Genomic DNA, 237,310 nt, shown 5'->3' on the forward strand with positions numbered 1-237,310 from the left:
AGTGCCTTTCACAATGAACTTCTCAAAATAGAACGTATGGGCTCTGTAGTCATTCCAGGATTTGCCTGACTGCTAAAGACATTTTATCATATATAAATAAAATTATATATCATTTCTACAATATAACAGTTGAATGTGAGCATCATAGCTACTTAACTACAGGTCAGTGCCATAATAAGATTATCATTCTTATTATTATTATTATTATTATTATTATTATTATTATTATTATTATTGAATTCTACCATAGCATTAGTTCTTATGGTGCTGTTTCAGTCCAGTAGTTTTTTTTCTCTTTCAATTTTTCTCCCCCAAACAGGTGGGAGAGCTTAATGCTGGATGTGGAAATAACCTCATATATCAGTGAAAAACCTTTTGCGGAGGCAAAGGCAGCGTGGCGTCTCTGCTGAGGCAGGTGGAGGGCTCAGCTCAGGATTTGCACTGCTTCAGTAGAATTGTAACATATGGAGAAGTGCCCGTCTGAGGGTAGTGCACATAGCAGTACGGTGGGCATAAGACATCAGAAAACTAAACCAAGCAATCAGAGACAAAAGTACCACATTGCGTTACTCTCTGGCATTGTGGAAGTGGGATTTGGTACCTACCCTGACTGACCAGTTGGTCATGCATGCTTTATTTGCGCCACGATTTTATGTGCAATTATTTACAGTCAGGCTATAATCTAAAGCAAAGATAACCAAGGGTGATTGATGCACCCTGCAGTCTCCGGTTTCGTGCTACTTTCTCTCGTTACGTGGCTTTTGGAGGAAAGGGGTCGGTACCACTTCGAGTTTCTGTGACGTCGCAACTTAAGGTCGCTAGTCTTGCGTGAGGCTGCTGGAATGTGGTGACCACACAATGGGCAGAGAGGCTAAATCTTTCATTGCACTCCTCTCTCTGAGACGTAACGGGTCTAATCCAAAATGACACTGTAAACTGCAACTGCAACTCTGTTCTGAAAGGCAAATTTGCAACGGAAAGAGGGTGAGATGTGGTCATACCAGCCTCGAATGGCAAAGAGCTGAAAAGAAAAATAAAATGAATGCATTCTAACGAGAAGACATTCAGACGTATCTCCCTTTGTTGTAAATTGTTGCTGCATTTTGAAAATTATGCCCCCGGAAATCACAAGAATAAAGGACTCAAAGCATGACTAAGTAGAAAATTTAGATTAAAGGCAGGAACACAAAGGCAAAAGAGAAAAGGAAAAGCATTCCTCATCATTAAAAAGAACACTTTCATTCCCAAGTTCAAACATTTTTGTTTATTTTCAGTCACATACATATATTTACTTTTACTTACACAGTACCTTTAAAATGTTTAGTGCTTAACAATTTTTTTTTTTACCATTTTTTAACAATTTCTTTTGATCCACTTATGTATTTAATCCAAACACTAACCCGGAGCTGGATATCTGAAAAACCATCAGACTTTACAAAGCACTGTGGTATGACCCAGATACAGAGTCCAACATGAACAAAATGATTCACAAACAGTACAAAAAAGAGGAAAACGAATGAAAGGGGGGGAAAAAAGAAAAAAAAAAAAAAAAAACACCATTTAACCCAAAACAAACCACAGTAGTTCAGTGTGCCTTAACACGGGATTGTTTACATTTATTTAGTCTGAGAGAAAGCGCAGCGTGTCCTCAGGCCCACTGTGAACAGTTGTTTTATTGCACCGTTGTGTTCTCTTGGAGAAAGGAAAAAAACAAAAACAAAAACAAAATAATTGTAATAAGTGAACTGTTGGTAGCACTGCTGGTATTGCTGTCTGCTGAGAGAGGACTGCCTCCTTCACACCGGATCAGTGAGACACGTGGGAGACGAACTGCGATCTACGACGGCGCACACACGGCACTGTTACCTGTGCAGCGAAAGCCACGTACACGGAATAATAAGGGAACAATAACGGAACTGACCCAAGCGGTGGGCTTAAAAAAAAAAAAAAAGCACCCGCCGCCGCGCATGATTCGGAGATTAATGTCACTGTCTTTATGCATAACTGCCCATAATTACTTCGCTGTTGAAAGGAGAGGTGAGCACAAGCCAAGCAAGGTGCTCGTTAAAAGAAGCGTTTCATGCTAAAAATAAGGCCACTCCGTATAGACGCCTCCTGCTTACACGTGTGTTTTCAATCTGCGGTTCCAACACGACACGACAGAGCACCTTCCTAAATATAACCGCACCGGTGGGTGCATGATCTCCTCTTTCCAGTCGCCAGCTCAACAGCGCTCGCCAGCTCCGGGAAAATACTGGCGCGCGAGCTCCCGCACGCGCCCGAGGAGCCCGGAAGGAGCAGAGAGATTGCGTTTTGCTGTCGCGCGCGCGCACGCAAACACGCACGCGAACGCACGCTCGTGCACGGTTTAGAAACAGCCGAGGGTGCGCCAGCGACGGCCCCGGAAATCAAAAAAAAAGAATAAAAAAAAAGAGAAAAAATCGAGCGGTGTGGAATTTTGCGCCTTAAGATGTCGATTCTGAACAATGTTGGCCTGTGTGAAGTTAAATGTGGATGAGGAAGCGAAGTGTACTGAAAATTACGGTGTAAACAAGCCGATAGCTCCCACGTAAATAAGGATGAGGAAGCGCTTCCTTTAAGAAAGGAATCATTGAATGCAGATTTCTATTTTTCAAATCAATATTGCAACAGCACCTTAATTGTTTGTGTTTAAAAAACCAAGGGAAACGCGTGTTTACAGAGTATGTTTAGGGAAGTGTGAAAAGTGACGACTTCTGCGTCGTTCGCTTGTCCCTTCATCGCTGCCCTTTGTTTGATGGGTGAAAGAGCCAAACCTCTGAAAGAAGGTGAGGAAAAGTTCCGGGTGTCCCGGCCAAACACGGGCAGCCGCCGGGATGAACGCTCCCGGATGAAACTCCAGAGTAAAGAGGATGACAAGCTCCGGAATGTTCCGCCACATCGTTTCCCTCCCATGTACACGAATTACAAGAAGCAGTAACAGCAAAGATTAAATTACAGTAATAATCACAACGTGCAGAAGCTACTGCTGTTTACAGATCTCTTCCAGTCCCTGCAGATAACGGTCTCTTTGGGACTTCTGAGTGACCCCGGCTGGTTCCATGAAAGGTCCGCTGACCGTACCGCGTTTGTACTACAGCTAAAAAGCGCACAAAGGGAAACTGCATGGGGAAAGTGTCCCGTTTTCAATTATGGCTCAATCTCGTTTCTAAGACACAAACCGCGCAATGTTTCGGTGGCCAAGCAACAACCCTGCCGAAGTTTTTTCATGCGGACGCAGAAATTCAGTGACTCGTCTCCGAAGACCAGAGCGAAGCTGCAGAACTGAACATGTGAAGACAGGCGAACGTGTGAACGGTCGACCTGAGACAATCCGCGATCTTTCCTTATCCTGCACGTCCAACGCCGCACAACTGTGCTCGGTCCGTACTCAGTCCGTACTTTAAAAAAAAAAAATAAAAAAATAAAGCATCGAGGCCCCACATTCAGTCGTTCACCTTTCGTAAAGGCAGCAGGTTCAGTCTGCCAGGTCGTGCCGCTGTAAACAACTCCCAGGTGAACATTTCCCGCGAACCACCGCTCATCGCCGTTCATCCCCGCTCGCATTTGGGGTTTCGTAGCACCTCATGACAGCGACCACTAGAACTTTTTAAAATGACCGTTCGTTTCTCCCCAGAGCAACTTCGAACCATTTAAGCAGCTGCTCGCTTCTTGGAGAAGTGCAGAAGTCCCGGTCATTTTCCTTGTTCGAGGGTACAACAGCAGGGGCCCTAGTGGAGAGGTAACGTCCAGCAAGCTTTGAGCCGCACAAGTACATATGTTCCTGTGTTTGATCAGTGTTCCATCAAAATATAACAACGGTTTCGCACATGTAGAAATAATAACCCAATTTTAGTACAAGTACAATTGTACAGGTATAAACTTATCGAAATTTAGAGTAGGGAGGTCAGGTAGCTCATGAGACAAATGTGCACTTTAAGCATGCAGTCCTTGTCCAAAACCTTCATTTTACCTTGACTTTGAGCAGCTTTATCCGTGCTCGCGTTCCCTACCTTGACCTTTGTAGATTCCGGTGCTGCTGGAACCTTTGCATACTGGTATTTGTCACTGAGCCATGGCTGAGCGGCTCGTTCAGTCAATGACACTGCAATTTATGCTTTATTAAGAATGTTAGCTGAGGACTTTCCATTTTTATTACTCATGGAATACCTCTAATGATGAAAATAATTTGTATTTCTTGTATTTGGAGAAAAATGCAGTGCATGTACTATATGCAGTGTCAATTATTTCATATGTGATGAATACGAAAGCCATGATTCTAAGGCTTCAATCAATTACAAGTGCACTGATTGATTAACCTTTTAAAGTCAATAAGCCACAGCCTACTAATGTATTCTGCTTCACAAACAATCAAATGACAGGAATGTATGTAGTTGTTTTCTGACAGCTCCACCAAGCTGGTTATTCCTCACAAATTCCATTTAACTCCAGGGGAATCGTGCGACTCTGTTCAACAAACATTTATATCAAAGAAGCTAATTAGCAACTGAGCAGGAAGAAAATCCAACGTGCAGAACAAAATATGAAGAGCAAGGCTGAGAACAGCTGGCCCAGGACTAGTGGAGACCAGTGGAGACCAGTGTAAAGTCCTAGAGAAACCTTCACAGCCCATATGAGACAGTCAGCTCAAGCTATTCAGATATCATCTGTTCTAACTGGAAGCTGAATCCAGGATTTGTCCTTTTAATGACAGTAAACGGTAACTGATAATGTCAAACCCAGCAAGAGGGACTTGTATTGCATACTGAACTCCCAGGAGAATCAGCACGATGTGGGATTTTGGATCCCCTGATGAATGATTGTCGACCGAGGCTGACGGAACACTATTGCAAGGACGTAACTGTGCTTCTACTAAGCCATTTTTAAACAGCCCGATACAACCACAAATTGTAGCTAGGATTATCTCCACCTCAGCTCTGTACCTAGAGGACAGGGTTTGAATTTGAGCATTGTGATTCAGTTCCACAGTCATTTTCCCAATTATTTCCACTTGCCTTTTAGCTGTGTAATAAGTGAGACCAGGTGAGCAAAATGCTCTATGGCTTTCGCTAACCTGACACAAACAGATGAGTGGGGATATCGTGGGACGGACAAATCGGTACTTCTCGGAAAGGCTGAACTCAGATGGTAATAATATCACCTCTGAAAGAGCACGTCCAATGCCCGACTAGCTAACAGTGCAACCGGAACTTAGCTTGGACCAGATATTTGTGCTAGCTTACAACGCATCAACGGATATAACACACGTGAGCAGAAGAGCGTCGCTAAAGCCAAAAATGGGGCCAAGAACCTAAATCAAATAGGTCTGTAAACTACACTTGTTTTAAAGCACACACAACCAGTCAACCAGTTCACTCAGAACAATATGAATGCTGGAAAGCACCAAGCAGAGAATGATGGGTAAAAGAGATTATTTTTGAAAAAATAATTTCTTTGCAGTAGAACGTCGGTTTTGGAGGGAAAAAACTAAACATGCATTTTGCATGTTAACCACTCATCTTGAGTCAACTGTTACCACACAGTGTCTCTCAGATTAGCACAAGTTAGAAGAGCAAATGTGGAATGAAAAGAACAAAATACACCTGGAATGCATCAACCATTCCTTTTTTAAAAACGTGGAATGGCACACTCAAAACACATTCTCTACTGAACGGCTGCCATCAAGCACAACTTAAAAAATAATATTATTCTGCGAAACCAAAATACACTGCATCTTAATGGTGAATATTAGCTGCTACTACATGTAAGTCTTGGACACACACAAAATTCTGAGATCAAAGTTGTCTACACTTAAACAGAGGACCATTATTATATGCGACGGTAGTACTTCTGTTCTGAAGCTATGGGTGTCCATCAGTAAAGGATGTGCCAATATTGGCAGAGAGGTGAACTTCCCTCCCTCTGCAATATAAAGAGTCTAATAAGCGATAAACCATTGTCACGTTTACAGCGAGTAAAAACATACCAGTACTGCGATGTTTCCACTCGTCCGTACCGTTCCGATTAGTTTTTTGACGACAAATCTCCAGTTTCTCAAAGGCACTAGCCAAATTTTGATTTCAATAAATACACAAATAAATAACCACCCCTAACCCCACCCCCCTCCAAAATAAGGATGAGTGCCAGTGTTCCGCGAATAGGTAGTCAGTACATGTAATTATTTTCCTAAAGATCAAACTTTAAAAAAGAAACATGAAAAAACGAGATGAACGGATAAATGTTACGTTCACCTGCAGCGACCAACCAACATAACGGTTCTCTAAGGAGGTCAACACTTGTTAATTCTACGTCTACTAAACTCGTTCACTGAGCCACTACAAAAGTTGAGTGTGGTTTCGGAAGCTGTCCCCGTGTCGCAGCCCAGAAGGTACGATGAACCCAAGGTGACGATGCCTACGATGAGTATGCCTCATGTTACGATCCAATGACATGCAGGAGTGTGCGACAGCCAGCGTTGCAGTGCAGTGACAGGAGCTAAACGTCTCCGAACGACTTGAGGGGTGAGCTCAACGATGACGGTGACAGTACTTCACCATTGCGTCCCGCCGCTAACATACATCCGGCTCCAAAACTCCCCCCTTCCCGACCCAGGTTGAAAAATTTGTCTTTTTCTCCAATGGCATATAAACAAAACTCTTTGTACGTATTTATCGTATAACTCGCATTTTCATAACCATGCAGGACTACAGGCAAGGGCAACTAAGGTCAAGGTGGCAATGTGGCAAGGTGTGCTAGAGTTCCCCGTACTGGCCGTCAGTCCCACCCGGCGCGCCCTGCAGCTGTACACAATTACATATATACAAAATAAAGGGGGGCGCTGTACAAGGCTTTCCCCAGGAGAACAACACACAGTCACGCCTAGCTCTTAGTCTCAGAATCCGTCCAGGAGAGTGTCAACTGGGACAATGACGGGGGAAAAGGGTGGCGGTGGCGGTGGGGGTGGGGAGAGGCATCTACACAAGTCATGAACACAAAGGCTCACCTTGCCACACACACCGTGAGCACAGAAGCTTGCAGGGCGTCGGATATCAGCCAGTAAATTTACACTATACAGAATGATGCCTGTCTACGTTTCCTTAATGCCATATGAAGGGAGATATAAGCAAAGCTACTATAAGTTTATAAATATACATGTCAGCTTGTGTTTTTTTTAGTACTTTCGAGTACTTTTTTTTTAAGAATGAAAATGCAGGCTTGGATTTATCTTATTCTGTTTCCTTATCTTTTATTTATTTATCTGTTGTCATTTTTTTGTTTTTTTGTTCGTTTGTTTTCGTTTCCTGTCGCACTTCACCTTCTGAAGAACATTGGGTTACGCAGGCAGGCGGCTAGTCACCTGCAACAACCAAGGGGTCCCGCAGAAGTCTCCAAGCTGCTGTCGGTGTCGGAGGCCAGGGTCTGGTCGGTGGACATGGAGGAGATGTCGTTGACAGAGGACGATGGAGGGAGGCTCTCGCTGCTGTTTACGGCTGCACCTGTGCTAAGAGAATCAACAGCAGCAGGGTTACAACGAAAAGAGTGCGGCTGTCGGTGGCACCGCTACTCATAACAACATGAGACAACCACCGTGTTTCAGGCATGGAGGAATGAGAGCCGTGGATGGGGTCAGTGGTCATGGTCCCTTCTTTGTTTAACACGGCCCGCGCTTTCCAATGAAAGCGGGCCCTGTTTTTCAGCATTAATTATTCACCCCGATTCGTATCATTATTATTATGAACTGTGAAGAAAAATGTATGCCCGGGTGACTCAATTCTGTTTAGCACACCCACGGTAGAATTGTTGCAGATCAGGTAAAGGCTCAGGAAGGATGTTTGAACAGGTGTGTCCAGCAGTTCAGTGCAGCCACCACTAGAGGGAGTAGTTTCACACTCAGCACACCATGGTTTCCACTGTAGCTGTTCAGTCTGCCGTTTGAGTTCGGAACTATCCATAATCTATAAATGTATCATTTTAACAACTGCCATATTTTGATGAAACCATTTAGATTAACTGTATCGCCCAAAAAGGTGAACCATGAAAAAAATAGATAAAAACAAAAAAAAAAAAACAAAAAAACAAAAATCTTCATTTTGTGGTTCCGAGACCCTCAGATCTTAATTTTGACTGTTTCTCATAACCTTGACCATAATCATAATTTTATTGCCTTTTACACAATGAAATGGCATGTGTGTTCTGCCCTTTACATGGGCCACAAAAATAATTTGAAATATTGTACAAAGTACATTCTGATTTTAAAACTGTGTATTTATTAGTCAGTAACTTGGTATTTATTATAACAGAATGTTTTGGGAAATATTTTGCACACCCATTCCTCACACAACAGCGATAGGTTTTATCTGTGAAATCACCAGGTAAAGGAAATTCCTGCTACGATGGGGCAAAAATAGCATTATTTCTTGCAGGGAAAAAAATCAGGTCCTGGACAAAAAAAAAAAAAAAAAAAAAAATCAGGTAAAAATCACTTAATATTAATTAGAACACTAGAATAATGGTTAATTTTATGCCTGAGAATGGCACCACCGATGATTTATAATATTTGTCACAAAATCACATTTTCATCCATTCATCATTCATTCATTATCAATAACCACTTGTCCAATGCAGGGCTGCAGAAGTCGTAGGGCGATGTTCCCTCTAAGCTATGTGCTTGTGCACATATTACACGGTTCAGTAAGCAAGTGCACATGGAAAACCATAAAACACACACACACAGACACACACACACACACCATTTATCTCCCAGTGCTCAAATACTTACAGAATGGACAGACAGTGTAAAGTGACTGGTGGCGACCTGTTCTTACCAGGCCAGTGTTCCCTGTTTCTGTTTATGTCTTGCTGTCTCTTAGATTCCCATTTGTTACAGCATCATAATGTATAGGATTGTAAATTATATACATATAATATGCATTAATATGAGAGGAGATGGGTTCGTTCCCCTCTCAGCCTGTGTGGAGTTTGCATGTTCTCCCCGTGTCTGCGTGGGTTTCCTCCAGGTGCTCTGGTTTCCTCCCACAGTCCAAAGACATGCTCTTCAGGTTCCCCATAGTATGTGAGTGAGAGAGAGAGTGTGTTCCACTGATGTATGGATGAGTGACCCAGTGTAAGTAGTGTATCTAGCAGTGTAAGTCACCGTGGTGAATAAGGTGTGGGCCAATAACCCTACATAGAGTTCATAGGAAGCTGCTTTGGAGAAAAGCATCGGCTAAATAAATAAATGTAAATGTAATGCATTATAGTTTATATAATGCCAGATCATTTAAGTTCTTTGTGCTCATTGTGCACACATTTCAGCTATGTTCAGGGTACTAACGTTTAACTACGCCAGTATAAATCTCTGCTTCTGTGCACAGGTTAAAAAATGCATTCATGCGTTCTGTCATTTTCTTGAATGTTTTAATGAGTGTTTATTCCATGTTTACTTTGTTGCTGTTGTGTTGTGTTGAATCCCTGTACTGGTATAACTGGGGACAGGAGCTGTGTTGTTGGGAATCAGCTATACACACGTGTGTGATTTTACCGCCTGCAGCATGTGTGTCAAGACTGGGAAAGTACAAATGGCCACATAATGGGCAGATCCAATGACATGCACATTGCATTCAAAAGGCTATATACTGTATTTCCGCAAGCCGTTAGTGATTTTCGTCGTATGGGGCTCCATTACATGAGAATTTAATGCATTTATTTATTTGATGAGACCTGTAAAGTCTGAAGATAACCTAATCCACAACAGTCCACCCAGAGGAGGTCATACTGTAAGCAAGTTATCCACAAACCCACATTAGATAAAAATATATTAATAATCAATATATGACAACCCAGTAGATGTATGACAACATACTCTGTGTGTGTGCAGACTTGTCTAGGCTCACAGCGCATATCTCACACAGGAGACCATGACTGAGGAAAGGAACTTCTTACATTATTACAAATATTCCGTGTTTGAAGAAAAGGTCAGCATCGCCTTTTAATACTCACACATATATGAAGGAACCAGAAGAAAACAAACTGCTGTTTTTAATTATAGCCATACTATACAGGAAAAGGACTGAAACTGAACTTGCACAGACAAAACATAAAACACATAACAGATAATACAGATATACATGTACATAGATCTGCTCCAAAGTCACATGTTCAAAATTGCTTTTGCACACTTGCTGCTTTTATATGCCCTTTATCTTACAATTCTAATACTATAATAACCTCACTGTTAATATATTCCCTTTTAGTTTTGTTGTTTTATTCTGCTGCAAATGTCACTAACGGGTAATGGGGGTCTAGTCACAGTCTGGAAATGATGTTGCTGTTATCTTAAAAACAAAAGAAAAAAAAATAACAAATTTGAATTTTCACGGCGCAAATCAGCAGAACCACATCAGAAGCACAGCAATAATTAAATGAAATTGAGAAATTCTGTCTTTGTGCTCTTAGTAAGGAGGCCAACTTCACAGAGGTTCTCACAGCTGCTAGGCTGTGGGTTCAAATCCAGCTCAGCTGTATGGAGTGTCCGTGTAATCCCAATGTTCACATGGCTCTTCTCCAAAGGCCCCAACCCATGAGTTTCAAGTGAACTGATGACAGGAGTGACCATGGAGTGACCATGTGATTACGTTACACTGCTCTGAGGTATAGATGTGTGAGTGACAGTAGGGAGTTTAGCGCAGTCTATGTAAGACACACCTTGGACAAAGGCCTCAACTAAACACTACTTCATAACGCGCCCAAGAGAAGCCACCCATTGGGGGGGGTGATCTCTTGTGTGGAACGACATCAGTGATATCTGAATTGAAACGACTGTTCTCACAAGGCTCATCTCGTAAGTAAGAGCAAAGAGCTTGTCATGCAAATTTTCGAGAAGAAATTACGTTTAATTGTAAGTTCTTGTTGGAGCAGCGAGGGATCGTACGAGGAAAACCTGTATAGAAACGAACGTGTTAATCGCATTATGTGCACAGGCACGACACTTGATTTACATCCCATCGCATCATCACATCACCATCTGAAACCGCTTGTCCTAAGCAGGGTCGTGGCAAACCGGAGTCTAACCCGGCAACACAGGGCGTAAGGCAGGAGGGGGAGAGGACACACCCAGGACGCGACGCCAGTCCATCGCAGGGCACCCAAAGCGGGACTCGAACCCCAGACCCACTGGAGAGCAGGACCTGGTCACACCCACTGCGCCACCACGCCCCCTCTCACTTGATTTACCTTAGGAAATAAAAACTGGCTCCTAGACTCAATCTTCCCTGTGTAATGGCTTTTAAATCACTGTTTGTTGGGTGGAAGAAGCACAGCAAACTCTGTGACTGAGCCACCGAAATTCATCTCGTCCACATTTTCAATTCACTTTGAGACAACCTTAAAACCCCTTCTTTTTCCTAGCCTTTGTGTCGGGTTATTATTTTGCCGTTCAAGGACGACTCGCATCTTTCTTCATTGTGCAGCTTGAGGAAATGTGAAAAGAGAACCGCGATAAAGGAATCAGCCTGGCTCCGCACAATAGGCACGGCCAGTTCATTTGCCCAGCGCCGGCGCACCGTGCCCCGGGGAGACTGCACGCTGTCCATTAACTGGGCTGTCGCTACAGACACTGACTCACGAAAGGGTAGCAGAACTGCATCCAGTGACCCCCATAAAACCAGAGGTATATCACGATTAACGGCTCCCATTGATTTTTATCTGACCCCTTGGTGGCAGGATTACTTAGATGCAGTAAATCACTGCTAAACACCAAACAGCAGCCTCACAGGTGAGTAAATAAGGATCAAATTGCCATTTTGCATCCAGATTTGCAGGAAGATTCATGTGCTAAAATATGTTTTTCAAATATGTTAAACTGAAAAACAATTCTGCAAAGTATAACTCATACTTCATGCATGGGAAAAAAATATTTACTTTCATTCTAGACTGAATAATGTAACACTTACCATAGTCTGTACTGTCCTTACAGTTTGCACAATCAGCATCTAATCTAACATCTAATTCAGAATGCACTGACGTATTTTAACTTGGTTTTTTTCAAATTGTTAAATGCATATCGTAAACGTATATCTCGAAATCCATGTTCTCTTTTTATATCAATTAAAAAACAAAAAGTGAAAATACGCCACAAACAAATATGGGCTCTAGTGATGGGGATATAGAGTCCAGCAGGGAGGGCACTGGCTGAACTGAACCTGCTGGGTATTTTTTAATGCCTAGACGCTGTGAAAGTCACATGGCCTGTCCTTGCATATGTGACAGTAAATTCTCAACCACGATTTGTAGTGTCTTTGCACGCACGCGCACACACACACACACACACCCCTCTTGGGTAAACTCTCCCTTCACATTCAATGCTCACCGCACTCATGCCCATCACTCCACGGTTAAACACACCACAGTATGTGACGTGCAGGACAGCGCACGTATGATCGACCGCTGTCAGCAAGGGGATGAGCGAGGGAGAAACATCGATGCTCGCATTTACATTTATTCATTTAGCTGACGTTTTTCTACAAAGCGACTTACAACATTAATCTACTTACAATTATTTACCCGTTTATACGGCTGAGTAACTTTACTGGAGTAATTTCAAGGTAAGTCCCTTGCTCAAGGGTACTACAGCTGGAGGCGAGGCTCAAACCTGCAACCTTTGGGTCCAAAGGCAGCAGCGCTAACCACTACGCTACCAAAAGCAAAATTCCACTCATCTCAGGCTCTTCTGCATCTGCTCTCATTCTGAGAGTCGCCACACCGCTGAAGGGACTTTAGCCTGAAATAAAGAATTTTATTTCGTGACTGAACACTATGTGATCACTCAACACCAGTTAGCTAGATGAGAGATGAGAAAAGAATGGACAATTCTGGTCATCGTACCTGCAGATGAAATGAACACTGAAGTAACCAACAAGCTTGGTAAAAATCGTTCCGATAACGGACGTTACGACCACAATTTGACGCGAGATCTCTTGGCCGCCGTTTAGAGGACGCGAGGAATATTTATTCCATCAGTATCATTAGTACTGGCCGTAAACTCACTGCTACAACGCTTACTTTAACATTTACACCTATTTCTTTCATTTCATCATACTATTGTTACCTTATTTAACAGACGCCTTTATCGAAAGTAAAGTACAATGTTAGGTTTACATACATAGCTACTTACATTAATTTACCCAGTAGGGTCATCCTTGCTCTAGTAATGCAGGGTAAGGACTCAAACACAGGTCGGTTGCTTGGCAGGACACAGCTCTAACCGCTGTTCTACCAGCAAATGTCAATGCATCATTTGGAAAGCTCCTGACATCTAGAGCTCCTCGAAAGCCACACATTTATATTTAGCTGATGTTTTTCCCCAAAGCACCTTACAGGTGCCTACCCATTTATTCAGCTAGGCAATTTCAGGTAAGTACTTTGCTCAGGGATACTATAGCTGGAGGTAGGAGTTGAACCTACTACGTCTGGGTGTAAAGGCAAGAGCTCTAACCACTACACCACCAGCTGTCTGCACCTCAGTATTATATTGTTTTCAATGGTGGGCAACACGAAAACATGTTCATTCTCACGCCGTATTATCCTAAACGAACACGACACCTCCGCAGCCATTCCGGACTGAGCCAGCAACGCGGCCCTTCTCTGCGGTGTACCGCGGTAAAATGAGACTCTCGGTTCAAATGAAAAGCAGCACCACTGTAGCAACGACGATGTGATCCGTTTCATACTAATTTCCCTGCAGGGATTATTAAAGTATTATCTGTTAAAACACTACCTTTGACGGCTGCAAGATTTTCAAATAAACACAAAATTCTTTGAAACATTCTTGAAAATGCTTGAAGTTATTATTTTATAGTAAACATATATTCCATAAAAGGCATATTTTGATGCAAAAGGAAAGGGTTCGGTTCAAGTCCAGCTCAGGGTGTGTGAAGTTTGCAAATTTGTGCTTACATCCTGCAGACATTAACGGAAAAAGGCACCGGAAAACCGCTTCTGTTCCTCCCTCGATTTGAGCAGTCGCTATAACCCACATTTCTCGAAATCTATTGTCATCATATATTGTACATATTACAATATCTGCATTCATTCCAAGTATATCGATATATTTCTAGCAGGAATTTTTGGGCGACGGGATTTAAAAGGTAATAAAGTGGCTGTGCACTTACATTTTGAATAATTTTTACTAATTTAAAGCAATAGTTGTGTAACATCTTTATCTTAAGTCACAATTTTAAACATCTAAATTAATAGCTTTCACTGGAATATCTGAGATTAAGCACAGATTTAAAGGGTAGAAGCACTGATAGCGGCACCCTTTCTAGAACTTGAGTTAAAAACTTTTAGGTCCGACATCCATTTAATCAATGGCTATGCCATAAAAATAATTTTAAAAAAATGTAAGCACTCAAGAAGAGGATTCGGTATACACACTGGGAAACAGTTTAAAGGGAAGTGGAAAAGGGTAATGCAGCCAGTTCATCTACTTTGCAGACGTCTGAATCCCACCTTTTCAGCAAGGTACTTACCCTAAATTGCTCCACTAAAATTACCCAGCTGTATAAAAGGGTAAATAATCGTAAAGTCACTTAATATTGTAAGTCACTTTGGAGGATAGCATCAGCTAAATTAATAAAATATAAAATGTGAATGTGTAAAAATTACTGATCATTCCGAAGATATTTTTTCTTCACTTTTTTTTTTTTTTTTTTTTTAAATAATTTCACCAACAGAAATTAACACAAAGATCTGCAACTCTGTGTTCCTGCAAAATGTACGAATATATTTTTTTCCGAGATCATCACGTAGGAACTTCCTCCAAAGCTGAACACAGACCAAAGACCCCACACTCACTTCATGATATGTGCATGCACAAATGTGGATATACAACGCAATACGTAAAACGTGTTCTGCAGACCAGCTGGACTTGTGTGCTACAATCACACTACCATCCACTTTAAAATTAATATTCACACAGGTACTTATACTTCAAAATCACAAATACACATCTGCAGAATGATCAAAGCAACAGAACACTTAATAATGCATTATAACATTACACCATTTTACACCAAATTACTGCATTTTACACTTTTCACAATGAGAAACAAGGACAAATGGGTTACGCACTATGGAGTTCTTGGTCACACGTTTATCCAATTAGTTTTTAAATTCACTTACAGAGGGATTAGGTTATGCACTGAGAGTACCTGAAGGAGAAGGTTGTCCCTTCACAACGCCGTTTTTTGTTTTCTCCTCAAAGTTCATCACTTCTTTGTAGATGAGCTCTATAAAAAGGGGGAAAAAAAAAACCAATAAGCAACGCCAGTGTAAAATCCATAACAGGTTAACGATGAAACATATATTAAACCAATTAATTTTCTGAAACAATTTTTTTTTTTCCACTGGCAATGAGTCTTAGTAGAGAAGATGGATGTGCAGTTTCAAGACCTGAAATTAAAATTCAGAAAACAAGTTAGAAATATATTGAGAAGGAGTACTGTACAATAGCTCCTTTACCAGACAGATCTCCTAAAAGGAAAGTCAAGTCAAAATAAAACATGGAGCCGCTCAACAGCCTCTTGTTGATTCTATGCTTAACTCAACAATGTAAAATCAAATAACTTATGAATTTAATAGCAGCAGGTTTCCTGCGCCATGAATTATTAACGTATTCGGCTTGTCAAACAGCCAGAGGTATACCGCAGAATAATCCCTACGATATAAAAAATATATATATATATATATATATATATATATATATATCAAGAGGCAGAACAAAATGTATTCAGGGAGGAAGACATGGTTTTAACGTAAGAAAAGAAGACTACAGAGAGTGCTACAGCTGAGATGTGTTTCCTTCCCTGACAGGACTAAGCTAATGATCAGAGACCATCTTCAACATAAACAGCTTGTCATGTGTTGTACCTTCCTGTGTAGAGTAGGCAGCTCAAATTGGAAGCAATCTTAAGTGCCACCTTTACTTCCACAGCAACCGTACTAACAATAAACAGCACTGACAAGCTATTTAGATGACGGTTTGCAAAGAGGATAAACTTTTTGTTTCGCGTGTGGCACAGTGCCAAGAACGAAACTTTCGTTATAATAACTTTGTTGCCTACTATGAACTCCCCGTACGAGTCAGACGCCGCACTTGAGTTCGCATAAGCTCGGCATACGAGAGTCACGTAGAGCGGTATTATGTGCGGTGAAGGGGTGTGTTCCGAACGCCGTTGCGTTTACCTTTCCACTCATCAATAGAGTGTTCTCTCTCGTCCAGCTGCTTGTCGTAAATCTGAGGAGGAGGCTGGAGGAAGAGAAACAAATTCAGCACCATTACAGAGAGTCCACTTCTGTGTCTAAGCAAGTGTAAAGCGTGTTAAGTCCTCAGAACACTAATTACTAATTTTGCATTTTTGCGTTAAATTATTAAACGTGACATTAAGGCACTTGACAAAGGCATCCCAGAGTCATCATTGACTTAGGAATTTGTGAGAAACACAGTCTTGCTTGTTTTCCATAAAAAAAGTAGTTTCTTTTAAGATGTTCTTGTCCCCTTAAAGATTTGTTGTGTGCACCACAAGTTGTAGGAGAAAAACGTAAATAAAAAGTATTCTGGGAGGTCTGAGAATACAGGAATAAAGGAAGGGTATTGGCTGGAGACCAGGTCAACGTTAAGATGAGAAATACCTTACTGTACCATACCAATCAATGGAATAAAATGTGAAGAGAAAATACAGCGGAACGTGCGAATCAATTTTCCAAGCTTGTTATCTCTAACATAGCTAATGTAACAATATGATTTATCAAAAAAGAATTCTGGAAAAGAGGAAGCTTAAATTAAATATCAAATTAAATAATACAGGTGGTCCCTGATTTACGATGGTTCGACTCGTGATTTTTTCGACTTTACGATGGTGAGCTGGCAATAGACATTCAGTAGAAACCATACTTCGAATTTTCAATTTTGATTTTTTTCCCGGGCAAGTGACACGTGGAGCGATACTCTCTCGCAATGTTGGGCAGCAGCAGCGATTTGCATCTCCCAGTCTGTCACGCAGAGGCGTGTACTAGGTGTACTAAATGCATTTTCGACTTACGATATTTTCGGCTTACAATGGGTTTCGCGGAACGTAACTCCATCGTAAATCGGGGACCACCTGTATAAGTAAACTATATACCAAAAAAAAAAATACTTATTAATATACTTACATTGCTCATGTAGAACATTACATTTCAGTGTCTATTACTTATTACCCTTTATCCATTGTGGAAAATTTCACCATTACACTCTGGCTGTCACAGAGTAACTCAAGGCAGCAGGGATTTCTGGGAATTTCTTGGCTCACCATTGGTTTTCTTTCCAACTATCTCTGCCTACTCCCGTTTGCTTGACTGCAACATCACAAGCTTTCATAGTACAAAATCGCCAGTCGACACACATATGAGTGGAGTACTGTAAAGTACATGGTTCGCTGGCACCGAGGACAGCTCAGGTGAGCCATAACCCTGTCGCTGAAGCGGACGTGGACTACAATGGATGTGGACGCATCTTTGTCAAGGTTTACAGTAAAACATTTCCTTGAGGTAAAACATTATTTATTTACCATTGATATTTGGACGAGATCTCTGGCCTTCATCAGCATGAAGATAACAATAAAGAAGGGGGAAAAATACAGATGTTGAGGGAAGGTTTGAAATCCAAAAGGCAAATACTGCACATTTGTACCATAGTAGCCAGTGTCTCATCAGTTTGGGGAAACTAACTGGAAGGTAAGCATTCACAAAAATTGGCCATGCTGCACATAAACAATTTACATTTACACGCTGTCATATATCATGGAAATATCTCAGATAAGGGAATTTAAGAAAAAAAAACACATTTAAGCAATTAATAACTGTTGCTATGAAAAAAAACTGCTAATATGTTACCACAGCCTCAAGATTTTCAAATTATTTTATAAAGGTTTCATACATGGTGTGTCAAATTTATTACAGGAAATCAGTTGTTAGACATGCGTTTCAAGAAATCATCATAACGTAGGAGACTGGTTCCAAAACGCATTTCCCCATCTCAGTGTCATCTCAGACTGATGAAGGTCTCCGCAAAGAAATCATGCACATGATGCACCTCAAGAAATGTCTACTGACTATGTGGCACAAATCAAAATGTTCATAATTATTAGGGGCAATTAGCTCTATACTGAATATCTTGCACAATACAGCTTGTATTAAACTACTTTAAGACAAACGCTTAACGATTCTAACTAAAATATAGTGTATAAAATAATTTTAAACATCATCTTAAAGTATGCCTCCTCTATTTTTTCTGCTGTTTCAGCATTTTCTGCTGTAATCAAGCCAGGGCTAATAGAAATAGGGAATGTGAATGAAATGGGCCTCCAGACATGGTAACTTCCAAAGCTCTAGTGACAAGCAGCACAATGAAAAAGCTTAATTCTGTGAAACTGTCCAACGTTGTGGATGGTCCTCACAAACAATGAACAAACAGCACGACCATCTGAAGGGCTTCCGCACTCAACTCACCGCCTCCACTTCAGATGGGTCATACCACACATTGATGTAGGGGTGCTGCAGGGCTTCATCCACAGATATCCGCTTCGCTGGGTCAATGATCAACATCTTTGACAACAGATCGCGGGCCTGGCTGGCTGCAGAGATACACAGTCACATTCCACACAGATGTTACTGCTGCATCCCGACAGGCCACCGAAAATACAAGCATGTAATGAAAAACAATCCAAGACTTTCACTGCTTATTGTTCTCCTGCAGGTGTGCAGTTTCCTCTGGGCTCAATAAAGTATCTCTCTCTATCGATCCATCCATCCATGCATCGCCCCATCCACCCAATATAGTTTAGTATGAGTCTGGGTATTGAAGCAACAATGATTTGCAAGGTACAGATCACTGAAATTAGATGTGAACGTTAAATACTTGTAAAATAACCTAATATGCTATAGTGGCATAAAAACTTCTAGCAGAGAGGCCAGTACATTTTGCCAAAAGGGCTCATGAATATGAACACTATTCATACAGATAAGTTTAAAAAAAAAAAAAAAAACAATATCAAAACCTCAAATCTGCACAATCCTTTCAATTAACAGAAGATTGAGAAGCACAAAAATTCCTAACTCTTTGTGTTCACGTTAATGTGATAAACGGTCTATAAAAATTCTCCACTCCATTCCAATCCATTCGCACCCCATACCTAGTGCATTAGCATCAGACAGCCTCTGATCAACACGCCACATCAGAGCGCTGATGGCAAGAGCCCAGCGTACAGCGTACTTCTGAATGGACGCCTTCATGAGCCATCGATTGTATAAGATCTCATCAGTGGAAGCACAAACCTGTCCACCTATTACTGGCCTCCTTCCAGTTTGTCATCACTTTTCAACCTTCCTACGCTGAAAAGTCTGTCACGGTAAAGGGAACATACACTAGGGAACAGCTGGTGACATAGTGGTTAGAGCTGCTGCCTTTAGACCGAAAGGTTGGGGATTCAAATCCCAGCTGCAGTATTCTAGAGTAAGGTACTTACCCTAGAATTACTCTAATGAAATTACCCAGCTGTACAAAGGAGTAAATAACTAAGGAGCTTCATACTGAAAGTTGGTTTAGAGAAAAGCATCACGCTTTCACTTAAAAATCATAGTAATTATACCTTCACTAGTAATTTTTGTAAATTTGTGATTTTGCACTAATAGTAATTTTTGTAAATTTTTGTAAATTTGTGATTTATGCCTTGTGTTTTTCTTTCCTTATGTCCTTACAATTTATGTCATAGACTGCTGAGAGTAAGAATTTCATTGTATGGTGCAACGAACTGTTTACTGTACACATGACAATAAACTCTTGAATCTTGAATCTTCACACAATCTTCATAAATTAAAGTGAAAGAAGGTATATTTGTGTAGAATATATTATAATAAATTATTTCTGATGATTTGAGTCATCCCAATATTAGTGAACTGAAAGACACCAATTTTTACTTGTTATTTTGTGTTTTTCAGCAGAGCTCACACAAGTCATTCAAGTAACGAAGCCTCCCAGAAAAACTGAGCCCAGCACTAACGTATACGATGTGGTGTCGCCCGGTTTTCCACATTTCACAGCCACTGCACAAATTCAACTGTAATTCACTGCCTTAATTTCACAAAATTAAATGCATTTCAAAATAAGGAAAAATTAATGTGTAAAGTAAGGAATTAAGTAACATAAAGCAGATTATTTTGCATTGCAGAATATTACAGATCAATTTACAATTCGTGGGCCGATGGTACGCCACTATGTGGTTAGCGCTACTGCCTTTGGATCCAAAAGTTGCAGGTTTGATCTCCACCTGTGGCTGGTGGAGCCTTGAGCAAGGCGCTTACCCTAAAATACTCCAGTAAAACTACCCAGATGTACAAATAGGTAAATAACTGCAAGACTGTAGCTGTAATAATTGTAACCCTAACATGGTAAATCAATCGTAAATAAATAAATGTCTAATCTTATTTGATAAAAATTCTCTTCGTTCCGCATCTTTCAGAAAGGTTGAAGGTAAGCATATTTTTAACACAAGATACTAAAAATTAAAAGAAAAAAAGCTTCTTTTAGTCCTACTCCAAACTTACCGCAAAATTACTATGATGTGGAGCACTGAACAGTGCCAGTGCCGGCACCAGCATCGCAGACCCTCACCTTTCAGCTTGTTGTGCTCCGAATCCGCGGGGAAGAGGCAGTCGGGGAAGAGCTTGGGGAAGGCCAGACCAGCGTACTTGGGCCTGTTCTCCACATAGTTCCTCACCGTGGGCTGCAGCTTCTTCATGAACTCTGGCGATGGCGTCCCCAGCTGTTCAATCACCTTGTTCCACTGGTCAATATCTGGCATGCGTACGGTCAGGGGAAATCCACCACATGAAGCTCACCACAACTGGTGGCATTTCTGATTGCCACCACAACGCCGCGCTGAAACTCACGTTGCTCTGGGCGTCAACACACCAATAACGAGATCTCGTGCGTTGTGCCCCTTCGACAGCTTTCCGGTCAAGTCTCATTTTTCCACCGAAATTGCCCAGTTAACCGAGTATTGAATTATTCAAATTTTATAAATGATTTCATTAGACAGCCAACAGTTTCATCAAATGTAGGTCACACCTTTAACTGTTTCCACAGCTGAATATGCTGTAATACTGATTTACTATAATGTACAGCCTAAAAAACCCAACCTCATTGAGGTCGCCATCAGCTCTGATATCTGATATCAATTACCAGACATTAATGTCTCACTTCTGTTTGTGTAGCAAATGATAGTCAAGAAACTGAGTAAATGATTTTCATGTACAGCAAATTCCCCAGTACACTATGACTGTCCACTGGGGGAAAGATCCGGTGCATAAAGTACAACTAAAGACCTCGTGAAGTTACAAGTTGCAGATTAACTCATTAACTAATTAACTAACAGATTGTTACAGAAACTAAAGGGTCAAAGTGTTCGCTTCACGTTTGTTCACACTGTTAAAAGGTATACGGTTTCCCAGCATGTACCAATCCTGTTTGTTTGTTTGTTTGTTTGTTTGTTTGTTTGTTTGGTGGGGGGGGTCCTGCTTTTGGTACTGCTTTCACTGATGGCCACCAGAGGGCATCTCTCTATTCACTGCACTGACCAAAAAGGCTGAAACCGCACTTATTCCATTCTAGTACTGAACCTCCGGAAATGCTTTCAGGGAATATCTTTTAATAAATTCCATTTACCTTTATACATCTTTTAAGAAACACCCATTTGGAAATGATGGTTCCTAAATCTTTTGTAACACTAACCCTTTGGAATACCGAGTTCTATGATACCCCGGCGAAACTTCCAATTTAATAAGTGCAAATGTAACGGTTTCGGTTAAATCCGGTGCATTTCGGTTAAATTTAAAATCTGTTTTAATCTCAAGCTGTAAGTGATCCGCTACAGAGCATTTAAGATAATAATGTATACCTGAGGAAAATCAAGTTATTGCTTTACAGAAAGTTGGGAGATAACTGACATTTGCATCCCACATATTAGAAATCCACCTTTAAATGCCAATATGCCATAAATACATCAAAAATAATACAGCTCACCGCACAGGGACTGTGTGCATTACAGTTCATGGTGGCCTAAGTGACAAAGCTGCTGACAGCAAGTCAGGAATGATAAAATCTTTATGTAACTAAGAGCTGGGAAAGCAATTGTATTTCTCATTAATATTTATGCAGTATGGATGAGGATGGAGCATCACTTCCTCCGTTCTTCATATGTCTTCCCCACCGGAGAAGTCTGCAGAGTGCCGGATGATCAGACACTTTCCCGGAGTCCTGCCCCACATTTAAAATCCGTCTCTGTCTTATCTAGGTAGCAGCGTTACATATTTCCGGCAGAAAACTAAGAGCCGTTAAATTCCTTTAGCATTTTTATCAAAATTCCACCAGCAGTGCAGCTCCACTGCATTCACTTCACTGGAAGGAAGAGTCCGATGTGGTAAATCGTGACACGCTCCATGTAAGCCCTGCACCAGTGGGTTATGAACAACGCTGCAACAGATGACAATCGACTCTTCTAATCCTAAAAAGACACAATTGTCGATGTTGAAAAACATCTGTACTTACTCCATGACATCCACAAGCTGCCATCTGAACTTGTCCTGCAATCAAGCTTTCTCATAGTCCTATTTAGTCTTGGCATTATTCAATCAACCTGATTTGTTAACTTTTTGATGTGAGCTGCTAAGCATTAAATAATTTTTTAAAAAAAGAAAAAAACAGAAATGCCAAAGTCATTGTAACAAATGACACAATTTCATGTAGCGCAGTGAAGAGTTTAACATGTTATTTCACTGACAGTGTAGTGAAAAATCCTTCTACATTTAATCAGTTGTCCATATCTAATGGAAGTTTTCTTTCAGACAGACTGCATTTCATACATTTTTAATTATAGAAATGATTCTGTCAAACCAATACCTTAATAACCAGCGTGTGATAAATTTCCAAGGATTCTGTGTAACTAAAGGATAAACAAACTAATGATAACTGGGTGGAAATATCTAGTGGTGACAAGAGGCGAAACACAATTACATTTTTAGAACCACTATGACTATTCATGAAAAGCTACTGGGGAAAGAAATCTGGCATAACCTATAAATGTGCAATTTACGGAGAATTCTGGGTCCGACATGGCATAAGCCCAGCAATCGAAAAGCTATGAAAGATAAACATGACATTGCTCCCATAGCAGACATACACAGCTACTTGGCAGCTTCATTAATTTTTCGACTTTAGTCTCTTTTCGCATCTTCCTGGACTCTACGTGATCTCGGTCACAGAAAAGCTATTAATTTACTTTTGACTACACTGGTCAACAATAATTTTGCCACATGAATTGTAATGGGTTTTCTAGGCAGACCTTTTTATGCTAAATTCAAAAATAAAATCAGATTTTTTTCAATCAGGCTCAGTTTTTTTGTGACTCCATCTGCACTATTCAATTCCATTAGTGACATTACGGTACTATATTTTAACTATAGTAGCATATTTGTAACAATCACTGAGCAAAATCTAGTTGTCATTATTGTTCTCTAGCATGAAAACTTCAAGAGAAAGGTAGAAGGCATGACAGCTGGCACAGAACGGCGACAGGTGTACCTTCCCCCTTGGCACATCATACTTGGACTTATGAAAAACTTAAAAGCGATGGAAAAAACAGGAATTGGATTCATGTACTTGAGGAAAAAATTTCCCAGGATCAGTGATGCTAAGATTAAGGAAGGTATTTTTGTAGGTCCTCAGATACAATTTGTAGATGACAAATTTGATGATGAGTCAAGTGGAGTTGAGGAAAATGGTAATCACGGCAATCATTCAAAAGCGTCTGGAGAAGCTTTTTGGGAAACCTTAAAGCAGGAAACTATCGTGAAACGGTGAGTGATGTCCCGAAATCGTACTAAGACATGGGATGTAACATGTCATCGACAGTTCATTTCTTGCCCTTTCAGTGACAAGTGTGGTGAATGTTTTCACCATGTCCCAGTATGGTGGCTGACAACTGCTGGGCTGGACCCTTAAGAGAGATGTAGGGGCTGCTAGTAGTGTAGTAGTTGGATCTGCTGCCTCTGGACCCAAGGGTCTGAGGGTCAAGTTCCAGCTGTAGTACCCTTGAGCAAGGTATTTACCCTAAATTACTCCAGTAAAACACCAGCTGCACAAATGGGTATGTAACTAAGTAGCTCAGCACTGTAAGTCGCTTTGGAGAAAAGCATGAACAAACATAAATGTAAGATCCTAAGGTGTAACTCAGCAGAGAATCAAACACTGTGTGTCACTCAAAAACCCTGCGTGATATAGAAATTCAGAAAACATATTTGAATTTAGCGTTTAAAGAAAATACTATAAAATGTATCAATTCTTGTTTGCCTGACAGATTTTTTTTGTTCCCCATTGTTATTAAAGATTCACTCAAGTTTCATGCTGTCACCATTTGTGAATTATGCCAATATGAGTCCATGCTTGCTCTGGCGCCCGAAATGTCACCTCCGCCTGCTGCTTATCCAGCGACGCCTTTTTAGAACCAATTTCGTTTTAGAATCGAGCCCCTGTATTTCGCGTCGCCTTCCTACAAACACTTGATTGTTCTCAAATCTATCATAAACCCGACAACATATTGGCAGGAACTATCTTCTCAGAGAGCGAGAGTGTAACGTGTTCTATGAGATGTACGTCGCTTGGGAGAAAAGTTTCAGATAAATGAATAAATGAAAATGTAATAAATGTAAATTGATGTAAAATGCAGTTCTATGCTGAGTCACAAAACACATGGCAAAACAACTGCATGTTAAGAGGTGTGAATGTAGAATATATTGAATATATTTCCATCAAGGAGCACCTCAGCTGGGGGCTGCAGCATACCGAACCCATTCGGTCCCTTGAAATGTACCGGATCCCAGGAATGACTTGTGGTAAAACAGGTGCATTTCACCTTGAGCACATAAGTTGTTTCCTTTTCCAGTAAGGGCTAGAGATAAAGGTTTTAACACTTGCTTTTGCTAACATTTTTTCATTTTCACAGAGACCTTTCAGCAGTGCTAAGCTTCTTTGTTAAAGACAACCCAGCAATGCATTTACAAAAAAAAAAAACATAAATGCATAAATACATTTTCCCCTGCAACAGAAAGTAATTACAACATTAATTTTGGTAAACAGGGAATGCTTTGGAATATATTTTGTGGGAAATGCCACGGAACTTAAGTACTTAACGTTGCTTACTTAACATTTACTAATCGCTCACAAGCAGCTTACTGTTGTTTATTTATCTAGAACAATGGACAATCTACCGGAGCAACTCGGGTTAAATGCTTTTAAAAATTTCAACCTTAAAAGACCATATTGTTCAGCAGCAGGCTATCTGTTTCCCCCTCCTTTCATGTCATCGGAAATGCAACAGATTGATGTTTACTAAAAAAAAAATCCTTCGGAAAGTCCTAGACCTGCGTTCAGCAACGCTGCTTGAACACCAACCAGGATTCCAAATCAGCTCTTACTTTACTTGTCCTTTCCTGGGATCTTCGCAGGACAAATCAGAGAGTCCAAACAGCACGAAATCAAACATGTCTGCTGAGAAATTCGTCGCGTTAACAGTTGACCAGGGTTGTGGAGCCTCTTTTTTTTTTTATTTATTTATTTTTTTTTTTTTGAGTCGTTCAAAGCATTAGGAATATGGAGTCATGCTGTAATTCACTGCATAAGGACGCGAGACGCTGGGATGGAGCAGTCCCTGCAGATGACGGCCGGGTGGCAAGGATACGATCTGTGCCTGGAAACAGAACAGTTCCTCTTATCACCTCCCCAAAGATGCAGCCCACAGACCACATGTCCACTGCAACCACGATGACACAGCATAGAGACAGACACGAAACATGACACACAGCATGCCGTTACTCTCGACAGCACACCAGTACAAACACATGTACTTATTCAGTTGTACTTGAGCAGGGTTGGTGCGTAGGATTGTCCTACATACAAGCTGTTGGGGTAATAAGTAAGGAACGTGCCATTCTCTTTAGCGGGCGTTCCGATGCCACTCAGACTGAATGAGTACAGTTCCGCACCACCCACGTTCAAGTAATGACACTGAAAGGCATCGTTTGATTGAGAGAAAAATAAGGTACTACCCCTCTGCATTACCCTGTCAGATTATTTTTGAGCTTAGAACAATGGCTATCAAACGGGTCTCTCTTAGCAGCAAATCAGAATGAAATTAATTACCCTTTTCATGCAACATATTCAATTTAACCAGCGGTTTTAAAAGTAGCTTTAAATTTGGACTTGCACCTCGGTATGCTGAGCTCTCCCTCTACGCCGCAGCTCAGAATCTCTGCGGTGACACCGACATAAACAATGAAAGTCTCCTTTAGTTCAGTGGCACGACTTTGCATGAAAAGGAATCAATAGGCAATTATAACTTATGAGGTTAGGCTATGTGACTGCTGTGATTTCGTAAATAGAACAGTTCTGCACTTATAAGACACATCTAATAGGAGACAAGGTCGTTATGAAGGAATTTTCAGCGGCAGCACATGTGTCAGTTTGAATAATTTCTCATGAAAATGTGTATGTGGAGCATAGTTACAAAACCAAATGTGCAGAATACTGTTGCACCTGCAGTTCCTCTGTTGTATTTAGATAATAAAAAGTTAAATTCTATATTAATAATTTCGTTCTCCTAATTCGGCACAACAAACCGACAGCTGTTTTTGTTTCATGAGAAAGGGAACTTGAGGAAACTAAACAAACTGAAGGCTGGTATATCACAATGCACATAGCAACAACACATAGCAACAACACTTTTGAACCACTTTTATATACAAGACAGTAGAAAAACAAAATGAAAGTTTACCTAATTTTTCGATAGTCGTTTTTTCATTTTAAAATGACGGAGCGACATAAGGCCTTTCAAGGGCTTTACGTGTGTTACTTTCAAATAACTCCCAACCATAGCGTCCATCCAGTTGATCGTATGTGAGATAAAGTCGTGGAAAAACCAGTCTTGTCCTCTGTGTTTCAGTGTGACCCAGCCCTGAATGGATTCTATTTAATATTTTAATACTTGTCAAATGACACGATAGCACAAAATACCATTAACGGTTAAGTACTGTATGATCCTCCAAAAAAAAAAAAAAAAAAGACACAAAAGCATAATAAATGCATTCCTCTGCCAGGCTGCAATTAATAGGTTTCGAGAAACGATTAATGAATAAGAAATGTACGGTTTGATGCGTTTTGCCCAGGCATCTTCAAAGCGTGACAACTAAGTCACAGCAAGGGGCCTTCGACTCACAACAGGAGGGCAATTAATTCCTCATTGAGAAATGTCACTGCAGTCGTGGCACACAACCATAGGCGGTAAAGATGTATGCAGAAAGAGCCTTGAAAGCACCGCCGACCGACGGCATACCGTGTGTACAATGCTTTAACCCAAGACAGGCCAAAGGAAGAGGGTAGTACCTGAGCTGTTCATTGTCATGTCCCGTTGCTGCCATCACAGAGACTCACATTTCAAGGGAACCTAGAGATAGGTTTCAAAGTGTGCTCTCACCCTGCTGTCAAGTGGTGTAGCAGCTTTTCTCGCAGCTCTTAGCAGCTTTGGGTGTCTGCTATGGGTCTGTTTGGTGATCCGCCAAATGGCGTGAGCAGTTCACTTTGGGGTTCACGCAAGACATGTGGCAGTTTCGGCTGGACGCCAAAGGTCCACTAATTCTCAGGAAGGACAGTTAGAGAAGAAGGAGCAGAAGGAAGGTATTATCAAGCAAAAGGATGGAATCTAAATAGGTACAAATGCTTTAGAGGCATGACGGTTACTACAGTTAAAAAAGGCCGGACTGTTATTAATTATTTCTGTCACTTGTGAAAACATCGAGCAAATATCAAAGAGCCGCACCTAGTGGACAATGATGTGGTTTCTTGCAAAATCAGCAGTGAGAATAGTTCTGAAAGCATTCATGAGATTACAAGGTAGGAGCTAATAAACCCTTCTGCAATGCTGATTTAATGCATTGCTTTAATTTTTAGCAAAAAAAATTGAGAGAATTGCTGATTATTACTGGTACAGCTGACGATTTCACTTCGGACAGGAGCAACCTTCATAAACTATTGTTTAATGTATTTAAAAGTATATTTATTTAGGGTGTTTCTGAAGCCAAGAATTCTTCATAAATGAGGCTGTAAAGTGTAGAGGTGTGTACTCTGCAAATAGCAGCTGCACTACGATGACATTATTATAAACTGGTTATGTATCACTAATATAATATAATACTGATATAACAGTATATGCACTAATAAAATAGTCAATGAGGTGCTGAGCTGGAACGGAAACCTGCACGTAACTCAGGCCTTTGCATCTTCGGTCTATGAAGAAGGGCATGAAAAAAATGTAAAACCTGCACAACAAACCAATATCCAGATTACAATTAAGACGGCAAATGAGCAGCATTGACCCCGGTCTCACGAGTCAGCAGCAAAGAGCTCAACACAAAAGGATGGTCCTCTTTTTATGACCTCTGACAGAATAATCGCACAAGCTGTGGCGCAGACTCAAAACGCATAATTGTGCCTTATGCATATTTCCCTCAATGTTCTGTGCAAAAGGGAAGATGTACTCCAAATTTCAATCCATCCATCAAACTGAAACGAGCAGTTGTCATCATCCTCCACCATATGTCCTTGCGGAAGCCTGGCGACTGCGCAGGAGTGGGCCGACCTGAGACGGGGGTAGGAGCCGAACAGAAAAAAAAGGAAACCCGTCAACGCGCACATAGAAAAAAAAAAAAAAAAAAAAGAAAGAAATTTGTGGTATTGTCAATCAAATGAAGCTGAAGTAACAAAATCCATTTAGGAAATCAAATGACAAACTTAAGTCTTTCCTCCCTCACATTCATCTCAGCGCTGAGAAAAAGCTGGCCTCCCAACCTCCTCACGTTCATTTCAGAGAAGTTAAACAGAAATTAGAAGCCTGGTGGAATGTAATTATCTTGTTATGGAAACGGCTGGCCTGTTTTTAGGGGTGGATGTTTTCTCCTCCTTGAGCGGCCGCAGATGGTATGTTACACGGTCCTAAGCATGAAGCTCTGCACGTACATTAATGTTCTTCTTTTGCAGCTACAGCCACCAAGGCTTTTGCGTTGTACCTGACTGCCTTCAGACGAGGGGCCAGGGAATCATTTTCTGTTTTTCCCACGTTGCCACCTTCCTTTTACATTTATTCATTTAGCAGACAGCAGCAAACTTTTTTTTTTCCTATTTCCTGTGGAAAATAAGCCATACGGCAATTGTTTGTTAAATGTGCCGCACAAATTAAAAAAAATGTATGTTACACAGATATTTAACGGCCAAACAGCATTTTATTACGATTCCTCATTATCGGTTTAACCTTGAATCTTGATTTGTAACGGTGTCTCATTTGGCTCCAAAGTCGAGTAACTGGGGCTCATATGCATATCATGATTTTGTGTGAAAACGGGTTGCGATCCCCAAACTTTATAGTTATCGGACGCATTTATACAGCTGGGTAATTTTACTGGAGCAATTCAGGGTAAGGACCTTGCTCAAGGGTACTACAGCCAGAGGTGGGGATCAAACCTGCAACCTTTGGATCCAAAGGCAGCAGTTCTAACACACTACACTTTACTTATATGGCAGTGTGTTCTCCAATGTGACTCAAACAGCAGTGTCAAGGCCTTTGCTGAATATTTATATAGAGCGCAAAGACCTCAAACACCATCAAAAAAGGGACATTTAAGTTTTTTAAATTTATTTCAGTACATTAGTGGAAGGAATTTTAAAATAAGGCAGCAGATCATAACAAAATCCATTCTTCACCGAAGGTTAAACCTGTCACAGTAATTGTTGAAATACAGATCTGAGGAACAAAACAAATTTAAAAGAAAAAATAAAAAATGGGAAAGGCATTAAGGTTGAACAGTATCACACCAGCCTTCACTTCATGCTTCATTGCCTACTTATAAAGCGCAGGATTTTAAATTGGGTTATTGCTTCTTATCTGTGGATCACTCGGTGCCTTACAATCCGCAAGACCGCATGCTTCACAGAAAAACTGCTATTTGATTTTTCCAAAAATATTACGCATAAGCCGCCGTTATTCCAATCTCCGAAAATCTGCCCAGGAACTAAACACAATTTGTAAATCAAGACCTGTTCAGGAAACATATACACCTTTAACGGAAGGAAATCAGAGTTTGGAGCAAATCAAAGTACCACGGTTAAGGGTAGTACAACAGAGGCTCTTCTTGAACTTAAACTATCAGCCTTTAGATCACTAAATCCGCCATGGATGTTCCCAAGCCCAGCTGAGAAAGGAGGAGGGTTGGGCAAGGGGCCAGCTACCCCACACCCTAAAATCCTTGCCAGCTACAGAAACACCAACAAGGAAACTTGAAGGAGAGCCCTTGTTGGTGGCCTATGCCCCAGAAGGGGTGGAAGGCGTAAAGTAAGGTTTAGATTACTGGTTACTGGTAGAGTACTGGCAAGCGTAGCCTCTGCTTCAGCCTGCCCCTGCTCTCAACGAGATGGTGAATGTTCTCCGATCACCTTCGTACCCAGGACCGGTGTTCTTACTTCCCAGCCATACTGCATGTCACTGTTGTTCATTTCTACTGCATGCTCCAACCCTCCAATTTCAAACTGCCGCTATATTTCTAGTTCCTGACTCTCGACGTCTCTGCCCATTCCTCTCTTACGTTTCTTCGCATGCTTGCGTTGTGGCCCAGCCATCAGCACCACGTTCCACAGACACCTTTTCCCAACACAGCTTCATAAGAAAGCATTGAAGTGAATTCATTTCTCACTTTTGTGTTTTCGGCTGCCAAAAATCAACGGCTTCAGACAGCACTGCATTGCAACCAATGAATTCAACACATGCTGAAGGCCTCATTCACGTGCAGGTTTTTGTTCCAGTTGAGTAGTTTTAGCTCAGCACTTGATCTGTCCGAATAATCCCAGGATTGTATAAAACAAACAAGAAGTTAAAGAACTACCAGATCTTCTGAGAGTAACCAAATTCAAATCTGTCCTAAATTTCGGCTTCCAGCTGCATTGCAGTCACTCGGGCAAGGATACAGTCCCTTCCTGGGAACAGGATTTTGTGGCGAACCATTTCTCCCATAATGCACCCAACAGACCATATATCCACTGTTGGTACAGAAGAAAAGAGTTGCAGGGGAAACATAAAGAGGTTAGTCCAAACAAGGCATTGTTGGCAGAAGTGCGACAGAATGCAGATTGTTATTCTAACAAGGAGCAAGGCATTAGTGGAAAAGGGCATAATACAGACACAACTACAATTCCTCAGACCAACAGAGTCTTGGAGTGCGTCAAGGACTATTCAGGTTGACAGAAAATCTATACCCTCTCTGACCCTTCAGACTTTAGTTTAGTGCATTAATTTGAACCGTGTGGTTGAGAGCAGCTGAAGAGGTTAGAATGGAACTACATGATGCAGAAAGAATGATCATTTTCAAGCAGTGATAGTCATTGAATATCAACAAACTGAGAGGCTTATTTGTGCATAAATATACTTATTTATGGACCATTTACTGACATTACTATTACCTACGAGTCTGGACTGCCTACTTTATTCCAACCGTATAATTCCTTATGCATTTTAAAGGTGTCTTCATTTAGAAATTCAGTAAAACCCACACAAAAACCATTTAGCAGTGTGTAAAAAGAAGTGTAGCCCATAAATAAGACTGGACTCATATTGTGTACACTGCAAATGCAGATCATACCATTCTCCTTGTAGCCCATGCCCAGAATGACTTCTGGGGCTCGGTAGTACCGCGTCACCACATAGGGGGTCATCATGAAGCTCGTGCCAGCGGTCCGGGCCAGGCCAAAATCCAGAATTTTAAGTGTACAGTCAGACTTGACCACGATATTGCTAGGTTTCAGGTCCTTTGGGAGAAACAGAAAGAGGGGGGTAGAGGCAGTCAACAAGACAAATGCTTTCATTACTCTACTGGCAACATGTGCAGAGACACATACGATGGAACAGCCACTGGCTTCTTCAACAGTTGCAACTTCACAGATACTCTCAATCTACTATTTCCTGACAGAATGAAATATATTTTCAAGGAACATGTGGGTACAAGTGTATGGTAAAACACTGCAAACACATTAATAATTAAGGAAGGGAAAAGTTACACTATAACTAAGGTTAGGTATAATTGCAACAAAGTGCCTTTGTTAGCCATTTGCCATGCATCATTTAGCATAGAACATAGTCGGAATATAAACTGCATATTATAGCAGGAAACTTGCGTATGTTCCACTGCATTTGTACTCGATCACACTAACTGCAAAAATGCAATCCTATAAAATGTTGTGCATCTTTTGTCTTTTATATATAGGATAGGGTAATTAAAGGTCATCAAAACCTATTGTATCATATCAATGATAAAAAAATTGCTCAAGGCACTAGTATCGATTCCTTCGGCATTGCTGCCCATGACTGATGCACATGGTTCATTATCTCCACAGAAGCTCGTGAGAAGTTTTTTTTCCTACCCTGTGGATGATGCCAGCAGAGTGCAGGTGTTTGATTCCACACAGCATCTGGTAGAGCAGATAGGACATGCGCTCATGGTCTAGCTCCATCTGAATCACCTGACACAGGTTGGCATCCATCAGCTCCATGACCAAGTACCTGAGAGAGATACCAGCCCACATTTGTACGGTTGTTCTCACGACGCATTCACTTCTGCCAGATCATTAGTGTCAAGAGGCAGAGGAAATGACATCAGCTCATGGTCCAGCTTGTCCTCATCCCCGTTCATGAACAGCTTAGATCCACTTTCCACCTGCAGGTTTCATTCTACATTCATAGTGTATGTAACACTATGAACATAGTGTATATAAAAGGTTTGTAAACCTTTAACATATATTACATTCAGTATTCATCATCCACAGAGAAACTGCATTGTTTAATTTAGAATTTTTGTCACGTTTTTTTTTCCCAGTTGACCAAACATTTTGCTCTAAATATTGTTACAATAAATGAGTATTACACAAGTGTACAAAAATAGATACTTTCTATTAATTTATGAAAAATGATTGTTCTTGAAATATGCTTGTCATATGTTAACAACAGCAAAAAAGTATGAATGAATTAGGAGTAAAATAATATTTGTTTTATGCTATGAATGCTCAAATGACTGTTTGTCCAGACAATGACTGGTGGAAAAACAAGTTATTTCAGATGCTATTGATTTTTTACTTGTTCAAATGTGCAGCAGGCCAGAAACAAATAAATCAAGTCAATGTTATTAGAAAGCCAAACTACAAGGGAGCAAAAGTAGATGAGAATAGGAGACAGTCAGTGCCACACTTTTTGGTTTACAAAAATCACCAAAAACATATCCAATGCCTTTACTGGTTTTACAGCATTTTTACAGTACAACCCAGGTTGGCCATTTTCCTCTAAATGTCGTGTCTCTAGGGTTGTTGATTTTGAGTATCTTCAGCACTCTGCGATCACTTCTTCAATCCATTTCTTTCTTGGTCTGCCTCCCAGTTGGCTATCGTCCACAACTAGGCACCTGCAGTTTTTACACCAGTCGTCTTCGTCGTTGCGCCTCACATGGCCCTAACAACGAAGGCGCTTGGCTACGTAAAGACGAACCCGTTGGGTTCAGCTCCTACCATATCACAGAGTTCCTCACTCCAGATCTTATCTTTACCAACTCATTGGACATCCACCTTGTCATTCTTATTTTGGTCCTTTCTAACTTCCTCAGATTTTAGGCTTTTAGCACCCAGGTTTTACAACTACACAATATATACACCAAGAGTAGAGTTTCCCCTTAATTTTTAGGGATGTTGGCTTGGACCTAGGCATGGGAAGTAGACTCCTAAATTTCTTCTACCCACATCTTATTCTAGTTGTAAACTAATGTGAAGAATAAAGGACATACACCCAAGGACCAGAAATAGTGATGTATTATGTTACAGTTCTTCCACTGTAGTCCATTTTAAATTCCAATTTTTCCCCCACAATGATCAATAACCCTTAAAAAATAGGGCTTATTCCAACAATGCAGACATACCAAAAAATGGGCTGTTCCAACTAAATTAGTTAAGTTAGTTTTTAAACATGTTGATTAACATACTGTAAGCTCTCGTATAGCTTTCCCTTTTGTTCATCTGTGGATAAAAATTATTCACAGCACTGATGTACAATTCAGTGTGAATTCACCCCAGTCAAAAGAGGCATGAGCATCTCTGTGTCTGCATTTTTATTTTTATTTTTTTTTTATTTGCAACAGGAACACTGCGTCACAGCAACATAACAGTACAGATGCTCCTCGACTTACAACGGTTCGACTTGCAATTTTTTGACTTTACAATGGTGAGCTAGCGATAGACATTCAGTAGAAACCGTACTTCGAATTTTGAGTTTTGTTTTTTCCCGGGCGAGCGATATGCGGAACGATACTCTCTCACAATGTTGGGCAGCGGTAGTGAGCCGCATCTCCCAGTCTGCCACGCAGTCACTAGTGTATACGACCGATACTATACAGGGTTCTGTGTTGCCAGCGTTATTTTGGATACCCCCATATCTACGTTGTGTTTTGTGCATCCATTATGTCTACGAAACGCCTATCTGTGTCTCCTGTTACTGGAGATAAAAAGAAGAAGAGGAAGGCAATTACTTGAGCAGAAACTCTAATTAGTACGTTTGAATCTGTAGTATTTATTATTATATTGTAATACAATACTGTGCAAAAGTTTTAGGCACTTGGAAAAAAGTTGTAAAGTGAGAAGAATGCTTCGAAAAATAATGCTCTAAATTAATAAACTCCCTACAAAGCTTAGCAACTATCCATCATCAACAGCCACTTGTCCCAAGTGGGGTTACGGCAGGCTTGGCCGAGTCCTGCTGTCCAGTGGGTCTGGGGTTCAAGTCTCGCTTGGGGTGCCTTGTGACGGACTGGCATCCCATCCTGGGTGCGTCCCCTCCCCCTCCAGACTTACGCCCTGTGTGTTGCTGGGTTAGGCTCCGGCTCGCTGCGACCCAGCGTGGAATAAGTGGTTTCAGACAGTGTGTGTGTGTGTGTGTGTGTGTATGTGCTCTTTCCCATTGACACTAATGAAGAAGACAATAAATAACTGGCTAAAACAAATACTTCTGTGAAACATCCAAGCGTCTAAGACTTTTGCACAGTACTGTATCTTCTGTTTATTACTATGTTTATTGTTTCTTGTTCAGTAATGACTGTACTGTCTTGTGCTGTTTTGCACATGTGCACTTTATGTAGTCCTGTATAAGTAGCTTTGGATTGTTTTATGTAGCACCAGGGTCCTGGAGGAACATTGTTTCGTTTCACTGTATACTGTACCAGCTATATATGGTTGAAACAACAATAAAGCCGCTTTGACTTTGATGAAGGCGGCAAGCCCATAATGGCCATCGCACGTGAACTTGGACTTTCACAATCGACGATCTCGACCATCTTAAAAGATAAGAAGCGATGATGTCCGGTAGGTTAGGTGTATTAAATGCATTTTCGACTTACGATATTTTTGACTTAGGATGGGTTTATCGGAACGTAGCCCCATCGTAAGTCGGAGACCATCTGTATTAAGAAAAATGTTATACAGTACCATAGTTTATCACTGTCCTGTATCTAGTTGATCAAATACAAGTCATACATGACCTAAGTTTCAAACGCATCATTAAGAAGACTTGCATACAATTTAATTTGTGTCTATGAACATTTGAATAGGGAACACATAATTTAACTATAAACAGCGAAACAAAATTGTAACAGTCTGTGATACATCTATGTTTTAATAATAAATTCATACTCACACATCCTGAAATTCTTCTAAAGACTTCTGTGGTGTAAAAACATTTAATAAGCTGATGATCTGAAAATAAAAAAAAAAAAAGCATAGAATGTAAAATATAATACCAAACGACTCGATGACGCACAAAAGTGTATTTCCATTTAACTAAGACCGCCACCCCACCCAAAGAGCTCAGCGAACAAGTGTTTTGTCAATACTGTACTTTTTTCCAATGTCCAGTCTATACAACTGAACACTAGCAGATTTTTTTTTTTTTTTTTTTTTAAACCAGAGCATTGAAGACTGTCAAAATGACACTTCACTCCAATGAACCAACATCCTTCCATGTCTATGTCCTCTACAACGATGTGACCTGTTGTGAGACCAATCAGAAGTTGCGTGCGTTGTCATCGTAGAGACAGATTTCTGCGGTCAGTCAAGGGTACGAAAAAGATACCGGTGAAAAGGAGCAAATTGTTGCCCTTCGTGCTCATGGTAAACTAAACAAATCATCCACTAAAGAGCCACACACACGCTGCAAATCCACAGAACTGGCAAATGGGGGCATTTCCGCATCCTCCGAGCCAAGTAAAAATCACATGGCCCACACTATGGGCAGCAGAACGAAACCAAAAACTGATCATTCAGCAAGTAGCCTGCTGAGCAACAACGAGTACAGGCGCAATAACATGGTCTCCAGCAGTGTACGGGGGGGGGAGGTGGAACTGAGGGGCTTCCGCACAGAGAAGGGGTGGGAATAACCCTGCTCAAGGACACTGCTGATGGAGAGAGATTCTGCTGCTACTAGACGACAGATTTGCACCGGTATGAGGATTAAGATCCATGGAAACACAGTGGCCCTGTTAGTAACACTTCCCACTGACTGGAAATCAGAACTTAGGGGAGGTACCAGTCTCTTGCCCCTTAACCATATTTACCCTACATTCATCTCACTGCAGCCGTCTTTGGTCTATTCTAGAAGAAGTAAGCAGGAAGGTGTTGCCAGTGTTTCAGAAGCAGATGTATGAAACGGAGATTAACTCAGTCGCCGCTTATGAATAATGTATGCATTGATACACAATGAACAGTGCATAGAGAGTGGAATTTTTCATACTCTAAGTTTGCTGCAATGAAATTTTTGGCAAACTTTTATTCTGCAATAATACCCTTGGCTATGTAATTGAAAACTTGCATAAACTGTGGGGGGTCTGAATAAATACATGAACTGGAAACCCCTGAATAACAGTTTTGCTGGATGTAGAAATATATCAAATGGAGATTTGGAGCATTTAAACATTTAGCCTTGGTAGAAGTGGATATATAACACAAAAAGTACAGTATGTACAGTATGTAGGGGTCAGCAGGTAGCACTGACACTGAGAAAACAGACTCGTAGCTTACAGTTAATTTCCAGGGGGAATTTTTTGTACCCAAACGTAAAACATTTAACCTGTTACAGTGACACTCAGCTGTATAAGAGAAATAAATTGCAGGTCTGTTTGAACAAACTGTTGGCTGCAGCAATGAAATACTGATGAATAACGGTAATTTTACTAATCCAATCATTATAGACTGGCGTCGCTCTAGTAGAGCAGTAGATGTTTGCTGGGTCAGGGAAATAATAGGATATTTCCTAGGGAAGGTGGTGATGCACTCTGTAATAAAGGCATTATACTCTGCAATTTTTTACTTTTTATTTTCATCAACAACATCTGCTATGCGGAAGACATTTCACGTTAACCATTCAGCTCCCACACCATTCTTTGCGATAAAAAACAAGAAACGATGGATCAGCCGGCCCAACGGTAGCAGACACTCACGTTTTTATGGTTGACACACTTCATCAACACCAGCTCCCGGTATGCCCGCTTGGCGTGGGTCTGGTTCTGAAACGGCCGGCTGAGCTTCTTGATGGCGACATTTCTGTCAAGTACAGCATCATACCCAGCGCTGCAGAAGGAACACAGGCGACACACAGAAAGGGCATTAGAGAGACCGGCGCTAATAAAATGACAGAACCGCCCTCACCTTCAGTGACACCGGAGCTAACAAATGTTATTGACTGAATGGAAGCCACATCGGACGTTAATCCAAATAAGCTTTTTAAAGCCACCTACAAAAAAAAAAAAAAACTGTCTTCAAAAGACAATAAAACCCAGAAAATGTTTCTCGATGCCATCCCTTCCTGTGAATTGAGACTGACGTGACACTTTCAACGTAAAAATGCCATCAGCTCTTAAACGTTGGTTTTAATAGAAAACACTGTTTTACAACCATATCTTCTGCAGCAATCCTATATATGAAAATAACAAATACCGTCATTAAAAATAGCTGATGTGACTATACGCTCCATTCCGTTCCATGCTTGGCGAAAACACAGCCATTAATTCACACGCCGCGAATACGACCGGCCACGGTAATGTACACTGGTAATGTGGCTCTCTGACTCATGCTCCGATATCCACAACATGGAGCCGGGATTGAATTAACATCTCGGTCTATGGAAACATCTGTCGAGGGCAGTCGCCCTTAACATTCCTTTCTCCTCTTATTTGGACAGCACGGCTACGATCATTAATGATGCGGCAGCAACATATCCAGCTAAACAGGGCTCTGCGGAAAATACCGGACTTATTGCTATTATGTAATAAGCTGGAATCAGACAGCAGTCATTTAGCTGAGATCCGTCAGCGATCCTGCGCAGAGAGAAATGGTCGTTTCAGACACGGAGGTCAGTGAAACAAGCAGGTAAAAATGAGTTTGCTGTAGGCGACTGTACTGGTAAAGGTTGATGGATAACAATGTTTATGTCTTCGACAGCTTTGACACAAGCATGAGTAAGAATGGTAACCAGTGGACGGAATTACAGCCGCTGCTTAAAACTGTAAAGAGGCCCGTCTGAAATCGACACAAACCGCTTCCGCAAACACGTAACGCGAGTTGGGGAAACGAGGAATGAAAATAATATATTATTCGATTATACGACTGCTTGACAGTCGACACGGGAAGATGAATTCAGAAAAATAATCTCAGAGGTTTGGAACAAGCACAACTAGTTAAATTCCCCGCATCAGTTCTCTTTGACAAAATGCCTTTCTCGCATGTAATTTTCCATGGCTTGCCTATTTTAGAAATTAAAAATAGAGCAGCCATGCTGTAAATATCAATATTAATTCCACAGAGGCGCATACAGGTGTATATACCAAAAACCCGTGTATATTTCTTCCCAGTCGGTTTTAGACGTAAAATATAAGAGATATTTTACATGCTTATTCCTTTATCAAATTTAGAACTGTTCTTCAGCGTGGCTAACAGATGGTTGAGACTTTTATGATTAATGTGCCTAAATTCAATCTCAGAGGTTTTGGTCTGGTTACATCACAGAAATGGCAACCAGTGCCAATTCACACTCGCGTCTGTTGGGTCATTACGGAAACTGATGAATCAACTAAGCAGGTTAATCAGCAAAACCAAATTTAAAGCAGCCTCTGCACTTTGGACTTTGCTATGTGCTCTGTTCCCAGTTTCATGCTGTCTGCTGTCACCTTAGCTTTGGGTTAGGGCTCCATGATTTCCCGCCATCAGTCTGGCTGTAATGTGCTGTTCGATCGCCAAAACACAGAGTCAAATCAATTTCTATCCCCTTGTCCTGGTGAAGGTTGTGGTGGTAGCACATGTCTCATCGGACATGATCAAACCTCCGTTTTCCCAACCACTCTCTCCAGGCATTTCTAGGCCAGTCAAGAGATGTAATCTCCCCAACATGGGTCTTCCCCAGGGTCTCCTCCAAGTGGGACTAGTCAGGTTTAACTCCAGCGACCAGAGGACATTCTCACGACATTCCCGAACCTCTTGATCTGCAGGAGCAGTGACTCTACTCGGAAACCCTCCCAAATCCCAGAGCTCCTCACCCCGAAAAGGTCATTACATAGTTCCAGAAAGTGGATATGCTATGACAGCGTCACTGCTGCTTTGTCTTTTAATTTTCCTTTAGTTCATTATTTTATCATTTCTTTCCCATAAAAATACCATGAGGATCTCAACAGACAAAAAAAGGAATCAACATAATCTTATGAAATGCTGGACAAAAAAAAAAAAAAAAATCACTTCTTTATGTTAGCAAAGTACAAAGGCTGATATGAGTTATTTGTGATGGAGTTTGTATTTTTCCCCATTTCATTCACTCTATCAAAGAAAATCAGTTTTTATAGCTAGTCTGTCTATAACTCCCTTCAAAATTAATATACGGAGCTGTAGTGCGAAACACCCGGCCTACTACCCTCGATAATCAATGCTTTGACAAGCTGATATTGACGTACTGTACATACTACATCCTCTTGCGTTCAACTCTGTGAAGAGTTTTTCAACAAATGAGAACACGGGCCTATATTTTCCATACATTGCCCTGACAGTAGGGAAAGAGAGTGGTAAATTCACTGGCAATTGCCTTTACATTACAGCCCTTTGAGACTACTTTAGTCAATTATTTTAGAGCACTGTAAAGACACACTGAAGAGCCATACTTTCGAGTATTAATATATTCCGGATGTAGCAGGTGGACCATGTTAAGAACCTGCCTTTGTAAGGGAATTAATTCTACTCCTGAGAACTCCCAAGAACTAGGTCAAGTGCTGTTTTTTCTCAATAAACATTTTATAGTACTGTACCGCACGACTACACGATGAGTACGGGTGCACAACGGTAGTTTTGAAGATTACTTACAAAAACCGCCAAAATAATTTTTGCTGTGATTCTCTACACACTACCTTCCCCAGCAGTAATATGGCCAAATAGTATTTCTTCCTGTGCGTCAAAATTGTCACCACAATAGGTGTGAATAACTGTACAGTGATTTTAATGGTAACAAAAAGCATGTTCATATTTTATATATATATATATATATATATATATATATATATAGGTGGTCCCTGATTTACGATTATTTGACTTATGATTTTCTTGAATTTTGAATTTACAATGCCATTCAGTAGAAACTGTACTTTGAATTTTTAATTTTAATTTTTTCCCGACACGCAGAGCGATACTCTCTTGCGATGCTAGACAGCAGCAGCGATCTGCATCTCCCAGTCTGCCACGCAGAGGCGTGTATCAGGTGTATTAAATGCATTTTCGACTTACGATATTTTCGACTTATGATGGGCTTTGCAGAACGTACCCGTATCGTAAACCACCGATTTGTATGTTTGTGAGCGTGTGTGCAGAACATAACAGAACACACACACACACACTTTCTGAACCGCTTGTCCCATACGGGGTTACGGGGAACCGGAGCCTACCCGGTAACACAGGGCGTAAGGCCGGAAGGGGAGGGGGACACACCCAGGACGGGACACCAGTCCGCTGCAAGGCACCCCAAGCGGGACTCGAACCCCAGACCCACCGGAGAGCAGGACCTGGTCCAACCCACTGCGCCACCGCACCTCGTTAACAGAACATAAATATTAGCAGAAACAGAAGCGACTTAAAATTTACAGAACATCTGAAAGCTCGCCTTCCACCTTCCACCGTCGCAATGCTGAATAAAAAGCAAAAAACTTAGAAAGAAATCCATTTTTAATCTTGCTTGCACAGACACACACACACACACACACACACACACACACACACAGCAGTTAACCAGAAACACATGCCTTTGCTTGTGGGACCAGAGATCTTTCGGTTCCTGACTCGTCTTGTATGATATCAACTCATGATCCTCGCTCTTCATACAATACCACAGATTCTTGTGACTGTAACATTTTCCATATCTCATCTAGAGCACACTCAGCTGACTTGATATCCTGAATCTAAACACTGTTATGCAATCCATTATGTAATTCTAAGATCTCTGCCAGGACAATAACAGGATGTTGATGGAGACTTGCAAATGCCATGAATAAGAGGATCAAAGGGGAAAATATGCAACACCATGTCTCCGAGGAGGAAAAACAATGCATTGTACCACCTGCTTTATCACTAGCAAATATTTATTCTGCATTGAGGGAAAAAAAAAGAAAAAGAAAAAAAAAACTTAAGAACAGCAAAAAAATTTAACCAGAGCCTAGTATATTGAACTCATTATTCAATCGAGATCGAGCAGCTGCATTTAAACATGTTTCAACATCATTGGCATTCTTGTGAATGCATGTTGTTTTGATTATCATCTGTCATTATCAGCTTTTTTTCACTCCTCCAGAAAATGGACTGCAAATGGAATAGCTTAGCTTGCTGCCTGGCAGGCACGTTTAATTCCAGCCATGATGCGTTCAGAGCTGAGAGTTTCTTATGTTATTCAATTAGTGCTTTAATGGAAAAGGTTTCCTAGCTGAAGGATTAAAACACAATGCTGCTCCTGTAAAGTAAATTTGTTAATAGTTAATAACAAACACATTCCTTGTGCTTTAGAATTAAATATAACCCTATAATTAAAGTTATCCAGTGGCACTGTTGTCTTTCAGGACCCATTCAAATTATCAGATTGCAACCTGCCATAAATTAGTACTGTGTATTACTGATCGATTATGATTTATTGTTTCCCAAATACATAGGATATGTTCAGAGACAGCTCACACACACACACACACACACGCACACAGAATGTCTACAACTGCTTGTCCCGAGCGGGATCGCGGCAAACTGGAGCCTAATCCGGTAACACAGGGCACAGGGCTTAAGGGGGGGAGGGGACACACCCTGGACGGGATGCCAGTCCATCACAAGGCACCCCATGCAAGACTCGAACCCCAGACCCGCCACACGGTGGGCCCCGGCAAAACCCGCTGCGCCGCTTCGCCACCGCACCCCCTTTTTGTTCAAAATTCTGAAGAATTAAGTCATTCATTTTTGATAATCACATCTCCTAATGTAGGGATGCGGTGGTTGAGAGGCTCTCCAAGAAGCATAAGGAGTAAGGCAGGGTACACCCTGGAGGAGATGCCAGCGCACGAGAGGGCAATCACACACTTTCACAAACTGTGAGTAGTTCAGTGTCTTCAAGTCACCTGAAACACATCTTTGGGCTCTGAGAGGAACCTGGAGGAAACCCATGCGAAGAACATGCAAAGTGCACGTGAACTGAGCCGGATTCGAACTCACACGTGGCTGCACTTGTAAGAATAACAGTAAATTGCCTTCTGTCGAAGGATCTTATGAAACCTCCGTCATGGTGTTGTAAGTAAGAATGTTTCTGAGGTGCAAGCAATATCAAGAAACAGCTGGTGCAAGCAGGACTTAATAACCATTTTGTTAACATTAACAAAAACAAAAGAGACTTAACCATACACAACTCAAAATTAAACAATAAACATATACATATAATTTTCAGTTTAAGACCGCACATATTAATCTTTTTTATTTAATCCTGACTAGTGAACGGTCTCTGAAAATCATGCAAATAAACAAATCAATGAATTTCAGCGAACTGAAATATTCCGGTATTCTGGATATTCCGGTAAAGTTTTATGCGGCTACGTGCGCGATGAACGTCGGTGCATATGGTGAAGGACACTAACTAACTGTACTTAAGAATCACACATCTGCAGCTACGTCTCTTTCTCCGAAGGTAATACACAAACTGTATTGTCTACGAGATGTACGTCGCTTTGGAGAAAAGCGTCAGCTAAATGAATAAATGTAAATGTAAATGTAACTGGTTTTCATACACAAGGTGAATTTAAAGGATTTGGACACTTACCAGACTATTCCCTGAGCCCCAGAACCAATAGGCTTTAGATTCTGGTACCGTTTGAGAACTGTGAAGGTAGAGTCTCCAACTTCGACACTGTAGAACTGGTTGTCCACTTTGCTTTTGCTCATATTGTAATGCTTGGCGATGTATGACACATCCACTTGTTTACCAAACCCCTGTGGAGGCAGAGAAATGCTTTAAGGAAACGTAGAAAAGCAGAACAATCGCATTCAGTCACAATTTCGTAAAACGATGAAATCAAATAATTATTACTTTCTGCATAAATTCTTAAAATTGTCTTAATTAAACCTAAAAATTAAAAGTATAGTGTATCTCACATTTAGAATATCTACAAATTATAGTGTATCTAAAATTATAATGTATAGCTTGATCTTACAGAATAGATCATGCGTGAGCTTATAGATCAATATCCTGGAAACTGGAGACTATCAGATATACCCGTTCCCTTCTTTTGTTCAAAACACTTTAATACCAATTGTTAGCTGTGTGACTTACACATCATACACACATCATCTGAACCGCTTGTCCCATACGGGATCCCGGGGACCCGGAGCCTAACCCCGGCAACACAGGGCGTAAGGCCGGAGGGGGAGGGGACACATCCGGGACGGGACGCCAGTCCATCGCAAGGCAACCCAAGTGGGACTTGAACCCCAGACCCACCGGAGAGCAGGACCCGGTCCAACCCACTGCGCCACCGCACCCCCCACGTGTGACTTACAGCATCGGGAAAATTTCTCTCACATCATACTTAGCAAGTATGAAAGTGATACATTAATTTATCTAACCTAATTTCAGTTGTACTTAGTAAGTCATCAGTCCAGGTACAGTTGCCAGTTACAGACCAGTTGCCTTCTGTTTCACTTTTCAGAGTAGAGCAAATAGACAGGCTGCAGATATAGCAGTGCAGTTTTCACTGGCGACTAAATGGAACCAGCTATGGTTTGATGCTTAGTGCACACCGACCAGCTCATTGCTAGAAGTTGTTTAGAATCGCGTGTGTATAGAGAACTATTAGACCAAACCAACGGCCATGGTGTCAACACAGATAGACCCCCCACAAACCTCGGCGCCCCACCTGCGCCGTTTTCCGCAAACGGGTGCATCCTGCATGTGGCGCCACCTCTGACCCATCCCTACTTTACTGATACTGTGGTGGTTTGTCCAACCTCTGTTCCGCCCGGTGTCCGGCAGCCCCCGCCTGCCCCATCTCAGCTCTCATTACCAGGTAATCCTGCCATTGGAAGCCTCCTCAACTGCTTTTCTTTCCACGCCATATCAGCCGCTCTGGCAGCCGGCACCTGTAGATTGCCGGCAGCTCCGCTCTCGTTCGCCGGTGCCGCATCTCGGGTTCGCTCCCGGCGTTTCTCCTCACTTAATTCTGGCCACCCACGCCGAGTCGCTAGCGCGCCCATTTTCTCGTGGTCTTCAGCTGTATCGTTTCTTAGTATGCCCCGGTGGAGCGGGAAGCCGCTGGCACCTGGACCCACGTGGTCTTCGGCGGGTTTTGTTTTGCTCCTCCATTGCTGGACGGTGCCGTTTTACATTTCACTCCAGCTGCCTCCTCTGTATTTTCGCTCTGCTTTATTCGCTCGCGACGCCTCGTTTCGCACGTCACGTCACCACGCAGACCTGGGTGCTTTTACTTCCCGCCTCCCCGATTTCTCACGAAATGGTTCCATGAGCAATTCCACCCAGCTTTCTCTGCGCTGTATGTGCACCTCTCCATTTTCCTGCCCTTCTTCGGGGAACCTCCACTCATAGGTGCGACTATATGCATATTCTCTACAAAGCTACAGCCTCTCGTTTTGATCCAGGCCCCTTTCCTGTTCTGTCTGGCCTCCCCCGTCCCCCTTGCCCCTGCTCTGCCTTTGAGGAAGCTCTCCTAGCTGATGCATCTTTATGTGCCCAGATTCTTCTGTCACCTTGGGGTGGCTCCACTCACTCATGCCCAAGCATCCAACGACTGACTAGGCTCCCTCCCTCCCTCTCTCGGGGGCCTTTATGCTATCCATCCATCGTCAACAACCGCTCGTCTGGAGTGGGGTCACGGCGAGCCGGAGCCTAACCCGGCAACACAGGGCGCAAGGCTAGAGGGGAGGGGAAACAACCAGGACGGGACGCCGGTCCATCGCAAGGCACCACAAGCAGGGCTCAAACCCCAGACCAGCCACGGAGCGGGCACCGGCTGAACCCACCGCGCCACCATGCCCCTCTCCTGCTTTTATACGATCGCCAATTTAAATCCAACATCCACTACTTCCACCATTCCATAGAAAGTTCTTTTCACTAAAACCTAAACAATAATCCAAGGTCATTCACAGCCACTACTGCCCGCGTCTTCGTTCTACCTGGCTCACGTCAGCCCGGTTCATTAACTACAGCCTTCTACGTTGTACGGCTTCGGTTCCTGTCCCAGGTTTGCTGATACAGCCTTCGTGTCCGCATCTCCGTTCCCTACTGTTGGCACTAGTTCATTGTTTGTCAATGCCATTGTTGAGGTCGAACTTTCGTTCTGTTCTGCCTACGCACTGCCTCCAACTCGGCGCGCTTGTCACTGGGACTCCAGGTTCGTTTAATGCATCCATTTATTTTCAATCCTGCAATTTTTTTTTTCATACTGTACCTCCTTGACTGCACCACAAGATGCAGTTCAGTCCCTCGCTCATCGTTGACATCCATCCATTTATTGTCAATGCAATTTCTGTGTCTGCACCCCTTGTTTCGTGCCGGCTTTCCGCGCCTATTACAACCGCAATCCGTGCCCCATCTCACCCCTGACGTAGCCGTTTACACCATCCCGCATCACGCCGTCGTTTGACGCCGCTACACAGCCCACGTCAGCTTTCGTCTCCGTCACTCATCACAGTTTGCTTCACACTGGCATTCCATGTCTCCATTCGCATCGTGTCACCATTCAACGTGAATGTTTCCACATCTATGACTCTTGACAGCACTATCCATACGAAACCACTTGATTAATTCACGATTCAACAAAGCCAACAAATTAGTCAAAGTAACCAAGGACTCAAAGCACCAGACTAATCTGTTTATGTCTTACTAGGTGCCAACTTGCACTGGACAAGCAGCTATCGATAATCAATGAATAATATAAATATAGCATTAAAAGACAAGAACTGAAAAATATAGTATAAAAACTGCAACCCCTTTTAGACATCATGTTTTTCACCAGGAGGGTGACATCCTCGCAGCGATGGAGAAATATGGTAAGAGTATTTCTGTATTATTAAATGTATTTTGACTTTTGTGTATCATTTCATGCCAAACACATTTAAACATTTCTAAGCATCCTTTCCCAAAAGTGAGGTCAAAGTACAATTAATGAAATCAACATTCACCTTACTTTTGTATGTTATTGTTTATAATTAACAAAATAAAACCATCAGTAACATAGTTAAATAAACGTATTACAGTATTTTAATACAATGCAAATAAATCAACAAAAACGAAGTCATTTTGCATCAGACATGTCTATTATGAATGAGAACACAAACCTGTTTACCAACTACTGCAGCATTCACCAGTGGAATATTTTCAGAGAATACCTTCCCAGAGGGTAAAATTCATACAGTTCTTTTGATATATTCGATAAGGCAAAAACCAATTTGATTTCACCGACTAGGCAATTCATATAATACTAAAATGTCAATCTAACACCAGTTCAGGTATCATAAAGAACATATCCTCAATGGTAATCATAGCATATTTGTATGAGCACAAAACAACAAGCACTCTATAAAGAGAGCTTGCCACAGTTCATAAAAATCTATTTCCTGGGGCAGGTCCATTTTTTAGCAGAACAAAGAGCAATTAAACTGACAGGGCTAATTTCATCTTGATTAACAAAACAGATTTCCAGTAACCGTTGTTACTGAAATAAATATGGGTGCCTCCAGCTTATATTAGTCACATATTTATTTTTCCATTCCCTCATCAAACAGCTAAGAGCCTTTGAATTGCTTTAAGCATAAAATTCATCTTTTTTTTTTTGTGTTAAGATGAACGTTTTCCATGCACAAAGCCAGAAATAATCATGATTAAAGTGCACTAACATGGCGTGTATGAGTGAATGACAACTAAAACAATGCAATTCTCCATCCAGGCTACAAAGTAACACAGAGGCTCTATTGTGTACCTATCAAAACGAAGAAGCATAAAATACCATGGATTTCATTATTTATGTTCAGCTTCATATTGCTTCCAACAGTTGGGTATTCTCTGTTTGTTGGCATTAAAAACCAACTAGAGAGATTATAATTTTTCTTAGCAAGGACCCCTGCTGAGCTGTAGTGCATAGTTGCCAGATATCTATGTAAAAACCATTTCATGTACATTTTATCTACAGTCTGTCTTTGCCATTTAAGCCCCCTCTGTTTCAGATATTGGGTAAAATCTGAGCTACTTTTATTACATATTTTTAATAAAACAAGGGAAAAATTCAACAAAAATTTGTAGCAAAAACGAAACGCTGCAGGAAAAGTTAAGAAAAAAGTGTTTGCATCTGCATGCATCACAATGTACTAAGAACAGTATTTGGCGCATTAAATTTGCTATGAATCCAATGTTAGTGGCATTTTCATTTGGAAAAATTGCTGACTGGTCATGGCCATTTGTCACAGTATTCACATAAAATCCCACCGAATTAGACAATCTATTCAGCGGATGGCACAAAACAACGCAGAGCACTGAATCTGCCTTCTCTAAGTATTTGGATAAAGCTCAGGTGCTGTTATTTAAACAACAAACATCTTTATATGGCCTGCAAAAAAATTACTGTTAGTGATACAATCCCTGATCTTATTTCTTTTCTTTATTTGGTCTACTGTATATTTTGGAAACCTTCTTAAAACACACATTTGTGTGGTTAAATATTCATTCACTGGTTTATTTCAAAGTCACTACAGTGTAGTTATCGTTCCAGTTTTCAGACACTTATTTACATAGTGGAGCAAAAGAATAAGGAGCCCAATACATTAGCAGGAAAGGTTTTTTCTAACAAAACATAGCAAATGAAACTGGAAATACCATAAAACCGATTTTATTTTTGCTACATTAACAATAATGCAGGAACATTACATAAGAGTTTAACATGTTATACTCATTAAAACTGTATGAGCATTGACTTATTCGAGAAATCAGTCCAGGTACGGTACATCCAGGCACGTCCAGGTAAAACAGACATAACTGCTCCAAATGATATGACTCCCCTGGTGCTATAAGGTGATTTCTTATTCAGATTCGCTGCTTTAAATCTGAATTTGTATTATTATATCTTCAGCACTGGACAATTATAATTCCACAACAGAATTATAAATGAAAGTAGGTGCTGCAATTGTATATGGTACAAATATAAAGTAACATGTTAAAACAAAAACATTGTTTTGGTACATTTTTTTTCTTTTTTTTTAAACTTTTTAACTATTCACCAACAGCACCAGTGGGGATCATCTCTGACACAAACACATTTGCGACAATGAAGGTAAATGGAAGTGAATGAATACTGTACCTTTTTTACCTGTAAGGAACACACACCTGACAAAAGGCAATCTTCACATCCAGGATTGGTTCACTGCAGTAATATAAGAAATGTCGGCTCATAAATACCTGCAACAGGACATGACAAAAAATGCTAAATCAGTAAGGAGTAAACAGTAAGGAAAGATTATTCTCTAAAAACCCAAGTATATGACTTTAGGCAGAACAACATAGATGAAAAAGTATACTAAGCATAATACTTGGGAACAGCTCTAACATTTCTCATTTTTTCAAATAATGTTAGTTTTCTAGACTGGATTTCAAAATCTTAAACGTTTAAAAAGCAGATGGTCAAATGCATAATATGCACTTTAAAGTTACAGCAATAAGATATGCTTGAAAATTCCTGATGCTTGGATACAAAAATGAAAATAATCAAAAATAGTAAAATCAACACCAACTGCTGCTACTGTAACATTATTATCAGTTTCAAATGACATCAGTAAGATCTATATGTACGTGTCTTCTGGCGCTCAAAGATAGTCACTGAAAATCTGGTGGCGTCAATAGGAGAAAAACAGACGCTAATTTATGATAAGTAACTTTATGCATTCTTTAAGTTTACTTCTGCATTTTTACTTAACAGGAAAAATCATGAACATTCTTGTGAAACACATCCAGTAATAAAATATTTTTCAAAACAGTTTGCTACAAAACAATTGCAACAAACAAGACAAAAACCTAGTTGTACTGAGTATAACTAAAATTAATACTGCAAGACTATTAAAAACTTTAGTAAGATCATTTCTTCCAAGTACATTATTAGTGTTGAACTGATACATCCAACGCACGTTTTGTTTCGCACTTCGGTACACATTTTGAAAGTCTGCTCAACAATCGGCCTTGAACAGATGGGAAATTCTGACTCCAATACTAACAAGATGCATTAAAATCTGTTGTTTTCAGTAGCAACAACAGAATAAGTTTAACATTTATCTTCATCCAAAAACACATAATATACAAAAAAATACCAAATGAAATCCATAAGTTTAAGCTAAACATTACACATATCCTCCATTAATATCATACGTCAATGAATATGTAAATATGAAAGCTGAACATAGCGCTTGTTTATGATTGTGTGGTAAAACTAAGAAACACGAGGGATTCACATACTTTCAAACAGCACTGTATATACAGATACACTATCTGTCAGTAACTTTTTCCTTAAAGGTTGTACTTTATTTTATTAGTACCGTGTGCATTTGGATGATTTACATACATACAGTTTCGGTAAATCACAGACATCACTGCTAGAAGGTCAATTTCAGCCAAACCGATCTATGAAGCATACAAATGCACACTGTAACCAGGGACTACTACTGCAGAACTCAGGTTCTGGATGTCCAAGAGCATTTCTTAGAAAGGGAGTCACATGGGTTCAGCAAGTTGAATTGAGTGGTTCATTGAGTGGCTAAAAAAGTCTCCTATATGAACGTCAAAAACTGGACTAATAAACTCATGGTTGTGGAAGGCAGTGCTCGGCAAGCTTTCCAGCTTTCTTTTGGCCACTAAGACCTCAGAAAGGAAGCTAAATGGGTTCAATCATGACAGAAAGTTGAATCAGGCCATTTACTGCCTGGCTGGTATAAAACCCTCCCGAGTCTGCCCTCCAGGAGCACAGCTGAATAGCCCAACCTTAGGATGAAAGTTGAACAGTCCCACTTTAGCCCATCATACATTTTGTTCAGCAAAGCAATTTGGATTCAAGTGCCAGTTTCAAGAAAACGACAGCAGAACATCTCCTAGAACTACAACCTGAGGATGACAAGTATTTCCCGTTAATTTGACGCTACCAAATACGAAAAGTTCTGCAGCGACGGAATTCTAAAAGGAAACATTCAGTCATCTCCTGGTTGTCAGCTCTCTAAATTTCATTTTACAAGCTTTTCTGCAAACTCAACAGAGGCAAACAACAAAGGTTGTTCTCCTAACCGTGTTCCCCGAGTCCATTCACCTTGTCGTACCATTTATTTAGCCAAAACAGCACAAGTCCAAGACACGTTTAGCAAAAGCTCTGAAACAACATGGCAACTACATATCATCACATGGATGCTAAACATCAGTGGTCTATAACGTACGCTTCACTCTACAAGCCTTTGGGGTTTTTGAACAAAAAATTCTATATAAATGCTAATTCTTATTGATTCAAATCCCAGTTGCTGTTGCAACATGTCATATTCTCCAACCACCTGGACAAAACATGGAAAAAAACTATTTTGAGATCCACTTAATAAAAAGGTAGAGTAACAGAGAAAGTGAAGTCAAAGTGAGGGAACCAAGAGAAGGATATCTTGCCTGCAATTTGTGCAGATATTAGAGATTAGGAGGCAGCAGATAGTGTCTCCTCATTTGACATTTGTCATTTACTAGATCAAGCTTCCAATTTGTCTCCTTTAACAAAGCCCAGCGATTAACTTACGATACTCTGAATTGCAGAGGAATAGTTTCAGCTGCCGTTACTCTTAAGCACAATTTTTCATAAAATTGCAGTGAAAATATTAATAAAAAATATTTCCCAACTAAAACAGAATAAAACCGTACCTTGGACGCTCGAACCACAACTGTAGCTTCCTGAAATCCTCCCCAACTATGGACACTGACTCAAGGAAAAACAGTCTAGTGAATTCTATTATGATAAACTTGTTTTCCAAAAACATAATACATTCCTCAGAATTACAAAAATTTTGTTCACCCGGCTTCTTCCTCTCTAATACACTTCTGCGCAGATATTCAAATGCTATGTTCCGAAAAAGCTGAAGCTATGAAAAGAAAGACAATTGGAATAATTGGGTACATGAGCACAGCGGCTGCCTCTGATCTCTCAACTGCCATGTCTGCTTTGCATGTCTGAGTCGCCTTCTTAGTCAGAGGCTTCAACCTCCCCGCCAATCACCTATTATACAACAGACACCAGCGGATGGTCTTTGTTTGCCAGAGGCTCTTTGCTTCCCAAGCAAACGCTGCAGCGAGATCATTTAACTAAATTTATTCACACTTGGTGAGTAGTTTAAAACTCTAAAGACTTTGCATCTCATACTGTCAAACTTATTTTTCACACTGCTGTGTTTTTCTCCCAGGAACACAGTACATAATTTGAAGACAGGGTGGCCATATACAGAATTAGGGCAGCAGGTACATAATCAGAAATAGGGCAGCATAAGATTCAAAAAAATGAGTGTGTGCTGTTGCAAACATGATGAAACTACAGCATATTGCTTCATTATGTTTAAAATATAAGAAATTAATTTATTCCACGAAGGGGTAAAAATTTGCGCAATTTTTCAAACTATAACAGACGGACATATTTCAATGTCCCAATTTAAAGAAGAAGAATTCAAGAAGAATTTCATGATACTTGTACACAGTACTTGTACCCATGACAATAAACTTGAAAGTTGAACTTAAATAAAGGCTTTATTGACCTCAGTATTACAAAATATGTTTGTGTAACTCAGTGGTCGAATCAGTATTTTCATTATTTCATTTGCGCTTTATTTAGAACGGCATGACTTTACATTTTAAAGATTGTTGGTTCAGTGATACATGCAAGGGGCAGCTGGTAGAATAGTAGGTCGAGCTTCCTCCTTTGGACCTAAAAGTTGCAGGTTCAAATCCCACCCGGAGTACCTTTCAGCAAGACACGTATCATAAATTGCTACAGCAACATTAACCACCTGTATAAATCAGAAAACAATTGTAACTATCTTAATGCTATAAGTTGCTTTGGAGAAAAGTGTCAACTAAATGAATAAACAATATCGGTAAGTTTTTGTAAAAAGCATGAATGAAAAATTGCACTAAGGAATTACATCAACCAGACAAAAATGAAATAAAATGCTCATTTTCTATTGTTTATGTGAAACAGAAAAGAATACAATTCAAAAACAGTTATTTTTAATTATGAGTTAGTAAAACGGAGGCGTGCGGTAGCACAGTGGGTTTGGCCAGGCCTGCTTTGTGGCGGTCTGGGGTTCGAGTCCCACTTGGGGTGCTTTGTGATGGACTGGCATCCCGTCCTGGGTGTGTCCCCTTCTCCTCCAGCCTTGCGCCCTGTGTTGCCGGGTTAGGCTCCGGCTCATCACGACCCCCGTTCGGGACAAGCGGTTTCAGACAGTACGTGAGTTTGATGTTCCACACAGATCCCCTTTGAGGCACCTTGTGGTAAAGTATAGTCTTTGGTAAAAAATAGCTAAAATATTTCATGAATAATGCTTTAGTAAATATACTTAAATTGCTCTAAGATAGGAATGAGCCAAGTCGCCACTGTGCTGGAATGTAAAGTAAATCAAACCAAAACGTCCTTCATTGACTTCACAGTGTAAAGATCTCAAATATTTTTCTTCCCCACAAAATAAATCACTCCAAGAGTCATACGAAAAAAAACCCGCGGTCCTCCTACAAACTGGAGGCTAAACCTCAGTCTGTACAAAACCCCGAAGCCAGCAAGCAACTCCTACAAAAGGATGTGAGGAATTAAACCCTTACAAATGACTCAAAGGAGAGGAGAGCATATACAGTAAATAGCATAAACACAGACATTTTTCCTTGATGTAAGAAAACATTAGTTCGAGAGATATTTCCATTTCTCAGTATTTCACACATAGAGCCTATTCAGCATGCCCTAAGTCAAACACATTAACAGCTCTGAAAACATTTTTCTGCTTTACCTGCCATTATGCTGACAACAGAAAAAAAAAAAAAAAACACGGTGGGACCATTTCTCACTAGAATCAACGTATATTCATCGTTCTCACATTTCAAAAGGTTTAATTAACCCATCTATATCACTTGTGCTTTCTCAGGAGTTTAAAAATCAAATGCGGAATTAGCCGAGCTTCCATTTTGGTATTAATCAATACTTAAGAGTCATTGAACGAAAACACAGGTTTATACACAGGAAACTCCCTAAATCATAAGGGGGTCTCTTTCGACATATGGAATCAAGCTTTATGATGCTGACGTGGCACAGGTCCCTAATACATTTTTCACCCTAATCAATACTATACATCATTCCCCGATTACAGACCGGTAACATTTTGCAAGGATCTGCAGAATATGCACCACAGATAAAATAATTAACATATTCGCCTCTAAATCTCTCACTGCGGACTCTACAATCTCATCGTATGGCACTGAGCAATGATATGCATGTTTTCATTTTACTATTGGAATTCACACAAAATCTCATAGAATTTTAATTTCTCTTATATATATAACCAAGGTGGGGGTGCGGTGGCACAGCGGGTTTGACCGGATCCTGCTCTCCGATGGATCTGGGGTTCGAGTCCCGCTTGGCATCCCGTCCTGGGTGCGTCCCCTACGGCCTGTGTTGCCGGGTTAGGCTCCGGCTCCCCGCGACCCCGCACGGGACAAACGGTTTCAGAAAATGCGTGTATATATAAACAAAAATCAACGCTCCACTTCATGTGCATTTTTGCCTGTTATTATCAGTAATTGAAAAAAAAAAAAAAAAAAGGATTTTTCCAGGGTGGGGGTGCAGTGCACTTTTAGGTTGATTCACCTATCGACACAAAAAACCCATAAGACATTCGTACTCGTACCAGCTTCCTACACGATCCCCGCATCCACCTCCGCCTCTTTTCCCCAATAATGAGGTCCAAATTGCAGGGGAGGGGGAGGCGCAATCAGATCCAAGTGACCAGGTGCTCTCCTTTAAGCAGACTCCAAGCCTTAGAAATAAATGTCACACAGCTACGAAATTCACCAAAAAAAAAATAAAAAATTAACGGCCATCAGTTTCTATCTGCCGACCTGCTAATACCGAGATATAGAATATAAACTTTGCAAAGCTATTCTCAAGAGAGAAGAATACATTTAAAAATACATTAAAAATTCTACAAATGTAAGCTTCATCCAGTGACCTACAGGGCACTTGCCACGCGAATCACTTACGGAAGCTGTTTAATTAAGCGTTTTATGCGGAGAGAGCCTGGAATTCCCTGCTCCTCAAAAAGACACTGCGCAAAACACTGCAACGCACACAATTTTAGCAGTATTGGTCAAAGACAAGGCGAGCGAATCTTTCCGATGCAACGCAACCTTTTCCTGAGTGTCTACGGCAGATGATGACATTTCTAGAACGGCAGATGGCACGATCAGTGTGGGTTTTCAAGAGTCTCTCTCATGCGCCCTGTTAAGAGCTCATACAGGACTCAGTAGTTTTAGTTAAGGTGCATGTTCGTTCCGCGCTACACGTCGCCAGCGTTCTGAACTGTATTTTTTTTTTAAAGCGCAGTCATCAGGTATTTCAGGAAAGGAAGGGCAATCCATACAGAGAGCGGAAAAGATTTACTGAGCAAACCAACAATTATTAAACATGTGCAAGAAAGAATTCAGCAGATTGAACTTTTTTTTCCCAATATGTTAGTATTGTGGTTGCTGCTGTCTAATGAGCTGCTTTGGCTCAGAGTCCAAGGGATCATACCGGGCCATCTGGACAGCGCCACTAACCACAATCATACACAGGAAAAAAGAGATGGGAGGTCGGATCCTCCGAAAGGCCGAGGAAGTCCGAAAAGTGCGATGACCCCTGCGCTCCGTCTATTCCTCTGCGTCACGAAGGAATTCGATACTCCAGTTATACGTTCTGTCCGTAGGGCGATTTTTGTAACAAGCTAGCTCACGAATCAAGTTTTAGCTACAGCAGAGTCTTGTAAAACACGGTAAAGGTATGTGTGCTAGAACATTTGGGATTTGCATGTTTACAGCATACAGAATAAAAGCAATACCGTATCCGTTACTGTCAACCATTTAAGCCGATTTACATTCATTCATTATCAATAACCATTTGTGTGACGCAGGGTCGTGGTGGTCCAAAGCCTATCCCAGGAGCACGGGGTACGAAACAAGGTACACCCTGGATGAAACCCGTGTTTATCGCGGTGCGATCGCACACTCATTCATTCATACACTAAGAGCAATTTAGACTTAACAGTTCACCTGAAACGTGAACCTTAGACAGTAGGAGGAATCCAGCAAAACCAGTCAACGAGGGATAACATCCAGACTCCATATAGAGTGAGTTGGATTTGAACCCAAATCCAAACCCATAGCCCAGGAGTAGCAAAGAGCCAGAGTCACCACCCAATGCAGCATCATGCCACTTAGCTGATTCAGTTTTATGTAAATGAAGGTGCTTTTAACTGAACTTCCATACAATTCTAATACTTCTAGGCCAGTGTATTTTCATTTATAACAAATACAACAAGCTTGCGATGTCACTAGGATTGGCTGACCTATGGCTTTGCCTTAAAATGCCTTTTCTGCAAGAAAGAAAAACATCCACAACTTAATTAAGTGCAAATACTACTGGCTCCAGGCTTTGTGACTAAATCTGAATATTTTTCCCACTATGAGTTGTCTTGCAGTTGAAATTAAATGTGTTTGCCACAACTATAAAACGAAAACAGAGACAGCAGTTTTATGTTTTGGAGAGAACTCTAACTTTGCTGAAATAAATAAATATTCTGAAACACAGTATACAAAATTCGGCTCAGCATACAATATAATTCAACGATGTACTGTGAATTCTCTAAAATTGTTGTACAATGTGGTAAAACTGCATAACACATTTTTTGGAATTTGACAGGGAGCCAGCATTGAAGTAGCTGAAAAAAAAAAGGAAAATATTGTGCGCACAAGCATAAAAAAGAAATTTGGATATTTATAGGATTTTATTTCAACCTGAATCTCACCCGCAGAGCCAACGTTGCAGGAACCAAAAGAAACAAATTTCTATTTTCACTTCCCTGTATTGTCAGAGGATTAAGCGCTTTCTGGAGAGAACTGAGATTTGACATTAAAATTTGTAATGTGCATCTTCCCTTATCTTTATTCTCAAACCAAAAAATCTCATCAGCAGAAAGTGCTTCAGCCCACTAAGAGGTAATTATTTTCAAGCATAAGAACAGAATGCATTGTTAAGTCTAAAGCAGAAGCCTAAATAATGTTTAAGGACCATGTAGAAAATCACCGGATGCCGCAGGCGGTGAATTACAGCGAAGAATCCTATCTTTACGGGCCAGTGCAGATTCAATACATTTGTTCCTATCTTTACAGCCGGGCACCTTAACAAATCTTTCAATAATGGTAATTCAGAACCTTTCACCTCCAGGAGACCAATAAGCTCTTCTGTTGTTTAAACAAGACGGACTTGTTATCCGAACAGCGGCCGCATCGTAGTACCATCTTTTTACTCCTTTGAGGAGCTCATAATTCGGTGGCATCGGAACATTTAGCATCACGAATGCCGTACAAGATACCGTTATGAATGGTGAAAAATTGCAGGGTACAGTACAGCCCGCAAGTACGTATATCAGCACGTACTGTGTGTGTTTGTGTGTTATATGTACCAACACGGTTATTTGTCTTCTTTAGGTGTGATGCACACTTCCATCTCACATTATGAACAGTTCATTTTACGCCCTGCTGTCCGGACAGATTAGATAAATACAATTCTGTGACATCGGCTAATTTTTTAGGTCCTCGATACAGTACCGAGCAAAGACCGCCTAATCAAATTTTACTCTTAACAAGGTCAGAAGACGATAAAGTCGATAATCGTAAAAGCCAGTTGTTACAATGACTGTCACTGTTTGATACCCTAACCCTTTTCCCTTTGTTACGCGGTGGGAAAAAAATAACTAGAGGCTGCTTTCGAAAACCGTCTGTGAAAAGCAGATGTACGTTAAAGACATAAAGAAAGAAGTTCAACGTTGTCTCAAAACATTTTTTCTGCATCTTAAAGATCGCGCGTAGCGTTACCTAATTGCGTAGCGTTTTATAAATATAGCCGTTTGAATTAACAGCACGTTCAAAGGAAAATCTCTCAGCAAGCTCTCCAGGAAGAAATCTCCGGAACGGACCAAGATGAGCCGAGGTGCTGAGCGTAGTGGGTGGGAGAGCACGTCAGCCCCTTTTCTCCTTTCAGCCCTGCTGGGGAGCCGCGGCAGCCCGCCGGAACCCTGGCGTCACCAGCGCTGCACTTTCACACGGAGCCCAGGCTCCCTTTCAGGGGTGTTTTCTGAATGACATGTGGCCCCCTGTTTCAGATTCAGCCCCGACGCCCCCCCATCAGATTCATTTAGTATTCACCGCTCACACTCGCTCTCATTGTTGGCATCGATTCATGCGGCCCTTCGTAAATTTCGCTGTTCCCCTCCGCCTGGGGGTCCGTGATATAGTACGAGGGCCCTAACTTTATGTATTTTCACACGCTTCGTTGTCGTGGGTGTTCGAGGGTTTCGGCGAGAGCGTGCTCGAAGACCTCGCACCCCTCACAATGCCGCCCGCTCCACACTCCCGCACCTTGCATCAATAGCGTTGCAGAATGACCGTGAATCCATCTCGGGCTGCCCTCCCCTCCGTCGCTCTCCTCCGCACCCTCCTGCCTCCCTGAATGCCTCTTTCAGCAGCTCCTCCTGCTGCATTCGCTTTAACCTCCTGCGTGCCGGAATCCCCAAACGCAGTTCCCATTTACACTGGCGTTAGGTGTGCACCTTCTGTTAAGCATTTTCTCCCCGGAACATTTCTGCAGATGTTGCATCATTTTACCTAGTCGGCCGGGTAAACAAAGCTCGATTTCAGGTGGCAAGGTGAGGTAACGTTGAGCAACAGAACAGTAAGGAAGCCCACATTTAACAGCGTGAATTAAAAACACTGTCGGACTGCAGGTATGCATAAACAATAGATATATATTTACATTCTTACATTGTATCGCACGTTCCATTTGTATGAATGCGTGACAATTACATTTATTTAAATTGTATTTAGTCGTATTTATTTTTCTGGTTCCAAAAAGGACTGTAGCTGAAAGCAGGGTTTGAATTTGATAAATTCAAAAGAAAAAAAAAAAAGAAAAAAAAAAAACCTGCTTTCCAACTGAGGCCTGCCAATAGTGCGCTCATGAAATCAAAAAATAAAGGCTGTTTTAAACAGGGTTGCTGTGCACAGGTCTGTCTGCTCTATCTTTTTTTCCTACATTTTTGAAAGCTTTTTTTACTCACTGTATTCAACAGAGTATAGACATCGTGGCAGTTCTCAATGGCCAGTCCACATTTTCAACTATTACATTCATATTTTAGAGTCTTGTCAAACAAAAGCGGCAAATGCCAAATAATTATATAGATATATACCAATTTATGTATCTATACAACAATTTAGGTTCAATGACAGTGTAAGCAAGACAGACTAGCATAACACCTGAGAAAATAGCTACAAACATATTTCATAATTTCAAAATTTGAACCTGACCACATTTTCAAGTTTCAAGATTTAGACATATTACAGCAGTACTTCAACAGAAACTAAACTCAACATTAATAATTTACATAATGATGCTAATGGGATCACTTTCCTTGCATGCGAACATTCGGTGGAGAAATGACTGTCAGGAAAAAAAAGCTTTTCTTCTTGTCAAGCCACCACTTCTCCCCAGCTGACTTCTCCTCAATTTGGTCCGCAAGAAGAAAGGGAGCAATCTCAAGGATCCACCTGGTATGATTTAAATGTTTAGAGAGCGAGTGGTGTGGAGAACGCCTGCTGAAGTGCAGCACTCGCTGACCATGTTACCCAAAGGTTGACGTCGTTGAGGTGTAGCTGCTCAAGAAAATGCATAAAAGTGACGAAAACCTGCAGAACATTTTCTGGGCTATATGAAAAACGTGCAGATTTTCACTATGAATACTCATAATTGCTGAGGGTTACTGCACCCAAGTGTCAAAAAAATCCCCGGCACTTAATTGGTGCATATTGTCGGTGCTTATTGTGATATTAAAGGATCTAAATATGTGTTAACGCTACCATGTTCGTATTGCGTGTTTTGCTCTGCTACGCAAATCGAACCCTTATTCATAGAAACTGGAACGGAAGTAGAAAACAAATACTTTGCATAAGTTACTGTTGCCTGTAGTTGCTTAGTATTGACAAGAAATACATAGGTTTTCCAGAAATTACTGATAACTCCATATTCCCTGGACCACATAAGCCCCTGAAAGGAAAACGGAGAGAAATGAAAGGCTCTTTCAGGTATTATGACTATTATATACATACGAGATTAACATTTTCCTTGTTTGTCTCATGTGTTAAATTTGAAAAACAAACATTTAAATGAAAGTATCCAAATTGTAAATGGAGAGTATTGGTGTTCCTTCCAGGGCGTACCCTGTTGCATAGCTTAAGCTTCCAGGATATACTCTGGATCACCGTGACCTTGAATTGGAGAGGAGGTTATATACGGTGAATGGATGGAGTATCCTTTTTAATCTTTGTAAATCCTAATTAAAGTCATTAATCTTGCAGAGGCAGTGTGCAAAACACAACTTCAAAAAAATCTAACTAGCTGGCATCACGAATTGCTGTTATGTTAATAAATAATCAATATACGCAGCAACCTTTACAGCCTTTAGTAACAGAAAAACCGGAGTCAATCTGAAATCTTCTAGAGTTATTAAAATTGTTAGAATGAGACTAATATGGGTATGTTACCATTTCCTTATGCATAAATTAAAGTTAAGGGGACAAAATGGGAATTTTGGTCTAAGGACTACTTAACTGTACAAATACTGAATAAAAGCAATATTACAAAAACACTCAACATTCAAGAAATATATCCATATCCATAACAGACCAAAAGAGACAGAGTTTCTGTTGTTGCACATAATAAAATTTAATTGGAATACATAATTCATGAATTAATTAAGATTTTTGGGGGAAAAATTATGGAAATGGCCCTTTTTTGAAAATCTGCCCAGGGAGCCTCTGTTTGACAATGTATGAGAAGTAGCTATACTACCAAGATTTTCACACTTTCAGCATGGTGAACACAATGTCGTATTTGACAGGATATTTGCCTTACTGCCTTAGGCTACAACATTCCCAAAGCACACAATTATATTTTCAATGATAATGAGCACTTTATTTTCAACACTGTCAAAATGAGCACTGAAATGGAATTATCTATGATAAGATGAGACAGAAGCCTACAGTGATTTTTATAAATTAATCACTTGAGGCAGCAAATTGCATATTTGCCTAAAAATGTAAACCTGTTTATATTCCTTGTACGTGTTATCCTGCTCGCCTTTAAAAAAAAGATTATGGATTCAGCATCCAAAATTCATCATCCAGAAATCCAAATTTAGGCTTCACCAGATTTCTGATGGATGTCAAATCAGAACATTTCCTAGGCTATATAAATATACCCCGTAGGTGTGTATTATTAAATTGATACCTGCTGTTTATACACATGTCCCCACTAAAATATTATAATGAAATATTATGTATAACAATAAGTGGTGTCAATAAAGCAAAGTTCTGACAAGTTCAAGGTGTCAGCAATGTCCCACAGTTTCTTTGTGCATAAATGGTGCCCACTATTGTGGACATTTGCTTCTTGTAGTGTCCAGCTCTATTTCTGTAATGGTGACGACGGCAATACATCTCAGTAGCCTTGCAGTTTCACCCTCAAGGTGGGCTTTTAAAAGTGTAAATTATCACATGCCAATAAGCATGAACCAGCCGATGAACCTCGGTGCAGCAAGTGGTAGGGAACAAACTAGATTTGCTTGAGACTTTCATGTCTGCAGCTGCGTCTCCTTCTCTTAATGTAATGCATAAATTGTACTTTTTCTGAGATGTACGTCGCTTTGGACAAAAGCGTCTGCTAAATGAATAAACGTAAATGTAATGCATGTAACCAATCCTAAATATGTTTATTAGTGTGTTGTTGTACCAGTATATTTTACAGTAATAATAAATCACAATAGGAATGTCTGAAATAATTTTAGCAAGTACATAAACAGCAAAAATTGTACCATCATCTCACATGGCACTTTTCACTATTTCGTAAAGTAATACTTATGGCTGAAAGATTATCAGTCTGTACACAGTACTCCATAAACCAGAGGGAACATAAAACCTAGCACTAAAAACTTCAAATCCCACCTCAAATGTCTCGAGAGTCGAGACAGTACAGAGTAGGACTCATAAATTTGTCCTATTAATTTGAACGTAATCTAACAAATCAAAATTCTGAAAACGTGATAAAATTGCTAATAACATCACTAATCTCTGCTGAAAGGTGATTTGTGCTTGTTTGTGCTAGTTAATTCTATAGTAAACTGTAATACTGCTGGAAGATACCTACCAAGATATAAAACATTTTCGAAATCGTCCTGGAAATAATTTGTTTTTCAGTACGGCCCATATTTGAACTCATGGACTGATATCAGTAAAGAAATGTGCAGGCTGGAATGGAATATACCGTATAAATCAAGCAACAGTCAGCACAGCTATCTTTCGTTGACTTAGAAAAATTAGACGTTTGTCACGGATGCATAAAAACGATCTTTAAATAATAACTCCAACGCCAAAATTGTCACTGAAGACTATTACGTTATTAAGTACAATGCTTTCACCATGCGAATGTGGTTTAACGATGGACAGTCCGATCAACAGTTTGTTTACTCACAATACTGGGAACGTTTGCGTTGATTTTCAGAGGATGCAACTAATAATACTTTCTCTTTGCCATATTCTAGTGGATTAAGTAGTCTGCATGAATTCTTTGGCAATCTCCCCAAGCAGGACAGCACAGCGGTCCACTTTGAAAATCAAGTTTTCAAACTCTTGGCTCAATATCTAATAATCTAAAACTGGCAATCTCTGAACACAAAGGAACATGGCTTGTGCTCCAAATCCTTTTGCACTGATGTGTAATTAATTGTTGGCTAGAACTCAGAAAATGGAGTTCTAACACCCATATGGGAAACAATCAAAAAATATCTAACAAGACACCATACACTCTTACATATTTAAATGGCCAAGACTGGACTGCATACATGCAAAAAGATAATCCCCTCCTCACTAACAGAAAAAATAAAAAAAATTAACCAATTTGATGGAAAAATTTATTTCTATTCATTTTTATCCCCAAAAGTTAACCAAAGAGTTGAACTCCAGTCTCTGTCACATGGCTTGGACTTTCTCAGAAATAACTTCCATATTGCTGTTTTCCCTCAAACACAGCAAATCTATATAAAATTCCCCTCCAGACCATGCTTCTCATCCCAGGCAACAATGATAAGAGTTCCACAACTTTGTGAATTTTGTAACTGGTCATTTCACAACTACCCTTCTCCGGCTTCTTGTTAGTGCCTGGGCTGTACCATATTTTACCTGATGTTACGGTGGACTGCCCTGTCCTCATGGGAAGGTTCCCAGCCAGCTTCTTGGCTTTTAGTCCTACATAAATTATCTGAGGCTACATCAGGTGTGACACATCACAAAATCAGTAGTATTCATGTTCCATCTCAGCAACTTAACCCCAGAGGATCCCAAACTGTTCATCCGGCCCAACTCGAATTGCTGACAGAAAGACACTGAATATTACCACTTAAGTAACTCATTCAACCATCTATCCATAACACTATGATGGGCCATGATGGTCTGGAGCACATCCTGGGTGCAAACCGTGTGAGGCGAAGTACACCCTGGATGGGATGACAGGATGATTACTTGACGAATGAATACTGAGACTGATACTTTTTGAATGAACTGAACATGTACGACACACAAAGTACTGTGCTACCATTTATAGCTGGCTACATATGTTGTCCTGTCTCTGGCTTCCATCATAAATAATTTCCCTCTACAGTGACTAAATGGTTGGGTTTGACTGGGTCTTCAAACAGACTCATGAGAAAGTGTCTTAAAGCTCTAGGTGACAACTAACCTGCAATAGAACCAACTGACATTATATATATACTGTATTTCATATATATACATATACAGTATATAGTGTGTGTGTATATATATAAAATATATCTAAACATGTTTCCAATATATTATGAATATAATGGAAATTAAAAATAATGTCTGCCTAAGATTCTGTTGAAAAGTGTTTTTCCAGACACCAGTTTCCGAAAGACATCTGCAGCCACCTCTTGTCAACAGTGTTGATCTCTATACATATCACTATACATATCACACATCAGTACAAGATTTATAGTTTCAAAAACATCCCATCACAATGGTAACAACAACACAGATGATCTGCGTACATGACAACATGGGAAATGGGAAAGTCAAAGCTTACTATCAATTTGTCTGACCAGCATTTTTGGTGTATCATCCATAAAAATACCATTATTCAAAGTGCTCATTGTAAATAAAAGCTACAAAATAGGAACCTTCAACACTTATATTCCAATGAGGCTGTGTTCACTCCATGAATTTTAAGACCCTGTCAGGGATTGCGGAACGTATCTTTGAAAAGAGAGAGTATGGCGATGCAACCTATGCATTTCTAAAATATTTCAGCTCCAACGGTAAAATAGCTTTCGTTAAAACGGGGCAAGCAACAAGCGAAACGTTGCCGCGATGTTCACGACACAGTCAATAGAAAACAACACCGTGCAGCGGTCACCTAATCCAGTTCACAAGAGGTGCGCTGCTCAAACCTGCTGGCTTTGTCATTGTAAAAACATGTCATTATCACCAAGCGAACAACTGGGTAATGCAGGGCTGGAAGCTTTCCAGCACGTATTTACGGAAATGCCTGTCGAATAAAGAATCTGCTGTTTGTTTCCCTTAAACCGAGCAGCAGAACCACTTGAGCAATACATATGAGGTGGCCTACGCACGGTCGCAACATAGTAAAGGACCTCAAAGTGCTTTCTGTCGGTTGCCCATAGGTATGTTGTCCTCCACCTGCACCTCTCCACTGCCTTTCAAACGACGAATGATCTTTGAAACGTTGCTGCAATCCTAACGTTCTTGCTGCTGTACTCTTCAGAAAGATGGCTATAAGTCGCATCGAGGATAGAGTAAAACACAGCAATTAACAAAGGGTTAACAAAGGTAAACACCCTAATGCGTGGGCTATCTCACAGCAGCATCATGCAGCAGATCTATTTTTACCTAATATTACTTACATTTACAACAATTACTGGGCTGGAAGAGATGCATTTCCTTCTCGTCACCAGACCGCATGGGTACGTGTAAAAACAATCCCTTTTCACCGTTGCCACTCATCTAAACCAAGCTAAACCAACTGGAGTGACATTTCATTGTGCCACATTCTTACTGTCATACTTTCACACTGTAAACCTTGCCAGCGTATCAGTGCCGTGAAGAAACCGAACCATTTTTAAAGGGAGGAGAAGCATCGCTGTCGAGTTTGGGGTAGCCTTGCACGAAAGGCAAAAATCAGTCAAGGCAGCAAAAGGATTATTATTATTATTATTGCAGGTAGATCATGGCAAAGCGTGAATGAGCAGCTCCAGGTGTGCTGCAGAAACCGTTAACAGAACATGAACTAGATGATGATTCATCCACTAAATGTTTTAAATTCTGTTATGACATGATCTGGAAAAAGGAAAACTGTCGCTATGCTGGAAGGAAAAAAAAAAAAAACTGTTATGCACAGAGAAATAACGGGAGAATTATTCAAAATACCTGGGCTATTACATAAGGAGGCGGTTTGAAATTCTAGTGAATAAAGATTATATTTACTAGTGGCTACAAAGGAAAATAGGCTTGAAGGGTAAACAACAACACATGATCATGAGAAAGGAGGTAAAATCAGCTTGACGATTTTGTTTTTTATCGCTGCGAGGCAGGCAGGGATGCTGAGTACGTCGCGGGAATAATTACTGAGATGTATGCAAAAAAAGGAGGCCCGAGTCTATCCAGCGCACATAATTATAATACGTGTGAAGTGTCACCGGGCTCTACGTGAGAAGATCATGTAGCCGTAGGCGCGGACGAGATGGCAGCGGCGCTTTGCTCCAGAGCAGGATCACACAAGGCTGCACAAAATCATGCGTTCATGTTATATAATTTTTGAACGAACGCGATGATGATGTGATAATGAGCATTTTCACTGCAGGGACCGCCGAAAACGGAGCTGAGCGCGCAGGCAGGGCTGCCCGGCGCTGCGCTCAGCTGCACTCACGGCCATCCATCGCATCGCTCGACTTCATTAACCTTCCCTATTGCTGCGATCGATATTCATCATCACCCCACCCTGGACTGGAGCGAGCGGGTTCCCGCATCCACGGACCACGCCACGGCCGCCGCTGCGCGCTCACCTACCATTCCGTGCCAGCTGACGACGCTCCGAGTGCGGTGGTGGTGGCAGTCCTGTGTGTTCAAAACATCCCGGCGTCGGACGGCGCTCTGCTGCTGCTGCTGCTGCTGCTGCTGCTGCTGCTGCTGCTGCTGCTGCTGCTGCTGGCTCGGTCACACTCAGTCTCTGCTCTGCGCGGCGGGCGGCACGACGACGGCGTTCGGTTAGCCGCGGTGCGCGGGGCGGGTAGCCCGGAACAATGAATGTGCCGCTGCGAAACGAAGCGGTAAGCCTGCCTGGTGAGGAGCGGAAAACGCGATGCTGAATCACTCGCCGCTCACCGCCTCGCAACCATTGTGCTGCAAGATGCTGGCTGTACCATTGTGGAAGCTACCAGGAGAGGCGGCACAAAGGGGGTTAGGGAAATAGGTTGCTATAGAAACGGAAAGGAGCACACGTGACGTCAAATCTCGAGGCGCGCGCGGCGGCGGCGCGGGGGGGGGGGGAGGTGGATGGCTCGGCTGATCCCGCGCTGCTGTCCTCCTCCTCCTCGACGACGTCGTCGTCCAGCTCGTGACGCTCCTGGTCCTCGCGCAGGAAAATGCAAATAGGAGGTTTTAAAAAAAAAACACAAACAACAGTCTGCGGCGCGTACGCAAATTGTGCGGAATGAAGAGCGTGTTACGGCAGACCGCACGACGCTATATATTTATATAGCAAAAAACCGTTTTATTTCCTGTCACTAAGGGATATCATACGTCCCCCCATGATCGACAAAATGGAAGTCTTGGTCGCGTTACCGCTTTTCGCCGAGGCGACTCGCGCTTCCTCCAACTATTTACTCATAATATAACTCGATATTTTTAATAATTATAGCAAATCGGGGAAAGTTTTGTACCTCGCTCAAGGAAAGAGGGCGGAGGTATTCGAACCTGCGACCCTACTAGTACTAAATTTCACTCTGAGGCGCAGCACGAGCCCTAACCGTTAAGTTAAGCTAACGGCGCTGCCTTACTCGTGATACCGAATCGAATGACATAATGATAATATTTATAATAATATTGCGTAATAATACGTTGACCGGAACATTTCCAGTTCTGCTTTCTTTCTTATTGTACATATTTGAACTGGACCGAGTCATTTCGGAATCTCTGGTGTAAATTATGGTATGAGTGGTATGTACGGTGATCAAATTGTGAAACATATTATTAGGTACAGGGAAAATGATTCCCTGTTCCTATATGATTTTACAACGTGATGGTACATACCATGATTTACACCGCACAATATCGGTGAATAGTTTTGATGGATTACATCAGTGAAACCCAGAAGCCACCAGCAGTGCAGCAGGTAAAGGAATATAGCAGTGATACTCTGGAGGCTGTCAGTCGAGTCCCACAAGCGAGGTGAATTTCTCCAGTGGATTGTCCTTTTCTAACACAAGATCTGTACCAGAGTGTCAGCCAAGCGGTCATTTATTATTATTAGCCATTATTTAGCTGAGGCTTCTGTCCATGTGCCTAACCCAGCCAGGTTTTTATACCAAGCCTCTTACAGCACAGGCAGTCCCCGAGTTACGAACGTCTGACTTGCGTACAACCTGAACTTACGAACCATCCCCTTACTGACCGGAAGTTGATTTTTTATGTCACCCTTAAGTAGCAATCGAATTAAAACTTCATAATTAAGCCTATTGTATTAAAAAATTTGAGTTACTGTACATGTAGTTTGTAATAACAAACGGGCGCTCTTTTGCAAAGCGCATCAAAACATTGCGCATCTGCTGCGGTTTGTTGGTTCGTGGGTGGGGTGCATGAGCCCAAGGTAGGAAAGAGACTTCCTTCTTTTCCTGTTAAGAGTGTCTTGTGTGTTATTGTATTTGGCTTCATTTTTTTTTGTTTTGTTTTTACCCTCCTAACTATGGCTCCAAAGCGTAACTGTGATGCAAGTGATGGTGATGCATCCAAGAAAAGGGAAACGATCACGACTACAACTAAAGAGAAAATAATAAAGCGAAAGGTGAAATGCCAACGAACAATGGAAAAGCAAAGTTTCTTGAATGTTTTGCACATGCACACATACACACACTGTCTGTCTGTCTCTCTCTCTCTCTCTCTCTCTCTCTCTCTCTCTCTCTCTCTCTCTCTGAGATCACTCGGCTACAAAAGACACCTTTTCCCAGTTGCAGAATCTCGCTCCAGACACCCCTTCCCCCCCGCATTCTCAACCTCCCTCGCTCTGCTCCTGAAGTCCTGTCCCTCATCGTTCCTCAATACCGTTCCACATCCGTGTGATAACGACCGCCCGCCTTGTACCTCAACCATGATTTCGCATCCTCGCCTCTGTCCAGTTTGTCAATCGACCAACCGACCATTCGTCCGTCCTCGACCACGAGAACGCATCTAGTCCTTTGATTCTGAATAAACGACCCTGCACTTGGGTCCAGCCTCCTCCGTGTCCTCTGTTCATCATGACAGTAGTAACATTTATTATTGTCTCTTTCTGTGTCTCTTATAAATACTGTAGTTACATTTATTATTATTCTTATTAGTAGTAGTAGTAGTAGTAGTGTGTTAAAGTGTAGTAAAGTGTTTAATGTTTTTTATGCATAGAAAGGTACACGACATACAAAGACAAATATTTGACAAACTGATGTTAGATACCCACCATACCAAACTGTTCCAACTTACGTCAAAATCCGACTTAAAGACAGACTGAGGACATGGAACTTGTTCGTAAGTCGGCGACTGCCTGTACTTCTCCATTTATACAACTGGGTAATTTATTACTGAAACAATGAAGCTACATCATCATCATAATAATAATCCTCTAATAATGTCATATGAGGAGATAGAAGCACAAGCATAGTGGTTAGCGCTATTCCTTTCACATCCCAAGGTTGCAGGTTCAAATCCCACCTACATCTGTAGTAATCTTAAACAAGGTATTTGCCCTAAATTTCTCTGATAAAAATTACCTCTGTCTAAGTGGTTGTAGGTAATGTAAGATTCTATGTCATTTTAGAGGAAAGTGTCAGATGAATAAAGGTAAATCAAGCAGACATTGTTTTGGTTAGAGCCCTCATGTTGCAGTAAAAAAAGATCTGGGTGCAAATCTGTACACTTGCTGTCTAGCCCCTTAATGCTGAGTTTCTCCAGTAAAATGTGCTGAAATTAATAAACCATGGTTAGTGATTTAACATTTAAACCCAAGATTGTCAGTCACCTTAGACAAAGATGTCATCTAAATTAACACATGTATAGGAGGCAAGCACTTATGCTCTTGCTCAAATATCCCTTTTCTGGAATTGCCTCATTGTGTCTCCACAGCCTTAGTCCCCAGTTCAGGTTCGCATCAAAACAGTGAGACTTGAACAGTCAGACAGAGCAAACCCCACACCATTTCTTGTAAGTGCAAATTTTTTTGGAAGAAAACAATAATCCCCTGCCTAAGCCTCTCTTAATATTTTTTTCTCACTTTCTAGTAAGTTTTAGGCAGTTTTGGTCTTTTTTTTCTCTACTTCATTCTCATGCCACTGCTCTGATCTGTACCAGTGCTTGCCCACTTGGCTTAATTGCCATGAGGTGAATATAATTATTCGCTTTCCAATCCATTTGATAAGCACCTGCAAATGGAAACACCTATTACTGGCAGACAATCCAATTATGATTGTCAGAGCAAAAATCTAAGGCATTGAGGTGGAAAAATAAATGCTTTTACTGGCTGTACAACAGCATCTAAACAATACACAAATGTGTTGATGCTAAAAATTGCATAACTATATTTGTGATTGAAATTAACAGAAATCCTATTAAGCATCAAAGGAAAAGAACTCAAACGTAAGTTGCTCTCTTCATAGTGTGAGGTCTTAAACTCTTGTCTGTCCAAGTGGTTTTTTTCCTCTGCTTTTTATTAAAATTTTACAATTTTTTAATTGCAGTTGATTTAATAGAATATGGGGGTTGTGGTGGTGCAGTGGGTTTGGCTGGGCCTAGCTCTATGGTGGGTCTTGGGTTCAAGTCCCATGTGGGGTGCCACACAGCGGACCGGTGCCCCTCCTGGGGTGTGTCCCCCACCACCTCGGCCCTGTGTCCTGCACTGCCAGGTTAGGCTCCGGCTTGCTGTGACCCTGCTCAGGACCAGCAGTTGTAGACCGTGCGTGCGTGCGTGCGTGCGTGCGTGCGTGCGTGGTTTCTGTTGCAAAGAAAGAATGTCTTAACTCTGTTGACCTTCAGTAACATAAGGGTGCCAAATATTCAGCTAAACCTCACAGAAATCAGTTTGGAAAATTTGGCCCATTTTACAAGCCACACTGAATAATACACTATTTGAAAAGGATATGAAAAACCTTGACACTTTTATCATTTGTAAGCCTAGTATGTTACTACTGAGTGTCACTTTGAATAATCAGTCTCTTTCCAATGGGGGGCGTGGTGGTGCAGTGGGTTGGCCCGGGTCCTGCTCTCTGGTGGGTCTGGGGTTCGAGTCCCGCTTGGGGTGCCTTGTGACGGACTGGTGCCCCGTCCTAGGTGTTTCACCTCCCCCTCCAGCCTTACGCCATGTGCTGCCAGGTTAGGCTCCGGCTCCCCGTGACCCTGTATGGGACAAGTGGTTCAGATGGTGTGTGTGTGTGTGTGTGTGTGTGTGTGTGTGTGTGTGTGTGTGTGTGTGTGTGTCTCTTTCCACTGAAATATTGTGGAAAAAAAAATGTAACAGAAAAATATCAAACAGCTTGCATAATTACTTCATATCCTTTCCTTAAAAATGCTGTGGTAACACAGACACTTAATACACTCAATAGCTGGCATTTTACGTCAAATTACATTACCTTAAAATACATTATGAATACAATACATTCTTGTAAAGCCCTCCATAAAATGAATTTTCATAAATCAGACATACAGTAATTACAATTGGTTTCAATGATAAAACGTTTCCTGGGTTCCTGAGCCCTAAAACTGAAACCCATTCATGCTAACATAGTATCTCCAAATGCTATTTAAAAGGACAAAATTAATTAATAGTTAGCCCACAATTAATAGTTAACATTACTTCTAACACAACATTAGTCTATAATACTGTACAGCTGTCTACCTGTACTTTTTGGTTTTTTAGTAGCTATTACATACTATAGACTGAATAAAGTGAGGGTGTCCTCCTGGTGCTCTGATTTCCCCATTGTCCAAAGACGTGTGTTTCTGGTAAACTGGTGAGTCTGAATTGCCTGCAGCGTGTGATATGTGTGTTACGTTGGTCTGTTGCTGACACCAAGTGCAAAGCCAAAAACTGTCTACCTCTGTCACTGCATTTGATATGCTATAATAAACTTGCACTTGTACAAAATTTAAAATATATAATGCAAAACTTGTTTGTAAAAATATATTGTAATTCCTTACAAAAAGAAAGTATAAAACACCAATATATCCAGAATAAATGTACATATAAATGCCCCCCATTAAGCTCCTGCTTCTCATTGCCTTTGTATGGATTTCTTCCAAGTACTCCAGTTTCCTGACATATTTCAGCTGCACATGTGATTACAAACTGTTTGTAGTGCGTTACACTGCTGTACTGTATAAATGTGTGAATGTTTGTAAGGGGTAGGGGGTGCGGCAGTGGCGTGGTGGCACAGTGGCGCAGTGGCGCGGGTCCTCCTCTCTGGTGGGTCTGGGGTTCAAGTCCCGCTTGGGGTGCCTTGCGACGGACTGGCGTCCCGTCCTGGGTGTGTCTCCTCCCCCTCCGGCCTTACGCCCTGTGTTGCCGGCTAGGCTCCGGTTCCCCGCAACCCTGTATGGGACAAGCGGTTCAGACAATGTGTGTGTGTGTGTGTGTGTGTGTGTGTGTGTGTGTGTTTGTAATGGGTTTAGTGCCATGTGTCCAACGCTAAGTCACCTTGGCCAAAGGTGTTAGCTAAATACTGCATAATAGTCATGGTAAGTTGCTTTGAAGAAAAGCCTGTGCTAAATTAATCAACCCCCTCTTGTTACTCTTAAGACTGAAATTATGACTACTTAATAATTATCATGATTGGGTGTATATCTATGTTCAGTACCTGGTAAATTAAGAACCAAGCTGTATTTAAAGAGCTTTCCGCTATTGCAAATGTTCCTGAAATAACACTAATCTGGTTCTTAGAGAAAGAAACAGCTGGGAGTCATCAGCTAGAGAGCACTTTTTGAAAAGGTTTGGATCATGCATGGATTCCAGTCACCGACTCAATCAAGAGTAAATAATAGTCACAAAATAAAAGGACAGGATGGTCCAGCGAAGGCGCAAGACCAGATGAAGAATATGAACAATATGATCCATAACTGCATTGAGGAAATCTACCTAAGTTCAGGCAATGCATAGCCATTTACATTTTAGGGGGAATTTCTAGTATGATTGTCATCATGTGCTTCTGTCCTCCAGAGAGCAAAACCACTATTGTGCAGCCTAAGCATAGAGGTCTCTTCCTTCGCTGTCCTGTCAACATCTGCCTCAACTGGCTTCATTTAAGGGCTTCATTTCTCCTGGTCCACGGTGTGTGTTTCTATTTCTCTTCCTAAGCCATGCCATTTTTAAGATATGTATGTATGTATGTATGTATGTGTATCTCAGGCTTGTCACCATTTCCTGGTTTACCAGATTTTACTGTGTAACATGCCGAAATACCCTATTAGTGTATGTGCAAGAGGTACTTTAATGTACCATGTATTAGGTGTTTGTTTGATTGCATTGCACATTTTTTTTTACTTCTGTCCTGTTAAAGTGTACAAGTGGCAACCTGTTGAGCATGTTTTTATTTTTCTTTCATTATACTCTGTCTTCTGTGTCACATGGGACACACATTAAAAGCTGAAGAACATGTATACATTGAGCTGACACTTTTTTTTTTTCCACCCATGTATACAGGTAGGTAACTTTACCAGATCAGCTGAGGGTAAGTACATTGTTTAAGGGTATTACAGCTAGTGGGGGGGATTTGAAACCTGTGACTTTTGGGTCTAAAGGCAGCAGCTCTACCCACTATGCTACCAGCTGCTCTGACCTTTTTCACCCCTGCCACACTACTTCTAAAAAAGGCTCTGCTCAGAAGAAGCAGTTATTGAAATTGGATGGATGTCTTCTATATGGTAAATAGTTTCACAGTAACTGGTGGTAAAGGTGAATAACTTGGCGATTCATGTTGCAGGGGCAGTTCTTGAGGCTTGAAGGAGTTTCCAGATGGTAACAGTAACAGCCCACATGGCAGCATGCAAGCAATGGAGCACAGCAGATGCTCTGTCGCTAATGAGAAATGGTAAAAAGCCAACCTTCAGCACACAAAGCACTGCATGTACCTGGCGGGAGAATGCGCACAGGGTTCATTGTGTGGAAAACGAGAGCAAGAAGAAGGTGAGTGAAGGGAATGTATCTGATGTTTGACATTATGGATCTTCAAGAGACAATGTAAATTAAATGAACAGCTACTGTTTATCAGTTCCCCCAAAAACTGAGAAACTGAGGAGAAATTTCAACTCAGCACTTGCTATCTTTGTATTTATTTCCTATGACATTCCTAGCAAATCACATTTTAAATGCATCTCTAAGCTTTGGCATATGAACAGTTGACATTACAAATATGTGTACTTCTGATTATGCTTTTTTTACGTTTTAACAATATCAACTCTGATAATTTGCCGTTGAGGAGGCCTGCTTCAGAATCCAGTGAAATCTACGAATTCTTACTGTTAAGGGTAGTTAAAAAACGGACAGAATGCATGTATTGCGATCAGTCTTGAGCTGTCCATGGTTCTGAAGAAAACATTTTTTAAAAAACATTAGCTAAAATAGAATTAATGAACTATGACTATGGAATGTTCTTATATTTTCTTAACTCATTTGTTAACGTTAATATGTATAATTTATATGTATTATTGCAAACTTTGCATGCCTTTCATAAATTGTAAAATGCATGATGCAAATACGATCATGAGCCCTCAAAAATAACTATGTTGTGAAGCAGTAAATAAATTGAAAAATAAAGATATTATACCATCTTTAACTGTGCAAGATGTTGATAAAACTTTATCCTTTCAAATTCAGTACATGCACAGCATAACTCCAGGATGTTACACTCCTGAACAGTCAAACAGCATCCAAATTCCAACAACTCGTCTGGTTTTTTTCAATAGTTTTACTTAATAGTTACTACTTTTACTCAATTCCTATTGTGTTTTGTTTTGCAAATGTTTTTAACTTGTTTGTAATCTTAATGTATGTTGTCACTTTTTTATCCTCCTCCCCCCATGTATTTGCATAAAAAGACATTTCATTGCCAGCAACCACTGCTGTACACTGTATTATTGTGCATTTGACAGATAAACCTTTGATTGATTGATTCCAAAATACACACATGCACTGGCAGAAACCACTTGTCCCAAGAGGGGTCACGGTGAACCAGAGCCTAACCCGGCAACACAGGGTGTAAGGCTGGAGGAGGAGGAGGAGGGGACACACCCAGGATGGGACGCCACTCCGTCACAAGGCACCCCCAGCGGGACTCGAACCCCAGACCCACCAGAGAGCAGGACCCGGCAAAACCCACTGCGCCACCGCACCCCCTGTTCCAGGATATCATATTTTGTAGAAGTGCACATACAGCCTTGTTTGTGTCTCTCATTGATATTTAATACAGCTGTATGGATCCAGCACAACTTCTTCATGGACCAGCTCTTGATGCAGGATGGGCCGGGAACAAACACCATGGCCCAACACAACGCGGCAACGGCCATGGTGTTTGGCGGCAGAGGAACAATATCCCATCAACTGAGGTCGGAAGGAGATGGTATTAAACACAGAAAAGGAAAGAAAAGGAAGCCAAGTGCAGCTTTTGTTAGTGTCTCTGCTATGGCCCTGTCTACAAGAGCTGCAGCTGTCACCCTGGCCTGAATACACTCAACTGCTTACAGAGGTAACTCATCTCGAACGACTCTCTTTCTGGACTTCAGACCAGCGAGTTCTGGAGTGAAGCACCCAGGGCCTTCATCGGAGGAGCAGACAGCAGAGCTGGAGCCGGAGCCTTGGAGCTGGACAGCAGAAGTGGAGCCTTCAACAGAGCCCTCAAAACCACGGAGCCTTCAGGAGCAGGTGTCACGGCAGAAGGCCTATTCATGGGTTCTTCGTAGGTACGTTCCAAAGCAGGAGGGGATCCTCGAGACCTTCAAGAGCAGACTCCAAAGCAGGAGGAGACCTTCAGAAGCAGGAAGGGGACTTCTGGGGGTTTTTTTACTTAAATTACCTTTAAATAAAATATTATGAAGCATGAGAAGCTGAACCATTCCTTAGCTACAGCACACATGCACAAGTATATTACAAGTGTATATTGTAACACAATCCATACATTTTTTTTAGTACATAAAAATTTTAAATGTATGACATCCCTCAGAATCTGAGTAAATGTCAGGGACAGATGCCAGGGCGCGTGGACTACGCTACTCATTGGCCTTTAGTCACGTTAAAAGACAACGTAGGTGGTTTCAAAAGATCCTGCAGAATGTATGCGCATATTAACATTTGAGGAAGGTGATGTAACATGTATGACTTAATATCTGATTAATATTGGGAAACGTTTCAAGAGGGAACGATGATAGTTTCAGAGGGACAATGGACATTAACGGCAATTTTGTTTTAGTCCTCTCACTGGTGCAATATAAATCTTGACAGATGCTTTAGCTGGCATATGTCATTGAAATTAGAAACGGTCGTGACACATAATACCATAGTTAAAAAGTCCATTAGTGACGTGTTCCTTGTTACAGGCCCTCAGCCCATGGGTTTTGCCTTGTAATTTGAAGGCCGGGACTTTATAGGTGTAAGAACACCTTTCACCGCAGGAGGGCGCGTTGAGCCCCTGAAATATGAGCCCTGCACTGCACTCTACTGTACTGTATACTGCTGACACAGAGGAAGGAAGCCATAGAAGCTCAATTATTTCCTGACTTAGTGAAAGCTGAATGGAAAAAAAGAGTCATGGTAGCGTTAAAGCATGGCCAGGAATAACACATATACGCCATATACGCTCTTTTTGTATTTTCTATGGTAATCTTTTTTTATTATTTTAAGGGAAAGTAATTATACCAAACATAATATTTAAGCAGTATTCCGCAAAACCTCATTTGCCGCAGGGTTTATTTTAAATGATGAATATTTCTGAATTTTTCTTAGAACTGCTTTTAAGTTCCTGATTATAAATGACTTGACACGGACAAGATGTACAAGTTTTTGAAGGACATGGGTGAAGCATGTACTTATAAAACAGTCTGTTCGTGTCATTCTTTCTAGTTGCTGTAGGAAAAATTTTGACTGGACAGTGAAATAATGCTGCTTTGCATAAGCAGGTTCCGGTTGAAAGAGAAAAACAATCGTATTCATGAACAATCAGGATGTGGGAACCGTTGCCTGTGAGCACCTCTCCGTATCCTATTCACCTACAGTCTTAGCCTCAATGTGTCACGTTAGTCGCATTTATTTCTGCAGCTCAAGAGAACAGCATTGCTCACATTTACAGATGACGCCTTTCATTTCCGCTAAGTCCTCTTGGATGCAAAAGCCTGCGAGAAGTGGGCAACCTGAAATCACTTCCAAGTGTTTTGCAAGAATTAATCACAGTCATGTTTACAGTTTCAACTCCTATTACTGTCATAGAGAACAACAGAAACATTGAAGCATAATTTCTTCTAATCACTTGCAATGTGATTGTATGAGTTATGCTTTTGAAATACTGGAGATTTCTATAAAAATGCTACAAATAAATGTGTAAAATCCTCCAGAGTGAGTGCGATGTTGTCATTAAGATTGCGTGAAATCAAATTATGAGCAATCAAATTTTTACTTTAAATTTAGAGTTATTGTCATAAATAATGGCCACCTCTGGTGAAAATCATGACAATAAAGAAAAACAGTTTCAGTTTAGTGTACTTCATTGCCATGAAAAGTGCACATGTGTATTGATAAAGCGTTGGCAGAGCAATTTGATGACCAACATTTTGTAACGGAAAGTAATAGTAAATAATTCAACAGCTAAATTATTACATGAGGGTGGACAAAATCACAAATAACACATTAATACCTGGACTGGTATCCACAACAAGAGCTAATGGTTTAGTCATTCCTTCTCCATCTGTCTGTGACGTGCATGCACATGTAAATGCTGCCACCTTCGCACGCTCTCCATTCCCACCAAAACAGACAACACTTTATAGTGGAAGATCACTGCGAATATTCTCAGATAAAAGTTAAGTGGGAAATCAGCTGGTAGTAACTTGAAAGGCTGTCGGCAGTGGCCTTCTTCTAACAAAGTAATATTCATCATAACCACATCAGGGTAACATACAGTAACGCCCTACCATCTCAGAAACTAGAGCCCTAAATTTACTATGGGCTAATATTATGCGAGTAGCATAACAGCAGGGAGTAGTGGTGTGAACCAGTGCCTTTGGGTGCAAAGGTCACAGGTTCAAATCCCCCCCTTTGAGCTATAGTACCCTTAAGCGAAGTACTTGCTGTAAAATTGCTCCAGCAATATCACCCGGTTGTATAAATTGCTTTAGAGAAAAGCATGAGCAAAATGAATAAATGTGTGATGTTACTGGTGGTGATTCAAGCACTACAGGCTGACTGTGTTACCACACTATTTCACAGCCTTCAAGCTTCAGGAGGAGTAAATATCAGTGGTCCAGCTTCCTTTGCTTCTAAGATTCAACTCCATTAAAGACATACAAAACTTGTATTTGACACTGTAGAATAATGTATACATGCGATTTTCTCTTTTCCCAACTATAGATCATGGATGTCCTGAAGCAGAGATTGGAGGACTTCTCAGAGGAAAAACATTTGCTCTCCGACTTCATTTGGCACGTGCGATCATTGTAAAACTGACAGGATATTCACGCACACATTGTCTGAACCGGTTGTCCCATTCAGGGTCGCGGGGAGCTGGAGCCTAACCCGGCAACACAGGACATAAGGCTTGGGGGGGGGGGGGGCACCCAGAATATGACACCAGTCTGTCACAAGGCATCCCAAAAGTGGGACTTGAACCCCAGACCCACCAGAAAGCAGGACCTGGTCCAACCCACTGCACCACCACACCCCTTGTATAGGATACTGAGCATAGACATAAATAATTCTCATAACCTCAGAAGTCTTAATATTATATTAGATTGTATCACTTTGTGTTAGTAGAAGTAAACAGGTCACTTGGAGCTAAATGTGCATTGGGGAAAATTACATCGTGAAGCATAAAAATTCAAATGAAAAGTTGCAAGCTTTGGAGAAGTTAATTTAAACAGGACAAAGGCCTCTCTGTCTCACTTTTCCTTTAGGGCAACATGTCCTCTCGAACAGCAGCAACGCCACTTTATTCTTTCAGCTGTGCAAGAGTGACAACGTTTTAAAATATCCCACATTTTTTTGGATGGTGTATCTGAGAAAGAAAATGTCTGGGCTTAAGTAAAACAACAGCCTCTATGTGATATTTTGTTCCCCTAAACCCTGCCATTTGTGGTGTAAAACATTTTTTCCTTTTACTCAGGAAAGCAGCGCAGATTGGATTTGCAGGGAGAACTCTCTTTTTCTGTCCCGTACGGTTTGGTATGGTTTGTCCACCTCTCGTATGACATCATATTTTGGTGGGGAAAAAATAAACACGCGTCTCCAAATTGCGTGCAGCGTCGAGGCGGTGTTACACGCTGCGATTCTCTGAGGACGGTAAAATGCGGTAAGCTGTTACGATGCACATGAATTGCCCTGAGTACGATGGGGAGGTGGCTGCTAGGCTTGTAACCTCATGTAGCTTGAAACACCACTTTTTCCTGCAGGGGATGGAAAATGAAGGAAAGAGGTGGAGCCGAACCGAACGCGTATTATATTCCGGCTTCTTGTGCCACACGCTTTGCTTCTAGCGTGCAACACTCCAGCGTTGTGCAACATTATGAATGTTTTAAAAAGTATTTCAAAAACAAACCTGGGGCACATACATACACACACACACACACACACACTGTCTGAACCGCTTATCCCATACGGGGTCATGAGGAGCCGGAGCCTAACCCGGCAACACGGGGCGAAAGGCTGGAGGGGGAGGGGACACACACAGGGCGGGACGCCAGTCCATTGCAAGGCATCCCAAGCGGGACTCAAACCCCAGACCCCCCAGAGAGCAGGACCCGGTCCAACCCACTGTGCCACTGCACCACCGTGCCCTCTGGCATCCACCAAACCCGGGGCATCGTGCAGTTTAGTGTACAGCACTAAGCCCTGAACTTCCTGGCTTCGAAATTACAGCATGCACAAAAAACAATCTGGATCGCCACAGCTGGAAGGTGCCATTAAACGTTCAGGAACCGAGCGGAAAGTATTAACCGCTGATGTTTGACTCGCTCGAAAGCATGAGAGCCAAAAAAATGAAGCAGAATAAAAGCGGGGCGGTGGAAGTGGAGTTGGAAGTTACCATACCTAGTGAGCAGAGTGAGAACGCCAGGCCGTACACTCCTCGGTACAGCGTGTTTCCCCAACAGGACAGAACTTGTCTGCAGCACCGCGCAGTCGGTTCACACTCTCGTGAAACAGGGTACTTGAGCAAAGAAAAAACATATTGCTTTCCGTCACACTAATTTCATTTATTTTTGTTATGTCATCACCGTGTCTGAACTACCGTATATGCAATAAGTATGAATGTGCCTTGTTGATACAGACAACAGGGAAGGGGACAAAAGGTGAGGATATTTGCAAACCTGAAGTCTGTGACTCAAAATGAGTTTCTGACAAGCTGCCAAGTGCCTGATTTCCTTTGGGGCAAGCTTTTAAATGCTGAACATCGTCCAAAATGCATGTAAAATATTGCACTGCTTTATAACAGCGAGCATTTATTGCTTTTTGGACAAATATGCGTTGTCTGTTTTAAAATGTCACCAATAATGCATTTCAATCTCGGACAATTCCATGCTTCACACAAATATAGGGGGGTCTAGGATTTCGGTTTTCTTTCCTCTGTTACATTACACATTTTGCTGCATGAGTGTGTTTTATAGGGATGAAGACAGAAAGATTTTGATGGAGAGAAAGACACACCCAATCTTTGAAGTCTAAACAGAACCCATGTACTGTACATGCATGGCTTGAGAATTAGGAGTGTGTGTGTGTGTGTGTGTGTGTGTGTAAAGAGAGAATAAATGCCATACATCTGGATTGTGAAATCAAGAGTTCAGATTAAGAATTGCCAACATTTATATTTGTGTGGGGGGCATGGTGGTGCAATGGGTTGGACTGGGCCCTGCTCTTCAGTGGGTCTGGGGTTCAAGTCCCGCTTGGGGTGCCTTGCAATGGACTGGCATCCCGTCCTGGGTGTATCCCCCTCCAGCCTTGCGGCCTGTGCCCTGTGTTGCTGCGGTAGGCTCCAGCTCCCCATGACCCCATATAGGATGAGCACTTTCAGCCAATGTGTGTGTGTATATTTGTGAGTCATTTTCAGTTATTGTCAGCGGAACTGACATAATGATGGACCCGGATTTATCAAATTCCTCATAATCTGTAGTGTATCCTAAAAGTGTTCTGTTTACTACCCCAAGTCGAGATTTTAGTGTTTCAAGCAGAGGCTTGTTTTTAATTTCCATAAACTATGCATCTGTTTGTTAAATAGAGCATCTTTATTTATTTAATTGAGGTTTAAATGCAGTCAGTTTATTATCTTCTGTTTATTCAGGGATTAAACAGGGATTAAACCCCAACAGGTATCCACAACAAAACTCACAAAGGACTAAAAAGTGGGCATCATGTACTTCCTGATCCCTGTTTAAGAATTTGACATATTACATTTACATTTATTCATTTAGAAGATGCTTTTCTCCAAAGCGACGTACATCTCAACGAAAAAACAATCTGTGCATCACATTAAGAGAAAAGAGAAATGGCTGCAGACGTGATTCTAAGTAAACCTAGTTTGTTACTTTCTGCTTGATGCACCGATGTTCATCGCACAAGTAGGCGCATAAAAACATGTCTGATTAATTGTGTCCCAGTGGCTTAATTATTTGTCTGGTATTGAGGGGACAGAAATAAACTTAGTAGATTTATAATCAAATATTGGGGGACACACGAAACGCCTCTCCAACTATGCCGATGCATTTTAAGGGAACGTATTTCTTTGATCAAATACATTAATACATTGTATGCAAATTAGTACAATTAGGTACCAAATGCAATATTATTACATTTGTTCATTTAGCTGAGACTTTTCTCCAAAGTGACTTACAATGTTAAGGAATTTACAATTATTTACCCATTTATACAGCTGAGTAGTTTTACTGGAGCAATTTGGGGTAATTACTTTGCTCAAGCATACTACAGCTGGAGGTGGCAGCTAAACCAGCAAGGTTTGGGTGCAGGGGCCTGGTGGCACGGTGGGTTTGGCCAGGGCCTGCTCTGTGGTGGGTCTGGGGTGCGAGTCCCGCTTGGGGTGCCTTGCAATGGACTGGCGTCCCATCCTGGGTGCGTCCCCTCCCACACAGGCTTGCTCCCTGCGTTGCCGGGTTAGGCTCCGGCTTGCCGCGACCCCACTTAGGACAAGCGGTTGTTGACAATGCCCTTTGGGTCCAAAGGCAGCAGGTCTAGACTATAACCACTACTTTACCAGCTATCCTGATATACTATTACCCATATATTCAGACAGAAATAAGTAAACAATTAATGATTAAAACAGAAGGATTTTCATTAACATACCTACGAAAACAATGGATCAGACAGACATGATAGATAGATAGATAGATAGATAGATAGATAGATAGATAGATAGAAGCATGCCATGGATGTATACAAAACCGTTGTGAGCGAAAACATTTCAGTAAGAATCACATGATCTTGACCAGCACATAAGAGTAAAAAAAAAATGTGCGCATATATGCACGTGTGTACGCAAATCAAGGTGCTACAGACGGCTCAGTTCCGCGTATCCCGCAGATGTACGAGCGATGCGAAGATAAACGTAAAAGTGGGCGAGAACACAACTCTGCCGAAGCGCAGTCGAATTCTCGTTCCATTCGCCTTACGCTCGGGGGGTTTCCATAGAAACGCCTCTTGTGTTGCTCGTGTGACGGTTCCTGCCGCGGCGCGCGGGCCAATGAGCTGCGGGGCCGCGGTGTCTGGTTACTCCCAGCGCGAGCCTCTGCGCCGCTCTGCGCGCACAGCCAAGGAGGACAGCGGGGAGGAAGGATACAGCGGGGAGGAGGAAGAGAGGAAGAGGCGCTGAGAGACGGAAGGGGGGGGCGACGGGAGCTTCTCGGTACCGATGGTTACCGCGCTGTCCGGCGAGCCGCGCAGACGACCCTCAGATGACGTAGAGTCGCTCGACTGCGGCACACTAAACTTTGAGGATATAAAAAAAGCAAGGCAGCTAGAGTGCAGGTGAGCGAATATTGAATTTGATTTAAAAAAAAAAAAAAGAATTAGACCAGTTTGGGATACATACTAAGCGTGTCGGTTACGTACGAGGAGGAGGAGGAAGCACCGCGTTCCTAAACCTGTTGCCCGTTCGGTTCATGATGATGTTCCGCTGTGGAAAACGATGCTGAACCGTCTCGTTTGTTTGCGTTTTTCCAGCCGGACATCGAACCCCTAGCCTTAATTCGAGAGCTTTTCAAGGTAAGTCTTGCCTGTAGCGTGTGGACAGATATCGATCGATGTTTTAAAAAAAAAAAAAAATTAAAAAAAAAAAAAGTCCGGTGACCTTTTTTTTTTCTTTTTTTTTTTTTTTTTTAGTAAAGTTTGCCGAGCTAGCTAGCTACTTCTGGGGGCCAGTCGGCGGAAACGCTCTAATTACTCTGTTTATTGGCAGCTGGCTGAGGCACCGTTCTAGAAAATAAAGTAGTTCGCCTGAACTTGTTCGTTCGTGGTACAGTTACGATTGAAAGGGGCCTCAGTGAGTGGGTCGAAACCCAGCAGCACACTTGTTGTTGTTGAGCTCCCTCCCAGTTGCCTTCTCTTTGCTTGCGACTCGGGAAATCGGCGGAGCGCTGCGGTGAGTGAGTAGGAATCTGACGGGGGGGAAAAATGTCGCTAAACGAGATTCCGCTCGCAGAAAAGGCGACGCAGGAAGCTCATCTGAACTTGGAAGTTCTTGCTCGGGAGATGTTTTCTCCACCTTCAACGCGTGAAGCTGCAAATCTCAGCTAAAACTCGACGACGGTTTTCGTCACGTTAGTAACTTAGGCGCAGTAGTACAGCCCGTGAGGCGGGTGTGTGACGAGTCGCCTGTTCAGTTGTTCCTTCGAAGTTCGTACTTCCAGCTGCTCTTTTACTAAAAGTTTGTGTTTTTTTTTTTTATGCACAATTTTTGCGGTAAAACATATTATCTTCCCCTTAATGCACTTGCCTGACACAAGCTGAAGAAGAATGTCAAACTTCGGCTCTAACTTAAGAGGACTTGCTCCTTCAGTTCCACCTTTAGTCTAAGTACCACATCGCCCCCGCGCAAACTCGGCTCTGACGACTTTTCTTCAAACGAAAAACTCGACGAAAATTGAATTCTGCGACTTTTTTTCCATGAGTACAAATAAACGCATCTAACGGGAGGTAAGTTCATGTAACGCTGAATTCAGTTAAATCGGCACGCAACTCCAGCTGAAAGTCTAACTTGGCGCTGAAAACGGGCGGCCAGAGACGATAAGTAAAGTTAATGGAAAGAAAATGGGGCGCGAAAGATTCGTGAAACACCATCCTTAAGTTTTTTTTAATTCTGCTCTCCATGTCCACCTTTTTTCTTTTTTTTGGTAACATGGGCTAGAAAAGGTTGCGTGTCGATGGAAGACCTGGGGAAATCCCTGGTGACACCGCACGGTTGTGGGGTCACAGCTTTGCCACGTTGAGGGCAGCGCGCTTACCGCGTCAACGTAGGAAAGCAGACATTTACACTAGTAGCTTAAAACACTCATTTAGTGCAAACTCTGCTTTTGTAGTGCAACACCACTGTGAAACAGGGACAGCTGGTAGCGTAGTGGTTAAAGCTGCTGCCTCTGGACCCAAAGGCCGCAGGTTCGATCCCCACCTCCAGCTGTCATACCCTTAAGCAAGGTACTTATCTTAAAATTACCCAGCTGTATAAATGGGTAAATAATTGTAATCTTGTAATAACTGTTACTGTAACATCGTAAGTCACTTCAGAGGAAAGGGTCAGCTAAATTAAATGTTGGTAGCTACATGTAAAACAGCCCCTGTGTTTGAACCTGGAGTTGTGAAGGAAATGCTGCCTGTTTTGTCTCAGGTCCTTCAGCTGATGTGGGTGCACATTGCTTTTCAGTTTCCAGCTCTTTACTCCATGCAGACTGTTTCTGCATATTATAGTTGCTCAGTCATTATTTGCCTTCATCTAGCTGACAGCCTTTGTCCAGTGTAACTTAGAATGTTAAATGATCATCTCTACAATGATTTACTTGTTTATACAGCAGGATAGTTTAGCTGTACGTCGTCTCGGCTCAGGGTGAGTACCTTGATCACGTTCTACAGCGGGTGATGGGATCTGAACCACAGCCTTTAGCCTGCAAGGTCCCAGTCCCACACCACTGTGCATTATTTATTTTTATAATGCTTTCTTTTGTAAACAAAGATAGAACAGGAATTCTTGGTCCTGATATATTTGGAGCTCTTGAAGACTGAGCCCCTACAAAAGGCTCTTGTCTGCAAGTTTAACAAAGATAATGTTCAGGCTTCTGTATTTTAGCTTTAAGGCTTGTGGTATATATCAAGTCTGTGATATTACTACTTGGTATGGAAAACTGGAAGAGAAGTGACCTGATGTAAAATAACTTGAAATTAAGTTAGTGTACATTAGTACAGTTGCTTGAGTATTTGAAGTACTTTCCAGTCACCTATCAATTATACTGGAATGTTTGTTTTCATTGTGCATCTATGGAACTTATGTTGAAAGTGTAAATTGAAAGATACAAGCACGTGTTGAGTAAACTTGATAAACAGATTCAATCAGTTTTATATCTTGGTCCAGGCAGGACCCTGGTGGCTTGTTAATGTGTTTGCACTGGAATGTGCAATGATTAATACATGGTTATAAAGATGGGTTAGTTGAGAATTGTTACATTTTTTACATTAGTTCAGTTTTTGGCCAAGACCAGAGGTGTACAAATCGTAATCACAGGATACATGAGGTCTGTGGTAAGAAGGGAGTAGGCTCTAACTCTTTGTTCATTTTTTTCCCTTGTAAAATATGACACACAAACACAAAAAATGGGAGACAAAGATGCCTCCCACTAAGACAGAGGAACTGTGGCCAAAAAAATGTCCAGAACCACTGTTTTGGATACTTTCTCCAAATCACAATAATCATGCTTGCCACAGGAATTTGAGGAAATCTTTTCACACTTGTAATCAAAAAGGTCTAATATTATATTATGAAACCTTGATTCTGGTGTCTGAGGAAATTTGTCATCCCCCCCCCCCTTCTGGCAAGTTTCCACAGAGGAAACGCCATTTCCACAGAAATGCAGAAGTGCCTTGCGGTTGCTTTTCTGAAAGCTCTGGTCTTAAGTAACAAGTTCAGAGACTGGTATAATATTTGTAAATGCATGGTCTTCCCCTTCCTTATGACTTCAGTGCTTTCCTGAAAAACCTTTTGTTGGGTGAATTCTCATAGCCTGACAATTTGCTTTCAATGGCAAAAGTTCTTATGCATTCCTGAGCCCAAAATTAAACGTGTATTTAGGCTGGACTATCACCAAATCCAACTAAAAGGACAGTTAACATCAGTTGTTATAACACCAGGCAAGTTTCCTTCATTAGTTTGTGTACCACATGGCACTCTATCTATAGTTATTTGATTTTTTTTTTAATTGATTTACATGCTATGTACTCTATGCTCACAAACTAAACATTGCATATGATACTCAATGTGGAAAAAAGAAAAGACCAGTGAAGACATGACAAAAACAATGCAAAATGAATTCACACTTGCCATACAAGGAGACATGGTGCTTTACGGTGTCTGGGGATTGCAGTTTGATGTGCGTTTGATTTTTGTTCAGCCTGTGGAGTGTGTATGTTTACCCTGAGTTCATGTTGGTTTCCTCCCGCAGTCCAAAGATGTTTCAGGGGTGCTGGTGAAAAAATTGCCTTTGGTTTGTGTGGATGTGTGCTTTACATTCCTCTGTTTTAGAAATGATAGTGGGAGTTTAATGTGGTGTTTGTAGGATTAAGTCCCTTTGGATAAAGATATCAGTTGAATTATAGCTAATATTCATTTGACTTTCCTTTGGAGGAAAGCATCTACTAAATGAGTGAATGAATGTAAATGTTTCATGCTGCTCAACCGTCAGGAGGTGTGCAATCCAATTTTGGTCATCGTAAAGGCAAAGAAATGCCTCTTCAAGCAAAGCGGGTTATTAAATTAAGATGAAGTTGGATTATGAGTATACTTAAGTTTTTGTTCCCTTTTGTGACAATCCAGTAACTTTTTTTTTTTTTTTTTTTCTCTTGTGCATCTTATTAGTTAATTCTCACCTGCTTGTGCTTACCATAATATTGAGTGACCCACTGTATTGTGGTATTTGTAATGAGTATACACATCAGCAAAATCTGCTAGTATGTTTTTGACTAACATTCAGATGCTCCTATTAGTAAATGACAATGTTTCTGCTTCTGTTGTGCCTTTTGTTGTGGTGGTGGTCATAAATGTCAAAATTCTTTTGAAATGGTTTCCTTACCTAACAGAACGTATCCTTATTAATGGTCAATTATGAAAGGCATGCCTTTGCATCATTTTTTTTTTTTTGTCTTCATTTGTTGTTGTGGGAAGTTTAGTTTTGTGAAGAGCAGCCACAACAGCATAGAAAATGTTAGTATACAATTTTGATTTCAGATTTTTCTTAAAGTATTACTGTTAATGTTGCACAAATGTTATAATGGCAGAGTAATTGTATTAAATTTGTTGCATATATTGAGACTTATCAGGTCAGTTATTCATGAAAGGCTGTTGATGGTGTGGCTTGGTGAAAATGCTGAATCCCCAATCTGCAGATAATGCACTAGGGCACATTTAAAGCTATACATGTGTATTTTTTTGTGATTACAGCTGCAAGAGGAGATGTTTCATAATTGGATCCTTTACAGAATCAAGAACATACTGTTTAGAGATGCAGAACTGCAGCAAAAATGGGGAAAATAGCTCAGAAACTTCCAGTCTGTAGTTTGTCAGAAATAAAGAGGAGTTTTTGTAATGCTAATTGGGTGGTTTCAAATCAAAGTCACTGTAGTCAATGGACTAATGTTGTCTATACAGCAACATTTACAATGAACTTGGGTCTGGCTGGTGATAAAGCAATTTTTTCTTATTCATTTGAAAGATTGAGTGGAATATTAATGAACATTGACAATATGTTGGCAAAAATGGCTTGTCACTTTGAAGCCTAGCGTTCACCAAAATTTAGAAAGCATTTACTTCCCAAGTGATTGATGCAGACAGTAACATACTGCTGAATGGAGAGTCCTTAGCGGTAGCTGGCTAAACCATACATTTCAGTCTTCCATATGTTTAATGGAATTGGAGTTAACATCTTATTTGGTTGTTGTCTAAGGTCACTTTTAGTGTGACCTGTTCAGTGAAGGTAATGTGTAAACCTTAAATTAGAAACTGTCATTTGCATTTTTGTTTCAAAATGCCTGTGGGTTTCAGGAGCTAGATTTCATTTATTTGACAATCTGGACTGCTGAGATCCAATTATGTATTAGGTTTTTTTTAATATTCAGAATGGCATGCATATTCCTAGTGCCATTGAGCAGGACTTTCCCCCTCATTTGAACCTGAGATTCCTTAATTCTAAACAGATTACTTTGCTTTCTTTGTTTATGGCAGTTTAGCGAGTGCTGAGGCAGGCACATATTTCAGAAGTAACAAATTCAATGGACTGGGTTTTTTTTTTTTTTTTTTTTTTTTTTTTAATTAGGACTTTTTTGGATGTTTTTTAAAGCTTCTGCTTTGCCTGTTTCTATAAATTGATTTTTAAAATTCAATTTATTTTGCTCAAAAAAAAATCTTACAGGATGGAACCTTGTGATGGACTGTCTGAACATGTGGGAATTTGGGACATGATGTGGGATTTTTGTTTTCTTAAATGTGTGATTTTTGGGGTGGAAAAAAGGTCTACGATGATGATGGCTACTTTATTTTTTTTCCTGGCAGGACTGTCTGAAAAATATTTTCAGTTCTTGGCATTTCACTATGCCCTCCCCCTTGTGTCTAAATGGTTTTAGCAGTTCCAACTAGACATTTTGAAAACCTTAACTTGTTTCAGATGTTTCAAATTATGCCGGATATGTTGTTGCTTGGAAGCTCTTTTGTTTGACTACATCTGTTGCAGAAATTCTGAGATTCTAAGCTTGGCAATAAAAATGCAGATTAGCTGAAGAAATGGGTGTCATACAAACTGATGTCTAGGAAAAAGTAACAAGTGTCTTAATCACATGAAGGTGAAATATTTTTACTACATAATTGTTTTTTGAGTAGTTGTGAGAAACTTAGATCCCCTCCCCTTTTTTAATTTTCACTTATGGTGAGAAAATCCTGAGCTTTTATTCTCCTTAAAACACTTGACCTACTATTATTTTCTTGGTCCTCAACCATAATCGTTGCTTTTGTTTCTATTTTAGTTTCAAATACAGTGGGGGGGGCACCCAGGACAAAATTGTGTAGTATTGCAAAAGGAACAGCACAAGGTTCCCCCCTCTCTACTTTGAGCTGCCCCTAAGCTCCACCATAATGGTTAGGGCTCTGTACCAATAGGAACAGAACTGGCCCCACTGCAGCTTCCATGCACATAAAAGCATTCCAATCTGGGACTCTGTTGGAAAAACAAGGGGTATACAAACAATCGACCTAAGGTCTTCCCCCACATTATTCAGTCTTCTATTCCTATGTTTAATGAGGCACGTGGTTTGTAACCCGCTTTGTTTTTTTCCTTGTACCAAATTTGTCCTGTGTGTTTCAACTGTTTTCCCCTCACTATCATTTTTATAATTTGCCATCTGACAATAATGCTGAATTATCTATCATTTTTTTTTTAATGATAGGCGCTCATTGAAAACTCAGATTTTACTTGGATTGGCAGCTTGTACACCTGAAATTCAAGGCTGCAGTATGTGCTCCATTAACTCTCCTAAAATATTTCCTAGTGGATGACTTTAGAGGGTTTTTTTTTTTTTTTTTGGGAGTACAGATCTGCTGACTTGCATTTTCACCCTCTAAGTGCTACAAAAATATGAACTCCAATGGGGGAAACCAGTTCATTCTGTTTGTCTGTGCGGTGGGGAAAGGGTCTGACTCCACATTTCAATTGAAACGTGACACCACCGTTTAAGTAGCCATCGGTTTTCGCTCAGTCATTTAATCCTGTAAAGCCTGTGCTTCCTATACTTCGCTTGCATCATGTCGCTGTGGGATTTCAAGGGTTTAAACATTTTTGTCACAGTGGTGCAGCAGTTGGGCTGCATGACACTTGTGACATAATTACGGTCTTGTTGCAAGGCCAAACTTTACTGCTGTGGTGTTTAGGTGTCTTTTTTTTTTTTTTTTCCTCCTCTTAGTGACAAAACTAAAATCTTAGTGATGTAGTGATGCAGCCAATAGGTGTGAAACAATAGTATATAGTACTACTTGGGTATGTCCCCCCTCCCTTACTGTGATCATTTTAATCTTTTTCTGCTGAACAAGTTATTTACAACATAACTAATCTAAACTCAGAAAGGAATGTGCTTTTAAAACAGTATGCAAGAGAACTGAATTATTTTGTTCCAAGGAAAACCTGAAATCAGTAATTTGATTTTTCAATATAGAAACTATATGAAACTATAAATAAATAAAACAATTTTGTGATAGGATGACCTCTGGTTTGTACCTTCCTGAAATTAGCTATGTGATTATAATGCTGATGTAATGTTACTTTTTAAATTAGTACCTTTTGATGGTAAAGATTAAAAAAATTTATCTTCCTTTGTTTTTAATCGGTGGAAAGAATGCATAACTCAAGGGGTAATGAGCATAAAAAGAGAATTTGGCTTAGTCCTTTTGTGTACAATAGTAATACTCTTTGCTACCACCTTTAGAAGTAACTGCTCTCACAACTCTGTTTACAAAAGCACTTTTCTAGCAGTGAGGTTTTATTAGTTAAAAGCTATTCGATCATGTTCAGGGTGCTAGGGGGTTTGTGCTTGGCATTTGTGATGAGTTTTGTTGCCCCAATAGGACATCTTTGTTAGGATATGGTGGTGGGATGCCTTAAGCAACATATGTTAGTATTTAAATGCTGTATTTCTATCGTGTTAGATCGTTACTGAAGGTAACGAGATGGTCCAATACAAGTGTGTCCCACATGCGGCCTACTTCGGTGATGTCCTGCAAAAAAAAATTTTGAAAAGTGCTTTGCGACGGGCTGGCGTCCATCCAGGGTGCATCCTCTCCCCCTTCGGTCTTGTGCCCTGTGTTACAGGGTAAGGCTCTGGCTCGCTGCAACCCCCCTTAAGACAAGCAGTTGTAGATGGTTGGTTATATACAATACCTGCTGTAAATATGTATCAGATTTCATGATAATACGGTTATAGTTAGACTTTGATTTAGCAGACTATTTTTGCCAAAGCAGCATGCATCTTTGAGAACAATACAGAAAGCGTATTGCATCAGCAGGAGACATTTACACGCAGATGTGATTCTTCACTATTTCTTGGCTGGTAATGGAGAGTGAGAGGAGACAGCAGGTGTGGAGTTCCACTGTAGCTCCTCAGTGGCAATACTGTTTTGTCCAAATTCTTTACTTGCACTCTGATTTATTTTTTTTAATGTTAACTTTTACATTGCTTAATGTCTCTCTACTTGAATTTTAATGCTGAACGTGCTTTTCTTGGCTGATTCAAAGATTTTTCTGACAAACATAGGACATTTCAAGCAAAATGGACGAATCTGCACTTGAGTGAATTGAAGGGCGAGGGCCAAAAACAAAGACGACATGGCATGAAACGTACATGTTTCACAGATGCAAGGACAAAATATCTAAACAAAGTAAACTTTCAGTGCAGTAATTGCTTATATGAGCATTTCCTCTGTTAGAATCATTGGTCAAAGCGAGCGATACAGTATCTGAAATTGCCACAAGGAATCGTTAGTTTTCGAACAGCACATCTGGAAAGATTGTTTTGATTGAGTGTTACTGATGTGTCCCGAGGAATTAAAAACCCAATTTCTTAGTTGGTTTATTACGAAAGGCTATGGCTGTCATATTGACCAATGTTGAGAATATTTTAAAAGTGAAAGGTTAAATTTTTAAAAAAAATTTTACTCATTTTTCTTGATTCGCTCACTCTCATTGTTTGTCCTTAACTGGTTGCAGCAGTCCAACTTGAGAAAATTGTTTTATTAGAATTATTTCATAAGAAGGCCTGCTGTGTGGTGGGTTCGGGATGCAAGTCTTGATTGGGGTGCCTTGTGGCGGGCTGGCGTCCTGTTCTGGGTGTATCTCCCCCCCCCCCCCCCCCAGCCTTCCGCTATGTGTTGCTGGGTTAGGCTCCAGTTAGCCACGGCCCTGCTCGGGACAAGCGGATTCCGTGTGTGCGCGCGCGTGTTCGTAAGAATGTTTGTCATCTATCTTCTCTTAAGTTAGGAAATGTTTTAATACCTTTTGCAATACAATTAATACTTGTTAAATGTTCACATTTAACAATCAGTGTCAGTTTATAAACACACATGTACATATCCACGTATGGATGAGTGACTCGGTGTAAGTCACTGCGGTGAATAAGGTGTGTGGGCTGGTAACACTACATAGTATCCATTGCTTTGGAGAAAAGCGTCTGCTAAATAAATGTAAATATACAGCTCTGACTGCTTCTCAATAACGGTTGGCCAGAAAAGGTTGGATGCTGTTACTCTAATACCTCTCTACTGAATGTTTTAGAAAAATCAATATCATCCCTGTAATTTATAGTTTGTTCAGATAAAATACTTGACATTGTCTTCTAAATATCAAACCATGTAATTTTTTCTCCGTTGTCCATACTGTATTTTAATTAGGTCAAATTTAATGGTAACCAACTTGAAATAATGGCGCATCGTTATTGTTCTATCTTGCTTCACTGTCTAATCATCGTGTTGGACGGGTTTCTAGCTCTTCCAGTAGCATACTTTAGGCATGACTAGAATTTCCTGATGCTTTACATTGATATGAAAATGCATAATTATGATTACAGAAAACCATGTGGACACAGTTTAAACCTCTGCTCCAGTGTTTATGAATGTTTCATTATTTTTGAATGAGGAATGTAAGGGTGTTAACTCCAACTATTCTTTCTCCAAAATCTTTGAAAATAGGTTGAAGTACAAAGAAAATACTGTTGTTCTTAAACCTGCTTCTTGGGTTTATTTTATCCCTTGGCCAAATAGCTTTGGATCAGTTTGTCCTGTGGCTTTACCCAGACTGGGGGAGGGTGTCGTCATTTATTGTGAACTCTGGTTTCATCCAGAGCAGATGATTGACTTGCTTGTTTATGAAAGGCATCACAAATTAAATGGTGATATAAAGTTGCTATGTGAGGCTGGAACCAGCAAACTTGTAACATCACCTCTAATCACTTCTTGTTTAGTGTATGAGGAATAATATATTTCAAATACTTCCTTCACATTTGTACAAACCTAAATCTATATGTATATCTTGTTTCAGTATTCAGAGTGCTCCAAAGGTGTTCAAAAAAGGGTTTTCTTTAACAGTTTGACTATCAGGTTATTTGAAATGGGTTATAATGTAGGGTCAGCTGATATCCTAAATGGACATTAAATGGATGTGCTTTAATTTTACAGTACTACAAGGTTAAACTACGGACTGCTTATGTGATTTATTGTAATTAACATGGCAAAGTTTTAAAAATTTAACATTTCTGACAGTGCATTTTGAATCCTCACTTTCCATCAGACAATGCATGTGTCTCTGGCGGAAGCTCTGGAGGTGCGTGGGGGGCCTCTGCAGGAGGAGGAACTTTGGGCGGTTCTGAACCAGAGTGCAGAAAGTCTTCAGGAGCTCCTCCGCCGAGGTAACTTTTTGCCACTACCATTGAAAGAATCTGCTCTCATTCCAGGTTCACTGAAAATCATTAGTTTACTTACTAAAAAGTTCAACAAACTTTTTATTGTGCTGTCCTGTCTGCAGATGCACCTAGGTCACTAGAAGTCCTGCACATCTATCTAGGACACTCCACACAATCCTTCCTTAAAATAGAGGATGGTAAAGGTTTTAAATTAAGGTTTCACTCCAACAGTAGTAATGTAAAAGAATATTTGCTAAAGGTGACAGCAATTGTCAGTACAGGGCAACTGAGTTGCCCTCCTGTTCCAGCTTCTTATTGCTGGAATTAACTTTTAAATTCTTCGCTTAATGCATGTCATTTGACCTGTTGTTTATTCCCCCCCCCCCCCCAATTTAAATTCTCCTTGTAAGTGTGTGGATTAATATGTTGAAACTGTATAAGATTTTGTTTACTGAAATGTATGTTTTCTAAGGAACTGCTGTTGTGTGGTGATTCTCTTCATTAGCTGTCCTGTTTCGTTAGTGTCCCTATTGCAGTTGAAATAATTGCTCAAGTTTGCCTTAAGTGTGCCCCAGGGCCTCAGTTTAATGGGTTATGCTGGTAGTTCTTCCAAATAAGCTTCCAGGGGCCATCCTAACTAGATGCCCAATTCAGCAAGTGGTCCCTGTCATCCTGCAGAGAACTCCTTTCTGCTGCTTGTCTGTAGTCTTGTTTTTTCCAGTCATATAACCAAAGCCTGTGTCTGCACTAGGAGAGGATGGAGATGTAGTGATATATAATTAATAAGCTGTCTTAAGTGCTTGAGGTCCAGTTTTATCACAATCCTGTGCATTTCCATAGTACTGTTTCTGCATAAAGTTGCTGGTCAGTCTTGCCCCCCCCACTCATAAAAAGGATACGTAAACTCATACAACGGGAACAACTCCTTCAACATCTTACAGAATCTATAAATTTTTCCTGTTTGTCCTCTTAAATACAATACAATGTATGTTCTTAGTCATCAGGCTCTTAAGCACCCTTACATACTGCTCTGTTCTCTAAAGATACTTTCATTCTAGGCAGGAGCTCAACCTGCTCATCTTTAAATTTCCCTGTTGTATGATGTGGTTTTGCCTCTCATTCCATCCTACCATTCTCATTTCTTCTTTTAGTTTTGTTTCACCCCTGCCTTTTGTTCAAGCATTCTTTGCTTCTTGTGGGCACAAATGGGGCCATTAGTAAAAGCCTGGCGTTGTGATGCAGGCCAATTAATGGCTCATGTAATTGAATAGCTATCAATGCAGTGAGCCACACTGGCTGCTGAGCTTGATTATCTGATTGGTAACGTTCTGCATTAATTGGCTGCATTTAAGTCAAAGCTATATTTAACTTGTTCTTTCAGAGAGCAGATCTTCACCTTGCTCATCCGTTTCCCTATTCAGAACTGTTCCATGGCAATTTAAAGATTGTTAAACTAATACACATTCATTCACCTAAGCTTTTAAACCTGTTCTTTGCTGCACAAGTGGCAGACTTGCACCAAGTCAACCACTTCTCAAAGTGACATGCAGTGTAGCGGTTCATCTGGTAAAGCTGCAATCTGAATAATTTTGAACATCTTAGTTGTTGCTATATTGGCTTGGTCAGATGAACAGAATTTGGTTTTATTAGAAATTCTCTATCTAGTATGAACAGGACTAGACAAATAATGGAAACAATATGTTGATACTAAGGGTTAGTGATGGTAAAGAGTACAGTTGCCCTTTGCCTTTGGAACAGCTGCAGTCCTTGGAATGCTGTCATACAAGTTTTGAGCTCTGTTGGTATTGAAATATCATAGTTTCTCAAGGGGGGGGAGCTTCCAGCTCTTGGAGAAAAGGATGTAGAAATATATTTCCTGCACTGTAGAACTTTCCAGAAAGGTTCAATTATATTTAGGTTTGGTGATTGGGAAGACTGTGGTTTGCACTTTATGGTGTACCTGGTCCTGAAAAGTGCCTGCATATTATTTGACTAAACAGAGCGATCACTGGATCCTATGAGTCACTCAAGATGGCCACCCATACCATTACAGATCTCTTAACCCCCCCCCCCCCCCCCACCATCTTTAAAAATTGCCAAGTCATTGCAGGTTGAAGGCATTGTTTTTCTTTCTACAAACACAAATATCAACATGGAGAAAAGCATCAGCTATATGAATACAATGTGACTTGTTAAGCTACTTATTTACACATTTATACATCTGGGTAATTTTTGCTAGAACAGTTAAGGGTAAGTACCTTGCTCAAGAGTAGACACAAATGGTGGCAGGTTCAAATCATACCTCCAGTTGTACTAAAGGCCTCAGCTCTAATCACTGCACGGCTGCCCCTAAACCCATGGAGATACTGGAAATGCAGTGGGGGAGATGACTTCTCCAGCCATGTTACTTTTTTCTGTTGCTCAGGTTCTCAGGTTTGTGCACCTTGCACCAGGTTGTGTCTTTGTGTGTTGGTCTTAGATACGTGATGTTTGCAAATGGTAGCCTTGCCATAAATTCCAGCCCTATTAAGCTCATAACAAAGATTTTGTTGATGCTGGGTCACAGAGCTACTGATTTAATTCTGTGGTATTTTTTGAGGTTGTACTTCAGTGGCTTTTAGTAACTATCCTGTGAAGTGTCAGTCTATTCCTGCCCGTGAGCTTCAAATTGCAACCACAGTTCGTCTTTGCCAGTGCAGTTTAAGTGTTTGGCATATGCTGTCATTATTTTTGAGACTGTTCCCTGACACATTAAATGGTTTAGTAGTTTATGTGACCCCTGAACCTCCACCGGCAATTTTGGTAGTAGCTATGTGGCCTCCTGTTGCTTTGAAAAGTTGCATATTGCCATACTAATTGTCTTTTTTTTTTTTTAAAAAAAAAAAAAAAGCTGACACATACTGCTTCTTGGCAATTAATCTAATGACTCACCTCTACAGCTGAGTTTGTGATTGTCTTTATGTCGCAGTTAAACTTTTTTCTTGTCCTGTTTCAATTATTTTGGGCTTCAGATTTGAACTGGACTTTTTAAATTCATACAAGTATTTGGGGTCATCACAGAACTAGTTTCCTTTTCTTTCATAGTTTGCAGAGGCAGATTTGTGGTGCTCTTAGTGTAACTTTGATTGCTATAGGTGCTGTACACTTTTATACAGTTAATTCTTTCCAAATTAGAGGAAAATTGAGGTTAATTAAAATCAGACCCAAGTAAGCATCAGTTAAATTTTTAGTTTTTTTTTTTTAAACATAGGGAATTTTTATAAGAGGTACTGAAGCTAGTTTCAAACCTGTAGGGCAGATTTTGAGCAATATACTCTAAAGAAAATGGGTTCTAAACATCCTGTTTTGCCATGTGTGAATACATGATTCTGTATACATCTTTCTGGGCACAACTTAATATCAAAAATACCTGTTAGAAAATCATTTGGGTAGCCATTGCTTGACTAGAGACTTATGTTGGCTTTGTTGAAACTGCATATGTTTCTGGTCTGTCTTGCTCCACGTGTGTGGGAGTTAAGGTGTCAGACTACAAAAGACAGAAGTTATGGTCTCCTAGGTTCAGAAAGCCTGAGTTTCTCTGACCTGACACCAGCCTTCTTGACTGCTGGATGGCAGTCAATGCAAAGGGTGTTTGCTCTCTTGTATTTTAGTGATACTGCGAATTTCAATAAGCCTGAAGAAATCATTTTCTGGTCAGGGTTTGGAAGGCAAGCTCTAATTTCTCAGATGATACAGTTGGCCATATTGGGCCTTCATGCTGTATATGTCAATGGTGCTGCCCCTGCAAATCTCCTTTTCAGATCTCCTTTGCAAATCTCCTTTTCTTGTCCTCAGGGCTTCTGATGTAATATTTGGCACAGATATTGAACAACTTGCTTTGTGTGTCTCATGCAGTTCATGGTCCTGAAGTTTCACTCATTATTGGTAGGGATTCTCTGGAAGGTTGAAAATTTTATGTATTTTTAATAAATCCATTTGTGTGCTTTATGAAGTTTGAGCCTCAATAATGGGACTCTGTGATGACATGTTACATATAATCATATCAAGGTAAAAAAAAAAAAAAAAAAAGATTAAATAAAATGAAGTAATGCTTAAATACTAAGTATACATTGAGGAAAAGCTAAGTATTGCATCACTTGGCCTCATTGAGGCTACATACATCAGCTGGAAGTTTCACTTGCCAATAAATAGATTTCAGTGAGGTTGCTGTGAATTTGAAAAGCTGAATTTAATGTACAATTATGCCCTTACAAGTTAACTTTGTACTGGCATATAATCTTGTTTGAACCACATCTTAAATGAGTATGCAGCATGGTATATTTTGTTTATCAGTAATTAATGCACTTCTCCCACTTTCTATAATCCAATAAGTGTTAAAGCTAACAAATATCCATTTGTGTATGCAGGGGCAAGTGCAAGGTCATCCCATCTGTGGGAAGCCCTTCCTGTTTCTTTCAGTACAGCAAATTTTAGTACATTGTTTATTTTTGTATTGGAATATTGTATCTTCAGTAACATTCAGATAAGCAATTATACACACACACTTTCTGAACTGCTTGTCCCATTTGGGGGCACAGGGAGCCAAAGCCTAACCTGGCAACACAGGATGTAAGGCTGGAGGGGGAGGGGACACCCAGGACGGGACACCAGTCCATCACAAGGCACCCCAAGCGGGACTCGAACCCCAGACCCACCGGAGAGCAGGACCCGGTCCGACCCAGTCCAACCCACTGTGCCACTGCACCCCCCCTAGATAAGCAAATAATCATAATACTCAAGGCCACAATTTAATTAAATTGTTAAAGATAGTTGTATTTCAGATAGACACAACTTTTTTTTCCATTGTGAATCTGGGTGGTAAAACTCTGGTATTATGTGAAATTATTTACAAGCAGAACTTGTGACAATGTCTTGAAATGGATAGGTATTAAACGGTACTATTTATGAGAATACTTTATTTCTCACCCACCCATTGTGTACAACAGATCATATGCACTGTTCTCTTGTTTGCATTGTGAGAATGTTTTGATCAACAAAAGTGTTAATTGTTGTTCATGTCCTTTCACCTGTTTAGCAGGAAATCATTTTTTTAATTCACATTTAAAATGCAGAGGCCCAAACCTTTCTGTGAGCAGAATCATGTTTTCACTATTGAGAATTTCAGTAACTAGAGGCTGACACCTCTGTTTTTCCATCTTTCCTGTGTGGGTTTTCCAGATGGCTCAGGCCTTGGCTTTATCATCTCACCGTGGTCCCTTCTACTGATGCCTTCCGGAAACATCTCCTTCACAGATGAGAATGTGACTCAGCAAGATCTGAGGGCATTCACAGCCCCAGAGGTCATGGAGGGCTTGACACTGGCCTCGCTCTCCGATATTGAAAAGGTTCCTCAGTCCTCTTAATGCTGACCTTTCTGTGTGACACAAGCCTCTCCTTGGCTGTCTAAGCTGAAGGCTTTCTGTACACTTGTCATTTTTATGATTAATGGTTTTATTTGCTGCTCACTTCTCCCATTTCAGCTCTGTCTCCATACCCAAGTAAGCATACAAGCATATTTCATATGAATTTCTCATTGCATACACATAATATGTATTGAAGGAAATAGTGTGTCCAACCTGACATTTGGGTAATTTGTAGTTTGTGTAAGAATATTCTTTTGTGGTCTTAAAATAGGTTTGCGTAGCTGTGTCACTTATGTGGCTGATACAAAATTTTTCAGAGCTCTTAGTTGTGTTGATTTTGCATTGTTTATGATTAAAGTTTGATTACAAAAATACCAGTTTTAGTTTGATTCTTTATAGCTATTGGAAGATTCTAGAAGGTACTGGAACATTCTAGAAAGCATCATTTGATAAAAGGTGCTACAATGTTCAGTGCTTGGAAGCCGGTGCCAAAATTTTGATAATTTTAAGAATGTGAAATATTTTTCTAAAAATTGACCTATGGTAGAAACACCTGAAATGTGCTTAATCTAACAAAACTGAATGGAAAATGCACAAAAATTTACATAAGTGTTACGCTCTGTTATTGGTAAACCTCAGAGTCTTGGAAGTATTTTTTTTCCCATAATGCCATGCAAGTTAAAGATTTAAGTCTCTGCTGCTCATTTTACAGCAGTAATAAGATGGGTTAATACTTAACTATGCAACACACTTGGAAAATGCCTTCCTCTCTTCAAAAGCTCAACAATGCACTAAAATCCACAAAAATCATTAGTAGCTTCCTATCAGAGCAAATCTAAAATTACATTTTTTGGAGGAATGTGTTTCTCAAAAGGATTAAAATAAAATGCACTTAAGTAGATCAGCTTCTTTGAGCTGATTTTCAGGAAGAAATGGAGGGTCAATGTTGGTGTATTAGCTGTAACTTTTATCTTCTGCTATCAGCAAAAACTGATTTAAAAAAAACTTGGCAAAGAGACTGTTTTACATTATTCAGGTGTTTTTGACCAGGCTGAAAATGTTCATTTCCTTTTGTGACACATGTTCATGTGACTAGCACCAGTATTTTCTAACTGGGCAGGTATTTTCATCTTAAATTCTTTTGAATCTCTATTGCGAAATAGTTCATGGTGGTTTTATCTCCAGCCTCTGATTACTGTCTCCTCTAGATGCACATGTACTCACTTGGGATGACCTTGTTTTGGGGAGCAGATTATCAGGTTCCACAAAGCCAGGTGAAATTGATTTTAAGTAATGGATTTCATTTTAATTAGGTTTATACTGCATATAAGAAAAGTTTAGTGTTCTGTGTTATGAGACCTTTGTTTTACTGAGGATGGTCTATAATTTAAACTTAACTATAATTTTGCATTTGAACTGACCATCAAAACCACAGAAAATTAAATTGTCTAGTTGGTCATTGTAGATTGTACTTTTTTTTTTTTTTTTTTTTTTTTTTAAATTCTTGGTGTCATTTGAATTGCACTTACTGTGCTGTGTTGCCTTTTTTTATTATAAAAGCTATAAAGACAATTTATTAGGCCTTTCTGCTGCTTGTGCAATGTCTGTTACTTGTCTGTAGTGCCAGTCATGCAGTGATTTCTGGTTTTATGTTTTTCTCAGCCCATTAAGATGGGGGAGCACCTGAATGGCCTCCTCTGCAAGATGTGTGACAAGGGAACCCACGCACGCATGTCAGTGCGCACTGTCTTGGACGCCTGCAGCACTCACATCCGCAACTCTAGTTGTGAGCCGTCCTTCTCCTACATTAGAAAGCTGGTCAGACTGGTGCTGGGCAGCCTATCACAGGTAATATGCCAGTGCAGTGCTGGCTAGCTTGGTTTGTCCTGACCTATCATGTGATTAAGGGTTCTTGCTTATTATAATCACTTTTTTTTTTCTTTCTAAGAAAATAGTTCGTGTAACTGCATACAGTAAAACCCAACAGGTTTTGGTCAACATTTTGAAGCTCTATGTTGAATTTCTAGGTTTGTAGTAAAAACATACTTGCAGTATTAAGCTACCAACCAACACTGTTTTATATAATTAAAATGCTTCCTCCTAGCTCTTGGTACTACTGCCTTGTTCTACTGCTCCCCCCCCACTATTGCCTAGTTAACTGCAGTTCACAGGGAGAAGGTATGCTTCATTAGCTGTTTTAATTCAATCCTCTTCTGTAGTCCATTAGTTACAGGAACAGCAAAGATTAGACATTGAGAGCACTCAGCAGTAGTGGTATTGGGGAGGGGATGTGCAGAAGTTAATTGGGAAGTACACATCTTATTTTAAAGATATGATAAATCAGCCAGGATTAGGGACTTTGAGAAACAGGAAACAAATTGATGGCATTGACTTGTCAAGTGATGATCATAGTATATTGTACACAAAATCTGCTAAATGGGTAACTGATACTTTCAAAAGTATGGTTTAATTACATACAGTATTTTGCTAGCAGACACTGGGATGTTAAGGTACTTACTGCAGCATTTAGTTTTTTTTACAAAACCAAATTGCTAATGACAACTTGCAAGCCAGTGAATCACCAAGCTGATAACTATCTTCTGTTTGCCTGTGGTAGCGTGAGTCAATGTCTTTTTGTTTCTCCTGTCATGTCACTGAAGTTGGACGGGCTGTTGTCAAAAACTGATAAGGATTCCCTACCGGAACGCAGTAAAGAGATTCGCGAGCGGCTGCGAGGCAAGGGCTTACCCACAGGTAATGGCAGGACTCTTCATGAGCCTCCCCACTGGGCAGTGTACATTCATTCAAGAAGGGCCTGATCACTGGAAGATTTCTGTCTAGCAGCTGACTGTACTCCTGCCTGGCATACAACCATCCTCTAGCATATTTCACAGCCCTGTTTTGTGTCTGCAATGTTTGGTGACTGTGACTTGTAGAATATTAAATGTGTTAACCTTGAGGCTTTGCTATTAGGTGATTTTTAATATAAAAGCAATTTAATGGCAGCAAAAATACAACACGGTTTAGTTCATTAATTGTTGTAACTGCTTGCACAGTTCTGGGCTACAGTGATCTGAAACTTTTTCTGGTTAGCATAGGGTACCCTGGACAGGGTGCCAGTCCTTCTCAGGTTACACATTATCACTGACTTGCTCACTATGGGGAAACTTAGTCATTTTTCCACCTGAAACATGTTACGGGCCTGAGCCGAAGAGCACCTAGACTAAACCTATATGAACATGAGGAAATCTTCAGACTCGGAAGATCAAACCCATGGCTAACTAGGGCTAGGGTTAACCCATGTTACCTGCTGTGAACAAAATTTATTTTTTTTTTATGGTCACGTCAATGAATTTAAACGTATTGCAGATGTTATAAATGGCCTGAAAATGTTCTTGGGTGCGTTATAGCATTTCTCCCTTTTTCATTTTTAACTGGTGCTTACACTACCATTTTAATCTCGCCTTCTCTTTAAAAGGAATGTGTTTACAGGTAGACTTGGATATTAGTTCTGTAGTGTGTTAGGATATTTTTAAACATAAAATCTTAGCTGGTATCCTCGATGCAGTTTGGATCGTACTTCGGCAGATAGGGATGTTTGGGCACTGCACTAAGCAATGTCTTAAAGTTGTTAGCCCTTTTAAGAATGGCTGGCATATCATTTAAATCACATCTTTTGCTGAGGTTGTGTATCTCTTCAAAGAAATGGCTGTAACAGCATACAGAAAAACATGAAACTTGTAGTAGTTGTGCATGTGAAGACAATCAAACAAGTAAATTGTTTCTATATTAGTGTACATCTGGATTTTGTTTTACTGCAGCTGAGCTGCTGTTTTGTGGCCAAGTGAAAACCCAGCCTGAGAACAGTTATAGGAATAAATAGTGGAACTAAACTCCACAAGCTGGGGCGACATTGAAATTGAACATAGAATGGGTTACTTCCGGGTCATTTGGTTCTCAAGTGGTTGTAGGCTGTAGAGAACACAAGCTGGCCCACTGCTCATGTAACAATTTATTAGAAATGCATTGTTGTGTTCCTCTGGTGTATACTGGTGGTGCTGTTCATTATTCTGTTGACCAAGTTGAGTCATTTTGAAACTGACTGACTGGTTGTCTAAATGATAAATTGTACATTTAGCAACCTTTTTCCCCTGTTCATTTTAGTAGTAGTACAGGGTGTCTTTTTTTTTTTTTTTTTTTTTTTTTTTTTGGGGTGCACTTGGTGATTCCTTATCTTTCTGAAATCCTTCTGAAGCCTGGGCTTGCCATACTCTTTGTAGGTTAAAGAACCATTTGTTGTGCTTTATAGGCTGGTGGTCTTCTCTGAAATCTTTAGGGCCTCTGGAAACCAGATTCAAAAGGATAGCATTGCAGTATATACCAATCAGCCAAAACACTGAAACCACTGACAGGTGAAATGAACAACACTGATTATCTTGTTACAAAGGCACCTGTCAAGGGGTGAGATATATTAGGCAGCAAGTGAACAGTCAGTTCTTGAATTTGATGTGCTGGAAGCAGAAAAAATGGGCAAGTGTAAGGATCTGAGTGACTTTGACAAGGGCCAAATTGTGATGGCTAGACTGGGTCAGAGCATTTCCAAAAGGGCAGGTTTTGCAGGGTGTTCCTGGTAAACAGTGGTTAGTACCTACCAAAAATGATACAGGAAAGGACAGGATCATAGGCACCCAAGGCTCACTGATGCGCGGGGGAGCGAAGGCTAGCCCATCTGGTCCGATTTCACAGAAGAGCTGCTGTAGCACGAATTGCTGAAAATCTTAATGCTGGCCATGATAGAAAGGTGTCATGACACATGGTCCATCACAGCTTGCTACATAGCCGCAGACCGATCAGTGCGCACATGCTGACACCTGTCCGCTGCTAAAAACACCTACAATGGTCACATGAGCATCAGAACTGGACCATGGCACGATGGAAGAAGGTGGCCTGGTCTGATGAATCGCGTTGTCTTTTAGATCATGTGCATGGCCATGTGTGTCATTTGCCTGGGGAAGAGATGGCAGCAGGATGCACTATGGGAAGAAGGCAAGCCAGAAGAGGCAGTGCAATGCTTTGGTCAATGTTCTGCTGGGAAACCTTGAGTCCTGGCATTCATGTGGCTGTTACTTTGACACATACCACCTATCTAAAGATTGTTGCAGACCACATACACCCTTTCATGGCAATGATATTCCCTGATGGCAGTGGCTTCTTTCGGCAGAATAATGCACCCTGCAACACTGCAAAAATTAAGTTCAGGGTATTGACTGAGCCCTCAAATTCCCCATATCTCAAATCGATCAAGCATCTGTTGAATGTGCTGGAAAAACAAGTGCAATCCATGAAGGCCCCAACTTGCAGAACTTAATGGATCTGCTGCTAATGTCTTGGTGCCAGATACCACAGGACACCTTCAGAGATCATGTGGAGTCCATGCCTTGACAGGTCAGAGCTGTTTTGGCAGTACAAGGGGGACCTACACAATATTAGGCAGATGGTCTTAATGTTTTGGCTGATCGGTGTACATCTTCCTGGTCATGTCTATAATAGACAAGGTGACTTTCATCTCTTCTCTCCCCCCCATTGCTTTGTCCATTTATTCATAGCCAGCTATGTAGTTTTCATATCTCACCTGACATATGACTCCTACTCCCACTTTGGAGTGTTACAGAAGCAGACTCCTACTCCATTGTGTGGGCAATGAGGTACCTGCCACTTTTTGCTTTGTGGGCTGGAGACTTCAGGCCATAAAACAAAAGGGAGGGCAGGAGATTCTTGCCTAACTAAAAAGCAACAACATAGAACAAAAATGATATGAGAAATCTAAGTTTAGCTTTTTAATTTTCCATGCATTTAATGGAAGTAGTTAAGCAAATGTGAGGACTGTCAGCATTAACTTGTGGATAGAAAGAGTATATGGGTTGATTCTTTGTTTCCAAATTAAGATCAACAATGGTTAAACAGCAGTATGTCCAAGGTTGATTAGTGATTTTTGTTTTTAAAAACTGTGTTAAATTCAGCATTAATGGCTGTGAAAGAGCTGCTTACATAAAGGCCAGCTTTTAAGTATCTCAGATAATCAGTGTTGAACTACTTCTCATGTATGACCAGATAGCTCTTTTGTTCATAAGAGGTCATCCTGACATTGAAATGAGAACTGTGAAAAGGTTCTGAAAATCACTGAGTCATGTCACATATGCCAGACCAGTTTAGTTTGCAGAAATCAATTATAGTTTCATTCTTACAGTGCAATGTATTACATGTTTTCACTACTCCTTAATGTTGCAGAGATGGGCAGAAAAGACTATTAAAAATGAAAGCAGAAATCTTGGTCTTATGGTTGCACAGTGAATAGCACTGTTGTCTGTCAGCACCTGGATGGTGCAAGTTAACGTGAGTTTGGTCCACGCTTGGTCTAGGTGGAGTTTGCATGTTCTCTTGTGTGAGGAAATACACGCAAAACACAATCCAGAGACATGCACTTAAGTGAAATGGTAACTCAAACTACTACAGCTGGCCTTTATTAATAATTTTCATCTTGGACTTTTCATTATAGGCTTTAGTTCTTGAACTGTTTTGCACCAGTGCACAATGTAGGCGGACTGCTCAGCAGCTGTATTGCATTGTGACTATTTTATCCAGTGGCAGGTTTTTAAGGGATAATTCAAAGGAAACTGCCATTCTTGTATCAACTGTTTTTCTACCCCTTGAAGTAAAATGACCACTTAGCAGGCACTGTGCAGAATAATAAGCTGGTTTTACTAAATGGTACATATTTTCACAAGGTTTTTTTTTTTTTTTTTTTTTTTTTTTTTTTTCCCTCCCCCCCCCCTCTCTCTCTCTCCCCCATAGACTCTCTGTTTTGAGGGCTCTGGCTTTTTTAAATTACCATTTTAATAATGGAAAGCTAAGAGAGCCTGACACACTTTAGATTCCTGTGGAACAAAATGGTACAATAAGATATTTGGTTGTGATGTGATATTGCACTAATCTTTTAGCTGGGCCTTTTTTTTGGACTGACCAGCAGTGTTTCTAGTTGTGAAAACTTTTTTTAATGTGCTCACACACAAGCTGTTTTTTCTAATTTTGTTCTTGCCCCAATATAGTAACTGATTCTCATCTCCTTGGGTTATCTGTCACCACTAAACGATTGCTTCAGCAGCAGTTCTTTTGTCTTTAGCTATGGTATTGCTGCGCTTTCCCCTCTCATGGAGAACATCTGGCCTTAGGCTGCAAAATTTTTTTTTTTTTTTTTTTTTTTTTTTGCCTGCATCATTTTTTCAGGATGTTGACATTTACAGTGTAAAACACATTACTGAGTATGACTGCAACTCTATTGCACAGTGTATAGTTAACCTTAATTTCATAGTTATTTAATACAAGCCTGGCAAGAATCTCCCCCCCCCCGCATATTAAAATTTTTCTTGTGTGTGTGGCAGGGCGAAGCGCAGCCCCCCGTGTCTTGGAACGGTACCGAGCTCGGACCCAGGAGCAAGCTCCCCTGAACCGCGGTCTCAGCCGCTCCATGGGTTCCTTGTCCATCAGTGACATCTTGCGTGGGGAAGATATCACGCTTCCAAATCCACCTTCAGAGTATAATCCAGGATCTGAGGGGTCAGCAGAACTCTTCCAACAGAAGCGTGGACGCACGCTTGAGTCTGATAGGAAGCCCCCAGTGCACCATGGGGTTTCAGGGCGAACCAGAAAGAACTGGGCTTCTTCTGTGGACCTTGCCTGCTTAGACCTGGATTCAATGCGCATTGGGGTGCTGGAGGAGGCCCGTAGAGGTAACAGCACCTTCAGCCAAAAGTCAGTGGGTAAGCAGAAGTTTTCTGCCAAGCCCAGAGATGCAAGGTATTCTGACTTTGGGGGTCTGGAATCCCGGAAGGTCCACCATCTCTCTGCTCTGTCTATGAGCTCAGCACTCAGCAGCGCATATGACAAGATTAAAGAGAGGCAGTGGAAGCTTCATGTTCTCAGGCAGGCCATGGATGCAGAAGGTAAGTCATAACACCAAGTTAAATTAGTTCTGTTTACTTTTACAAGTATTAAAAAATGAGTAAACATTCTCACAGTATTGAGTTGCATAGGTGTGATCAGAGAACCATATGAGGACCTGATATTTTAGATTGGTCTGTTTCATATGAATGAGAAACCAGAGAATCAGTCATTCTGCCTTTTACTGGCACAGAATCCCAGACACAAACATTTCCTTAAACTTTCATATGTGACCCTGAGCTGGCCAAATGAGAAGAGCAGGAAAATCGGACTTCCGGCTCAGAACCGCAGGTTGGAAAGGAATACAAGTGGCCTTCGGTGGTTTCAGAGAAGTACTCTTTAACTGGGAACTTAAATGGTTTCTAAATATGTTTTGCCTGAGTGTATGAGTCAGTGTGACACAAGATGAGAAGATGCCTGGTTCTAATTAGACCGCTTGACAAGTATAATGCTTTAACTCTTTTATCCATGCTACACATAGAAAGGTTCTTGCATTTCAGTGGCAGGTCAGCTCTGTGAGGACCAGTAGTGCCATTCAGTAATGCATGTTTGAATTCTGAGCTTTAGTCATGCACATTGAAATCACATGTGGCACATCAGCATTTACATCTTTTTCTGGTTCTTCTGTGTTTCTAGTCACTATCTGGAGGATTTATGGAGTAATAAAGGCATTGCATTGTATATTCAGTCCAACTTTCTCAAAGTTGCAATGTCATGATGGCTATATGTAAAGGTGGATTTTAGCTGTTAACCCCCCCCCCCCAGCAGTGTAAAGGGTACATTTGTTTTAAGTTGAGCATGCTATTACAGAAACTGGTGCATAGAAAATATATAGTATTAGTATGCATTTTACAATAATATAAATAACTATTACTATACAGTTTTCATGAGTATTGAAACCTTTGGGTAATGGTAAAAGGAATCAAAGATAATGTTCTCAATTTGCATGGCTTGACAGGAGTCTCAATTGTTGGTTTTCATTGTGGTCTTTCCTGTGAAGACCAGGTGCTCCAGTCTACAGTTCTCTCCTACTAGACCTTGGGTCTGTAATTGGAGTCATGTGCAGCGGATGAGAGAATTCCAAGCATGGTTGGGCTTTCTGGTGCTTGGAGCTGGGTTATGTGGTTGTGACCAGTTGTTCACATGTTTGTGCAGATAGCTGAGGCAGTGAGTGGAGTCCTTTTCCAATAATACTTTATTTTTTTTTTTAACTTAGTAAAAAATAGTAATCAAAATGTATCACAGGGTTGCAGTAAATCTTTACATGATGAATATAATTAATTTGTTTCTAGTATGAAAATTTTGTTTTGAAGTTCAGAGGAAAAGCCTTGTTACATTTACCATTTTACCAGCTTTTTAGCTTTTTGCTTTAGCTGTATTGCAGAAAAGGTTATGTGAGCATCAGATATCTTGTATTGTGGTTTACATATTTTATTACTGTCCCTGTACTTTTGCTGAGATGTATGTCGCGTTGCACAAAAGCATCTGCTAAAGGAATAAATGTAAATGTATTACTCATCAGCATTTATAATTTTTGCCATTATGATATTGAGCCTTTGCTTAGCACCTTCCTACATTTTTCAGTCTTGTCCAGTATACGTTTTTCTCCTCTTCTTTTAACAAATGAAAGTGCTTTCTAAGATTCATGGTTCACTGGATACAGTGCTAGTTATCGGCACTGTGAGTAGTGTGTCCTACACTAGTATTCAAAAGTTTGGAATAGCCCAGAAATCTTTTTGAAAGTATTGATACTGTTTTAATAAGGTACCATTGAAGAGATTTAAAAATGTACCCCAGACATCATTGCAAATGTTGCAAATGGCTGTTACTGCTTAATGTGTCAGATTGCTCAGAAATTGAAGATTTCATACAAAAGTGTCCGCCACTGTCCTGAGAGAAGAGGGCAAATCAGATCTTGCCCGGATAGAAAAAGTAAAAGGCCCAGATGTACTTAACCTTTTGTGGAGTTGTGCATCAGAGTACATAGTTTCAGAAATAGATGCTTTACAGGTCCTCAGTTGGCTGTGTCCTTAAATGGTACATGCCAAATTCCAGCGTCGTCTGCAACAGTGAAGAAGTGACTCTGAGACACTAGCCTTAGAGGCACAGTTTAAAAGAAGGAAAATCTGAAACTGACAAAAAAACAAATGCATAAAAGAACATCTATTGGATGATGGATTACATGAAAAAGGTAGTATGGATGGATGGATGAGTAAGTTTGAGGTGTTTGGATCAAGGAGGAGAACGTACATGACACAGCAAAATGAAAGGATACTGGAGGAGTGCATAGCGCCTTCTGTTGAACATGTTGGAAGAAATGTAATGGTAAGGGCCTGCCTTGGTGCTGTAAGGTGGAACTTTTGGAGTATTGGTGGAACATGGTGCAAGGAATAATGAACCAGAAAAGTTACCACTGTTTTATAATGTCATGCTATCCCCTGTGGTCAGAGTGTGATTGGTCCAAATTTCATCATATGGTTGAACAATGATCCAAAGGATTCTAAGCTGTGCAAAACCTATTTAGTGAAGAAACAGGAAGTTGGAGAACTCTTCGATGGACTGGCCAGCATAATAGAGGATTCCTTCCTTGAATGTAAAGTTTCATGGGTACATTGTCAGTCTCTTGACTCATTTCTGATCAATTTGTTACCTTGATGAATAAAAGTATCCGTTTCTGTCAAAAACACAATTTCTGGGTGATTCCAAACTTTTCAATGTTGATTTACATTGTAAACTAACAGACTATCATTTTTGAGTAACTGAAAAATTGATTTTTTTTGACCATGAATATGCCATTTTTCTGTTCTTGGCCGATTGCATTGAAGTAATATAGGGATGCAAGACATTCTAATTGTATTAATCTTCTGTCATGTTTTTCATGTTGTCAGATGAATGCCAACTTATATGTACAGTACACAGGCAGTTGGCTCAATTGTTATTTGCATTATGGACTTGTGCAGAAACCAAGTGCAAGAAAATATACTGGAAAAGGTTTTCCAGGAATGTGTGTGTTTTCAGATGGTTCCCAAATGTGGACGTTTTGCTCTGCAGTCCCCCCCCCCCCCCCCCCAGCATCACCGTTACCCTCCCACAGAATTCTCTAGCAGTCTTGTGACAACCAGGGTCAGCCTTAAATTTTTATTTGTATGAGTAGAGAACTGGCTGGAGACCTACAGGAAAGACCCCAAAAGGCCTCTCTTCCCTGAATTGTGGACCCCTCCACCAAGAGAATAAACAATTTGAAAACATGTAGTAAGATTTCTGCAGTAAACTATAAGCAGCATCAGGATAACACACATTTGACTGGTATTACTGGTTCAGTATCCTCACTCATCCATCTTCTTTGAAGACACCAGCGTTACAAAGTGATAGTGTTGTGCTCTACGGAATGTAGTTGGCACTGACATTTTTATATTCCCTGGGAAGATTAAATCATCATGAAGGGAAAATGAGTTTTAGGTGAAAAAGTATGTGTTTGTAAGTGTTGGTACACCAACCATATTTAGTCTGAATTGGTTTGAATAAAGGGGGGCGCGGTGGCGCAGTGGGTTGGACCGGGTCCTGCTCTCCGGTGGGTCTGGGGTTCGAGTCCCGCTTGGGGTGCCTTGCGACGGACTGGCGTCCCGTCCTGGGTGTGTCCCCTCCCTCTCCGGCCTTACGCCCTGTGTTGCCGGGTTAGGCTCCGGCCACCCACAACCCCATATGGGACAAGCGGTTCTGAAAGTAAGTAAGTGTGTGTGTGTGTGTGTGTGAGTAGAGAACCCCCCCCCCCCCAATACTTCACAGGAAAGATAAGCTTACAGAATGTGCCAGTGTCAGGCAATACCTGCACAGCTGATCACGCATTACTTTTTTTTTTTTTTTTTAACCCCTCAGGCTTGCAAAAACTTTCTTTCCGGGTTTATGAAGCAGCTGTACCATTTGCCATTTTGCACTGACATTTAGTTTAAAAATGTATTTTAAATACTTGAATTTACATATTCAAATAATTGAATTTGCTTGTTCAGCTGTCATGATGTTGCACACTATTTGCTTTAATTACTGTAAGTCGTTTCAGCACTTGGATTATGTATTTTACTATGTAAATAGATGTTTACATTTACTCCTGGGAATAGCGACATTAAGTTTGGGCGTTGTGTGGTGTACAGGTAATCAGTTCAGAACAAGGCAGTGTTTTTAGTAAGTGAATATGTATCTTAGACTTCTAATTAGCCAAAATATGGGCCTTTTTGAAAACACTTTTTGAAGTTGTACACCAAGCAAAAACTGAAAACATTTTACAAAGTAGGAAATGCATACTATGCAAAACAGCTGTGTGGACATTTTTCAATAGCGGAAAACTAACCTGTGAATGCAAGTAGGCGTTCCCTTAATATTGTTCTCTCACTAATATATAGCCACCACTTCACCCTTCCCAAGGAATGCCACTGTGAGGCAGTTTCAAGGGGATTCCCCCTCAAAACAAAGATATGTAAAGTAGAAGTTTTACTTGTATTTCAAGATGTTTTATTTATAGTATATTTGAATGTAATGCTGTGAATGTATGGCTTGTAAACCTGACACAACCTTTAAGATGAAAGCTTGGCTTGAAACTGCAAAGTTTGTCTGGGTGTTTTGAACAACAGACCTGATCATAGATGTCACATCACTACACAATGGAAGTACATAAGCACTCTAACTTATTCCAACACCTACATTCGTGCAGCCTACCAGAGAGCAGAATGACGTCAGCTGCCTATTGCAGTATCCTTTTGAGTACATTTGGTGTCTCACTCAGCCTTAATGAGTCAGATGAAGTTCTGAGTTTGTGTGTGAGTGGGTTGTATCCCTTTTCAAATGGAGGAAGTCGCATGTTATAACATGTTCTGTTAGTGTTTCTCCTTTCCTGGTACATATGATTCAGGGAGATTTGATGTGTCTAAAGCCTTGGGCTGCTGGAAATCTCCAGAATCCAATGAAGATATAGGGAGGATTTCTTATATATTTGCAAGGATGCAAGAAGGAAACCTTAATGCTATTGTGTATGGGTTAAAATTCTGAAAAAGGCCAAGAAGTACTGTTTAAGGCTCAAACTCATACTGGTTTGCTTATTTATAATTCAGAATTAACTAGAACTAGTCTTTGCGATAATGTTGTTTTCTCAAGATTACTAAAGGCCACAGACATACCTCAGTATTAAATGAAATGCACTTAACTTTGCCTTTTCTGGGAGTTTCAGTTGCATGCAGCCTATTTTCAGAAGGTCGGAATTTTACATTTATTCATTTTGCAGACGCTTTTGTCCAAAGCAACGTACATCTCAGCAAAAGTACAATTTATGCATTACATTTAGAGGAGGAGACAGCTGCAGATGTGAAAGTCTCAAGCAAACCTAGTTCATTACCTATCACTTGCTGCACCAAGATTCATTTTAAATTGATAAATTTATTTCTACAGGTACAAAACATTGATGGTATGTCTAAATTTTTAAGGTATAAACTAGCCTGCATGAGCTCTCATGCTGGCCAACACTGCTCTTGGGTGGTGTTTGACAACACCAGGGCTTGTACTTTTGAATTGAGTTTTTTTTTTTATTTCTTTTTATTTTATTTTTTTTTTTTTTGACAGGCAGTTAAGCTAAGAGTAAGCTGATGGCTTATGGAGAATTTTCCAGTGCAAATTACATAATGCTTGGAAATCTATTCTCATAAAAGGATTCATGTAATAGAAGCCTATCTTTTTTGGATAGGTGAAAGAGGGTATAAATCTGAACAAAATATGAATTTTCTAACTTTTTTGTCACTTTGTAATTCATTCTGTAGTTAAATTGGAAATTACATTTAGGTATATTGAAAAATATTGCTGCTTCTAGCAGTACTTGGATACTTGGAGTCCTAAATATTAGTGTTGTACAAAAACCAGTATCACTGTCTGTCTTAGAGATTGGCATGATGACAAATATGGAAACTATCTTTGTTAAAGATAGTTAACCCAGAGGGTTAAAGATGCATGTAGAAAGACATGTAAAAATGACTTCTATTCAAAAAATGTTCGATGGTGAGTTTAGACCAGGTTTTCAGGTTTTTGTTTATGCTTGTTCAGTGTTTGCGTTTGAGAGGCAAAATAGCTTTACAATCTTTACCCTAGTTGGGTTTTTTTTTTTTTTTTTTTACAGCTTTCTCACCCTACATAAAATTACTGTAACAATTAACTTGATTCTTGGTAACAAACATGAAAAAGGTGCAAAGGTTTGGAAACTGAATGCATATTGAAATCTGATCATTGTACTTTGTCCATTGTAATCCATGTTGGGAATAATTCCTTTGCTTTTTGTATTGGTTTGCAAGTGTTAAATCAAACTTTTGTTAAACTGAGGACAGTGTTTCAGAGAATTTCCAGGTGAAACTTTGCAATATGCCCTAGAGACTTTCAATGATCTCGGGCATTGTGTGATTCAGGAAAAAAATATGCCGTATGTGGTTGTGCAGCCTTTTGAAATGAACTTCTCTCCTTTTACTTATTGTCAGTTGGGCATTCGTCAGTAGTTTTTAAATTATATTTTGGAATTTGTATATTTAATACAAAGGGTACATCAGTCAAATTTAGCAGTCATCTCTAATTTTAAAGCATGTTAGTGGTTTGTATAGATTTGCTGCTTTATGACTGTATAGTTATTTTACAGAATGACCTTGTGGCAATGCCTGTTTGCCTTGCAGTCCCTTAGCAAGCTAGAAGTTTCTCTCCTCCCTGTAGTCCTGTGTCAGATCTGGAAGTAGAACATCCCTCTTTCTTCTCTGGGCTCTTAGCCATCCTTTGAACCACAACTTTCTCGCACTATAAACATTACACACAATATTAGCTTTAATATATAAACCCTTTTAGACTTGCTTGCCATAAACTGAGCAGAGTTTTCATAATGGCTAATGCTGGACTCTGAAATAGTTTGAGGGTATGATGACAGAGTAAGCAATCTTTTCCTTTTGGTAAAGGTCTAAACTTGCAGTGCTTTTACAAGCGGTAGCAGCAGCAAATACAAACACTAATCTGTAAATCTAATTTTAAATGAGTAGAATATACATAGTAACTTGAATTGCTGGTTTGCAGACCCTCTTCGCACACACACAAGGTACTACAGTGATTACAGCTCATCCAGTGAAAGCCCATCTGTGTCTTCCTCTGATCCTGACTACAGACAAGGTAATGTTGTAGTGCTTCTACAGTATTATCAAATGTGTCCAGTTCATGTATTTACAGCATATCTTAACACAATTATCTGGAGCAGCGTAAGTGTTTTTTTTTTTTTTTTTTTTTTTTTTTTTTACATTTTCTTTCAGTAACACAAAAGACAAGAGCATTTGAGCTTTGATCTTTTCAGAACAATAATCCTGTTAGCCGAACTAAAGTGCTAAGTACCTATCACGGACTGCAGAAGTCCTCTGGTGCATAGAGATCAGTGTTGTCATTCAGTAGTAAAACGGGAGAAAACGTGTTTTTCTGGGAGCTTAGACAACGTTTTAGCAACACTCAACATATCAGTGGAAATTCTAACCATTCCAGAGACATTTCAGAGTAGAAGTATGATGGCATAACACCACATTGTTTCTCTCTCTCTCTCTCTCTCTCTCTCTCTCTCACTTTAACCACTTGTACTTGTCAGGGTTGCAGTGGTCTAGAGCCTATTCCAGAATCACTGGGTACAAAGCTAGAAGGGGTACATCTTGGACAGTATGCTAGTACACCACAGGGTAGCTGCTCATCACCGGGTAGTCACTCACTACATTTGTAACGCATAATAAATGGAAACATGCAAAATGTTATTTCAGAAATACTCACAAAAATGTAGAACATTCCAGACATAAAAATAGATACCGCATAACTTTGCAGTAAGCAGAAACAATGCCTAGTCCCTTCAATTTAATTGCAACCAAAAAACATTTGAGGTACTTTGACAGTCTTAAGGCAAATGTTTTTACAACCCTGTGTAGTCAGATGTTTAGCCGTGCAAAATAGATCAGTCTGGGGTGTAACGGCAACACGTAGAGTATGTGTTAAGGCTGACTCCATTTTTAGAATGGTCCATTTTAAATGTGTCTGTTTAAAATTGTGTTCCATGTTGCTCATCTGTTCTCTGACCATAAAGCAGTCTGCACTGTGCCCTCACATATAGTGAACAAATCTATTAAATCTTAATTCAAGTGTCGTCGTCTTTACAGCAAAGAAAGCAGATGATGTGAGACTGTACAGTTCGCAAGCAGGCCTATCGGATCATGGCCTGCCTGTCTCAAGTCACGCCGTTCAGAGGCACAGGTAGGATGAGGCCAGTCTCCTGTCCATGCAGTCAAGAAAAGTGCGTGTGCGTGCGCAGTATACAAATGAATTTAACAGGTAATTGGTCAGAGATAAAGGGCAGCTACTACATCATTGTAGCCAATGACATAACTAACTGGAACTTAAAGTAAATGTGTAGTTGGTCCTGCATGTTCTTGGCTCATCCTTAAATGTATTTAAATATCTTTTTTCCAGTTTCTGAGGAATATATCGAGTATATTGTAACTAAAGTTTTGTTGCTTCATTGTTTTGTTCTTTAGAATTTGTGTAAAGTCTGATTTTGTAAGCATTCTCGTACAAGCGTACATAATGAGAAGTCCAATGTGAGGTGAATTTTTGGGTTCCTCAGAGCAGCATCATGTTCCTGTGCTCTCCTTCACCTAGGCTTCAAGAGGGGGTTACGGAGGAAGGGCTACGGAGTGCAGAGCGCATGCTACAGCGGCAGCAGGAGGAGATGCAGCGGTTGCAGGCCCAGCTAGCCCTCCGACGTTCACGCACTAGCCTCTATCCTGCAGAGGAGCCCATCATTTCCCTCATGGACCAACGGGAGTCACTGCGGAGCGGCCCGCTGGACAGCTTGCTCCCTCACAGGAAAGCCAAGGTACTCTGACCTCTCTGGTTTTGCATGATTCAGGGTAGCAGGCTGTGTACTGCTTCAGTACACACACTTGCAACCTAAGGGGTCAGTCCCACATATGGGCCTGCCACTGAACTCTCTATGACTATCCAGCTTTGAAAATGAGCAACACCTAATTGTTCTGTTTTGGTTTCATTTTCCAACCAAATAACAGAATATTTTCTCCCTCTTTTTGTAAAGAAATGTGTAATGTGCTCTGTTGCATTTTACTGTGTGATTTCAGTTTTGGTAATCTTCTTTTACATATCCTATATAATTTTATGCGGTATCTGTATAGCAAGTTATAATTGGTTGAGTACAATGAGTCTCCACTTTTACATTTTGTCACATTGTAGAATTACTTTGGTCCTGAATTTGTAAAGATGTCCACTGAGCCATGTGTGACCTTGACAGTTCCTTCTTCAATCATGGTAAGGCCCCTAATGCCTTCTAATTTTCCAGAGTAGAACAATAGTCCAGAGTTAATGGAGTGGTGCTAATTTTCTGATGTAATTTTATGGACAAAGGGGATCTTCAAGTTAGTCTCATGCTGCTGGGGTTTCGAAACATCAGTAAACACAGCATCCAAGAATTGCTTACAGATGTTTGTATTTATCAGAGGTTACAGAAGATGATCACTATTATGAAAATGTTTATAGTTGGGTGTGCTGTTTGTTGAATTTAGCTGATGGAGATTGTGTGCAGTTGGATGTTCATTGTCACTGCAGAATAAGAAAGCGAAGACTGAGGAGGTGAGAAGGAAGGTGAGCGTGGTGCTGCTGAATGGCCAGCGGCTGGAACTGAGCTGTGATGTCAAGGCAATGTGCAAAGACCTACTTGATATGGTGGTGGCACATGTGGGGCTTGTGGAGCACCACCTCTTCGGGCTTGCTTGCCTCAAAGGTGAGACCAGTGAAGCTCCCCAGCCTGTGAATGAGTACCCTGAGAGATTTGTCCGAATTGTCATATGATTGACACCTGATTTTCCTACAACCTTGAATTGTCTTTTGAATGTTATGTGGACAAAATGTTCTTCCAAGGGAATTTACAGCTGAAGTAATGTCACAAATAGTTGAATAGTTACTCGGTTTTTTACATGGGAAGAAAAACTACTACACATCAGTGTTTCATGTCTGTAAATACACTGAAGCACACAATATACATTGCATAGACTGTTGTAGACAATATTCTCCTGAGGATTAAATTGTATATCACAAAGTGAATGTGTAACTTGCTAACAGTATGTAGCAGAGAAACACTTACTGTTTGTTGCTTGTTTCAGATGATGAGTTCTTTTTTATTGATCCTGATGCTAAACTCTGCAAAGTGGCACCCGAGGGTTGGAAAGAAGAACCGAAAAAAAAGAAACCAGACATTAACTTCAACCTGTTCTTTCGCATCAAGTTCTTTTTGGATGACGTTCACCTCATACAGTGAGAAATGATAAATTATGAAACCATTTGTTCCTTGGGTGGTGGTCTGATAAATACAATAAAATCTCTAACTGTGGAGAACAGACAAATCGGTTTAGGTAACATGTATTTTCCATTTTTCCCAGGCATGCAATGACCAAACACCAGTACTACTTGCAGCTGCGCAGGGATATCTTAGAAGAGAGAATGCGATGTGACACGGAGAACGCTATGCTGCTAGCATCCCTGGCCCTGCAGGCAGAGTTTGGTGATTACCATCCAGAGGTAAATGTGGGAAAAGTCCTATCCATGCCAGTGTCTTAATTTTTAAATAAAAGCATTATGAAAACTTTAATGTTTTGCAAATGAATGTTTTGAAGTTTTTAACTAATTCTTGCATGCCCTGTGTTTTAGCTGCATGGTAAAACATACTTTAGACTGGAGCATTACCTACCAGCGACTGTGCTAGACAGGATGGACCAAACGTCCCTGAAGGAAGACCTACCGAAACTGCATAGTACATATTTTGGAGCTTCTGAGGAAGATGCAGAATTTGAGTTCCTAAAGGTATGGTTGAATGACAGAATACAATGTAAAACATTAAAATACAAACTTGCCAAAAATAATACATTGAACATAGTACTGAATTGATGCACTGTTGTACTTGTCAAATTGTTTACTATACAAAATATTAAGTAGCTTTGACAGTGCAAAATTTTATGCTTAAGTATTTTTTTGGTGTGCACTGTGCCTATAGTAGAACTCATTTGACATTTTTCTTTCCTCTGCTTAGTAATCTTGATTTATACGTATATGCATTCAGTGTATTTTTTTCTGCAGTTTAGAGTGACCGCACTTTTGTGCATTGGTTCCCTGTTTCCTAAATGTATCCATTTACATGATCATAAATACATTGACTTACTGCAAACTGATTGTTTTCCAACACAGAATGGCAGCCAGGTCTTTGGGACAGGTATTATTCTGTTTATAAGAAACATGTGACATTTGCAGTGCTTGACAAGTGCCCCACCTGCACACCTGGGTGATATATTAACCTCAGAAATGGAGTGCTTGTACTTGCTCACAAAAAAAAAAAAAATGCTGGTTACATAGTTGTTGTAGGCACTGATATTGAACTGGTTCCCTTGTTCACTGCTGTTCCTGCCAGGTGAGCCAAAGACTGATTGAGTATGGGGTCCATTTCCACCGGGTGCTGCCCGAGAAAAAGTCTCAGACGGGCATCATGCTGGGTGTCCATTCTAAGGGTGTGCTCATCTTTGAGGTGCTCAATGGCACTCGCACCCCAGTCCTCAGGTTCCCCTGGAGAGAGACCAAAAAGATATCCTTCACGGTAATGGCTTCTGACCTTTTGTGTGTGTGTGTGTGTGTGTGTGTGTGTGTGTGTGTGTGTGTGTGTGTGTGTGTGTGTGTGTGTGTGTGTGTGTTTGAGAGACCAGCTAAACTGGTTTAAGTAGCGTTGGCATTTAACGCTTAGGAAAGTGCTGAATGTGAAACCCATGAAAACTCTGCTCCATGCTGACTGGACCCACCACCTTTTCTTCCACGTTCTTCTGACCTCCCATGTATCTTGCAGAAGAAGAAGATTAGTCTACAGAATACATCAGATGGAATTAAACACCTCTTCCAGACAGACAGCAACAAGACCTGCCAGTACCTGCTTCAATTGTGCACTGCGCAGCACAAGTTCCACCTGCAGATGAAGGCCAGGCAGAACAACCAGGAGCTCCAGGACATTGGTCAGATAATTTAGTTTCATTGTACATTCAAATGCACACCACAGGCACTTGATCTTATAAATGGGGAAAATGGTTTCACAATAAATGCACATTACTTGGGTTATGTGGTAAATAGTTAGTTTAATAGATGCTAGTTAAATTCCTTTAATATTTTACAAGATGTACCCCTCCTTTCATCTTTTGAATGAGATTCAGAGCTCATTTTCTGGCAGTTTCTGAAGTTCTACAAACTGCTGTTATTCCACAAACAACTGTGTTGTCCTTTTTGGATTTTTGAAAACTTGTAACTCAAATGTAACATGAAGACCCACTGTATACATCCTCCAACTGAGTTAAAGTAGAAAATTCAATTTCTGTTTGGCTAGAATCTTCTGAATTTTATAAAGCCTTGTTACTAGCAGAAGGTCTAGTAGCTGAGACTGGGACCATGTTACATTATTAAAAGATTTTCCTTGATTATATGAATATTACTGTTAGGTGATGTGTTAGGGTGACAGGTGAATGCAGGGTTCTAACAGTTGTTTCTCCTTGCAGAGAACTCCCCCCTAAGCAGCCTGCAGTATCCAGGAGGGCCTGTCATCATAGGCGGGATTGAGCGCGCAATCAGCTCTGCGAGCCTGGCTGCAAGTTCTGGCGGCTGCTCAGAGCCTGACCACATGAAGAGGATTTCCTACTCAGAGGCAGCCCTCAATAAGGACCCAGCAGGTCGGACCTTGCTCACCGGAGAGTCCCTGCACACAGGTTTTGGGTCTAGCCCAAACCCCAGGCTGATGAGCCGCTCCCACCATAATTTGGGCCAGTTGCCTGAATCTTCAGAGGGCCACATGGTTCCATACGGCAACCAATTGCAGAACAGCATGAATCGAATTCAGCCGCCAGCTTCGCACCAGCGTGCCAGCTCTGACACAGACTCCATCACTGTGGCCCGCAAGCGGGAGAGGTGCACATCTGTTTTTCTAAATTTTCCTTTTACTTAATTTGTATTTTTGTCTTCAGATATTGTTTGCTTTAATTTTTGCTTAGTCTCTTTTTTTTTTTTATAAACCAAAAAAGACCTTTTGTTTCTTGTTTACTTTTCACATTTATTTTCTGCTAACCACACCTTGTCTTTTAGAGCTCCATGATAAGTACCTGTCAGTAAACAAAAGGCAAGATACGGTAACAGATACTAACATTACAAGGCTACAACTGGGCTCCTTGTGCTCAGGCATGTGGAATATGCTTGATTATCAGATGCCCGTATCTAGTGCCTTTAAGATGGCATGTCCTGGGTATGCACTGACACAATTCTTCTTTCACTTAGTTCAGTGGGCACCCATGCAGTGTGTTTAGTTGGGACTTAATTCCTTTTGCAGCAACTGGATATCATCCGAGACTTTCAACCCGCCTCTTCTGTCATCTTCAGCTTTCTAATTTAATAATGGACTAATAACTGTAAAAAATGGTTAGCTTTCTGTGCCTGTGTGTCAGTTGAACTTTCCACTGTTTAACTGTGAGGATCATGTATAAATTTCCACACTGAATCCAAAGAGTCATTCATAATGCATGAAGTGTGGTGTTTTCTTTCTTTATTTTTAACAAGTTCATCAAAAGATGCAGGCGGTAGAAGGGGACAGTTACAAAACCCTAACTATTACATCACTGTGTTTAAAACTTGTTTGATCTCCCACTGCAATCAGTCAAATGTTTTATAGAGGCTCCTAATCCTTTTACTGAATTAATATTCACAATTTTTCTGAAATGTTTTGTATTTGATAACATACATGAGGTCAGTGAAGTAATTTATACGTGTAAACTGCTACATAGGCAGGATTTTTTTTTTTTTCTTTTCAAGCCAGACATGATTTACTGTATGTGTAAGGCAAGTCAGTTGGAGTACAAAAGTAAGAAACATACTAACCAAACAGCTTGTTTCCAGCAGGCTTAGCTCCAGTGGCAGTCTAAATTCCTTTCTTCTCTGTTTTGGCAGCATGTTCAGTTCCAAGACTCACAGCAGCCCCAGCTCGAGTCCTGGAAGGTTCAAGAAAGAGTCAGACTCCTCCTCGTTTGAAGACACTGGGCATGCTTATGTCGTAGGTCTGGACTGTTCTGTAGTTTAGAGTACTTTTGGATGACAGTATATTGTATGTCTGTGTGGCAGTTGTTTATAATGTCTTCGTTAGCTGTTTGTTCCCCTTTCAGTAATACTTTATTTCACTGCTGACTATCATTTTTCACATGATTATGTAAAACTAGCTGTCTCGGGTGAGCTAAAATATTCACGGCACTTTTTTTTTTTGTCATCCTTGATTCTGGCAGCCTGAATGAAGATTTTCAATCTACTTGAGCACTTAAATGTTTGATCAAATGACTGCTTACTGTAATTAAACTGAGCAGCCTTATCTGAAGCTGTTGGGCATGTAAAGAACTGAAAATGCCAGAAATATTAGTTTAATAGTGCTTTAGATATTTCCAATCACATTTACATTTGAATTTTTCTCCAAAGCAGTTTGTATTGTGTAACATAAGTTTGCCTATTTTTATACAGCTGGGTAGTTTTTAATCAAAGTAACTCAGGATAAATACTTCGCTCATAGGTACTATGGCAATTTCAGATGGCATTTAACTCTGAGTCCTTCAAGTGCTAGGTGGTAGCTCTAACCACTACATGACCTGTTTATACCTGTGTGTTTTTGTTGCAAACACTTACATTGCCTCAGTATGTACCACTTCTTTCCTGTTTGAGTTGACCAGGAATTCAGTTTCAACTTCTGTTTCAGGGGTAAGCATGCACAGTCCTGGTTGCTCCTCCTCTCCAGGTTGCTTAACAGTCAATGGTAGGTGTGGGCTGGGTGTCTTTCCACTTGCCACCTGGACTTAAATTTCCTTTGCACTTTGGAATATAAATGGGCTTTACTGTCTTCTGTTGCTTACTACTTCTTTCTCTACCAACCTTGCAGACACTTCCTGGCAGGTAAAGGCATGATTTAAATTTCATGATTCTATGCCTCACATTCACTGACACAGGCATATTTTATTGCTTTGTGTTAAAATGTGGAAACTCCTTGTGTGGAAACCGTCCTCTTGACCAAAATTGGTAAAGGCTGGGTGAAAGATGTTTGAAGTCAAGGTCAACCCTCATCAAACGCATGGGTTATATGATCAATAACAGTTAAAAATGAGCTCTTCAGTTTAAGGTCATGGTTTTGCATGAATTATGCATGCTTACATAAAGTCCCGCCAACATGTTGCCATAATTAACCACCCTAGAAATCTCTGGTCATTACCTTAACGCCACTCCATTCTTTTTCAGACTTGTAGAGCCATGGGTCAGTAAATAAACATCTCATTTTCAACAAGTCTGAAATTTGCAGACATTTTTCACAATAGCAGATACTGTCCTGGCAATACAGCAGACCTTTGCCAGTATAACTGATTTTTCTAATATGTGCTTGCAATCAATTTTTTGTATCTATACCTATGTAGATACTAATATCTAATACAACACTCTAATAGTATGGTGTGTATATACAGTACTTTGTGCTTATTCTCAGCATTTTGTACACTTTAAAGAATGTGTAAGGAAAGTGAACAGTGCAAATATGACACTTTTTCCTAGTGTTTAAAATGAGAAATATAAGCAACAGGCTGTCTGAATAGTGTGCAAAAATACTGGGCCATATACAGTTAGAAAAATTGTATAATTTTGTTGTAGAAAAACACTTTATACTAACCAGCACCAATTTTTGCACCAAATCAGTATTGCTGTGGGGACAAAGGGTAATGATGAAATTTTTTTTCCTTTTTTTTTTCTTCATTTCTTAGTTGGCCCACCTTTGGCTCTAACTGCTGCCAGTTGAGGAGGCTCTGCCTAGTCCAAGTTCTAGGTTGTTTCAGCTCAAATCAATCTCAAATTTCATGTTAAAAAAAAAAAACTAATACTGAAATTTGTGAGATGTAAATATTCCTTCCTCCTCATCCCATCCGTACTCGGTGTGTTTAAGGAAAGGGGATTGGGAGGTTTGTGGACTGACTGGTGAGGGATAATGGCCTGGAAAATATTTCCTCAACAAGATTTGCCTCCAGCAAAAGACAATGTTGGAGATCCTTCATGCTTTAGTTTGATCCATTTGCTAGCCTTCTTTTTGAATTACTTCAAAATGTTAAACTTGCTTTCATCACTAAATATCAAATGTATTATGTCTGATTTTGAAACAAGTTCCTCCCCCCCCCCGTCTTTCTTTTTCATTTGTTCTATTAATGGAGGACTGCTTTCTCCCCACTATAGTTTTGGCTTTTGTTTGTCTTCTGGGGGCCCTCCCCTTTCTGGTTTGGTCTCTTCAAAACCGTATTCCCAATAGTTCACTCAAATTTGTTACTGTACTGATCTCTCATTTTATTTTTCTTTTTTTGTCAGATTAAATATCAGTTGCCTCTCATTCGTACTTTTTCATGTTTACCAACAATGATACATTAAAGGCTGAATAGCTGACATTAGTTGTGTAGAATAGTTTGGGTGATTCAATTTTTTCATTAGTTTGAAAGTTTAAAATTGCTATTTTAAATATTAAATAGCACTTGTCCCAATTCTGAGTAGAACTTTTGGGTTAACTTTTAAATTTGATGAATTAAATACAGTAATGAGGTTTATGCTCAACTTCAGAAAAATATGCTGATTATCCATCATATTACAAATGACACCTGACATTGTACTTGGTCTAGTATTTTTGTGCATTTTATATGTCTCCATAAAAGTGCATTGGCTCAAAGAGGAAGTGCATGGAATTGCTGCTGGTTTTTTTTTTTTTTTTTTTTTTTTCCCCTCCCCCCTCCCCCACTGGAAAAATATAATTATTTTGTGAATAGTGAGAACAACCTGGCAAAAAATGTGCAGTATTGTTTTTATGCACATCCTTTTTCTTTCAGCTAAAAATGTACTTCTGCAGTTTCAAGCAATGGAAATTCACAAGCTGTGTGTCAAAACAGCATTTTAGTATTGATGTTATAAGTACTGCCAACAGTACAAAAGTTGGTTGTACATTTATATATTTAAAATGGATTTTGATGTCAGACTGGGCTTATACTGGGTTTATGAAAAGTATTTTTACTTTTGAGGGGAAAAAACTGACAAGTGCTCTACTTTATAATATAGAACAAGAGCTACCACAGAAGCTTTTTGTCTTAGTCAACCCGATTTATTCATAAGCCTCCACTAACTGAAATATGCAGTGTTTATGCATTTCATTTTAATGAAATATAGCATGTTACCTATTTTTAATGATCAAACTTAAAATTTATAAGAAACAGCTGAACAATATCAGTTTACAAGCAAGCTATTAAAACTAATAGAACTTAGGTTTTGTAAGGATAATCTGAACAAAGTTTGAGATATACATACTCACCCACATGTTATAAAAAGCCCAGATTGGGAAAAAGGGGAACTTCACCTTTATATTCATTTGATATAACAGATACTTGTAGTATAGGGTATAATGGTAATGTGTAACCCTTGTATCTGTTCTATAGTTGTCTTTCTAATATTGGTGTGATCGATCAGGAATCTTTAATGACAAATGTCATGCATTTGCATGTTGCTCTTTTATATGCTTCTGAAATACTCAGCACTGTTGCATGAACAGCATATTGCACTTCTTTATAGTCTTGATCTAGCTGCAAAATACATATACAGTAGTGCAAGACCACAGGTAAATAATTGCCTTTAAGTTGCTGCTGTTAATCATGAATGTTTGACAGAGTATTGATTCCATTGATTTAATCAACTGCCTTTTGTAGAGTTAGACTCAAGTTGCCTATTTTTTTTTTTTTTAATTTATAGATTCTCTGAAAAAGAGAGTAAATGCTCTGCCTTCTCCAGAGAGAGCTATTACAACTCTTCATCTGAAGAAAGATGTCAAGTATGGGCTGGGTAAGTTTCCCTCTTTTATTCAAGGAAAGGTGTTCCAAAAGACTCCATAATAATCTTCAACACCAGACCCAAAGCAGATATTTGGTCCATTTATGCAATCCAGCAAAAAGTTAAATGCTGCTTTTTGAAACACTTCTTGGGGGTGTTTGTTAGTCCATCATCCCATTATCTAGCTGTTTTCCTGTTAAATCTCACTTTCATACACTTAAATTTGCATGCTAGGAAAATTGTGGTGTCAACAAAGCTTTGCTATAATGATCATTCTTGTATCTATATCCTGTCTCTCTTTTTTTTTTTTTAAAAAAAAAAAAAAAAAAAACTTAGTTGCATGTTACTTTTCTCCAAAGCAATATATGACTGTCAAATGCATAAACTGTTGGGTTATGTTTAGGCATCAATACTGAACATATTTGAAATAGGCAAAAAAAAGCTAAGAATTCAAAAAAGTATGACAGCTCTTTACATTAATCTGTTACCTAGAGTATGTATTTTGAGCCTGACTCAAAGCTGTATTTTATGTAGTCCTTAATTATCTTGACATATGTTGCAAAAGTTATTTAAAACATTGTGTACATTTATTGAATGTGACTAATGTATTTGTATATTAAAAGCTAGGTAATATGACCCTTTTATTTATGGGTTAGGTTATGCAAAACCTTGTAAAAGCTATAATAAAATACTTAATCCACCCGTTATTGTTACCTGCTTGTTCAGTCTACGATTGCAGTGGTGCACCTATCCTGTAAGCAAAAATCTTCAGGCAGGATATACCCTGAATGGAGATGTTTTGATTTTTGCCTTACAGATATTTGATTGATTAATACTGGCTGTATCTTTCATTCTGTAAAGCATGCTGTTAAAAGGGCTGTGTAGCATTCTTAACAAATGTTTGATCCCCTCTCCTGCTGTAGTTCCCTTGAGAAAGGTACTGGAATTGTTCCAGTAATATTTACCCAACTGTATAAATGGGTAACTAATTTTAGGTAACTTTGGGGGGGGGGAGAAATGTCATAACTAAATTAGTAATGGTGTTGAATCTTCTATTTCAGTTATTTAATTTATTTTAACTGATGGTTGAGGTTTTCAGTACAAAAGGAAGGAAGAAGCACATAGCAGATTTTGTTAGTGCAGATGTGTAAGATACTAATGCACTAGATGTAGCCAGATTGATACCACTGAGGGTCAGAAACTTTTTGGAGATACCATTTTCCCCAAATCATCTGATACAAGCTTAAAAAAAAAAAAAAAATTTTTTTTTTTTTTTTTGTGGAAGTAAAATGTGTAATGGGCAATGCTGTTTTACTGAATAATAAGGCTACTGCATGGAATAAGGGTATGTATTTTCATAAGCAATTTTAGCAGTTCTGTGGGACCCCATTGTATGAGGTGCTGAGTGTACAACTTCATTTTAAAATTTGTCAGTTTTGGGCTACGTTTTTAAAATATGTATAATTACAAAGTTAAAAATACCTTCTTTTGCAAATTCTTACTCGGCTGAATATTGACTGATTGATCTTGTAAACATGTTATCTTGTTTCCACTAACTGTTCACTGACAAATGAGAGAAGCTTGCAAACACTGAGTTGAATAAAGATGGTCCCTCGTTTCTGTTTCTGACTTTACTGCCAGCTAACTCACAACTGCATAAAGGTTGTTTTTGTTCTGCAAAAGAGAATTTTTAGATGGAACAATGAAGAAAATACAATTAAAAATAATGTCCACACTTCCAGGCTTTCAGATTGTTGGAGGAGAGAATTCAGGGAGGACAGATCTTGGGACTTTTGTCAGCTCTATCACACCTGGTGGGCCTGCAGACATCAACGGTGCCCTGAAGCCTGGTGGGTTGGCTAAACTTTGTGGAGCATCTGGGGGATTAATGTTAGGGGTCTGAATATCGTCTGTATCGTAAGGTGGTGATTAAGGATCACTGTTACATACAGTTGTATAAATGGTTAAAATTGTAATCAATTTGCTAAGAAGCAGTAATAACAAAAATCAAGTAACAAATTGTCCTTGCCTCTTCAGAGCTGAGCATATATGAGGTCTTGTGTATGATGCAATGTGTGTGCGCCTGCATTAGACTGCAATTTTACTCTTCCCAGGGGACCGTCTGGTCTCTGTGAATGGTATAAACCTAGAGGGGATTCCGCATGATGCCGCTGTTGAGATCTTGCAGAGCACTCCAGATGACATCACTCTGATTGTTTCTCAGCCTAAAGAAAGACTGTACGAAGGTATTGTATCCGTTTAGGTTTTTGTTCTGTTTTTAAATGAATAATGCACATTTTCATTTATTCATTTATCTGACTCTTTTCTCCAAAACAACTTAGTGTTAAGCTACTTAGTTACTTACACAATTATACAACTAGGTCATTTTTACTGGAGCAAGTTTCAGGATAAGTACCTTGCTCAAGGGTACTGCAGCTGGAGGTAGGATTTGAACCTGTGACCTTTTGTGTCCAAAAGCAGAAGCTCAAAACACTACAATACTAGCTGCCCCTGTCCCTCCAGCTAGCAGATATCCTCACTCCTTATTTTCCACATTTAAAAAAATGTGCGTTCATAACTATATTGCAGCCTTGTTTTATGCTCCGTATGAATTTGCTGACATTTCTGTGAGTGTTGAACCTAGATATGTCTTTAATCCAAGACTGTGTCCTGTATTTTCCAGGGTCTCTCTCTGGCTCAGCTCAGCACAGGAGTACTGGCTTCAGCCCCTCTACTGGGCAGAGGCAGGAGGAAGACTTTGACTCCTCCTCTTCTGAGGAGCATGTAGGAACACCTGACCCACCTTCTCCTATCCGCACCACCTCGCCTATACAATGTCAGACCAGCCTGAGCTTCCAGGACTCTCATGCCCGGAGCATCAGCCCACCCCAGGCCTATCTCAATGGTTTCCATCGGCCCCCACCAGTTGAACCCTTCTCCACCACAGCGTCTCTCCATACTGACCAGAACATGCCCTCTGATGTCACTCCCCCAGCCTTGCCTCCCAAAATGAGGAAAGCCAGAACCCCAGAGCTTCCAAAAGACCATGATTCCTCAGACAGGGGGGATTCTGACATGGATGAAGACACATGCTCTAGTAGTCAGGAGAAGCAAAAGCCCAGAGTGGTAAAACCACCCAGTCAGGTTTGTGTTGTATACTTTTTATAAAATAATTGGTTTGTGCTGTGTATCCTTGTTCCAAGCAAGTTAATGTGGGTAGATACTGTGGCCTGAATTTTGGGGTGTGTTCTTGTTTTCGTCTCTTCTCGTATTCACTTGCGTGTGAAATGGATTGCACTACCCATTAATGGATTTTTCACGTGTCTTTTAATGGAAAAAACTTTCTGTTGGTTTAGGCTTTATTTTAGCACTGTTCCACAAAGTTATCCAGCCCATACTTGATGTCTTTCTTCAGATTAACAGTTGCAATAGCACTCTCTGGAAAAGGCAGAGCATTTACTTTATTTCAGAGAATCTGTTTGTTACAAAAAAGATTGACTTGAGATTTGCTATCTAAAATGTAGTCTTGTTTTGGGTAACTAGTGTTTAATGGAAGTCAGATGCTGCTAGCTCGCATTTAGAATCTGAGTTCAGTTTATATTTTCAGTATTGCCTAAGCAATGCTTTCTCCACCCATGCTTTCCAAATAAGCTTGCTATATGGACATGTTATATGTACCATGGAATATATACTGGGGATATGGAATTAACTCACTAATACCCCTACACAACAAACTTAATTTCTTCCTGCTAATTGTATGTGCTATTTATTGCATTTGCATTGTGAATGCAATGTTATCTGCATGGTATCTTATTGTATGGCTGCCCTTCTTATAGAATGCTTGTGACTTCTGTCTTGTGCATGTCAGTGTTTGCTAACAGCACTGTATTTATTCAGGTTTTTTCTGTTTACAGGAGTTATCTCCCAACTACAACATGGGAAAATTAAGTGATAATGACCCAGGGGTCAATAGTCTCCTACCAGGAGATCTATTTGACGTACAGTTGTCCAAAAAGGACAACAGCCTGGGAATAAGTGTCACGGTACTGTTTGGCAAGGTTTTTGCGCTTTTTTTTTTCTTCTTCTTTAACACTTGTTTCTTGTCCTTAATTTACACTGCCAGTTTTCAGATGCTTTCCAGTAGAAATGCACATTTTCCTTTGAGTAGCATGCAGTTTTTCTGCTGTTATTGAATGTAACTTAGACAGAATTGGTTGTATGCGTTAGGTACAAGACTAAGCATCTCCCTCATTTTTGGTGGGCTTAGAATATATTTCACTGATGGTGTTATACATTTTACTAATCCTCTTTTGAAATTTGTTCATGGGCTATTTTAGTTTGCTTGAGTGTGACCTCAGTTTCTTTCTCCTTTGAACTTGAGTGAAAACACTTGCCTTGACTACCCAATAACATTGCTTTGATAGAATTGGATGGAACTCAGATATGTATCTGTTTACTGTGCAGATTCAGTACAGGAAAAATGGGTGCCATGTGCCTGCTAAAAATGGATCTGGCCATTTTTGATAATTTGCTGTGAAAAAACACATGACAATCTCAGGTCTTTTATGATTGCATATGAAATCAGACTAACAGTGGCATAGTTGTCTGTGATTACATTTTTAGGATACTCGGGAGAGACATGAAACTTGAGCGTATAAAGCATTCCTATCCTAACAATCAGATGTAGACTTCATGCCCACCCTTGGTGTCTTGTCATACTAACAGTCTTCTCCATTATAGGGCGGAGTCAACACCACTGTGAGACATGGGGGAATTTACGTCAAGGCTGTCATTCCTAAAGGAGCAGCAGAGCTAGATGGAAGGATCCAGAAGGGTAAGCATCTCTAACCAAGTGGTGGAGAAGAATAATTTGACAAGGACACAGGCACTGAGCTTGTGCTTGTGAAGCATGGTCAGCTTCAAGTTATTTTGGCTTCAGCACATGGTGAGCTGACTATTTCCCAGAAAGGATTGTGCTGAAATACTGAAGTCCAGCAGCAAAGATCCAGATTAGTATATGTGCAAGGGTGACTTTGCCATTTCCAGGTGACCGTGTATTGGCTGTCAATGGAAAGAGTCTGGAAGGTGCAACGCATAAGCAAGCAGTGGAGGCTCTAAGAGACACTGGACAGGTGAGAGCCTGCCTTATTTATCTTTAGAATAAATTGTAAATAAAAACTTATTTCTTGAAATACCAAAATTACTATTTTCCTCAACATACCCTTGCCTTCAAGCTATGGAGAAACACTAGCTTTGTTATGCCAAATTTTTGTACTGACTGATCCACAGGTTGTCCACCTCCTCCTTGAGAAGGGTCAGCTCCCTGCTGCTAGTGTCCATGCTCCTCTAACGCCGCAGTCCACCCCTCCCTCTGTTCCCAATCAGAGGGATAGTGAAGAGCCAGAGCAGCAAAGTGGCAAAGAGTACAGCTTTGTTACCAACGGTGGGTAAACTACAGGTTGGCCTTTCACAGACAGACTTCAGGCATGCACTCTGCCAAAAATTTAATTTTAATTTTCCAGATTGAGGGTGGCATAAGTACTGTTGGTGCCTCATACCTCCTGGGCTATGGATTTGAATCAGGGTTAAACTTCAGTCCTGTGCATATGGAGTTTACATTTTCTCCCTGTGCTTTTATGGGTTGTCTGTTTTCCTCTCAATCCAAAGGTATGGTTCAGGTGAACAAGCAAATCTAATTTGCCGTGAGATTGGTTTGTGCTATTAAGGATCACGTTCACCCTGTCCTGTATAAGCATAGAGGAATCATTCAAGTTTTTCTTGTGCTGCAAAAAGATTACTTGTATGTACTGTTGCAAGTACCTGTGATGTATGAGCACACAATTTGCAGTCAACCTCTGTTACGTTTCTCTGATTTTAGCCACTTTAGTGCCATTGGCAGATGTTGTGATTTTGTGTATTTATCAACAGAAAAAACACTTTTTAATAGTTAGCATGTGTATTAGACATACTCTGTGCAGCATGCTTTAACTAAACCTGAAGTTTTGCTTTCTTTGCCTCCAGATAATGTGTTTGAGGTTGGCCTGCTGAAAAACTCCTCAGGCTTGGGATTCAGCTTTAGCCGTGAGGAGAACCTTGCTGCTGAGCCTCCTGGGGCTAGCATGGTCAGGGTCAAGAAACTGTTTCCTGGTCAACCAGCTGCAGAGAGTGGCTTGATCAAAGTGGGCGATGTCATCCTGAAAGTCAACCAAACGTCACTAAAAGGACTATCTCAGCATGTGTGTCTTTCTGCTGATTCTAACTTGTCTTAGTCTATACATACTTTAGTAACTTGAGCTAAAGAATGTTGCTTTAATAGTAAATATCAATTTTATCTTGCATTGTTTATTGAAAATATTCTCTATAAAATAGAAGGGCAAATATGAATAAAATACTTTCCACGTGTGACTGCTATGAATACGTTCTGATATTTCAGTATTGTTATATCCAGATCATCAGATTGAATCATAAATCTTAAATACCAGCAGCTACAGTTATCAGTACAAAGGACACACATGCCTTTTAATGTGATGGGGCTGATTTGTCAGTATTTCTTTCTATTGAAACAGAAGAGTACATTTAATACATATAACACATGATTGATGCTGAGTTCACATTTATTGGGCTGGTATTTATTTTAAAATTATCATTTTTCCTCGTCTCTAAGGAGGTGATATCAGCACTGCGGGGAACAGGTCAGGAGGTCACACTGCTCCTTTGCAGACCAGAACAAGGGGTTTTACCTGAGCTGGACAGATCCTTGGTAAGAATGATTGCTTCTAAATCAATCCACATATTATTGGCCTGCCAGAATTGTTTTTTTGGATTAAATCCTTTCCCTCTGTCTCAAGACTCCAATAACACCCCAGAGGGAACCTGTGGTTAAGTCACACCCACACAGCTCTGCCAGGGCCTCAGGGCATCAGAGTGGCAATCCACCTGCAGGGAGCGAGCGACAGTGGCATGCTGGGCCCGTGGAGGAGGCCTTGGAACGGCTGATGCTGAAGAACCCCAGCAGGCGTGACAGCTACAGTGACAGTACTGACAATGAAGAAGTAGAGAAGGCCTTCAGTCCACCAGGGCTTGACCTTAGTAACCAGTCCTGGGACCCAAGTCTCTACCAAACCCCGAACAAGAACTTGTGTCTGGGACTTAGCCAGTATGAGACTCCCTCTGAGCTGGATAGCACCATTCGGTCTGCGTACTACTCCCCCAGCCAGTCTCCTTTATCTGACTTTAATAGACGGTAGGAGTCCTCATACATTTACACTTTTAGGATGATGAGTGGTAAAATGCTTGTACTTAATGACAGTATACTTCTTAGATGTATGAATGTTAAATATGTCCTAGATATGGTAAGGTTAATTTGCTTTGACTTGTATATCATATGGCAACACATTCTATTTGTTTTATATAACATGCAGTGGCCTCTGAGAACATTGTGTTGCTGACATAGTCTTAATTTACTTGAGGCAAATGTATTGATGCAGATGGTAGCTGTTTGAAAATGAATTCACCCAGTATGGGATTCTTCTAAGGTGGTTTAGTGTGAAATGGAGCGCCAACCTGACAATGACCCTTTGTTTGATCTTCAGAGCCCCTTCCTCCTCACCAATGATCACAGAACCAGAGAACCCCTCACAGCCCATTGTCTCCTCTGAAACTCCTCCACTGAGCCACTCTCTTGGCTGTATCTCTGGACCTCCGCAGCCCTTGGCCACTTCACACTCCCTGCCTGATGGTCTAGAACTGGAGGACTTTGCTCCAGTAAGTGTGTAGGGACATTTCAGAATGGAAATGCTGTAGCTACAGTAGAATGCAGATAAAATTTTTTTATCATTTGTTTGTTGAAGGGTTTACATAAAATTGCTACTTAATTTATTTACATTTCTGTGTTTTGCATTTATTTGTTTTAAAAGCCTGTTTATGAAGCCAGTGATGTTCAATAGTGAATGGCACTATAAGGATATGTATAGTTCTCACAGTAATCCAGGAGTTGTGCAGTTCTTGATGTAACAGCCTAGTAAACCATGTTGTTTTCCACAGGAAGTAGAATTGAAAGTGTCACTGGTCAAATCAGAGAAGGGTAGCCTGGGATTTACCTTGACCAAAGGGAATGACATGAGCTGCTACATTCATGACATCATTCAGGACCCTGCAAAGAGTGATGGCAGACTGCAGCCGGGTGACCGCTTAATAATGGTACTACTATCATTTGACTGACTGTGTGCAGCACAGCAATTTTAATGACTCACCCTTGTTGCAAAGCAGTTTTACCACACAATTTAAATCTTTCCACATTTTTGAAATGCAAATGACAACTGGAAACAAATTGAAAGTATGTTCTATTTGTGAAATGTGGGAAAAGTTATTCGATGAACAACTCTCTCCTGTCAGGTGAATGACACAGATGTGTCCAACATGGGCCACACTGAGGTGGTGAACTTGGTCCGTGCTGCACCCAGGGTGGTCAATCTGGTAGTGGGACGAGTGCTGGAGGTTCCAAGACCTCTGATAGATGCCCACGCCCTGCCAGACATTACCTTTCAGTGCCAAGGAGAGGAGCTAGGTAATGGTGCTGGCAGGTTCTATCCATTACTGCCATAAGAGATTGTTTTGAATCAAAATACCTAGGCAGCTGTAAACTCCCAAACAAAATATGTATTAAAGCAATTTTATTTAGATTATTTCCCCCCAAAACAAATAACAGATTAAGCTACAATGATTTACTCCTTTTGTACAGCTGGGTAGTTTTTACTAGAGCAATTTTAGAAGGTACTACATTTTATTTAGCAGATGCTTTTTCTCCAAAGCAACTTCCAACGGATACTATGTAGCATTATCATCAGCCCACACACCTTATTCACAAAGGTGACATACAATGCACTGTACACTACTTACAATGGGTCACTCATCTATACATCAGTGAACACACTCACTGTCATGCTCACACTATTAGCTGCTACAGCAGGAAGTGGGATTCAAACCTACTTCCTTTAAGTGGAAGGAAGCAGGACTATCTATTAAGCTACCAGCTGCCCCAAATACAAACATTAAGTTACTGATATTGAAGTGCATTTGCCTATAAGTGCTTTTTAGTTACCAGGTGGTTTGACAGTACTAACATAAAGGCTGTGGTGGGTACACTTCTTTGTGTTGAAGACATAACTAGCAAGGTCTCACCTCTGTGGTCAGCTGGGATCTTCCAAAGATCAGGGTTAAGAACCACTCACCCATATAATTGATTGGTCAGTTTTAAGTACCCAGCAATATCAGTATACAGTTGTAAAATGCCTGAATGTTTGTTCATAGAATAAACATGCTCTGGATATTCACTGATTTTCTTTGCATTCTTGTTTTCCCAGGACTGGTTTTGGATGGGGGCAGTGACAGCATATTTGGGGTGCTCTATGTGAAGGACATCTTACCTGGATCATTGGCCTCAGCAGAAGGCAGCCTGCGACCCCTAGACCTGGTACACTACATCAATGGTACAGCAACCCGGGACCTGATGCTGAGTGAAAGCTGCAGACTGCTGGAGCTCTCCCAAAGAGATCTGACACTCAAGGCTACCAGGTGACATGAGAAGCACAGAGAATGTGGTGGGAATGGCACACATACACCACCAATATACAACACAGAGAGATGACTTGGGAGTTTGACAGCAGCAATAATGACAAATCCATTTTGTTATCGTTTTTGGTAGCAAATTAAAGTACGCAACCCATGTTGGCTTTGGGTTGAGTTTTGAGTTTTTCTGAAGCAATTCAAGGTAACTACATTGCTCAAGAGCACTATAGCAGTGGTAGAGAGTGGGGTTTGAGCTAGAAATATTTCATCAATTTAGCAGTTAAGCTCAACAGACAAGACAGGCTGTAAGACAAAATGTTTGAAAATGAATTGTAGAAGATAAAACAATGTTCATGGTGGATACAAAATGAGTCCCCCTCCAATCCTTTTGTGTAAATGACATACTATATTGATCATTAGAACACTTTGCCTTGCAGTGCCCGAACTATGCATTTGGGCTTAAGTTTATATCCAGCACTGGGTGTGCAAGAGGGGTTGTTTTTTTTTTTTTTTTTTTTTTTTTTTCTCCTCCTCCCCCATGTTCTCAAGATGGTCATAGGTCAAACACACAAATGGAGGAAGGTAATGGGAAAACCATTCCCATACTCTCCTATAGTATGAAAACAATGCACTTTTTTTAAAAAAAAAAAAAAAAAAATGTGGGGAAGTATCACTTGTGAAAAACTAGTGTTCATACGTAAGATGTAATAGTTTGCCTACGGCATTACAAAATTCTTACTGGTTCATTTGTTAGGCTATACGGCCTATATTCACCCTAAAAATTATACCCAGATCTGTTTTTTGTACATATGTGTGTTGTTTGTTCTACCTTAAAGGGATGGGAAACCAGTAGCTCCAGTACAGAAGAACATGTTATTTCCTAGCAACATCACCCCCAAAATGAATGCACCCAGCAACATCAATGGTATGCTTTACAGGTTCATCAGTCAAAATGACAGAAAATGAACTGGTTTGCAAATAAAGTTAGTTAAGTAGAAAACTTTGAAAAGAGGCCTTTCAGTAGGTGAATGTAGAGAACTGAAATCTTTATCCCCTCTCCTACCTCAAGGTTATCTCTATGGGAGTGAGGGCAGAGCTTCAGATGGCATCCCTGGGATGTGTCCCTCTGAGGTAAAACCTAGGGCAACAGTTTCTCCTGTATGCCTAGTTTGTCACATTTGTTCATATGTTGGACTGTTTTGTTAGATGTCTGGGTGCTCTGTTGCATCACAGCAGTAATTTAAGTACTTATTGAATTTACCTTGATTTTTGTTAGAGTTTTTGTACACAGAAAATTTATTAAAATGTCTTTGTACCTAATAGGGTTAAATCAATGATAATAAATAAGCAGTAACTCATTGATTTATATGGGTTTGTCTAAACTTTTTTTTTTTTTTTTTTTTTTCTCCTCTCCCCTCACCTGTTTGCAGGAACAGCTTATTCAGATGGAACTGCAGAAGCCTGAATCAGGAGGCCTGGGCTTCTCTGTTATAGGAGGGGAGAAGGGTATTTTTGTTAAGTCCATTACCCCAGGAGGCATTGCTGACCTGGCAGGAACGTTGCAAGTCGGAGACAGACTGCTGAAGGCTTGTATTTGGTCTTTCTTAGTGCTATACTTTATGGCTGGCGTACTATGTCAGTCTGCTTTTGCAAATGAATGGATGATACAAGACATCATTACAGAACTTCGTAGTTTTGAGGCTAAGCAGAAATTTTGGTTTTGTGTTAAGCAGAGGAATGTGAACTTTTGTCAAACTTTTGAAAGCTTCACTTTTGGTTGTGAGTGACATGTAGTTGTACTATAACTTCCTCTGCTTTAGTGTTGACTGAAAAATTTAATGCTTAAAATGCTTTAATTGAAAATTTACTGTAAGGATCTCTCTATATAGTTGTAGCACATTTTAGTTATGCCTTAAATGTGTTCACCATTCTGTTCTGCTTACAGGTGAATGAAGAGTTGATGATTGGAGTCTCACACACCAAAGCTGTTGCCACCATCCGAAAAGCGCGAGGCCTGATTTCCCTTACAGTATCCCGCCCCCTTGACCAAACACCTAATACCTACCTGGAGTTTTTACCTATTGACAATATTAATGGCAACCCAGGTAACAATTTCATAGAATTCAATCCATTCTAATTGTGGATTACTGTTAAGGAGATTTGTTGAGCTACTTTCTAAATACATTGATACACTGATCAAAAAAACATTACATCTCAAGCATTAATGTTTAAATTGACAACACTTTTTTTTTAGTTTGAGATGCAAATAATGGCAAAGAAATTAAAGTCTAAATTGTACATTTCAGCAGAAGAAACAAAATCCAGTAAAGAAAAACAACCATCTATACCACCCATAGGTACTGTACTTATGCCATTCTGTTGTGTATCTCCAGTAAAAAAAAAAAAAAGACTGCATTTCAATCAGTATCTGTGCTTTAATCTTCTATTGATGGCAAATAAGTTAATTCCTTAAACAGGATGCTGTTATGTCTGCCCAGATTATGATGCAAGGGCCATAAATAGACAGAAGACAGATGAGGAGGATGCTGAGCTTTCTGCAGACACAGACTATGATGGTTCCTCTCTACCTGAGGACTCTCCAGAGGTAAAGAGAAGCAGAAAAAATATATGGTGGAAATACATCAATGTGAACTTTTTTAAAGACTCGTGTGAAATATTTTTATTACAGACCTCACGAAAGACAGGCTGGAAGGAGGAGAGTGTAGATGGGCCCCACACAGAAAGGTACCTGAGCATGTTTTTCATGGCCAGGTTCAGTACATGCAAGAATGTCCACTTTGAACTATTTTCTATTCCTTGTTTTCAGTAGTCAAACATTCAGTTAGAATATCACACCTGATTATGAATCCCCCCCCCCCCCTTCTGCCTTTTGTGCACTAGAAACTTTGAAGTATGCAACACTTCTTTACATAGACATAGCCATTTAGAGGCATCTGTGGACGCCCAGGATGAGGATGAGATCACGTGGGGCAGTGATGATCTACCCATAGAGAACATCAACTCCAAATTTGCTGAAGGTGAGGTAGTCAGGACATACAATTTCCATGTATTTGTCTCTAGAAGAACTAGTTTAATGGCTTCAACAGCTGACAGGTAGTTGGTTTTATAGTACAACATGGTGGGTGTGAAAATAGTTTCCAAGGCAAATCATTTGGTATTAATTTGATTCTCATGCTTTAATCCAAAGCAGATTAGACCCATTGATACACCTTGATATTTTTACTGTAGTAGTTCAGGGTAAGCATGTTGATTAAGGGTATCACAGGAGAAATAGGACCGAGGACTTGATTTGGAAAAATTAAAATTTACCTCCACAGTCGTGTCCTAAACCACGACTCTTCCTCATACCCGTGTTGTGGAAAGGTATTTTTGATCTTTTTTCGGTATGTTGGACATTAAGAATAAAGGGTCTCTACTATGTTCTAATGGTACTCGTGTCTGTTTCCACAGATGGACCAATCATTACAGAGGACGAACTCACCTCACTTCCCTTAGTAAAAGTGGTTCCCGATGGCCAGTACACAGGCGCCAAACTCAACAGCGTAGTACGCATGCTCCGAGGTTTGCTGGAGCAGAAGGTTCCCCTACAAGAATTTGAGGTACCGAATCTTTTTGTAACATCCTGAGTAAATATGGCTGAAAGATCTTTATTCTGACCCATTTTTCACAAGCTTTCCAAGTCAAAATTGTTAAGCTTAAGACAAAGAAATGCCTTATTCTTGCTTCCTAAGCTAAGACAGCTTCTCCAGCTTTCTTTAGATGCTTTGCTTATTTCATCAGAACCTTCAGAATTTGCAGCCACTGGATGACTGCTTGATTGGACAGTCTAAGGAGAACAAGAAGAAGAACCGGTACAAGAACATTGTGCCCTGTGAGTAAGCATATTCACATTTGTAATAAAAAAAAAAAAAAATTGAAATATACAGTATATGGTCACTGGTCAATCTAGACATGAGCAAGGAAAGCAGTACAGAGTCATGCAGACCACAGCATGAGCATCAGCACCAGCAGTTTTCCTCAGCTAAAGACTAGATCAGAAAGCATTGACCAAAGGGACCTCGTTGACACTGGATGTTCCGCAGGTTAAGGGCCATATAGCTGAAGTCATTGTCATAACCAGCAGTTTATTTTTTCTGGCAATTACAAGAAAGCCTGCATTTTTGAAGTAAAGAGTGTGTTTGGACTCTTACTACTGCTCTTTAATATGTAAAGTCTGAAATGTGACCACACCTTAAGACAGTATGTTACACGTAGACCATAATATTGTGCATGAATGTACATGTTTCAATTCAACTAGGATATTTAAAGTACACACTACTGTAAAATACATTCCAGAACTTGTATGAGAATTCTAATGAATAAACAGTACATGCCTCAGGAACCCCCATAATTAAAAACCCTTTCAGTTTACTGATGTACAAAATGCTCTGTAGCATTTAGTCTTTTTAAATTCAAGAAGTGTTGTTACAAACAAGATTCACTTTACATAAGTCTGTTGTGTTTTTGTAAAGATCATTCTATGATTCAAAGAAATGTTGTTTCTAGTTGACACTACCAGAGTACTACTGGGAAAAGATGGGGGTTATATCAATGCCAACTTCATCAACATGCCAGTGAAAGACGAATCCTTCATGTACATCGCCTGCCAAGGACCACTGCCCACAACGCTTGCTGACTTCTGGCAAATGGTGTGGGAGCAGAAGTCAAACGTAATTGCCATGATGACGCAGGAAGTGGAGGGAGGAAAAATTAAATGTCAACGATACTGGCCTGACACTCCCAGGACTGCAGAAATGGTGGACAACCGCCTTCAGATCACTCTCATCAAGGATCAGCACCTAGACAACTTTGTCATTCGCCTTATTGAGGTGAAAGACATCCAGGTAGGATTCTTGATTTTAAAGTATTCATGTCAGGGCAGCTGGTAGCATAGTGGTTAGAGCTGCTGTCTTTGGACCCAAAGGCTCCAGGGTTGAATTCCACCTCCAGCTGTAGTGCTCTTAAGCAAGGTATTTACCCTGTATTGCTCCAGTAAAAGTACCCTGCTATATAAATGGGTAAATAATTGTAGGTAGCTCGACATTGTAGGTTGCTTTGAAGAAAGGTGTCGGCTAAATGTAAATGTCAGCATTATACATGCTATACTGTAGAGGAAAAAAATTAAGCAGAATTACCCAATTAAAATGTCAAGCTGTATAAGTTCCTAAGACTCAAGTAGCTTTAGACAAATGCATGATGGTAACTGCTTTGGAAGTCATTCTGGAAGATGTCGTCTGGCTTGTGGTTTTTCAGACCAAAGAGTTTCAGCATGTTACTCACCTAAACTACACGGGTTGGCCTGATCACGGAACACCCACACAACCGGAGCAGCTCCTTACTTTCATCTCCTACATGAGGCATGTCCATCAGTCGGGCCCCATAATCACTCACTGCAGTGCGGGAATCGGCCGCTCTGGAACCCTGATATGCATAGATGTGGTCCTGGGCCTTATAAGCAAAGATGCAGACGTAAGTATCTCAGGAGATCTCAGGAAACCCCATATAGTTGACCTGAATAATGTGGTGTATCAACAGACTTGGGAATGCATCTTTATTCAATTTTAATTGACTGCGATTTCCCCATTTTAATTTTCTCCTTTCCTAGTTTGATATTTCCGACATTGTCCGTACAATGAGGCTGCAGAGACATGGAATGGTACAAACTGAGGTAATATAAAAAAAATTATGCATTAAATTTTATGTCAAAATTAATTTTGGGTGAAAGCTATGCTAACCAAATTTTAACTGGACTTCCTTACAGTATGTTTGTTACAATCCAGAATGTGGAAGTTCCCCCCCCTTCTATTGTGTTTTTAAAGCACATTTAGTTTTACCTCATTACATATGAAATACTATGATGGAAAGTAGTGAATTTATATTATTAAATTCCTATAAATGGAAACTCTTTTGAGAAGTTTTCCAAATATTGTTAATGTCTTCAGTGAAAATGCATCCGCATTTTAACATTTTACCCAGTAATGGCACTCTAGAACATGGTTTTATCACTGAGTTTTATTTTGCCCTTAGTATATGTTATTACTGCAACTTTTTGTTCTTATTGATCTGGTACATTTATGTAGTTCTGTTTTCTTTTTCAGGAGCAGTACATCTTCTGCTATCAAGTGATCTTGTATGTGCTCCGCTGCCTCCAAGCTGAGGAGAAAATCTCAGGATAGCGACAAACAAATCGCAAATATCCAAGGGCACTCCCATTTGGAGGGTGGTACGTTGGTGTTTGAGGTGCAAAACTTTTTTTTTTTTTTTTTTTATAAAAAAATATCATAACGAAGACTGCTTTTCCTGCCGAAGGTTTACAAATGTTAGAGTAGTATGAAATGGCCTTGCAGCTTTTTGCTCCTTGAAACGGAACTAAATCCGACATGATGCTGCAGCTTCTCCTGCTTAAGTTTTCTTTTTGACCTGCTGCTTTCAAAGTCAAAATAAAATATTTTTTAATGCAGTTGATATTCTTATTTTTATACATTTTGCTAATTTAGAAATGACTAAAGTGATACATGAATACATATTTTATGTGAAATGGGATTACATGGACATGTACTTTTAAGATGTGTGGTGGAAAAGCTGCCTTAACAGACCGTAACAACAGTATTTCCTTTGTAAATCAACTATAAATTGCTGAATGCCTGTGGTAATTGAGTTAAATTAAATGTAAATATTTATCAAGTGCACACTTTTTAAAATGTTATTTACAGGAAAATTTGCTATTTGTAAATAAAAGATTATCATTACTTGAGTTCATCTTGGTGAACTCAGAATAGTTACAAATTATAGATGAGCAATGCTGTAAACATTGGATTATGTATTGTGTGTGTATATTGTATAGCAATCATGACGTACAAGAACTTTGTAAAGCAGCATTGCATTTTTATACATATTCTAGGTATACAAAATGTTTACTTGTTCCTATAAACCTTACCTGTCGAAGTAAACCTAAGTTACATTATATGTATACAATTTTCCTGAGTTTAAGGAAATTAATAGCTGAATATGTAATGTAAATATGAATCATACACTTTGTTCATACTGGCCCAAATAAAAAAAAAAAAATACAGAAAGGCAAAATATTGTTACCTTATTTCATGCACACTGCAGTATCAGTGTAAACGCAATCTCATTGTACATCCATTCTGTACTGATGACATTTATGGGGGGGGAAATTGGTTTCTGACTTACCTTTCATTAGGCAATTTTAAATTCATTTTATGCATAAGTTTGAGTTATGCTACTTGTATAACAATTATTTCTAGCTTCTCAGTGTAATACTTTTGTCTTTCCATTATCAATAACAATTTGGGGTTATGGAGATTTGAGTCTACCCAGGAAGCACAGGGCAGAAGGCAGGTTACACCCTGGCCAGAAAAGCACGGTAATTGAGCTCAAAGAAGATGATCATATAAAGAAATAAATTTCACAAGATCACTGCCTACATCTTTCGCTCTGCTGTTTGAGGCTGTGTGTCATTACTAACGAATGCAGTAGTACAGTTCAAAGTACTTACAGCTCTGGTTTAAAAAAAAAAAAAAAAAAAAACACCTAGCTAGTTACCCATTTAAAAAAATTTTAAGATGCTTAAAAAGTATTAGCTAAATGTACTTGCAGTACTGACTAGTTGACTTGTGAGAGGCAGCTGATGGTATAGCAGTTAGAGCTGTTAAATTTGAATCTATATATCACAGGTCCAAATCCCACCTCCAGCTCTTGAACAAGGTACTTACCATAAATTGCTCCAGTAAAATTACTCACACTGTTTTACCTACTTATACAGCTAAGTTGCTTTGGAGGAAAAACATCACCTAAATATAATATAAATGGGATTGGGCCTTAACTGATAATTGCCATAGAAATGCCACTGTATGAATATGCATTATCCAAACGGCTGCATGACCATTTGTCCAATAACAAGAAAATTCAGACATGAATCAGCAAATGGAAAAAGTCAAGTCAGTTGCCATGATCAAAATCTAAAGAGGTAAAACTCTACAATTAGCCACGTGGAGTCACGGTCCCGGGAGCAGTACCGCGACTGACCAGCAGGGGTCCCCTCTACCCCGGCGTGGCGCTGTCATTCCGTGGGGGGGAGTGGAATGGAATGGAAACGGGCCATCAGAATGAGCTTTATTGCCAAGTATTTGGCAAGGAATTTGACTTGGTGACAGAAACTTCCACAGCACAGACAAAATGACAGAAGATAGAATATGTGAATGAAGGATAAAAATATAAAGTACCCAATACACAATATATACAATTTTCAGGAATTTTCTCATTCAGGAAAATGAAATAAAGTTGCCCTCCATAAAAACAATATCTGTGTCCTGACCATCACACTCCTTTGTCTGTGATGCATTTTCAATTACTAGCATAAATCAACATGAACATTTGCACACTTTCTTCTAGAACTTGTTCTAAACGTTTACTCCCAACCCGTCCACAGGGCAAACCGTCTTAATAAATTGTCCCAGAGATCCCGATGTAGTGTACGCCACACTCCAAAAATGAATGAAGTAGCAGTGTTTCACACATCTACTTCAGCACCATGAACGGGGTAAATACAACTTATTACTACGAGCCTTCAGCTTATACGTGATTTCTGTCTTTATGCGCAGTGTCAGTGTCGAGTCTCCGCCGGACTCATTTTTCTAACGCGTGTCTGTGCTGCTATGTGTGTCCCTCTAAGGGTCCTGTTGTGACGTCGCGAAAAATGGCGGCTTGCGGGTGAAACACGTTGATCTCAAAGAAAACTTTACTCGATTAGTTTTTTTCTGCGTGTGTGTCTGAAATAGAAAACGAGAGGGCTTTAAAAAAAAAAAAAAAACTCTTGCACGCAATCATGTCGGGACGACACAACAACAAATTACCAACAAATCTGCCACAACTACAGAATCTCATCAAAAGAGATCCCCAGTCCTACACCGAGGAGGTGAGCTGGATCAAAATAAATAAATAAATTTTGTCGAAAATAAAACGAATGGTAGTTTATTTCTTTAACACAACAGTAATTATAAGTTATAAAGTAAAAATATAAATAATGCTGTGTATGAGTTGTCTCAGTTACAGTTAGAGATGTACTGTGTGTGAAAGATGTGACTCTCTCTCTGTGTCACGTTTAAAATGAATTAATTAAGGAATTAATGACTAATTCCGTCCTTGTTTGCTGTTTTCTCACTCTTATTTACCACGATCGCAGTTTTTACAGCAGTATCGACATTACCAGTCTCATATTCAAATCCTGAAACTTCAGCCGGACAAGCCCAACAAGGAGCTCACAGATCTGGTCATATTCCTGGCTCAGGTAAACTTGATAGTCCTAGTATTATTCCTACTTATTATTTATTTTACTTATTTATTTAGCTGACATCTTTGTCCAAAGTGACTTAGTTAGTGTTTAACAACTTCACAGCGATTTACCAGTTTATACAGCAAGCAAGGAACTCATAGCAGTGTAATTCAGGGTAAATACAGCACCTCGACCAAGGGCTCTACACCACAAGTGGGATTCAAACCCAAAACCTTAAATGAGTTGATAGTTGAAGTATTTTTACATTTATTTATTTAGCAGGCGCTTTTCTCTCCGAAGCGACTTCCAATGAACTCTATGTAGTGTTACCAGCCCACACACCTTTTTCACCGTGGTGACTTACACTGCTAGATACACTACTTACACTGGGTCACTCATCCATACATCAGTGGAACACACTCTCTCTTGCTGTCACTCACACACTATGGGTGAACTAAACAGTATGTCTTTGGACTGTGGGAGGAAACCAGAGCACCCGGAGGAAACCCACGCAGACACGGGGAGAACATGCAAACTCCACACTGACTGAGCAGGGATCGAACCCATGTCCTCTCGCACCGTCCAGGTGCTGCGAGACAGCAGCGCTACTCGCTGTGCCACCGTGCCGTGGAATATGCTACGTGGAGTTCCTGGCGACACCAGTTTTTACTGTTATTAATGTTGGAATGAAAGCAGTTCTTTTGTTGTGCGTCTACAGTTTTGTGGGTCCAAACAGTTTATATTAAGCACTCTTTTTCAGGTTGGACATTGTTATCAAGAGCGGTTGTCCACGTTCGCCCAGGAGTTAATGGAACTTCTGCTGAATCACCACACAGTTCTTGAACATGACCTGAGAATGGTGAGAAACTGCTGTCATTATGCCTGAGCAGTCCTTTTAAATGAAGACAGTTGGATTGGATTTTTTTAAAGAGATATATATAATTTCTGCTTTTTATTCTCGATCTCTTCTGCCATCAGACTTTCTGTAAGGCCCTCATTCTACTCAGGAACAAGGACCTCATTAGCCCCACCGGTTTGCTGGAGCTTTTCTTTGAGCTGTTGCGCTGTCGTGACAAACTTCTGAGAAAGGTGGGTTTCCGCCCTCTGGCTTCCGTCGGTGACTGTTTGTCCTCTGTGTGCCTTAACCTCAGTTTTCTTTCCTGTTTGCAGACACTGTACACACACATTGTGACAGACATCAAGAACATCAATGCTAAGCATAAAAACAACAAAGTGAACACAGTGAGTACTTGTGTCCTGTTCTCTCTGTCCGAGTAACTGGTACAATCCACAGGTCTGTGATGGTAATGTAACCATAATTGTTGTTTTCCTCCAGGCATTACAGAACTTCATGTACACAATGTTGAGGGACAGCAATGCCGTAGCAGCTAAAATGTCCCTGGATGTCATGGTTGAATTGTATGAGCGCAACATTTGGTGAGTTATTCATAAGTGAACAGTGATATCTAGATTTTCTTTTTAGACCTCAGCGGTACAGTGGATAGAATTGGTGTCTCACAGCACCTGGCTCTTGTGGTTGGAGCTCAGTTTGAATCCAGCCCAGTCTATGCCAAGTTTTAATGTTCTCCCATGTTCGCGTGGGCTTTCTCTGGGTGCTCCAGTTTCGCATTTGTTTCAGGTGAAATGGTGGCACTAAATCACCCGTTTTGTGTGTTTGTAAGTGTGATTGCCTTGTTTGGACTGGAATCCTGACCAGGGTGTACGCTGTAACATTTACATTTATTCACTTAGCTGAGACTTTTCTTCAAAGCGACTTACAGTGTTAAGCTACTTCACAATTATTTACCCATTGACACAACTAGTTAATTTTACTGGAGCACGGTGGCACAGCGAGTAGCGCTGCTGTCTCATGGGGCTTGGGTGGTGTGAGAGAACGTGGGCTCGATCCCCGCTCAGTCTGTGTGGAGTTTGCATGTTCTCCCCATGTCATGGGTTTCCTCCGGGTGCTCTGGTTTCCTCCCACAGTCCACAAACATGCTGTTCAGGTTCACCCATAGTGTGTGAGTGACAGAGAGAGTGTGTTCCACTGATGTATGGATGAGTGACCCGGGGTAAGTAGTGTATCTAGCAGTGTAAGTTACCTTGGTGAATAAGGTGTGTGGGCTGGTAACACTATATAGAGTTCATTGGAAGTCGCTTTGGAGAAAAGCATCTGCTAAATAAATAAATGTAAATTTAGGGTAAGCACCTTGCTCAAGGGTACTACAGCTTGAGATGAGATTCAAATCTCCAACTTTTGGATCCTTCAGGATAGACTCTGGGCCACCTCCATAAATGGGTGCTGGTCAAGTCTTTACTAAAATGAATGGGATGTATAGTAATAAGTGACAAAAAATACAATATTATGTGATGTATTTTCATTTCAGGAATGATGCCAAAACTGTAAATGTCATCACAACTGCATGTTTCTCTAAAGTCACAAAGGTAGTGTGCTTTTCACTTGCATTTACAAAACGAACGTGATGCAGTAATACATGCCTGTGTACAGTATACTGTTTAGATATCTCTATGTTGTAGATCTACTGACATGGAAAATTTTAGTCGAGTAAGAAATATATTCATTTTATAGTAACAAAATATATTAATTTAAGTTGTAAAATTATGCTGCATACAGTGTGCTTTATCCTCTATAATTCTAAGGTAAATTCTAAGTTACTCTTCATTTTCTGTAGTGCTCAAGTTTTGAAATTTATGGCCAGGACTGTTAAAAATGCATAAATGCTGTTTTTTTTTTTTTTTTTACTGAAATTTTTGATTTTATGAAGAGTCTGTAATAATTTAAAAAAAAAAAAAAAAATAGTGCAATCATGGACATGCATACGACTCCATCACAAACACCATCTCGGTAAAATGTAGAAACACATTAAATTTTTACTTGTATCTTAATGTTTTTATCTTTTGAGAAGATTGATTTTAAAATATCCATCCATCCATCCATCTTCCTCCGCTTTTATCCGGGGCCGGGTCGCGGGGGCAGCAGTCCGAGCAGAGTACTCCAGACCTCCCTCTCCCCGCACACCTCCTCCAGTTCCTCTGGGGGAACCCCAAGGCGTTCCCAGGCCAGCCGGGAGACATAGTCTCTCCAACGTGTCCTGGGTCTGCCCCGAGGCCTCCTCCCAGTGGGACAAGCCCGGAGCACCTCCCCAGGGAGGCGTCCAGGAGGCATCCGGAACAGATGCCCGAGCCACCTCAACTGGCTCCTCTCGATGCGGAGGAGCAGCGGCTCTACTCCGAGCTCCTCCCGGGTGACTGAGCTCCTCACCCTATCCCTAAGGGTGCGCCCAGCCACTCTGCGGAGGAAACTCATTTCTGCCGCTTGTATCCGCGATCTCATTCTTTCGGTCATGATCCAGAGTTCATGACCATAGGTGAGGGTAGGAACGTAGATCGACCGGTAAATTGAGAGCTTCGCCTTGCGACTCAGCTCCTTCTTCACCACAACAGACCGGTACAATGACCGCATTACTGCAGACGCCGCACCGATCCGTCTGTCGACCTGCCGCTCCATTTTTCCCTCACTCGTGAACAAGACCCCAAGATACTTAAACTCCTCCACTTGAGGGAGCAACTCCCCCCTAACCCGGAGGGAGCAATCCACCTTTTTCCGACTGAGAACCATGGCCTCGGATTTGGAGGTGCTGATTCTCATCCCCGCCGCTTCGCACTCGGCTGCAAACCTCCCCAGTGCACGCTGCAAGTCTTGACTTGATGAAGCCAACAGGACCACATCGTCCGCAAAAAGCAGAGACGAGATCTCGCGGCCACCAAAACAGACACCCTCCGTTCCCTGACTGCGCCTAGAAATTCTGTCCATAAAAATAATGAACAGAATCGGTGACAAAGGGCAGCCCTGGCGGAGTCCAACATGCACTGGGAACAGGTCTGACTTACTGCCGGCAATGCGAACCAAGCTCCTGCTCCGGTCATACAGGGAACGAACAGCCCGTAGCAACGAGCCCCGAACCCCATAATCCTGAAGCACCCCCCACAGGATGCCACGAGGGACACGGTCGAATGCCTTCTCCAGGTCCACAAAACACATATGGACTGGTTGGGCAAACTCCCACGAACCCTCCAACACCCTAGTGAGGGTATAGAGCTGGTCCAGTGTTCCACGGCCAGGGCGAAAACCGCATTGCTCCTCCTGAATCCGAGGTTCGACTATCGGTCGGATTCTCCTTTCCAGTACCCTGGCATAGACTTTCCCAGGGAGGCTAAGGAGTGTGATCCCCCTGTAGTTGGAACACAATCTCCGGTCCCCCTTCTTAAAAAGAGGGACCACCACCCCGGTCTGCCAGTCCAGAGGCACCGTTCCCGAACTCCACGCGATGCTGCAGAGGCGTGTCAGCCAAGACAGCCCCACAACATCCAGAGACTTGAGAAACTCGGGGCGGATCTCATCCACCCCCGGAGCCTTGCCACCGAGGAGTTTTTTGACTACCTCAGCAACTTCAGCCAGGGTAATGGACGAGTCCCCCTCCGAGTCCCCAGCCTCAGCTTCCTCTACGGAAGGCGTGTCGGAGGGATTGAGGAGATCCTCAAAGTACTCCTTCCACCGCCCGAGAACATCCTCAGCTGAGGTCAGCAGCGCACCACTTCCACTGTAAACAGTGTTCGTGGAACACCGCTTCCCCCCTCTGAGTCGCCGGACGGTTTGCCAGAATCTCTTTGAGGCCGACCGAAAGTCTTCCTCCATGGCCTCACCGAACTCCTCCCAAGCCCGAGTTTTTGCCGCGGCGACTGCCAGAGCCGCGCTCCGTTTGGCCCGTCGGTACCCGTCAGCTGCTTCAGGAGTCCCATGAGCCAGCCAGGCCCGATAGAACTCCTTCTTCAGCTTGACGGCATCCCTTACTTCCGGTGTCCACCACCGTGTTCGGGGATTGCCGCCGCGACAGGCACCGGAGACCTTATGGCCGCAGCTCCGAACAGCCGCACCGACAATGGAGGAGCGGAACATAGTCCATTCAGACTCAATGTCCCCCACCTCCCTCGGGACCTGGTTGAAGCTCTGTCGGAGGTGGGAGTTGAAGACCTCTCTGACAGGGGCCTCCGCCAAACGTTCCCAACAGACCCTCACTATGCGTTTGGGCCTGCCAGGTCTGTCCAGCTTTTTCCCCCGCCATCGAATCCAACTCACCACCAGGTGGTGATCAGTTGACAGCTCAGCCCCTCTCTTCACCCGAGTGTCCAAGACATATGGCCGAAGGTCAGAAGAAACGACTACAAAGTCGATCATCGACCTCCGACCTAGGGTGTCCTGGTGCCAAGTGCACTGGTGGACACCCTTATGCATGAACATGGTGTTCGTTATGGATAAACCACGACTAGCACAGAAATCCAATAACAACTCACCGCTCGGGTTCAGATCAGGGAGGCCGTTCCTCCCAATCACGCCCCTCCAGGTATCACTGTCGCTGCCCACGTGGGCGTTAAAGTCCCCCAGTAGAACGACAGAGTCCCCAGTGGGAGCGCTTTCCAGCACGCCCCCCAGGGACTCTAAAAAGGCCGGGTACTCTACACTGCCGCTAGGCGCATAAGCACAAACGACAGTGAGAGACCGTTCCCTGACCCGAAGGCGTAGGGAGATGACCCTCTCATTCACCGGGGTAGACTCCAACACATGGCGGCTGAACTGGGGGGCTATTAATAAGCCCACACCAGCCCGCCGCCTCTCACCTTGGGCAACGCCAGAATAGTGGAGAGTCCACCCTCGATCGAGTAGAGTGGTTCCAGAACCCAAGCTGTGAGTGGAAGTGAGCCCGACTATATCTAGACGGTATCTCTCAACTTCCCGCACCAGCTCAGGCTCCTTCCCCGCCAGTGAGGTGACATTCCAAGTCCCAAAAACCAGAGTTGGCGCCCGAGGTTTGGGTCGGCCGGGCACTCGGCCCCGACCACCGCCCAAATCACAACGCACCGGCCCCTTATGGTTTCTCCGGCAGGTGGTGAGCCCACCGAAGAGCGGCTCCACGTTGTGGCTTCGGGCTGAGCCCGGCCAGGCCCCGTGGGCATAGACCTGGCCACCAGGCGCTCGCATGCGAGCCCCCCCCCCAGGCCTGGCTCCAGGGTGGGGCCCCGGTGACCCCATACCGGGCGGGGTAAACGGACGCCTTGATTTTTTGTCATAAGGGGTTTTTGAACCGCGCTTTGTCTCGTCTGTCATCCAGGACCTGTCTGCCATGGGAGACCCTACCAGGGGCATGTAGCCCCAGACAACATAGCTCCTGGACTCATTCAGGCACTCAAACCCCTCCACCACGATAAGGTGGCGGTTCACGGAGGAGTGATTTTAAAATATTTCAAACAATTAAAAATTGAACTGAAAGAAGTCTCAATGTAAATAGAATACTAATTTTCGTACGCATTATAAGTTTAATACAAACACAGTTCTGCTGTGCATGTAAATAGTTGGGTTTTTAATGCATAATACATAGCGCACCATTAAAAGGTGCCAAATATCATGTTAGACATATTGGATTAATCTGTTCTATTTTCATGCACTGTACTAGATTTTTGTAGTTTTGGAAACCTCCCAGAAAGTGTTTTTAGATTGTCTTTCTCTTTGGCAATGAGATATTTGTTCTGCTCACATTGCTCAACATCTGGGTTTAATTGCTACAACTGTTGGCATGAAATATCCACATCAGTTCGTTCTTCTTACCAGTAATAATTTACAACATTAATTTGCATTCTACAGCTGTTATTTAATGTGATGCTATTCATGTTTTGTCTCCTAGATTCTTGTGGATGCTTTAAAGTTCTTTCTGGGCAAAGATGAGGATGAGAAGAAAAACAGTGATTCTGAGTCTGAGGCAAGTGTGAAAAGTGAAGTGTGTGTGTGTGAAGGCCAATTGTAAAAGTTGACTCGGCTATTAGTATGCCAAGGACTTGATTCTTTTTTTCAGGATGATGGGCCTACGGCAAGAGACATTATGGTCAGATTCTCAACAGGAAAGAAAAGCTCAAAAAACAAGAAAAAAATGGAAAAGGCTATGAAAGTTCTCAAAGTAAGATTGTAAACCATCGTTTTTAAAAATCTTGTTTTAATTCTCTCCCCAAAGCGTTACTCGTTTTTCTTACCCGTTTTCCATATTCCAGAAGCATAAGAAGAAAAATAATGCCGAGGTATTCAACTTTTCTGCCGTCCATCTGATCCACGATCCTCAGGGTACGAGTTGCATAACACATCTGTGTACGTTGTCGTTGAAAGCTTTTCGTAGCTTTGTAACAAGCCGTGCTTGGTCTTCTGTTAAACATCGATAAAACGCCATTGCAGATTTTTCAGAAAAGCTGTTCAAACAGCTTGAGGACTCGAAAGAACGCTTTGAGGTGAAGATAATGATGATGGAGCTCATTTCCCGACTGGTCGGAATTCACGAGGTAAAACTAACAATGCTACAAAATGTGCCCCTAAATATGCTACAGCCATGTTGTTGTAGATGTTGCGTTACTAGATAAGAGGGTAACGTTGGTGGTTTAAGGTCAGTTGCCTTTAGAGGAAAACCAGTTCTCAACAGTTTACCTTGAGTTGTGGTTTTCTGATTACTTTTTGAAAGTGGGTGATTGTTTGGAAACTACTGGTATGACTGAAATATATGTGGTGACATTAAATTAGGAATATAAAGTGAATGATGGGGAAAAAAATTTGATCGTAATTGTGTATTAACAGTATATTTTGCCAACAGCTTTTCCTCTTCAACTTCTACCCATTCATTCAGCGTTTCCTCCAGCCCCATCAAAGAGGTGAGATGCTTTTCTTGCTTATGTAAACTTTTAGAAGGCCTCAAGAGGCAGGGTAAAAGCCTTTGTATTCTGTTTACTGCAGGCAACAATAGCTTATGCCATGTTATTTCCTGCTCTCACCTATACTTATCTTATGTGCTTTAAGCATCCCACACGAAAAGCAGTGCATTGGTCCTAGAGAGGAATGTGAATCTGATGTTAGTGCTGATTTAAAGCAGTCGATGATCTTCACACATTGTTGGGTTTTGCTGCAGTTTTTTTTTCCCCTCAGCAGCTTCTTTGACAGTCCCTAAATTCTGTTCTTACGCATCATTTATATAGCCATGCAAAAGTTAGCATTTAGGTTATGCGCACTGAAAGCTAAGCCCTCAGTGTATGTTGATTTGCTGAGAGTGATGGGTCTACGTTTAAAATGAAGAGCCTTTCTTCCATTCCTCTTTACCTTTATCTTAGAATCCCAAACCCAGTTCTAATATGTTGAACGTGCAAAGTGTAATTAGATTGATGGGTGAAGAAGTCCACTAATATCATCATTTTCTATAAATGTCATTATAATGTTTTCTAATTTTATGGCAAACATTGGCAAATATTAAAATGAATTAACCAAGGTTGCTTCTGCTCTGTATTCAGAGGTCACTAAGATCCTGTTGTGTGCTGCCCAGGCTTCCCATCAGCTGGTTCCTCCAGAGGTATGTCTCCTTTGTCATTCATATGGAGTCCTTTCTCATGACAGTGAGGTAACAGCGTTCATGTTACTTTCTCAGATCATCACACCTGTCATCATGACGATCGCAAACAACTTTGTCACGGACAGAAATTCCGGAGAGGCTATGACCGTAGGGTATGTACTGTTTCAGCTGAATGTATTTTACGGAAAGGAGAGAGGGACAAGTAGCTCAGGGTGTGAGCTTGATGCTGTAATAGGTCCTGAGCTTTCTCGCATGTAATAAATGACCAGTGCCTTAAAATGTTTGTTAGGACACACAGCACAGCATATGCATGTGGTATAGCTGTTATTGGACCCTACCTGTTATAGCTAAAGCTAAAAGGCCCATATGGCATTGGGTGAATATAAACCCAACTTCAATTTTGTAGCGACATTGGGCTGTAACCTGTTCTGAACATTCGATCTGTAAAAGTTCTTCCCTGTTTTGTCTTTGTGAAGCATCAATGCAATCAGGGAGGTGGCAGCTCGCTGTCCCTTGGCAATGACTGAAGATCTTCTACAGGACCTGGCTCAGTACAGGATGCACAAAGATAAAAGTAAGCTCATCCCTGCTAACAGCGAAGGTGGAAGACAGCCCAAACTAACCCATGTATTTTAGTGTAGCTCTTTCCAGAATCTCCAACCGCTTCATGACACAAGAAAATACCGTTTGTGTTTGGATTGGTATTTTGAGAATCACAAGGTTTTACGATGTCTTTCAGATGTGGTCATGTCTTCCAGAGGGTTAATCCAACTCTTCAGAAATTTGAATCCCCAGATGTTACACAAAAAAGACAGGGTGAGATTGCAAGAACACAAAATGTCTTAATGATGTCTGTTTTGCCATTTTTCTTATTGCTGCTCCCAGTTACAATAATCTGCATGCGTGTACAGATTTAAAGAAATACTACAGTTTTGCTGTTAATGTGGTAGGTTCACCCATCGCCTTCTCTTATCTGACCATGGTCCTATTAACAGGGGAAGCCCACGGAGTCATCAGTGGAAGCCAGGATCCAGGAGTACGGAGAGCTGGAAGCCAAAGACTACATTCCTGGGGCTGAAGTGCTTGAGCTGGACAAGGAGCAGGATGATAGCAAAGGAAATGAAGGTACAGAAGATTTGTCTCACTGTGCTTTCATGCGGTTCTATATTATATACATTATTTATTTACCATTACAATTAGAGATAACTGTAATTCACACCATGATGTCTTTAAATTTCGAAATATTTATAGTGTTGTGGCCTTTTCATTATGTTTGTGATAAATTTAATATTGCATCTGTGTTCTGCAGAAGAATGGGAGAGCACCAGTATGAGTGAGGAGGATGATGATGACGGAGAGTGGGTTGATGTTCACCACTCCTCAGACGAGGAACAAGTTGAGATTGTACGTGTCCAACGTTTGTGATCTTTACAGCAGATCTAACATGTAGCCCACTAGAGTGTAATTGCGTTGACGGGTATCGACTGCATCTCGTCATCCTCAGACGGAGAAGCTGCAGAGCATGCCTCGGGAGGAGAGGAAGGCCAAGGCAGCCGCAGTCAGCACCAGCCGGATCCTCACACAGGATGACTTTAAAAAGATACGCCTCGCCCAGATGTCCAGGGAAGTCAACTCGGCTCCTGGGAAGAGTCAGAAGAGGAAGAATGAGGACAGAGATGATGACAACAGGTACATTATTCAGATCCGTCTCAATCTCTTCACACATACCTTTCTCATGGAAGAGAAGCTGCTGCCATATTATTGATTTTTTTTTTTTTTTTTAAATTGGCTTCTCTGTGTCTTCAGCCTTGTCCCTCTCTCTGTTCTTGTTTCGTGTCACTCTTGGCTTTCAGCTGATTAAAATAATTTTTTTTGTAATTACTGAGTCAATTAAAATTTTATTTGGTGTAGCACATTTGGGCAATCATTGTTCATTAAATTTTCCATGGGGAATTTGTGCACATTTTCAAGGGGGTGGGGTGACGACAAATATTAAAGGTGATTGAATTAGGCTTATAGAGTGGCACGGCGGGTTTGGCCGGGTCCCGCTCTCTGGCAGGTCTGTGATTAGAGTCCTGCTTGGGGTGCCTTGCGACGGACTGGCGTCCCATCCTGGGTGTGTCCCCTCCCCCCTCTAGCCTTGAGCCCTGTTTTGCTGGGTTGGGCTCCTGTTCACCGCGACCCCACTTGGGACAAGCGGTTTCAGACTGTTGTGCGCGCGCAGGTTTGCATTTCCACTGTCTTTTAAATTTCGGTGAGTAGCAATGTACTGTGCTAAGAAGAGGACATTTTCTTAAGTCACATTTTAACAAAGCCACGGGACAAAAAGCTGCAGTATACCCGTTTAAAAATCCCAGTAAAATGCTGTGGGGTGCAGTTCGTACCTGTGGAAATTTAAACTTGAGCCTCACCACCAAGCAGAGCTGAAGACGGCTTGAAGGAGAGCTATGAAATTAGGTATTAATGACATGCAATTTATTTCAGGGGAGAGCTGCTTACACTGAGAGACATTGAACGCCTGCACAAGAAACCCAAGGCTGATAAAGAAACACGACTGGCAACTGCAATGGTAAGAAAAGATTTTTTTTTTTTTTTTGTTTTGTTTTGTTTATAAATGTTACTCCACAATTAATTTTTGCATGAAAGAGATTTATGTAGTTGACCCCCCAGTCACCGTTTCATTGTATTTCAGTAATCATAATTTTTTTTTTTTAACCATAACTGGGCATTGCCATTGGTTGGGCAAATTCTAGTTGTTTGGTGGAATAGTCTGTGATGTTACTGGGTTGTTACCAAAGATATTAGAAGAAATTATCATTTGCTGTATAGTTGATGCCTTCATCCACCGTGACTTACAATATCTTGATTGTTAGTGTATTGGTGCTTTTGAAAGTATGGGGTAAGAATCACATGGGGCCACTGAGCACTCAAATGGTTACAGCTGTCACCTTCCGTTTGATGAGCCCGGATTCAACCCCCACCGTCTGTCGTAGTACCAACTGGGAACTGATCTGATGTTGACTGGAAGGTTAAAGCACAGCTTGAGAGCTGCAGGAAAGGTTAACCGATCCTTTGTTATGCATCTGGAAAGAGGAGGCATATGGTGTAGACAGCTAGAGGCAAAATGGACATGTAATGGTTAAAACAGCACAGCAACAAGAGTCTCGAAGAAAAGACGTGTTGGGATCTACATGTAGTTTTCTTTGTAGAACGTTATTATTCCTCAGTCAACAGTTTCCACCAAAAGCTCACAGATTTGCCGTTACTAGATTTAATTTATATAGTAGTTGTCATGTTCTGGATAGGATACCTGTCAGTCCTTCAGTAAATATTTTATGGAGAGTGGTATTATTTCTGTGAGACTTTAAAGCATCTGCCAAATGAATCAATGTATTATCCATATTTTATATTGTCCTCAGGCTGGAAAAACAGACAGGAAAGAGTTTGTAAAAAAGAAGACCAAGCTGAACCCGTATGCCAGTTCCACAAACAAAGAAAAGAAGAAAAATAAGAACTTCATGATGATGATGCACAGCAAGAACGTTCGCACAAAGAAAAAGAGATCTTTCAGAGACAAGCAGGTAAAGAAGCAGTTGTGCAAAAAGACATGAGTATTAATTTAAGATTTTAACACAACTTACCACTTATTGGGACTTACTACTATACCTCAGTTTATTAACCTTTAGTAAAGAAAGCTGTATTTCTGTACATTGAAATGTTGTACATTTTAATGCATTGAAATTGAAACGCTGTAGGCCATACTTTCACTTTTACAATTAAAATTGGTAAATCACTTTTCTAAGAAATATCTCCTTTTCTTCCCACAGTTGGCCTTAAAAGAAGCTCTTCTAAAAAAGAAGAAACTGCTAAAATAGCAACTGCTCTGATATCCAAAATATAAAACTTGGTTAAGTGGTATTAAAGTGTCTTTGTGATTTTATGAAATTACCTGTCAGGTAATTCAGTTTTCAAACAGTGTATTAAAACAGTTATTATTGAAAAATATTCTTCACAAATCTTGAAATGCATTTATTTATTTTGCTGATGCTTTTCTCCAAAGTAACCTACAGTGTCAAGCTACCTACAATTATTTACCCATTTATACAGCTGGGTAATTTTATTGGAGCAATTTAGGGCAAATGCCTTGCTCAAGGGTACTACAACTGGAGTTGGGATTCGAACCATTGACCTTTGGGTCTAAAGGCAGCCATTCGAACCACTGCAATACCAGCTGCACCATGCTACTTTGCCTGGTGAACAGAACCAGATTTTGGGATGCAATAACAAAACTTTAACCTTCCAGCCTAGGAAGATTGCTGACATTGTGTGAGGAGCCTGGGGGTACAGGGTGTCTCCGGGTTTCCTGTTTCATGTCCATCATCTAATTTTTATTATCTGACAAAAAACAACGTATGACGAACATGAAACTTTTTCTGCGGAATAGTACGCATGTATTTGGTTTCAGAGTAAATTTAAAAACGGGTGAGTTTTCCCGCACATCCCCAGAACAGAAGTGTCTATGCGAAAAACCAAACACTAAAAAATTAAGGTAAATATTCTATTATCTAAATAATCACTACTCTTTGTAAAGCTGTACTAAGCTTTGCATCTAGGAGTTCCCTCAACCCTCATTCTTAAATCCCTATGCTCGTTTTTGTTTTTTCTCCCCCCTTTTAGACTGTAACTGCGTAATAACCGCATACTTCATGTATCAGAAGCCCAGATTCTGCGTCTTCAGTCATGCAAAAGTGATTGCTCCATTTTAGTGTTCTTTCTCCGCTGCCCAAAAATGTGTAATTGTTACTGCATGAATGGGTTCTTTCACTGTGTTCATCTCCTGTCATAGTGGTTCCTCTGTCAAGCGTTTTATCAACTTGGGAACGCTAAGGAATGCGGCAGCAGCACAAGTGATCGGCAAGATACGATCGCGCGCTTTTTCGGCTCTCAATTTCCACTTGCCGTTGTCAGTACTTCTCACGGGACGAGAAAGTCCTGACCAGTTTGACCAATGCTTGGGGAGAATGTCTGGGTTGGGGACAACAAGATTACCACTTCATTCCGACCAGTGACACTTCTGCTGTACCGGAGCTTGACATTTTGTGCTTTTTGGCACAGACGGAACGACTGAAGGAATACTAGGTCTCGTGTGAAACAAACGGTCTCACCTCCGAGCCACAACCCTGAACAACATGACAGCTTGTAAGACAGAGTCAGACCCAATTCAGATTTTTTGAGCATAATTATACAAAACACATGTATAATGTTAAACATTTACCTAAGTGCTGTAAAAGCTACCCACCCACATTTAGAGTTTTCTCAGGCCAAGCACACAAGGTTTAACAAAGTAATTTTGCTTTCCTTAAAATATCACAAAAGATTTAATAAGTTTGTTTTATCTACAGAGGGGGGCATGGTGGCGCAGTGGGTTGGACTGGGTCCTGCTCTCCAGTGGGTCTGGGGTTCGAGTCCTGCTTGGGGTGCCATGTGACAGACTGACATCCCGTCCTGGGTGTGTCCCCTCCAGCCCTTTGCCCTGTGTTGCTGGGTTAGGTTCCGGCTCGCCGCGACCCCGCATGGGACAAGCGGTTTCAGGTGGTGTGTGTGATGATTTATGTACATAATATGCATATAATCGCAAAGTCTATATGCTTCATATATTGGACTGGATAAAGAACAAATTTAAGTCAATTACAAAGTTATGATTAACATGTTGGTACAGATACTTTGGATTTTTCCAGAATTTGCATTCCTGAAAGTAAATTTTCAGCTTCTTTTCTTCTCACTTCATTACTTCTGAGATTTCAGATTTAATTTGTGCAATCATATGGTGGTCTGTATGATACAATGAACACAAACCCACACTACCCATCTGGATCAAAAATTTTTTTCAAATCTTTCAGCCAAATCTAAAAGGAATCTGTTCTGAAAACTAATTTACAAACTACAAAAATCATCATTTCATCTCCAGTTACAGATGTCTTATCAGCTACTAGGAAATGCTTATGTTTTTTTTTTTTTTTTTTTAAACTTTGAATTTTTCTGCTTGTGCAAATGCTTCTTAAATTGTTTGCAAAAGTGTCTATGATCTCACTCAGGGCAGCTTCCTTCCTTACTTAAGGTACGAGGGAGCTTCTGCTTTTTGTGCACAAACAAATTGGCATTAGCTGTAGCAACAACCCAGTGTCACACTTTGGTGTATATTCATGTCATTTACACATTGTATTTTCAATTGTCAGTTACAAAACTAATACAGTGCTGCTTGAAAGTCTGTGAACCCCTTGTGTCTTAGTTTTGACAAGAAGTCGTAATTTAATGAGAAGCAGTCTTTTTCATCTGACATAACAGGTGTGTGATGACAAATTCCATATGTTGGTTTAGAGGAGGGGGTGCGGTGGCGCAGTGGGTTGGACCGCAGTCCTACTCTCCGGTGGGTCTGGGGTTCGAGTCCCGCTTGGGGTGCCTTGCGACGGACTGGCGTCCCGTCCTGGGTGTGTCCCCTCCCCCTCCGGCCTTACGCCCTGTGTTACCGGGTAGGCTCCGTGACCCCGTATGGGACAAGCGGTTCTGAAAATGTGTGTGGTTTAGAGGAATCATATGTATTACAGAAAAGCGGAAGTAGTGCAGGTGCTAAAATAAGGGAACCCCAAGTTGCATTGGTTGAACCAAGTAGGTAAGTAGGATCAGGTGTGTAAATCCATAATCATTTATTCATTTATATGTTTAAGCTTTAGGGGGCATGGTGGGTTGGACCGGGTCCTTTTCTCCGGTGGGTTTGGGGTTCGAGTCCCGCTGGGGGTGCCATGCGACAGACTGGTCTCCTATCCTGGGTGTGTCCCCTCCCCCCCCCAGCCTTATGCCCTGTGTTGCCGGGTTAGGCTCTGGCTCCCTGCGACCCCAAATGGAACAAGCGGTTCAGACAATGTGTGTGTATGTTTAAGATGTAGGTTTATACACTATTTTATACAAGAATAATGAAGATTCCTATGGGGTTCACATACTTTCAAGCAGCACTGTACACATAGCCCTTGTATGACTGAAATATTTTAATCAAATCCATTCAATTTATGCTGGTCACTTTCAGAACAGTCACTTAATTCAGTAAGTCTGTGATGCACAAGAGAAACCATAAACTGGTTTAATTTGCACAAATCTAGTGTTACAGCTTCATTGTACTTTGTACTCCAGATTTCACCCCATGTACTCACTGAACTGACATTGTCAGTGAAGTTTGTTCCTAGAATTTTGCCCAAAAACAACTTGTGCTACATTAATGGTTTTTTTTTTTCTTTTTTGGTTGGATTTCCTGTAACTATTAGTGTTTCGTAATCCATTGGACTGTGTGAACCCTAATTGCTTACAATGTTGACACACTAATGTCCACTAAAGGTGAACCAGGATAACTGACTATTTGAAGACCCAGCAGTGTCTCTTCTCATTTCAGATGTACCATAAATCTGAAACGACACTTGTCCACCCCAGCTATTGGAGCTTGAAAGACTTCTAGGCAGAAACAGGGCATTAAAAATTTGAAACACCACACTAAGACATCTTTCTCTTCTTGGAGGTGTTTGGCTAAGTGTTCAATTTGGTCACAAACATAGAGAGACTCTCTGGTCTTCCAGGTAAGCAAGAAGATGCTGTAATGTCTATTTCACTGTGTTACCTACTTCTCTTTGGAAAGATTTAACGTGACCTCACCATTGTTAACCACACTCTTCGACTGCTCAAATACAAGACCAAAATAGTCATTGTTTCATTCTGGAATAGAATAAAAGAATTATCTAAGAAAACAGTTTTGGTCTTTTGGTACAGCTATTAGATGATTATTTAAAATAACTCATGCCTGATGTTGGTGCAGAAATGGGCTTCTATTGAACGTCGACTCAAAGATGTCAGTCACAAGAGATGATGATGGGGTGGCAAATCTGCTGGAGAACTGAAGGTGAACAAAAGACGGTGGTGAATAGGGGAAAAAAAAAAAAAGATTTCTTTGCTGAAAAGGCAAGAGAAAGAATAAAAGAGAGCAGTATTCTTTAATGAGAATGTTCTTTTCATCTTCCACATACTTAAAATTGCATGTGGTCGTATCTGTAAAATTTAGCCAGAGTATTCGAAGAGAGGTGTAGGCCAGCTGAGCAACTACAGGGCAGTGGGAGTCAAAAGTAGAGGAAAGGCAAAAGAAAAAGACACTGGTTGCACAGTCCACAGAGCACCGGCAAAGCAGTCAAGGGTAAAAGAGAGGAGGAGAGACGCGGTAAAGGAAAAGGAGACAACTGTAAACGGTGCCAGGTGACAGAGGTAGGTGGAGGAGAAATGAAATCAAGAAGCGAAAGAAGACGTGGCTTGAGATGTGTAGAAGAGCGACTAGTAAGGACTGAACAATACCTGGTCTCATGAGAAAGCTTGGTCCTCACGACATGATCAATTGTGAGATGTGCTTTAGAAACTGTAAGGGGGCAAATGCAGGAATTTATAAATAATTTCACAGGATATGGCTTTTCAACGTAAGCAGTGACATTTTTTTTATACAACCTATATTTACTGCTTTTTAACAAAAGTGGCCATTGCTACAGGATAATCAAACAAAATGTTACCCAAAATCTGAATCGACAAATCAACATTTAAACCTCTCAGCCTCAGCCAGGCTCTATTTTTTTATTCTTTTCTTATGTTACACTTTTTTTCTCAGGTTCTCAGCTGTTTTGTTGATTGTTCATACCCTATTATTACTTCTTTACTCCCTGTAGCCAAAGCACCACATATCACAATTTTCTAGAAAGAAGAAGTGAAATAGCTTGTATGGGGTTTTTTTTAACAGTGGAAACAGGTTGTGGTATTTTTATCAGATTTTTTCTCACGATTCAGTTGCATTGTATTTGGCAGGTTGCTCTATGGTTCATAATTTGTCTGCCTTTACTTTTTTCGTAAATTGAAGTGTGCTCACCTTAAAGGTTAGGCTGTTCCAAATAATCATATCCTTTTATAATATAAAATAATGTAATCTCTTTCTTGGTCTACCGTGGTAATAGTAGTGTAAGTTCGACAGTGCGTACGTCGGTTTCTGGGACTGGATGGAGGGCATTTATATTTTAAAACACGTTTGTCAAAACATTCACACATAAACTTGCAGCAAGAAGACACCCCCCCGTAACCCTTCCTACTGCCTCCTCGCACTAACACACTAACCAATCACAACACTGTTTGCATCTCAGGCACAAAATCTGCATCGCAATGTAAATAGCAGATTGTATAATTTTCGAAACAAGTTATGAATATGTTAATATTAATTTAGTAAGGTCAAAACCACTTTTAAGCCATGAGATATTTTAAAGGGTGTTTTAATTACAGGGGGTGAGGTGGCGCTGCGGCGCTGCGGGCCTAAGCCTGTGCCTGCTCTCTGGCAGGGCTGGGGGTTCGAGTCCCGCTTGGGGTGCCTTGCGACGGACTGGGATCCTATCTTGTCTATTTCAATTGCAGGGGGCGCGGTGTCCGCTGTGTGGCGGACTGCGACCGGCGTCCCGTCCAGGGTGTCCCCTTTACCCCTTCGGCCTTGCCCTGTGTTGCCGGGTTAGGCTCCGGCTCGCCGCGACCCCACTCGGGACAAGCGGTTGTAGACGGTCGGTTGGTTGGTTGACTCCTCCTACGATGGACCGGCATCTTGTCCAGAATCCAGGGTGTAGTCTTGTCTGGCCCAATGGTTCCGGGATAGGCTCCGGACCACGGCGACCCGCCTCGGGACAAACGGTTTATTGAAATTGGATGGATGCATGGTACTTTTCTCCTGCTGTTCTCTCTCATTTCTAAGAGGCTGAATGCACAGCGAACCGTTTTTGTGAAAGATTTTTTTAGCCAAAAGTCAAATATTTTGTGCCCTAAAATCAACTGTAAGAATATACACGCCACGGAATCGGCAAAAACAACATCAGCAGCAGGACAAATACCGTAAGAACAGTGTACTGTACACATTGGCCTGACAGGAGCAGGCGGTTACCCAGTAGCTGACACTGCAAAATTTCCATCACTGCAAAACGAACGCTTTTGTGCGCTCCATGTTCAGCCCTATGCGCACGTCGAGCGTACACAAGCGCACAGTAAGGGGTACGTTGACCGTGCCGAAACTTCGAATATTAACACGCTGCCAGCATTTTTAAAATTAAGTGTTTTTGTTTGGGATGATGTTAAACTTTCATTTGCTGTGTGTCACTGATTACTACTCATACTAATGCATGTTCAATTTTACTTAAATTAAATTTTACAAAATGACACCTTTAAAGAATAATTTAACCTTTTCAACGGTTTTCAACATGTCCTCGAATTCGATGCACACCACGTCTTATTTCTACGTGTAAAACTCGGTTTCCCATAGTTCCTTTCTTCCACCAATTACGTGATCCCAGCGCCGTGACGCGTTCGGTTTATTTGTGCACCCGCTTGGCTTCGGTGTGAAGAGCTGGCGTCACTAGAGCCCTCGGAAACATGAGGTAATTTAGTGCGCTTCTTTATTTCACACGTATTTATTGTCTTCGCTCTTTATTGGCGAGGTGAGAATTGTTCGGGTTTGGGCTTGTCTCCATTTGTATGTGGGACTGCTGCGTTCGGTGAAGTTTCACGAGGAGTCCCGGCGGCGGCGTCACACAGCAGAAGAGCCAGTGCTGCGAGTTAGCTAGCAGTGCAGTGGTGGCAGTCACTCAGGACTCACTTAGTCTTAGTTATTTTCGGTACGTTAGCCGGCAAGCTGCCCGTTCATTGGTTTATTTTTAGGTTAGATAAATAAAAAGAAAAAAAACACTGGCAGGTTGAAATGATTTTAATTCCTTCGTTTGAAAAGCAAAAGCCTGAAAAGGTTTATCCTGACTTCGTTCCACACTGTGACTGGATTGATTGAGTGGCCGCTTAAGCCTTACCTCAGGGAGTGCGAGCCGGCGCGCGGCGGGCTGCTCGAGGGGAAACGGCGAGAAGTGGTAAAAAAAAAAAAAAACCCGCAAAATCGAGGTGAATTGATGGTGCCAGAACAAGAGAGGGTAGTAGTTGTGAAGTCAGTTTGTAGGGAAATCGCTTTGTCTTGTGAAACACACAGCACAGCACAGGTTAGGTGAACTCTGACAGCGCCAAGTGTGAGAAGTGTCCAGAATCAGTTGAGTTTAACCAGTACTGTGACATGTCATTGTCATGACATGATTGTTATTGAATATTGTCATTCATCTTGGAGTGCCCTCTGCTATGATGATGTGTTTACTTGACGTGGCTAAAATAGTGGGTTGTTGTGCAGACTTACTAGTTTCACGGAAACTGTCGTTGAAGCTATGTGACAAACGTTCTCTAGAAAGAAAGGCTGGTATAGCATCGGTTTTATGTTCGCTTCAGAGTTGTTTGCTTTTTGCACATGTGTTTGGGCAACTAATAGCCTTGGCGTTTTTAAAAAAATTTGATCCAGATGGGTAGTGTGGGTTTGAAAGTTTGTATTGTATCATACTGACCACCATATGACTGCACAAATTATATCTGAAATGTCAGAATTAAGTGAGAAGAAAGGAAGCTGGGAATGTACTTATAGGAATGAATTCTAGCAAAATCCAAAGTATCTGTACCAACATGGGGAAGGGTGTTGTGATCCAGACGTTACAGGATCACACTGGGTGTGTCGGAGAGAAAGAACACTGGTGGACAGACCATGATGAAGAGAGTGGGTTGGTGGCCCAGCTGGTAGTGTGGTGGTTAGAGCTGTTGCCTTTGTTTGGATCCAAAGGTAACAGGTTCAAATCCCACCTCTAGCTGTAGCACCCTTGAGCAAGGTACTTACCCTAAATTGCTCTAGCCTCTAGTTAAAAAAATTGCTCAACTGGGTAGATGGGTGTAGATATCTTAACATTGTGAAATGTTTTGGAGAAAAGTGTCAGCTAAATTAATAAATGTAACGGCATAAAGACTGTGTTGGTACAGGTCAGACTATCGTGATGAAGCCCACAGCTTGGTGTCTTAATCTGCTTACAGAGCTTGAGAAATACTTCAGTTATTCTAGGGTTAAAATACTTTTAAGTCAAACTTCAGTAGTGCAGTAGACTTTCTTGTTTAAATTAACTGGTGATGAAACCTTTCCAGTTATGGATGCTTGAAATTGTAGTCATCTTTGTTATTCTCACAGCTTAAAGTCTTCAGTCTTAAAATGTAATGGTCTGACTCTCATGGTTTCACATAAGCCAGTCCTGAATTGGCTGTTTGGAAAAACATGATTCCAGTGTAGTAGTTATTTTAAAACTACAGCACCGACTTACAAGTGAAATCTTGGAGCAGGCAACAGCATGGCAGGTAACTACACAATTAGATTTCTTGTGACATAAACACACAAGACATTTATGAAATAGGCTAACCCAGCTGCTTGAGTAGTACTGGCACTGTAGGATACAAAAATCGACTTAAAAAAATTAATTGTTCAGTGTACCCTTCTTCCTGTATGTGAACCTAATTGGTTCCTGAAAATCTATTTTTGAGTCAGGGCTCAGGACCCTAAAGAAGCCATTAATTATTCTTATGCAAAAAGCTTACAATCATGAAAGTTCATTCACAATGACCCAACATTATTATGTTTACAAAGAAGGTCTGCTTTCTCAAACCAGTTGATGCTGCAGTCAATTTAGTTTTTTGATGACTAAGCTAGTTATGTTATTGATATTCTGCCAGTAGAGTACAAAATTCAAGAGTGTTCAGTATCGTGGAAACAGTACAAAACTTCTTCTCAGCAGCTTATTTTTGGCTCTCTAAGAAACATGTCTGTAGTTATAATTTAAATGGAATAATAGAGTGGGAAGGGGAACAAAGAGAACCATGATATTGTCAGTGCTAGGAGAGAGGACTTTGGCTACAGTGTAATGTGTTAACAAAGTAAATAGGGAAACGGGTTCTACAGCACTTTGTGTAGTACATTATAGTTATCCTCACAGCTTCCTTTTGCCATATTCAATACTTGTCAACACTGGAAATAATGATGTGCACATGAGAAGACAATGCACCTTTTCTTGTAAATGTGACTGGTGATGTCTGTACCCAGCATTGTCACCTTGTATGCACAGTTGTCTGTGTTCATCTGCTGGGACCAGGGACTGATATGAGCATGCTGCTCATTCGCTACATATGGTCAGAGATGGTGCTCCCTAAGTGCACAGAATGGACAGTAGAACAAGTCCAGGCACCCGGTGTTACAGCCCTTGTACTGGGGCGAGTGGTAGAAATTCCAGGAGCCCAGATAAGTGTAAAATCGATATACCCAATGTCATTTTAACCAAAGAAGAGTGAATTGGTTTTTAGTATTTTTCTCCTTCCTTAGTTTGTCTGAGGTGGATATAAACAGATGCCACCCTGTTCAATGTTACACAAAAAAAAGAAAATTGCCACTTCATTTCAAAGCTGACTATGAAATAGGTTTATGATGCAAACCGTGCTGTAGGGAATAATAACTTGGGTGCTCTACTAGAGTTCATTAGGAGATTAAAAAAAAAAAGCAGTACCAAGGAAGAAAATGATCTTAGATCTGAGTGTGTAATGGTGGTTCTTATTGCTAAGATTTGTTCCTCTGGGTCAGTGAACCCAAGTAGAAAATCTCAGTGGAGTGTAGCCGGAGGTCCAGCTCTGTTTGTTTTAAAGGAGCACTGAAAGTTCAGTAAAAATACTTAATTTTGTTGAGGTATGTTGCACAGTTTTTTTTCTTTCTAGCCAGTCCTAGAAGACTAAATGATTTGATAAAGCCCTTTTAATGATTTAAATAATATATAGAACATATCAAAAATAGATGCAGTGTAAGTAAGTATGCATCTGTGCGTCATAGTAAAATGTTCCACTTTACCTCGATATTTTAAACCATTTTAATGTCCTCGTTCTTATTTTTAAATTCTGGTGTTTGGAGGTTTATGATGCTACAGATTCCTTCAGCTCAGATGAGTTTTTATCCAGTCAACAACCCCCTTCCTCCATGCAGGTTGTAATTGCTGTGTGCTGGGATGGCGCCAGGGGACGTGGTGCCAGAGCATGCCAAGCAGCACAAACCCAGGGAGAGACGGCAGCCAAGACCATCAGAGAGCGACTGCGAGGCTGATGGTTCCTTTGTCTTTGAGGCCAATGAGGCCTGGAAGGAGTTCCACAACTCACTTTGCCAGTTCTATGCAGCTGGGGAGCTGTGTGATGTTACACTGAAGGTAGGATGGCATGTTAGTTGTCAGCTCATCCTCTGTGTTTCTTTTGTTTACTTATTTTCCTCTCAAAAGTACATGTGTAATTGATCTCACTTTTGTGAATTTCATGAAGTGGTGTTCTGTTGAATGCTGTATGGGTTTTACCAAATATGTTTCTGAAAAGAATAATAAACTCTTTGCTGATATTCTTCTATCTTTATATCCTTAAAATATCTGAGGTATTCTAAGGAAAGTTTAGAGTTTTGCCACAAAGTAAAATTCAAGTTCAAATTCAAAACAAAGCCATAGGTGTAGTGTTAAAATACAGTCACATCCTCTGTATTAGTTGTGTCCATCCACTCTGGTTTTGACTGAATTAAAGATGCATTGGGCAATGCTAATGCCTTTGTATATTTAAAAAAAAAAAAATTGGGAGTCTGTCTAGCCAGAAGTGTCCACAGAATGGCATAGGGCATGTGTTGCCTGAAACACCAGAAAAATTCATTTGAGCTTTTTTCTCTTTCCAGGTAGGCAGCAGACTGATACCATGCCACAAGCTTGTGCTAGCTTGCGTGATCCCCTACTTCCGGGCCATGTTCCTCTCGAAGATGGCAGAGGCCAAGCAGGAGCTGATTGAAATCCGTGATTTTGACGGCGACGCCATCCAAGACCTGGTGGATTTTGCATACTCGTCACGCTTGACTCTGACGGTGGACAACGTGCAGCCACTTCTGTACGCAGCTTGCATCTTGCAGGTGGAGTTGGTGGCGAGAGCCTGCTGCGAGTACATGAAGGCTCACTTCCAACCCTCCAACTGCTTGGCAGTGCGCACCTTTGCCGAGAGTCACAACCGAGTGGATCTGATGGGCATGGCAGACCGCTATGCTTGTGAGCACTTCCGCGAGGTTGTAGAGTGTGAGGACTTCCCCTGCGTGTCACCACAGCACCTGTGTACCCTGCTTTCCTCCAGTGATCTCAATATTCATTCTGAGGCCCAGGTATACAATGCTGCTGTCAAGTGGCTGAAGGCCAACCCCCAGCATCATAATGTCTGGCTGGACCAGATCTTGTCCCAGGTGAGTTATTTTGGTCATGAATTCTCTGTGACTGAAACATCTGCAGAGCACTACAGTTTTTCGAAGTGCAGTACATTTTTCCAGGGGGAACAGTAAAATGTACAGGAAAATTCCAGACAAAAGTGAACCTTAAAATTATTCATGTATACACTTCCAAATATCTTGAGTGAACAACCATCTGTGAACACTCCTTCCCACAGTGAGTCACCTCATTCAACACTCTCTTTAACTGGCTCAGCTTTTATGTTCATCTTGAAAATTTGGTCAGCTTTTTCTGTAATATTTTCCTTATAGTCTAACTACAGAAATATTTCTTATAAAGTGATGATTGATCAATCATTAAAAGGATATTTGCTGACAAGATTTCTTGTATAAAGTTTCCAGTGAGTTAGTTTCTACTGTATTCATTGATAGTAAAGAGTTCACTTTAGTTCTTATGGTAAATTCATAATACTATAGCCCTTGGGGTCTACATGTGGTTGATATTTTCACCAGGATCACTATTAAGCTGAAGAAGAAAGTTAATGAATTAAGAAATGTATAAAAAAAGCATACTGTTAACTATCTTGCAAGATGGACTTGATGGAAATGTATGGACAGAACTGAGTCAGTTTCTAAATGAAATCTGCATTAGTGGTTTTAGTGAGAAGTTCTAATGCTAAAATAGATCTCCCCCCCCTTGTTATAGAATGCAGGGATGGTAGCTTTGACCAAAGGAGTTGCCCTGATTTGTTTTCATGTAAAATTGAACATATACTTACACTGGAATTGATGTTGAAAATTTTTGTTTTCCTTTTGGAGGTAGATAATTTTTAAGATGCTTATTCCTATTTATTTAGAAAAGTACATTTATTCATTTAGCTGAAGCTTTTCTCGAACAGCTACACCTATTTACCCATTTATACAGCTGGGTAATTTTACTGGTGCAGTTTAGGGTAAGTGTCTTGCTCAAAGATACTACAGCTGGAGATGGGATTTGAATCTGTAACCTTTGGCTACACTACCAACTGTAGATCTGTTATTAGCAGGGTCTTTTGGCTTTGGCAATAGACCATTCTTTCACAACACATCTGTTTAAAATATGCTGTCATTTTCATTGCCTTTGTCATCTTTTAATCTCATTGTTTTAATCTCATGCATCAGTCTGAATAGCCAGTAGTGATGGCAGGATGAATGTGACAGTTTATGGAAATCTGCTGTTCTGATTCACTATGGCATTTAAAACAGGTCTGCTTCCTTGCACTAAGTGACAGAGTGGTGGTTTTTTTTTTTTTTTTTTTTTTTCTCTCCTCTCCCCATGCCTGTCAATTACAATTTTCATATTGTGTAAATTTTGAATAAGAATTTTTATAATTTGGTTTGCCCATCAGCAAGAATGACACAATTAAAACCACAATGACAAAGGGAAAGTGTTTTTTTTCCTAATAAGACATATGATTGGCCTTTCTTGTCCCTAACGTGCAGTGAAGACCTATTTTTCGGTTTTCTTGGAAGAGATGACGGTAAGGCTGTCCGACTTAACCCACTATTCGTAGATATTCCTATTATGTTATTGTCGCTCTTGATTACTTGAATAGTTTTAAATCTTAGTTTGCATTGATTTAAGTTGGTGAGTGGCTCTTGTACATTGCCACATAAGGTTATGGATTTTTAAATGACAAAAGCAAATGACAGTTGTTGCTTACAAAGTTTTGTGACTCAGCTAAAAAGTGAAGGTGAAGTATTCCTGTGTATTTAAGATTCCTGTTTCCAACAGCTTGGAGGTTAGGAGGTGGGGGTGGTAATGTACATGATTTATTTAAAAAAAAAAAAAACCTGTGGGAGTCATCAGAGGGTATGCTAACATTTCACAATTAGGTTAAAGTGTTAATATTGTGTAAGAATTTTCTGGAGAGGTCAAGTCTGGCTGCTTGCTGTCTCATCAGCAGGTGACATTCAGAAGGTCAGACAGTGCAAACAGTGTGCAAACAGGTCATCACAAAAAAAGTTACCAAAGGTTATGCCAAGGCCTGCTGGGATCAGAAGGTGGAAGAGCAGATGTCTGATGAATTAACCTCCCCTCCTTTAACACTAAAATGGCTGATTTCCTAACCTCGTCCCAATTTAACATCTGTTATACCTCAAACCAAAGTAGTACTACAAAGTAGTTTAACTTGGTGTCAGCATTATATGAGCAACCTTTGAATTTAGCTAATGCTTTTCTCAAAAGTTACTGGCAGTGTTAAGGTACTTAGAATGGTTTATATAAGTGGGTACATTTTACCAGAGGAATTTAAGGTATGTACTGCAGCTGAAGGTGGGTTGCAAACCTGGGTCCTTCTGAGTGGACGGTGGCCTCTCTAACCACTATGGTACCTGCTGCTCCTCCCCATTTGTTTTTTTTTGGTGGAAAAAAATGCAAAAATGGGGTACTGGCCTTGAATAATCCACCACAGGTTAACTGACATAGCCTCTGGTGTCTCATGCCCAGACAGCCCTCACACATCCTGTTTAATTCATGTGTTTTCTCACATATTGCTTATATTTATGGTCTATACTGGTGTGTTTTTTATTTGAAATTACGATGCATTTTTCATTAAGATGTTACTGTAGTGTTTTGTAAGCTTATGGTACAATATTCCTTAAATTTTATATCTTGAAGTGGTTATGTGTCTTGTCTTCATGGGCTGTTTCAATCCCTACTTTGGGATTTTATTTTGTACCTGATTTGCAGGTGCGTCTCCCTTTGCTCCCCGTGGATTTTCTGACAGGCACAGTTGCCAAAGAGGAGATGATCAGGGCCAACCTGAAATGTCGCGACCTGCTGGATGAAGCTCGCAATTACCATCTACACCTGAGCAACAAGATGGTCCCCGATTTTGAATACTCTATCCGTACTACACCCAGGAAACACACAGCAGGTGAGACATAGTGCTGTGCAATGAATATTCTCTTTCAAAATGACGTAAATATTGAATGTTAGCTTAGGCTCCTCCTCATTCAGTTGTAGACCTGTAAGGATGTTTTGGCTTTGCCTTTACTCCAGAACAGCTTGAATGTTTATCAGTTTGTTGTAGGAATTGAAGCTATAAATGTTGTTGTTATGCATATAAAGTGTATCTGTTAACAGCTTGACCTTATGCATTTTTTTGATGCAATGCACATGACACTTGGGTACAAGTTACCGCTATTTACTGATGATCGTACCTTTTAAAATAGCTGTTATATAATAAATGGAGCACCCTTTGCTGTCATTTTATGTGACCCAAATTCAGTGGAAAAACTGCTCATTTGTCAGCCGACACATACAGAAACGGCTAAAGGTTGTCCTGTCACTGTGACTGCTGCGTAATGACCCAATCTTCCTCAGGGGTGCTGTTCTGCGTGGGTGGGCGAGGTGGGTCCGGGGACCCCTTCCGCAGCATTGAGTGCTACTCCATTAGCAAGAATAGTTGGTTCTTTGGGCCTGAGATGAACAGCCGGCGCCGCCATGTTGGTGTTATTTCTGTCGGAGGTAAGGGTGAGATTGATCAGGGAATAACTTTACGTAGTGCTATCTATAAAAGCCACATAAAACTGGCATCACTCCATTTATTCATGTTCTGTCAAAAAAAAAAAAAAAAAAAAAAACCCCTTAAAGCTCTAATAAATAAGGTTCCATACAGCTGTCCATCCATTATAAAATGGCAAAGCACAAACTAATCGCAGCACACACTTTTCTGTTCCTGTATCTACATGGATAGACACACACAGTCTGAAACCACTTGTCCCTACATGGATACAGCAATACAACTTAATTTACTACATTAATCCATTTCTGAAAAGGGTATGGGTAGTGAAATTTCAGAACCTTGCATACATTCAAGATACACAGGAAAAGATGTTATACCCCTATTTTCCATTGTATTAATTGGAAAAAATGTTTTCTCAGCCCATCCAAAAACCAATTTTCCTATATATCACTAAAACATTGTAAAGCACCTAAATACTGTAACTACAAACCCATGATGTATAACATTTCATGGTTATCAAAGACTTTAGAAGTCATTAATGGTATGTTTTTAGGTAGTAAATTTTAGAAACAAATAGTTTTTCTTACATCCAGTAAATGGCAATGGACATTAATATTGAAATTTGTTAAAATAAGTCCAGACAACAATGTAAGAAAGAAGGTAATTTACTATAATGAAATGTTACTGTTCTCACCAAGTGAAGAGAACAGTTGATAAGTTATGCTGGGGGAAGAGGCTTGGCAGTCACTTGTATTGTAACTGTACAAAGCAAGCACAGGAAACCGAAAAAGAAGCTGAGGGTACACTAGATCAACTACAGTACAGTACTGCACTTCTGCTGTATTTGCACAATGTGCAATTTTCACATTTGTTTTGGGACACACTTTGGATAAATTTTATGGGGCCTAGAGCCATTATGCCAAAATTTATGATAAAGAAAATTTGTAAATCGGTGGATGCCTCTATCTCTCCTGTAACGTTTATTGGTGATGAATTGCAGAGAATGACTTTAATCACCATCGTCTTTTGAAAAATGAGATACTACTTTCATATCTCCTATACTTAAATATGGCTTATAGTTACTATTTTCGTAGAACGAGATCAAGCAATTGCTTAGCTTGAACTGAAGGTGATGCCCTTGTTCTCTGACCAAATTAAGTTCTTAGTTTTATATGGCAGGGAATGCATCTGTGCTGTCATACCTGAGTGGAGCTGGAGATCATGAACCTTTGACACTATTTACTTAAACTGCTGAAGAAATAGCTTAGAATGATCAAACATGTTTTACACTCTTGTATATAACATTTTAAAATCATACCCATAACACTGTTCTATGTTTTTACATTTTCACTTTGCCATTAGTAGTAAGGAAGACATGCTTTGGTTAGTAATCTAGGTTCAAGTGGTTTGCTCAAGTCAAATCCTACTCATTGTTTCCTTAGGCAGACAAAACAAAATCTAAATAAAATATGCTCTATATGACTCATAATTGTGTAATTGAACTGCTGATCCCTGGTCTCTGTGATAACACTAGGTTTTGATGATCTTTCTCCAGGAAAGGTGTATGCTGTCGGAGGACATGATGGAAGTGAGCACCTGGGTAACATGGAAGTGTTTGACCCACTCACAAACAAGTGGATGATGAAAGCCTCCATGAATACTAAAAGGCAAGGGAGTGGAACGTGAAGAATGATTAAGTAAAGGAACTGACATGCTCCAGTTAGTGTATCATAATTCTTAATTTTCTGATAAAGTGGCCTGTAGTTGGACATTTTTTTAAAAAAAAATACTTTCTTGCCTCCTATTTCTATAGGAGAGGAATTGCTCTTGCTGCCCTCGGAGGCCCAATCTATGCCATTGGTGGTCTGGATGACAACTCATGTTTTAATGACGTTGAGCGCTATGACATTGAATCGGACCACTGGAGTGCAGTGGCCCCTATGAACATGCCCCGTGGAGGGGTGGGCTCTGTGGCTTTAGGGGTATGTTCTCTGACATGTTGAGGGAATTCACTGAGGTTTCAAGAATCAGACTATTCTTCCTTGGCTTATAGTAGAGGGTTATCTAATGCATTATTTCACCATATCGTCTCGACTAAAGAAGTCTACGTAAATGTATATTGTGGTGCACTTACTGTGAATTTTAAGCATAATTGTCATAATTAAGCAAAATGCATTTAAAATTGTTTTGTTTTGTACGATTTCGCCAAAAATAGTAATCCACTTAGGAGTGTTCTCAGGCTATATATATTAAGACAACTTTGTCACACTTATTGCTGTATACTTGTATATTTAGGCCTTAATGATTGTACATAAATGTATCCACAAGAACAATGTTAATTCTTCTAGTTTAGATAGGTATGTATAGGATGTGCGAGACCCAAAAGCTATAAATACCATGATATATAAGAGAGTGCTGGGTGGTGTATTAGTTAGAACTGCTGTCTCTCAACTGAAAACCCAGTTTGCATCCCTGTTGCTGTTGTAGTCTACTTGGTCAAGGTATTTCCTCCAAATTGTTTAAGTAGGATTAACTGTAAATAACAGAATACACACCCAACTAGGTATTGAAAACAAGTTATTTTGGGTGCATAGAATTGGCCGGTATACACAAGATTAGGCAAAAATGGGACAGCACACACAAGCATACTTGAATAGTTTGGTATATGCTCTATAAATATAGGCATGCCAACAAAATTTGTCTGTGTGGAAAGCTTATTCTGGTAAGCTTATCTGTGCTCTCCCATTCTTGCTTAATCGATTAAGAATTGACCAGCTGTATAAATGGGTAAATAGCTTAGTGCACAAACCTAAACATTATAAACCACTTTAAAGGAAAAATGTCAGTCTAAATTAACTTTTGAACATGGTGTATTTGACATTTGTGTACAAGCACTGTCAAACATGACTTGAAATTCATTTATATCTCACATTTTGGAATGTTTGCCTAGTGAGGAAGGTTGGGAGATTCTTGAAATGGAAACTGATGCATGTCTTAACTGTCTTGTTAGAGCTACGTGTATGCAGTCGGGGGGAATGACGGTGTGGCTTCACTGTCCAGCGTGGAGCGGTTTGACCCCCACTTAAATAAATGGTCCGAGGTGAAGGAGATGGGACAGAGGCGGGCCGGGAATGGAGTGAGTGAGCTCAACGGCTGCCTCTACGTTGTGGGTGAGACTCATTTTGCTGAGGTTGATGCACAGCAGTTGTTTACTCAAGTTCACCACTGCCATTTGCTCTTTGATATGAAGTATATCTAGGTCACATGTCTGCATTCTCATACAACCATGTTGTGTAGTTAAACATGCCAGGAAAAAGCTTAGGTTTTGCAAATATGTTACCAATTAGCTAGTGTAAGCAGGATTTTTTGTGACTTTATTACATTCATTAAAATGCATTTGCAGCATTAAACTAGATGCTTGTTCTCTGCAAGTCTGAACTGACTTATGAAGTCAAGCTAATTCAGGCTTTCAAGATTAACTGAATCTGAAGACATGTATGCTTAAAACAGTGCAGGACACTTATGTAATTCAGAATAAATTTCAGTATGACTAAGCAAGTTGTATTTTTCATTAATGAATTAACATATTTGATAAAGTACAGCTCACGTAAATGGCAGTAAAGTGATTTTACATAATTTTAGGTGTTTTTTGGTTGATATATTTCAGTCTTAAAGTTACAAACTTCATTCTGCATTACTAATATTGACAGTGAATGACTGCTTTTAGTGTGTTCAGTGTATGTTAAAAAAAGGCATAAGTTTTATGCTACATTTTATTGGGAACGAGTCTTAGTCTTGATTGGCTCCCAGTTCTCTTCAGACAATTAATAAGCTCACTTCTGTGAGAGGCCAAAATAATTCAGCTAGTCAAATTATTTCTTTATTTTGGTGCAAATGTACTGATCCAACAAGACAAGGAACTGGGACCCCTATTTTAAGTCTGGTGTAGTAAGGTGCCTTGGTGATTACAGTGCCTTCATATGTAACCCCATCTTTGTTATGCAGGTGGTTTTGATGACAACTCCCCTCTGAGCTCTGTGGAGCGCTTTGACCCCCGGCTGCACCGCTGGGAGTATGTGGCTGAGCTGACCACTCCTCGGGGAGGCGTAGGTGTGGCCACCATCATGGGCCGTGTTTTTGCAGTTGGTGGACACAATGGGAACATCTACCTTAACACGGTGGAGGCCTTTGACCCTCGAATGAACAGGTGAACAGTTTTCAGGAATGATCTCAGTTCGCATCCATGGTATTGAATTATGTAATTTTACTAACAGTTAGCTAGTTCATTCTACCCAGCTGTGATTCAGTAGTGAAGTTACTGACACTGTTTTACAGACATTCACATAAAATATTAAAGAAAGGAAAAAAAATAGCTGTTTCATGCATTATTAAGTGGTCTTTGCCCGATATCTGTGCAGGTGGGAACTGGTGGGCTCTGTGTCCCACTGCCGTGCGGGTGCTGGAGTGGCAGTCTGCGCTAGCCACATAAGCCAGATCCGTGATGTGGGCCAGGGCTCCAACAATGTAGTGGATTGCATGTGACAACCTGGCCAGCTGATGGAAGAACATGCGGTCTATTGGTATAACTATGTACGATCTCACGGATGACCCTTTCCCAAACTACACACACAAAATTTAACAGGAAGCCAACAGAACTTCCGGACATTAGAAATGAGGTCGATGAATAGTTAGGTTTTATGTGGAATAAATGAATTCAGGTTATAAGTTGTGCTTTACAATCCATTTAAAATCTTTGTGAAGCTGTTAGCTTAATGTATTCACAAAGCCTCAGTGTACTTTAACATGATTACTTTTGTGATGGAGGAACAGTTCTAGTTGACTGAGCTCAAAGTAAGATCGTGCTCTGCTGCAGTGTTGGTTTACTTGTGGTATTCATGTTAGAGGAGTATGAATGGTGACCTTTTTAAAATTCTCAGGATTCTCCCACTTTGCAGCCTCCAGTTATGAAGATCGCATTGTTAGACTTCAGACAGAGCATTTGTATGTTAAACAGTGCAATGAGTAATTTTTCTACTTGTCAGTTTGAGGGGGAAACCATCTTGAAATTGAGTTCGGTTTCCTTATTTCTGTATGTTACGCATTCAGTAAGTTCCTGTGACATTTATGAATTTGATATTTAAATGTGATCTTCCTTGATATACATAAGTAGCAATTTTGTTTGAACAGCAATAGACCATGTAAAATACTGATATTTTAACACACTATACCTGGTTTTTGCGAGTGAACAATCATTTTAATGTTTCAGCAAATTAAAGGGCCTATAATGTGACTTGCACACAACCTTTACTTCTGCAGTGGCTACGCACTACAATGTTTTTGTCTTTTGCTGCTGGAATTAATTGAATAATTAACAGGTGAGACCATAACAAACAAGACTGATGTCTGCTTTACTGCTTCATCTGTTTGTGTTTGAGGTCTGTATGCTGCCTGTAATTGCTTTTAGATTCACTGAAGCATGAACTTTTTCTGCCACACTAGAATAAAATAACATGGTTTCATTATGTGGAGTTTTTTTTTTTTTTTTTTTTTTTTTTTAAAAAAAAAAAAAAAAAATGTCTTGTTCTTCTGTGAATTGATGTTCTGTATTGGAATTAATTATTGTGCACCATTTACTTAGAACTGGAGTATATTTTTGTTTATGGAAGAAATGCTGGGAGTAAACTTGCTATTTTTAAATGTTTTGATGGTGTCTGACTTATGTTTTTTTGAAAAGTTATAGGTGGCTTTATGAAATCATTTTACTTATTTCTCTCTCCATGCATGTGAACCAAATAAACTTATCTATAAATACTTCTGTAAAAGTGGAATATTCTATCAATTAACTAGTGTTGGTGGTGTATAGATTAACAATAAATGTAGTTGACTGAAGATGGTATATTGTTTAGATTACACATCTAAAATGTATTTTTGTATCTATGTGCTTCTGACCACATTTCCAAATCAGAGAGCAAGATGCACTGTTGTGTTTTGTAAATAGTCCCTGTAATGACATTGTAACCTTTTGAAGTTGTGCAGTGCACTGGGAGTCTGTGTGTTACATGCTTTTTTTGATGTTACAGATTTCTATGGGCAGCCTTGTTACCCTTGAATTTCATACAATTTAAGCTGAACTGCCAGAAAACTGTCTAGTACAAACTTCTTTTGTTGCTGTTGAAAATGTAATGCATGTGGTAATGTATACCTCGTAAAGTGATTATATATTCATTGCTTTAAAAAGTAAATTAGATGTGGCACAGCACTATCCCTCTAACACATCAAGCTCTACTACCACTGATCCTTTCTATCTCGTACTGAAGCAGAGCATCTCTCTCAGCAAACTGATAAAATTATGATTGAGGCAAAGGGTATGTTACAATAAAGATGGTGAAAACTGCATTTACCACAGCAGCTGTATGTCTTCTGTGAGTGCAACTAATTTTTTGGGGAAGGTTGTGTTGTGTGTTACTGAATTAAAGTTACTCTTCAAGGCTGATACTCAAAATTGAAACCAGTGAAGACAATAGAACTGAAGTGTCTCCATCCTTACTGGGAACATCATCATACTGATATATTGTCTTTCTGACACATTCAAGTGACTCAAGGCATTTTGCCTGAACATTTTTATGTACTGTGAACTGCATCTTTTTATGGGGGGGGGGGAAGAATGGAGCTCATATTTTTCTTGCTTTCATAGCAGCTTCACATTTTTTCTTTTATATTCAACTACATTGTATTTGTATTTGGAATATTTCGTAATGCATATGGTTTGTATTGTAAAAAATAAAGTTATTTATATTGGGAAACATTGCTATAATATGCCTGTCCCTGTGTTTATTATAATATGAGCTGTAGCTGAATGGTACCACAAGGTTAGGATTAACATGAAGCCTAAATATTGAGTTCAGTTTGTTTCTTTTTGTTGCAGTTTGACTGGTTATATGGTTCCACCTATACTACTAACAAATGTATTACTTTTATTGTGTCAAGGGTTATATAAGGCATTTAAAACTTACCCTAAAATAAGTTAAAAAGTAACGATGTATGGTAGAGTATTTGTTATAAAATTTACTGTTTTAAAATATGTGCAGTTGTAAAGTATATGAAACACTTTTTGAACTTTGAATGATAGCAGTACATTTTCTTCCTGAGTTTGCTCTTTGTTACATTCTTTAGATCTGTTCAGTTTAATGCTTTTGAAAAATAATACTGAAAAACACTCAACCTTATGAAAATTAAGTGAAGCTTTCGTATGCATAACATTAAATGAAAACAATGTGAGAATAAGCACATAACATTAATACTTTTTTGCTGAAATGGCTCATTTTGTTCACAGAAAATAGTTTTTTTGGTTTCACAAAGCCAGACAAAATTCTATATAACCAGGATGAGACACACAACTTTAAGATAAAATGTATTAATTGGGAAGTGTATGCTTTAAAAGGAAATAGAGATATATAAAACACAATATGATAAGGTAATACTTTACTTAGCCCTGTATGAAAATTCACACATAGCGGTTCAACATGACATTATAACATCAGACATGATGCATCATAACAAAGGATAAAATGAGTAAATGAACAATTAGAAATGAGAGATACACTATAACTAAAGTGGGAATTGATAAAACCAGCACTATGAAGCTCGGTTCACCCCCTGCACCACTGCACTGAGGAGCTAATAGGCCCTTACCTGGAAGTGTGGGGGTAGACGGTTGTTGACAAGAGGGACCCAAGACTTCTCCAGGCAGGTCATAAGCCTAACTGACAGTATATGATAAACATAATTCTGCAGTTTTTGGAAGGTCTAATCACTGTAAATGCCAACAGTGAGCAGGAACCGGTGAAGTCTTTGATCTGCTGTCATTTCCGTCACATGATCTAAGAGACAAAGCTTCGGCTTTATTTTTAAAAACAATAATGAAAAAACACAGCTAACTGCTTATCTGTCAAGCCCAAATCCAGCATTACTATTGATCTCAGCTGCAAATTGTCAAAATTTTCTTAGGTGACTCCATTCTTGGAAGGCCTCCCTTCAAAGATGTCAAGACATTATGAAATACAGTGATTTAAATGTGCTTTTCCCCAGTGTTAACATACAGATGTCTAGTTAGCGTAATCCATGAAAGTGCAATTTGATGAAACCTCCAAGGGTCAAGGGATGGTCTGTGTAGCTTAAACATTAGTTTAAACTACTATAAACCACATCTTTCGTTTAACTGCGAGAGAACCTAATAGTGACCTTGAACCTTCATGCATGATATTGCTTGAATATTACAGGTAGGGGCCCTTGGCTCAGCGAATCTGGCTAAGTGTCTCACTGGCTTATGTTTTTACCACTCTCAGTCTTTGAACCTTGACTCATTCAACAGGCAGGGGATCGAACTGTGCTGCTCAGTAGCGTTTGGGGCGCGAGAGAGGATCGGTCGCAGGGAGTCACAGGAGCGCGGTGCAGCATTTCGTTTGGAGCATGTACACACCGTGCCCATAAGGAAGGAAACCTTTCCCTGTTGGCCAAACGCGAGAGCATGGCGCTCCTGCTTCTCATCTTCTGTAGCCTCTTAGGATGCGGTGAGCCCGCTTTTTGTGCTGTAACAAATGTTTCACGCAAGTAGGCCTTAAGTTCAGCAACCTGAGAAGATGTCATTAACTTTTTCAACTTTTTCTAAGATGATTTGTTTGCAGTAAATAGTTTACAATCTACCAATGGAACCAAATCTGTTGAATTCACCATTGGGTACAGTTAACAGCCTATTACCTAAGTGTCTTTCTCTCTTCTAAGAGGTCCAATGTGCTTGATTTGACTGCGGGATTGTGTTCAGTTTTAGGAAATATAAAATAATCTAAAAATCACCTAACTTAATTGCTGATGTTTTCTTTAGTCTTCTGGGATAGGCTCCAGATCACTGCGACTCTGACAGGACAAAGTGAAATTGAATGGATTGGATGGATTTTTTTAGTCTCACAAATGCCACATGAAAAATGTTGATCAGATGTGTACTAGAAATGTATTATTTTTTTCATATTATTTTTTGAAATCTGAATGTCATGCAAGGGGTGGTTGTGGTGGCACAGCAGGTTTTGCCTGGTCCTGCCCTGTGGCAGCTCTGGGGTTCGGGTCCTGCTTGGGGTGTTCTGCGATGGAGTGGTGTCCCGTCCTGTGTGTATGTGTGTGTGTGTGTGTGTGTGTGTGTGTGTGTGTGTGTGTGTGTGTGTGTATCTCCAGCCCTGCACCCCATGTTGCTGGGCTAGGCCCTGGCCCACCGCGACCCTGCTTGGAAGTGTGTGTGTGTTTATGTATGTATGTATGTATGTATGTCCTTTACTAGACAAGAGGGCTTCTTGTGATTGTCAGAATGTGGGTGAAACCTTTTCTTATCCTTATCATCTCAACCTAATGCCCATAAAAAGGTTTTCAATCATATGATGGCTCATGGGACACTTGGTCCTTGAGATAAATCATTATATAGTCTCAATACTGCGGCTTCAAAGTATTACTGTACCACTTGACTACGTCCGGTATGAAATGCTATTAAATGATAATTAGATGCATAAACTGCCACCAGATTTGGAAAGCAAGATAATGTACATTGTGTCTAAATTTATGGATGTTTTTAAAATGCAGTTGCGATTTTTGTCACGACACATATTGTACATTTGTTTAAGACTGAGTATTGTAATATGTATGGCAAAAAACCTTTTAATTTTGGCATTTTTAGCTTAACTAGTAAAATGCTCTGTCAAAAAGAATACGAATTCACAAAAGAAAAACTTTGCATGTTCGAGATATTGTCAACGCTCTGTCGTCTTGCATCGTTCACAGTAATTATAGCTCCAGCATCTCAGTTCGGGATTGGGAACTGTTTATTTTGTCTAACCGAAACTGTACCTGCTGTTCAAAAAGGGCTCCGGCTCTACTATAAGCCATATCCCTGTGTCGTCCTCCTGCGTAGCATTCGGTCAGTGTGACCAGGACTGGAGGCCCTACAACGAAAGGTGTTACTTCTTCTCTGTCGACACCAAGACGTGGAGCGATGCCCAGGCAGACTGCGAAGGGAAGGGGAGCAACTTGATGAGCATCCTAGACATTCACGAGAGGGTGAGAGGAAACCCAGGTTTAGGCAGCGCCAACACCTCAACTTCGCTTCTATTTCGGATGTTTACAATAAGAAGCTACACCTGCATGTCTGCTCTTAACCGACTAGCTGATAGTGTAACACGCTACAGTTCTACTGTCCGTCATGTTTCCTGAGACTTCTTAGATCTCTCTGAACTGCTAGACAGATAGAGGCTTCTGTAGGTGCAAAGTTCTCCAACACCTTCTCACCACTGTTACATAGGTGCACTTCGAAAGCATGTACCGTGCGTCACTCGGTGCACCATGTATTTAACGCGACACATTTTTGTTAAGGGTTGCAGGCTGTTCCTTCATCCTTCATTCCTTCGCCCTCCTCTTGCAGACATGGTTACGGACTCAACTTGGGTCCAACATCTACTGGATTGGCCTGAATGACATTGTCTCCGAGGGAGTGTGGGAATGGAGCGACGGGAGTGTGTACTATCCCTATCTCTCGTAAGTGGTGCACGGCCAGAGGCTGTAACCGCAATCGTCTACGGGCGTCACCTGCAAAACACGGAAAGGTTTTGCTGTCACGGATGCTGCCAGCGGGAAACTCAAAAGTACTGTGCTTGTGCTGCTGGCTCCTGCCCTAGGTACTGGAAGTCAGGGCAGCCGGACAACTGGGATGACAATGAAGACTGCGGTCAGGCGCAGGGGGAGAGCAATGGCCAGTGGAATGACGAGCCATGCAATACACGGCGCCGTTACATCTGCAAGCGACTCAACCGTAAGCTCTCCTCACCACTATGAGTCAGCTGAGTCACCTCAAGAGTGTATTTAGATGCAGATTAATGTCCAGAGCGGTGCAGAACCGCAATGCAATTTCTTCGTTAATTTTACACTCTTATTGATCTGAGCAACACGGAGTCAAAGAGAGCAGAAGCACCATAAAGACACTATGAAGAGACTATAAACACAATATAAATAGGCTACGTATAAACAAAACGCAATATAAAAAGTCAGGTCAAACACTGTCGGTAATCAACGGAGAGAATTAAGTAATTTGCACATAGGAAATAGGCATCTTTTTATCTTAAAGAGTAATTCTGAAGTGAAACTGCAGAGATTGTAGAAATGGGTAGCAGGTGCTGTTAGGGAGCTGGATGCAGCACGATACAGGGGGTAACGTGATTTGTGGGACATTGCATTGACCATGTTCTTGTCTATCCTCTTGTTAGCAAACCCACCCGTGGTCTGCGATACGGCCAACGGATGGCATCAGTATACCTCCAGCTGTTACAAGCTGGAAGCAGACACCAGGAAGAGCTGGGTATCTGCGAGGCTCGACTGTCTGCGGGAAGGCGCAGACCTGGTGTCCATCTTGTCGGCTGAGGAGGAGCAGTATGTGATCAGCCGACTGGATTCCTCCCAATACGACCTTTGGACTGGCTACTCAACCTTGGTAATGGTTTTACTGCGATGCAGTGAGCACAACCCCACCAAACGCTTTCTTAAGTCATGGAAAAAGAGAACTGCTATCATAGTTCAGTTGGTTGTATGATTATAGGGGTTATAAAACACTGAACACTGTGAAATGATGGAGAGTACCCTGCAGTGATTTATATCGAAGAAGAGTAGTTGTTAAAGACATGGACTTGTAACCTGATGCTGGTTGTTGGTTCAAGTCTCCAGATGTGGCCAAGGTACTGTGGTGGTTATGTGTTACAGAACTGCACAGCAATATCCTGCGCTATACAAGCCGGAAGTGAGACGTTCCACTGGTCAGATGCTTCACCGTCAACCTCCTACCTTCCTTGGGGTGAAAACGAGCCCAACCTCAGGTGACCTTTCGCCATCTAAATTGCAGAAATGTCAGACATTACACTGTGTGTAGCGGTGATGTAGAAACATGTGACTGAGAAAAGGGCTTCTGTTCTGCACCAGTGATAAGCAGAACGGAGTCTGCGTTGCCACGGTGAAGGAGCCAGACCAGGGTTCTGGGAAGTGGAGGTCTCACGTCTGCCGCTATGAGCGCCCATATATGTGCAAAAGGGGACTGAACAGTAAGTGAAGATCGAAAAAAAAAAAAAACTGTTATATGAACACAGATTTTTTTTAATTATGCAATTTGTAAAAGCAGTGTTGTCTTTGGTCCACTGAGTTCACATCTGACATTCAACAATGCGATTTCAGGTACTTGTTGTACCTAAAAGGTCACTTGGACTATATCATTATGGTTTTGTAAATTTTTTTCCTTGAAATTTATCCAAGTTCTGTGAAACTGCATCACGATCCGTCCGATTATTTCAGCCATATGTCCTGCTGGATGGCTCAGCTTCAGTGGAAACTGTTACTGGGTTGTCAGTAACTATGCCCTTCTGACCACTTGGCACGAAGCTCAGAGCAAGTGCTCCAGCATGGGTGCAAACCTGGTGACAATCCAGAGGTGAGGACCTGCAAGGAGTCGTCGCTACTAGTGATGAAGCCTTTACACCTACACAAGTTTGTGAAGTTAGACATGATCTTGATACCTCGAGATTGTTGGTTTGAGTCCAAAGAGGGTTCCTGCTTTAATACCCTTTCATACTGTTTCAATACTCTTACTCTTGATATTTAACCTGAATTTCTCGGCTAAGTAAAAGTGAACCTGAGCAAGTCTCTTCCTTAGTTCATATGATCGTTTCGCTTTAGCTCCCCGACACAAACTTGCGGTGTTTAGCAGTTGGCCACATTTTTACCGGTTGTCTAACGTTTACCGTCCATCCCTCAGTGAACCTGAACAGTTTGCCATCAATGCTCTGCTGCCTGATTTTCATCAGATCGAAGTGCCTGATATCTGGATTGGCGTCTCAGGTACAAGCTTCAAAACTGACGCTTCTTTTGACCTAATCGGTCGTTTTCTCTACTGTTCATGAGCTCAAAACACTATTTGCACTCACTGGATGAAACATCCCAGAGCCTTATGTACCTGAGATGTGCACTAAACATATTTATTGGTTTAAGCTGGCTGTGAAATGGCTTCTGAGAATTGTTTTGTGTCATCAGATAAAGACCAGGATGGCAGCTTCAACTGGGTGGACAAAACTCCCATTGGGTATTCGAACTGGAAGCCCGGTTACCCCCAGGACCAGACGCAGCTCTGGGACTGCGGCCAGATCTACACGGGTTAGAGTGCTGATCTCACCTCGAGAGCTGTTTTTTGTTTCTTGTACAGCCTTGCCGGCATCCGCACGCTGCCCTTTCCAATACTCTATGGATGAGTTACATTCTACCTTTGTATTATTTACAGTTGCGTCCAGTTGTACTTTTTTCGAATTTCTTCGATTTTCTTCCTGCTGTGTAACCCAGGCAATTACAACGGGCTGTGGGAAACCACCAACTGCTTCAAAAATTTGGGCTACATCTGCAAGATGACTGGAGGCCAAAACGTGAAGCCTACCACTGCTCCGGGTGAGATGCAGGGATATTGTCTTACAAATATTGCAGTGTATGTTTTTATTGTTGTCCTCTGTAAAAATACCTTTAATTTTATGATTTTAAATTGTTTTGGAGTACAACTGGTTAGAGCTACTACCTTTGCATCTAAACGTCGTAGGTTCGATTCCCCACCTCTCACTGGGGTTCCCTTGAGCAAGGTACTTGCCAGGTAAAAAAAGAAATTACCCAGCTTTAGAAATGAGTGAATAATTGTAACTAACATTGTAAGTTGCTTTGGAGCAACACATCAGCTACATTAATGAATGTAAGTTTTAGATAACAGATTTTTTCTTTGGGAAATGATGGTAACTTTGCTTCCTCACAATGTAAATTTATCCAAGAGGGCGATTTTATGGAACAAGTTAACCAAGTTATGCATGGAATGGTCTTAAGTTGCTCCACAAAATCACCCCATTAGGTGAATGGATGGAATGGGTGTATTTAGGGCAGGAGCCACTTTGCATAAAAACTCTGAACATCTAGTAATAATGACATTATGACACAACAGAGCAACAGTTTCCGTGGTTCCAGAATCCATTGTACACACTGTCGCTACACCCTGTCCTTATTACGCTTTATTACACATTAGGCTTGTTACTGGACATTACCGAGAGTAATTCACAAAATCGTCAGTGTGTACAGTGCTGCTTGAAAGTATGTGAACCCCTTGTGTCCCTTAGTTTTACCACAAAATCATTATTTAATGTTTAAATTTATTCATTTAGCTGACACTTTTCTCCAAAGCAACTTACAATGTTAAGCTACTTTGCAATTATTTACCCTGTGGGGTAATTTTACTGGAACAATTTAGAGTAAGTACCTTCGCTCAAGGGTACTACAGTCAGAGGTGAGATTTGAACCTATGGGTCCAAAGGGAGCAGCTCAAACCACTACACTACCAGGTGTTTTCTAAAATTAATTAAAATTACAAAATGAAAGGTAGTCCCATGTACTACCAGCTGTCCCTCAAAGCCATGACCTTAATGAGAAGCAGTCTTTCTCATCTGACATAGTAGGTGTGTAATGACCAGTTCCATATGTTGCTTTAATGGAAATCATGTATGTGATAGAAAAACGGAAATAGTGCAGGTACTAAAATAAGGGAACCTCAAGTTGCATTGCTTGAACCAAGTAGGTAAGTAGAATCAGGTCCGTAAATCATAATCATTTATTCATTCTATATGTTTATTTTAAGCTTTAAGATTTAGGTTTTGTAAGTTTATTTTAAGACTTTTAACAGGAATAATGACCATCCCGCTTCACATACTGTCAAGTAGCACCGCATAAAAGAATCCATTCATTATTGCAATGTACTGAATACACACACACACACATTTTCAGAACCGCTTGTCCCATACGGGGTCGCGGGGAACCGGAGCCAACCCGGTAACACAGGGCGTAAGGCCGGAGGGGGAGGGGACACACCCAGGACGGGACGCCAGTCCATCGCAAGGCACCCCAAGCGGGACTCGAACCCCAGACCCACCAGAGAGCAGGACGGTGGTCCAACCCACTGCACCACCGCACCCTCCTGTACTGAATACTTAAGACTAAAAAACATTTTCGCCTGTTTCGCGTTAGACTCGCACTGTGACACTGGATACCTCCTCTTTGGTGACTTTTGCTACCATTTCGAGAGTGAAACGGTGAAGAACTGGGAGGATGCTGAAACATACTGTGGCAATCAGAATGGACACCTGGCCAGCATCCATAGTGAAGAGGAAATCAGCTTCCTGAGCGGTGAGTTCTGACCGCTGAAGGTCAGAGGGCACCTGGAAATCAAGGGGTCATTGCAGAGACAGTGAAATTTGGGTACTTGTAAAGTAAGTGCACCCTAAATGAAGTTGTTCCTTAAGTGAATCTTTTCTCTCAAAGGCAATGACCTTATGTGTAGCATCTGGATTATCTGGCTGCTGTGGATGACTAATGGCCATTTGCGTCCTTAGCTCATATGATAAGATCATCGTGGGTCGGACTCAATGACATACTTTCTGAAGGGAATTATGTTTGGTCTGATGGGACACCAACAGTAAGTCAATAGGTTATTTTAATATAACAGCATGTTCTGTGAAAAATTATTCTCTTGATTTTTCATAATAACAGCAATGATGAATATTCTCACTGTTCTGACTTGCTCTACTCTCAGGGCTTTCTCCTGTGGGATAACAATCAGCCAGATAACTGGCAGGGAAACGAGGACTGCATCCAGGTGCGGGGAGTGGACCACACGAACCCAGGAACGCTCAACGATCAGTTTTGCACTTCGACCTTCCCTTTCATCTGCAGAAAAGGTTTGGAATGTTTTCATTTGTGATCTCTTCTGCTGGTCAGTATGAGAAACACTGCACTGCTACACCTGCTGAGCCAGAACCTGGTCATGTTTTTTTCATTGAAAAGTTTTTCCGTTCAGACATTCTTCTCTTCGTGATCTTTGTGTTTCCTCAGCAAAGGGACAAGGTCCACCCCTTACTCCTCCGACCACTGGGCCAGGTGAGGACTTCCATCTGAGAATATACAGCATTTTCCGTTTCGCCCACAACCGTGTGCTGTGGGAGCTCCAAAGGCTTGCAAATTAATTATATTTATTATTGCAATATTAGAGATTTTTCCTGAAGTTTACCCATAAATAAATTGAGGGACATCTGCATAAGTCAAATTTTGTTAATTATATAGATAACAAGGAAAGTTGAAAGTGACCAGAAGCTGACCAACATTGCATATGCTTATGGGATAAACTGGTTAGCAGTGGGAGGTTGTGGTGAAAATGTGCGTATTTTTTTTAATTCCAGTCATTTTAAATGAGCTATAATTTTAATGTAAACTGAATTAATCAGAAAACAATTAAACATTTTCTGCACTGTGATGGACTGGTGTCCTGTCCAGGGTGTCCTGCTTCATGCCCTGTGCTTCCAGGATAGGCTTTGAACCACATATACCCTGCACTGGACAAGAGGTTATTGATAGTGGATGGAGGGAAGGAAGTTTTTAGAGTATTTTTAACTTATTATAGCTTTAGGTGAGGTTTTTGCAAAACCTAACTTAATAAATGGCAGCATATATGTATCATGCAGCATTTGTTGATTGTGAATTAGAGGTAAAAGTCACACTGGACTTCTGAACAAATACAGTTAAACAGGTCTCCAGTTGCATTTGGAATTGAGGAGCCAGTGCACTTGAATCTGAATCCTCATGGACCAGCTTGTTGTCCCCTTTGCAAACTAGTGACACATTCCCTCTCTACTCTTCTCTGTAGGATGGAATGAGAAGTGTGGCTCCTGGACACCCGATCCTTTCAATGACTACTGCTACCTGTTCAACTACTTGTCCATGAGGAACTGGGCTGATGCTCGTGCGGACTGTGTCAACCAGGGGGGAAATCTCTTGAGTATCACTAAGCCCGTTGAGCAAGCCTTCATTCAAAGTGCGTCCCTGTGCTCTTCAACAGAAAATTGCTGAGCTACTAAGAACTAGAACTATCCCGACTCTGCCGAAGTCTGGGAATATGTCGCATTAAAGCATTTTGCCGCATCGTGCGTGTATGTGTGTGTTTTTTGTTCAAAGCTCAAATCCAGACAGTACCTACTGGGATTTCCATGTGGATGGGAGGCCATGATTCCATAACAGAGGGAGGCTGGGAGTGGACAGATGGGTCACCCTTCCGCTATGTCCACTGGGCAGATGGTGAGTGACAAAAATCCCCTGCCTCAAAAGAGCACATGAAGACAAAGAGTTGTTTGGATACTACATGAGAATTCCAGTATTTTTTTAAGAATACATGTCAAAGTATAGTATAATGGAAAGGAATAATCCAGATTTGAATACATTATCCCAGGTAGCATAGACTGTGGTTAGAGCTGCTGCTTTGAACATTGCTTTGAAGGGCCTGTGTTTGAATCCCACCTCCTGCTTTAGAACCCTTGAGCAAGGCACTCACCCTAAATTGCATTACTAAAAATCACTCACTTGTATAAATACCTGAATCATTTTAATTATCATAATGCTCTAAGTTGCTTTGGAGAGAACTATTGTCTTGTGAATATCTAAATTCGACAGTCCAGTCATAGGAAATCCCTTTTTCCCCTTGCAACCCTCAGGCAATCCGGATGACTATTATGGGGAGGACTGTCTCTCCATTCTGGTCAACAGCGGCAAGTGGAATGACGATAACTGTGATTACGAAAGGGGCTACATCTGCAAGCGACGGGGTAATCAAGGCCTCCCCAGTGATCTACAGTGTTGTGGAAAAGTGTCATGTTGGCAGTGTGGCATAAGGCTTACTGGCACTTCAACCAGTGAATTATGCCTTTCTGTGTTTGCAGGAAATACTCCTTCCTCACCTCCTCCCCATGAAGGTACTATGGTATTACCACTTCAAATAGTCTGTCTGCATTAGTCAGCAATGTTCTGTCTCTATGACGCCATTTCTAAAATTTTGACAACTTCCATGTCCTGTCAGGATATTCCACTGTGAACATCTGTGAGGGATCCAGTGCTCTCATTCACTGTCCTCAAAACAGTGTCATCAACATTCAAGCTGCCTTTTTTGGGCGCACAAGCGACAAGATCTGCCCTTACGAGACTGGGACCTCAGGTATGACCGCAGATATTAAACTTCATGAGATATCGCACCTCAGGTGTGGCACAGATATCCTCTGTCGCATGCTTCTCCGGAGGTATCGTTACTTTCTTAATAAGGTTGGGGCACACCGAGACGGGCGTCCGCTCCATCGCAGGGCACACACACCCGCACGCGTTCGCGTACCGAAGGCCATTTTAAAACTCCATTTCGCATAAAACACAAGCCTCTGGAAAGCTGGTAGAAGATAGAGCACCCTGAGAAGATCCATGCAAACATAGGGAAAACATGCAAAAGGAAAGAGAGCTGAGCTTGGGTTCAATCCTGCATCCCTGGAGCTCTGAGATTACAGTGCTATCCACTAAGTCACCACAGGGCCAAAACTGGGGGAAATATTGCACAAAAATTACATTATTAAAATCTCGCAGTTTGAAGGTCACTGCTTTGTTATCAGAGCGCCTAAAGCAATATATTAAAGAAGAAAAAACAAAAATACATTCGGGAAACAATGTATTACAATAATATTGTTTTCTTTTTCCTCTCCTAGGAACATGCACAATCCCAGGCACACTGCCATTAGTGAGAAAACTCTGCAACAATCGCGAGTACTGCTTCTTGTTGGCCTGGGCTGAAGAGGACACATGTCCCTCCATTTCCAAATACATGACGATCGTGTACAGCTGCGAACAAGATGGTATATGTTCACGCAGCACAGTGCAGTAGGAATCTGAGAAACAAAGCGTTGCGTGGCCGAACTGTAGTTGACTGAATTAGATAGAGGTGCCGACGCAACAGATTTGAAACTGTGTTCATAACAGGAGCGTGAGTAGATGTTGAAGTAAAATGAGTTTGCGGCTTAACGTTGCAGTGTGCGTGAAAGGACTTGGGATGGAGAGTGGGACCATCACCGATTCACAGCTCTCTGCTTCTTCTTCGGATCGCGGAAAGGAGCCCGATAAGGGTCGTCTGAATGGCGCCTCTTGCTGGATGCCTTCAAGCCCTAGTAGGGACTCTGAGAAACTTTTGTTCGCCTGGTTTTTTTCTGTTTGTCCACCATGACACCACACTAGGCTTTTTGACATCTTTCTGAACAAATATGTCTTTATTTTAAACTATTCAAAAACCACAGTAAAAAAATCGAATCCCTCGTTGTATTAGCTTATAATATTTAATTAGCGTTTAGTCTTCATCAGTATGTAGTGCTAATGCATTGCAGAGATTAAGGGTAAAACTGGCATCTGAAACACTACATTAAAAAAAAAATTATCATAAAACATTAATATTCAGCTATAATATTAGTGGATTAGTTTAACCTGGGGGGGGGTGTGGTGGCACAGTGGGTTAGACCCAGTCCTGCTCTCTGGTGGGTCAGGGGTTCGAGTCCCGCTTGGGGTGCCCTGCAACGGACTGGCACCCCGTGTCGTCCCCCGTGCCCTGTGTTGCGGGGTTAGGCTCCGGTTCACCGCGACCCCTGCCTGGGACAAGCAGCTTCAGACAATGTGCGTGTGTAGTTCAACCAGCTTGAATTTATGAATAGTATTTTTTCATGCAAACATTCACATTTGTGCATATGACAATATCTTGTACAAAAATGTAGTGGAAAGTACAAATACTATTTTATATATTTAGGCCTCATGTAAGTACAGTATTTAGAGAAAAAAAAACCTAATAAACTAAACTTGACTGTACGGTATGCTCTGTTTCTGGAAGTACTTTTGTGTTCTTTCAGCAAACTCCTGGATCCAAGTTGATCTGGGTGAAGTCAAAAAGGTGACAGGGGTGGTAATCCAGGGATGTCCAGATTCAGACCACTGGGTAGAGACCTTCAGCATCCAGACCAGTACAGATGGAGTCCAGTGGAAAAACTACGATGCAGATGGAGGGGTAATAGCCATGTCAAAATTCATCATTTACTTTTGTAATTGTAACTTGTCCATCAGTGAAAAAGGTTCATTTCCATTCTGAAATAATATACAAAATTTTCAGATGTTGTCTAATATTTTATAAATTCAATTTTTTTTTAATACAATATTTTCCGATGTAATTGGCATATTCCTATACAACCAAAACGGTGTGAAATATTCAGGTCAGTACAATAATCATTAATGTCAAGAAATGAGAATTACTGTGCTTTTTTCATGGTTTGATGCATCTCCGTACAAATAAACTCTTAATCACTGCTGACTTTTAGACATACGTTGGAAATGTGGACAGGAACAGCCAAGAAAAGCAGCTCTTTGGGACTCCCCCGGCTGTGCAGTACATCCGATTTCTACCTTTGGAGTACAATGGACACGTCGGACTTCGCATGGACATCCTGGGCTGCAAGCCTGACTGTACGAAGACCTCCCTCCCTCCTTCCCTCCCCACTTACAGGAAGCCCATCGCAGTTCTCAGACACTCGGTGATCTAATCTCTGACGAAAATGATAACAGATTGCGTGTTTGTCTCCTGTCTTACAGATGCTATCACTTGCAGCTCAAAGATTTCCTTTGACTTTGCCAGCGATCGCAGGACGTGAGTATAACCAAATTCAAAACTCTGCCAGCCTTTATTTCAAACAGTGATCAGACATGAAAATATGAATTAACCGCAGTGGATTATATCATCGATTAGCGAGTCTGTTAAAATAATAATTACAACAATAACATTAAAATTAATTCACGAAAGACCCCGCGCATTGCTGGGTTTTTGGAGGTGTTGGTTGGTGGATTAGTCTGTATTTGCCTTTTTCAGCGTTCACTGCCCAGCTGGATGTGCCACTGAGCCATATGACGTCTACGGGACCATGACATATCGAGGTGTAAGTGAATTCATATGAGAAATGCTGAGTTCTTTACTGCTCAACATATGCAAATATTTTTTAATATCAAGTGTTTCTGCATTAGGACTCAACGATCTGTGCAGCTGCGATCCATGCAGGGGTGATCCTGAATGAAAATGGAGGAGACTGCACCCTGCTCAAGATGCCAGGGCAGTCTCTCTACGCGGGATCCACCAGGAACGGCATCACCACCAAGCAGTACGTCCCTTTGGAGACCGCAGCCCGGAGGATCATTCTCCTGACTCCTCTCAGTGCGCACCTAATCTAAACACACACATACTCATCGTTTTTCTTTTCACTGACGTTTCTCAGATCCTCAATACAGATTTTGTTTCATATAGGGTTAATCACAGTCAAGATGTTAAGCCTGAAAGAATCAGTTCTTTATTGACCGATTCTGCTTTCACAGATATAATGAGAATTTTGCGACTTCTTTCCAGTTTGCAGATGGAGGTATGTTGGATGGCACCAAATGTTAGACAAAAAAATTAAGGAAATTCATGGGATTTTTTTCCATATGAAAGTTTTGCTTTTAGATAAAGTGAGGAAGAGATACAATGAACATACTTTTAATATGGAGCAACATTACGCTGTGATCCCGTTCCAGAAATGCGGTGCCCGAGTACTGACTGGCATGAATATGGAGACTTCTGCTACAAGCCATTCACAGACTTGAAGACATGGCATGCCGCCCGTTCGGAGTGCAGGAAACTGGAAGCAGACTTGGTCTCAATCCTGTCTATAGCAGAGCAGAGCTGGATGGACAGTTACCTCTATTTAGGTACGGAGGAGGAACCCGAATCGTACGAGTCAGCGCGATCTTACTGAAAAGCAGAAACTGAAAAACAATATTTTTGTTATGATCCTGTAGCTACCGGAGATGTGTGGACTGGCTTGAATGATCTGGAATTTCAAGGCTTTTTCACCTGGTCTGACCAGCACGAAGTTCAGTTCACCTACTGGGCCCCAGGCGAACCCAACAACCATGATGGCTTCAAAGAAGATTGTGTGGAAATGTTACAACAGGTACCATGTCCAGTTCTAAAAGTTGGCTGCAAGGAGTAAATATCTGCCATCGCAGCCGAGTCTCCATCAGGTACATCCATAACCTGGCTTGTTTTATGAAGACCGGCAGGTGGAATGACGTGCCGTGCACAGAAATTAACGAGTACATCTGCAAAAAGCCTAAAGACCACTATCCAGTCCCGTCGGTGCGTCCAACTATCTACGGGTGTCCAGAGGTGAGTGTTGAAAGGCAAACAGTGAATAGGCCTTTGCCTTTACATCACAGACACTGCAAATTAAGTTCAAAAAGTGAAAACATTTCAGTTATTGCCGAGCGCTTCCATTACATCTGTACTACAGCTTTGGCCAGAGCGTTTCAAAGAGAATGTTGCAGCACTGAAACGCTCTCGGAAGTGCAAATTTCATGAAAAATCCTTGAGATTGCTGCCAAAAAAATCTGTCAGTCGGAAGCATACGGCAGCTGAAGACGATCTTGTCATGTGAAAGTACAGCAATTAGTTGACGGCTGCTGCCACGGCTATAAATGGGTCCATTTTAAATGAGAAATAAGAGCAGTTCACTATCCACAGGGAGTAGTGGGTTTCTGGGAGAAGATTCTTAGTGGTCTACTAGAGGCATGATCTTTATGGACAATATAATTCTACTAACATGTTGCTATTATATAACAAGCGCCATAGGCTGAATGGCATCCTCTTGTCCGTAATATTGCATGTTACGATGTTGTTATGTACAGGGCTGGGATGTTTATAGCTATTCCTGCTACTGGATGGAAGAGATACCCAAGACGTGGTTCGAGGCCAAAGCTTTCTGTGAAGAGAAAGACAGTAAACTGCTTCACATCATGGACATGTGAGCGCAGCACACACTGTATACATACCATATGAGTGCTGTAGTGTTAAATTGTACACCCCCTCCCAATAGCGCCAGCAAGAAGCAGTGAGGTACTATCATTTGGTTCTTTTTGGAGTGGTTTCTTCATGTCTGCTGTTAACTATAGCTCGAGAAGCTTCTGTCATTGACCAATATCAGATGATCTGTGATGAATATGATTTTTTTCCCTGATGCATGGCAGCTATGAGCAGTCCTACTTCACAGCCAAGCTGGCTGGGTACTCTAGTCTCTGGTGGATAGGACTGAGAGGCAAAGGGAATATCTTTGGAGGAGTTGACTATATATGGGACAATGAAGCTGCAGTGACCTTCACACACTGGGACAGGGACCAGCCAGGTAATGTCTGTCTCCTTCTGTTTGCTTTGTTTTCAAGGAAAAAAACATGTAATTATGTGGTATAACAACAGCAACTCTGTGAACAACAGCAAGGAACTAGGCAGGAGATGAATTCTAAGCACCTTACCGTCCTAAAACCCACCAGACACCGGAGAGGGAACGTGTGTGGCTATGACTTCGGGTCCCACCGGAGGCTTCTGGGATGACAAGGTCTGCGAGGAGTCCTTCCCATTCGTGTGTGAGAAGGCACGGGATGGCACCTCTCCCCCCACCCCTGTCCCCACCGTACCCCCAGCACAAGGCTGCAACGCAGGATGGTCATCTGAGCCGGGATTTCGTTACTGCTACAAGGTAAGGAGAAAGGATGGGATTTACACAGTGTCGAAGCATGAGTACCATATGCACGTTCTATGCAAAATGTATGTCTACTTTTTCAGTTCTTCATGGTGGATTACTCCGAAAAGAAGAACTGGTACGCTGCGAGGGAGGACTGCCTGTCCCGAGGGTCAGAGCTTGTTAGTGTACACAGTGGGGTAGAGGAGAACTTCTTGTCCACTTACTCCAAGGGCAAGACCAAGTGGATTGGCCTGCAGCACAATGCCATTGATGGAGGTGTGTGTGTGTGTGTGTGTGTGTGTGTGTGTGTGTGTGTGTGTGTGTGTGTGTGTGTGTGGAGGTGGTGAGAGGTCGTACATGTCTCGTACCATATTATGAATATCATCGAGATGTCAGATGTTACCAACCTGGTCCTGGACAGCTGCAGTCTTACAGGTTTTGGAGGATACTTTTAAATTAGCTGATTTACTCTTGAAATCCCAGGTAATGTGATTTACTATCGGAGCAATTATATGAACGAAGGAAAGCACGGCACAGCTCCATAAATACTTCAGGTCTTAAAGTCTACGGTTAGTCGCCACATTTAAATAAAAGTAGTACTTATATCAATGGGTGAGATTTCAATGCCTGCCTGATGAATCAGACAATCGCTGTTTACATTTTCCAGTGCCATACTTTTAAAAGTCAGAAGCGGCAAAAGTGTAGTATGTAATATGGATAGGTATTACTTCACAGTGATCTCCTCTTCTCCTCTTGGTGAAGACATTATAGGCAGAAAAGAGCTCATTTTCAATGTGTCCATTCCAGGTTACCAGTGGAGTGATGGAACCCCTGTCAGCTACACTAACTGGGGTCCTGGTGAGCCCAACAACCACCTGGACCAGGAGGACTGCGTGGAGATGGTGAGCACCACCAACGGCTCATCCTACTGGAATGATCTCAATTGCGGAGCTGTTCAGGACTGGATCTGCATGATCACCAAGGGAAAGAATCCCAGCACCCCAGCATCCCCTATTCCACCTGTCCCAGGTATGTCCCTACAGCCCAGCTTCACCATTCTAATACATACCGTGGTTCCTTTTAGCTCGACTCAACCCCTCCAGCACTAACCAGTAGAGCTGCTGGTTTGCCGTCACCCTTCAAACTGACAATTAATATGCAGTGAGCTTCATCTAAGGCAATTAAATACAACTGCTAATAAATTCTGTCCTTGGCAGTCCCAGTCCGCATTACCTCGTACCTGAACCTCGACTATCTATTACTGGAGCAGCATGTTTAACTGTTACTTTGTTATCATTAAGAAAAACTAGTTTAAAACTGGTTTGCTTTACTGTTGACATTTAAATGTTCAATTTAGTTCAGTTCGTTTTTATATACCGCTCTCCATAACAAGGTGATACAGAGTGCTAAGTGACTGAGTCCAGACGCTTAAGTAGCAATTAAATGAAAACGGAAAAAAAAGTGCGCTCATTTTCCTAAACATGGAAAATGTAGATGACTTCGAAGACTGAAAGGTCACAATAAATGGTCAGGTAATTCTGAGCGATTAATACAGATTGCTTGAATTGGGATCAAGTTATTACACCACTGATGTAAAGTGAGCAGCTCCAGAACAGGATTTTCTTAGCTTTTTGGTTTAGAGGACTGAGTCATTTCTTTATGTCAACCGATCGATTACATCTACGTTTCTTTCTTCTGTTGTAGCACCGGAATGTGGCACGAACCCAGGCTGGAGGAAGCATGAAGGTGTTTGCTACTATTACAATGACACAGATCATGTGGACTTCTATACCGCCATGATAAGGTGTTGGGATGAAAAGGCCCAGCTTGTTTCCATTCTTAGTAAGGAGGAGCAGGAGTATGTGTCCAGTATGGTAAGCCAGTCATCTCATCAGCATTCTTTCACTGACTACCTTTGTGTCTGTACCTCATATACCTGCCTTTGAACTGTGCTCAACTGCCTTGTTCAACGGCACAAAACCATGTTGTGAAATCTCCGCTCCAGAAACCAAATACTGTTTCACCATACTTTAGATCTGAAGTTCATACAACTGTAATTTTATAGTTTACAGAATGAAAAAAATATTATTAAAACACAATTAATGACCTTGGTAAAATTTACAGAATGTCAACCTGTATATATGCACCAGGGGGGTGTGGTGGCGCAGCGGGTTTGGCCTGTGCCTGCTCTCTGGTGGGTCTGGGTTCGGGTCCCGCTTGGGGTGCCTTGCAATAGACTGGCGTCCCGTCCTGGGTATGTCCTCTCCCCTTCCGGCCTTGCACCCTCTGTTGCTGGGTTAGGCTCTGGCTCGCCGCGACCCCAATCGGTACAAGTGGTTTCAGTCAATGTGTGTGTGTGTGTGTGTGTGTGTGTGTGTGTATGCACCAGCCAGAAACAGTACAAGACATATATCAATCAGCATATCATCAATATATTTGCAGATTCTGCTACTATTACGTTTCCTTCTACTGTTGTTAGGCAAGTTCTGACCAAAGTAAGGTTTCATCAGAGAACTTAGAACTCAGTCTCACAAACTACCTTAAAGGGTTTGTGTGTTCCAAGATGACATGTCTATTGATGGCAGGTGGGGACTGGGAACATGCAAGAAGCATGGATTGGCCTAAGGATGTTTGGAATCACAGGCGGAGAATACATGTATGTGTTCGGTGATTGACCTTTGCTCGGACATAATGCCATCTGCTTCATTTTTTCATCACTGCATGTTCTTAACATCAGTATACTGTGTATTAGTTCACGGTACAGAGCATGGACCATTTTTACTTTATTGTTCATACAGGTGGTTGGATGAGTCCCCGGTGTTGTATGTTCACTGGGGACCAGGTGAACCAAACAACGCCAACGGAGAGGAACAGTGTGTACAGATAAGCAGATACCCAGGTGCTACGCTTGGGTGTTATACAGGGCTCTGTCTCCATTTGTGAAACAATTATGAATGTTAATTGTCACACAACTGCGGCAGGGATCCAATCACAAACAATTCTACGAAAAATCACGTGCCTAACATTTATCACTTACACGATCCATTCCTCCCAGTGTTCCCAGTTTTTTGCTGGATGTTTGAACTTCTGAGGTTCAGCCCTTTATTTAGTCTTTCTTACGCCACATTTTCTCTTTTGGATCAGGTACTTGGAATGATGTGAACTGCGGGAGGGATTCTGCAGGGTATGTGTGTAAGAAATACCCTGGGAATGATCACACCCGTCCCCCACCCACTCAGCCCTGGACTGGAAACTGCCCCCAGGGTAAATAAGCAATAAATAAATAAATAAATAAATGGCCGGTGCCAAGCATAATGTTAATTCCAGCCCATGAAACACTTCTTCATCCATGTGTCCATCTTCTTGTGCATTCAGGATGGATGCTCTTCAGAAACAAATGCTACATGTTCAAAGGAAACCACCTCCATGAGGAAGAGTTTAAGGCCAACTGGACTTTTGCTCAGCAATGGTGTCGAACCCAAGGAGGAGATCTGGCAGTCATTGATGACCAATACGAGAACGGTAAGATGTAGAAGGCCTGTTGCAGCTGGTGAACCAGCAATGGGCTCCAGTGGCTTTGGTTTGCGATTCATGTCGTGAACGTTCTCTACAGACTTTGTGGCCAGCTACCTGAAGGACCTGGTGGAGCCTGTTTGGATCGGCCTGTCTGACACTCTGTATGAAGATAAGTTCGCATGGAGTGACGGGAGCCAAGTGCTCTATACAAACTGGGCCGAGAAAGAGCCAAATAACGGAGAGGAAGGGGTGAGACACCTCACGTTTTTCAGATAAATGCATAAAAATGTTGTTTGTAGGCCTCATTGGTGTCCAAGACCGTGAAACCTCTTTCTGCTTATTTTCTGACACTTAGTACTGTGTTAGCACTGCATGTTGCTAACTGTAAATTATCACACATAATACCCCAAACATTACAAATTAGAACATTAGGCAGAGAAAACAGCAAGAGTTCATTCGAATGTAGCAGCAGCTGAACTTATTGGTTTGAATTCCCAATGGCGATGACTGTTGAGTTCTGTCCCGCGCTAAGGAGCATTGCGCCTCCATGACCCACAACCATCTGGTGACGGGACGCTGGAATGATGAAGGCTGCCACAGGGACAGGGGTTGGGTGTGCTACATGAAGAAATGTGAGTTATACGTCAAACAAATACACTTTCGCTTCATGGAGCTGTGTGTTGGGTTCTCAGCACAGCTCTCCCATCTTTCTTCTGATTTAAAGTGTGTCTGGAATGTTGTTCCCGCTCATTGTGTCTGTGGATGTGACGTACTTTAACTCTTAGATTATGCATTTTGCATCTGGACGTTGATTCTCGACGTGATGAGATGTTGGGAGTTTGGTGGCAAACACTTTGAAGAGCTGCACTTCAACAGCGGACAAGTGGTCTAACTATCGGACCCACTGTTCCCACAGCGAGCAGCAACCCCGAACCCCCTCCCACACAAAACCCCTGTCCCTCAGGCTACACATCCTGGTACAACAACTGCTACAAGTTGGTGGAGGAGCACAAAACGTGGGAGGAAGCCCAGCTGGCGTGTGAGCAGGAGAAAGGCAACCTGGCCAGCATTGACTACAGCTACGACCAAGCTTTTGTGGCCGGTGCAGTTCTCCAGGGGATGTCTGATGCCTGGATTGGACTCCGGCGTAAGGTACAAAGGCTTCCGTAGCAGCTGCTGATGTAATGGTTTGGGTCATTGCCTGCTAATCAGAAGGTTCCTTATTCAGCTCCCCCTCCGGTTTTAACACCCTTGATCAGAGTACTTCTGCTTACTCTGAACTGAAACAGCAAGAATACACAGATTTATGCAGTAAATGGGTTATTAATTCATTCATTACATTTCAACTCATTTATTACATAAGCCTGATGTTGTATGTGATGGAGGAGAAAGGTGTCAGGTAAATAAGTCATGATTGATAGCAAGCATGTTCTTGAGCAGAACAGTGGGTGCCACTCATTGTCTTTGTGAAGCGTGTGAACCGTACCAGTGTTTTTACTACACAGAGAGACCTGAGGGCGTAAAAGTGGAAAAATTAACTGTAATCCCAATGAAAGGGTGTTTTTTTTTTTCTGTTTATTGTTTGATTTAAAGTTTTTGCTTTTCTCCTTTGAAGTTGGAAATAATGAACTTGTGTGGAGCTCAATGACTCTGCTCACCCCCCCCAGAACGTTTCTCCTGGTGTTTGTGACCTGGTTTCCTGAACCAGCCCTCTTGTTTTTTGGACAGGAGGGCAGCGATTCCTATAGCTGGTCGGATGGCTGGCCCGTGTTCTTCACTAACTGGGGGCCCGGGGAGCCCACCAACGAAAAGGGCGAGGGCTGTGTGAGTATGCACAGCAGCCCCCATCTCCATGGCGTATGGAATGACACACTCTGCAACTCCGCTAAAGCCTTCCTCTGCAAAATCACATCAGGTATAAAAAGTGATTTTCCCGAATAAATGTTTTAAACAAAAACTTCACACTCACTTTCATATGGAAATATGAATATGCCAAGGCTAGTTTTTTAAAATGAATTTACATTGATGTAAGGGAAATGTTTCAAATATGTCATGCTTTTAAGCTTGTTTTATTCAAATTATGAATGATTTGCATCATCATGGCCAAGGCCATTGAAGATCCAGGGTAAGATAATGTTTGACATAGTAGGTTTGTGCCTCTACAGATAAACCTCCACCAACTCCAGCGCCTGGTGATGGGAATTGTCTTCCAGGCTGGTGGCCCTATGGATACCACTGCTACTTTGTGTACAATGGCAAGACAGGCTTTTCCTGGCCAGAATCAAGGTATTACTGCCAGTTGGCCAATTCGGAGCTGGCGTCCCTCCACAGCCGGGCCGAGGTGGAGTTCCTGAGGAACATCAACTACACCAAGTCCCACAACGTCTGGATCGGACTCACAAAGAACATATATTGTACGTATTTCTCAGTTGTCGCATAGGAAGCGTTTTCCCTTGTAAAAATAAGTCTTTTATTAGACAATATATTTACTCAAAGCATTGTGCAAGTGCTCGATAACATTTAATGATTGAATCACACACACACACACACATTTTCTGAACCGCTTGTCCCATACGGGGTCACGGGGAACTGGAGCCTACCCGGCAACACAGGGCGTAAGGCCGGAGAGGGAGGGGACACACCCAGGACGGGACACCAGTCCATCGCAAGGCACCCCAAGCGGGACTCGAACCCCACACCCACTGGAGAGCAGGACCGTGGTCCAACCCACTGCGCCACCGCACCCCCTATGATTGAATCAATGAATGGAATTTGAAACAATTCACAATTTTAGCCCTGCAGCAAACTAAAAAAAACAATTTATCCTGCTTCTGCCCTGTCTTTTCAGGACAGGCTTCGAACTGAAGCGACCCTGAACTGGCCATGTGGTTATTGATCATAAATGAATGAATGAATGAATGAATGAATTTTTAATTTACAGTTTTACTCATTTTTAACAGCCGATTACTTCACTTGACCAAATATTATTACCTGCTCAGTGAACAACACATTTGATCATTTAGTAGATGCTTTTCTCCAAAGGGACATACATCTCGGAGAAAAGATATTGTGTACAATACTACAGCAAGGGCTCACCGTCTCCTTGTTTCACGTGCTACCTGCTGCTCCCTTTATTGGTGCAGTTTAAAAAATTCATCACTGGCACAACGAATGCCCAGTAATGTCAGCTAAATTAATCTGATGATAGCAGGGCTGAACATAACCGCGGCCTTGTTTTCAGATGGATGGAGCTGGACAGACCAGACATCTCTGGGCTTCTTGAACTGGGCCCCTGGGGAGCCAAACTCAGCCATCCATCCAGGGGACACGGGAGGGGAAGACTGCGTGGAGATGTACCCGGATGGACAATGGAACGACAACAACTGTGTGCAGAAAAGAGGCTTTGCATGTCGAGGCCACCAGTGTAAGACGTTACATGTGCCTGCGGTGAACTTATTTGACCAATACTGAAAGAATAAGAATATGAATATGATTGCATACAGTGCTGCTTGAAGGTATGTGAACTCTATAGGAATATATTGTATAACCCTATAGGTCATTATTCTTGCATAAAATATTAAAATGTGCTTATAAAATGAAGAAATTATTAGGATTTACACACCTGGTTCTACTTACCTTCTTAGGGTTCACTTATTTTTGCACCTGTACTACATCCATGTTTGTGCTATACACATGATTTGCTCTATACCAACATATGGAATTGGTTATTGCACACCTATTATGTCAGATGAGAAAGACTAATTGTCATTAAACAATTTTGTGGTAAAACTAAGGGACACAGGGGGTTCACATACTTTCAAGCAGCACTGTACTTCTGGTAAATACAATATGCACACATTTATGTAATTGCTGTGTCTATTCATATGTCAGCCACAGCTTACCATATTTTTACGCAAAATTAACAGCAATCTGAGCATTTTAGAATACAGTATTTGTGGTTTCAATACGGCCAACTCAACCTGCGGTGTGAGAAACAGGGTAAAACACAAGAAATGAGCTGTTCCCACACAGTATTCTGCACGTTGATGTATGTATCTGGTATTGTGGTACAACTCCATGTCTCTTTCTCCTCAGTCTACACAACAGATGAGAATGAAACGAGACCTACAGGGGCATCTATCCCAAGTAAGAGTTCGGCGAATCAAGTACCAGCTACCATCCGAACCGCACTATCCGTTAAATACGGTCCGTTTTCTAACTTCTCCGTACTGTAGAGATGATGCCTGCAATGAATGCCTCCCTCTCCAGGTGGCGAAGTAGTTGGAGCAGTCATCGGCGCTGTGCTTTTTGTTGGCTTGATCTGTGGACTATTGTACTACGTGGTGCACGTGCGAGGAGTCAGACTCAGCGATGTTAAGCTCAGCCTTCCCACTAAATTTTCTAGAAATGCTGATGTGGTGAGTAACATCTCAAAACAGCACAAGAGTGGAAGATGAGAATTATTATACCGTTGTTTGTCCTAAGCGAGGAATAATCTCGTGCTTTTTTTTTTTTTTTGTTAACTTGCAGCCAAGTTTCAACAACCCCAATTTTGGAGGAGAGTCGGAGTCGTAAGATGGTCTTTTTCACCCCTCCAACTACTGCACAAAGTCATTAATATTGTTTAAAGACACAATCTTGGCTGTCCATAATGTATGTATATGTGTACTAAAGAAACACAGATCAGTTTCATAGATATTAATTTTGTTACACTAATAACCAAAATAAGGGAAAAAGTGGGAATAAATTGTATCATTATTATAACTATTATAAAAACATTTTAACATACATTTTGACATAAGATTCGGCATTTTACAGACATGGTAAATTAAATTTTTAATGCACGTCATACTTCTCTGGAAGAGCCAATACAGCTTTTTTCATATACAGTTCTTGGATGAAACATCTTGATCAAACTGAGCTTTAGATAAATGTGTAACAGATCTGGCAGACAGGAAAAGGAGGAAGAGGTTGGGTGGATCAACAAGGGTTCCATCCGCCACCTTTTCCTGTCAGTCTCAAAATCCTTCCTCAGTTGGCTGGCAGTCAGTGACAATCCAGAGGTGTAGGGGGTAGGTCAGGGGTGGACTGGGATCACTGAGTGGTTGTTTCCATAGAAAGGGAAACACTTCTAAAAACATTTGTTTTACACCGATGACATAAAGAGAATAAGTTAAGTTTTACATAACAGAAAATCCCACTGGTAGAAATTCGGGCCACTAGTGGAGCACTGCAGAGATTATTTGGTGAAACGAACTTGCGAGAAAAGTAACAGCAAAACCAACTTACCACTCATCAGTACCTTATTACTCCTTCAGAGCTTCCAGTTTTATGCAATAAAAATGCAAAATCACCTTTTTGTGCTTCAGCACCTTGTATCAATGTACTTTCTCCGATTGCTTTACCCTAGCGTATGAACGAACACAGCCTCAAAGTCAGTACGGCATTGGAACCCACAGTTACTGCAGCTCAATGTTTCAGTGTGAATAAAACCCAAATCTCAGCACATACTTTCAGATCCTTCTTTAAAAGGGTCTTCGGATTAAACTAACTACAACATCCATCCAAGAAGAAACAAAAACACGTGTTGCAGCAGTTAACTTTATTGTAGTTTTAAATATTGATACTAAATGCATCAATTTCCACTCAATATTACAACTGATTCAATCATATAGGTCATCTTAGGTACAGAAAAGATTTCTTCACTTGGCATATGAGGGCTGAAAACTACAATAAGGAAGGGTGAAAATTAAAAATACATGTACAAATTTTATTTGGTCATAAACAAAACTTTCAAAAATCAAAAAGTGTAATACGTTGAAACCTCTCTCACCATATGGAGAAAATGGGTAACAAATTAAATAATGAGTCATTTTATAAATACATTTAGGACTGTGAAAACTGGTGCTGATCCAAGATGATCGGTAACTACCAGTCAACATGTCACTGAAAGCTGATAGGAAAATTGTAGTCGAGGCACACTAAAATACACTAAAAGGCAAAGCAAATACTCTGTAGTTTGTGCAAACAGGCACATTGAAGAAAGTGGGAAAGACAACCCTAAGAGCAAAAGGTATTCCGTAGTTTTGGCCTAGAGAAGCGAGGCCCTCAAAATTCATGGCCAAGTTAACGCTCTAGTGGACAGACAGTATGTACACTGCATATCTTATGTTCGAAAATGTAGTAAATATGCCGTGTTTATATTTTGATGTTTTCAACCAGGACCTTTCAGAGCTCCTTTTGTACAGAAGAAAAAAAAACAAAGTGAATTACTGTCTAAATTCATTCAGATATTCAGTCCCTATTCATTCATTAAAAAATTTCCTCGTAACATTTGTAGTGATTTGTTCAGCTTTCTTCACCTGCCATGAAGACATGAAACCAATTTTTGTTTTCACAAGTTCAGAGAAGCACAGTTTCAAAATAACAGACTTCATGGCAGAGGGGTTGTTATATATAAACTCATGGCAACATGTTTTGTCACAAATAACGCAAAGTGCCTCATACGAAGAACGTACCTTTTTATTTCAGAGACTAAGACTGTAAATTGCTGCCATTATTCCAAATACATTGCTAGGTTTCTACCTCTGAAGCACAAATTCTTCCCAAAATCCACTTGCATTGTTTATATGCCCATCCTAAATTTCAAAAGTTTGTTGATATACAAGTCTTCTAAAGACTTGGGAAGACAAATTCTAGTCGACAGCTTTTATAAGCTAAGGCACACATTTAATCGACCTGAAAGCAGTCATTTTGTCAGTTCCCCTGCCCCCTCAAAAAAGTAAGATGAATTCACGGTCCCTTTACAATCAAAATTCCAGCATGAAATGACACAGGAACAAAAACAACAGCGTCCGATTGGAACGCACCCCTTTCTATACGTGTCTACATCCGGTTTTTGATATTGATGAGGTAGAACTATTAACTTGAAGACAAGGACTTATGCAGTCAAATGATTTTCCATTTCCATTTTATTGCAGTTTCCTTTTCTATCAATGGTTGAATAAAAAAGGATCTATCCCAACAAAAAAGTTACAAGTGAGCAAAATAATAAAGCCCATCAAATCAGACATTCGGCTATGACTGGTTATAATGCCCTGGACACAGGCATTCTAAGGTGAATATCTCTCTCTTTCAACAAGGAAAATCAAAACACTCATTCCATTTAACTACCGGCTAAATCCATAGAGTCTCCATAAATTAAAGGTTGCATATAAAAATATTTTACCAAAATCCTCATCTTTGTCAACAATGCTCTTTGATGACACTGCTACCTCCTAATTAGTCTAAAAATATCACACTAAAGGTTGGGACAAGAGTCTATGCTGTAATTTGGACTCAGCTGTCACTAAACAGATGGTGGGAGTTGTTTTATACTTGAGCAGCGTGTTAATAACCTGATAATTCTCTTGAGGGCCACACTGGTGAACAGTTTCCTGGGCAGAAGCATCACAATGTCTACACACTACCTCAAAATGATGATTGCATGAAATTATCACATTTTTTTTTTTTTTAAATAATAACAGACAAATAAGAATAAATAATTTATCATCACCTGGCAAAATGCAGGAAAAAAGGTTGGCACTCAAATAAATTTGAATGGGAGGGAGGACTGTAATGCCAGCCATCTCACTTATTCGACAATACGGCCCGATCACGCCTCATAGAAATTGTGTTCATTCTCTTCAAGACGGATAAACACTCCTCCCCAAATTTCAGCGGCCAGACGTGGCACAGGAGAAGGCATCCACACATTCTGGGAGCAGGCTGACTGGTAAAACTGAAGTAGCCAGCAGCCATGTGGCCACAGAGCACTGGCCACCCCCACGATCCTCGATCCAAAGTCCCTCGGTATCAACTTCACATTCACAAAGGAATTGCTCCTCTACATATGAATTCGGAAATCAGAGATGGGTATTTTGGAGATGAGGTATAGCTGACGTGTGCGAGAACCACAGCAGTATGCGACAGCGTGCTGATCATCAGGGAGGCGACAGATGGACTGGGTTTTAACTTCCCTCAGGTTATCTTTGGTATAGGCAAAAAGTCGCATTGTGCCACTTATCATAAAAGTGGCTCACTGAAAAAAGAGGGGGATGGGGCAAAGGTTAAGGTTCTTGTGTTCTTCAAGTGGTCAGGCCCATATGGGGGACGGTGACGGATGGTCGGCACACTAGGTAGTGTCCAGTCTCAGCCAGTACAGTGCTTGTCGGATGTGGCGTACCAGTAAGGTCATGCTGGAGGTTAGGCTCAGCGGGCCCAGTGCAGAGTCCAGGTCCAACAGCAATCCTGAGAGACATAAAGCACATGCCATGCATGCCATCAGCAACCTGGACCTTTTATTTTTCCCCACAATCAAGGGAAGAATCCTGCTGCAGCCACTAAACAGAACAAAAGCACTTAACATTTCATTCTGCAATACAGCAAGTCCCTACAAACCTGCACAGTTAACACTTTTATGTACCAATAATCAAATGCAATATTAAATTTAACTCTTGGCTCATCCTGCAGCGCCCCCTACTGGTAGGAACCCAAATGAGAAAAATGCAATGAAGAAACTCTCAAGCGAAGACTGGAGTGCCTTTTGAGAGAGACATCGGGGGTGCAAACTTACCACTACCCTTATGTGTGAGGGCCTCTGACTGCTCCCAGGTGTCATGTGCGCTCAGAAAGAGGGCTGTAATGTTGACGTAGGAGGCAGCCACCTGCTGGATGACCTGGGGAATTGCGACAGTGGCAGAGGAGCCCGTCCCGCTGCTAGGATTAGACCCGAGCCCAGAGCTCATGCCGGGCAGAGGTGGGGCTGGTGACATCGAAGATGATGCGCCTGTACTTCTAGTGGAGGAAGGAACAGAAGAAAGAAGTGAAGAGAGAGGGAGTGTAAAGTGGTAAAAATGACAGCAAAAGGTAAGGGGTGCAAAGGAAGAAAATGATGGAGAGAAGTGTCGCACTATTACTCCTGTACCATTAGAGTTGTCCCGCTAGGACAGGAAGTCAAGGCTGTACAAATCGATGTGTTAATATCGCAGGGATAAGAAGCGCATATTTAATAAGAAGAGCAAGATGTCAACAACAGAAGTACAGCACAAGGCTGAAGTAACTGACAACACAAAACACTTACTTTGAGACACACGGCGTGGGAGTCAGCGATGACTTTGAGGAATTCTGGAGAGGAAAAAGAAACACCACCTTTCACATCATTCACCTTGTATCATAGAAACCAGTCTGATTATTGTGGACTAAAATTAAATACGACAAAGGAACGGACTGAGTAAAACCCCAAGTTTTGTTGGTTTTTTGATATACATTATGGAGATTAAATTGTTATCCACAAAAGCTGCTGTGAACAACTAAACGATAAGATTCTGCATAAACAGAATCCCTAACAGAAACTGAAGTATAACGAGCAAAGAGAAATTAGTAACAGAGTAACATGCAGAAGTACATAACTTCATAATTGTTATTTCTCCATTAAAAACAATATTTAAAAAAGACACACCTTAAAATGCTCAGAAAGTGTTTTCGAATACTTAAGTGCAGCTTCGCGTTTGAGGCGAAACATTGCCATTTGCAGAAGGGCCTGGCATCGCATACTGAGGGAACAAAGACCGCAGGAGGGTCAAGGCTTATTCCACAATTACAGCAAGTCTTCTGTCCTTATAACTCAGTCCAAAGCAAGAACACCACTTCACAAAGGTGTCACCAATACCACAAGAGAATTTTCGGTAATACTTTACAGGATCCCCGATACGCACCATAAAACTGTGAAATCTTTCTCCACAGCAGGACCAGTTGCTTCTAGAGAGCTCTTCAGTTTCATTATAAATCTACCAAGGGGAAAAACATAAAAGATTAAATTGGAATGTTTTCATCATGAAAAATGTGAATCTATAGTAAATTTCTATGAATAAAATTTTTCAAGCTGTGCAGCAAACCAAACCTCAGAATGCTTTACAATGAATGTCTGACCCAACATTGAAACAAGTCTGTCCATCCATCCATTCATTCATTTTAAGTCGGGGGGATCAATTACCTGATCAAATCCACAGTCTCAGAGAACATGGTGTATGCAGATTTTGGGGTCTGGGGATCAACCTCCATAGCGATGCCGCTCTCGATGAAAGACATGGCCGCATCCAGGTAGTTAAAGGCTTTGCCTATCTTGTCCACCTTAATAAAGGGATAAGAACAGTTCTTCAGTGAAACTACACACAGACGGAGCAAAAATCTGGTTCGTCCCACCATTCATCCACAAACACCCGTTACAAGTCAGGCACAACTATTAGTTTTGCTCTGCCGAGTGGGCTTAGTAAGGCCATTTACCGTTGCGTCTGCTTTGTGCTTCAGCTTCTTTGCTTCCTTCATGTGGTACTCCACAGGGTACTGCCTGTAGAGGAGAATGACACAGACGACACGTGAGGGGGAACAGCTAGAGGATGGGAAATTCTCACTTTCGTTTGTTTACGAGTGAGACGGACTGTAACAGTGCACGGGGCTTTCCACTTCAAATAAATTTCAGATCAGCCGTACCTATCCTCGAACTTGAGCAGTGGACGGTGTGGCTGAGGTGCTTTGGGAGGTCGTGCAGATCCCGGGAAGGTAAAGCCACCGTGTGCGGCATTCTGCGAGATGCAACAGAACGGAGAATTGTGTAAATAGTACAGCAAGCAAAACTGCAAGAGATGTTCTCTTTTTAACTCCGTTACTAAAGAGCTTCTGAAGAAAATCCAGGGGGGGCTGTGAAGTCTGGGTGAAAAGACAGGTCCGTGTTTACAAGTATACAGCGACACTGGTTGACTCATTGGCATTACAACTGGAGGAAATGACTGGAGGAGGAGGAGGGGCTTGCTTCCTTTATCTAGTTCTAATTTTTTCCACTGGCATGGCATTTCCATAAGTAGTTTTTCAGGTCACTCACCCTGTCTAGAGAGGAGCTGCCAACCTTGCTAGTCTCAGGCTGCTGTGTGCATTTAGCCTGACGCTTCTTGTGCTTCGCTGGGGGTTGGCTGTCACTGTGGTCCCCACTTCCCTGGCGCTTATGGCCTGGCTCTTCCTGCGGCACCCGGGGGGCAAGGGGTTCAGACGGGGGAGGCACTGTTGAAAGGGGTACGCCTTTCTTGGCTTTCTTTTTGTCCTTCTCCCAATGGGCACTCTTGGGCACCCTAGGCACATACAAGGTGAGGTCAAGTGCAGGATCCACACAGATACATGTATGTAAACATGGATTTCTTCTGGACTAGTGTGGATGTCAAAAAACAGGAAGATGTTTCTGAAAATAACAAATTCTGTTTTTGTTGTATATACAGGCAACTCATATGCAAGCACAAACTATGGATTTTTTTTTCCCTGTATTTTCAGAGATTTTATAATAATAAAGCAAAACGTACGTGAAACGAATTGCAATTATTACCAGGTTTAGAAATAGACATGTCTAGCCAATACTCCGAAAAATGTTTACTACAAAACACAGCCCTTTTAAGAGTTTTAATTTTACACTGAAACAAACTTCATATGTGACAAAATGATTCTTAGCCACAACTGCAGATCTCTTATGTTTGTGAGTGAGACCCTTACTGAAATAATACAGTATAAGACAGCACATGTACAGAATTTGTATCTTCTGTGCTGTAATCTGTACATTATTAAATTTTTATCACAAACCAACTTTTTGCATCCAAATTTTCAAATAAAAAAAAAGGCTAACTTTGTATTTCATTGGAAAATGGGTACTACTGTGTGAGACATGAACCATTTCATAGGTCTTTCACACTGTTCCTTTAGGGGGTGGGAAGCCCTAAATCTACATAAATATGGAGTATCCTGTTTCCAAAGGTCTTGCATTTGGACATCTCGCAACACATCCAACTTGGAAATACAACCCCGTGTGTACAAGTACACGGTGACATTGGACGACTCACTTGGCATTACAGCTGGAGCCATGATTGAAGGGGGAAGGCTTGTTTGCTTTATCAAGTTTTAGTTTCTTCATTAGCCTGGAATTTTCATCTTTCTCAGCCTGTAAAATACAGCACAGTCAGCTTCATTTTGCAATACTTCACCAAATTTATTCAGCCAAATTTATTCAGATAAGCATTCTTTGCATAACTAGAGTTTCAGTACAAAGTGTTTCCTGCTTTTCAGACAAGACCAGTCTATTGTTAAGGTGTCTATAAAATTGGAAAACAATTGTTGTGCTCCAACGTATTCCAAAAAGCTCAAACAAATATATGTAAAACACATTGCACTCATCTGATCTTAATCCTAAATACTGTTTGCTTTTCAGAGGATGGAAAACATATTATAGCAGTTATTATAAGGGGGGCATGGTGGCACAGCGAATTTGGCCTGTGCCTGCTCTCTAGTGGGTCTGGGGTTCGAGTCCCGCTTGGGGTGCCTTGCGATGGACTGGCGTCCCGTCCTGGGTGTGTCCTCTCCCCCTCCAGCCTTGTGCCCTGTGTTACCGGGAAAGGCTCTGGCTTGCCACGACCCCGCTCGGGACAAGCAGGTTCAGTTTGTGTGTGTGTTGATCCCAATAAAGCCATTGGTTTAGATCACACTGGACACAGCTGATCACGCAGCAATGTAACCGAGAACATAAACTGACTCACCTTCTTACCACCCTTAGCCTGCTAACTTTTGTAAACAGAAGGTCTGAACAGCCCAATATTCCTTGTGGTCAAGATTACATTGTGGACAATCTAATATTAATAATGTCACTATATTCCATTTTAGACCGTTACGTCCACAAGCTGCTTGATAAAAAACTCTCACTGGCTGGATTGTTACACTGAGTACAGCATGATATTGTTCATCCGAGAGAAAGTACATGAAGCTGGAATAACAGAGGCATCTGCAAGTGGGAAATAACTATAAAATGCCTAGTGATGAGATGTATAATAGGTAAATTAGAGAGCTGTAAACAATTATGATAAAAATGCAAAGGCATGATGAAATACTGTATAAGGTTCATTCAGTTAGTGTGTTTAAACTAACAAAGAGACAGAGGGGATGTATAAATCTAGGGTTCTAGTAAAAAGAAACTCAACCCACTGATCTCTTTTTGGAGATACTGGAGGGTGCTTCACAGCTCTCTTTCTTTTTCTTCTGCTTCTTCCTGCCTGGCATGTCAGCAATTAGTGGCTCCACAGTGGAAGTGGTCCCTGCTCTTGCATGAGGGATCCTGGACAGCAGAGTAAGGTCAATCTTCACAACCAAGGAATGAGGAGGCTTCAGTGAGTCCTTTTGCTGAGGAGCGCGCCTGCTCTCACTAGTAGGGGACTGGCACCTAGCTTTCTTTGGGCCTTTCTGAGAAGGTCTTTCCAAAGCCACACTACTCTTTTGCACCAGTGGAGATGGCTGGCGAGCTTGGACTGTGCTTGGCAGTCTGCCCATATCCTGTTCCCTCTTGCATTGCAGGGACAAGGTCTCCTTTGGACTGGACTCCTTAAGTTTTTTTTTGGAGGACACATGTTTAGTAGGCTTCTTGGCACCTCCTTTTGACTCAGCTTTCTCACACAGGTCTTTTGTTTTGAGGTGCAGTGTTTCCGTCATAGTCCTGTCTTTGTCATGGAGAGGCAATTCCACAGTCTCCACGACCAGGCCTGCCTGGGTGGTCGTAGGAAGCTTAATCACTTTGGACGGGTGCTTGTTGCCCACTTTCTCCCTCTGATTAGTGTTGTCTGCTCGTGATGGAGACTTCTGACAGACAGGTGGGCAGACAGAGCCCTCATCCACTAACTTAACATCACTACTGCTGACATCACACTGTAGAGAAGGATTATGGGATTTGTAGTCATTTGTGTAGTCTTCTTTCCCTCTTTCCCTAAGTGGTTGACTCTGGACAGCTGGACTGGGACTCTGGACCATATCTTCCATGTTCTCCATATTCGAATTTTGCTGGTTGACCTTGACCAGCCAGTTGTCCAGCTGCCATTTGTTTGCAACAGAAGCATCCGTCTAATGGGAGGGGGGGGAAAGAAGGGAAAAAAAAAAAAAAAAAAGCAACATTAATATTATCATTCTAATACTTCTCTTATTCAGAAAGTATACCGAAGTGTCAAAGACAACACACAGTCATTCATCACACCAGTAAGTCCAACAGACTGACCCAGTTCTCATCTGTACATTCTGATGCGATTTAAGAATGTGAAGTACAGCCGAAGAGAACAATTCCCACGACCTATCAGGGTGAAGGAAAGAGCATGATAGAAGAGGCATACCACAGGTGCAGGTGGGTTGCTCTTCTGGGGTAGGGACGCCTCCTCACCGTCGCTCTCACTACTGTCGCTGTCTGACTCGGACTCCGAAGTGTTCTCAGAATCACTGGAGCTTCCCGACTCGACTCCACTGGAATGTGTTGATGCCACACTACCTTGAGCCATGCTGAATATATGCAGGTATAAGAAATATATCCGCACCAACATTTATTAAAAAAAAAAAAAAAAAAAAATCACACATAGGGAGTCACTGACAACCTCAATATAGTTCAGTACAAAGAAATACTTCTGGGTAGTTGGGCAGTTGTGGAAAAAAACATTTAAACTGTCCTAAGACAGGGGTAGAAAGACAGACATGCCACAGGCTGCAGATAACGTTTGTTTGAAAAGCATTACACAGGTACATCATGATTTACAAAATCTCTTTATGTGAAATTTTGGTATAATGGCTCTTGGCTTACGACACCCAATTTTCAACTTACGGAACAAAACAAAAATCAGTATAACAAAATTAATCAGAATCTTGTCCCAAAACAAATGAGGCAGAAGGGCAGTAACGTACTGTAGTTGGCGTATCTGCGGCCAGATCGCGCAGTCTGTGTTCGGAAAGTAAGTGTTGCTTTAAGAGAGTGGGGCATTATGGGAAGTTTTACAGGAATGTCTGTCGGCCATATTGGAGGTGTTTAATTGAACGATTGGAGACAGCAGAGCAATTAGCAGGAAAAGTTTCGGTGATGGTTTTTCAGATACGTATGCACATTTTAGCATCAGTGCACAGTTTTATATTATAGAAATAAAAACTACACGCTAAGTGGATCTCTGCTTGGTTAATTATTCAATTCGGCAGAGTACTCTAAAAGGAAAGCGGTAAATATACTGAAGCACTAACCGTGCATATGTGTTTTATGCTGTGCTGAAGTCGAGAGTTAATAGTTATATAGGTGTTTTACAATGGTCTACAAATATCTAGAAAATTTGTTTGGGGTCTTTGGATGGTCTGGGAACATATTATCCACCCCAATTAGAAATAACTGGTAATAGGCTTTCGGTATCCAAGATTTTCAGAAAGAATAATGTTGTAAATGGGGGGGCGCGGTGGCGCAGTGGGTTTGACCGGGTCCTGCTCTCCGATGGGTCTGGGGTTCGAGTCCCTCTTGGGGTGCCTTGCAAAGGACTGGTGTCCCGTCCTGGGTGTGTCCCCTCCTCCTCCAGCCTTATGCCCCGTGTTGCCGGGTTAGGCTCTGGCTCCCCGCGACCCCGTATGGGACAAGTGGTTTCAGATGATGTGTGTGTGTAATGTTGTAAATGGAGGGATGCCGGTGTTGCTAACATTAGAAAGTTTTTTTCTGCTTTTCCCCCCCCATTTACTACTTGTGTTGCTAGGTAGGTTCTCAACATGCACTCTCAGCTATTAAAGGCATTTACTAACATGACAATAGCATCTTCAAAACAATATGTCACATGGTTTGTACACTGAATATTAATGCACTATGTATCGGACGGGGGTGGACTAAAATTTACATTTACTCTGCAGAATCAAACAAGCAAGCAAATAAGCAGAAAACAGATGGGGATTAGTGATAATAACCATCAGATAATCCATGTAAAATGTCAACTTCTGCCCATATTCAGAACAGCCACATGATAAGAGTTCATTGAAGTTAAGGGTATGCTACAGGAGCTGACTTTGTTTCAGCTCTTTTGTTTCATGACTAATTTCCTCCATCTTTCCAAGTATAATAACCAAGACAATAATAAAGGAGACCGAGGGAGGGAGATGGAAAGACAGAGAAGGGTTTAACAGTCAAGATTTTACAAGAACACAGCATGCTTACGATGATCCTGGATGGCAGTTTGCTGGCAGTACTTTTGAAGATGATCCATAGGATTCTGGTAGAAAAAAAGAGGGAATCAACATTTTTGCTGCTGCACTCAAAGATCATCCGCAGTTTAAAATGGCTGATATCCAGCAAACAAGTGTTAAGGCTTTGAGAAAATTAAATGAAAAGTGTTACTTGGGGGGGGGGGGGGGGGGGGATCTTGACAGAAGAAACAACTCATACATACTGCCTCCAGTACCCAAACACAGACTACTCAGTAGCACACTTTGGACAATATGGTACAAGTTAATGAAAAATTAACTGTGGCACTTAAAAGGTTACAAATGTTTTGAAAGTCCAACTAAAATAAATAAAAAGTTATGCCTAACAAGCAGTCTGTGTTAAGAAGAACTAAGATTCCTCAAGCCCTTTGATGTTCAAAGGCCACGGGGGGGCGGGAGGGGTTTAAAAGTCTTCTCTCGGCATTGAATATAATACAAAGTGACACCCGTGGGGTGGATGTCCTGAGCTGAAACTAGAAGAGAGGCTGAACAGCTGGTGTTCACTACATGCCAAGGAAACTGAGGCCCCAACTGAGAGCCTTTTTCAACCACACAGTGATCTAATATAGGTTGCAGTCAGAGACTGACTGTTTCTTGACCCGCAGCTTTGTCCAGAGAGCTCAGCAAAGTCACTGTAATCACGCATTCCTTGGATGCACTTACTTTGTCCTGAAATTCCAGGATGAATGTGCTGCGATTCCTAAATAAATTAAAAACGAGACATGTGAAGATCTGAAATTCTGCATATTTCTCACACATTTAGAACATTATTAAATATTACATTGACAAGTTAACTTTATTTTAGGGAGAACAAACTATTCATTCCGAAGGCAACAACACTAACTATCATATATATATATAATACAATACAGCATAAACTGGTAAAAGCCTGTTAGAAAGGCTTGTAGGGCTGTGATGATATGAGTATAGATGTTTAAGGTGTCTAGCCTAGTCTTGGCAAGATAACGGTAACCCCCGACAAAAGGACTAAGGACCTGTCACGGTTACATATTCAGTGACAGTACACATATTCTGAGGGAACAATGGCCAATTGTGGTGTCAGAGCAGAAATTCTACAGGTTTTACCCAGTACACTTCAATTAGTGCATGGTCTCCCCATGAAACATCAGGGGAGGCAACTTACTGTTTAAGGAATTATTGACTTTAATAAGGCAACTGAGGCCTTCACACAGCAAAAAACCTCAACACCCAGTAGATCTTGAGGACCAGGATGGGCCACCCATGTTGCTACTTGAACCCACAGCACTCCTAAAGTCAATGTAAAAATAAAAAGTAGGAAGGAAAGAGGAGTCTGACCTTTGGATGAAAGGAGAATTTAGGAGGTTCGGTTTTATTCGGCGTGTGAATGGCTGTCAGCAACGGCGGCCAAGTGTGGGTCATTTCCTGTGAACGCAAAAGAAATGGCGTCAACAGTTTACACGCGCGAAGCCTCCAGGACTTGTACACTTATATACAAAAAGGATACCTGATCAATTATTTATACCATTAATGTGACGTGACTTGAAATCTCTCAATGCCAGCATGAGAGCAAATTTGTTATGAATTACTTACCCTAAGAATGTCTTCAACACACTGAGCATCGTTCGAAGCCTGAAGGAGACGATCGAAAATGATCTTCAGCAAAACACACGTGCTGGCATTTCGTATTGTTGCACAGTTGGCAAGTCCAAAATGAATGGTAATGCTAAACAGCTGGCCGTAAGCAGAACTACAGCTGAGCATCTAGTTGAACAAAACAGTGCTTGACATGGTTTTTTAACAACCTTTATAATCTAGTGCCTGATTAAACAAGTATTCTGCCCTATTATGTAGTAAACAGAGTAATGTGGGCAGCATGGTGGACCAACAGACAGCACTTGTGTCATACAGCCTGGATGCTGTAACTGGGCACGGGTTTGATTCCCACTCGGTCTGTGTGGAGTTTGCACGTCCTCTCCATGTTCCTGTGGGTTCAGGACCCTTATAGTTCCTCCCACAGCCCAAAGACATGTTTCAGGTGAACTGGTGACTCCAAATTCTCTGTATAGAGAGAGTGAGTGTGTGTGTGTGTGTGTGTGTGTGTGTGTGTGAGTGAGAGAGAGAGACCACTTTGTTGTACACTGGTCAATGACTGTAGGGAGTTTAGGATAATTTATCCTGCACTGCAAGTTGTTTTGGATAAAAAGTGTCAAGTAAATACTAGATAGTAATCATTATATGTCGCGTTAGAGAAAAGGTCTGTTAAATTAATAAATTAATGTAAAATGTAACAGCATATCAATGTTTTTCCCCTCAAATTAACTGGCAAAATTATTTAATTTCATTTAAATGCCGAAAGAAACCCTTTTTGCAAATGAGATAAAAACAGATAAATTCACTAAAAGGCAGAATTGTCAAAATATTACCCCAAGAGGCACATTCATGCACATTTACCCACATGAATTACTTCACGTCTAATTATATATACGAAACGAAATTTTCATCCTGAACATCAGAAAAACAATACCAGGAGACTGCTGTTAGCACTGGGGGGCCATGACAAAACATTTGTACCTTTGGTCAGCTTCCTACGGTTTTATTTACACCACCTGTATTTATAAGACACTGCATAAAATGTGCAACGTGCAAATATTACGTAATCACTGTTACCCACTGTTCTCTTGGGAGATTTTTTATTTTTTTTTTTTTAATTCATTGCTTATGCAAACTTCAAGTAACTGCTTCAGTTTCACCTTTGCCACGGGACTGACAAACCCGTTTACAGTCAGGAACACTCATACCACATGATCTTTTTAATTCCATTTTATTACTGCTAAAGACATGTGGAGAGAGAACACCGAAGCGATTGTACGAGCGCGCACATGGTTTTCGCAGCAGCAGCAGCAGCAGCAGCAGCGGATGGCGGGACACCGCGAGCACCCCTGGGCTCGTGCTTCTCAGAAGCCTGCCGCGTAACCCTGCGAACCTATTATGCAGGGCGATTAGCATTTCTGCAGCCTGGCGTTGGGTGCGGGAGCCAGCCGAGGTCACGCTCCGCTCGTCACGCGCGCCGCGTGGCATGCAGGCGCTCGGACACGGGGGGACAGAGAGCCGCGCTCTGCGGCAGGAGGCAGGGAGGGGCGCTCGGTGCTTAACCCCACAGTGCTGACCGAGCCATTAGCGGAGCGGTGATGTCATCACACTGGGCTCTTCCAGGGGAGGAAGCTCTCAAAAACGGCACCACGCACTCTGGACAGTGCAACCTTGGGCTGAACTTGTGGTCCCCTGCTACCGAATGTTGGCTTGGGCATACGTGCCCACAGGGTTGTGACACGGCATGGTGACAGGTACACCCTACCCACGATCCGAAGAGCAGGCACAGTTCTGGCACGCAGTTACAGTTCCCAACAAGGGTGGACGTGACTCACGTCCTCCCTTCCGTATCACCAAAAACACAACGATGAAATCAGAGACGCACACTTGGCTGCGGGACCTCGACGGAAAGGGTCGGTGTGCTCTGTTCTAAACGGTCATGCGCTATGAAAGGGGAGCTACGCGGCCTTCCAACACCAGCAGCAGAAATGTAGAGCGCAGGAGGCTACATGCCTACCTTAAATTTTCAACCCGCTGAAGTCAATTTCAGCTCATATTTACATTTGTTCATTTAGCTGATGCTTTTCTGAAAGGCAAATCACAGCATTAGGTTTGCATAATAAGCCAATTACAATATATACTGTATGTATGTATGTATATATAATTTTTTTCTTCTTTTTTTTTTTTAACTGATGTAATTCAGGCCAAGTATCTTGCTCCAGAGTATTACAGCAGTGGTGAGAATTCCAAACCAGGTCTTTAGACCGAAAGGCAAAAACTTGAACTGCTCCGATAACTGCTCTCCCCATATCTGGCCGTATCCAAACGTCCAACGGTCGGGCTGAGGTCACGTAAGACATAGAAGGAAGATCAGTCAACTGGACAAGTGCACCAGCTCACACCGGCAGCGCTCTGCATCTAGAGGTGCGACAGGTCTGTAGACGGCGCACGATGTGTCGAACGCCCTACTCCCACTGCCACCCACCCCTTCATATGGCGGAATGGTACCAGACATTCCCTACCTCTGCACAAATCCACGGTCACAATCAGCACGCTGGGAAGAGTAAACAGCCTTCAACTGGAAAAGTACACAGCCAAGACTAAAGAAAATAAATAAACCATATAAGTGGATGAAAACGTTGTTCCACTTGCTCTGTCAAACGACGCAGCCTGGGGGGGGGGGGGTAACCGACCATATCAAAAATGTAGCTTGACATTAAGTATTAATGCTCCTCCGGCTTCCCAAATAAAAAGGACAGACTGTTCTAAATGTGTATAACCCATAAAAATACCTTACCGGGTATGTTAAAAACTGAGCTGTGATTTACTCCTGTTAATCACCTTCCTGATTTGCTGCAGATATATTTCCCTTGACAAGCTCAGAAGGCCAAGTATATGAAATTACATGTAGTCCTAAAAGTCTACATATAAACCAAGTCATAAAGCTGGCTACTAAGGGGGTGGGGTGGGCAACCCTCACACATGGTCCAAACACTGCACTTTAACAGTGTAAAAGTCTTTCTTCCTTCGCATTAATCTGGTCATCAAGTGGACACAGAGCTGAGCAACACCTGTGACTGAATCAAATGATGATTTTGTACTTGTTTCGACACCATGTGACCCTTACATACATACATACACACACATATGTATATATATATACATAGATATATATATATACACACACACACACACACACACACACACACACACACACACACACACACCCAAGAGCCTTTACTAAAATGACAAAAGGTTTGTAGTGCGTTTTAAACATGAACTTTTTACAAATTATTAGGAGAGGCAGAAGTTCTATTACTATTAATTTCTTAAACTGGGTAAAATTCAGAAACAAACGTACTTTTTTTTTTTTTTTTTTTTTTTTTAAACAGTAATTTCTGGCATCAATACTACTTTCTTTGACTCAACTACATTTGTTTAATTTCTGTCACATCATTAAAAATTTAGAAGAGGAAAGACAGACCAAGAATAATTTGGTTCATATGGTGGAAAGAAACAAACTAACTGCACTTAAGAATAATGTATCTGCATCTAAATCTCCTAATGTAATGCACACATTGTATTTTACGTTTACATTTAATCATTTAGAAGACGCTTTCGTCCAAAGCGACGTACATCTCGGCAAAAGTACAATTTATGCATTACATTAAGAGAAAGAGACACAGCTGCAGACATGTGACTCAAGTAAACCTAGTTTGTTACCGCTTGCTGCACCGAGGTTCATCGTTCAAGTCGGTGCATAAAACACAGGATAGACAAATCCTGATACCCTCCTACCAATATTTTCTAGGAGATGTATGTTGCTTTGGAGAAAAGCATCAGCTAAATGAATGTAAATGTAATAAGAAGTTACACGTATTCCTAATACTTTTTGAATTTAAGTAATAGCACTCACGTACTGCTTTTGAGCACTCACCTATGGTTATAAAAAACATTTTAAAAAAAGCATCTACAGCTAAACGATCTTGTCTATAATACCTGAACATACAAACAAAGCCCACTATAACCTGTAAAAATTCCAGCTGTCTCTTTGCAACAAGCTCAGTAGTCCATTGGCCCAATACTTCTTTTTGACATTTTACTCCACTTCTATTAATCAAAATGACTCAACTCATTCAACTCAAAGCAAACATGAACACCTGGAAAAAGAAAAGACAAAAGGAAAAAAAAGGTTTGTGAAAGATGCACGTGGACTGAACTGCTACAGAAACAACCACAGTGACAGTATTAAGCCAAACATGTTTGTAATGCTGAGTGACGACAGCTCGTTGCATCAACCCGCTGGTATAAACAGGCGGTAAACTCAAGTGGCGACGGTCACTGGAATATTACAGACCAAGTTAGCGTAAATGAGAGCAGGCATTGACTGTTCCCTCTGAGTCACGGCGCAGCTATCCCATCCAGGATTACAGCGGCCTGCGCTGAAAACGCCTGCCTATTCAGCCGGGGGCACCCACCCCCCCCCCCCCCGCCCCACGCGGAGGCCTGTCGACAGCGAGGTCCGGCGTTGGCTGACGCACAGCAGGGAGGCTGGGTGGGGAGCTCTTGCAACACCACAACCCTGAGTGTACACAGCTCTGCGAGTAGGTACATTCATCTCTCCTGGCAGGCCACACACTAATCTTAGCAATCTTAAGAAATATGCTACAAATCCCCAAGCGTTGAGTCTAAAACCGATTAACTGAGCGAACGATGGGTTCCTTACCAAGTCGCCTCGATTCTGAACACAGCAGCAACGCGTTCCTTTCTACGCCAATATGCTTTCCGGCAAATTTCCTAAATAAACAGGCAACCGGACCACAGAGCTTCAATCAAATCATTATGTTCAAATTGCTTTAGTGAACAATCACACAGTTCCAATCATCCAAATGTAGTTATTAATACATTAATATTGATACTACAGCTAAAATGATTTGATGCCCTGACATTAACTGTGCAAGCTGATTCCAGATATGGGCATCACTGGGTAGCCGTGTGCTAAGAAATAATAAAAATCATGGTGTAACTGGTGGTGTAGCCAGGAGCATCTCGCTGCAACATTTGCTTTTGGTAATGCTTTGTTTCTCCTGAGCAGGGTCATGGCGAGCTGGAGCCTGACCCAGCAACACAGGGCGTAAGGCTGGAGGGGGAGGGAACACACCCAGGATGGGACGCCAGTCCATCACAAGGCACCCCGAGGAGTCGAACCCCAGACCCACCAGAGAGCAGGACCCGGCCAAGCCCGCTGCACCACCTTGCCCTCCAAACACTGATGATAATATACATATATAAAAATCTGCATCCAAATTTCTCCTTCTGTTCATGTAATGCATTTGTATTTCGCTCTGAGATGTACATTACTTTAGAGGAAAGCATGTGCCACATGAAGAAATTTAAATGCAAAATTTGCACGGTTCTAGCGCGTTTGTTCACCCGAGTAAGAATCATTCAGCTGACAATCTCAACGTGGCAGCAATTGTGGAAACTGCTGGAAAGCGGCTTAAATCGAGAACGTGCACCATCAAGAGGGACGAGGAGACGTGTAACGGAGGTGTGTATGAGGAGGAACGTAGTATACTTATGGCGGTGTTCTTGTGTCACAGAAGTAGCTGAGATTCATTGATGCACATTAGGATTCTGGAGGAAGGTCGCCATAAAAGAGCAGTTTTACTTTGGCAAATGGTCTTTTGTTTGCTTTGGATGGCAGCGGTATGTGTGCGAGGCTCTTTAAAACTCTGCTCACAGAGAAGCTAAATATTAAGAGTTGGGGTAAACGTGCGGTACGGCAAATTGGCCCGATAATCTCGTCCCTTTAGCGGTCACTCCCGAGGACGGACCCATGTCTTTTCTATTGCAGTCTGTCACTAGAATACTGAGCTCAGGGGTCATCTACCCTTATCGTTTCCCAGTAAATGTCTGCACATTCCCAGATGGATTCACACAAAGAACTAAAGGCAATAATGCCAAGCAAGCATAAGATAATAGCAAAATTGTCAGTTACTATTTAGAACGCTTGCTTTTCAAAAGGGCCCGTAAATGTCACGCTCCCTCTGTAAACTGCCCCCGAATTTGAATGACATTTCAAAGACATTACAACTGCTGCAGTAATAGCCACCATCAAGGCAATTTTCTTGCACTTAAAAATGGTTTGTAATTCACAGTGTAGTATTACACTGTTTGGCTGGATTACAGATTTCACCTTGGCAATACATAGAGGAAACACCGTTAACTTGGGAATACCGTCTCCACCATTGCAGGTGTCTTTACACCCAAAAAAAAAAAAAAATCTGTACACTGGCTGTCAATGCACTTTGAACTCAAAGTCCAGCAGCTATTGATCATCATTCCACAAGAGCTTGAAATTGTTGTAACGTGTTTTTTCTGATACCGATCCAAAATTGTGAAGATTTTTGGCCTGACCCACAAAACCCTGGGCACTGGGTCAGAATAGTGCACAAGTGCACCTCTAAGTTCAAACCATCTTCATTCATACCCAGACGTGCACAGCTACAGGGTCTAGTTCAGGAAAGTGGAAGTGCAAGGAGATGCGTGCGGAGTAATTCAAACTTGACATGTTAAGGCCCATCTAAGGACTATTACAGAGTTTAACTTCTGTTGCACATCCTCATTACAGCCTATCTGGAAATATAATGTGAGACATTTCATTGTATTTTCAGCTATGGAATCCCTAATGCAACAGCAACATGAAAAATATTAAAACAGAGTGTGAGTGTACAGCACTGACTTTAATTCTAAGGTAAAAAGGTGGTAATGGAATTTTAAGCAAACATCACAAAATACGGACTACAATATAAGGGACATTAAAATACCCAAACAGTTAAAACGACATGAATACTTAAAGAATACATCCTTTTGTAAAAATAAATATGAAAGCACTGAGCAGTGAAAAAAGGCACTGGCCTTATCGAAGAGGTAAGTGGTGTAACTGTCACTTTGGGCAAATTTACCAGCTAGGCAACAAAGCGTCATAACAAACAAGTTGTAAGCTCAAAAAAATCATCTTACCTCAACTGAATGGGGAGGGATGTTTAGTTCTGAGAAGGTGGGTTTTTGGTTGCTCTTTAGGTGAGGCAAGTTTTCATAAGACTGTCTGTGATAGTCCTCAGGAGAGGGTTTGAGCTCTGGCGATTCTACAGGCACCTGGTCCTGGCCATCCATGGGCCTGACATAGGCAGTGGGTTTCTGAAGCATGACCTGGCTGGACTTGGAGACCAGAGGTGGTGGAAAGGTCTGTGAGGGGAGCACTGCAGTCTCGACCTGAGAGGGAGCATCCTTCTGGGCCTCTGGGCTAGAATACCTGCAGGGACCAGGAGAGGGACCATGGCTGGAAGGACTTTCCTTGTCTTCAACATCTTGGGCCTCAGTGTCACTGGGACTGCTGGAATGCAAGGGAGATAGGGGGTCTGCAGGAGGAGAGAGGACAGGGGGAAGGCTGACACACTCGCCTGGTTCCAGCCATGCCTTGCCCCTACTCCACTGGGTGCCAGGGCTTCTTGGTTCAAGGTCCAGGGAGGACGAGTTAGAGATCAGCTGGCCTTGCTCTGGTCCAGAAAGTTTCTTTTGGGGCTTAGAAGAGCTGTCACAAGGTAAATCAGACCTGGGCAGCCTTGGCGGAGGTGGCTGATATGGGGGGGTTGTTTTGTCCGTGTGACCAGGTGCATTATAGGACCCTTGGGTTTGAAGGCTCTTTGGTGCATCTGCGAGACTTTGCGGAGCGTTGCACCCCAAGAGTTCCCTCACATCCTCGTAATTACCCAACATCCTCTGGATGCGGCTGGACAGCTCATCCCCCTTGTTTGTCTGAAAACAAAAGAGAAAACTGATTTTCCTTAAAAATGCAACTGGAGGAATCCAATACATCTGCTCAAACCTTAAGGCTTAACTAGTAAGTGAGAGTAATTTTTCTAGGAGGATGCTCTAAAAACTTCTCTGCATAAAGCTTATTGCTGTTACTGGACCAGTGCCGGTGCTTTAATTCCTCCACATCACCCATCTTGCAGTACTTCTGACTATAGTAACATGCAGTTTTCTTATAATTCCACCTGGCTAAAGTCGAATTCCTTTCAAACAGAGCACAACGGTAAAAAACAAGTCAAAGTTTATTTTGATTTAATAATATAATCTAGTTTGAGTGTAGTAAAAAAAAAAAAAAAAGTGTTCCGATTAGCTGACTACAATCCCCGAACATTAATTCAACTCAGCAAGTCATAACCCCCCTCCCCAAAGAAAACACTAAGTGGCCAATGTTGTTTATTCTGAAGATGAACATCAGTGAGATTCTCATTACCACTTACCTGAGACAAAATATAATTACCTGATAATTAAAGGTTAAGGTGACATAACAGGTTACAAGAAAATTAATTTATGCAAGCTGACCGACTGTTTTGTCTGAATTTCTCCCAGTGTTAAGAAAACATATTTCTTTCAAAGTGCAATGCAATAAAAACTGTTTAGAATGTTGTAATTTAATTTCCAAAAACATTTGCTGAGTTCATGAAATTTTATTGATTATAATGTACTGTACATATCGAGGATTAACTGGCAGATTCATGTATTTACTATAAGGACTAAGACAGAAATAGGCTTCAAGTGAAAGACAGACGTTTCCCATTTGAACACCTCTTGAGATGAAACTGGCCAGAACAAAAATTAAACCTTCTAAATATCACTTATTAAATAAGTAAATGCATAAATATGAAGGGGAACAGTCTAAAAAAATGACTGCATATGCCAAACACGGACAACCTGCATCAGCAAAAAGGATTAACGGTCACAGGTCAAAGGCATCCGACAGGGATAGATGGACACTTCGCAGGACAGTTGCTGAATGCCACAGAAGTACAGCCTCAAAAACTACCACGGAACTGAATCAGCACCTCTGTGACCCAGTCTCAATGAAAACTATACTTTGTGATAATTCTTGAGATTTATGACAGGACTGCAATTCAGAAACTGTTTCTGCCCACGCCAAACACTCAAAGATGCATGACCTGGTGCAACGAGCGCAAAACTTGAACTGCGGAGCAACGGATAAAAGTAATATGGTACGATGAATCATCTTTCACTCCATTTCCTGCTTCTGGATGGGTTTATATTTGGAGAAAGCCAAAGAATGCCTTCAACCCACACTGTCTGCTGCACACAGTTAAACATGGTGGGGATCCTTAATGATATGGGCAGCCACCTCATGGGAGTCATTAGGTCCAATGGTTGCAGGGTCGCATGACAGCCAACCACCATGAGGTCATCTTACAAGGCCCTGGTGCACCCTATAGTGCAAAAACGGTTCCCTCAGGAAGATCCCAATATTCCAAGAAGACGATACCCCTCCATAAACACCAGGATCACTGAACCTCTACAGGAAGTTTGGGAGTTGAGCGTAAAGTAGATTGTCACTTCATCTCTCAAAGAACTCAATGCTTTTACTCTTGAAGAATGGTGCAACATCCCACTATACACAGTTCATGACTAGTATTACACCATTCCAAGAAAGATCAAAGCTGTTCTGAAGACAAAGGGTGGTCCTACTCCCAATTAGGTCTTGATATTGGTATCTTGTTTGGTGTTCCTATTATTTTGTCCACCCCATTACTTAAAATTGAAATTCACTATTCACCAACATCCTTTAATTTGCTTGACCTACAAATAGAAACATGGAAGTATCCAATAAATACTCATTCCATACCCATGTCTATAACACAACAGCAGACAGAGGTATAACCACATCACAGGTTATTTTAAGACTTCCCCAATTTGCCAGCGAGCCCAATTAACTGCTCTCCCAAATGACAAGCTTGTGGCAATTACAGGCTCTGATGGGAACGCTATCAGACACACTGCTCCCGCTCCAAGTTTTGGGAGTCCCAGGAGGACCCTCCGTGACAGGGGTTCCATGAGGCCTCATTAAACCCAGACAAAACCTGTGTCTTCCTCTCAAAATAATATATTTACACAGAACCCAAATTCTATACGACGTGATACAGGAGAACAGACTGTTGTCATACTATTCCCCACTTTAGAGAGAGGATGAAAACATTAATAAAGACAACAGAAAAGCATCTACATATGGTCTAAAATGTCGAATGCCACATTCACCTACCAGCTAATGGTTACAGTAGTATATCTCCATTTGGTGATTCTTATGTAACCCCTATTTTGCCCACATACACTTGTTTCGATTGTGTTTAGCCACCATAATAATAATGTTACACTTTTCAGACAAAGAGAGCAGTAGGTAAATTGCAAATTGGAAAAATTTACCCACTATTTACAAACAACCAAACGGATTATCCCCAGACTCTGCTGGATTTGTGCATTTAAATCCACAAGAACTGTGAATATTAGTCACTCTGTGTACGTAAGTACTTTGCCTACTTGAAAAACTAACAGGCCGGTAAAGAATAAGGTATGTAACCAAAATAGTAATGACAATTAGTAATTAGCCATGCAAGCAATAAGAATCAGCAACAAGATTAGCCAACTAGCAGGGAGGCTTTACAGGGGACAATGTGGATTATAGAGCTTGAAAAGAAAGAAGTGCGACGTGTGGGTGATAAGGACCCCTTCTTAACAGCGACTGCTTGACCATACCTTATAGGGCTCTCCGAAGAGAGGCACATTCTCCAGGTAGAGATCCTTCTCCTGGTGCACCTCCTGATTTCTCCGCTCCCGCTCCCTGATGCGCTGCAGATTCCTGTCTTCATTGTACAAGCTGGAGAAGAGAAACAGAGACGTATGAGAAGATATTCAGAGCTGCACAGCAAGTGAGATGCTGACTTTCAGTTAAGTGGAGTGTTAAGGACCAAAAAACTAATCTTAAAGGAAGAAAAGCATTTTAAATTAAAATTCAGCATCCAAAAATTTCACTTTGAAGGAACAAAAGCACATGAAATCATGTGAAATTAGTGTCCGTGTTATCGCTCGCATGCCTTTCTCCAACAAGTGGTAACGCTTCCATTTAGACATGCAGTGCCGATTAGTGTAACAGATACTGTAATCCAAACAGAGACTCGTCTAATGAAATGCTTATCCGTTTTTTGAAACGGAATATGCCAGGCAATCCATCAATTACTCTTACATGGAGATCAACAAGATGACTGGTTCAGCAAACTTGAAGCATTTTGGACAAATACAATGTTTTACCGTGGAATCATAACATTTTTGACATTGCGATTTGACAAGCGGTACATTTTGACATACGATGATTACATGCAGCTGAGGATAGTAAGACTACAGAAGTCATATGCGGCAAAAGAAAAACTTAATGCCAAATGACATGTTGCATCCAATGAGAGTATTGACAGCAAGCAATATTGTTTTCCGTGGAAAAACGTAAAACAGAGGACTTTTACACATACAGTGACCAACGCAGTCTATACTTGTATGGGACAAACTGGACACATAAGCAAATGCAAAGCAATCCACACGTCTACATCCCTGGGAATTGCTGCAGCAGAGCTGGGAAGACGTATCTGACTTTCTGCTCAAACTCACTAGAAGCTTGTTTCAACAGACATAGCAAGTAAATGTATATATTTTTAAATGTTTGCCTTCGTTGTGTTTTTAAGCGGTCTGCGAGATATGGTTGACCACGACGTGCAGATCACCACAAAGGCAGGACAAAAGGCCCAGCAGGTTTTCTCGACAGAAGAGTCCTGACAAGGAACAAATCAACAGAAAGTCATGTTAAAACTAAAACTGCGGTCCAAAACGGAGTTCTCTCACTCTCTCCAAACACTCCAGTAAATTTTCCCTCAAGTCCTCAGAACAGCTGCCTTATATGTCTTTCTGGACTGTAGTAGCAGCTGGTCTTCTTCGGGTAGCAGGACAGGCAGTGAGGAACGGTCCATCAAATTCCTCCTCACCTCATGCAACATCTCCAAATTTCACCAGCTCAAAGTGGTCTTAATCATGCAAATTCTATAAGACTGATCTAGTCTGTCAGGTTAAAAAAAAAAAAAAAAAAAAAAAAACTGCAGGCATAGATAACTTCCCTAAATTTCATATGTAAGAGGGATTTATGGGGAAAAAAAATCAAATACAATGAAATAAAGGTTGTTGCTAAACTATGGCTGGATGACAAAACAATTGAATGTTAAAACACCTTGATTATTAATTTATCCCATCAAACAAATAAATGCATAGGGCACAAGGTAGACTATATCCTGGGCAATGACACATGCATTCAGTCTCTCACTCACACACACACACACACACACACACACACACACACACACACACACACACTATGGGCAACTTAGCCACCAATTGACACAAGGCACCCGAAGGAAACCAGAGCACCAGGAGGAAACCCACACTAAAAGAGGGAGAACAAGCAAACTCCACAGACTGAACCCAGGTCCAACCACACATCATATTGCCCATTATTAGTTTAGTGAAATAATATTTCATTTTCAGTCAAGTCATTGTGGAACCCTGTATTTACTTTTCTGTGTTCCCTTTAGACTAAGAATCATTACAAACATTTTATGTATAATTATCTTTCTAATGTAGTATTTTTTTTAATACTGTAATTTTCACTGATCATTTTTGGCCATGATGCTCAGCCTCACTCCTGAAGGGATGTGCAGAATTAAACATATAAACAATTTGATTAAAACCTATAGACTTGAAATACTATGTTATGAATGATCAACAACAGGTGCCCTTTTCGTGATCAGCGGTTTTATTGAATGTCGGTGAATATAATGTCAGACCGAAGGAATGCAATCATAAGACAAGAGTAGCGCTGCTGTCTCACAGCGCCTGGGTGGTGCAAGAGGACACGGGTTCGATCCCCGCTCAGTCTGTGTGGAGTTTACATGTTCTCCCCGTGTCTGCATGGGTTTCCTCCAAGTGCTCTGGTTTCCTCCCATAGTCCAAAGACATGCTGTTCAGGTTCCCCATCCTGTGTGAGCGACAGAGTGTGTTACACTGATGTATGGATGAGTGACCCAGTGTAAGTAGTGTATGTAGCAGTGTAAGTTACCCTGGTGAATAAGGTGTGTGGGCTGATAACACTACAGAGAGTTCATTGGAAGTCTCTTTGGAGAAAAGCAGCCGCTAAATAAATAAATGTAAATATGATGTATAGAAGACAGCATTTAAATAAGCAAATTTACATGCTCTAGGTCACCCCTCTGAACCGTACATTTCCTTCAAAGCTTAAGATGTATCTCTAAAGTATATAAATATTAGGCGTTTCTATAAAATAATGCAAAAAAAAAAAAATCATGAAAATGGAGTCACACAGTAGTGAACACTGTCACTCAGGATCTGAAAGTAAGGATGTAAAAAAATTCCATCTCAGCCACCTCCTTTATCGAGGACCCAAGGACTTATCTTCACTGTACTTCACTACACTGTGCCACGTGCAAAATGCCTCTCTCCCTCAGTTCGACTCTATGGCAACGCACCCAAAGACCTGCTCGTGTCCCAGTGGACTCGTGCCCATCACAGATGCAGACTGGGGCAATTATAGCCAGCCTCCACTGGGGTTATTAAACACCCCAGAACAACTGGTTGAAAAACAGCATTTGGTGAGCTGCCAAATTCTAGGAATGACCAAAAATAGATCACAGCTATACTCTTAAAATAAAGTAACATATAAAGAACCTGTAAATGTCCAAAAAACGATATAAAATAAATATAGTTTAACTATATTGTAGTGTATCTAGCAGTGTAAGTCACCACGGTGAATAAGGTGTGTGGGCTGATAACACTACATAGAGTTCATTGTAAGTCACTTTGGAGAAAAGTGTCTGCTAAGTGAATAAACGTAACTTTAACAATATTTAATTCTTATAACATCAAGCAAATATACCTTATTAAGCCTTAACACATCGAGTCAAGTTTGCACGTTTAAGGAGACAATTTGTGCAGATAAGAGGTATTTTTATTTTTCTTCCACCGTGGCTGTTATTATTGGAAACTGGCACAGGCCTGGATGTGTGCCATTTACATTGCGGTGCAGAGCTTGCCAGGCCCACCCACACGGGGAAACCACCCTGCTTGCATCCACACCGAGAAACCAGTTCTACAGGTACAATCCATTAAAGTTGATCAAGTCCTTGCTTTTTTTTTTTTTTATTTTTTCTCTAAATTTTACAGAAAAGGTACTTCTGTCACGTGTCAACACTTGTGGGTAACTTTCCGCACGTGCTTATAATCATAAGCTTATGTTGCTCCTTGAATTACAAATTTCATGTAGAAGCTTGTTCCAACTGGCCTTACAACACTGGAGTACCTGATCATGACCCCCCCACAACGTAGGGCAAGTCAGGCGTCCTACGTTACAGTCGACCGTTTGTTTTATACGCCGATTTCAGCCCCGGACTAGAGAAGATATGAGAAAACTACCAGACGTCGCTTTCCATACATCTGCAAGTGAGTCAGTTTTTGAAAGTGAGTTTCTGATCTACCTGGTACGTGGTGTAGAAATGCACACCGTAGGTGAGGAGGGAACTACCCTTAACATATACCCCCCCCCCCCCCTTTCTGAATGCCTTCTCTTAACACGCAACTCAGGTGTATTATTGTGCCAACATTAACAGGGAGAGGAATGTGTGTACGGCATTAACTTCTCCTGCCAACCGTAGCAGGAACCTTTTACGGCCTGACACCTACCTGAAAGGAGCAATCTTATCATCCACACCGGTATGTTTCGCTGTTCCAAGAACAAAATGCAAAATGGGCTTGGCGTGCTCTGCGAAACATACCGTACGTGGAATACGGCAGCGCAATCACTTTAAAGCGCTCGCTCGTTTCAAGTCCTCGCCGGCCTCGCCATGTGGAATCTGCTGATCATCCGGGACTGCGAATGGTCACCGTCAGCACCAGGCGCTGCTGCTGCGACTGGCCGCCGCGCTGCTCAGCCGGTGCTTTTATTCAGAGAGACTTACAAGTTTATCCCTTTGTACAGCTGGACGGTTCTACAGGAGCAATTCAGGTTAAGTGCCTTACTCAAGGTCAAAAGAGCTGGACTCTTCTCTTGGCCTCCATTAGAAAGCTTCAGGTGACAAGCTTGAGACCCTAAATGCAAAGCTGTCAGCAGTCTTCCTGCGCTTTAGAGGACACCGAGCGCTCTGCACGGCATCGTCACGGACGCCGACTACCGATTCGCATTTGCATCTCTTCTGCTTTTAATGCCATTTACCTTAGGTATGGAATTTCCAACACAAGCCGCACCAAGTTTCTTCCCAGCAAAACGTAATCCGTTCTTAGTCGGACCTAAGCTATGCACATCGTGTTAAAACGAAACACAAAATGCAGCTTGAAAATAGTAATTCAAGGATAAAGAATTACTAAGATAGTCACAAAAAACACAGAGGGTTATGAAGTGCTGCAGTAATGTCTTCGATAGAGAGATGATTTAAAAGAAGTCGTAACTACAAAGTGAATCTCATCGAAAGAGGGAAAAAAATGACCGGACTCCTGCTGCATCTCTCACCTAAATAACTGTCGGATATACATGATAAACTGAATCGTCTTCACAGACGGAGTCCATTGATTCCAGAATGGCTCAATACCAGTCTGGCACCATCTATAGTACTTCAAGCAACAATACTAATGAGTATCAGAAGCAACGTAGCCTTGCTCTGAGATTCAATTTCAATGTAAAAGCACACATAACTGCAAAAAAAAACAAGTTAATTTTTGGGTTTGTCATGTGAGTAATCAAGATTTGAAGACACTTGGCTTTTAAGTCTTTATTAAAACATCCTGGTAGCTGCAACTAACAGCAACCAAAAATTCAGCCATGCACTTCCTATTTGTTGGAAGTGAAATTCTGGGAATAAAGATCCCTCGAAAAGTAAACTTGTTGTATTCAGGACCTGTTAGATTGTAATGCCAGAAGATACAGTGATACATTAGTCATATGTTTTGCTGGTGACCCATCAAGTGGAATTAGTGTGATGACAGGTGTTACAGGTGTCTAGAAGTACCAGACGCCTGGCCTCAATTAGATGATTAAATGGTGGGGGAGGGGGGGAGCCAGTTTACCCTCAGCTGTGGCATTCCCAAGCCACCACTCCCACTGAAACACACCTTGGCTGTACTTCTTTTACACGAGCAAACACCCTGGAAAGAAGGTGCTTAGAGAAGCAGCAGAAAAAAAATGGCATTTTACTCAGAATCAGCTTGAACTGCGAGCTATCGGTGTAAGGCAGCACACTCGAGGAAATGAGGATGCAAGCTTCATTTCCATGCATCATCAATTTGCTCTCAAAACATTAACACCAACAATCAATTTGGTATTATTCCTGTTGGGACGGCATTCCCTTTCACTGCATGCAGCACAGGGAATCCATGAGTTACCGCTTCCAGTCCATCTCACTGATTTGAGTTTGTACTTAGACTTAAAACCCAGTGAATATATAGTTCCAAATAGTTCATATTTAAATGTAGGTCAAAGGAAACCAGTAGGTTCTGCTAAAAGCAGCTATTCATATTCAGCTTTCCAGCACAGACACCTATGAAACAGGATACACCATGCAACTGATGTGTTACTACACTAATACATATGGAAACATGCACACCTACATACACACATACCCTGATATACTTATGCACCTCTGAATAATGCCAAATAAATAACAAGAGTCAAGCACAACATTTGGGACACAGAAACCCTTACTTTTTATGGCATGAGGAAAACCTCAGAATTTTCACTTCTTCCACATGGCCAGTCATTCCCAAATGAAATAAAGTGCTTTGAAAAGGTTAATATTTGGATGAAAGTTTCAGCCATGCATGGATCCCTTTAAGACACCAATAATACAAGAAAGAGTTCCTTTTTTTTTTTTTAATGGCCACTCATTCTACTAGCTTTTCCCAAATGGCTGAGTGATGAAAATCTCCCTCATTTCTGATGTGATAATGATGACAATGAATGTGCTAATGGGACAATCTTTGAAGGAACAATGACTGACAGTATGTTCCAGATTCCCTAAACATTTTCAAGAAGAGATCCCCCAACTGACAATACTAAAGGGTGTGCACACTCACAAATATTTAACAACTAAATTATATATAACTTCAATAAATTTCATATGTAAGACGATTACATATTTCATATGTATATAACTAATCTCACTGACATTGTCTTTACTGGGTGATTACAACTACCCTGCTGATTGCTTTTCTAGATGAAACACTCCCCTCCACCCTGTCAAAATACGAACCAAGACCCTAACAGGCTGTGTAGTTCCAGTGTAGCATTCATTCATTCATCCATCCATCCATCAAATACTTTTCTCCAAAACAAATTACAATGTTTAGTTAGTTACAGTGATTTACCCATTTATACAGCCTGGTCATTTTTACTGGAGCAATTCAATGCAAGCATCTTGTTCAACGGTTTTACAGTAGGTGGTGGGATCTGAACCGGAGTTGTTTGAGTGCAGCACAACAGGTTTAATCACCGCGCTACCTGCTGCCCTAATTTATCAAAGAACCACTGAAAACGGAGTTTCCTCAAAACATCTTGAAATATGTAATTTATCTGGCTGATATAAATAATTATCTCTGGCCAAATGAAAGATAATTTAAGTGTGTTTATTTTCCAAGCTATTGAGAAAGCAATTAAGAAAATGAAGTCCGGCTTTATCAAAAGCACAATCACTCTCCCACCCCCACAGCAAATGAACAATATGCACTAGCGATAGGTACTACTGTGATTCCACAATACATTTACATGTATTCTTTTAATTGATTCTTTTCTCCAAAGTGAATTACATTGTCCAACTGCTTACAACTATTTATCCATTTATACAGCAGGGTAACTTACTCTATCTACTATACTGCAACTGCCCCATAGCTGCTCACATAAATCTTTAAAATATATTTGAAAATGCTGGAATCTACTTTAAAAGCAAAATCTATCAGCAGTAGCGCAAAACATTCTGGGCATTTTAAGGACAAATATTCTTCATTCACAAAACATTTGGGAAAAGCACCAAAAAGGCTGGCAAACCGCAAATAATTGATGTGTACCAAGTCTGGCTAATAAGAAAGGTGCAGTTTTTCCAGTTTGTAACTCAGAGCTGCAGTTATTGCTGGTTGCCAAAATTTCTGCGAACGTGTGACCATGAACATATCCATCAGGAGTGCTTCATGACAGAGGACACTTAATCCTGGTCTGCCAAATAGAGACTTAGTACTCACAAATTTACAGGATAAACATATAAAAATATTCTTTAATTTATTTCAAACCCTTGTCACACCACAGCATTTATTTCACCAGAGAAATAACTAAAAAATAATGAAGACAATGTGATTTGATCACCCCAAAAACACCACCGTTGTGATGTAACTAACTAATCGGAAAAAGAGCCAAACAACAAACCACTCAGGTGCAGAATACACTTTAAAAATGATCAAACCAGCATATGAAATATTGCTCACTCCCCCCCCTTTTATGACTGAATACAAGCATTTTGTTGCACATGACATGTGCACTACTAATAATACAGGATGTTCTTTCGTTTAAGATGCTGCACCTTAAAATGTAAGGGCCACGAGAAATTACTTCTAATATTGAAAGGGGTAGTTGCATTTACATTTTTCTATAACCATGTGTAAGTGTAGCATTGCATATTTCAATACCTGTTATACTGTGATAGGGCAATAACTGCTATTTTTAGAACCATTACAGTGTCACAATCCTACTCTGAATAATATCTCAGCAGACTAAGCAGAGCTATTCAGTAGCTGCGTATGCTATGCATATACACACACAAACAGGCCAACAAAATGTGTCTATTCACAACTCACTGATACAGTGCTCCTTAAAACTATGAGAACCCACTGTGTCCCTTAGTTTTACCACAAAATTGTCTTGGTTTAGAAGAAATCAAGCGGAAGCAGTGCAGATGCAAAAACAAGCGAACCTCAAGTTGTACGGGTTAAACCAAGTGGGTCAGCAGAATCAAGTGACACACACACACACACACACACACACACACACACACACACACACACACAGTCTGAAACCGCTCGTCCCAAGCGGGGTCACGATGAACCGGAGACTAACCCGGCAACACAGGGCTCAAGGCTGGAGGGGGAGGAGACACACCCAGGACATGACGCCAGTCCATCACAAGGCACCCCAAGCAGGACTCGAACCCCAGACCCGCCAGAGAGCAGGACCCGACCAAACTCACTGCACCACTGTGCCCCCCCCGAATAAAGTGAATAAATCATAATTATTTATCAATACCATTAAGGTTAAGATTTAGTTTTTAATAAGTTTATTTTAATGTTTACCGGCCATCCCTATAGGGTTCACATACTTTCAAGCAGCACTGTTTTCTCTTTTGCATACAAGGCCATGATTCCTTCACTTTTTCTAACTTATGCAAAAAATGGCTTTACGTGCAGGTTGAAGGGAATGGTTAATGGGCTTGTGGGGGGGGAAGAGAAGTGGGGGGAGGGGGGGAAAAAAAAAAAAAAAAAAAAAAAAAGCCAGCATGTCCCAGTGCAATACTGATTTTGCTGGTTTGCTCAAGTACGGCCCAGTGGTACGGAAGGGACTGACGCACGCAGACACACACACACACACACACACACACACTCAGACAAGTCCATGCTCATCTTGCTGAGCGCAGCCGCCTCACCCACCGCGAAGGCCTGCCCTCCACAGTTCGCCCGCTGCGCCCTTCCACCACATTCTCGTGAACTTAACATGACAGCTGGATGGAAGAACTGACAACAATACCAGGATGCAATTTATTCGATATGGTGCAAAACAGGCACGAATCCCTATTCCCGTTTTAACCAGGAAAGGAAAATGACAAACTGCTTACTGTCTGGTCATCTCAAGATGTCTTACAACACTGCAAAAAATGCAGTGTGAACCATCTTCAGAGAGGAGAGGAGAAAAAAAAAAAAAAAGGTAGTAATCATGCATACCAATGTTTAAAAACCCACATGTAGGGGGGAGAAAAAAAAAAAAAAAGAAAAAAAAGAAAAAAAGATCTCTATTGATTCCTGGAGGCCATTTGACTTTGCAAAGCACAAAAATACAGATCAATTACAACGACTTCTCTAAAATGTTCAATTTTTACACTTAATAAAGGTTATGAGTGGACACCCCATGCATATTTAATATAACTACATGTAATTTAATTTGAATACACAATTATTTCAGCTTTCCAACTGTAAACTCTCTAAACGTTGCTTGTTTGAACACTAATTTGTCCTCATATATAGACTTAAATACGTATGTGTACCATATGGCATACGTCTGTCATGATATGGTACACAGACGTATTAAGTCTATAATATAAATATTTGACGTACGTTGTGCCTTTTAATACAATATTGTATTAAAAGGCACAACGTCAAATATTTTTTTGTGTATTTTTCCGAGCGCGCTGTAACTTGCAGGATGAGCCTGAGGTGACTTCCGTGTGTGTTGAACTGAGTCTCACACAACGCTCTTTTTCCCCTCCCACTGACAATTTTATTTCCACAACTGTGGACATTTATCCTCTCTCGTGCTACGAATCATGCTTACGTTTCCATATTTCTGGAATAATATCTCAGGCGAATTTTGTGCCGAATCGGACAGGGCGAAGGAAGGGGTCTCGCGCGCCGCCCTCTCTCTACTCCTCGCCTTAGTTAATTCTGTTTATGATAATATGCCACTTCACTTGCGCATTCATCATTGTACGATTTTGCCCCTTTCGTCCCCGAAAACCTCACGAATTCTTCAATAAACACACCGGAACGGTATCTGTACTTTCACCCGACAATCAAAAGCTGCACGCCGTTCCTCACACGAAAACGTCGTGCACAACGGGGTTAAACTTTGCTCGTTTAAAGAGCTTCCTTCCTTGTGGAACTCGGACTCGAGAATCGCGAGTTTAAAGAAGAAGAAGGGAAAAAAAAAAAAAAAAAAAACAACAACAACCAGCGGCACTAACTGATCAGTTACCGGGAGTTTTCCAGAAGATTCGTATTATATTCTTTAATAACGTGACCTGTCTGTGTGTTTTTTTCGAGGGAGGGGGGGATCGATGGAAAGGGCTGGCTGTGTGTGTACCCCTCAGCAAACAGCTGTTTCTCTCCCACACACACACACACACTCTGACTGAGGGAGCGACTGCAGCTCAGCCCGATTGATTCCAGGTGATTCCACGCTGCGAACCCAGCACGCTCTGCAACACCCGGCGCATGCACGCTGCTGTTGCTCGCTGTCTGGACAACACGCACGATACGTCCGAACACGGGAAACCTTGTAACAATAAACACCCCCCATCATGATCACGCTGAACGGACACGATAAGTAACTACTTACCTTGAGCGAGAAGCCATGGTGCGTTTTAAAAGACCGATTTAAAGTTGCCGGCCATTGGTGTTCGATCGTTCCTAAGTGGACGGCTGCTCCTGTCTTCACATAATGTCAAAGGAAACAATGTCATCAAATGAATAATGTCCACATGGGTAACTACATTGACTTCTCGCTAGAGAGCATTACTGCGGGTTCTGGGTCTCGTTCCCGTTGGACCTAGAGGGCCGTTCCATTCTAGCAGTCAGCCGCTGATCCCACTCGTTTTCATTGGCCGTGGGTATCGCGCGAACAGAGGGATATCCTCGATCGGATTAAAAATTTATTCAATGTCCATGCAAAATTAATACAACTTTCACAAGAAAGCAAGCACTGATGCTTTTCTATTACAATTCTAAGCACATTAATGGCCGGCTAATTTTATGTCTTAAGCTTTAAAACAAAGTTTTAAC

At 41.1% G+C, this 237,310-nt stretch overlaps 7 protein-coding genes across 25 annotated transcripts; 5 read left to right on the top strand and 2 right to left on the bottom strand.

Annotated features, from left to right (window-relative positions):
• Window positions 1–3,460: 3,460 nt before the first annotated feature.
• mapk10 (mitogen-activated protein kinase 10) lies at window positions 3,461–66,392 on the bottom strand. Of its 6 annotated transcripts, none has more exons than XM_018754561.2 (14): window positions 66,288–66,392; window positions 49,167–49,238; window positions 43,599–43,768; window positions 37,726–37,855; window positions 35,928–35,986; window positions 32,624–32,762; window positions 31,846–32,011; window positions 31,175–31,246; window positions 20,726–20,908; window positions 18,565–18,689; window positions 17,625–17,651; window positions 16,261–16,324; window positions 15,228–15,305; window positions 3,461–7,514 (listed from the first exon to the last, which is right to left on the bottom strand). In XM_018754561.2, exons 1-14 carry the CDS (start codon window positions 66,288–66,290, stop codon window positions 7,372–7,374), a joined length of 1,431 nt encoding a protein of 476 aa, XP_018610077.1. In that variant the 5' UTR covers window positions 66,291–66,392; the 3' UTR covers window positions 3,461–7,371. The 6 variants fall into 6 exon arrangements, with proteins under 6 accessions (XP_018610077.1, XP_018610084.1, XP_018610094.1 ...); XM_018754587.2 differs by having other exon boundaries at window positions 7,419–7,519; XM_018754597.2 differs by having other exon boundaries at window positions 7,439–7,514; window positions 15,199–15,305.
• Window positions 66,393–82,345: 15,953 nt separating this feature from the next.
• Window positions 82,346–140,623, top strand: ptpn13 (protein tyrosine phosphatase non-receptor type 13). 11 transcript variants are annotated; one of them, XM_018753664.2, is made up of 51 exons: window positions 82,346–82,683; window positions 82,879–82,920; window positions 93,234–93,351; window positions 98,563–98,729; window positions 98,865–98,882; window positions 99,956–100,021; window positions 100,410–100,595; window positions 101,408–101,501; window positions 106,187–106,747; window positions 113,829–113,921; window positions 114,938–115,031; window positions 115,437–115,653; window positions 116,025–116,099; window positions 116,397–116,571; window positions 116,951–117,101; window positions 117,227–117,365; window positions 117,495–117,647; window positions 118,249–118,431; window positions 118,675–118,837; window positions 119,372–119,777; window positions 120,807–120,913; window positions 121,597–121,653; window positions 124,653–124,742; window positions 126,473–126,580; window positions 126,845–126,976; window positions 127,414–127,874; window positions 128,645–128,788; window positions 129,471–129,564; window positions 129,777–129,862; window positions 130,020–130,173; window positions 130,752–130,966; window positions 131,395–131,490; window positions 131,579–131,973; window positions 132,323–132,494; window positions 132,774–132,929; window positions 133,125–133,296; window positions 134,093–134,303; window positions 135,134–135,222; window positions 135,367–135,428; window positions 135,728–135,883; window positions 136,243–136,402; window positions 136,604–136,654; window positions 136,796–136,902; window positions 136,987–137,042; window positions 137,199–137,335; window positions 137,769–137,917; window positions 138,099–138,189; window positions 138,864–139,201; window positions 139,611–139,826; window positions 139,963–140,025; window positions 140,456–140,623. In XM_018753664.2, the coding sequence occupies exons 3-51, from the start codon at window positions 93,237–93,239 to the stop codon at window positions 140,531–140,533; spliced, it is 7,659 nt and encodes a 2,552-aa protein (XP_018609180.2). In that variant the 5' UTR covers window positions 82,346–82,683; window positions 82,879–82,920; window positions 93,234–93,236; the 3' UTR covers window positions 140,534–140,623. The 11 variants fall into 11 exon arrangements, with proteins under 11 accessions (XP_018609180.2, XP_018609171.2, XP_018609216.2 ...); XM_018753655.2 differs by lacking the exon at window positions 82,879–82,920; XM_018753700.2 differs by lacking the exon at window positions 82,879–82,920 and having other exon boundaries at window positions 137,232–137,335.
• Window positions 140,624–143,062: 2,439 nt separating this feature from the next.
• sdad1 (SDA1 domain containing 1) lies at window positions 143,063–156,110 on the top strand. Its single transcript, XM_018750291.2, has 22 exons — window positions 143,063–143,295; window positions 143,563–143,667; window positions 144,413–144,511; window positions 144,631–144,741; window positions 144,823–144,894; window positions 144,989–145,089; window positions 146,040–146,097; window positions 150,411–150,485; window positions 150,579–150,680; window positions 150,772–150,841; window positions 150,950–151,053; window positions 151,359–151,416; window positions 152,047–152,105; window positions 152,181–152,257; window positions 152,582–152,679; window positions 152,845–152,921; window positions 153,101–153,230; window positions 153,415–153,509; window positions 153,610–153,794; window positions 154,590–154,674; window positions 155,525–155,686; window positions 155,933–156,110. Exons 1-22 carry the CDS (start codon window positions 143,206–143,208, stop codon window positions 155,978–155,980), a joined length of 2,061 nt encoding a protein of 686 aa, XP_018605807.1. The 5' UTR covers window positions 143,063–143,205; the 3' UTR covers window positions 155,981–156,110.
• A 3,347-nt stretch (window positions 156,111–159,457) lies between these two features.
• Window positions 159,458–176,365, top strand: klhl8 (kelch-like family member 8). Of its 4 annotated transcripts, none has more exons than XM_018755093.2 (10): window positions 159,464–159,727; window positions 166,075–166,291; window positions 166,795–167,343; window positions 170,057–170,243; window positions 170,693–170,836; window positions 172,390–172,501; window positions 172,648–172,816; window positions 173,845–174,004; window positions 174,840–175,041; window positions 175,253–176,365. In XM_018755093.2, exons 2-10 carry the CDS (start codon window positions 166,097–166,099, stop codon window positions 175,374–175,376), a joined length of 1,842 nt encoding a protein of 613 aa, XP_018610609.1. In that variant the 5' UTR covers window positions 159,464–159,727; window positions 166,075–166,096; the 3' UTR covers window positions 175,377–176,365. The 4 variants fall into 4 exon arrangements, with proteins under 4 accessions (XP_018610631.1, XP_018610609.1, XP_018610624.1 ...); XM_018755108.2 differs by lacking the exon at window positions 159,464–159,727 and adding an exon at window positions 160,192–160,403; XM_018755100.2 differs by lacking the exon at window positions 159,464–159,727 and adding an exon at window positions 162,534–162,586.
• Window positions 176,366–179,361: 2,996 nt separating this feature from the next.
• LOC114910747 (perlucin-like protein) lies at window positions 179,362–181,703 on the top strand. The gene is made up of 4 exons (XM_029253087.1): window positions 179,362–179,404; window positions 180,787–180,932; window positions 181,294–181,406; window positions 181,547–181,703. Exons 1-4 carry the CDS (start codon window positions 179,362–179,364, stop codon window positions 181,701–181,703), a joined length of 459 nt encoding a protein of 152 aa, XP_029108920.1.
• A 403-nt stretch (window positions 181,704–182,106) lies between these two features.
• On the top strand, window positions 182,107–202,976 carry LOC108934036 (macrophage mannose receptor 1). The gene is given in 46 exon segments (XM_074559699.1): window positions 182,107–182,355; window positions 182,622–182,734; window positions 182,838–182,956; window positions 183,204–183,339; window positions 183,664–183,746; window positions 183,939–184,058; window positions 184,242–184,343; window positions 185,952–186,110; window positions 186,317–186,399; window positions 186,517–186,661; window positions 186,816–186,860; window positions 187,624–187,791; window positions 187,932–188,051; window positions 188,465–188,575; window positions 188,690–188,722; window positions 188,827–188,961; window positions 189,494–189,640; window positions 189,815–189,949; window positions 190,676–190,830; window positions 191,138–191,282; window positions 191,409–191,463; window positions 191,683–191,749; window positions 191,835–191,968; window positions 192,180–192,223; window positions 192,378–192,551; window positions 192,642–192,796; window positions 192,898–193,011; window positions 193,530–193,645; window positions 193,869–194,042; window positions 194,095–194,386; window positions 194,389–194,635; window positions 195,167–195,388; window positions 196,064–196,233; window positions 196,945–197,015; window positions 197,158–197,258; window positions 197,504–197,623; window positions 197,735–197,881; window positions 197,973–198,124; window positions 198,408–198,507; window positions 198,792–199,027; window positions 199,607–199,790; window positions 200,041–200,289; window positions 201,117–201,299; window positions 201,971–202,021; window positions 202,145–202,293; window positions 202,406–202,976. Coding segments are annotated over 46 exon segments (6,255 nt in total). The 3' UTR covers window positions 202,451–202,976.
• A 494-nt stretch (window positions 202,977–203,470) lies between these two features.
• On the bottom strand, window positions 203,471–237,100 carry aff1 (AF4/FMR2 family, member 1). Its single transcript, XM_018755478.2, has 19 exons — window positions 236,868–237,100; window positions 226,157–226,277; window positions 222,572–223,366; window positions 215,546–215,584; window positions 215,291–215,377; window positions 214,637–214,673; window positions 213,927–213,981; window positions 212,095–212,257; window positions 210,926–211,831; window positions 209,794–209,891; window positions 208,794–209,037; window positions 208,406–208,497; window positions 208,199–208,262; window positions 207,909–208,045; window positions 207,631–207,702; window positions 207,375–207,468; window positions 206,997–207,040; window positions 206,490–206,710; window positions 203,471–206,164 (listed from the first exon to the last, which is right to left on the bottom strand). Exons 1-19 carry the CDS (start codon window positions 236,882–236,884, stop codon window positions 206,049–206,051), a joined length of 3,402 nt encoding a protein of 1,133 aa, XP_018610994.2. The 5' UTR covers window positions 236,885–237,100; the 3' UTR covers window positions 203,471–206,048.
• Between the last annotated feature and the right edge of the window lie 210 nt (window positions 237,101–237,310).

Source organism: Scleropages formosus, chromosome 6 (genome assembly GCF_900964775.1).
Source record: "Scleropages formosus chromosome 6, fSclFor1.1, whole genome shotgun sequence".
Lineage (NCBI taxonomy): Eukaryota > Metazoa > Chordata > Actinopteri > Osteoglossiformes > Osteoglossidae > Scleropages > Scleropages formosus.

Coding starts and splice junctions, on each gene's coding strand:
- LOC114910747 (XM_029253087.1), top strand. CDS start 179,362: ATGGCGCTCCTGCTTCTCATCTTCTGTAGCCTCTTAGGATGCG. Junction 179,405..180,786: donor CTGTAGCCTCTTAGGATGCG/GTGAGCCCGCTT, acceptor CCTCCTGCGTAG/CATTCGGTCAGTGTGACCAG. Junction 181,407..181,546: donor GTGTACTATCCCTATCTCTC/GTAAGTGGTGCA, acceptor CTCCTGCCCTAG/GTACTGGAAGTCAGGGCAGC.
- ptpn13 (XM_018753664.2), top strand. CDS start 93,237: ATGCATGTGTCTCTGGCGGAAGCTCTGGAGGTGCGTGGGGGGCCTCTG. Junction 120,914..121,596: donor TGGGCATGCTTATGTCGTAG/GTCTGGACTGTT, acceptor CTTCTGTTTCAG/GGGTAAGCATGCACAGTCCT. Junction 132,495..132,773: donor AACTGGAGGACTTTGCTCCA/GTAAGTGTGTAG, acceptor TGTTTTCCACAG/GAAGTAGAATTGAAAGTGTC.
- aff1 (XM_018755478.2), bottom strand. Junction 213,982..214,636: donor TCCTGGAATTTCAGGACAAA/GTAAGTGCATCC, acceptor TTTTTCTACCAG/AATCCTATGGATCATCTTCA. Junction 208,046..208,198: donor AGCACAAAGCAGACGCAACG/GTAAATGGCCTT, acceptor CCCTTTATTAAG/GTGGACAAGATAGGCAAAGC.
- sdad1 (XM_018750291.2), top strand. CDS start 143,206: ATGTCGGGACGACACAACAACAAATTACCAACAAATCTGCCACAACTA. Junction 150,842..150,949: donor TCTGATCCACGATCCTCAGG/GTACGAGTTGCA, acceptor ACGCCATTGCAG/ATTTTTCAGAAAAGCTGTTC. Junction 154,675..155,524: donor CACGACTGGCAACTGCAATG/GTAAGAAAAGAT, acceptor TATTGTCCTCAG/GCTGGAAAAACAGACAGGAA.
- mapk10 (XM_018754561.2), bottom strand. Junction 20,909..31,174: donor CCTGTTCCCAGGAAGGGACT/GTATCCTTGCCC, acceptor TACGCATGCCAG/ATATTGACCAGTGGAACAAG. Junction 18,690..20,725: donor GGAGCACAACAAGCTGAAAG/GTGAGGGTCTGC, acceptor GTATCTCTGCAG/CCAGCCAGGCCCGCGATCTG.
- klhl8 (XM_018755093.2), top strand. CDS start 166,097: ATGGCGCCAGGGGACGTGGTGCCAGAGCATGCCAAGCAGCACAAACCC. Junction 172,817..173,844: donor TGGGCTCTGTGGCTTTAGGG/GTATGTTCTCTG, acceptor CTGTCTTGTTAG/AGCTACGTGTATGCAGTCGG. Junction 174,005..174,839: donor CGGCTGCCTCTACGTTGTGG/GTGAGACTCATT, acceptor TTTGTTATGCAG/GTGGTTTTGATGACAACTCC.